The 288,358-nt window shown below is 40.7% G+C and overlaps 10 protein-coding genes, 5 long non-coding RNA genes and 3 other non-coding genes across 33 annotated transcripts in view; 7 read left to right on the forward strand and 11 right to left on the reverse strand.

Moving 5' to 3' along the window:
- Positions 1-7,873, reverse strand: part of LOC108428288 (phospholipid scramblase family member 5) — a 36,038-nt gene extending 28,165 nt beyond the window's left edge. For both annotated transcript variants that reach the window (XM_037530849.1, XM_017699173.2), the window contains exons 1-5: positions 7,729-7,873; positions 6,537-6,852; positions 5,585-5,659; positions 5,074-5,266; positions 7-118 (exon numbers count right to left, since the gene is read on the reverse strand). In XM_037530849.1, coding sequence (XP_037386746.1) covers positions 7-118; positions 5,074-5,266; positions 5,585-5,659; positions 6,537-6,849 — 693 coding nt within the window. In that variant the 5' untranslated portion in view covers positions 6,850-6,852; positions 7,729-7,873. The remainder of the gene's footprint in view (positions 1-6; positions 119-5,073; positions 5,267-5,584; positions 5,660-6,536; positions 6,853-7,728) is intronic.
- Positions 7,874-8,955: 1,082 nt separating this feature from the next.
- Positions 8,956-23,939, reverse strand: chrng (cholinergic receptor, nicotinic, gamma). The gene is made up of 12 exons (XM_017699128.2): positions 23,879-23,939; positions 21,783-21,919; positions 20,056-20,100; positions 19,515-19,636; positions 19,258-19,413; positions 18,091-18,188; positions 16,892-17,092; positions 14,955-15,069; positions 14,695-14,809; positions 12,765-12,996; positions 11,357-11,490; positions 8,956-10,040 (listed from the first exon to the last, which is right to left on the reverse strand). The coding sequence occupies exons 1-12, from the start codon at positions 23,937-23,939 to the stop codon at positions 9,849-9,851; spliced, it is 1,608 nt and encodes a 535-aa protein (XP_017554617.1). The 3' UTR covers positions 8,956-9,848.
- Positions 23,940-35,099: 11,160 nt separating this feature from the next.
- prss56 (serine protease 56) lies at positions 35,100-48,309 on the reverse strand. 2 transcript variants are annotated; one of them, XM_017699135.2, is made up of 16 exons: positions 48,171-48,309; positions 47,322-47,449; positions 44,527-44,685; positions 43,441-43,695; positions 43,046-43,235; positions 42,493-42,601; positions 42,217-42,373; positions 41,804-41,946; positions 41,535-41,694; positions 41,144-41,332; positions 40,760-40,927; positions 40,276-40,460; positions 38,191-38,704; positions 37,882-37,947; positions 37,371-37,477; positions 35,100-35,914 (listed from the first exon to the last, which is right to left on the reverse strand). In XM_017699135.2, exons 2-16 carry the CDS (start codon positions 47,419-47,421, stop codon positions 35,741-35,743), a joined length of 2,676 nt encoding a protein of 891 aa, XP_017554624.1. In that variant the 5' UTR covers positions 47,422-47,449; positions 48,171-48,309; the 3' UTR covers positions 35,100-35,740. The 2 variants fall into 2 exon arrangements, with proteins under 2 accessions (XP_017554624.1, XP_037386775.1); XM_037530878.1 differs by lacking the exons at positions 35,100-35,914; positions 48,171-48,309 and having other exon boundaries at positions 37,372-37,477; positions 37,882-37,945; positions 47,322-47,620.
- Positions 48,310-52,228: 3,919 nt separating this feature from the next.
- Positions 52,229-57,795, reverse strand: LOC108428262 (COP9 signalosome complex subunit 7b-like). Of its 2 annotated transcripts, none has more exons than XM_017699136.1 (7): positions 57,739-57,795; positions 56,996-57,212; positions 56,805-56,880; positions 56,620-56,708; positions 56,172-56,374; positions 55,156-55,261; positions 52,229-52,424 (listed from the first exon to the last, which is right to left on the reverse strand). In XM_017699136.1, exons 2-7 carry the CDS (start codon positions 57,158-57,160, stop codon positions 52,341-52,343), a joined length of 723 nt encoding a protein of 240 aa, XP_017554625.1. In that variant the 5' UTR covers positions 57,161-57,212; positions 57,739-57,795; the 3' UTR covers positions 52,229-52,340. The 2 variants fall into 2 exon arrangements, with proteins under 2 accessions (XP_017554625.1, XP_017554626.1); XM_017699137.1 differs by lacking the exon at positions 57,739-57,795 and adding an exon at positions 57,498-57,566.
- Positions 57,796-66,200: 8,405 nt separating this feature from the next.
- LOC108428256 (von Willebrand factor A domain-containing protein 5B2-like) lies at positions 66,201-133,821 on the forward strand. Of its 2 annotated transcripts, none has more exons than XM_037531047.1 (22): positions 66,201-66,573; positions 74,724-74,866; positions 77,405-77,620; positions 79,967-80,192; positions 80,390-80,544; positions 83,867-83,998; positions 85,045-85,169; positions 86,673-86,849; positions 87,710-87,820; positions 104,556-104,758; positions 110,749-110,863; positions 121,490-121,675; positions 122,001-122,217; positions 122,689-122,963; positions 124,762-124,987; positions 126,042-126,341; positions 126,976-127,113; positions 127,368-127,490; positions 127,608-127,658; positions 127,774-127,873; positions 129,987-130,110; positions 130,793-133,821. In XM_037531047.1, exons 2-22 carry the CDS (start codon positions 74,728-74,730, stop codon positions 131,432-131,434), a joined length of 3,981 nt encoding a protein of 1,326 aa, XP_037386944.1. In that variant the 5' UTR covers positions 66,201-66,573; positions 74,724-74,727; the 3' UTR covers positions 131,435-133,821. The 2 variants fall into 2 exon arrangements, with proteins under 2 accessions (XP_037386944.1, XP_037386945.1); XM_037531048.1 differs by lacking the exon at positions 66,201-66,573 and adding an exon at positions 66,647-66,756.
- LOC119261596 lies at positions 84,752-121,031 on the reverse strand. Of its 3 annotated transcripts, XR_005129090.1 has the most exons (6): positions 120,836-121,031; positions 120,377-120,603; positions 104,619-104,746; positions 95,472-95,611; positions 93,246-93,356; positions 84,752-85,158 (listed from the first exon to the last, which is right to left on the reverse strand). It is a non-coding gene; the product is annotated as an uncharacterized LOC119261596 (long non-coding RNA). The 3 variants fall into 3 exon arrangements; XR_005129089.1 differs by lacking the exon at positions 120,377-120,603 and having other exon boundaries at positions 120,836-121,029; XR_005129088.1 differs by lacking the exons at positions 120,377-120,603; positions 120,836-121,031 and adding an exon at positions 119,681-119,979.
- LOC119261654 lies at positions 120,100-120,206 on the reverse strand. The gene has a single exon (XR_005129147.1). It is a non-coding gene; the product is annotated as a U6 spliceosomal RNA (small nuclear RNA).
- A 66-nt stretch (positions 133,822-133,887) lies between the features above and the next one.
- On the reverse strand, positions 133,888-147,643 carry alg3 (ALG3 alpha-1,3- mannosyltransferase). 2 transcript variants are annotated; one of them, XM_017699177.2, is made up of 10 exons: positions 147,185-147,643; positions 140,565-140,664; positions 139,278-139,425; positions 138,620-138,780; positions 138,330-138,450; positions 137,152-137,285; positions 136,913-136,984; positions 136,734-136,810; positions 136,361-136,505; positions 133,888-135,907 (listed from the first exon to the last, which is right to left on the reverse strand). In XM_017699177.2, exons 2-10 carry the CDS (start codon positions 140,636-140,638, stop codon positions 135,733-135,735), a joined length of 1,107 nt encoding a protein of 368 aa, XP_017554666.2. In that variant the 5' UTR covers positions 140,639-140,664; positions 147,185-147,643; the 3' UTR covers positions 133,888-135,732. The 2 variants fall into 2 exon arrangements, with proteins under 2 accessions (XP_017554666.2, XP_017554665.2); XM_017699176.2 differs by lacking the exon at positions 147,185-147,643 and adding an exon at positions 143,464-143,696.
- On the forward strand, positions 143,619-153,600 carry mul1a (mitochondrial E3 ubiquitin protein ligase 1a). 3 transcript variants are annotated; one of them, XM_017699179.2, is made up of 5 exons: positions 143,619-143,738; positions 145,309-145,466; positions 145,666-145,753; positions 149,455-149,575; positions 150,117-153,600. In XM_017699179.2, exons 2-5 carry the CDS (start codon positions 145,350-145,352, stop codon positions 150,814-150,816), a joined length of 1,026 nt encoding a protein of 341 aa, XP_017554668.1. In that variant the 5' UTR covers positions 143,619-143,738; positions 145,309-145,349; the 3' UTR covers positions 150,817-153,600. The 3 variants fall into 3 exon arrangements, with proteins under 3 accessions (XP_017554668.1, XP_017554667.1, XP_017554669.1); XM_017699178.2 differs by lacking the exon at positions 143,619-143,738 and adding an exon at positions 144,239-144,319; XM_017699180.2 differs by lacking the exon at positions 143,619-143,738 and having other exon boundaries at positions 145,447-145,466; positions 149,466-149,575.
- Positions 153,601-163,104: 9,504 nt separating this feature from the next.
- On the reverse strand, positions 163,105-216,541 carry LOC108428257 (von Willebrand factor A domain-containing protein 5B2). 2 transcript variants are annotated; one of them, XM_037531061.1, is made up of 22 exons: positions 216,124-216,541; positions 208,910-209,052; positions 205,958-206,173; positions 203,770-203,995; positions 203,418-203,572; positions 200,777-200,908; positions 199,607-199,731; positions 197,949-198,125; positions 196,792-196,902; positions 190,325-190,527; positions 186,350-186,464; positions 175,051-175,236; positions 174,505-174,721; positions 173,748-174,022; positions 171,266-171,491; positions 169,903-170,202; positions 169,134-169,271; positions 168,757-168,879; positions 168,589-168,639; positions 168,374-168,473; positions 166,836-166,959; positions 163,105-166,149 (listed from the first exon to the last, which is right to left on the reverse strand). In XM_037531061.1, exons 2-22 carry the CDS (start codon positions 209,046-209,048, stop codon positions 165,508-165,510), a joined length of 3,981 nt encoding a protein of 1,326 aa, XP_037386958.1. In that variant the 5' UTR covers positions 209,049-209,052; positions 216,124-216,541; the 3' UTR covers positions 163,105-165,507. The 2 variants fall into 2 exon arrangements, with proteins under 2 accessions (XP_037386958.1, XP_037386959.1); XM_037531062.1 differs by lacking the exon at positions 216,124-216,541 and adding an exon at positions 215,941-216,050.
- Positions 177,785-177,891, forward strand: LOC119261655. The gene has a single exon (XR_005129148.1). It is a non-coding gene; the product is annotated as a U6 spliceosomal RNA (small nuclear RNA).
- LOC119261598 lies at positions 179,928-200,024 on the forward strand. 4 transcript variants are annotated; one of them, XR_005129092.1, is made up of 5 exons: positions 179,928-180,123; positions 180,354-180,580; positions 190,337-190,464; positions 194,289-194,399; positions 199,618-200,024. It is a non-coding gene; the product is annotated as an uncharacterized LOC119261598 (long non-coding RNA). The 4 variants fall into 4 exon arrangements; XR_005129093.1 differs by lacking the exon at positions 180,354-180,580 and having other exon boundaries at positions 179,931-180,123; XR_005129091.1 differs by lacking the exon at positions 179,928-180,123 and having other exon boundaries at positions 180,130-180,580.
- Positions 180,751-180,857, forward strand: LOC119261657. Its single transcript, XR_005129150.1, has one exon. It is a non-coding gene; the product is annotated as a U6 spliceosomal RNA (small nuclear RNA).
- LOC119261599 lies at positions 206,075-209,113 on the forward strand. Its single transcript, XR_005129095.1, has 3 exons — positions 206,075-206,232; positions 206,914-207,124; positions 208,919-209,113. It is a non-coding gene; the product is annotated as an uncharacterized LOC119261599 (long non-coding RNA).
- A 5,258-nt stretch (positions 216,542-221,799) lies between the features above and the next one.
- Positions 221,800-229,962, reverse strand: LOC108428263. Of its 2 annotated transcripts, none has more exons than XR_001857912.2 (4): positions 229,438-229,962; positions 229,191-229,337; positions 228,067-228,739; positions 221,800-222,987 (listed from the first exon to the last, which is right to left on the reverse strand). It is a non-coding gene; the product is annotated as an uncharacterized LOC108428263 (long non-coding RNA). The 2 variants fall into 2 exon arrangements; XR_005129058.1 differs by lacking the exon at positions 221,800-222,987 and adding an exon at positions 227,254-227,489.
- A 4,033-nt stretch (positions 229,963-233,995) lies between these two features.
- LOC108428264 lies at positions 233,996-238,052 on the reverse strand. 2 transcript variants are annotated; one of them, XR_005129131.1, is made up of 6 exons: positions 237,968-238,052; positions 237,738-237,875; positions 237,492-237,570; positions 235,693-235,731; positions 235,409-235,587; positions 233,996-234,958 (listed from the first exon to the last, which is right to left on the reverse strand). It is a non-coding gene; the product is annotated as an uncharacterized LOC108428264 (long non-coding RNA). The 2 variants fall into 2 exon arrangements; XR_001857914.2 differs by having other exon boundaries at positions 235,409-235,605.
- Positions 238,053-245,514: 7,462 nt separating this feature from the next.
- Positions 245,515-248,690, forward strand: camk2n1a (calcium/calmodulin-dependent protein kinase II inhibitor 1a). Its single transcript, XM_017699181.2, has 2 exons — positions 245,515-245,971; positions 246,920-248,690. The coding sequence occupies exons 1-2, from the start codon at positions 245,803-245,805 to the stop codon at positions 246,988-246,990; spliced, it is 240 nt and encodes a 79-aa protein (XP_017554670.1). The 5' UTR covers positions 245,515-245,802; the 3' UTR covers positions 246,991-248,690.
- An 11,020-nt stretch (positions 248,691-259,710) lies between these two features.
- The window catches only part of ece2a (endothelin converting enzyme 2a), a 142,897-nt gene continuing 114,249 nt past the window's right edge, over positions 259,711-288,358 (reverse strand). Inside the window, exon 3 of the mRNA XM_017699138.2 lies at positions 259,711-260,737. Within this exon, the coding sequence (XP_017554627.1) occupies positions 260,450-260,737 (288 nt within the window). The 3' untranslated portion in view covers positions 259,711-260,449. The remainder of the gene's footprint in view (positions 260,738-288,358) is intronic.

The following is a 288,358-nucleotide window of genomic DNA, read 5'->3' on the forward strand; positions in this document are numbered from 1 at the left end:
TCTCACCTCAAACTCCTGGTCGGCGAGGCAGCGTACTGAACAGCAGGAGCCTTGTATCCTTACTGTGGAGGACCCTGCAGAGTCGCACACTTCAAAGTATGGTGTGAACATACTCCACCTGGCAGACAGAGGGAGCCATGTACCACACAGAAATGTAAAGAAGATAAAACATTTTTACTGTGTTGTTAGGAGGAAACTTGTACTAAACTGGAGTCTAAGTAGACGATATAAGGTTACTTAACATAAAATATCATAGATAACCTTAAAATTCTGCAGTGCGTTGATGAACCTCCTTACAACTTCGGGAAGCGAGGGTGTTTTCCAAAGGTTATGCACTGTCTTACTATGGCTTCCAGGTTGAAAGATGTTTTATCAAAACGGTGAGCAGCGGGCTCTGAGTTACAGTCTCTCTCGTTTGACTTGTGTGTTTGAGGTGTTACTGAATCAGCAGTGATGCGTATATAAACAGTATTAAAAAGGCAGTGCATACAACGGATTCTAAGTCCTCTATAAAGGCGTCCGCTGCAGCTTGGTGTACACAGCTAAAGATGTATTAACATATTTAAATAAGGATTAAACACTTATTTAAACCCATTTCATCAGCCTCTGAAAATTCTTCAGAAAGAACGCCAAGAATGACCTCCTCCACCACACAGCATTGTTTTTGTTAAATGAACATTTTGCTGTGTTTTGAAGAGCCACATGAAGGCTAGATATGTTTTCACCTGGTCCTTGAAATGTCAGGGGATTAAAACAGCCCCTGTTGATTATTGCAGGTGTTACATTTTTTATATATTACATTCAAGTCTGGCATGACATGGTTTTTTGGAGGTTTTTGATGGCTGCAATTGCACAAGTGATGCTAGAAATGTTTTGTCAGCAATTTTTAATGTTATACAGACTGAAAAAAAGGAACTGCTAAGACTAAGAAATGCACTTTTTTCTTGTTTTGCTATCCTTTCGGACTTCTGTATGATTCCTCTTTCACTTCATTTAATTACACATTACATGTTTAGTCTATCAGCCAAGATTTGTTTGCTAACTCTTTAGTTTTGCACTGGTGCTATGAGGCTAATGTATTTAGAAAATTGCCTAAATCATCACACACCTGCCTCGAAGCACTGTGAGTTGTTGGATGATCTCAAATAGCCTTGTTTATGTCATTACTGACACTGTATGAAATACTTTTATGTACAAAAAAGGACAAAGAGACAAAATTCAGGCTTCAAGATGGCTGCTACTGCTGTCTTTAGCTAGGCTAAGACAAAAAGCTAGGGCTAATTAACATTACCCAGTTCTAGCTCTGTTTCCACAGGCTCTCTGCTTTCATTCATTGCTATCAGTTTTGTGCTCTTTCTATCAAGTGCTAACAAGTTTAACAACCTGTGTTCTCTGTATAGCTTTTCTTTAGTTTCTGGATCAGGGGTAGAGCTAGCTTTTAGAACAGGATGGCCAGGATGAACTGGAAGCTCCAGAGATTTCATTGGGGTGGGACAATGTTAGGAAAAAAGCTAAATAAAATAGCATTGCTTCATTAAAATGACCTAAAATGTTTTCACTCACTACTATGTTACTAAATCTGTCTATAAAATAGTATCTATACCATTATTGTTAAAGGTAAACTCAAAGACTCATTCTTAAGGAAATTGTGTGTTTGAATCGAAAAAATGTGTCACTTTTTTTAGCGTAGAACATTAGGAAAAACATTTCCTGTAGAAAGACCTAGACGTTTTAATTTAGGCTTCTATCGCTACAGGTTATAATGATGAGAAAGCTGTCCAGACAGCATTGTATAAGGTACATAATCAACTGTAAAATAAAGTTAGTTAACATGATAAACAGTTATAGCTGACTAATTAGCTTAGCATACTGTGGCATGCGCCTGCCCCCCAGGCCCCGACGATGACGGCCACTCAGCGGCGACACACCTTGGTGAGGACGCCGGGGTGACAGCCGCGAGTGTGGAGGGATGGAGCGCAAAGCCCGAGCTCCCCCAACGGATGCGAGTCACGAGAGTGACGGCAGGACGAGGAGGACGATGCTGGTGCAGAACACGAGAGGCACCAGAGCAAGGAACGAGTCCCGAGCTCCACCACTTGGGCCCCACCCTGGTTACGCAGCGAGGCCACCTCACTACACCTCACATTCGACCCAGGCGGCTGAGCTGCCAGCTGGGGGCGGTATGAGGAGGGGGACCTGGCGAGCTCTCGTTCCCTCTCGGCTCCGGTGCTCTAAGCGCCTTTAAAAAGAGCTGAGAGGGAACAGAGCGAGAGGGACAAGCAGCAGCAGGAGACAGTGTGGAGAGCTGAAAAGCTCTATTGAAGAAAATACTGAAAAGTCTAGCTGGCTAGCTGAAGCCACTGAAAAGTGGCCAGCATAGTGTTGGTTTTGTTTGGTTTGTGTTCATTTTGTGTGAAATTAAAGTAATGGCTGCAGCAAACGTGAATCCTGCCTCCAGCGTCCTCCTTGAGCCCGGGGTCGCACATGCCGTGCTACACATACCATCCCATGTTTTCATTCTGCAGAGTTAAAAAGATCACTGCATGTTTAATTGCAGCTGCAGTGCTAGCCAGAGAGAGAGAAAGGGAGAGAAAGAGAGTCAGGACTATATGCTGACACAAAAATCTGATTCACAAAGATGGCCTTATCTGACCCTGCAGAACGGCTGGCATTGGAAGAAAGAGGTGAAACAAGGGAGAGAGAGACAAAATGGGCTGGCAGATGAAAGAGCAGAAGGAGGAGAGCATGAAGAAAAGAGTTTTGTCTGAGTTGGCACTCTCACTGAAGCAATGGGAGCTGTTTAAAATGGAGTGATGTAACATGGGGTGAGCAGAAAATCCTCCGTAAGAGCTTTGTTATGTCCTGATGGTGTAACCAGGATTTTATTATGAGGGGGCATGGGATAGTTACACTGCCCAGTCACTTCATTAAGGACACCTCCCTCTTTCTACACTCGTTGTCCATTTTATCAGCTCCACTTACTATACAGGTGCACTTTGTAGTTCTACAGTTACAGGTTGCAGTCCATCTGTTTCTCTCTTTTTTTAGCCCCCTTTTACCCTGTTCTTCAGTGGTCAGGAACCCCACAAAACCACCACAGAGTAGGTATTATTTGGGTGGTCTCAGCACTGCAGTGACTCTAATGTGGTGGTGGCATGTCAGTGTATGTGTTGAGCTGGTATGAGTGGATCAGACACAGCAGTGTTGCTGGAGTTTTTAAACACCTCAGTGTCACTGCTGGACTGAGATTAGTCCACCAACCAAAAATATCCAGCCAACAATGTCCTGTGGGCAGCATCCTGTGACCATTAATGGATAACTAGAGGGTGACCAGCACAAACTGTGCAACAACGGATTTGCATAGATGATTTTACATCTGCAAAGTGAACCAATAAGGTAGGAGTATCTAATAGAGTGGACAGTGAGTGGACACAATGTTTAAAAACTCTAACAGCACTGCTGTATCTAATCCACTTGTACAAGCACAACACACACTAACATACCACCACCACATCAGTGTCACTACAGTGCTGAAAATGATCCAGAACCCAAATAATACTTATTCTGTGGTGGTCCTCTGGGGGTCCTGACCATTGAAGAAAAAGGTAAAAGGGATGGACTACAGTCTGTAATTGCAGAACTACAAAGTGCACCTTTAGGGTAAGTGGAGCTGATAAAATGGACAATAAATGTTCACACAGGGAGGTGTACTTCATGAAGTGGATGATTGGTGTATAAGTTGAGGGGCCTGCTAGCAAGAATTGTGTTCCAAGAGACAAGGCTATAGCAGAAAAAGCAACCAACTTCTAAGACTGAACTTTGGAGGTATAAAACATTTCTACAAATTTCTTTAAAAAAAAAAACAAAAAACCTGTCATTAATGGCCTTTGGCTGGAAATTAACGAAAATAATGAATGGTCTCTGACTTTTGCACAGTACTTCATGCAATCTGAATTAAGTGAGTGCAGCTTAAGTCAGGGTGACCAGATGTCCCAGTTTTCCAGGGACAGGCCACCAAAAACAGGGATTGTCCCTGGAAAACTGGGACATCTGGTCACCCTGACTTAAGCTGCACTCCCTTGTATGCAGTACTGTGCAAAAGTCAGAGACCATTCGTTATCGACCTGATGTCCCAGTTTTCCAGGGGCAATCCCCGTTTTTGTTGGCCTGTCCCTGGAAATGTCTCTGTGTTTAACTGAATTAAATACATGCTAGAAAGTCCTATGAAAGACGTGGCAGCACAGCAGATGGGCAGACATCTTGCGTTGTGCTTATTTTGGCCAACAGAGAGGGCCAGCTGACTAATCACTTCTACCACTTGCTCTCCTGCTTAGGAAAGTGTTGTGTTAAACTCGACAGGAAGCTAGCAAGTGTCAAGTGAGTCCACAACATCACCGCAAATGTCTTTTCAAGACACAACATAACACAGGGATTTAAAGGAGGGATGGGATTACAGGACTTGAATTGTACTACCAAGTGATAAGTAAGTCTTATTTGTATAGGCATACAGTCTACTTGAGTGTAGGCTGCCATGCCTACCATCTTCAAATAGTGCATCACTTTTTCACTCATCCATATATGACAAATGGCATATCCTGACAGCAGCAGCAGAATTGTTTTCTGTAGCTACTCTCTAGTGACTTTTTCCATAGTTTAATATAGCTTCACGCATGGTGACTGATTTTCTGACACAGTTTACAAAATTACTTAGTACCCAATTTTATCAGTCTGTCTTCACCATAGTTTATTACAGTACAACAGTTACAAGGGTCGAAATACATGAACTGGAACAGTCTTTTACTTCATAGATAAACACTTAATGATATATTGACCAACGAGCTGGACGTTTCAAGATCTGTTACTTTAGCTTAAGTTAGTTAAGATTTCCATTTGACTCTGGCATAACCCCAGTGCTGGTGGGCTGGAGTCTTGATTTTCCTGCACACCTGGTTTATCTCTGTCTATTATGGAGTGTCTTAACAGTGTGGAAAACACTGAATAGATAGTTGTGTAACCCAACATACTGAATTTCTATGTGTCCCATGGCCAGTTCTGGGGGGTGTTTAGGGATACCTCTGGTGGACGGTGCCGATGAGCTCCCTCTGAGCCGTGTATGCTCTCATTTCCATCAGACAACAGCCCAGACAGCATGAGTCTGCCCTCAGGGGCCTTTCAAACTGGAAGATGTGCTGGTGGTCTTGGTCGAAACCCTGGAGAGAGCAGGAGCGAGCAGGCCCACAGCACTGCACACACACACATGAGCTCTCTGAGAAAGACAAAGAATGAAATAAGTATGAAAGAATATGGAAGAAAGTAGGCCTCTCTTTCTGTGGGCCTTGTTTTAACATCTCTGTGATTGTTTTAACATCTCTCAGACACCTCCCAACAGAAATAATCTTATTAATGATGATTTTATATACAGTTAGCTTATAACTTTCTCAATTAATGCTTTTCAAATAGTTTAAATAGATCATAACATGATCATTGTAATCACTGTGCATAGTTTTTTTGAACTAATTCGGTAAAATGGTCCATGCTGGTCTTGAAAATGAGCTGGGCTTTTGACGTCCCATCCTGTATTTACCTTCCACAGCCACAAACAGTTGTTCTCTGGTTTCCGTGGTGATGCTGTATGTCCTGCGGTCTATGCACCGGGGACCTGAGACACAAAATGAATAGCAGTGAGAGTTCAGTCAACAATGTATTGTTCTGTGCAAAACAAGCACATCCATCACGTAAAGTCTTCTTACATTCCTTCACACTTCACCTGTTATACACTTATTTCATACGGTTATTGCGTTTTTGGTTTAACATATAAAATAAGTTTGTATTTAAGTATTGATCCCTGCTCTGTCCAAGTAGAAAGACACATAGTTGGATGTTAATATCTTTACTGAAATAAATGATTGTTATTTGAAATACTAAGGTAACAGGAAAGATTGCAAGTTCAATTCAAAATCAAAGTAATCAAAGCAAGTCAGTGATGTAGCAATAGTTCATTTCAGTTTAATTTAACAAGGAACTGAACAGGGTGGGGTGTGCATTCATATCGATTACAGTGCCAGACCAATATTAATGCGTAGTTAACCTTAACTTGGGTGCAGACTGTCAATCCTGCTTTGTTTGCATTGACATTATTATTAGCGATGCATGATGATAACAGAATCATACTGTTTTAATAGATATTTGCTTAAAAAACATATGCTGGCATCAGACGGATGTTTAGATTTGGGAAATATTTAAAACAGTTGCTAATGCAGGTGGATCTAGTTCCACTCTCCTTTGATGGCATTGACAGACACATATCAAATCAAATCAAATTTATTTATATAGCGCTTTTTACAACTGATGTTGTCACAAAGCAGCTTTACAAAAAATCATATCATGAAACATGTTGGCCCAGAATTCCCATATTTGTGCATCCCTAATTATTGTCTACCAACAGAAACCATTTCACGGGGCTGGTTATGTGGAATGATTTATACAGGGATTAAACACAATCTGCCCTGATTACAGACTTGGCCTGCATCTCTCACCTTGGAGCTCAGGTATGGCAGTGATGTGCAGCTGGCGGACTGTTCTCAGAACAGCTAGACCTGCTGGTAATCCTGCAGTGATCCACTGCTCTTCTTTACCCACGCTGTTCATCTCCATTCCCACTGTCCGGATCCCTCCACCATCACTGGACTGGTGGGAAGAGATGTGGCTGTGTCTATGGTCATGTGGGGCGGTAAGCTCCTGCGGGTCTGTGGAGGGTCTCCACCTCCTGCTGAAAGCTCTGAACAGCATCTCAATGTGCTTCTCTCTCTCCAGGACAAATGGCAGAGGCTGAGCTGTTACAGTGGACATAGTCTGAGAGAGAAACATGCCCAGGTGTGCCATGTTAGATTTATTGTTTAAACAATGAATAGGTTTGAATATCTTCTCTGGATCTGAGTCCTGCATTTCACCTGGAAAGACTGCATTTATTGTTAAAAAGGATAAACCGACTAGAGGGCTGTCTATAGAAAAGCAAGCTTTTTGGAACTTGTGAAAAGAGGGATTCAGATCGGCCATTGCAAAAGCATCGGGCAACGTTAAAACAACAAATTGGACTGTGCTTAAATAAAAAAGGAACCACTAGTGTACCAATAACTAGACATCCAACAGGTTGGCAAGGAAAACAACAGCAGTTGCTGACAGAAACACTGAGTGTGTTTACATGCACACCAATGATCCGATCATTATTGGATTTCAGTGATTATCTGAAATAATCACTGTATCCTCTGATTTCTTAGACTGGATTAAGGCCATTATCAGGTTTCTAATAATGAAATTAAGAGAGCTGGATTTTAGCTCAGTAATGGAGTTTTTCAGTGTATGTATACCCAGAGCGCTGTCCTGGAAATGGCAAGCAGCATTTAACACAACACTGTAAAATCTGAAATTCTGATCTATTGGCTCATATTAATCTTTTGATCTCAAATCCAAATGTCCCTAGTATATAGCAAAAATAAAAGACTTTGATTAAAATTGAATAGCTTGTACTTACTGGCCATTTTGACTAGAAAATAAATAACTTACACATATATTAATATATACCAAATATGTACTGAATATGAACATACTAATTCATTTTTGGTCTTTGAGCACTTAAAATGAATGTCGAATCAAGTATTACACCAAGAGTCAAAAGGGAAAATGAGCTTATAAAGCATATAAAAAAGTTGGCTCAGTTGAGACTCTTACCGCACTCGCTGCTCCTCTGTGGGTCTGGCCGATGTGTAAATCTCAGCTGGTTCGGAGTGATTCAGTCATGAGCGTCTAGGAAGTGTCTCTTGCCCTCCTTCTGTTGAACGTGGGTTTCTAGGCAATCCCTGAAGACTGCAGTTTAGCTTATGTGTGAGTGAAAGCACACGAATGTGTACGTACTTTAGTACATGCACTTAAATATCCTTTCCCCCCTCCAGTCCAGGATGTGCTCTTTGTGGGACGCCGCTCAGGCATGTAATTCAGATCCTCCTCGAGGACCTCAATGTGAGCACACGCACAAAAACCACAGATGTCTAGGTTTATTTCATTTTAAAGGAAACGTTCTTTCATTTAATATTTGAAAAAGTAAATAAAATACAATTGTATGAAATAGTTTGAATACCCTCAAATAAAACTCTTGGGGGTTCATTTTTCTACTAATTTCAGTGCACAAATTCTATTAAGTTTAACATATTGGAAAAAATAAATCATAAAATATAAAATGTGCTATAACTTTTGCACAGATCATACTTTTTATTTTTTTACAGTGTGTTAAAAATGATCAAAAAAATGATTTTAATTGTGCATTAAAATGTGCAGATGTGTGTTGTTTGTAGAGGATGCGTTACTTCAAAACATAATTTGATCAGGGGCACCCAAACCTTTTCATATTAATCACACTTATATCATGTTTGTTTTAACAAAAGATTTGACCAATACTTCAAATAAATATTTGCTGATGTATTTATTATACTCTGGAGCAGGATGTTTGGGCGATGCTAGGTTGCTCTAAAAAAATAAAATCTAAAAATCTAAAAATATGAATAATATTTTAGTCATTTTACTGCATTTGTTATCATCAATAAATAAATTTTATATTTCCCTGTTTTGCCCTGATTTTTACACTTTATGAAAATCTATGTATCAGCATTACTTTTTGGCCGATATGTACAAGAAAAATATCAGTTATCAACATCAGCCCTCTATTCCCATATCAGTGCATCCCTACTAATATTATTATAATTATTGCTGCAAACATGATTATTAATATTATGACTGTTTCTATAAAATATCATTTTCTGCTTGTTAGCACTTGGCTTGAGCAAAACCACAGACCCATCTTTTGGAAGAGGTGTATGCTTATTTATTACCAAACATGAAAACCCATAAAACACACCTGCAGTTGCATTATATGGGCTATAATTCAGATACAGTCATACATAGATAATTGTAATGACAACAGAAAATGATAAAGGGGAATTCTACATTTCTACATGAGATGTAAACAGAGTGCTTAGACTGAGTTTGACTTACTCAGAGTTCTTTACAGAGGTGGGAAGCGAAACTAGAGTCTACAACACAAATATTGCTCTTTTATTTACTACCCAAAATGACCAGTCAACCTGCGCATGTCTTCTAAATTTAATATGTAATGCTGACTATAGTAAAATAAAAGGAAATCTACAAAATGTGTTTTATAAATACATTTTAGACTCAAACCTTCTCAAGACTATCATAAAACTATGTCTAAGCCATTAAGTAGTGCATTTCTAACAATTTCATCTTATAGCTTTTTTGATGTAGCTTTTAGAAGCATCAAACTCAATCTGGTTCCTACCACCACCGTTAACAGTTCTGACTCTGTAACTTTCTCTAAAATGATGCATTTCATGTTAAACCACTCTGACTGACTTTACAATGTCAGCAAATGATCTGTAATTGTGCATTCCAATTTAAATGAATTGTAGTGAAATATTACAGTGTTATGAGAAATTTGTGGAATTCCTCTTTCATTTAGAAAGTATTGCTCTGAGGTGAGTTTCCTGAACAGGAGATCCTCATTCACATAATGTAAAAGAATCTCAAACAAGCTCCAACAATCTTACAGTACAAAAACAAAAATACAAAATGGCAAGAATGGCTCAAATTCCTCAGGCCAAGCAAAGCACTGTGAGTATTGTAGTCTAGGCACAGTAGGGTAATGTGCGATGGCCACTGACAGCACAAGCTGGAGAACTCAGCTGTTTCAGCAGTAATGGAGCTGGACTGGCCACTGTTCTCCACCTGAGGTAAAATCTGGCTTAAATATTCCAGAGTTTGCCACAGTCTGGTCAAAGTCAGCCTGTGACATTTGTGGGGGACATTTCGGGCAGGTATTTTTTGGGATCTCCAGGGAAGGGCAGAGATGGAGCCTGGTTGAAATGGCCCATGAGGAAGATTCCAATGGTTCCCAGGACAAACAGCATAGCCATGGCGATGAAGCAGAGCCTGTCGATCACTCGGGCAACCAGAAACCACTCCTCATTCTCCTGCAGAGAGCAAAGTTGGGTCATCCACAGCGCAAACAACTAAAATTCCTCCACAAATCTAAATGGTTTCTTGATCCACAGGCCAAACATAAGCCCTCCTGAACATTTGATCCAGTAAAATCAGCTTTTCCATCCAGCCTCAGAATATAACTGTTTTTCCCCCAAATCATCATCCTGGCAAGTACTTAAAGTTCAAGCTCCAGTGGAGATTTCTTGATTGCTGAATTTTGAAATTTAGCAAGTGGGTGAGAGCAGAACACAACCTAACACATAGTAAAATGATCAGTTAGTTAAGCAGTTAAACAGATTTAAGTGAAATTTGCTTCTGGCCATCTTTTCATGTTCTCATGGCAATGTCATTTGTGAATTTTGACAGCAATCGAGCTGATACTTTTCCAATTCATCGCAAAGACTGCAGCACAATTTAAGCTTTTTAAAAAAAATTTCATTAAGTAACTAGTTAAGTAACTAGTAGGGTTTTGTGTACAAGTCACAAAATTCACACCTATATTATTTTAATCACCTCTTGGTTGTTGTAATACCATCATTTTGAAACACAAAATCATCTCACAGTGAGAACTACCCAGGTTAAAATAAATCCTCCACAGTATTACCGCTAAGCCTCCCAGAGTCAAAATGAGAGAAGTCCATGTCCTATAAATCATTTTAAAAAGTTCACTTTTATCTACAGATTAATCAAAAACTCACTTTGGATGTAATGTAAATAAAATCCATGTGTACTGATATTTGCTGTTCTACTCAAAACCATCACATGCACTCTGTTACGCTCACACTTACACAGAATGTACAATATTTTTCATTGCATATGGGTAGAAATAAGCACCACTACTTCTCTAACTGGATTTGTGTGCATCTAACACAATCAAAAATCCACCAGAACCTGAATATCTGTTGTAAAAAGTACCAGACACCAAAAGCACCATGAATTAAAGGTTATCATTCATCTACCAGCACATTTCTGCTGCTCAGATTATTTTGTATCGGGCCTGTTTTGTTCTTGCATATAAGCTAAATAGGTTAATATCAGTTTGGCTCTTCTAAATGTATTAGAAGTCTTCAGCTTGCAAACTGAAGGAAATCATTTCTATGTATTGGTAGTATTTGTTTCTATATTATTTTTGTTGTGTCATCTATATCAGTGTTAGCTGTGTTTGAATGCTAAGTAGAAACATCTTGACCGGGGCCTTAAAGATTAAACATTCAAGTTCAAGTTATCTGTAAGATGCTATTTGTTAACTATTCTAACAGTTCTAGGTTTGATTTGAATGGTGTGTGTTTACTGTGTCTGTACTCACACTTTGGAAGTCATTCTGCTGTTTGGTGCTCTCAGCAATGTGTTTGCAGGATGCTACACACTGCTGCACCTCTGGTGAAGCCATGGCCAGACTAGAGCTCAGATCCTGCACAGTGTCTCCCTCTAGGCCGTTCTCTGGAGGTCAAAAGGTACCTGAAGCTAAGTCACATGATGTACTAACAACCCAGATCCAGTTAAAGAGGAATTCCACCAACTTGTCCCAGTTTTGTGTAATTAAATGGTTAAAATGTAAACACAGTCATTCAGAGTGGTTTGGTGTGAAATGCTGTGTTCTAGAGAAACCTACAGAGTGCAGAGGTACATGCAGGGCTTTGTAAACAGGCCTCAAAGAAAATGAAATTTTCAGATTTATCGCTATTTTACCATTTATTTAACATAAGATATAAAAACTCAGAAGACGTGTAGGTTTCACTGGTGGTTTTGGTTAGTAAGTGAAATGGCTGAATTCGAGTCCATAAGTTTCCCTACAATAAACCATTTCACATCCAACCACTCTGAATGACTTTTTACATCTAAACCACAGAACTAATTATGCAGAAATTCTGAAAGATCAGTGGAGCTCCCCTTAAATAAAATGTAAGGGTGAGTAATATGCTACTATGGATTTTAATTAAATTGAAAACTATTTAAGAAAGTACACAAAGAAAACAGAATTAATGACGTCAGTGACGTAATGGGCTGATATCCACTACTTGTTATTATGCAGTTTTTGCAGTTACTTTAAACTGGATATTGCTGTTGTTATTTACAAGCTCTCTATAATTAATCTGCATTATTAGACTTTTTATGACAATAGAAGTTCAGTGTTCTACACTCATAAAAAAGATGGTTCTTTAATTAAGAAAATGGTTCTACACAGAACTGTAAACACTCAAAGAACCCTTTGCATGACTAAAGGGTTCTTTGCATCATGGAAGGGTTCTTCAGAATCAAAGTGTTCTTCAGATTGATGTAGATGGTTCTATATAGAACCTTTTTGAAAAGGGTTCAATATAGCACCAAAAAGGTTCTTCTATTGTGTCAAGCACAACAGAAAAAACATCTAGCACAGTCATGGACAACATACACATTCTCCATCAATCTGAAGAACCCTTTCATATGCAAAGAACCATTTAATCATGTTAAGGGTTCTTTGAGTGTTTAACAGTTTATATAGAACCATTTTCTCTACTAAACAACTCTTGTAGCACCATCTTCTGTAAGATTGAATGATGCCCATGATATACCTAGAAAAGCATACTGTGATGTAATATCACAATGATGATATCATCATATCGCCCACCTCTAATCAAAATCTTTAATCTTTCTGCAATCGAGTGTGTTAAATTAGGGTTGCTGTGTGTGTGTGTTTGTGTATGTGTGTGTGTGTGTGTGTGTGTGTGACTCACGGATCTTTTCCAGAGCATTTCTCATAAGACCATCTCTCTCCTTCAGCCTGCTGAACATCAGCTCAGAGCGCGCCGTCCTCAGCATGTATTCATCTGCCTTCGCTATCAGTCCCAGTGAGCTGCGTCTCCTCAAGGGGACAGTAGGTCCATTTACTGTGCCATTTACTCTGCCCTGTGGAGTCCAGCGCTGCATCCTCATCCTCAGAAGCCGAGGAAGAATGTTCAACAGCACCTGAGTGTCACCATGAAGAAGTACTCATGTAAGACAAAAGAGTTATCTGTAAATAGTCTACACTTAATCAATTCCTGGGTCAGGAAGCTCTGCTCTGTCTATGATAGACAGATGTCGATGCCTAACCATGTCACCAACAGTGCACCTTTCTGAAGGTTCTTTAAGGGTTCTTTAGTAAAGACAATGTTTTATTATAAAACCATCAACAGTCAAAGAATGTTCGCATGATTAGTTGGTTCTTTGCATCATGAAATGGTTCTTCTAATTGATGAAGAATAATTTTATTTTTATCTTTTTCTAACAGCTGATGGAAATGTGATTAAACTACAGCTTACATTCACAGTGAGTGATGTATCTAGAACCAAAGTGATGACTTTTCCCATGAAATTGGTCTCACCCATTAGAAATCAAAACATTTTGGTTGATTCCACTGTCACCTCCTAATTATGTTGGTCGTTAAGTTAACATATAAGGCCTTTAGTTCAGTTCAGTTCCTGAAGGCCTAAACAATGGGAGGGTTAGCCTGGCATTATCTACCTTGATAGCACAGAGAAAACATACTGGCTGGACACTTTTTACAAATTGGCATTTCAATGAAATAAGAATAATATTCATATACTCACAGAGTTTAAATACAACAAGCAGTATGATTATATTAAATAAAAATGAAATAAAATACCAACATGCATTTTTTTATTTGGGAGGCATCATTAGGGTTTCACTGAAGATCTACAAAGCCCTGAACGTTCCTCTTTGGTTGTTTCAGTATTATAAAGATGAATAAAACTTCAGAAGAACAGCTTCGCTAAGACATTCTCTCATGTCTCTTATCCTTAGACCTTAGAGTGTAATGGTTGTAGTTTTTCTTATCACATAGTGAAGTATTTAATGTTTGCATGATCATATTTATCCACTGAATTTCATCAAGTGCCCATTGGCTTTTACTGTAAGTATATTAAGAATTTCAATTCTTAAGCACAAAGAAACCCATCAACATTACTGGCCCTTATTCAAATTTATATATCACTGATGTTGTGCTTAGCAGTCCAAAAAGTTGCAATGGCTGGATTCACATGACTTGGAAGAAGCCTGTATTTGCCTGTATCCTCTTAGCACTGGAGTCCTATGTGGTGTGTGGAAATGGCACTACGAAATTGGGAAGAAAATTGGAAAAAAATCCCTTCCAAATAAATATATACTTTATTTATTTGTATATTTAAATATATACAAATAAATAAACAAAATGTCTTAGCTTCTTGAAGATGGTAGACTGATGTGATTGTGTGGTGTGATTATTTTCCTAAAATAACCATTTAAAAGCTATGGCAGCATTTGTGTACACCAATGTGCATGTACAATAAGCACATCCACAAATTATTTGCATTATTTTTATTTTATGATTTGTAATCTTATTTTTGGTATTCTAATGCTAAAGACAATATTTTTGGTTAGGTACCCATAAACCCTTTTTTCAGGTTGCTTACCAGTTTGATCAAACATGCCAATGATGAAATGGGTGAATAATAAAACTGTCACTCAAATTTATGGGTGCTAATTTTAAGATTGCTAAAAATGCTGAAGTATTGCTTAAAAAACAGGCACTGCCAGGCACATCAGCTATGGGGTGAGTGGGTGTGTGTGTGTGTGTGTGTGTGTGTGTGTGTGTGTGTGTGTGTGTGTGTGTATGGTGAATGTTACCTTCCTGACTTTATCAGTCATGGGATGTGTGTTGGGAGTTCTCAGAGAGACATTTAGCACCACCACACAGTTCATCACCGTGATTGCAGTCACAGTCATCACAAACATCAGATACCTGAGCAACACGAGCATAAGAACACATTTGACCAAACACCACACAATGATTTAAAAAATGAGAGGACTTTAACTTTAACCATTGGTCGCCAACCCTTTTTCGGTAGGTGTAGAAAATGTTATGTAAAACAATTTAATCTACTTACTTCCCAATCAGTGGGACGGCCTTAGAGGTTTCTGGAACCTTTTTGGCAATGAGGAAGAGGAAGACAGTCTGGGCCAGCAGAATGGTAATGGACATGGTACACTTCTGACCTCCAGCTAATCAATACACACATATACACACTGATCTGAATCCAATCAGCCGCTATAGCTTGAAGAATCAGAATTCAATCAACCTATACAGCTCAAAGAAAGAGAATCTAATTGATCAAAACAGCTCAAAGAATCAGAATCCAATCAATCACAACAGCTCAAAGAATCAGAATCTAATCAGTTGATATATCTCAAAATATCCAATCCAAAAACCCAAATCAAATAATCAGTCTAATCAATCAGTACACGGACAGATCTCCACCCAAATGTAATAACAATAATAATAATGATAAAAACAATCTGAATCTTAAGGAAAGATTCAATGCACTCAAACTTTTCAGTATTTCTATTTACATAGTAATGGAATACAGACAATATAAGTACCTACAAATAAATGTTCACATGTTAACATTTGAAAATAACTTGGGAGTTTTATTTTGGATGAAAACTGCCACAGTTTTAACACTATTAATTATCACAATTCTAGTTGGTCAAAAAAAAAAATACAAAAAAAATTGCTGTGTATTACAGCATATTCACCTGCACTGAAATGGATTAAAAATACATTTTTATGTATTTACAGAATATTCAGACTGGAATATATCGACAAAACGTTGATATACACTCACCGGCCACTTTATAAGGTAAACCTTGCTAGAAAAAGGTTGGACCCCCTTTGCCTTCAGAACTGCCTCAATTCTTCGTGGCATACTTTCAACAAGGTGTTTGAAACGTTCCTCAGAGATTTTGGTTGGTTATTTGAGTTTCTGTTGCCTTTCTATCATCTTGAACCAGTCTGCCCATTCTCCTCTGACCTCTCACATCAACAAGGCATTTTCATCCGCACAACTGATGCTCACTGGATATTTCCTCTTTTTCAGTCCATTCTCTGTAAACCCTGGAGATGGTTGTACATGAAAATCCCAGTAGATCAGCAGTTTCTGAAATACTCAGACCAGCCCGTCTGGTACCAACAACCATGCCATGTTCAAAGTCCCTTAAATCACCTTTCTTCCCCATTCTGATGCTCGGTCTGCACTTCAGCAAGTTGTCTTGACCGCCTCTACATGCCTAAATGCATTGAGTTGTGGCCATGGGATTGGCTGATTCACTATTTGTGTTAACAAGCAACTGAACAGGTGTAACTAATAAAATGGCCATATATTTCCATTTCATATGGGTCAGTAGGGTGTTTTGGACTTCCATTAGAGCGTAGCCTAAACAAAGTCTGCAGAAAAGATTTCAAATACTCTTCAAATACATAATCCTTTTATGTTTTTCATCTTTCTAAGGTCTTAATGAATAGATGATGTTGTTAGGGGGTCAGACTGGATAAAACAGGGACAATGGAAGATATGCAGGCCAAATTTAACCTCAGGGTCAGTGCTTTAAAGATTACAATTAAGACAACGCCGTGGACAGTATACGGTTAGGAGTTGCCGCTGTTATTTATGGGACATTTTTCCATTCATTCCAGCTGAGCACAGCTAGAATAAACACAACACAGTGCTAAAGTTTCCATTTGTTTGTAACTGCTGGGACCAAACAGACGAGAGAAGCTGTGGAAGGTTCTTTATTTATACAGCTATAAAAGTTTAAAGCTAAATACCCTAAATAATTGTATTCTGTGATTAGTCTTCACTACTGGATTCCATGTGACTTGGTTGGCCAAATGGGCACCAAATTGACAACTGGCTGGTCTCTTATATAATGATGTTCACTGACCAGTTGCTGTCTCGGAGACATAAAGCCACAGCAGGTGTGTTGCAATGTGCCTAAGACTTTAACTGGGTTCCAGTTTGTAACCTGACAATTCATGCATTCTGACCTTTAGCCGGCAGATGGTAGACAAGCAGCCCGAGGGAGGAGAAGAGGACGCAGGGCACGATGATGTTGATGATATAGAAGAGTGGCTTCCTCTGGATGATGAGGAAAAAGATGATCTCCTGATAGTCCAGCTCGTCTCGGCTGAACCGCTCATTTATCACCTTTTTAGCTGGCCGATGCTTTATTATCCATTCACCATTCTCTAGCCAATCAAAGCATATGGAAATGTATTTAATACGGTGTCGCTGCAGTGTCCACCACTCAAATAATCCCTGCTGTGTGGTCATCCTGTGGAGGTCCTGACCATTAAAGAACAGGGGTTCACAAAGCATGCAGAGAAACAGATGGACTACAGTCTGCAGTTGTAGAGTTTAACTATTATGCTTAACAGAGCTGATAAAATGGACAATGAGTGTACAAAGTGGCAAAGTGGGTGTACTTAATAAAGTTCTCAGTGAGTAGGTATATATGAGCACATTATAGACCACTTTTAAGAATTTTTTTGGGAGTGTGCTTCACATAAATAAGAAATGTCCATGCTATATTATGACTAATACTACCTTTATTACAGAAATAAAAGTGTATTTTCCATAAAAGGTCAACTTTTCATCTTCATTAAAAAAAATCATATTTTTCTTAAAAATGTGTCACAGTTATTACCACTGTGTGTAATACCTTGTGCCCCTCCCTAACTGTGCTGGATAAAGTGGGAGTATATACACTCAAGTATCTGGACACTACTTCTAATTCAGGAATTTTGCCACTTTACGGTGCAATATTCTCCTTAGAAAAATACTGCCAATAGAATCTGACATTATGGAGGAGCCACACATGAGCCTAGAGTCACCATGCTCAATGCCATGTATCAGCTAGAGTGGTATAAAGACCCTCAGCATTGTGCTCTGTAGCAGTGGAACTGCATTCTCTGGAGAGCTGTAGCTCCATCCAGTACCTTTGGGATAAGCTGAAGTTGGTGTGGCTGTATATTGGTGGCACTACAGTATACACTGGTGTAAAAAAGACTCCCACAGCTTATGTTACATGTTAAAACCAAGCTTTTCTACAGTACATTCCCACCTCTCGTTACCATGTAAAAAGCAACTCTGGACACAAACCATGATGAAATATGAACACTGTGTTCTGTAGCTAATGCAGATGATTGCTAGTACAGTATGGTGCAGAGCAGTATGGGAGACATACCTGTAAAAGCCTCTGGGTCAATCTCAATCCATTCCACTGTTGAGTTTTCTTCATCTGTTAGCTTTAGCTCAATCTCATTAGCGCTGTATGTTTGAGACCTGCAACCCATTCGGTATCAGAGAAGCACTAAATCAGCAACTCAAATTCAGGGAAATCCAACAGAAATCACACAGATTGTCAAAAAGAGCAACAAACATGACCGCTAGACCTAGGCTTTCAATTCAGGCCACAAATGGCAAACCTAGATCGAAAAATGAGAAAAACCCACTTCCTAGATAATACCTCTATAAAATTTCTATTAGTGACCCTATGGGCTTCCTAGTACTGTGTTTACACTAAGCTAACAGCAGTGCACACGAACCTTTTTACCTACAGTGAAGAGCCTTGGCACAGAGCTGCTGCTGCTGTTTTCCATTTCTATCAACTGACTGAAACTTAGTTAAACTACTGATCATGTTCACAGTCTGTGACATATCTAGAAGAATGCTTTTTCTCACTAAATTGATTGAAGCAATCAGAAATCAAAGCGTGATTAGTTCTACTGTCATTCATCTGAGACTGCAGGCCTTCAATCCAGCTCCTAAAGTCCTAACCAATGGGGGAGCTAGTTTGGTCTACCTAAAAAAATCTGATTGGATAATTTTCTGCTGGGCATTTTAATAATTAAACTTTTGTTTCCAACCGAAACTTAACAATTAAAAGAGTACAGCTAGAATACTTGTAAAAATCTCAGTACAACAAGCGTCATGGTTCTATGAGATAAACATGAACTACACAACTATAGATGTGTATTTGTATAAGTTCCCAAAACTTATTGTCTGAAATGAAATTGTCTGAAGGCCTAGAAAATCTTCAGGGTTCAGCACTGCTAAATGGCCTCCCTCTTGATCTATTTGGTTAACTAAGAAATTGAGTAACTGAGAAGTTGCTTTAAGACGACGTTGTCCAGGTACCAGATTTAGCCCAGTAGCAAATTTCCAACCCCTTGTAGAACTTTAACCCAACTATACCATCTGTGTGTGATTGTTGTGAGACCTCTCTGTCATTAAAAAATTACTTTCTGAACATTTTAAAGCCATCAGCAAACATCAGAAGGTTGGTGTTTGGTGGAGAAATTTGATATTTGGTGGAAAAGATGAGTGATGAAGAAAGCCACATGAGCTTCACCTGAAGACCATACTGCAGTTCTGCCAGTCAAAGGGGAAGTAGTTGACTTTGATGGCGCAGGCACTGCGGTAGATTGCTGGGGGCAACCAATAGACCATTCCATCTGGGTCTACCAGAGCGTTAGTATAGAGTGTAATTTCAAAATGTCCATCAACGCTACACAAGTTCACACATAGGAGAGAGGAGAGATGATTTGTGGAAAGGTGTATATTTCTTTAGATTATTATTATTGGTGTTATTGTTGCTGTCTGCCTCACTTGTTCTCCAGTATGATATCAGGAAGCCAGATGGATTTGGAGGGAATGCGTGTGCGTGTAATGTTCTCATAGGCCTCATATCCTAGCCTGTTAGCCCAACTGAGTCTGTAGTCATACCATTGCTGCAGAAATACAGAGATAATATGCAGGGTGAATGGTCTGAATTAATTTACAAATTCAATTCACTAATAAAATAAGTGTAACACAAACGTTACAGATGTAAATAGCAAGAAAAAAACATTTACATTTCTTAAGCTATCTTGAATAGTCCAGCCACAGGTTTTAAGCGACCTAAGGTCAGGTCAACTAAGACTATGACAATCAAGCAATGCTGTTTAAAAGATCATACCTCAAACTAGCACTCTCACAGGAATATCGATTGGTTTGCATGTGAACACAATTATTATTCAGAAAATGCATTCTTGAGGATTTCAGTGGCTTTAAACATTTGAATTTGCAGTATAGCTTTCATTTGTATGTGTGAGTAAAGATCTGGGATGTGACAGCAGCAGGTAAAGGTTTTGATGTTTTCAGCTCTTACCATCTCTACCCAGACACATGTGGTCAGCGTCTCCTCCTTCTCATTCTGCAGGCGCACAGTAGAAATTACAAATTATTAGAACAATCATAGAGATCACAAAATGGATATGTGCACACTGTTACACTTTTCTCATAATCATACCAAATAAATTTACCCCAATTCTTATGATTCTCTACTTGATAATCTACACTCATATGTCCAAAAGTTTGAAGACACTTTCTCGTCCAATATTTCTTCCAAAATTAAGGGTATTATAAATGAAATAGAGGTGTACCGATCATTATTTTTTAATAGCCAATTCTGATTTTACAGCAAAGACAACAAAGTTAAATATTTACTTTTCCATGAGCAGTTTTTGTGCCTTGTAGGCAAAATGAACACCCTGCTTTAAAACACTGCCTGCACAGATGCATGGACGTGCATGCACAGAAAACATGCTGTACTACAATGTTCCTTATAGCTTTTAAAACTGAAGGCAACCCTCTGAGCCTTCTGGGCCTAATAATTTGTTGTTAATATAAAAAAATACCTGTCTTTTTTGTTTAGTATTTTTAATTTAAAATAATCACAATATTTATTGCGGTTAAACTGCAAGTGTAGTAATTCTCTTATTCCACTGTCAAATTCTGCTTGGAAAACAAAATGGTTAAATGCCCAACAGCAAATTATTCAACTGGGATATTTTCTCTGTGGTATCTAGGTGCATATATAACCTCTTGGTTAGGACTTCAGGAGTGGTACTGAAGTTCTAACATATCAGATTAACCAATAACCTAAATTTGGGACAAAATATTGTGAGAAAAATCATCAATCTAGGTCTTCTGGTACTCCTAGATAAATCACTGACTACAAGTAGTGAAGCAGTAGCCTGATGCATTTTAGTTGGAAGACAGCGTGGCATCTCTATGACAGGGCACTGAAACACTGTAAAACTGGTAAAATATACATTTATGTGTCTTTTACAAGCTTCAAATAATACATAGAATATTTTTATAAGCTTTAAATATCTGCTTCTGCCATCTAGAACAGCCAAAAAAGTGTGAACTGCTAATAGCTTAGCACTAACATAAAGGTGCTAGCAGATATTAGCATTGTAGTAGGGGTGCTTTTTTTCTTGCAAGAATGCTCAGCAGAAAGCTAACTGGCTAACAGGCTTCTACACTCATATTCATATATAGGCTTTAAGGTGAAATATTAATGGAAAGATTTACTGTAAAACTGCAATGTAAAAGAGTATTTCATCTTATACAGTGATATTAAACCCATTGTCAGTACATCACCATCAACTTGGTGCAAACATACAGGAAAAACCCTTTGATGTGCTAAATTAACATTATGCTAACAGAAGAGCTGCTTACAAAGAGAATTCCAGGAAAGCACCCTTGCTTTAATGGGTAAAGAGTTTGTCACTCTTTGCTTCACTGACAGCTTCTACTCTTCAGGGAATTTTTTACACTAATGTGGAACAATGCTTGGCATTGGACATGTTGCCTATAGGCTCATGTGCAGCTGCCCCAGCTGCCCATTCAGTTGGCAATGCTTTTCTAGGGAGATTATATGAGCTGTGTGTGCGCAATTGAACACCTGTGGCCTTAAAGTAGTTCACTAATTAGAAGAAATGTCTGAATACTTTTGGACATGTAGTTCAGTTGAACTCAAACACACACACACACACACACACACACACACACACACACACACACACACACACACACACACAGCTTCACCAGAGAAATAAGGTTGGTGAGGGTCATCTTCAGTTTGACCTCCGTGATGTCACCATTGTTCTCCATTGGTCTGATGTTTTTGTTGTATCCTTTCATCAGATCCCTGTGCAGAGCTCCCTCCAGATTGCATAGCACTCCTACAGAACACACACAATTAGATACATAAACACACACATCCTTTGTGCACTTTGAGAGTTTGGACCGTGCCTTCAACATGTGGTGGTAGTATGAGGGCAGACTGATTGAGGGAGGGGAGAGAACTCTGAGAGCTTGAGCTGGGGCTCTGGGTGGCTTCTGCTTGTAGCTAAAAGACCAGACCCCTTTTTGAACTGTGGTAGGTCTGACACAGGACTGGGGAACAGGGAGAAGATGGGGTGGCAGTGGGGAACACCAAAACCTCACCACTGTTCCTCCTCTTCAGTTACTCCATAGCTCCATTTGATTAGAGATTGCTTTAATCTGATGCAGTTATGGGACATAGCTGTATGATTTGGAAATTGATTCTTTTTAAATGAAACATTTTTACTTTAAAACTCTAGATAAGTCTGTTTGAATCATTCTTTCCTAAGATGTACACATAGCGCAACTGTAAAGAGGCTCATTTTGGTGACATCAACTTTGACCTTTTTACCCTGTTGGCTTATGTTTGTAGTGATATTAAGCACAGTTCATCATATAATTTCATTTAAAGACAAAATTCCTGTTTTCTGTAATCTTTTATCCTCTTTTGCTCACTTCTAAAAAGTCTTTGATTATGTCATCATACTCCACCATGCCTTTTGCCCAAGGACAGCTGGGATAGGCTCCAGCCCCCCCGCCCACGCCCCAGAAGGAGAAGCGGCTTAGAAGATGTGTGTGTGTTTTCATTCACTTTTACAGATCACTTAGTTTGGACACCCCTGGCCACATTACACATGCTGATTTTTCAAGTCAAATCACTTGGATTTTGGATTTCAAAGTAGAAAATTATTCATGGAAAATATATCAAATGTGTAGTTCTGAGTTAGATAAGTTACCAACACAATAATTACGGCTGTTCATAGTCACAATATTCAGAACTAAATCTATTTCCATGATCATAAGTAAGGCTACCACCATAATGATAATAACTAACAATATGTTCACAATCATGCACATTATTAAAAAACTATAATCCCAACTTAATTATAATTTTAAAATGTGTTTCTAAAAATAACAATTATGACCAAGGTGATGTTCATAATCATATTCACAAACATAACTAACGCTATGTTTATGATGATAAAAAATCTTCAGCATACATATAATTAGGGTATTTATAATCTGTCAGTAAGGACAGGCCTCTTATCCATCAACATGTAAACAACAACAACAAAAAAAACACATTGATGTGTAAATGCAACAAATGACTTATTTAATAGAAGAATAATGGTGACCAAAATTGATATTTTATTTTGATATGGAATATGAAAAGGTGGTGATTCAACAGATCTGTCAACACAGTAAAAATAAGGAGTGTCTCTCATGTTAAAATGTTAACGTTAACATGTTAATGTTCCCATTTTCTCTTTATTAGAAAGTTCCATGTTAAAAAGGAGTTTGGCCTGATCCATTCAGACATACGCAGCTGCATAGAAACACTAAAGACAAGCTGTGCGTCAGAGTGTCTCAACATAATGCGCTAGCCTCAAGCTAATATATTAGCCACAATACAACGATACTATATGATAAGTTACAAGACAATACAGCTAAAGCAGGTATTAGAAGATAACTGTAAATACAGAACTTTGGTCTGGAAATGGGTGAGCTAACAAAACTACACTCATCACATCACCATGTATTGTTTAATTGTTTGAGTGTATTTATTCTAATGTTAGTGTTTATTGAGCAAATAAATGCTTACTGCCCAAATAATCCCATTTTCTCACATATCCAGGAATTTTTGTACAGTAGTTTTCGATGTAGGAACTGCTGCCTTTCTGACTTCAAGCCTCTTGACTAGATTATTAGTGTAATATGATGATGTCATTATGATGAGTTGTGAGTAAATTTACTATGTTAAATAATGAAGGAATGAATAAAAGAATGAATGAACGAATCAGGTATGTGAGACTTACCTGAGAGGAGGAGGCTCAGCAGTGTCCATACACACAAAGCTGGTAGAGAGAGGTCAGTCATGACTGTACAGTTCAGCTCACTCACTCACACACTCACAGCAGCATTTCTCCTCTCCTCTCTGAATACACAACCTGAGAGGGTCTGGAGTCCGTAGGACAGAACAGAGAAGTGTGTGTGTGTGAGACGGTCAAAGTGAGTGTGTCTTTCACCATCAGTCAGTGATGAGTGCACAGTGTGTGTGTGTGTGTGTGTGTGTGTGTGTGTGTGTGTGTGTGTGTGTGTGTGTGTGTGTGTGTGTGTTGGTGTGGAATAATAGGTGTGGTTTTTGTCTCTCATTCATGGAGTTATTTTAAGATAGCCTACTACATTCTATCTACACCATTAATGGACCCCCACATTATCAGCTGTCTCACACACACTCACACACACAGCACATAAATGTGTGCGCACACACACACACACACACACACACACACACACAGAATGCACAGGCAGTGTTTGAGCACAGTGGGGGTCACAGGCCGGGTCAGAGCAGGTCAGAATCTGCTGTATTTTAGTACTTCATTCTCTCTCTCTTTCTCTCTCTCTTTCTCTCTCTCTCTCTCTCTCTCTCTTGTCTTTCTTTCTTTCTTTCTCTGTCTCTTCCTAATTTTTCTCTTTAGATTCTCAGTTTTAACACCTCTGTCTTTCTGCATTCTTTTATCTATCTATCTATCTATCTATCTATCTATCTATCTATCTATCTATCTATCTATCTATCTATCTATCTATCTATCTATTTATCTATCTATCTATCTATCTATCTATCTATCTATCTATCTATCTATCTATCTATCTCCTCTCTTTCTGAATTCATGTATTCCTATCTTTCCACTTCTGCCTAACTACACCTCTCTCTCACTGTCTCTCTCTTTTCTCTCTCTCTCTCTCTCTCTCTCTCTTTCTGTCTCTCAGTAAAACAATGAGCTTGGGTTACAGTAACTACCGCAGATCTGGCTGCAGATGGTGTGATGAAAGCAGAAGTGAAGAGGGATGAGTGTAGGCAGCTGTCCTCCATTCATTCCTCGCTCCCTGTTCAAGCACTAAAGGCCTGCTTTACTAAATGCCATCTCATATTAGCATTTCTGCCCAGGGAATTTCAGTGGCACAGTTAATGATTACAGCATCTCAAATAACTCAGCCTGTCATATGGACTTTTGTCTGTGCCAACACAGCATCTTTAAAGTAACACAAACTAACTCTGATGTGTCTCTCTGTACTTGATTGAAAACACACTCTCAATTGTCAGTATGCGTTAAAGTAAAGCCTTTATTTTAGAATGTTTTATGAATTCATTAGTCAAAGGGATTGTAAATAAAGCTTTAAATCTGTATGATTAGTTATTTCAGATATGGGACTAGTTTACAGAGGGAAGAATTGTCACAAGTGACAATAGAAAATATCAATTATCCTTTCAGCTGCACTAAACTGTACTATTCTGAATCAATTCCCATGCACCATTTTTCTTATGATAATGGCCTCATGGACCTCACTGCTAAAGTCTGTCATCAGTGTGTGACTTAAAAATGCCAGATTAAAAACAGTTTTAAGAAAGTGAGGAAAGTTAGGAGGAAAAAAAAGCTAAAGAAAGGGATAATACAGGGTAACATCTAAGCCCAGGGTAAATATAAACCCAACAGGACACCTACTCATGTTTGAGAAATGATGTCTGAATCTGTAGCAGGGCCTAGAGATCACAATTGGCTTTGCTCTCTCTGAGAGGTTAGGGTGACCCTCCTTCTCACTGGGATCAATTAAGCTCTAGCCCAAACTGGATAGCATTGCACTTGATGTTGAGGGAAAATAGAGGACCACCTTATCCACCCACAGAGAGCCAGACCAGTTAGGCCGACTCAGACTCGTGGCCATGGAAGGCTTCATACTTTTTTTTTTTCACATACATCTGAAAAAAATTTGATCTTGTGCCACTTTTTTCTTTATGTGATAACACATTATTCACATGTTTATTTGTAAACATGTGGTTTTTGGAGGCTTTGCATGTGAACTATGTGTGAGGTATATACAGTTTTTGGCATATTTCCCTTTCAGGGAAAACATGTGATTCTATAGGCTGTTAGCACTTTGCTAGCTTGCCTGTTTCCCCTGTTGTTATCAAGTCTACCTGAGACATTAAAAAACATGGACTACAGGAATTTTGTGGAATTCCTGAGGGGAAGGAATTTAGCCTTACAGACTTTGCCACAATCCAGCACCAGGGCTGTTTGATTAAAAAAAATTGGAGTTGACTCTGATTTGGAGTTGGGAATCTATGGAATCAATTCCAAGATTCAATTCCAGGTGATAATCTCAATTCCAGTAACCAAGACATAGATATGGGTGATCGGTTGAATTGAAGAGCACAATAGTATTAAATTGGATCTCAGCGACACATTTTGAAGAGCTAACATCAGTTAACTTTCTAACTATGATGCTAATTAACTTAGCCGGCCCCTGTTAGAAAGTTAAGTTGTATTTGATTCTCCCTGACTGGGTTGATGTTTTGGCACTGGCATTGTTGTTTGCTTGTCATCCGATTTTTTCATTACAAGCAAAATACAACTGAGCTACACGTGTGACTTGTGTAATGATATATTTTTCATACAAACTGTCACTGACAGCAGAATGTTTCACACTGTGCATGCAGAGGTGGGCAAACTTAAATGTCTCTGTGTGGAATTTGGGTCCAAAGTTTTGGAATCCACTCTCGACTCACAACAGCCTGGGAGTAATCTATTCTTTCTGGAATTGACTCTCAGGCCTATCCAGCACCAAAATTTTGTTGTCTCCAGACATTTGTTCTCAAACTGGCAACCACGAGAATATGTAATCTAGAGAACAGCTATGAACATCAAACACTAAACAAACTTTGCTTGATGCCATTATAACATTTCCCAGCTAAAGGAAATGATCATTCTCTTACAGGTGGTGAACTGTCTGCTTTGGCTGACATGCTCAGGAGCAATGATCAGCTTCAAGAATCACACCCAGAAAATGACATTTTCTTCAAAGAGGAGCAAATGACACCCTGGACTCACATCAAAAGAAGGTGTCATTTGTTTTATACTCCTAACAGCTGTCTTTCAATGAACATAGAGAACAACATTTAAAAAGACTAAAATACATCTCCTTTAAATCAGGGGAAACATTACCCTGAGCAGTACAGCACACAGTACTGCAGCACTGCCACCCTCAGGCCTGGAACTGGACACCCGTACTGTAAAACAGCATGGTGTATATATAAGCAGTGCAGTGTTCTGTCCAGCTGTCTCTTAAACTCCTGAGTCATCAGCAGTGGTGGACAGTAACTAAGTAAATGTAATTTGTTACTGTATTTAAGTATTTTTTTGTGTATCTGTACTTTACTTAAGTATTTCCATTTTGGGTGACTTTTTACTTTCACTCCACTACATTTCAAAGTCAAATATCTTACTTTTACTCCACTACATCGTACACCTACGTCATTCCTTTTGGTTTTTGTGTGTATAAAAACGTAACATGTCAAAACAAAAGAACCACAAAGCATCATAGCGACCCGCAGCACACGGTTCAACATCAGCGCAGCAGCGTAAAAATTTAGCAGCACATACGTCTAACTAAATGATGAACTAACCTAACTTTGTGTAAATAGACCACAATATAGAAATATGTACACATATGCAGTCGTGACCGGCAAGTTTTTTTTTTCTGAGTTCATACAAACACTTTCATTTTATAGTAAATTAGTTTCAGTTAGTTTATGTTTATGAACAGAGACCTACAGATCAACACAGTAAAGAAAAACTTCTTAAAGTTTAAAGCAAATTTTTATTTCACTTTTAACCAATTTACAAAGTAATCTTAAACTGAAACTTTGCTTGTGTGTAAAAGTGATTTCAGAGCCACTCGGTTCTCCCTGATGGAAACTGTTTACCTTCAGTGTTTTGTGCTTATGATCATTTTAATAGACGTCAGCGTCACTAATTAATGACGTTCTATTAAAAGACTGGTTTACCAAGAGAGACACTGGAGGATTTTCACCTAAACTAGAGTTCATGAAGCGAGTCTTGTTACAAAAATGATAACAGGACATCAGAGCCAGAATTAATCTTTTAGTACTTTTACTTTTGATACTTAAGTACATTTGAAGCCAAATACTTTTTTACTTTTACTCAAGTTGAGGTCTTGAGTAAGGACTTCTACTTTTACTGGAGTAATATTTTACCTTGGGTATCTCTACTTTAACTCAAGTACATGATTTGTGTACTTCGTCCACCACTGGTCATCAGGGTCATCACCAGGCAGGTTCTAGGAGAGCTTTAGCCTAAATATTAATTAGCCTCTCCCCCAAAATGAATGTACATCCACTGCTGTCTCGGTGGTGCTACTACAGATCTAACACAACAGGAGAAGGCAACCATCAGCTGTGCAGCACTGGAGACAAGTGTAATGCCTGCTCAGCCAATCATATCAGATCTGTTAAGTTGTAAGTCAATCAAATCAGACCTGGGGGTGTGTCTCTGGTGCTATTCAATTCAATTCAACTTTATTGTCATTATACAATACAGGGTAGTACAGTATAACGAAATACTATCGGGCTACTTTTCCAGTGCAGTAATATAAGATAAATAGCAAACAGTGCAAAGACAAAAGACAGTAAAAGACAAGACAAAATGTGCAGGCAGTAAGTATGAGTATCGAACATAGACAAAATGTGCATAGGCAAAGGTTATAACAGGTATACTGGACGTATAGACAGTATTTGCATAGTCAGGTATTCAAGTGTATCAGATATATAGACAGAAATGTGCAGGACAGTACAGTAAATGCAGAAGTACTAGTGGTGCAAAAAGAGATGTAAACAGTGATCTGTATATAAAGTGTACAGTGCAGGTAGAGAGTAGCAGCATAATGTTCAGATAACATCTTAAATAAACAGTTACAGTATAAATATATAAATATACTAGAAATAAGGCTTAGTCAGAGATGAAGTGCACAGCATACAGTCCTCTAAGCTGGTGGAGCTCAGTGTGTAGTGTGCTGGGTGATCAGGCTGATCAGTAACAGACTGTAGTGTTGTTGTTAAACACAGGTCGATGCTGCCGGTGTGACCAGTTTGACAGCTTGGGGATAGAAACTGTTCTTGAACCTGGTGGTTCTGGCTCGGATGTTCCGGTACCTCTTCCTGGATGGCAGAGGTTGGAACAAGGGGTAGCTGGGATGTGTGGGGTCTCAGGATATGTTGATGGCTTTCCTCTCACTTCGCTTGTCATATATGTCCTCTATGGGTGGGAGAACAGCTGCAGTGATGTGCTGAGCAGTTTTGACCATCCTCTGCAGGGCCTTGCATTCAGCAGCAGTGGTGCTGCCGTACCAGACGGTGATGCAGCTGGTCAAGATGCTCTCCACTGTGGCTCTGTGGAAGTTGCAGAGGAGCTGTTGTGGCAGGTTGAATTTTTTTAACCTTCCGAGGAAGTGAAGGTGTTGTTGGCTTTTCCTGATGATGTGGGGCATGTTGAGTGACCAGGTGAGATCCTCGGCTATGTAGACACCAAGAAACTTGAAGCTGTTCACCCTTTCCACCATCGCCTCCTCGATGCTCAGTGGTGCATGCTCTGTACTTCCCCTCCTGACATCAACCAATCAGTTCTTTGGTTTTGCTGACGTTGAGGGAGAGGTTGCTAGCAGCACACCACTCTGTGAGGAGCTTGACTTCCTTTCTGCACGGTCCTTCATCATTGTTGGTGATATTGCCTATGATTGTGGTGTCACCTGCAAATTTAATGAAAGTATTGGAGCTCTGTTTTGGAGTGCAGTCATAGGTGTACAGTGTGTAGTGCGTTGGTAGGAGGTGTGTTCCCCCATCCTAACGCACTGGGGTCTGCAGGTGAGGAAGGCCATAATCCAGCTGCACAGGGTATGACTTATTCCAAGTGTGTTGAGCTTGGAGACGAGTCTGGAGGGGATGATGGTGTTAAAGGCAGTTCTGAAGTTGATGAACAGCATTCTTACATAGGTGTTTGTTCCTTCCAGGTGGTTGAGTGGACTGTGCATTGCCAGAAAGACTGTTTCATCAGTAGATCTGTTTGCCCGGTAGGCAAACTGATGAGAGTCCAGGGTGCTGGGAAGACTCTTCTTTATGTGAGTGAGGATCAGTCTCTCAAAGCAATTCATGACTATGGGTGTGATAGTCGTGGTAGTCGTTCATGCTTTAGGATGGAGATGATAGTTGTGGCTTTGAAGCAGGCAGGAACAACAGACTGTGCCAGGGAGATGTTGAAAATGTCCATGAAGGTGGCAGCCAGCTGATTGGCGCATGTTTTCAGGACCCACCCTGGAATGCCATCAGGGCCTGCTGCTTTCCAAGTAGAGACCCATGTCATTGCTCTCCTCACCTCTTCAGTAGTCAGTGTGAGTGGTGCAGGTGAGGACTCCTCTGTGGGGAGGGGCAGGGCAGTGTTAGCATGTCGAGACTGAGCAGTGGTCTCAAAGTGTGCGTAAAAGTTATTCAATTCAGCAGGGAGGGAGGCATCTGTGGTTAATGGAGCATTGACTTTGATCCTGTGGTCTGCAATTGCTAGAATCCTTTGCCATATCCTTTGGGGGTCCGTGTTAGTGTCGAAGTGGGCTGCAATTTGTGTGCTGTACTTGTGCTTTGCAGCCCTGATGCCAGCCTTTAGGTTGTGTCTGGCAGCTTTCAGCTCCTTGCTGTTGCCAGATTTAAAGGCTGCATCACACTCTTTCAGCAGACCGCGGACTTCACTGTTCATCCATGGTTTTTGGTTTGGAAGTGCGTGGATATGTCTAGTGTGAGTCACGTCATCTACACACTTCTTGATGAATCCAGTGACAGATGTTGCATATTCATTTACATCACCCAGAGACTCTGTGGTTGCTGCAGTTTTGAACGTGTCCCAGTCAGTACACTGAAAGCAGTCCTGTAAGACTGATTCACTCCGTCAGGCCACACATCCACTGCTCTCACTGTCGCTTTAACCTGTTTCAGCACCGGCCTGTATGTGGGCTTCATCAGCAGAGAGATGTGATCACTCTTACTGAACGGAGGCAGCGGGGTGGTGCTCTACGCCTCTTCCACATTCATGTAGACGTGATCCAGTGTATTTTCTTCTCGTGTTGGGCAGGATGACTTTTGAGTTTGTAGCTAGTTGCTTGTTAGCTAAATAACAAAGTTGATGTGTGGTAAAGAGGATAGGCTAAAAAGCAGTAACATTAACTGTTTTAGGAGTAAGAAACATCACAGAAGGTTTTTGCCAGTTCAAACAATAAATTAACTCACTGATCTTCAATTCCTTACAGAGCCCTGCTGTTGACATGATTTAGTAAAGCATGGGAATGAGTTTCTAATGCATGGCCATGGCTCAGTAAGCCATGATCCTGTTACCACACCTTACTAAGTTGTGGCCACGCATCAGAATATTGTTCCCATGCGTTAATAAGGTGTGGCCACGCATTATTTTTATTTACACAGGATGTCACCAGCAGGGCTCTGTAAATTCTTGTAAATCTGAGAAAAGAGCATGTTACTAAACGCAGACAGGGAGAGTGAGAAACAGAAGCTGGTGACTGACAGCTGAAGAAGCAGGTCTGATAAAGGCAAGTGAAAAAGAAAAAGAAAATAAAGGCAAGTAGAAAGCGAGTGAATGAGTTAAATCTGATACTTTATTTGTAGAAATGTAGATTTAGAATATAAAATATAATATAAAAACTATTTTTTGTGCTGGTAAATTTCACCATCCCTGTCATCTAGACTATTACACATGTGAGCGCAACTTCTGAACAAAATCACACTGATTGTACAAACTGAGACTGAGCTGATCTATAATCTGTGCATTTGAATAACATATCTAGGACCTGCCGCTGATCTAAAAGAGAGGAGATACCTTTGCGTGACTGATCTGTGCTTGAAATACTACGAAGAGACGGATTGTCTGTGTGCTGACTTGGCCTAATAGCCCATTTTTATTCCTCTTCTGTCTGTTGCTGCTCTAAACATTCATCATGAACAGACATTGTGGAGCCATTAAAGACATCCTCCTGGGGGAGCACACCCTCAGACCTCCTTGGTAAAAGCATAGCCCACCATCCATAAATCTCTAGTGACACCCCTGGGTGTCATCAGGGCCTCAGTAGCATATGGACCCTATAAAAAGCAGCACTCCACCCCAATATAGTCTGAGACACCTCAAAAAATCCAAGATGTTGAAGTTCACTGCATATTTCTGCATTTATTCTCCTCTAGCACGACTTTTCTCATGAAGAATTTTGTGATTATTTGATTACTTAAATGATGTTAATCCAACCTTTAAATACAAGAACATGAGTAACACAACACAGGGCATCTTAGCAGTTTCTCTAAACATGTTGCTGAGTAGACCAATCAGAAGTAGTATCTGGACTGGATTGAATTCTCAGAATCTCTCAAGTTTTTAAATTGGGATTATAGCCAGTTAAAAGATAGAAAAGTGCAGATCACATCTATGTTGTGTAAAGTGATTGTGGAACTGTAAACAGACAGGGAACAAACGCTTGGGCTAAAGTTCTGGATGACCTCTGCTTTCAATGGCCAGCCTATATATATATATATACACACACACACACACACACACACACACACACACACACACACACACACACACACACACACACTCACCGGTCACATTATTAGGTACACTATGCTAGTAAAAGGTTGGACCCTCTTTTGCCTTCAGAACTGCCTTAATTCTTCATGGCATACTTTCAACAAGCTGTTGGAAACGTTCCTCAGAGATTTGGTTGGTTATTTGAGTTTCTGTTGCCTTTCTATCATCTGGAACCAGTCTGTCCATTCTCCTCTGACCTCTCACATCAACAAGGCATTTTCGTCCACACAATTGCCGCTCACTGGATATTTTCTCTTTTTCGGACCGTTCTCTGTAAACCCTAGAGATGGTTGTGTGTGAAAATCCCAGTAGATCAGCAGTTTCTGAAATACTCAGACCAGCCCGTCTGGCACCAACAACCATGCCACACTCAAAGTCCCTTAAATCACCTTTCTTCCCCATTCTGGTCCTTGGTCTGCACTTCAGCAAGTTGTCTTGACCACCTCTACATGCCTAATTGCATTGAGTTGCGGCCATGGGATTGGCTGATTCACTATTTGTGTTAACAAGCAATTGAAAAGTACCTAATAAAGTGGCCAGTGAGTGCATATATATATATATATATATATATATATATAATTTCATCATCAATCAGATTGAATTATCACTCTTTCTTAGAAATACTCTTTCCTAGAATACTCAGTAATTCCATGATAGGCCACCCTGTAAAGCCCAGTAAAGTTCAGAACAATGAACAATGGAAACACTGGAGATTATGTCAGCTGTGTTACAACAATATTCCTTCATTTTATGCCAGAAAAATAACAGAAGCAATAGTAGTCACTGTTGTCCATGTGTTGTGCTACTGATGAAGACAGATTGAATGAGCACCTCCATGTAATGTATTAGCAGAAACATAAAGAGCTTTAGCGAAGTAGCCTGTTGCCAAAAACAGCAAATGCTAAGCATTCCTATAAACAGGACTTACTAAATACCATATACAGTGCCCTCCACAAATATTGGCACCCCAGTCCACACGAGCTGTAGAAAAACATTCTTTATTGCTCATCCTTTTGATCATTCATTCAAAATATTAATAAAAATCTGTATTTGAAGTACAATGACTAAAAAAAAAAGAAATCTTTGTATGAAATGTTTTCCTCAAATTTGTATTTCCTCAATTTTGCACACCTTTGCAAACAGGTCTGAGTCTCCTGTAGTGCTTAATGAGATTGGAGAACAGCATACTAAGTGATCTGAGACCGTTCCTCCATCCAGAACCTCTCCAGACCCATCAGATTCTGAGGTCCACACTTCAGCTCATCCCACAGGATTTCTATGGAGGTTAGGTCAAGGGACTTGGATGGTTATGGCAAAACCTTGATTCTGTAGTCAGTGAACCATTTTTGTGTTGATTTTGATGTGTGATTTGGATCATTTTCCTACTGAAAGACCCATAATATGCCCAAGTTTAAGCTTCCTGACTGAGGCAGTAAAGTTCTAATATTATTTCTGCTGGTACGTCACAGATCCACCACTATACTTCATAGTAGGGATGAGATACTTTTATGTGTGGCTATTTTTGCATCTACACCAAATCCATCTCTGGTGTTTGAACCCAAAAAGCTCTCATTAGGTTTCTTGGTTGTTGACAACAGATGCTTTCTTTAAGCATTGCTCTCAAACAGCTTGTGATCATGTGGATGGCGTCTTCTTTTGGTAGACGTTGTGACTTGCAGTTCTCTAGCTGTGATCCTTGGAGATTCTTTTGCCACTTGAACCATCCTCCTCACTGTGTGTGGGGTCAGTATAGATGCATGTCCTCTTCCTGGCAGATTCTTAATATCTCCCGTTGTTCATTATTACCCTGATAGTGGAAATAGACGTGTTAAACTGTTTTCTCGTAGCAAAATTAACCCAAATGATGTCTAACAGCAGCCATGTGGTCAGAATTTGACCAATGATAAATGGAGTAGTAAAGTGTATACGTCAACAAATGGAATACATCTACATAGTGGAGCTATCAGGAGCTTACAAAGCTACCAAGAATTGGAAGAATAAGGTAGAAGTGGTCAATTGAAAGATTTCAGCCTATGCAAGCCACATATTATATATCCTTCAAACTCTTTTGGCAGACAGTTTCGACACTGATAAACACTATTATCCAACTGTATCTTTTATTCTCCACATCTTTCTCTAAATTTATTTTTGCAAATGCATTATTATTATTATTATTATATTAGTAGTTAATTTTGTAATGTTTATTATACTGTTGTGCTGCTGAATTTTATTCATTTCAGTGTTCTCAATCACATAAAAACTAAACATTATGATTAATTTAATTTATTGTGAATAAACTAGTGGTCAAAACAAAAAACTGATCTGACATTGCAACTAGAATCAGGAACCCTCAAAGAGCATCATGGCAGATTACAATATGTATCAAAGCGTGTAGCCATGGAATCACTGGAATAACAAATGGAATTGCTTTAAAATCTTAAAAAAAAAAGGTTTGGACAGTTGACAGTGTCTATAGAGTCTTGTGTAAACAAAATGATAAACTTTATTCACATATTTCTTTTATATACTGTTTATTTCCTTTCTTTTTTACAAAAATACAAATCCAACATTTCTATACAAATAAATATATAATAAAAAAATGAACACTTCCAGTCCCGTTCGACAGGAGGTTCCAAAGAATAAGTTAAGCATACCAGTCAAGATGGTCACATCACCCAGTGAGCACCTGCCTGGGGAGGTCTCTCAGTACATTAACGGAAAAAAAAGTTTCCACGGTGACACTGGAAACGTAGGACACTATAACACTTATTTTCCTCTCTCCACTTCTGGTTCTCTAAAGAACCTTTCAAAGGTTTTATAAAGTACGATTTGCATAAATATGTGCCTGAGAAGAACCTTCCACATAATGCAAAGTTCTATACCAATTAAAACTTCTTCCTAGAACCAGACATCCAAGCATACGACAGCATGATTATGTACGACATATCAGCATCACTGGACACCACATTTCCATCCACTGAACATGCAGCCCGTTTGCAATCAGCAAATCACAAAGTGGAAGATGCTGCTGTCTGTCGCCATCAGCCACGTTCCCCACTGAGCTTATACAGCATCCAGACAATGCATAACCCAGTGGAATGGTGATTAGCCTACATCCACCACTCATCTGTGTCCCGACTGAAGAGCGGTCATCGCAGAGTGACATATGATTGTTTCTGGTGTGGTTTAAGTTTTAAGTGCGTCAAGCGCGAGAGCAATGATGCGTGGCATGCTCCGATAAAACGACTCGTTCTCCAAGCCCACGAGACTGTAAAACGTCAAAGGTCGTCCGCCCACAGTCGCCTTGACCCGTGCCTCATAAAGACCACGTTCATTTTTCGTGGTGAGGTCAACCAGCAACTGAAATAACACACACGCGCACACACACACACACACACACACACACACACACACACACACACACACACACACACACACACACGCAGGATAAGCACAATGTAGAGAGGCACAACACTTTAAACATGAAACAGCCACAACCAAACAGAGCTGAGGTGAGCTTCCACAAGATTTTATAACCTCACCTACAAGTGAGTTCTTTCACTCCTTCTGTTGTGAGGAGTGTGTTATAAATCTGTGGTCTTCTTTCAAGTTTTATATGTAACACAGTTTTTTATATTTTACCAGAAATGAAATGAATCCTGCATTAATATTCAGTGATAGGCTTTAAACTGAAGTTTTTACTGAAAATTTAGTCTAAAACAACAATATAAAAAGTACGGAATGTGTTTCTTCAATGTCCTACTTTTATTGGTTGATTGTGCCCTGTTGCACAGTTTAATGGCCTAATGCACAATTCAGAACAATTCAGAAATGGCCTGCAAGTTGAATGAAAAACCCGTCTTATCAAATATCAGTTATCAGAAATTTACTTTTAACTGAAAGAATTGGTCGAACACTTACATATTTGCCAGTTAATGGTTAATCAGTTATCTCCACTTCATATTATGTTTATGATCTTTTCCTTATTATATGACAAAAAAAATAAAGCAAAAGGCCAGGAGAGACCATGCATTACTGTTATTTGTCACAGGTTTTGTATTTTTTCCACTCTTTATTCATTAAATCACTGTAATGCACAGCCTCTAATGCCTTCCTGCTTTATTACAAAATAAACAAGATTCAATCAGATCTATCCTGATAGTGTGGCTTTTTTAATTTAAAATGTAATTAATAACAAACTAATTAATGTATTTTGATGTACAACTAAAAATGTCCACATTGTCCAGTCTCATGACCATAGCTATTAAAGAATGCGTATGTGGCCTGAGCATGGATAGATCAAGATTGAGCGCAATTCACTTTCCCAGTGTTCTCCAATAAATGTGAAGGCCATTGGCCTTAGAACACTGAAAAAAACTGATAAGCTAAATGAACCAGTGTGAAAACGAGGAGAGAACATTCTAGAGATTTAATATCAATCACACAAACATCACGTCAACCCAGCATTTGGGTTTGTTGGAGAAGTGAGTTGGCTGAGTTGGTGTCTCCCGATCTTTAGGGAAAGTGTGACACTCATTCTAAAATCTTACAGTGATGACTACATATCCTTTGGGGAATTTTTTTTTTTAATCAGATGCTTTAGACCAGCACATTTCATCCAAAATGTGTCCACGAATTTGCTTAAAATTTGGTGTTCAGATCTACAAAAGTGTTCTCTTTAGACTTGCTAGGAAGCTGCTGTTATACAGCAGCCACACAGGTTCTGAACAAAACAACAGGATCAGTAAATAATGTGATTTCACTGCTGGAAGCAGAAAGCCAGTGGTTGTGCTCATTCATTCACATATTCACTCACCTCTTGGAAGTTCATATTAAGGTTAGTAGGGGCAATGTCTAAGATCCAGCTATATGTCTCCTTGGTAACAACGACCTGCTGTGCTGACTCAGCAACTCCAGGACATACTGTAAAACATAAGCAGGCACTTTTTAAGTTTCTTAAAAACTTCCAAATGCTTTTTGACGATCAACAATTATATTTATGATATCAGAATTTCTTCTGTCTCTACACTGCTTTACAAATCTCTGTAAGGTTACGGTGTAGATGTATGATTTTATTACTTCAGACTTCTTTTTCCAATTGAAAACATCAAACTTCTGGAACTACTTTCTGCTTAGCCAAAAAATGACCAAAGACACTATAAGGCAGTCAATAATTATTAGCCAGGTTAGGATATACTGTGAAATATTCCTTAACAACTTGAGGTTTTGTGACAGTGTAGTAAAAAGAGTCCAGCTCTCTCTAAAAGTAAAGTTGTTTGGGGATTATAGAAGGCTTTCTCTGAATAGAGGTGAATGATTAAACATACCTGTGCTGCTCACTCCACGCATCTGCCTCTCATGTAGCCGTCTCCGTCGCCTCCTTTGTGGAAGCTCTAGGGAGGTGATAAGAGAGTTAATCTTAATTAGACACTGACTCTACAGTGTTTCCCCCAGGACTTTTGCGGGAAAAACACTGTAAAAAAGAAATACATTAGATTTACATCTTGATTACAACACTTTCAGTTGACGTACACATTTGTATCAAGTGTATCCTGCCATTTACAGAAACCAAACAATTTTGACAGATATATAGTTTGATCTTTAGCTCTCAGGAATATTTAAGGAATGCAAATCACCATTTTTCTTTCTGCTGGAGGACAGCTGAGAAAGCAGAGGAAGCGGCGTAGGAGTCGAACTTGTAACTGTTAATCTTTCTTCCCTTAGGGAATCAGAAGATGTCGGTGACTGAGTTCCTTTGACAAAGCTCTCCTGAGATTGTGCAGTCATTTTCTCAGCACTGGGTGATGGAGACTTCAGGGATGAACCACGTTCAGGAACGATGGTGCTCAACAGACTTCCTGCGTCACTCCCTTGGCCTTTCTGATTTCCCAGCTCTATTTCACTGAGTATCTGAAGCATCAGAGTGCTCCAGTTGTCAACTGAGAGTTTGCTCTGCTTAGATTGTGGATCTGACAGGGGCCAGGCTGTTCTGCTGGGAGCCAATTTAGATTCGCTACTTGAAATGACAAAGTCCGTCCAGGAGAAGCGTACATTCGGCTGAGGAGCATGGCGAGATGCCAGTTTGGAGCGGAGATCATCAATGTTGGAACGCAGATCCCCCTCAAGCTGATGAAGGGTTGATTCTTTGCCCTAGAAACAACATCACTGAATTACTCCTCTGCTGAAAGTCTGACATTAGATAATGTATTATAATTACACCAGAGTATACTCATGATTCACTTTATGTGAAAAACCTGCATTGCATATACGCTTACTGGCCACATTATGAGGTTCAGCTACATTATATGTCCACTACATATGTGTTGCAATTAGAGACTGTAGCCCATCTGTTGTCATGGACAATATGTAAAAACATGTAAAGTAATACTTTAGTCCATTTTGTCATTGCTCAGTTTCTGGACCACCACAGTACAGCAGAAGTACAGTACTGTGCAAAAGTCAAAGACCATCCTACATTTATTTAAACTGTCCGGTCAGAATGGCCATTACGTACAAGTTATTCGTTATTAGCATCAGAAAAAATGCAGAAAAAATATTTTACACAAAAATTACACAAAAGCCTCAATAAGTAAAATACCCTTTTAGTCAGTCTTTAGGGTGTCAATCCTTTGTCTTTATTGCAGCTTCCATGAGACTACTTTCAGCAGACTGGTTTCCAGTGTATCAAAGAAAACTGCAAAGATATTTTCACATCTCTAAAGTTCAGTCTTAGAAGGTGGTTGCATTTTCTGTTTCTTATTATCGAAGTGATCCCAAAGATTCAGTGGTTCTGAGGTCTGGGCTCTGGGGTGGTCAGTCCACTGTTCTGAAAATACCAGCAGCTTCTATGTTAGATTTGCAAATGTTCTTTTTTCTGTCTATTTCCTCCTCTCAGTAACTGCTTCTTGACAGCTACATGTCCTTTCTGACCCATATAATTGAGTTCTCACTTCTCACAGTGAAAGGATGAACAGAAATACCTGTGGCTTTTTTCAGATCTGAAGCAAAAGCAGAGCTTTATTTTCTCTCAAAGATGAAAGCTTTACGTTTTTTTATCGGAGGGTAACAGTTTTGGTGGTCCCATGTCTTGCACAGTGTGTTAGAAGTCACATTTCCTCTATATCTTTAATACTTTTCTAAAATAAAAAATGAAATAAATGAAGGTTGGTCTTTAATTTTTGCACAGTACTGTATATATATATTATATACATACACTCACTGGCCACTTTATTAGGTAGTAAAAGTTTGGCCTTCAGAACTGCCTTAATTCTTCGTGGCATACTTTCAACAAGGTGTTGGAAACGTTCCTCAGAGATTTTGGTTGGTTATTTGAGTTACTGTTGCCTTTCTATCATCTCGAACCAGTCTGCTCGTTCTCCTCTGACCTCTCACATCAACAAGGCATTTTCATCCACTCACATCAAACTTTCACTCACTGGATATTTTCTCTTTTCGGACCGTTCTCTGTAAACCCTAGAGTGGTTGTGCATTAAAATCCCAGTAGATCAGCAGTTTCTGAAATACTCAGACCAGCCCGCCTGGCACCAACAACCATGCCATGTTCAAAGTCTTGGCGGCCATGTGATTGGCTGATTAGCTATTTGTGTTAACATGCAATTTAAAAAAAAAAAAAAAAAAAAAAAAAAAAAAAGTACCTAATAAATTGGCCAGTGAGCGTATATTGATCCATGACACATAAGCAACTTAAAGTAGGTGTTCACCTCTTGGAAGAGCTGTTCCTCTTTAGGGTGCTTCTTGGCCTCTACGAGTTTGTCATGCTGGTCTAGATCTTCAGCAATGCTGTTGAGGTATTTTTCCCAGTCATCCACTAGAGGGCCCACCTGCTCAAATACACATGGCAGCTTCCAGGCAGAGGCAGCAGGTGTGGAGGAGGAGACTACCTGTTCTTTTAAAACAATAATTCTGTTAAAACAACCACTGGGGCAAGAAAAAACAATGCCAGGTTTGAGGTGCTGTTTATTAAAACAAAAATTGCTTACAAATACAGAAAAAGGATCATTTTCTTTTAGCTTTATTTTCAGGCCATTAAACAGCTCAAAGTCTTTAACTAAAAGATCTAAAATAAGGTATTAAATACTACATTTCATAAATCTTTCACAGTTGGTTATTATGACATTTTCCCCACGGCTGCCATGACACTGCTTGAGAGCTGAAAAATAACAAGAGGCAAGTGATTGGCTGTACCTGCTTCAGGGGTGTGTCTACGTGTCCGTGTGGTGACTGCAGAACTGTAGACATGTTCCACCAGCTGAGGAAGACTTTGAGTGAAGAAGGTCAGGTCCACTTTGTCTCTGATGTAATCATCTGCCCTCTGCAACAGATCTAACAGACTCTGCAGGAACGAGCGCAGCTCTAGAAAGAGACAGACAGAAAAAATGAATATAAACATCTCTGATTTCATGTTACATATCATCGCTGTCCAAAAAAAACCTTGTATCTCCATATTTTTCTACATCATTTCAACATACCAGCTGTCCTTAACATTGTGTGGGAATTTCATGATGAATGGACAAGAAATGCTCTTAAATGACTAGGATTATTCTATAAAATAAGTGCACAGTTACTCACGGCACTTTTTGAAGCGGCTCTGACACTTGTCTTGTGCTAAGCGCTGGCATGCAGCAGTGTCAACAGTCGAAGGGCAGCTCAGGGTGTAGAAACGACACAGTGAGGTGAACTCTGACTCCTGCTGCTCCTCTGACAGCTCAGATGTCTTCAGAAGCTCTAGACATGTGGGCTCCCTGCTCCCAACAGACTCTGTGGTTAGACGTATACAACACTTCAGCATGTGACTGACATCACAGCCTGAACAAACACCATTAACGACTAGACTCAAACTGCGGTCATAAGAAAATCAAACAAAAGTTTGAAAATGTCAACTGCCCTTTATGTGAATGTGGTGTGTTTCCCTTGCACTATGCCTGTGCTCTCTAGCATGTGTATGCAGTGAGTAACTCACTCTGGATTTCATTGAGGACCCAGTCAGTAAAGGCTGTGACACGGGTGTATACACCTGGCTTGCCCTTCTCTCCACAGCCATCGCCCCACGAGGTGATCCCGTATAGCTGGAACCGTCCAGAAATACGGTCCTGAAAGATTAGAGGCCCACCAGAATCCCCCTGCAGAGAGAGAGAGAGTGAAAGAGAGAAAGAAAACACCTTCATTCAGATTTTAGTAGTCCCCTATGTGAGCTCGTAGATACACTGTGCATGGTAGTGTGTTATATACCTGGCAAGAGTCTATGCCCCCAGACAAGTAGCCAGCACAAAACATGGTGTTGGTGAGCAGCTCTTTACCCAGAGCACTTCTGCATGTGCTCTGAGGCAATAGAGGAACCTTTGCCTCCATTACCACATCAGCCGACGGACCATCTACACAAACAAAAATCACAAGCATACACATCAATGCATGAAAACAAAACATACAGAAAAACCTCATGATTTGATAGGACACAATAAGCAGAACAGATAGAAGTTGCATAGAGATTTTAGACACATACATAAATAAAAGTGATAAAGTCTGTGGCAGAACTTCACAGATTCTGAGAAGTATTTAACTAGGTAAACGGACATACTGTGCTATATTAATCTGCCATAGAATGAATATTTCTCGCTAGTGTTCATGTGTTCTGATCCTCTCACCTTCATACAGGGAACCCCATCCAGCCACCAGACAGGGTGTCCCAGCTGGCGGCTCAATGTTAGCGGGCAAACAGACAGGCGTTACCCGTTCTGACAAAACCACAGGAGAGCTCAGCTCCACCAGGGCAATGTCATTATTGAATGTTTTTTGATTGAACTGCAAGAGAGGGGTGTGGAGAAATGATCATTTACTAGATGACTGGGAGTTATTGCTTATTTTCTCATTTTATGGGGGGGTGGGTTGAGAGGTGCATTAATGTAGGAATAAGTGTTTACCTTGGGGTGTGTGACGATACGATTGACTTTCAAGACCTGCTCGTCAGGGTCAGACTTAGTGATGTCAAATTCCCCAACCACAGCTGTCCAGTAACTCTCACTGCGACTTCTAAACAGAGGGTGTGAAAGAGAATAAATTAGGTCCCTTTAACATTAACCCATCTTATTCTAGTGTTTAGATGCTACTTAAAACTTTGATTAGCTGGATTAGGTGTTGTGTCATTTACACATTCAACATGATCAGTAATCCACTGGATATTTGACAAACTTAACGTTGAGTTATCTCACGTACTATCCACTCTCAAAGTGTCTGTGTAAATTTAATCTGTAATTATATTTCTGCTATTCAATACCATCTAAATTAAGGATTTTGTCTTTGCTACCACCATCAGTTTGCTCAGCATAGGTCTTGATCAGGCTAACTAAAATCAACTTTGAATGTAATGTCCAGGATTTTGGATTAAACTCAGCAGTAAATCTAGAGCACAGCTGGAACTATGGAATGAGTTGCAGTATAGCATAATCTAGTGTAAATTATAACAAAGGCTTTTACCCCGCAAAGCAGTGGGCAGCAGTAAGGACCCAGGAGCTGTCCACCAGCACTCCCCCACACATCAGAGCTCCATCCAGCTGTAGGTTCACCAGCCATGGCCAGCTGCCAGGGGGTGCTGGAGAGCCACCCACAATCCTAGAGCGAGGCTGGGTCAGGTTTCGTCCCACAGATCCCCGCTGACCACATACAGCTACAATACAAAGAATAGAGAAAGAAGTTCTGCGCTGCTTTGAGTAGGAAAATGTGTCCTGACTTTGTAAAGTGTTTTTTACAAAACCTACGTGCTATGTTACACACACACACACACACACACACACACATACATACACATATATGGTTATCCATTTCCTGATATTTAAATAAAAAAAATAAAAATAAAAACTATGTGTGTTTACCCTGTGTTCTGGTCTGTGTGACTGGCTCTAGATTCTGCATGGTATTTAGCAGACTGCATTCTAACACTCTGGAGCTGCAGCTTTCCCCCATGGTTCTGATACAGGAGTCAGAGTTTAACTCTGTGGTGGAGCAGCGACGTCTGTAGAAGCCACATGCCTGGCTCAGTGCCCAGCTCCTCTCACCCTCATCAGACACACTCTGAGCACGTCTGATCACGTCACAGCTTGGCTCCATCAGCAATGACTCTGGAGGCGCTGCAGGAGACAAATTCTCATTATTGTTCATTTCTGCAATGACTAGCTGTCAACATCATCAATAATGGAAGGAACTCAGTGCACTGTTTGCATAAAAACAATCTGTTTACAATGCTCTATAAATACAATAATTTTACTGTATCAGAATGTTTCTGAATACATTACTGGTAACCAGTTTTCACCCATCACTACTTTTTCAAAGTATTTAGTCCAATTCCACTTATTGAAGAAGTGGAACTTTTGACAGTTTCACAGTTACAGCTAAATTCACCTCATAGAATATACTGACAAATATATGGTAATTGTACATAGTCCTGCATAAAGTTCAAAGTAATAGTTGACAAAGTGGTAGTTGACATAAAAGCACAGTTTTTCCTGCAGTCAGCCAATATGTTTGATGTAAAATACACAAAACTCAGGGTCCAAGATGTTTGGTACTACTCTTTTTAGATTTGCAATATACTTCTGTCTACTTGTATATAGTTATATGTCACACACAAATCCCAAAAGCAAGGCTATTTGAGGCTAAGCTATAAGTTTCTATTTCTTACAACAATAGCCACAATATCCTTTCAGCTCCAGTACAAAATTATGGAAGGAAATTTCAAACATGATATAGTTGGTTGAATACATTTGGCAATAGGGAAGAAACTGCATTTTTGCCAAACCATCACATTAAGGTGTATGTATATGCTAGCTTCTAAACGGTGTGGAAGGTGTCAGTTTTGTATGGTGTTTATTGAATATGTATATCATATCTGATATGGTCCTGTGTTGCAGACTCTGTGTTTGTATGGCGTTTGACAGATGTGTTTATGGGTGTGTTCTCACCACATGCTCCTAAACGCTGTCCGCAGTTCTGAAACAGACAGGGAATGCAGCCTCTACAGCCAGCCTCAGCTTTACTCCTCTCAGCTGTGGCTCCATCCACTGCAGAGAGAGCACGTGATAATGCTGCCTCCAACACCACTGTACCCCTATCTGAAAGAGCTAGAGAGAGAGAGAGAGAGAGAGAGAGAGAGAGAGAGAGAGAGAGAGAGAGAGAGAGAGAGAGACAGAGAAATGGTATAAGGCTCAGATACACTACATGGCCAAATGTATGTGGACATCCTTTCTAAATAAAAAGCTATTTCAGCCACTTTCATTGCTAATATGTGCATAAAATCAAGCCATGCATTCTCCATAGACAAAATCTGGCAGCGGAATAGGCTGCCTAGAAAAGCACAATGAATTTCAACATGGCACTGGATGCCACCTTTAAGTCTGTTCTGTTTCAGTGTGACAATGCCACCCTGTACAAACCAAGGTCCATAATGGTCAGAAAAATTCAGCATTAAAGAATTTGACTGTCCTGCACAGAGACTTGACCTCAACCTCAATAAACACATTTAGAATGAACTGGAACAACAACAACTGAGTCAGGCCTGATATCACTAATGCTCTTGCAGCTGAAGTGGAAGTGAATTCCTGTAGCCACTTTCTAAAAACTAGCAGAAAGCTAAAAGGGGACCAACTCCATATTTTTGCGTGTGGTTTTGGAATGAGGTATTCAACATTCCACTCTTGGTCATGTTTGTGTATGCTGGCAGGTAAATGGGAGACATACACTGAAAACACAGAATGAAACTGCAAACAGCAAAAGACATACAGAAATTAGATGCCTAAAGAAACACCCAAAAACACAACTGTCAAGTGCAGATTCACACAACATGAAAAATCCTCTGATCACAAGATCCAGACTCTCAACACAAACACAGAATGAAATTTGAAAAATGCTTAAGTGACTTGTTCTCTGGCCGAACTGATCAAGACAATAATGCACACATGAAACAATCTAGCACATTTCCAGTTCTTTCTATTAGCCAGAGTCACAATTTAAATAACATTATCTGCTCCTAAATGAGCCAATCTGGCAAATGAAAAATCAGTTGTCTATTTTAGTAACAGAATTAAATAGAAGAGTGGTACATTGCAAGTACGAAGCAACTGGCTAATTAATACAAGGAAACAGGCAAAATTATGCTATGAAATTTAGGCATTGATGTAACAACCGCATGCAAATGCATTGTGAGTGCACTTATCTGCCTCAAGTCTTATGTTATCATGGAGATCAGTCAAAATGAAAATAAAAATAATGTGACTGCAAATCATGTGTTTTGAGCACAAACCAGCTGATTCTGATCTTGGCTGATTCCAATTGTGAATCCCTAATATTATTCATAGTTTATTTTGATCAGACGTCCAGGTCTGGTTCTTGAGCTCCTTAGTCCATCACAGTTTAGTGATTCCAAAAACGCCTGATTTAAGTCATGATCGAACCACTTAGTGTGCTTTGAAAACTGTGCTGGACCTGAAGGCCACTATCAAAAAGCTCAATAACCACTAAGACAGACGTCCAGAAAGATGTAAATCTGTCATTGTCACTGAGAGTTGGAAAAGCTTCCTTGTCTATTTGGGATTGTATTCACATTGCCTCATTTTAGCAAGCTCACCCTCACAGTGACGCTGAAAAACACCACACACATTGACCCCCACCACCTCCCCCAAAACATTCTCTGGTCCTTTAGAGAGAGAGAGAGAGAGAGAGAGAGAGAGAGAGAGAGAGAGAGAGAGAGAGAGAGAGAGAGAGAGAGAGAGAGAGAGAGAGAGAGAGAGAGAGAGAGAGAGAGAGAGAGAGAGAGAGAGAGAGAACTTCAAAGCTAGCTGAAGTTTTAATTACTGAATTGAGTCACTGTCTCTGTTTCTGTGATGAGCCTATGGCACATACTGGCAGTCCAACCACAGTCAGGCTCACAACACAAACCTTCCAGCCCTACAAACAGCCTTTATAACAGAGCCTGTATGATCTAACCTGCTATAACTACAGCCCATAACTGTACTGAACTTATTAGTAGTGTTATGTCCACGATTGAGTAGTTCATTGAAGATGAGTAAAAAATTAGAGCTAAATGCAGCAAATGTCCTATTTTAAGTCCTATTCTAAAACATAACACTGAGTGAATAAAATACACATAAAGTTTGCAAATACTAATCACAAAAAACTACTCTGTCACAACACAAACTGGAGTGGTTGTACTGCATGGTATAAATAATAACTAATAGGGTCTAAAATAAAACTTTGCCGCACAATGGCCAAAAACCTACCTGCTGGAGATCCACTGATCCTTCCTGCTAAGTTTGTCTCCAAACTGAAATAAAAAATGCACTTCATCCAACTGATGAATTCTGCCATCAACTAAGGTTGATGTGATCACTTAGAACTAGAACCAAACCTTGTAGGAAGATCTCCAGGAGACAAATTGGTGAACACTGGGAGTATAAACTTCCAACCTCTGGTCAACTGGGGCTGATGTGTTCCAGTGTGACTGAACTAAACTTTAGGGTAAGTTTGATCTCCAAGAGGCAGGTTGGTGACCTCCGCTTTAGAGCTGTCATTTTGATTTGCATTACATAAGTAGAGTTAAACACTTTTTTCATTTATCTGACGTTTTCAGGCTAAAAGGAGTATCATATTCATGCTATAGTTAGAACTTGCACAAAAAGACCAGCACAATCATGCCACTTTGACTAGTATCTACATTTGACCCTGTTGCTATCTCTGATCTCTCTTGACTACTGTGGCCTACCTTTGAGTGCGCTCTGTGGCATCCTGTAAACCTCTCTTCCTGCAGGTGTCCCAGCACACCAGCCAATCAACATCAGCGACAACAGCGAAATCAGTAGCATGGCTCCGCTTCACCTGACCACAGGTGTGCTTCTCAACAACCCAGTGAAAAAGCAAAAAACAAAGTCCAGTGTTCTTGAGGAAGTCTCTTGTTCTTAGACTCAGACACACAGCACTCTTTTTCCCTTAAGGGTGGGGGGGTGTGCCTGTGCTCTGTCAGTTTCAGCTCTCTCCCAGACTCACTCTCTCTCTGGACATCTGTCTGCGAGTGCGTTTAGAGGAACAATGGGTGAGTATGAATTGAGCTAGTAGATATATACAGCCACTGCGGGGGCAGGGGGACAGGGGTCTGCCATGGCCAATACACAAACAGCTGAATTCATTAAGACGGTGACAGCGAATTGAGAGCAACTTGCCAGGGTTGGAAATGAAAAAGAGTTTTGGGAGGGTGTGACACACAGAGAGAGAGAGAGAGAGAGAGAGAGAGAGAGAGAGAGAGAGAGAGAGAGAGAGAGAGAGAGAGAGAGAGAGAGAGAGAGAGAGAGAGATGGGGGTTGTTTGAATTCATTGACTAGGGGCAAGGGAGATAGACAGACGGTAGAGAACGAGAGGGGGAGAGATACAGAGTCGGTCATTCTGTTGCTGAATGAAAGAGTGCATTGTCCTCCTCTTCGCTCTGAGCCCAAGCACTTCAAAGCCGTGCCGCCGTGATCACAGGCACACCGCCCTCCTTGATCACTTTCACGCTTTTATATCCTCCATTAAAATATTGCCGGTTCACATCACTCTTATCTTTCCCACATGAACTTACTTTCATCACAGAAACACAGCAGCACGGCGAGAACAAGGACACCGTTTCATCCTCCTGCAGAACTCACAGGCAGGGACTTTCGTGGAAAAGTTGTTTGCCTCTGCCTTAACTGGTTCTCACAGGAAAGGTTAAAAGTAGCTAGATAAAAGACAAATAAAAAGATAAATAGAAAACAAGAAACAAAAAAGTATATTTGATTATTTCTTTTTTGTGATCAGTGTTTTGTTAACAAGTAAGAACTATATTCACAAGGCCTAACATATGCCCACAGGATTCTTCACAATGGTAATAATATAGAGTTAATAGTTACTATTACATACCAACAGTAGGAACATTATTGATGATGATGATGATAGTAGCGATGGTCAGTGTCACACTTGCAAAGGAGGAGCAGACTTACACATTAAAAAAAAATAAAAGTGCAGTATGAAAGAGTTTCTACATGCTCACATTAGTTAACAATACTTGACTACTTATATTTCTAAGGCAGTTAAGTGCATACAGTAATTCATTCATAAGCTATGAGATTTATACACTGAGCGCAAAATATTTTTTATACACGACCTCTGTAAGGTAATAAAATTACTTCTGTTACTTTACAAAGTGATTACATTTATGATGCTTTTACGCTTACTTTTGTGAGTATAAAATCTTTTGGCAAACTTCTGTGGTTACAAAAAAAAAAGTATAATAATATCAGTAGTTATTTTATATAATTATTCATTGTTACTCAGTCTGTTTTGAGTGGACCTATCCTGGGTCACTTTTCCACCTCATTTCTCATTATTATTCTAATGAAGAACCAAGGCTGATGGCCTAATTCTCTGGCTTCAGTTTGCTTACAGCAGTGGGTACATTTAAAAGTATGGACTTGTGGTGGCAATGTTTGTGTGAGAATTTGATGCAATTTGATAGTCAGTTGAAGGATATTAACAAATACATAAACAAAACTTGTAAACAGAAAACGCTCATCTGTTGCCTACTGTACATTTTTCCTAATTTATTAAATCAAGTGTGTGTTTAAAATTAGCAATGAAATTGTTTTCAATTATTGAACAGGAATTTCAACTTGTCAAAGTTTATGCATAATTCATTAGAGACCTACAGTACTGAGCAAAAGTCAGAGGAGGATCTTTTATTTTACATTTATAAATTTCCAGTCAAAATGGCCATTAAATACAAATTATTCACTTGTCAGCATCAGATAAAAGACAAAAACATATTTAACATGTCCACCCTTTGTCTTTATTAGACTGTTCTTTCTTTTCAGGAGATTGCTTTTAGTTTATCAAAGAAAGCTGCTGGAATATTTTCCACATCTCCAGAAATCACTGTTAGATGTTGATCAGATTTTCTGCTTCTTGCCATCCATATAATGCCATATAATGCTAATGTCTTAGGTGGTCACTTCATTGTTCTCACCAGCAGCTTATTTGTTTAGTTTGAAAATTTCCTTTTTTCCTTTCCTCAGTAATGGCTTTGTGACAGCTGCACACCCTTTCAGACCCAGAGTGTTGAGTTAACTTCTGACAGTGGAAGGATGGACAGAAACTTCCAAAGCAAGAGTGGAGCTTGATTTCCTCCTACTTTTCAAAAATGAAAGATTTCTAAAAGGTGACAGTTTTGGTGTTCTAGCTGTTCTTGAACATTGTTTGGAATCCCATTTTCTCTAAATGTATATAACTTCTATATCTTTTTATATATATATATATATATATATATATATATGTGTGTGTGTGTGTGTGTGTGTGTGTGTGTGTGAATGTGGTAGAAGAGAAATAGGAAGAAAAGAGAAGAAAGTGAATCAGTGAGGGAGCAAGAGAGAGAAGGTGAAAAGGGAAATACTAAACCTCTGAATGATACATGTAAATAAACAATGTAAGAGAAGGGTTAAGATGAAAATGAGAGCATCAAAGAAAGTGAGAGAGAGAGAGAGAGAGAGAGAGAGAGAGAGAGAGAGAGAGAGAGAGAGAGAGAGAAGGCTGTAGAGATGAAAGCAGCTTGCCGCTGGCTGGTGCCCCAGTGCTTGGTGTGCTCACAGTACAAAGGCCCTGCCATCCCTGAGCCAAGCCTGCACTGAGAAAGATGGAGAGAGAAAATGGAACAAACCACTAACTCACAGACCACCTCTTTTCATTCCTACCTCCCTCTTCCTCTCTTTGAAGTACCTCTGATTAATCTGCTCTCTGTGCACTCCTCCCTCACTCTCACTGGTTCTGACACATTCTGCATCTCTTCAACCTGGAAGATGCTGAGCACAGCATTCTCAAGCAAAAGAAGAATTAAGAGATTAAGAGAAAGATGTTTTTTAATCATTTTGAAGGGTTTCTTTAAACATAGGAAGCTGAATTAGTCCCTCCCTTGCTCTGGTTAAGGCGATTTGCTACAGTAAAGGGGACCAGGGGCTGTTATGTTGTGGCATGCTTTGGGCTCATGCACAAACAGATAATGCTTATATCTTACATTCCACCAATTTACAAGCTATGTCGACACCAAGTAAAAAAGTACAGGCCAATTTCAGGCTTCAAGAAAGCTGCTACTACTGTTTAAATTACAGTTGTATGCAAAAACTTGAATACTCAGTCAAATTATATTTTTGTTGATTTGATTGTGAAAATAAACCAACACATCCTACATGGAACAAAGTTAAGTATGGGCAGAAAACACACTTTTGCATATTATAATGTACATTGCTGTTTGTTTGCCAGGTTTAACTTAATGGGGTAAAACAGTTTATGCTTCATTTTTCCAAAATGTGTGAGATCCAGCAAGCAAACTATAAATGTACATTATATTGTGCAAAAGCAAGCACTCTGAAAAGACATTGTGCGCTTATCTTCACTAACAAAAACCAGCAAAATATGTCATTATAACTATACAATTTTCAAAAGATAAAATCTGTGATTTAGGCATGCAGTTAACATAAGTGGTGTTTAAAAGTCTATTACTTGAAAGCTAAATTAGCCTCCAACACAGAACTAAATCAGTACTAAACCCTGGACACGCATCCCATTATAGTAGTTATATACGTCTGGGGAAGCGTCACACTGATTTCATTTTTCAATTAAACTTGGTTTTTGCTGATCTACAACTTTAAGCGAGCTAATCACAGACATGTTTTTCTTGCTTTATTAACTTGCAGAATTTTGGAAGTTCTCATTCTCAATATGGCTAGAGTGGTGTGTTTGGGTGTGTGGTGGAAGAGGGGGGTGTTTTGTCGGCAGGGGGTGGTGGCTGCAATCACCCACAGGACTAACATCGTCATAGCCATGAGCTCTGACGCAAAACTGCAGCAAAAGGCTACTTTGAATGCATGTGTGCGTGTGTATTAAGGACATTTCGCAGAGGGCAGTGCAAGGGTCAGTATGACAAGGTTACATAAAGAAACAACACACAACATCCTACCACAGAACACCACAGTCATGTTGAATAACACCCAGGTATTGTGTGCTGGTTATGAAACCATTTGCCTCCATTGTCTGCTGCTGAAGACAATTGAAAAGTGGGTCAATGGGCTTCAGCCACAAAACAAATCAGCTCCCAACATTTCAGTTTGCACACTTTTTCCCTCCCTCAGCGGGATTGGCTTGATGCGTTCTGCAGAAGTTAGATCACTTACCCCTGTGTGTGCTCCAGCTCTAGTTCAGTTCTGCAATCAGCATGTCCTCTATGACAGCAAGACCATGGCTGAACAAGCAAATAATAGATTTAAAAAAAAAAAAAAAAAAAAAAAAAAGAGCAAAATTTCTGTTTTTTTTTTAATGAGCGGCACAACAATATAACAATGCAACATGTTCTTTGGTTTCAGAAATGCGCACATAAGAGTAACCAAAAATTTATGCTCCTTCAAACAACACAAAGAAAGACCAAACAAAAGCAAACAATGTAAGAACATTTTACATACGCTTAAACAACTCATATGTTCCATCGTTCTTTAAGCATCGTTTTCCTGTCAACATACATATCAAGGACAAAATACTTGTACAAATGCTTATAAAATTTAAAAAAAAAAAAAAAAAGCTTAATGCTTTTTGCGGCTCAGGAGCTTTCAAGTCCTGTCCCGTGAAGCCACTGCTACTCACGGTTTAGATTTTACTGCAAAGTTCAAGGAGCTCAAGGAGCGTATGAAACCTCTGAAAACTCTTGCCTTGGTTAATTTTATTGTATGTGTTAATGTTTTGGACTGCTGATGTTCTTGGTCTTGCTTGTGCTTTTGTAGGAAACTCTTTGTTCTGTCTCCCCTGGTAGCCCCTCCTGCTCAGGAGGTTGAGGGACAGCAGAAGATAAGGAGAAAGAGGAGGATGAGGATGATGAAGCAACAGCAGTCAGCATTTTATGAATGTTGCACAACTAAGAAGAATCACATGAAAATACAAATCCCACATTAATATGCCACAAATTAATACAACCACAACAACAAAAGCACCAGTTCCCTCAAAATACAATCCAGACTACAATAGAAAACAAAACAGAAAACGCAGGTTAAAACACACTGGATTAAGCTGTGGTTTTGCTGCTAAATCTTGCCAATCTTAAAAAAGATGGCTCTTCAAGGGTTCTTTAGTAAAGAAAATGATAAACAATGTGCTGTCAAAGAACCCTTTGCATGATTAAAGAGTGATACATAGAACCCTTTTTAAAAAGTTTAGTTCTTTGTAAGTCCAAGCAGAAGCCACCCAGGACTCCAGCCCAAGTTCTATCCCCTCCCACCACCACCATAGGTTGAAGGAACAGTCCAAACTCACACAAATATGTTGCATAATCCAGAAACAGACAAAAACCCTCTACTACTATGGTATGATTTCTGTGGCATTAAATGGTTGCTTTCTTTCTTGTCCACTGAGTGAGAAACAGCAAGCAATATATCTCACTTAACTAAAATATATCATCAAGCCTTTCCAACTTTGTGGGGTATTAGCCAGGAGAAAATCTTATTTCTCATAAGTTTTTTTACAATAAAGAAATACATTTGCTTTACATATAAAATTGTAATACTATTTACTATTAGATATGCACATAATAACATGTAACAATAATAGAGCTGGAAAGGATGTACAGCTGGTTAGGCTGATAAAGGATATAGAGGGAAATGTACTAGTGAGTGAACAGAGAGTGTTGAGTAGATGGAAGGAGTATTTTGAAGAACTAATGAATGAGGAAAACGAGAGAGAGAGGAGGACAACGGGGGGAGAGATGGTGGATCAGGAAGTGCAGAGAATTAGGAAGGTGGAAGTGAGGGCAGCTTTAAAAAGGATGAAGAATGGAAAGGCAGCTGGTCCAGATGACATACCTGTGGAGGTATGGAGATGTTTAGGAGAGAAGGCAGTGGACTTTTTAACCAGGTTGTTTAACAACATCCTGGAGAGTGAGAGGATGCCTGATGAGTGGAGAAGCAGTGTACTGGTCCCCATTTTAAGAACAAGGATGATGTGCAGAGCTGCAGTAACTACAGAGGTATAAAGTTGATGAGCCACACCATGAAGGTATGGGAAAGAGTTGTTGAAGCAAGGCTAAGGCGAGAGGTTCAGATCTGTGAGCAGCAGTTTGGTTTCATGCCCAGAAAGAGTACCACAGATGCAATTTTTGCGTTGAGAGTGTTGGTAGAGAAGTACAGAGAAGGTCAGAAGGAGCTACATTGTGTCTTTGTGGATCTAGAGAAGGCATATAATAGGGTGCCAAGAGAGGAACTGTGGTACTGTATGAGGAAGTCAGGTGTAGCTGAAAAGTATGTTAGGGTGGTGCAGGACATGTATGAGGATAGTGAGACAGTGGTGAGGTGTGCAGTTGGAGTGACAAATGGTTTCAAGGTGAAGGTAGGGATTACAGCAGGGATCAGCTGATGGAAAGGTTGACAGATGAGCTTAGGCAGGAGGCTCCATGGACCATGATGTTTGCAGATGACATTGTAATCTGTGGTGAGACTAGAGAGCAGGTGGAAGAGAATCTGGAGAGGTGGAGGTTTGCACTGGAGAGGAGAGGAATGAAGGTCAGTAGAGACAAGATGGATTACATGTGTGTGAATGAGAGGGAGGCAGGTGGAAAGGTGAAGATGCAAGGAGTAGAGGTCGTAAAGGTGGATGACTTCAAATATCTTGGGTCAACCATCCAGAGCAATGGACAGTGTAGAAAAGAGGTGAAGAAGAGGGTGCAGGCAGGGTGGAGTGGGTGGAGACGGTGTCAGGGCTGATGTGTGACAGAAGGATAGCAGCAAGAGTGAAAGGGAAGGTTTACAAGACAGTAGTGCGTCCTGCTATGATGTGTGGTTTGGAGACTGTGGCTCTGTCTAAAAGACAGGAGGCTGAGCTGGAGGTGGCGGAGATGAAGATGCTGAGATTTTCGTTGGGAGTAACAAAGATGGACAAGATTAGAAATGAGCAGATCAGATGGACAGTGAAGGTGGAGCAGTTTGGAGATAAAGCCAGAGAGGCCAGGTTGAGATGGTTTGGACATGTGTTGAGGAGGAATAGTGGATATATTGGGCAAAGAATGTTGGAGATGGAGCTGCCGGGTAGAAGAAGAAGAGGTAGACCTCAGAGAAGGTTTATGGATGTAGTGAAGGTGGACATGGAGATGGTTGGTGTAAAAGTAGAGGAGGCAGTGGATAGGGCAAGATGGAGGCAGATGATCCACTGTGGCAATCCCTAAAGGGAGCAGCCGAAAGAAGAAGAAGAAGAGAAGAAGAAGAAGAAGAGAAGAAGAAGAAGAAGAAGAGAAGAAGAAGAATTAGATATGCACATAATATAAAGCTGTAATCTCTGGAATGTCTTACTGTCAATACCATAAAATGCCTTTAAATGGTTTGTTTTGATGGTAGGTACAATCTCAGTCCTGGTGATCACATGCACTGCACACTAATATGTTTGCCTTGTTCCAACATATACCAGCTGATTGATAAGGTCATCAAGCCCTCATAAACTGACTAGCACTATTTTGATCTGTTTCCTGGACTAAGAAGGTCTGCAAAGACGCGATATGACTAATTTACCTCAGTATGGACCTGCTGCTGGATCAGGAGAAGACAGTCTCTGCTCTGCCTCACTTTGTGTACCTGCGACTCTATGGCACAACACATGCTATCACAGCGAGTGCACCTAGACACAAACACATATAAACATCACCTTAGAAACAGGTAATGCATACAGTGGCCCCCAAAAAGTTTGACACTTAATAAACTGTAACAAACTTCATTAGGTTCTATAAAAAGGCATCTGTACTTGTCTGTACTTGGGTTGCTGTAAAGCAGTGGTTCTCAAATCAGTCCACAATTATGCTCTATCCCTGTGCAATACAAGTTAGGTTGGAGCAAAAATCTGGATTGTCTGGGGGTCTCTGAGGACCTGTTTGAGGACAACTGATGTAAAGCATGTCTGCGGCTAATTTTCTTACAGAGGTGTTAGTGGTTTTGTTCAGGAATTTAGAAAATGGCACAAACCTGCAGAATTTTGCAAACAAATTACTCAAACAGTAACTAATCTAAAACTCACCAGTCACCTTCTGAAAAAAATACTGGCACAAAAAGAAAATTACAATATAATAGCTTGGTTTGTTAAAATTAAACTCCACTTACTTTTCCTAACACACTAAACATAATTCATTTGGGGTATGGCACAAATATTTTTGGGCCTACTGCAGTCATTACTTTAACAACTCTGGGCTAAGTGACCTGTTGTTTTTAAAAGCTGTTTATTGGTCTCCTCAAAATTAGAGGCAAAGCAAATGTCATACAAGAATCAAATACAGTCTGTACTATAAATAAACAGGTTTCAGTCCTCTCATGTTTCAGTTTATCATACTATTATAAGTGACAAAACCACATCTAGCTCTATTAAAGTTGGGGAAATGCTCAGAACCTATAGGCATCTTAAATAAAATCTATTTTGTGCAAGTATTGCAACACTGAGAAAGACAGAACTGCCTTAGACAGAGTGTATGGAAATCACTCTTGGAGCCAATACACTTCCAGATCTTAACCATATACTTCTCTGTCAGAAACATTCTCACCAGCTCTTGAGTGTTTGAGCCAGTTCTCCTGTGTCCTTGGAGCACACGTCTCGGCCAATGCAGGCATCTACCTCCAACTGCTGCTTGCACTGGTCCAGTTTGCCGTTGATCACGTCTGAGTAGACTGCCTCTATCAGGACATCTTCCAACTGCCTCACACTGGCCACCTCCAGAGCTGTCTGCAGCACACTGTAGGGGATGCACTGTAGAGACACCACACATCATAGATATGCACACAATACAAGACTTCAGTTGAACTCGATCTGTCTTTCAGTGTCTGCAGACAGACACTCGGAGGCTCAGAGATGTTCAGACACAGTAAAGTATGTAGATACTGTAACAAGGATGCATTCCATTCCAGAAGTTCCAGACTCTGGTAAGAGTGTCAAAGACAAAAGGATAATGCCATGTAATCTGCATGCATTCCAAGAGTGCAATTCGGGAACACCTGCGTGTTTGCAGCCAAAGTAGCGATTGTCAAATGCCTTAGTTTATTCCTCTGGGCGTCAGAGAGAGGAGGCAAGGTGCTCTCGTTGGCTGAAAAAACATTACATATATTAACAATTAGAGAACTTGAGATTTACGTGTTAAATGGCTAATATCAATACACAGTTGAGAAATAAATCGTTTTACCTTGATAATCATGATACACGCCGTAGGCGAACAACTCCAAAAGTCGAGAGTATCCGTCGTCAGGACCCTTTGACAGCTGAAGGGTACAAAGCTAATTGGCATTTTGGAAGAACATCGCCGCCTATTGGCGTATATCGATCACATCCCATAGCCAGTCGTTTATTTTGTGCCAGTGGTGCGATTTTTTTTACCTCTTTAACTTGCGGAAGGTCCAGAAATTCACCGAAAGTATAAACTCCTGGGGTTTCCAGCATGCGGTTTATGAGTGAAACTAACGCGGCTCCTCTGAGGTTCTTTGCTAGTAGGACGAACTGCTGCAGAGGACTGCCGTGACCACATTTCTGCTCACTAGCCATTCGGCCAGCTGACTGACAAGGAACAAGGAGAAGCTAAACAAGTCGACCAATTCTGCAAAACGGGAAAACAAAAATACCCATGAGAAGAAATGTGAAAGCTTCCTGGATGGTGTTTGTAAGCTAGCGCAGCGCTGTGTTCAACAGAAGTCCAATTTAGCTGGCGAGGTCCTGAGGCGAAGTGTCCCGAACGGCTGCCACTCAGCTAACGCCAAATTTCTAGCCATATCCATGTAAACCCACGAATAACCACCATATACGAAACGATTTTCCAAATAGGCCATTGTATAGGTAACGTTATTCCTACACCGATATAAATATATATGGATTCCTGACTTACTGCTGGGGGCGGCTAAGCTAGTTGTTAGCTCACTTCACCTAGGTAGGTTAACTCGTTTAGCTAGCTAACGAGCACGCTCAGAGGGGGCTGGATCTCTGGGTGGGGGGCGAGCTGTATTTTTACCGAGATGTTTCTCGTTTAGAAACCGACTGACTTTTATTTTCACCTGCTGAATGGCCTTAACGTTCTTGTAACGCTTGTTCGTTAATAAGTCATTAATGTAAGGTTTGTGATCGACTACCTGACTTTCGATGTTGCTAGGACTCGACCAGGTTTCTTGCGCATGCGCAACGCACCCTCACCTAGTCAATGAAGATAGAAGAGAAAAAACCGCCTCGACTTTTTTTGCACTTCTCGCTTTCTGACAGCAGTATGTCGGAATTTTGACTTAGTAACGTGACATAATTGATTATTTTCTGAAAATATTGAGTTGTACCTCGTATTAATTACTTACTCTCTCTTCTTCTTTTAAACTTTTTCTTAAGTCAAAATTCCAACACACCTTATTGAAATAATCAGCTATTCATTTTCAATGAAGTAATTCACTATTTTGGGGAAATACGTTGTTAACTCACATTGATGTCAGTTCTTACATTATTTCAAGATAGACTAAGTCAACATTTTGAGAAAGTAAATCGTTATGTTTCATCTTCAGTATAAGTCGATATTTTGATATACAGCACTCTGAAACAGAAAAGGTCAAAATGCTGGGTGACTGTTTTCTCCTCTACCTGTCTGGAATGGCCTGTGGTTGTTAGACTGATGTAAACTGTATGATGTATGTAAAATGACATTGTAAATAATAGTTCACTTTTCACAACAGGAAACTGTTTATGTGCTTTAAATGCTGTTATTCAAATAAACAAACATGACTTCAAAAACATTGATTCGTTTGTTTGTGGTGGCCTGAAAAATGAATTGATTTTCTTTATTGTAAATTATTTGAAACATCAGTCTATATACTTCTGTATATACCACATGCAGTACATTACATAAGCAGGAGTGCATATTTGGTCTGATGGGGGGTGAAGGGGGCATTGTAAGCCTAAAGCTTACATACAGCACTGTAAAAGTAAGTGAACAAAGTACACCTCTGGTTAATTATACTAATGTCATGACATTTAATGTGTTGAATGCCAATATTAAAACACAAAAGCTACTATTAACAGCAGTAATTATGTCTTGTATTTCCAGCTATATGCAGAGATTCAATTTCTGTTACAGTTTTTTTTCTTTTCACTGTCTGAAATTCTTATGCTGTGTTAACATGTTTGCAGTAGATGGACGATGGCAAAGTGGACATTCAATTATTTTCAGTGGCACTGTGACAAAAAAATTCTGCCACTGAGAGCGACAGTGTGACTGCAGCAGTGAGCAGAACATTTTGTCAAGAGCTTAAATTTCCCAACTTTTGCCTTTGACCACAGATGCCTTTTCCGGCATTGCAGTCAACATGGCAATGCATACGTAACTTTATGCTGCTCTCAGTTCTTTTTGAATACTCTTCACTGCGCTTGAAAAAATCAGATTCATCTGCTCAGAAGGGGTCTTTTGCACTTTGCATGCAATTACGCACATAGACACCAACACATTTCCACAAGAGAGGTCTCCAAATCCCCAAATCTTAGAAAGTGCATATTGCAGCAGACACTTTTATCAAGAGAGGTGTTCTAATCATGTTTTAGTGAACACATGAACATGATCAAACATGGTGTTAAGAGTTTTCACAAGGCGGCCAAAAGCACTAGATTTATTGCCCAAACAGGGACTCGGACTCTAATCTGAAACCAACCGAGGTAATGTTACCCACTGAGCCACTTAATAACAATAGTAATTTAATATTGTATCCTCATAATAAATATAAGGATATGTTTAAGAGCCCTGCAGATCTGACATATATCTTATTATTGTTAATTAATGTAATAATAGTAATCATATTACAATAACAAAAACTTTTTATTATTAAGATTATTATCACTCCCTACTGTCAATATTATGTTTTGTTTTTGTTCAGTGCTAACATGTGGCAACGGAGTGTTTACTGGCTGTGGTGGAATAAGAGGTAGAGGCATCAGCAGATGTGGTCTGTACAAATAGGTCAGTCTCCAGGAGGAGCAGATTTGATCTGAGTGAAGCACAGCGTTACCAAGCACCCTCATACACAACTCTTCAGATTAGCTCTGCAGACTCCAGTATATGCTTATCAGTGCCTTCACACACACTTAAGCAAAGCACACGCACGCTGTTCATGTTTAGTTAAACTGACATACAGAATCTCCAGGGCAGCTGATGTACACACAGATAGGGAGAGAGAGGGAAAGGCAGATGTCCCACAGTCTTTTGCAACTCAACCACATCACACAGGTGAAACAGGTAAAATCAAATTATACATGCTTATAACATGACAGACCAAAACATTTAGATTTTATATGCTGCTGATAAGCTCTTTGTGACTATATGTCTTGAGAGCATGTTGAAAACCAAATGTTTGTCTTCAAGTCAGAGATCATATTGCAGATGTTTGATGCTGAAACCTCTTGTGCGGAGCAGCAAGAAAATAGGAGGTTGGTGTAGGGTTCTAGGTTAGGGCATGTGTTTATTTCCTGTTGCACAAGATGTAGTGTGTGCATTTGTGCTCTGTAGAATGTGTATACTTCATATATCAGTGGGTGGGACAAGCTTGCCTTCTCTAATTGCATTCATACAGTTTGATTTATAACAATAATGTGTGTTAACTGCTACTAACAATTGAGTTAATTGTCTTTTACCTTTTGAAACAAAATGCTTTCTCTTAGTTTCCAGATAAACGACTGTTCCCCAGCAGACCAGTAGATGACACTATTGACCAGCTCATTACAATACCTCGCTGTGTAGGTTCCCAGCCCTGGTCCTAGAGTCCACATCTTGTGTTTTATTGCTGTAACACACCCACTTCAGGAAGTGCTTTTAAAGAGATGATTAATTGGATCAGGTGTATTTGTAGCAGGAAAATACTAAAAATGTGCAAGGTAGGACTAGGGTTGGGAATCACTGCCTTAGGGAGCGTAGAACACTTCCCCAGCACACCTAAAGTTTGCATTATTGATTATGTTGGCCAACAGTGCCATCTTTTGATCCGTTACATTACCTTAGAGAGAACTGTTGCTCGCCAGCACACCAGTAGATGGTACACTTGACTAACACATTGTGTTACTTTAAAGAAAGATGGCCTGAATTTGAAGCTTAGCTCTAATAGTCCCCATTCGCCGCTGTATAGGCGAGCTGCAATTTATTTTGACAACCGTTCGTCGACCCAAGGGATGCAGGGGTTTTGGGGGTTGTGAAGGAAAGGGAGGTAGAGTACTAGAGTGAAATACCTCTTGTGTATCTTTATTTCCATTTATAATCTTAGACTATAAGTAGCAGCAAGGACAATACTAAAATGTGCAGGGTAGTGGGTACTCCAGGTCCAGAGTTAAGAATCACTGGCTTAGAGAGCAAAGAACACTTCCCCAACAGACCAAAAGATAACACTATTGACTATGCTGGTTAATAGTGCCATCTTTTGGTCCAAAATATTACCTGAGAGAGAGATGAACGGTTGTTCCCCATCACACCAATAGAGGGCACAATTGGCCAACATATTACATTATCTTAGAGCGAGTAATGAACAGTTGTTCCCCAGCACACCAGTAGATGGCACAATTTTATAATGACAGACAAAATAGTCTATTTATAGTCTTAGACTATGCTTAGATTAGTTTATATACCCACTGTAACTCAGGAGGAGCTTAAACAGCTGATCGGATGTGTTTCTAGCAGAGAAATACTGAAATGTGCAGGCTAGGGGCTACTGCAGGACAAGGGTTGGGCATCACTGTCTTAGAGAGTAATAAACAATCCCCAGCACTATTCACCAACTCATTGCGTTATCTTGCATTATCACAGAGGGCGATTAATTCCCCATTAGAACACTAGATGGCACTATAGACCATCGTATTACATTACTTTAGAGGGAGATGAATGATTGTTCCCCAGTACACCAGGAGATGGCACTATTGACTAACTCATTGCATTACCATAGAAGGCAATGAACGATTGTTCCCCATCAGAACAGTAGATGGCACTATTGACCATTATATTACATTTCCTTAGCGGGAGATGAACAATTGTTCCTCAGTAGACCAGTAAATGGTACTATTAACCATCATATTACATTACGTTAGTTAGAGATGAACAATCGATTCAAGATGCAAGAGTTTTATTGCCATATGCACAGCAGAAACAGGCAGTTATTCTATACAATGAAACTTACTTTGCTGTTCTTCCATTCACCCAATATAATTAATATAATCTTAGTGTAAAAAATAGAAAAAATAAAAAAATACAAAATATAAGAATAACACTAAAAACAATAGTAAAAAGTCCAGTTATGTGCAAAGTTAAAAGAAAATTAAAGTTCCGTGTGCGTATGTGCATGTAGAGCAGCAGTTCATATAGCGCGTGTTGCAAGTAACAGATGAAAACAGTCGTGTTCTGTCAGCAGCAGTACAGTGTATGTAAGGTGCAGTTATTGAGTGCAAGGTTGGCCAAAGGTTAAACCAGTTCAGAATGGGAAGGGTGAAGAGGTACTGAGTGAGGTGTTCACAAGCCTGATGGCCTGTGAATAGAAACTGTTCGTCAGTCTTGTTGTCCCCCAGTAGACCAGTAGATGGCACTATAGGTCATCATATTACATTATATTACATGTTTTTAGATGCAAAACACCTGTACTGGTTTGTAATGCACGCTCACTTGATTTACTGTTTATCGTCTTTGTTTTTGCTAGATTGTGTTGTGAATATTCTAGATGAGGTTCTCCAGATAGTCTGGACTTACTTCATATTGTGGGAGAACAACTAGCTTTTGTGTCCTTTGATGAATTGGAAAAATTAAAGTATAATTATTTATTAATCAGTTCATACATTTACAATAAAAACTACCATTTCCATTCTGCTGTTTGTCAGTTACCAAATGCACCAAGGAATAGACGACTGTGACAAGACCTACATACATGAACACGGAGGTTGAAATCAACAGTCAATTCAAGAAAACACAAACAAACAAGAATGACATATCAAACACTAAAATGCTTATTAATGAATACCAATTTAACGGTCAAGGGCCCTTACCAAATTCCTGTTTGTCTATTGATTTTGAGGACATTCTCATCAAGCGCCAAACATTACCTTCGTACAGTACGGTATCTATGGAATACCTGTAACATCTTTGTACAACCAAATATTTGCTCTTGTATGCGAAAAACAACGAAAGGCTAATGTCTGCTCATGAACTAAGAGTGTATCAGAATTGGATCAGAAGTGACTGATAATACAACCCCAATTCCAATGAAGTTGGGACGTTGTGTATTTTGTATATTTGCAAAAAACAACAAAGTTTATCTGTTTGAACATTAAATATCTTGTCTTTGTAGTGTATTCAATTGAATATAGGCTGAAAAGGATTTGCAAATCATCATATTCTGTTTTTATTTATGTTTTACACAATGTCCCAACTTCATTGGAATTGGGGTTGTAATTCCAAATATGATATCTTCATTTAGCTGATTTATTTTTATGATGCCTTTTTGTGTTGTGATCATATGGTGTCAATAAGGTAAGCCAACCAAGTACATGTGTGTTGCTTTTGAACGAATTTGAATAATGTCAGGAATGTTTTGGAAATATTTTATTACTACAGTAGTATTGGGACATCTGCATATGACAACCACAGGAGCTTTTATGACATCCCATTCTAAATCCATAGGCATTAATATGGAGTTGGTCCCCGCTTTGCAGCTATAACAGCTTCCACTCTTCTGGGAGGCTTTCTACAAGATTTTTGAGGGTGTCTGTGGGAATTTTTGCACATTCATCCGGAAGAGCATTTGTGAGGTCAGACACTAATGTTGGATGACAGGGCCTGGCTAACAGTCTCTGTTCTAGTTCATCCCAAAGGTGTTCAATTGGGTTGAGGTCAGGGCTCTGTGTGGGCCAGTCAAGTTCTTCCAAACCTAGCCATGCCTTTATGGACCTTGCTTTGTGCTCTAGGGCTCAGTCATGCTGGAACAGAAAAAGGCCATCCCCAAATTGTTCTCCCATAGTTGGAAGCAAAATTGTCCAAAATGTCTCAGTACACTGAAGCATCAAGATTTCTAATAAGTGGTCTAGGCCAACCCCTGAAAACAACTCCATAGCGTTATCCCTCCTCCACCAAACTTTACAGGTGGCACAATGCAGCCAGACAGGTAATGTTCTCCTGGCATTTGCGAAACCCAGACTCGCCCACCAGGCTGCCAGGTAGAGAAGCATGATTCATCACTGCACAGAATATGTTTCCACTGTTCCAGAGTCCAGTGCAATTATACCACTCACAGATGATTGTGGAATATCAAGGAATGAAGAAATTTTGCAAACTCACTTGTTGCAATGGTGGCATTGCATTACAGTACCACACTTGAATTCAGTGAGCTCTTTAGAACGATCCATTCTTTCACAAATGTTTATAAAGGCAGTTACAACCCCAATTCCAATCAAGTTGGGACGTTGTGTAAAACATATAAAAACAGAACACGATGATTTGCAGATCTTTTTCAACCTATATTCAATTGAATACACTACAAAGACAAGATATTTAATGTTCAAACGACTTTACTTTTTTTCTGCAAATATTCACTCAGTTGGGACAGGGGCAACAAAAGACTGGGAAAGTTGAGAAATGCTCAAAAAACACCTGTTTGGAACATTCCACAGGTGAAAAGATTAATTGGAAATAGGTGAGTGTCATGATTGGGTATAATGGGAGCATCCCTGAAAAGATGGGGCAAGGTTCACCACTTTGTGAACAACTGCGTGAGCAAATAGTCCAACAGTTTAAGAACAACATTTCTCAACGTGCAATTGCAAGGAATTTAGGGATTTCATCATCTACAGTCCATAGTATCATCAAAAGATGCAGAGAATCGGGAGAAAAAATCTCTGAAAGTAAGCAGCAAGACAGAAAACCAACATTGAATGCCCAAGACTTTCGATCCCTCAGGCGCCACTGCATTAAAAACCAACATTATTCTGTAACGGATATTACCACATGGGCTCAGGAACACTTCAGAAAACTACTGTCAGTGAACACAGTTCGTCGCTCCATCTACAAGTGCAAGTTAAAACTCTGCCATGCAAAGCGAAAGCCATATATCAACAACACCCAGAAACACCGCCGGCTTCTCTGGGCCTGAGGTCATCTGAGATGGACTGACGCAAAGTGGAAAAGTGTCCTGTGGTCTGACGAGTTCACATTTCAAATTGTTTTTGGAAATCATGGACGTCGTGTCCTCCGGGCCAAAGAGGAAAAGGACTGTCCGGATTGTTGTCAGTACAAAGTTCAAAAGCCAGCATCTCTGATGGTGTGGGGGTGTGTTAGTGCCCATGGCAGGGGTAACTTGCACATCTGTGAAGGCACCATTAATGCTGAAAGGTACATACAGGTTTTGGAGCAACATATGCTGCCATCCAAGCAACGTCTTTTTCAGGGACATCCCTGCTTATTTCAGCAAGACAATGCCAAGCCACATTCTGCACGTGTTACAGCAGCGTGGCTTCGTAGTAAAAGAGTACTAGACTGGCCTGCCTGCAGTCCAGACCTGTCTCCCATTGAAAATGTGTGGCGCATTATGTAGTGCGAAATACAACAATGGAGACCCCGGACTGTTGAGTAATTGAAGTTGTACATCAAGCAAGAATGGGAAAGTATTCCACCTTGTAACGCGGAGCGATGAGGCGGACGCATACGCTGAGATAAGTGAGATTTATTAGGGACAAATCCCGGGTGAACGAGGTTCAGACATGACAGACCAGAATACAATCAACAAAACAGAGATTCAAACGAAGCCAAACAAACAGAACGATACATCGAACAAAGACTGGCAAACACAAGAGGCAAACACAGCGCTTAAATACACAGGGATAACAAGGGTCAGGTGAAAACAATCAGGGGAGGAGTTACAAAACAAGGGGTTGGACCAAAACAAAATGCACATGGACAGGACTGGGAGGGGCCAATCGTGACACACCTACAAAGCTTCAACAATTAGTGTCCTCAGTTCCCAAACCCTTATTGGGTGTTGTTGAAAGGAAAGGTGATGTAACACAGTGGTAAACATGTCCCTGTCCCAACTTCTTTGGAACGTGTTGCAGGCATCAAATTCAAAATGAGTGAATATTTGCAAAAAACAATAAAGTTTATCAGTTTGAACATTAAATATCTTGTCTTTGTAGTGTATTCAATTGAATACAGGTTGAAAATTTGCAAATCATCGAATTCTGTTTTTATTTATGTTTTACACAACGTCCCAACTTCACTGGAATTGGGGTTGTGGTAAAAATTTGTAAACTTAATTAAATTAATTAATAAAAATAAAGAAACATGAATAAATACATTTTTGTCATGGCATGAATCATCCATTCGTGGGTGGATTTAATAAAAAACTGGAGTAGCTGTGATCATTTCCCATTAAAGGGATCACTCCCCAGAGAGGCTTCATAGAAATAAAGGTTCTCCTGGTACTTCGTATTCAGAGTTCGTTCTGAAACGTGTGTGTGCGAGAGACAGAGGGAGTTTCTGCCCAGCGGGAGCAGCAGAGACATCTAATGACCGGGTCGTTAGCTCTTATTGAGCTCGTGGTCAGTGTCAATTAAGCAGGACACACCGGACACAGAGCAGACGGCGCTGTGATCTCTGTCTGCTGCTGAAACTTGTTGCAGTCTGTGGTGTGAAATGCACATTAGCCTGTGTGTAAGGGCATCAGTGACGGGCCGCTGCTCTTACTGCTGTGTTCTCCACTCCTGTGGTGTCGTTGGAAGCGCCGTGTGGCCAACCAGCTGCTGCTCGACGGCTTTCAAAATCCTCTAAACTCCGAAGCGTGAACTGAACGAAAAGCGGTCTCCGGTGCGCGTGCACTCGCGCGTGCGTAATCGCGCGCGGTGGCGAGGAGTGACCGCAGCAGAAAGGACAGAAACCTGCAACACGCCGGCAGCGCTGCTGAGAAAGAGAGACAGCTCATCAAGTAAGTGCCAACCCGACTAGTAATAACACAGTTATTAACATTGAGAAGCCAGTTCAGCGCAGCGCGTTTGAGCCTGAGACGCTTTTCCCTCCGCTAAAGACACAAGTGGAGGTTCAGAGAAACAGAAAGAGGCGAGAGAAGCTGGAACATCTGTAACGGCTGCTTCTGAGACCTAAAGCGTGGGTATGTTGTAGGTTTTGCTGATTGAATTAATGATAAAACGCGTCTCTTCCGTTCATCAGCACTTTTACACGAAACAGCTTTAAAGTCTTATTGAAGTGTTTTTGCTTTAGTTTTGATTTAGTCAAAGTACACTCTTAAAAATGGTTCTTCAAAGGTTCTTCAGTAAAAGCAGTACCTCTGCTTAGAACCATGAGCTCTATACAGAACCTTTTCATGCTTAAATATTCCTTTGCATGAAATGGTTCTTCAGATTGACGGAGAATGTGTTGTATATGGTTCTCTATACCAGCTGAACCTTTGGGAAAATGGTTCTATATACCACCAAAAAAGAGTTCTACTGCTGTTGAAAGCTTGACATCATGATAGAAAATCCTTTTTGGTGCTATTCAAATCATTTTCAAAGAGCTCTATATAGAGCCATATACAACACATTCTCCATCAATCTGAAGAACCATGTCACCATGCAAAGAACCATTAAAGATGAAATGGTTCTACATAGAGCTCCTATTCTATAGAGATCTTATTACTAATGAACCCGTAAAGAACCTCCTTTTAATAGTGTACAGTTCTTTTAATTAATATGATTTGCTTATTTTGTATTTACTAATTGACCAGCTGCAAGGTGAATATCATTGTGGCGGATTTTAATTCATAAAGTAGATTACTCACATTATAGTACGCTAGCTTACTAACTGCTGAGTCATCAGCTTTTAATATGGATGGCTGCATTACGTGAGGGATTCCCTCCTGTAGGTCTTTAAAATGGGACTCATGTCTTGCCATGATGACGACTCTACATGCTGAACCCGAGGACAGTGTCAGCTAGAAGTCCAAAGAGGGGATTCCACTGAATTTCTTAAATGCCTGCGTAATTCAGTCATTGAGATGTAAACAAAGTGAGCAGAGTGTTTTGACTGGAAGTGGTTTGTTTTAGAGAAACTTACCGACTCTGATATCTTCACATTGGTAGTGGTGAGAACCAGGGGTTACAATGTCTAGAACACAAATATTTCTATTTTATTTCTATATCAAAATGATCAGTGATCCTACACACGTCTTCTGAGTTTATATGTAATGTTGAAAATGGTAAAATAGTGGTAGTTTTCTTGGTGGACTATTTTGATTCATAACACCCTGCTTGTGCCCCCCCATCTGGTTACCATCACCAGCACTGTGAACAATTCTGACTTGTTAAGTTTCTCTAGAGTGAAGCATCATACCATACTGAGTGACTTTATTTACATATTAACTATTAACAACTTAATTCTGCAGAAATTCCCTCAAGTAAAGGCTCCACTTATTTGTACAATAATCTATCTGCTTTGAAGTAATACCTAGTAATTTTATTGTGGTCCAATTTTTTGATAGACAGCATAGGGGGTAGCTGACAGATGTGCATAGCAGCATTCAGTAATCATATATCTACAAAGTTTGCCTACAGTCAGCTCCAAAGTTATTGGTATCTTTGTACAAAAAAGGTCATAAAAGATATGTGTAATTAATTAGCTCATTCTCACATTGCAAATATGAAACACTGGATCTTTAATTGAAGGTTATTTAATCTCATTCATCAATACTCATCAAAACAACATGTCACACTTATTGGCACCCCTAACAATTCTTATGAACAAACTGTAACTGAAGCATGAAGCACTTTGCCCTTTTTAATGTCTCTCTATGACTTTCTGTTTCACTGGGCATAAATATTAGGTGACACAGAGGCCAAATTTCCCTTATACACAAATGAAATGAGAAAAAAAGTGTGATGACATTGATCAAGCAATGACAATAAAAAACAGCTACCCACTTGAAATGCTCATGTCCATATATGGATAAGGCAAAAATTAACACGTTTAAAACAACTGTAGCTGTAGTGAATGTGCCTGGAAGTGAAGTGTATTTTACCTTCATGCACAATGAGGAAGATGGTTAGTGAGACAATATCCAAGGGTTCAAGGGTCCAAAGATCATGACGGATCCCCATCCCCTGCCCCATTCCCCACTGAAAACCTTCAGCATTAGCTAGTAAAGAGAGTCCAAAAGACATCTTGTAGTATCTTGAAAGATTCTGTACTGAGAAATGGCCTCAGATTCCTTGCTTTGTATTATCCATCAAGCATTATAAAGGAAGATTTATTGCTGTTATGGTGGCAAAAAAGAGGTTACACTAAGTACTAAATGGAGAGGTGCCAACTATAATACTGAAGTAGCAGGAGGCAGTCTCCACTCAATATTTGTTTGTGGCAGTCGGTTGATGTAAGTCACATAAGTCTAATACCAAGGCTAAACCATGTGGTGGGCTCCTGGATGAGAATAGGGGTGGCATCAAACAAATGTGCACATATAGAAGTGATCATGTCTATAATAAGGCAGAACACTAAACACTGCAGAGCTGTGGCCTGGAAGGAACCAAGTTTGGCGGCCCTTGTCCTAATAACTGCTATTGTTTATTAGGGCTTGAAGTATGTTATATGAAGGTGAAGTATGGATAAAAACTGCAGCCACACTTACATTTTGTGGACCAGACTGAACACCCCTGGTTTAAAATGATAATCCTTATGTGCATAGAATACCAGGCCATTGTTCCCACTGCTGCTTATGTACTTACTTGTGCCCTTACTTATGTACTTATCGTGGCAGTTCCCAATCAGGAGGGATGTCAGAGGGGTTTCTAATCATCATTACACAGAAATTCGATTTTACAAATTTTCTGCATAATTCAAATCAAATCAAATCAAATCCAATCAAATGAAATTTATTCGTATAGCTCTTTTTACAACGGATGTTGTCACAAAGCAGCTTGACAGAATTTCGGAAAAGACAAAGTTTTAACAGGACTGTAAGAATGTACAGAAACCCCCCAGTGGGCAAGCCAGGGGCAACAGTGGCAAGGAAAACCTCCCTCAGAACTGAGGAAGAAACCTTGGGAGGAACCAGGCTCACCAGGGGGGACCCATCCTCCTCTGGTCAAACTACCTACAAGTGATTATACTACTAATATTAATAGCAGTAATATTGGTATTAGGAGTCTATGAGAACATCAGTGTAGGGTGGGCAGCTAGTCCAAGGCAGGTGGTGGCAGCTGGGGCATGGGCAGCTGGTCTGAAGTGGGTAGCAGGAGGGCACAGCAGTCGGTCGTCCTTCAGTGTCCAGCCGGACATATGGGGGATTGTATACTCGGAAAGAAAGCAGGGAGATGGAATTAGTTTTATATATATAAATTGAATATAATTCAATGGTTGAGATGTAAACAAAGCCATTCAGAGTGGTTTGATGTAACTCAGATTTCTTCATAATGATGTTGATAGGAACCAATGGTTGGGATGTCTACAATGCAAATAATGCCACTGTATTTACTTTCCAAAGCCACCAGTGAATTTACACGTGTCTTTTGAGTTTTTATAAGCAATCTGGATGAGGGTCAACTAGTGTTAAACTATTTATAGACATTAAACATGTTAGATGTGTCGTTCTTATCATCACCACTGTGAACAATTGGAACTGGATAAGTTTTTGTAGAGCACAAAATAAAAAATAAAATCACTCTGAATGACACAGTTTACAGCTCAACCATTTATTTATGCAGAAAACATGATGTTCCATTAATGTCTCTCTCTCTTTATGCCTCATTCTTAATTACTGTTGCAATGCATTTTGCTAAACCATTTGCCTTGATACTTGATTGTTGCTTTCCTCATATTTTCTCCTCTTCTAGAAGAGCTGCTTGGCTGGCACTTAAAGCAAATGATTCAATTCAAATTCATTGGGACTATTTTTTTCCATTAAGTGTTTAGACTAACACTGCTAGTTTTTCATGACTTGACTGACTCTGTCCTTTTACACTCTCTCTCTTGCTCTTTCTCCTTCAAATGACACACTAATAAAAGCAGTTGTGAGTGTGCCAGAGCGAGAGAGGGAGTGTGTGACATTTACACTGTGCAGTAAATCTCAGTAAGTGGACTTGCTGTCCAGGTAGCAGGTGTTGGGCTTCTCAGATGGAAGCACACGAAAGGCAATTAGCAGAAAACAAACACTACTGACCACACACACATCTGCTGTTGTGATGTAAGATGGATTTCATTTTGACTGTATGATGCACACGTCTGTGTAAGCTACTTTATCTTCCAGGTTTAGTGGTAGTATTGTAGCATGTTGATTAAAAAGTTAACATCTTACAATTGAATTACAATTGAACTGAATTTTTAAAAAAGATTTCTCAGATCAGATTTCTCAAAAATTTCGTTGTTGAAATAGAATTCCACTAATGTTTGCATCATTATTTCAGTAAATTGTAAATAAAGTAGTTCAGAGTGTTTTGATGTAAAATGTTCAAAAGAATCTAACCAATTCAGAATTGTTCACATTGGTCACAGGAACCAAGCATCTGAAGAGTTGAATTATGCTAGCTCAAAATTATTACATGAAGAGGTTACATGTTAGGTTCACAGGTCATTTTGGATAACAAATAAAACTGGACTTGGCTAAAGGGAAAAAAGGACAACTTGAAAATGAATTAAAATGAACCTATAATTTACAGCATATTGCACCCACTTTTTTTTCAAAAGAGACAGTCTAATCAAGTTTCAGAGGGACTTAATACATTATTTTTACCAATGCAGCATAAGATATAAAGATTGCTGCCTGGGCAGGGATTTGAGCCCTCATCTCAAGCATAACATGTTAGTATACTAACTACTATATACTATGTGAGCTATATTTCTCAAACTTCAGAGAGCTTGGCATAAATCTGTTTTTTCATAACACAAACCTGGTTTATTAAGTTATTAACTTGGATTAGTTAAAATAACTACATTATGCATAATTTACATAATGTAAAGCTTTCTAAAAGAGATTATCATTATTTTATCATTGGGATTTCCATCACTTTCGTAATGCACATTACAATAGCACAACAAAACATCATTGACCTCCACATCTCTGGAGGTAGATGACTCCAGTGAAATCTTTCCAGGTGCTCAGTACTGCACCAAAGGGGTGCTCTGAAGTGACTGAGCTTGTGAAACCTGAGCTGACTCTCTAATTATATTCCGAAGGAGAGGCTGTACTGAGACGCACTGAAATTAATCTTGGGGAATGGCCAATGAATTTCAGCTGCTCAACAGTTCAGGATCTACTTTGTCATAGTTTTCAATTCATAATGTGCCAAATGTTTTCAAGGGGTAACAGGTCTGGACTGCAGGCAGGTCAGTTTAACACCCAGGTTTTTTAATATGGAGCCATGCTGTTGTAATGCATGCAATATGTGGATTGGCACTGTCTTGCTGAAGTAAACAAGGTCTTCCCTGAAAAAGACATCATCTGGATGGCAGCATATGTTGTTAAAATATGTATATATTGTTCAGAATTAATGGTGCCTTCACAGATGCACATCACCCATGCCATGTGCACTAATGACCCCTATACCATCATGAATACTAGCTTTAGAACTGGGCACTGATAACAAGCTGAGTGGTCTTTAACCCAGAGGACAGAGTGTCCATGATTTCCTGATTTCCAAAAAGAACTTCAAATGTTGATTCATCGGAGTGCAGGACACTTTTCCAAATCTGCTCAGTCCATTTTAAATGAGCTCGAACCCAGAGAAGATGGTGGCATTTCTGGATCCTGTTTATATGCGGTTTCTTCTTTCTGCTTCAGAGTTTTAACTTGCATTTGCGGAAGCAGTGACAAACTGTTTTCATAGACAGTGTTTTTTTATAAGTATTTCTGAGCCCATGCAGTGATTTCCACTAAAGAATCATGTCAGTTTTTAACATGGTGCCATCTCAGCGTCCAAACATCATAGACAGGAAATACTGGTTTTTGGCCTTGTCACTTGCATACAGAGATTTCTCCAGATTTCCTAAATTTTTTAATGTTATTATGTACTATAGATGATGGAAAGTAACAGTTCTTTGCTACTTTACGTTGAGAAATATTATTCTTGAATTGTTGCACTACTTGATCCTGCAATCTTTCACAGAGTGGTGAACTCCTCATCTTCACTTCTGAAAGACTCAGCCTTCCTGGAGTGTTCATTTTATACCCAATCATGTTACTGACCTGTTGCCAATCAACCACCAAGTGTTTCTTTAGCATTACACAACTTTTACCTGCCTTTTGTTGCCCCGTCCCAACTTTTGTGATATGTGTTGATGGCATCAAATTTAAAATGGCCATATATTTTTTCAAAAAACAATAAAATATTTCAATTTCAACATTTGACATGTTGTCTTTGTACTATTTTCACTGAATTATAGGCTTTAAATGATTTGCACACCATTGCATTTTTATGTTTTTATGTACATTTTGCACAGCGTCCCAACTTAATTGGAAATTGTGTTGCACATGCTGTTCAAAAGGACACTGGTACAGTCTGACAGCAAATGGGCTGGGGATCAAGCCCCCCTCAGTCCCATCTGTGCACATGAATTCAATACGTCTCTATCATTAGAGCCACAAGACAGTTTCAGCCTAAATGCATAAAAATATTTTTAGTGGAATGACTAAGATTCATGAAAAGAGAGTGTGTCAAATGTGTGAAGTTTTATTTTTTACCACGAAGTAGAACACACAATATTAGCACATTTAAATTGAAATATATTTCATTTACTTTACATCTATAGGATGTATTTGATTTGATTCTGTGCATGAATATGTAAAAAATGGGCTATTTTGAATTTTAGATTTGTTTTAGCAGGCTTTAGTTGTAAGATTGTGCTAAAATTAATCCATGTGGAGGCTGTAGGCTTAGTCTGGCTAGATCTCTTTATAAGTTGTTTATATGCTTCAAAACAGTGCAATATCACAGGCACCAAAGGGAAGATAATAATACAGAATGCAGGTGTGAATTCAGTGACTTATACACAAAGTCTCAAGAAATATCTGTTATCTGGTTTGCAGTAAATACTTGCAGATGATGTTGCCAGATAAACTAAAACAGGCTCTTCCCACATAAAAATATGTGTTTAAATTTTTTTGTGTCCTCACTCCCTACTGTTCAGATACATTTTCCCCCTAAAATACAAACAATGTAAATATACCCTTAAAATTACAACAACAACTGTGTACCTTAAATGAGTTTAGAAGGGTACAATATTCACTTTCCCAAAAAGTATCTACTTGCACCTTTTGCAAATATAAATAAAATTTTTTAAAAGTGGAAACTAAAATAAAAAATGTAGGTAGTGAATAACTGCAACAGAATATGGTGCAATTGTTCCCTAATTAAAGGTACTGAAGATGTGCGTTTGAGGGGAGACTCACTGTGACATCATCAGTACCCTGAAAGTTCTGCTTTTTCTGAGATGCATAATAACAACGGCAGAGAAATAGAATGTCAGTTTAAAAGCTAATGTGGATCTAATAAGTGAGCTGACTGAACTGAAACATATTTAATAAATTGAACATGCAATCTATCCAGTGTTTACATTACATTACATACTCTGTGTGTCTTACTGTCCTCGCTGTTTGAGTCTGACACTGTGTGTGCACTGTTGACCAGTCTGTTAATGATCGACATGAACATTACCACAGTGACTGGGCTTGTGGTTGCCGGGCAGCATGATGTGAGGACTGGCTTCATGAGGGGAGCAAATGATATGATGGTGACTCTGTTGTCGTGGGCTCAGGTAAATGTGTGGTGTGAGTTCATCAGAAGAGTTTTGCTGCAGGAGAAAAGGCAGCAGGTGGCAGATTAGTCAGACTATTTAGATGGCTAGATGTTGTTTTATGGGCCTGCTGGGTTGAAAAGTTCATTATACCCAAAATGTGTGATATGTTATGAACAGAACAGACTGGGATTTGTAGCATCACTAATTCTAGTTTGGCCTCCATCTCTCGACTACTTTTTTACTAATTTACTTAAAGTCCCAGGGAACATTTACAGCATTGGCACATGCTCTTATCCAGAGCGACTTATTATGATCAGCAGGTTTTGTGCATGTGTGTGTTTGTGTGTGTGTAAGGAGGATGCCGGGTTTGAGGAACCGTGCCACATGGGCTCCACTCTTGCTGAAGAGCTCCCGCATCACTTCCTGTGCCAATGGCTGTTCACTGGGCATCACAGCACACCTGACATACGCTAACACTGAATCTGAACCTGTGGAGGGTGAGTACACACACACACACACACATACACACACACACACACCCACCCACACACACACACACACACACACACACACACACACACACACACACACACACACACACAGACACACACACACACAACTACAGTTTATTAGGTACATTTTACATTGTACTAACACTCAGAAACATCTGTCACATACAATACTGACCACCCTTCATTTATTGACTTTCCTGTCAAAACAGCCATTAAGTACAAGTTATTCATTTTTAGGATATACTGTATTTCTGAGGAGAATAGGTAGAAGATGTGACTAGACAACAAAGTTGAACATTTGCAAACCAAACAAAGTTGCTGGTGTTCTCAAACTATAGATTGGCCACCAGAGAGTCCAGATCTCAACCTCACTGAATGTGTTTGGGATTACTTGGACCATGAATAGCAAAGAACTTGCAAAAGACTGACCTTTGGAGGAATGAAAATAATATCTCTGCAGATTTCTGAAAGCATGTGTCCTAAAACACATGGAAGATAAGATAATAAGGGCTAGTAAAGGGGGACATGCTAACTACTGAAGAATTTGATATCATTTTTACTACTAAGACTTTTATGTAATCTATGTTTTCCACTTTTTTCCTATTAGTGTAATACCTTGCTCTTAAAGGCCACATGAAAGAAATGAAGAATGTTCTCTGAATTTTACTCAGTACTGTATGTGCCCTGTGTAGGTTCACAATCACTGACTGTAGCTCAACTGTTGCTGCACAACTTATCAGCTGCCCTTGACCCTCTCCATCAATGGAAAGGCAACACAATAAGATCATCGCTGACCAGATATCATTTCAGTGGCAGCCATTCTCAGCATAGCAGGACCACTAATATGGTAACAGTAGAGAGTTGCATTGGTTTGATTATATCAGGAACAGTAATTTTGCAACAGTCTTTACACACCTCACTATTACTACTGTCTAGAGAATAATCTGCCAGTTAAAAATGGCCAGCCAGCAGTGGACATTTACTAAGAAACTGCCCACTGGTTAAGGGCTAGTAGATAACTATGTACTGTGTATAGCAAAGGATGAGTTACAGTCTTGAAATGTAGACCTACAAGGTAAGACTGTTTTATAAAGTGTCCATTTAGTGTCAACAATTTTTCAATAGCCCAACAACACTGCATATTTTTTAATTGTTTCTTGTTACAACACCTGATTCAGTTCATCACTTAATGATCAAGACAGACATAAGCTAAGTCAGGTGAACTGGAGCTAGAGGCACACCCATATGTATAGTAGAATAAGTATTTTTTGGCTTTGGCTAAATAATTTTAAAGAATCTTTGAGCAATATTAATTTTTATATAAGCATTCCAGCTCTCTCTGTGTTAGAAATTAAAATGTAAATTATGTTTTGAGTGCCTACCGTTTGTGAAAAATTCAACCAAAATGCTAACATTACCATTTAAAGGACCCATACTGTAATACAATTATCTTGCATTTTATTTATTACCCTGAGGTCTGGGTTTGATTTCCCAGCCGGACGACCAGCATCCTTTCAATGTGTTTGCATGTTCTTCCCGTGTTCTTTGGGGGCTCCTGTTTCCTGTTGAAAGACATGAAGGCAGGCCAATTGGAGATGCTAAATTGCCCTAGGACTGGCAGCCTGTCCAAGGTGTTTCCTGCCTTCCTCCCAATGAGCACAGGGATATGCTCCACCACTCCTGTGACCCAGGAGGACAAGCAACTTAGATGAAGAGATGATATAGGCTAATTGTAACAGACACAAGAAATGCCTATGAAACTAGTTTGAACGAGCTTGCCAAAATAAATACTTAAAAAATAAATGATTAGTGAAATGAAGCTGTGATAAACACTGATCATTTTTTTAGTGCAGCAAATATCAGCATAATACATGTTAAATATTTGACTTTTTTTACATCTATAGGATGGTTTTGGTGTTATATGAGAATATAAAGTTAAAAAAATCCATATCATGAATTTATATAAGGAGGAGTTTTCTCACTGTTTACTTTCTACTTTGGGAGACTTAGTTGTAAAACTAAGTTAAAACTAACTCCGACATGTGGGAGCTGTACTTTAGCCTAGTTAGTTCTTACTGTGAGTTTATTTGCTTCAAAATGGTGCGATATTACAGCCACCAAGAGTGTGATTGATACATTACTGGTTACTTACGCACAACATGCAAGTAACTAAAGAATACATATGGTGAAAAAAGTTAGTTCATGGTATAAAAACCATCAATGAGTTGAATCTTTAGAAATATGTCTGTAAGTTAGAAGATAACGTTACTTGGGGAATACGAGATCATGTCCAAAAGCATGTTCTACTTAAATCGGTTTAACTAGATAACATTTACAGATAAATGTTACAGATAAACAGATAACATATCCCAGGTTCGTGTTGCGGTACCTCACATTACTTCCTACTATGCACATTAACCGCGTCATGTTACCAGCACGCATATTAATGACCCATATCACATACTGTAATCTTGCATTCTATCCTTCATGGTGTGCTTCGTTCCTCCTTCTATGGGACTTTAGGGCTGTTTGTGTATCCGCTCGGTGAGCGGGAGGTGGTGGTGGGTTTCGAGGCGCTGGTCTCTGGCAGACTGCTGAGTGTGGAGCTGCAGAGCCGGGGGAAGCTGGACGACTGCTGTCTGGACTGCTGTCCAGGATCAGCCTTCAACAGCCAATGTGGGCACAGCAAGGAGTGGACCTGCTGTGGGGGAAACAGCCTGGACATACAGTGCTGTAATGGTGAGACAAAGAACACACATGAGTCCAAGAGAGTTGGCAGTATACTGAAACATGCACAGTCTACATTTTTCTTCTATGTATAAAGCTTTGTGTGGTTTCATGTACCAAGAACTGGTCTAATTCAAATCACTGGAGCTTTTTCCAAACTCCTTTACCATAGGCAGTTTTGTTTTTGTGCCCTTAGCACTACGTAAATAAACTCTGTTCTGATTGACTGCCCTGTTATGTGCCTCCTTAGCCAGGCTTGTATCATCAGGTTATGGTCCCTGGGCACAAATGTTTGGGGGGCAAAACATGGCTACTTTTTTTGAGGTGTTTTTTTTACATCATACCAAGTTACACAAGGACTACAAGAACTATGCGGACTAGCACCACAATGGTGGGACACTGACTACAGTGTAGGCCATGTCACCATTAGAAGTGATTTGAATGATAGAAGATTTTTTTTTAAAACCCAGACAAAACAATACCAAAAACCCAACAACTAACGCAAATTTTCCTGTAAAGCATGTGTCTGCTTTCAATAAGCACAACCAGTTTAGTGTTTATTAGCCATAATTGTAATTCCATCCATCCATCCATCCATCCATTTTCTAAGCTGCTTCTCCGTCAGGGTCGCGGGGGGGGGGCTGGAGCCTATCCCAGCAGTCTTCGGGCGGAAGGCAGGATACACCCTGGACAGGTCGCCAGTCCATCGCAGGGCAGACACACAGACACAGACAGTCACTCACACACTCACACCTAGGGGCAATTTAGCATGTCCAATTGGCCTGACTGCATGTCTTTGGACTGTGGGAGGAAACTGGAGAACCCGGAGGAAACCCACGCAGACACGGGGAGAACATGCAAACTCCACACAGAGAGGACCCCGGCCGGGGAATCGAACCCAGGCCCTCCTTGCTGTGAGGCGACAGCGCTACCCACCACACCACCGTGCCGCCCCATAACTGTAATTGTTTAATTGTAAAATTTGTAAAACTCAATAAAAACTATGTAAAAAAAAAACAAGCACAACCAGAGTTGGACAGAATACTAAAAAGTAGCGATGACTGAATACTATATTGTATGACTGACTCAGTATACTGTCATAAATGTATTTCAGTACTATATATAAAAAGTAAGATATTCTGAATACATTTGGAATACATTTAGACCACATATTTATGAGGCACACTGGAAGAACTGTAATTTGTATTTAATTCACACGTTTCCTTGCTGTAACTGGTTGAAAGTTTTCTTCATTCTTCTGTCAATGTTATTTTAATGAAGGAGCAAAATTCTCAACTCTTTTCTGGCTCTCATTGCCTATTCTATTGTTGTTTCATGGACTAAGCCAACAATTTACCATATCCTAATAAGATCTTTCAAATTTAATTATAAAGTTAGTAGCTACTGAGGAGCTATCATCCCTTAAGAACATTTAGTAACACTGAGATTAATAACAGGGTCATCACAGTGATTTATTAGTCCACTCAGGCTTTAGCAGGAAATTCAGTCTTTGTGACAAAGCTATTAATTGAGTTCTTCTTTAGAGTATATTGCTATATATGCTGTGTGTTTATTTTAAAATAGAAAGAGCAGCAAACTTAAGAACTCAAACTTGAAGCATTCTAAACTAACCTATACTGTCATGGAAGACTTGGGATTTTGTAAATTTAATGTTGCGTATTCTACCTCTGGTGATTTTATTGCACGGGAGTGGACAGTTCACAGATCACGGCAATGTTCACTTTAATTCAAGTGGCTGACTTTTTATATTTGGCTTTGGAAATGAGCATCTTTCACACTGCCGAAATATCAGGTCTCACTTTTAAAGATCCCTCCAGCACATCCCTCCTGAAAATCTGGAGCTTCTACTTCAAAATACCTAAAAAAAGCATGAATTGAAAGCATGACTGAGCTAATGGCAGATAGTGGAATGGTTGCTAAGCAGTAATAGGAGGAGAAGATGAAACAGACATGGACTGTGCCGGGAATTAACTGCTTATAGGGGGCTGCCTGGGCACACACTCATAAAGCCCATGGGATGATTTGGGCCTGTCCTTAGCACTTCTACTTCAATGGGCATCTAAACTTAATGATCAGTCATATACAAATGTGCTCATGGTTGTGACATCACAAAACAGGATATTTTTGCAGCTTAGTGTCCATATATGGACTGTTGGACAGAGGAGTGAACAGTGCATTTTGGAATTTTAAAGATCTTTACATAGAGAATCAAACTGGTAGTATTATTGTTTAATTCAGCCATCTTAGGCCTGCACTCCAAGTGTAGCAGTAGTTTCTAGGCTTTATATGTGACACTGACAGGGTGTTCTCTCTCTCTCTTTGTGATCCTGTGTTCAGGTCACCTCCTGCTGGATGAGGATCTGGAGCGGACCACATTCATCATAGGCACAGGACTCATCGCTCCTATGGAGATGGTGTCAGTGGTCATCAGCACCACCCTAGAGCTCCCCACATTAGAGAATGGCGCGATCCACCTGATCTACCCTACAGTGCTCACTCCTATAGTCAGAGCCAGGATGCAACCAACCAAAAGTGAAAATGGCGGAAGATCAGAGGAGACAAAGTGAAGATGCCTTTTTATTCTCTATTACTTTGTATATACAAATGTAGCAGCATGCTTATAAGATTTATAATATAATAACCTTCATGGTAACATCTGGTAATCACAAATGAATGCTATGTAATCTTTTTCACTGCTGACAAAAATAACCTTTGTTTTTCTGTGTGTTGCTTTCTCCTTGTTCTCTCTTGTTCTCCCAGTGCAACCAGGTGTTTTGGAGTGTCTGGTAAGCAGGAGAAGCTGCTGGAGGTTAATGAACAGTGTGCGCATGCTCTGTTCTCCAGCCCTGCAACCAACCTTGCCCCATATGAGCTCAACTTCCAGCTGCTGGTCCGTGGGGCATGTCTACTAGCAGGTAATATTGAAGCAGAATTCCACTGGCTTTACAAAATTCCTGCATAATTCAATCACTCAAGCCCTATTCAAGCTGCATCAGTGCATTCTGCTTCTGCATATAGAAAACAGCCCATTTACATTGTGCTGAATGTGGTCAATATGTTTTCATGGTTTTTGGCTTCATGGCGTCACCCTACCTCTTAGCCAGATGTGTTTTGAATTTTGTTGGTTGCAAATTAAGTTAGAAAAGACTGGATACTCATTTTTACACCAGAGAACCACTGCAGTTTTAAGCATGTGGCTGTCTATAAAGAGACATTTAAAAACGGCTGTTTTCCTAGAAAAGGTTGTGGACCCAAATGGCTCTGATGAAATGACTCAAAGTGAATTAAAAAGCTTCTTTATAGATTTTGTGTAACACTTCTATTTATTGGCATTCATGGCTGGCAACAAAAAGCACACCTAGGAGCATAAACCAAAAATAAACTAAGAAATACTGTCCAAAAGAAGATGTTACATAGACTACTATAGGCTATGTCACTTTAAGGTAAAAAGCCCTTTGTCTGTCAGATGAGGACGATGTTTCTCCTGATCATCAGGATGCAGAAGTTGTAAAGAAATTCTAAATGAGCAAAATTGAGAACCTGGATCTGTGTGGGTCACTGTGTGCAAGTAAAATAAACTAACTCCCAACACAAGTGAAAATACTGAGAAAGTGAGACACAGAGGGTGCAAAAGAAAATACACAAGATCAGGCCAGCTGTGGGGTGTTTTAAGCTTCAGCTAACTGCACTGTAAACATCCTACTCTGTAGGTGCAAGGCTAGATGAGCGAGTGCGGCTGCTAGAGTCATGTGACCACTGCTTGCCTTGAATGTAATTTAGTTAGCGTAGTACTTGGCAGGCTTATGATATACATCAGCATTCAGCTCAGGGCTGTTCACGCTGCTTTCCTCTCTTTGTGGGGACAAAGTTACCCTTCAGTGTCTCTGAGTAGCATCTACACAAATTCGGACATTGAGGTGGACAATTAGCTGGACTGAGGAGAAACACATTTCGGAATGTGGCTTTCTGGAAAACAATTTGGAAAACAAACAGTAAAGGTAGGAATGCAGCTGTGCATCTTTGTGAACGTCCGTTGCTTGTTTGTGTGTGTGTGTGTTTGAGTGCTGCTTCACCACATGCTGTCTGACGAGAGAGAGAGAGAGAGAGAGAGAGAGAGAGAGAGAGAGAGAGAGAGAGAGAGAGAGAGAGAGAGGGGGTGGGGGGGGGGGTTGCTGGAGGGGTTGGAGGGATAAGATCAGGCCAGTCATGGACAGCGTGACAGAATCACTGCTCAGTTGATTAAGATCCTGTATTTCTTTGATTTCCTGTCTCACAGCTGTGGGCGACACGTTAACAACAGGCACTTGTAATAAAATATACGCAACAGATTTCCAGTGTAATAAACAGATTATATTAGTTATAAAACAAAGCAGACGCCGTAAACACCGTAAACACGGTACCCGCTCAGCTCGGATCAGCTAGCTCGGCTAACGCTGCCTCAGGCTAGAGTCGGGTTGTAGAGCGGATCTCCGCAGGTTTCGTGTTTAGTCCCGGATAGTTCCGCCGTTTTCTTTAGCTCGTGTGGAAATAAATACAGACGACCGTTTGGACGCGGTCACTGGCGTTCCCGCGGGTCCTTAACACGTATAATAAAGTCTTTAAAAAGCCGCTGCGGGACCCTGAGCGGCGCGCCACTGACTTTCCCCGCTTCCCCGCTGCACTCAGTGTCCAACCAAACTGGTCTTTGACCCACTTTGCCGCTGACCTTTCCAGCGCAGCGCTGATTTAACGTGATGCATGATGGTTACAAGTGTCGTCCGATTTTCTCTGCGCTGCAGTGTCTGAATCAGGCGCACCAGTCTCACTCCAACCACCTGAACATCTCACTCCAGTCTCACTCCAACCACCTGAACATCTCACTCCAACCACCTGAACATCTCGCTCCAGTCTCACTCCAACCACCTGAACATCTTACTCCAGTCTCACTCCAACCACCTGAACATCTCGCTCCAGTCTCACTCTCACCACCTGAACATCTCGCTCCAGTCTCACTCCACCCACCTGAACATCTCGCTCCAGTCTCACTCCTACCACCTGAACATTTCGCTCCAGTCTCACTCTGACCACCTGAACATCACTCCAGTCTCACTCCGACCTCCTGAACATCTCACTCCAGTCTCACTCCGACCTCCTGAACATCACTCCAGTCTCACTCCGACCACCTGAACATCACTCCAGTCTCACTGCGACCACCTGAACATTTCGCTCCAGTCTCACTCTGACCACCTGAACATTTTGCTCCAGTCTCACTCCGACCACCTGAACATTTTGCTCCAGTCGCACTCTGACCACCTGAACATCACTCCAGTCTCACTCCGACCACCTGAACATTTCACTCCAGTCTCACTCCGACCACCTGAACATTTCACTCCAGTCTCACTATGACCACCTGAACATTTCGCTCCAGTCTCACTCCGACCACCTGAACATTTCGCTCCAGTCTCACTCCGACCACCTGGACACTTTGCTCCAGTCGCACTCTGACCACCTGAACATCACTCCAGTCTCACTCCGACCACCTGAACATTTCGCTCCAGTCTCACTCTGACCACCTGAACATTTCGCTCCAGTCTCACTCTGACCACCTGAACATTTCGCTCCAGTCTCACTCTGACCACCTGAACATTTTGCTCCAGTCGCACTCTGACCACCTGAACATCACTCCAGTCTCACTCCGACCACCTGAACATTTCGCTCCAGTCTCACTCTGACCACCTGAACATGTCGCTCCAGTCTCACTTTGAACATCTGAACATCTCACTCCAGTCTCACTCCAACCAGGGTCATGCCAATAGGCTTCAATAAAATAGATTTTTAATGCAAGCTGTATTTGAGCGTGTGCATCATTTTGCAGTGGAAATGGCATTTTTTATGAGTTCTTAAAAAAGTCATTGAATTTGATTTGTAAAACTGCAGCAACCCTGTAGGAGTTAATGAGCGGAGCTGTCAGAGCAGTCTGTGTTGTCTGTACTGGGGAGACACAAGTGTAACTGTGTGGCTGGTTAATGGAATTAAATGAAGATTAAATAAAGTGTAAATATGAAATGTCAGATTATTTTTTATCTACCCAAGTTTGGATCCACTGATGTGGGGTCATACTTTGACGGTTTATAATTCCTTAAACAGGAAAATATTCAGTGCACATCATCTACATCCGCCTTCACCTGTCTGTCTTTATTCCTACTTCTCCTTCCTCATCTGTGAACCGAGTTGAACTCTACCTGTGTGCCTCCTCAGGTCTAGAGAGCCCGACCCATGCCCTGCGTGCAGATGCGGAGCCCAGCGCTCAATCAGCCTCTGCCACTTACATCACCCTGGCTGAGGATCACCCATATGACCGACACCTGGAGATCATACTGCACCTGAGCGGTGAGGAGAGGGGGCACACACAGCTAAGCAGCACTAGCAGGGCTACTTTAAACGATTAGAAGTTGTAGTTTTTGATGGTGAAAACAGGAAAAATGTAGTTTATATTAATTATTTAATATTGGGAGTTTGTCTCCTTTTGCTGCAGCAACAGCCTCTACTCTTCGGTGAAGGCTTTACACAAGATGTTGGAACATTGCTGTGAGGGTCTGATTGCATTCAGGTGGCATAACTGATTGGAAAAGTTGTCTGGACACTGTAGATATGCAGTTGTAAGCCAAACTTTGGGCACAACTTTTGTTAGTTTTCCAAGTGAAGATAAGTTAACATCCTCTACAGAGAACACAATTCTGCACATTTTATTGCTCGATTACGGTTTAACATTAATGTAACATGTTGGGAAAAAAATTAAGCATAAAATGTGGCCTGTGTAGAAGTCAAATAAATAAAAAGAAATTTGTGCACTGAAATGGCCAGAAAAATGTCATGTTAAAGTTACTCAAAGTTTCAAACTGAAGTTTCACTTAAATCAACAAAACATGTCATTTGACTTTAAATCTGTTGAATGTGATAAACTTTCAGTCGATACCACATGTCTGTGAAATAAAGCAGATGAGATATTTTATTATGATTTCATTTTGTTTTTATTTCCCATTTTATTGTGCATAAAAATCTTTATATTTTTGCCATGTTTTTCTCATATCTTGACCTTAAAACAAATGGAAAACTGCAAAAAGTGCAGACTGAACTTGTTGATACAGAATGAAAATTATTTAATTACATAAATAATTACATAAAGTGTCATACCTCTTAGTGATTGTTCAATCAAGTCTCTAGAATATACCCTCACTGTTCACAGCGGTTCAATCAACATCTCAATTCAAAACATTCTTAAGCCAGCCACCAGCACTGCTGTTCGTCAGAGTAAGCCGGGTCAGTGTCCTGGGCTTTAGGATGATTGAGTACTCAAGATTTAGTCTGTAATCGTATCAGCATTGGATCAGTGCAACATGCAAGGTTTGAAATGTGGTGATGACTGTCGTTCACAGAGCCTCATAGTCCACTGGTTATCCTGGAGAGGGGCCGACTAACCTTCAGCCAGTACGAGCAGCAGATTAGTGCCCGCCGTGATTTCATTCGCTGTGTACGCAAGGAAGCAGAGCCTGAGAAGAAAGTAAGATTACATCAATGAAAGACTAAAAAAGTTTTCTCCTCTCATTTCTTCTACTGTAGTCTGTAGTGCTAAAGTTTCTTTGTGGCATGTGCTGTCATCACAGTGTCTGGATGTAAGCACTCATTTGTTGCGATTACTACTAAAGGGGAGTTCCAGATTTGTTAAAAACTGCATAAATGAGTGGATGTAAACAAAGTCGTTCAGAGAGGTTTGATGGGAAATGCTTAATTCTAGGGAAACATATCGGCTCTTTAAAGCCTCAAAAAACTTCCTCATGCAAAGTTATTATATGGAATGCCTATGGAGACACAGAGTGATGCTTTTTTTAACAACAGTTTTTGACAAAGTGTTGGTGTAGGAGAGGTACACGCAGGATATTCTAAGGCAAAGAAAGACTTATTTTCCACTAGCATTACAAATAAAGACCGATAACACATTTACGTTTACTCATGGTTTTAGATAATAATAAAATGGCTGGAGTTGTGTTTCAGTGATTGTGACCCCTGGTTCCCATCACCACCACTGTGACATTTCATATCAAACCACTCTGAATGGCTTTGTTTATGCATCAAACACCAAAATAATGTCCTGGATTCTTTTCCTTTGAATGTTTAACCACTTCAAATCCCAGGCTTATTACAAACTAAGGCTTATTATTCATTTACTACAGGAAAACTGAATGGCTGAGCTATTCTTATGTTATAGAAATGTGTAATAAAACTTCAGTCTTGCTGGTGGGCACGGGCTATTTAACTGGTTAAACCGTTACTAGTACTGTAAGTCTAGTTCGAGTACTGCCATTAATAGGAGTGTAAATGTACACTGCTGCATTGTAATGCATTGGACTGCTATTGAAGGCTGCTACTGATTCATATTCTATTTATTCTTTCATTTTTTTTTTTTAACCTGTCATGTCTGGCCATTTTTGCAATCGGAATCTTTCATTTTGGAATTGATTGTAACCCACAGTAATCATATAATATTGTTTGATAATAATAAAGACAACAACAACAACAACAATAATAATTCATCACAATAAATCATTCCCAAATAGACAAGCTGTCATGAAATTCATGAGGCATTTAACAGTGTAACAGTAATGAATCACAATCAAAATGGACCGTTGTAAGGTCAGAGATTTACTTTCCTGGATTGGGCATCTGTCTAAGCCAGTCTCAGATTCAGTTCTGGGCCATGCTTTGCATATAACATTCTACTTCATTAAACATCTGATTCAGGGCATCAGCTAATCAGAAAGGATTTCATGAGGTCAAACAAAGACACTATAAAGGAGAAGATATGCCTGCATCTGCTTAGGAAGAAATCCTGCCCTTCAATTAAAAGAGGATGGCCTTCCCATCAGATAGTGCCTAGTAGCATTCTCAGCATATTGTAAGGAAAACCTACCCTAGCAATAGGGGTGAACTGGCCACAACCAAATTAAAATTTGGGGAAAAGAATAAAAAGTCTGACTGGTTAAAACTAGTTTCTGTTCATCTTCAGCTGGAGTTCATGAGGAAGCGTTATCATAAGGATGTGCTGAGTAACCCGGTACTGATGCTGAACTTCTGTCCTGACCTTTCGTCTGAGCCGCTGGAGCTGCAGCAGGCCAGCAGAGAGCTGCTGTTTCTCATCGACCACGGCGCCAATGTCACACAGCACACAATCAACAAGATCAAGGTACACACATCTCTCTCTCTCTCTCTCTCTCTCTCTCTCTCTTTCCCTCATCCACGGAAGACTGTTTCATATTAGTGACTTAGTGACAAACTGTGATTATACATATTATAGTCATTGATCTGCTACCTCCAAAAAGCTATTCTGGTCCCAGTTTTAATACTGAAAATAAGTGATGCATTGAATTTACATAAGTTATATGAAAAAAAATTGAAAATCCCTAAACATTTTTTTTTATTATTTCAAGTTAAAACTCAATTCAAAATCAAGTTAAAAGTTAACACATCTATTCATAAATGTTTAAAATATGCTTTTCTGCAGATTTCAGTTTATTTTTTGAGTTTAACATATGTGGAAAAAGCATAAAATATAAATACATAACATAAAACATAACTTTTGCACAGGCCACAATTTGTTTTATTTTTTCTCCAATATGTTAAATTCAACAAATAAACAGTAATCGTGCAATTAAATGTGCAAAGGTGTGTTCTCTGTAAAGGATGCGTTTTTATTTATTTTTACTTAGAAAATCAATGAAACTTTGATTCACCAAGGGTGCGTGAACATTCCTGCATTACTGTTTTTAGCTAAGAAGGTTTAAAATTCTTCTTACTATCCTGTGTGTTGCTATGGTGGCAGAAAAATGAATGGTAGAATTTAGCTAGAATTTAGTGTCATATCCTTTGTTATTTTAGTACTGATGATATGCACAATATGCTAGGCAAGATGACATACTGTCAGATTACCAGCTTGTTGTTTCTGTGTTTTCATATAAAACAACAAAGGTGACAAAAATAATCAATTTCTACTTACAAACGTATTTCTAACTTTTACAATGGCCTCCTGTCCCTTCTCTCAAACAGGAAGGTATGCTGGTGGCCGTTAAGAGCCTTCCTCATGGTACCATGTTAAATGTTGTGGGCTTTGACTCCTCTGTAAAGCCTCTCTTTGCCTCCAGCAAGCCCTGCACTGATGTGAGTACAAACATCTCACACTACAACTGAATGGTCTGTACCACCACACGGATTTTGTTCTAAATCTAGAATCCCAAAAAAGTTGGGATGTGGTGCAAAATGTGAATCAAAACCAAATTCAATGATGGTCAAATAATTTAAAACCCTACATTTCTCTGAAAATAGTTGAAAGACAGCAAATCAAATGCTGAAACTGAGAAAATATATGCCTATTTTGAATTTGATGCCAGCAACACATTCCAAAAAAGCTGGGACTAGGGCATGTTTAACACTGTGTTTCATGACCTGCAAGTGTTTGGAAACTGAGAAGACCAACTGCTGTAGTTTTGAAAGTGATAGTTTTCCTGTTCTGGCTTAACATAAGATTTCAGCTGCTCAACAGTTTGGGGTTCTTTCATGATATTTCTCAATTCGTAATGTACCAAATATATTCAGTGGTGAGAGGTCTGGACGGCCGGCAGGTCAGTTTAGGACACAGACTGTTTTACTACGGAGCCATTCTGTTGTAATATGTGCAGAATGTGGTTTGAGATTGTCTTGCTGAAATAATTCCTATATAAGTCCTAAGTAAGTCCTTCCCTGAGGAAGGCATCGTCTGGAGAGCAGTGTATGATGCCAAAATAGGTATAAATCGTTCAGCATTAATGGTGCCTTTACAGACGTGCATGTCACTCATGTCATGTGCCCCACCAATACTTTCATGAATACTTGCTTTTGAACTGTGCTCTGATAACAGATAAAAAGCTGAGTGGGCTTTAGCGCAGAGGGAAGAGTGTCCATGATTTCCAAAAAGGACCACAGGACACTTTTTCACTTCCCCTCAGTCCATTTTAAATGAGCTCGGCCCAGAGAAGGTGGCAGCATTTCTGAGTCCTGTTTTTTTATTTATTCTTTTATTTATTTATTTTTTTTATTTAATTTAATTACCATCTGTGGATGCATTTATTAACTGTTTTCATAGATAGTGATTTTCAGAAGCATTTCTGAGCCCATGCAGTGATTTCCACTACAGAATCATGGCTGCTTTTAATGCAGTGCTGTCTGAGGGCTCAAAGATCATGGCAGGCAAATACTGGTATTTGGCCTTGTCCCTTGCACATAGAGATTTCTCCAGATTCTCTGAATCTTTTAATGTTATTATGTACTATGTACTATATATATTATGTACTGTTTTATGTTGAGAAACATTATTCTTGAATTGTTATACTATTTCCTCTCCTTGGATCACCACCTTATCGTGGTGGAGGGGTTTGCGTGCTTGAATGATCTTAGGAGCTATGTTGTCTGGAGCAAAAGCTCCTGGTAGGGTCTCCCATGGCAAACTGGTCCTAGGTGACAGGTCAGACAAAGTGTGATCCATAATAACCCCTATGAAGACACCCTGCCCGGAACAGGGTTACCGGGGCCCCACCCTGGAGCCAGGCCTGGGGGAGGGGCTCGCCAGCGAGCGTCTGGTGGCCGGGCATTTACTCATGGTGCCCGGCCGGGCCCAGCCCGAAGGAGTTACATGAGTCCCCCCTCCCATCGACCCACCACCAATGGGAGGGGCAGTAGTAGGGGTTCGGTGCGTTGTGGATCGGGCAGTGTCCGAAGGCGTGGGCCTTGGCGTTCTGATCCTCGGTTGCTGAAACTGGCTTTTGGAACTTGGAACGTTACCTCACTGGCGGGGAAGGAGCCTGAGTTGGTGCGCGAGGTTGAGAGATACCGGCTAGATATAGTCGGGCTCACCTCAACACACAGCTTGGGCTCTGGGTCCAATCTCCTTGAGAGGGGCTGGACTTTATTCTTTTCTGGATTTGCCCATGGTGAGAGGCGGCGGGCAGGTGTGGGCTTTCTCATTGCCCCTCGACTCGGTGCCTGTATGTTGGGGTTTTCTCCGGTGGACGAGAGGGTAGCTTCCCTACGCCTTCGGGTTGGGGAACGGGTCCTGACTGTTGTCTGTGCTTATGCACCGAACAGCAGTTCAGAGTACCCAGCCTTCTTAGAGTCCTTGGGAAGGGTGCTTGAAAGTGCTCCTCCTGGAGACTCTATTGTCCTACTGGGGGACTTCAACGCTCACGTGGGCAATGACAGTGAGACCTGGAGGGGTGTGATTGGGAGGAATGGCCTCTCTGATCTGAACCCGAGTGGTGTTCAGTTTTTGGACTTCTGCGCAAACCAGTTTGTCCATCACGAACACCATGTTTGAACACAAGGATGTCCATAAGTGCACATGGCACCAGGACACCCTAGGCCGCAGTTCAATGATTGACTTTGTAGTCGTGTCATCAGACTTGCGGCCATGTGTCTTGGACACTCGGGTAAAGAGAGGAGCTGAGCTGTCAACTGATCACCACCTGGTGGTGAGTTGGATCAGGTGGTGGGGGAAGATGCCGGTCAGACCAGGCAAGCCCAAACGCATAGTGAGGGTTTGCTGGGAACGTCTAGCAGAAGAACCTGTCAGATTGATCTTCAACTCACACCTCCGTCAGAACTTTGACCAGATATCGGGGGAGGTGGGGGACATTGACTCAGAATGGGCCATGTTCCGTTCCTCCATTGCTGAAGCGGCTGACACCCCAGGTGAGAGATGCCGTCAAGCTGAAGAAGGAGTCCTACCGGGCATGGTTGGCCTGTGGGACACCAGAGGTAGCTGGCAGGTATCGACAGGCCAAGCGATCTGCGGCTTCAGTTGTTGCCAAGGCAAAAACCCGTGTATGGGAGGAGTTTGGTGAGGCATTGGAAACTGACTTTAAGTCAGCTCCGAAAAGATTCTGGCAAACCGTCAGGCGACTCAGAAGGGGAAAGCAGTGTGCCACTAGCACTGTATATAGTGGAGATGGTGTGCTGCTGACTTCGACTGAAGACGTCATTGGGCGGTGGAAGGAATACTTTGAGGACCTTCTCAATCCCACCGACACGTACTCCAGTGAGGAGGCTGAGTCTGGGGACATGGGAATAGGCTTGTCCATTACTGAGGCTGAAGTCGCTAAGGTAGTTAAGAAGCTCCTTGGTGGCAAGGCTCCAGGGGTGGATGAGATCCGCCCTGAGTTCCTCAAGGCTCTGGATGTTGTGGGGCTGTCTTGGCTGACATGCCTTTTCAACATTGCGTGGACATCGGGGGCGGTGCCACTGGATTGGCAGACTGGGGTGGTGGTGCCTCTTTTTAAAAAAGGGGACCGGAGGGTGTGTTCCAACTACAGGGGAATCACACTCCTCGGCCTCCCTGGCAAGGTCTATGCAGGGGTACTGGAGAAGAGAGTCCGGCTTATAGTTGAACCTCGGATCCAGGAGGAACAGTGCGGGTTCCGCCCTGGTCGTGGAACACTGGACCAACTCTTCACCCTCTCCAGGATTCTGGAGGGTTCATGGGAGTTTGCCCAACCAGTCCACATGTGCTTTGTGGATCTGGAGAAGGCATTCGACTGTGTTCCCTGGGGTATTCTGTGGGAGGTGCTTCGGGAGTACGGGGTACATGGCTCTTTGCTACGAGCCATTCAGGCCCTGTACAAACAAAGCTGGAGTTTGGTTCGCATAGCCGGCAGTAAGTCAGACTCGTTCCCAGTGAGAGTTGGACTCCGTCAGGGCTGCCCTTTGTCACCGATTCTATTCATCATTTTTATGGATAGAATTTCTAGGCGCAGTCAAGGGATGGAGGGTGTCCGGTTTGGTGACCTCAGGGTCACATCGCTGCTGTTTGCAGATGATGTGGTCCTATTGGGGACATCAGGCTGCGAACTTCAGCTTTCGCTGGATCGGTTTGCAGCCGAGTGTGAAGCGGCTGGGATGAGAATCAGTACCTCTAAATCCGAGACCATGGTTCTCAGGCGGAAAAGGGTGGAGAGCCCTCTCTGGGTTGGGGATAGGCTCTTGCCTCAAGTGGAGGAGTTCAAGTATCTCGGGGTCTTGTTCACGAGTGATGGTACAAGGGAGCGGGAGATTGACAGGCGGATTGGTGCTGGGTCAGCAGTGATGCGGGCTCTTTACCGGTCTGTTGTGGTAAAGAAAGAGCTGAGCCATAAGGCAAGGCTCTCGATTTACCGGTCGATCTACGTTCCCACCCTCACCTATGGTCATGAGCTTTGGGTAATGACCGAAAGAATAAGATCGCGAATACAAGCGGCCGAAATGACTTTCCTCCGCAGGGTGTCTGGACTCTCCCTTAGAGATAGGGTGAGAAGTTCAGTCATCCGGGAGGGACTCGGAGTAGAGCCGCTGCTTCTTCACGTCGAGAGGAGCCAGCTGAGGTGGTTTGGGCATCTGGTTAGGATGCCTCCTGGACGCCTCCCTCGGGAAGTGTCACAGGCGAGTCCACCTGGGAGGAGACCCCGGGGAAGACCCAGGACACGCTGGCACGACTATATCGCCCAGCTGGCCTGGGAGCGCCTCGGAATCCCCCTTGGAGAGCTGGTGGAAGTGGCTGGGGAAAGGGAGGTCTGGGCTTCATTGCTTAGGATGCTGCCCCCGCGACCCGAACCCCGGACAAGCGGAAGATAATGGATGGATGGATGGATGGATGTTATACTATTTACCCACACAGTCTTTAACAGAGTTGTGAACCTTCCTCATCTTCACTTCTGATAGCCTCAGATGCTCTTTTGACACCCAATCATTTTACTGGCCTGTTGCCAATTAACCACCAGGGTTTTTTTTTAGCATTACACAACTTTACCAGCCTTAGGTTGATGGCATCAAATTCAAAATAGGCAAATATTTTTCAATGAACAACAATATTTCTCAATTTCAACATTTGATGTGTTGTCTTCGAAAGGATTTCTATGAAATAAAGACGTTAAAATGATTTGCATACCATTGCATTTCGCTTTTTTTACATTCTGCACAGCATCCCAACTAATTTGGAATTGGGGTTGTATTTTTAGTAACTTTAGTTCTTTTAGTAACTTTTAATAACTTTAGTTCTTTAATGCTTCAGCCATTTAATCTAATTACTGTGCATGTGAGGTAATATGAACCATCCCATCATCCTGACTCTTTGCGATGTATTTATCATGGAAACTCATATTAAGAAACTACATAAAATGAAGGCAAACAAATCTCATGCAACCCGGTACTTAAAAGTATTCTAAGTTGACAAAAAGGTAAAAGATTTAAATACTCAGTTAAATGTTTTTCCTAACTGACTGAGCACTGCATAGAAACGTTAAGAAGCTAATTCTATAGATGACAATGATACATACAGAACCAGCCTATCAAGAGAAATTTTGAACCCCTGCAAGAGAAATTTGTGCTGTAATGCACTCGATTCAGTTAATCAAGATTTTTTTGGAGCACCTGAATATTAGACCCAGGTAAGTTTATCAGACTGCCACTGGAACTAAATTTTGTGGTAGATTCCCAGAGCAAGCTGGATTTACTGACTCAAAGACCTATACAAATTGAGATTAGTTTACCAAATCTTACAGTGTGTGTGTGGTTGTTGTTTTACCTGTGAGCAATCTCCCCTGCTGATAACAATCCGTGTCCCGGCCAGCACTCCAGGTTGCCATGGCAGTGCAGTATCAGGTTTTAGCTGCTCCAGGGTCTTCCACAACAAACGCTGGTTAAAAACACACATGCAGCCATATGGTGACCTGCCTCGCATTTTAAATCATTCATCAGTCAAACCAAATCTGACTCAACTCCCTCCACTACCTGCAGCTAATATATTAGTTTCAGATTTTGCATTATAGATCTCTTGTTGCTTTACTGTTGGTATAGAATTAACGCTATAAAAAGATGGGCCTAGTCAGTTCATAATACAAAAAAAACACTGATGAAGGACCCGAGGATGAGCAACATAAACTGTAGCAAGGTAGGTGTCACAGTGGACAGTGAGTGGACATAGTGTTTAAAAAGTCCAGCAACACTGCTATGTCTGATCTACCCATGCCAGCGCAGCACACCACTAGCACATCAGTGTCACTGCAGTGCTGAGAATGATCCACTACCCAAATAATAGCTGTTCGGTGGTGGTCCTGTGAGGTACTGAACCATGATGAATTGGCTAAAGGGGGGGGCTGATAAGTTATGGAGAGAAACAGAGGGACTACAGTCTGTAATTGTGGAACTACAAACTGCATGTACAGTCCTTGCAAAACATTCAACCCCCTTAAAAATAATCAGATTTTCTGCATCAAAGATGACACTTTGACGTGTTGTGCTGTTGTATTTTATTTCAAATGATTAACCCTTAGAATTAATTCATTTAGAGTGATATTGGTTTTATGTCAGAAAATGTTGTGTGGCAGAATGAGTGAAAAATGCTGTGTGCTAAAGTAATTAACATCTGTGCTGTGGAAGCTCCTAGTTTAAACAAATGAAAGATATTTGCCCTAACAAGGATGCAGCTGGCTTACCATTGATCTGTACTTGTAATTAAAAAAGTCCCCCCTTAATCCACGTACCACCGAGTTGTCTGTCAATCTGAAGTAAAACTGTGAAAATTAAATCGCATTGTAAGGCACTTAGAGATAAAAAGTTACAGATGTGAAAAGGCTCCAAGTGTTTGAATATCCCAGTGAACAATTCTGTTGGATCAATTATGAGAAAATGGAAACTTTGACAAGGCTGTCCCTCAAAACTCAGCATCAGAGCAAGTATGTGGCTTGTGTGAGAAGCCACAGAGACGCCAACAAATCAAGGATGGTAAGAGCACACTGACGAAGGCTAGCCAGAAGCCAATTTCAGGCAAAATTTAAAAGGCTGTGTGTGGCACAAACCCAGTACTGCCTAGTCCTCAACAGACATCGTCCCAACAGTGAAAAATGAGGGTGCCAGCATGCTTTTCTGTTTGAAATTTGTCCTCCACAATCATCATCCAACCAACCTTAAATACCTGGAGCAAATCTACCAGGACAATTGAGCAATAATCTACCAAATAGTGAGTAAAGCTAGTAGAAACTTATGGCTACATACTTAAAGCTATTATAGCAGCAAAAGGTGGTTATACATAGTTCTAAGTTCTGCAGCTACCAGATGCAAGCAGTATTTTAAAGCTTTTTGCAATAAAAATACTGCGTCAAAAATCTGTATACATGTCATGAGTAATCCAGATGAATCTGATGGTTTCTGAGAGAGTTGAATATTTTGCAAGGCACTTTATATGGTAGTGAGACCTTTGCCAATGCTCAATATAGCTTCTCTAACTTCATAACAATAACTATAAAAGGACAAACGTGTGGGATGAGCATGCATAAGTGAGTTACTTTCATTATATGTACAGACCTAATTCCAAAAAATTGTGACACAAGGTAAGATGCTAATAATACAGACAGCAGTTATTTGACTAATAATTTTTGTCACGTATTTTATTAAAAACAATACAAGACATTTAAAGTTTTGACAAATAACTTTGTCTACATACATTTAATCTACATTTGATGTCTGGAACATGCTCCAAAAAGTTGGGACAGGGACCTGCTTACCACTCTGACCGATCCTCTATGCTTTTTAACAATTGTCAGTAATCGTTTGGGAGCTCAGGATGCCATTTGTTAAATCCTTCCCATTTTGTTTGATACAGCACTTCAGCTGCTCAACAGTCCAGGGTCTACATTGTCATGTATTGCACTTTCAATAGGAGACAGGACTGATGCAGACAGGCCAGTCTAGACCCTGCACTCTCACCACAAAGCCACTGTTTGAACACGTGCACCTGACTTGGCAGACTTACGGAAACAAGTAGAGGTGGCCTTGAAAAAGGTGTCATCCAGACAGCAGCATCCATCCATTTTCTAAGCCGCTTCTCTGTCAGGGTCGCGGGGGGGAGCTGGAGCCTATCCCAGCAGTCTTCGGCGGAAGGCAGAATACACCCTGGACAGGTCGCCAGTCCATCGCAGGGCAGACACACAGACACAGACAGTCACTCACACACAGGGGCAATTTAGCATGTCCAATTGGCCTGACTGCATGTCTTTGGACTGTGGGAGGAAACCGGAGGAAACCCAGACACACGGGGAGAACATGCAAACTCCACACAGAGAGGACCCCGGCCGAGGAATCGAACCCAGGCCCTCCTTGCTGTGAGGCGACAGCGCTACCCACCACACCACCGTGCCGCCCCAGACAGCAGCATGTTATTCCAAAATATTTCAAATTGTTTTTAACTGCCTCTCCTTGGATCACCACCTTATCGTGGTGGAGGGGTTTGCGTGCTTGAATGATCTTAGGAGCTATGTTGTCTGGAGCAAAAGCTCCTGGTAGGGTCTCCCATGGCAAACTGGTCCTAGGTGACAGGTCAGACAAAGTGTGATCCATAATAACCCCTATGAAGACACAAAAACAGGACTTGTGTACCCTGCCCGGAACAGGGTTACCGGGGCCCCACCCTGGAGCCAGGCCTGGGGGAGGGGCTCGCCAGCGAGCGTCTGGTGGCCGGGCATTTACTCATGGTGCCCGGCCGGGCCCAGCCCGAAGGAGTTACATGAGTCCCCCCTCCCACCGACCCACCACCAATGGGAGGGGCAGTAGTAGGGGTTCGGTGCGTTGTGGATCGGGCAGTGTCCGAAGGCGTGGGCCTTGGCGTTCTGATCCTCGGTTGCTGAAACTGGCTTTTGGAACTTGGAACGTTACCTCACTGGCGGGGAAGGAGCCTGAGTTGGTGCGCGAGGTTGAGAGATACCGGCTAGATATAGTCGGGCTCACCTCAACACACAGCTTGGGCTCTGGGTCCAATCTCCTTGAGAGGGGCTGGACTTTATTCTTTTCTGGAGTTGCCCATGGTGAGAGGCGGCGGGCAGGTGTGGGCTTTCTCATAGCCCCTCGACTCATGGTGCCCGGCCGGGCCCAGCCCGAAGGAGTTACATGAGTCCCCCCTCCCACCGACCCACCACCAATGGGAGGGGCAGTAGTAAAAAGGGATTAAGAAAAGATTAAGATTAAGAAAGCCAAGTACACCTACAAACTGTCTGTTGAGGAGAACTTCCACAACTCTGACCCCCGCCGCATGTGGAAGGGCATTCAGGCAATCACTGGCTACAGGCCTCCATCCCTGACCCCCTCATCCAGCAGTGCCTCTCTCCCAGATGAGCTTAATCAGTTCTACGCTCGTTTCGACCAGAGGAATGACCAACACAGCACATGGAGTGGTCTTCCCCACAATGAAAGCCCCCTCACACTTTCCACTGATAATGTACAGTCTGTACTGAGCAAGGTGCATGCACGCAAAGCTGCTGGTCCAGATGGCGTCCCTGGACGTGTCCTCAGAGCGTGCGCTGGACAGTTAGCCAAGGTCTTCACCGATATCTTCAACCTATCACTGGCCCAGGCTGCTGTTCCGGCATGCTGGAAGACATCCACCATCATACCGGTGCCAAAGTGCTCATCTGCTGCATGTCCTAATGACTTCCGCCCAGTCGCACTCACCCCCATTGTGATGAAGTGCTTTGAGAAACTGGTCCTCAACCACCTAAAGACAGTGCTCCCACCATCCCTGGACTCCCACCAGTTTGCATACCGTGCAAACAGGTCGACTGAGGATGCAATTTCCACTGCTCTTCACTCTGCCCTCACCCATCTGGATGAAAGGAACACCTACATCCGCATGCTGTTCATCGACCTCAGCTCTGCTTTTAACACGGTCATCCCAACTAGGCTGGTCACCAAGCTCAGCGACCTGGGAATCAGCACCCCCATGTGTAACTGGGTTTTGGAATTCCTGACAGACCGACCCCAGTCTGTGAGATTGGGCAGTCATATGTCTATCACCATCACCCTGAACACTGGTGTGCCGCAAGGCTGTGTGCTGAGCCCTCTGCTCTTCTCCCTGTTCACCCACGATTGTGTTCCTCTGCACACATCTAACATCTTAATCAAGTTTGCAGACGACACCACAGTGGTTGGCCACATCAGGAACAACGATGAATCGGCCTACAGGGAGGAGATCCAGCACCTGACTTCCTGGTGCACCACCAACAACCTCATCCTGAACACAGGCAAAACCAAAGAACTCATCGTGGACTATCGGAAAACCAAGGGCTGCACACACTCTCCTATCTACATCAACGGAGCAGAGGTAGAACGTGTGTCCAGCTTTAGGTTCCTGGGAATCCACATCTCGGCAGACCTTTCATGGTCCTTCAACACCTCCCATCTCATCAAGAAGGCACAGCAGCGTCTTTACTTCCTGAGGAGACTAAAACAAGAACGGCTGTCTCCTCTGATCCTCACAAATTTTTACAGATGCACCATCGAGAGCATACTGACCAACTGTGTGACCGTGTGGTACAGTAGCTCCACTGTGGCGGAGAGGAAATCCCTGCAGAGGGTAGTAAGGACTGCTCAGCGCATCACAGGCATGCAGCTCCCTGCCATCAAAGACATTCACCACCAGCGCTGTGTGCGCAGAGCGCACAGCATCATTAAGGACCCCTCCCACCCCAACCACAAACTGTTCAACCTACTTCCATCCGGGAGGAGATACAAGAGCATCCGGGCCAGAACCAGTCGGCTCAGGTCCAGCTTCTTTCCCTCCACAATCACTCTGCTGAACTCCACACCTCACTGATAACACTACCACTCATACTGCACACAGCGGACTATGAACACTGCCTTTCATACTACACTCACCAATCAGAGCTGTTGTTTTATTCATTATTATTACCATCGCACAAATTTAACATTCTACTGCCATGTAAACAACACATCGCAACGGTTATTCAATACAGTGTACATCTCCAACATGTTCATGTATATATCTACACACCTATAATCTATTTTTTTGCATATCTATAAGTACAATATATAGAATAAATTAATGTTGCACTATGCCTATTTATTGCACACTTGCACACTCTCTTTTTGCACTATTTGCTACTATTTGCACTTCTGGTAGATGCTAACTGCATTTCGTTGCCATGTACTTGTACTGAGTAATGACAATAAAGTTGAATCTATCTATCTATCTATCTATCTATCTATCTATCTATCTATCTATCTATCTATCTATCTATCTATCTATCTGTGCCTGTATGTTGGGGTTTTCTCCGGTGGACGAGAGGGTAGCTTCCCTACGCCTTCGGGTTGGGGAACGGGTCCTGACTGTTGTCTGTGCTTATGCACCGAACAGCAGTTCAGAGTACCCAGCCTTCTTAGAGTCCTTGGGAAGGGTGCTTGAAAGTGCTCCTCCTGGAGACTCTATTGTCCTACTGGGGGACTTCAACGCTCACGTGGGCAATGACAGTGAGACCTGGAGGGGTGTGATTGGGAGGAATGGCCTCTCTGATCTGAACCCGAGTGGTGTTCAGTTTTTGGACTTCTGCGCAAACCAGTTTGTCCATCACGAACACCATGTTTGAACACAAGGATGTCCATAAGTGCACATGGCACCAGGACACCCTAGGCCGCAGTTCAATGATTGACTTTGTAGTCGTGTCATCGGACTTTCGGCCATGTGTTTTGGACACTCGGGTAAAGAGAGCTGTCAACTGATCACCACCTGGTGGTGAGTTGGATCAGGTGGTGGGGGAAGATGCCGGTCAGACCAGGCAAGCCCAAACGCATAGTGAGGGTTTGCTGGGAACGTCTAGCAGAAGAACCTGTCAGATTGATCTTCAACTCACACCTCCGTCAGAACTTTGACCAGATATCGGGGGAGGTGGGGGACATTGACTCAGAATGGGCCATGTTCCGTTCCTCCATTACTGAAGCGGCTGACTGTAGCTGTGACCGTAAGGTAGTTGGTGCCTGTCGGGGCGGTAATCCTCGAACCCGGTGGTGGACACCCCAGGTGAGAGATGCCGTCAAGCTGAAGAAGGAGTCCTACCAGGCATGGTTGGCCTGTGGGACACCAGAGGCAGCTGGCAGGTATCGACAGGCCAAGCGATCTGCGGCTTCAGTTGTTGCCAAGGCAAAAACCTGTGTATGGGAGGAGTTTGGTGAGGCCTTGGAAACTGACTTTAAGTCGGCTCCGAAAAGATTCTGGCAAACCGTCAGGCGACTCAGAAGGGGAAAGCAGTGTGCCACTAGCACTGTATATAGTGGAGATGGTGTGCTGCTGACTTCGACTGAAGACGTCATTGGGCGGTGGAAGGAATACTTTGAGGACCTTCTCAATCCCACCGACACGTTCTCCAGTGAGGAGGCTGAGTCTGGGGACATGGGAATAGGCTTGTCCATTACTGAGGCCGAAGTCGCTAAGGTAGTTAAGAAGCTCCTTGGTGGCAAGGCTCCAGGGGTGGATGAGATCCGCCCTGAGTTCCTCAAGGCTCTGGATGTTGTGGGGCTGTCTTGGCTGACACGCCTTTTCAACATTGCGTGGACATCGGGGACGGTGCCACTGGATTGGCAGACTGGGGTGGTGGTGCCTCTTTTTAAAAAAGGGGACCGGAGGGTGTGTTCCAACTACAGGGGGATCACACTCCTCAGCCTCCCTGGCAAGGTCTATGCAGGGGTACTGGAGAAGAGAGTCCGGCTTATAGTCGAACCTCGGATCCAGGAGGAACAGTGCGGGTTCCGGCCTGGTCGTGGAACACTGGACCAACTCTTCACCCTCTCCATTCTGGAGGGTTCATGGGAGTTTGCCCAACCAGTCCACATGTGCTTTGTGGATCTGGAGAAGGCATTCGACTGTGTTCCCCGGGGTATTCTGTGGGAGGTGCTTCGGGAGTACGGGGTACATGGCTCTTTGCTACGAGCCATTCAGGCCCTGTACAAACAAAGCTGGAGTTTGGTTCGCATAGCCGGCAGTAAGTCAGACTCGTTCCCAGTGAGAGTTGGACTCCGTCAGGGCTGCCCTTTGTCACCGATTCTATTCATCATTTTTATGGATAGAATTTCTAGGCGCAGTCAAGGGATGGAAGGTGTCCGGTTTGGTGACCTCAGGGTCACATCACTGCTGTTTGAAGATGATGTGGTCCTATTGGGGACATCAGGCCGCGAACTTCAGCTTTCGCTGGATCGGTTTGCAGCCGAGTGTGAAGCGGCTGGGATGAGAATCAGTACCTCTAAATCCGAGACCATGGTTCTCAGGCGGAAAAGGGTGGAGAGCCCTCTCTGGGTCGGGGATAGGCTCTTGCCTCAAGTGGAGGAGTTCAAGTATCTCGGGGTCTTGTTCACGAGTGATGGTACAAGGGAGCGGGAGATTGACAGGCGGATTGGTGCTGGGTCAGCAGTGATGCGGGCTCTTTACCGGTCTGTTGTGGTAAAGAAAGAGCTGAGCCATAAGGCAAGGCTCTCGATTTACCGGTCGATCTACGTTCCCACCCTCACCTATGGTCATGAGCTTTGGGTAATGACCGAAAGAATAAGATCGCGAATACAAGCGGCCGAAATGACTTTCCTCCGCAGGGTGTCTGGACTCTCCCTTAGAGATAGGGTGAGAAGTTCAGTCATCCGGGAGGGACTCGGAGTAGAGCCGCTGCTTCTTCACGTCGAGAGGAGCCAGCTGAGGTGGTTCGGGCATCTGGTTAGGATGCCTCCTGGACGCCTCCCTCGGGAGGTGTCACAGGCGAGTCCACCTGGGAGGAGACCCCAGGGAAGACCCAGGACACGCTGGCGCGACTATATCGTATATGTTTTTTCCTACTTTTTGTACTTTCTTCCTCTCTCTGTTAGTACGTAAGTTCACTGTGTGTCTAGCGAGTTGTTTTCTGCACTTTGGACACCAAACTAATGGAGTTTGCTCTGGTCCTCGCTTTAATTTTTTCTTTGTTTGCGACTACATCCGGGGACCGCGTGCGGAGCCCGCGTGCGGAGCCATGGCTCCATTGTTTACAACCGGGGTCAGCTGTTGGCGCTGCGCCACACGGCGGTGCTGCCGGACAAGAAACCCGACATCCCCCGCGAGCTGAGGAGGAAGAGACGTGGGTGTCGTGCCGGAGCTCTACGTCGGGATAAGAGGAGACGCTACAGACCTGTTCTCCCCTCCGTCGTTGTGGGGAACGTGAGATCTCTCCCCAACAAGATGGACGAGCTGGCGGCGCTGACGCGACACCAGAGAGAAGATCGCGAATGCAGCGTTATGCTGTTCTCGGAGTCGTGGCTAAACCCCGGACGGCTTCCAACTCATATGCGCGGACAGGACAGTGGAGAGCGGAAAGAGGAAAGGAGATGGACTGGCAGTATTGGTGAATGATACATGGTGTAACCCCAAGCACATCAATACTAGCTGAAAGCTGTGCAGAAGGAACTGAGGAGGAAGATCCAGGAGGGGAAAGCTAGAGAACAGCTACAGCAGAATAATGGCAGCGGCGTCTGGAAAGGCCTTAAAGCAATCTCTGGCCACAAGAAGCCCGACTCTCAGGTGGTAGGGGACCAAAAGTGGGTGAACGATCTTAATCTGTTTTTCAATAGGTTTGATCACTCACCCGCCCCGCCCACTACACGGACATCTCTGCTGAACCCTCCTGTCTGACACTTCCAGCATGCTGCTCTACAACCTCCGTCACACCTACCCTCAGCCACACAACTTTCAGCTCACACCCACCACTGGTTCTTCTGCTGGTTGCCGTAAACCCTCAGTTCACACATTCCAACACTCAGCACCCCTCCTGCTCCAGTCTGACCTTCACAATGGCCCAGGTGAGAAATGAGCTCAGGAAGATCAAGGCGAGGAAGGCTACAGGGCCGGATGGCATCAGTTCCAGGCTCCCCAAGTCCTGTGCAGATCAGCTGTGTGGGATAGTGGAGCACATTTTCAACACAAGCCTGAAGCTGGGGAGTGTACCACAACTGTGGAAAACATCTTGTGTGGTGCCATTACCGAAAACGCAGCACCCAAAGGACCTCAGCAGCTACAGGCCGGTGGCACTGACGTCACATCTGATGAAGACACTGGAGAGGCTGGTCCTTAGACAACTCCGCCATATGGTGAGCTCATCTATGGACCCACTTCAGTTTGCCTACCAGCCTGGCATCGGGGTGGATGATGCCATCATCCACCTGCTGCATGGAGCTGTTTCTCACCTGGCGAAGCCTGGGTGCACTGTGAGAATCATGTCCTTTGATTTCTCCAGTGCCTAACGCACTGGATCCTGGACTACCTCACCAACCGTCCACAGTATGTGAGGACAAGGGACTGTGTGTCCGACATGGTGGTCTGTAACACAGGGGCCCTGCAGGGAACTGTGTAAGCACCATTCCTCTTCACCCTGTACACTGCAGACTTCATGTACAACTCACCAAACTGCCACCTACAGAAGTTCTCTGATGACTCAGCGATCCTCATTTGTGATGCGGCCGACGGAGAGTACAGAGAACTGATCCAGGACTTTGTGGACTGGTGTCTGCGGAATCACCTACAGATCAATGTGGGCAAGACCAAAGAACTAGTGGTAGATTTCCGCAGGCGCACACACCCCCTCCAGCAGTGAACATCCAGGGAACAGACATTGAAAGAGTGGACTCTTATAAGTACCTGGTTGTGCACCTTAACTGTAAACTGGACTGGTCAGACAACACTGCTGCACTTTACAGGAAAGGACAGAGCAGACTCTACCTGCTCAGGAGACTGAGGTCGTTTGGAGTGCTGGGGCCACTCCTGAGGACCTTTTTTGACACAGTGGTGGCATCAGCCATCTTCTATGGAGTGGTCTGCTGGGGCGGCAGCATCTCCACTGCAGACAGGAAGAAACTGGACAAACTGATCTGGAGAGCTTGCTCGATCCTGGGAACTCCTCTAGACCCAGTGCAGGAGGTGGGAGAAAGGAGGATGCTAAACAAGCTGGTATCCATACTGGAGAACGACTCCCACCCCAAGCATGAGACTCTGGCAGCACTGGGCAGTTCATTCAGTGACCGGCTCCTTCACCCCAAGTGTGTGAAGGAGCCCTATCGCAGGTCCTTCCTTCCTGCTGCTGTGAGACTGTTCAACCAGCACTGCTCCCAGTAGATCATACACACATACAATATACACTTATACTCAGAATGCAAATATTTTTCATTGTGCAATATGTTCATAAGTGCAATACAGGTCTTATGCAACTTTTTAAAATTATTATTCTGTTGTAAATAGCCGAGAGATTTAACTTAAATTTTTATTATTTATAATGTTTATAATGTTTCCCATTTCTATTACTGAGTGCCTTACTTCTATTATTCTGCTGCTGTAATACTGTGAATTTCCCCGCTGTGTGACTAATAAAGGATTATCTTATCTTATAAAAAATGATCGGATCGAAGCACCAACAGCTTAATAAGACTGAAGTCAAAAATATTAGACGAATGGTACAACTACTGATACTAGTTTTTGCAGAGTTGTTTAGTTCACAGAGTTTAACCATTTGATGTGCATGCTTGCTTATAAAAGTCAACATGGATGTGATAATTGGTCATGTGAATTTTTTGATACAAATTACATGAGGATTGAATGAAAAACCTAGGACTTCTTTGCAAAAGTAGATTTCACATATTCAAATTAGCCAAAAATATAAGTGAACAGAGCTAAATGGTCCAAATGGCAAATTAGTTCCTCTAGAGCCAAGGAATCATGAAAATAATTTTGTCTCTAAAAAATCTCAAATGCTTTCAGGCACCTAAGTAGCAGAAAGGAATACTACCCATTGATCAAGTTTCATGTCTGCAGAATTAACTGGTCTTTACGTTTCATTTTATTGGAAAAGAACAATAATAAGAAAAAAACAGCAATTCCAATAGGGTCCAAATACGCAGTGCTTAATAATAAAGTTCAGAAGATAAAACATGATATATCTTGTCTTTATATCGTTGGAATTGGGTTTGTAGTTCAATGGTCTGTATATCGTGGTTTAACAACAGCGCAAAATGGTCTTAATTACCCTTGTTTCCTCTGTCTCTACAAAAGAGCACTCTGGCCCAGGTATTGGATTATATCCAGAGGCTGCGTGCAGATCAGGGTGCCACCGACCTGTTGGGAGCACTATCCTGGGTCTACCGCCAGCCTGTCCATCGCAGCTGCCCTCGGCAGCTCTTCATCCTGACCGATGGCTCATTGGGCAGTGTCGGTCGAGCACTGGAGCTGGTCAGGAGGAACACCTGTAATGCCAGGTAAACATGAAAACACCTTGTAAACACCTGGTGCACAAGTTACATGACACATAACATCTGGCAAACAAAATCCAGGTGGGTATTCCACAAGGCGAGCTGCATTGCACTTATTTTAAGGAGCCTCACTTTAGTTAGTCAAGCAGTTTACTCCGAATCAGGCCATGATTCGGTAACAGAGGCTCATGTGTATGCACAGAATATTTAAGTAGCCAGGACAATCAGGTGCAGATACAGCAATATATCCTTTAATTAAAAGCAGAAAAAGAAATATTTTTTCAAACTTTTACAGTTAATTTGTTTTAGGAAAACTAATGATATTTAATATGAACAACACTTACTACCTTAAACATAACAATGTTAGTCCAAAACACTATAAAAGATTATAGATTTAAATAAATAATATATTTTGTGTACTAATATACTCTACTACTCTATTGTCTTGAGTAAGCTATTCGCAAGTAACAGAACTGGAGAAATCATGCATAATAAGAGTAATATCATTATATATCATATATCAGTAAATAATATAAAGCTATTGCCTCATTGGAGCAACATGTGTAAAATGCAGATGGAACCCACTGTGTGAAACATGAGAATGGTATGAGAATATGTGTGTGTGTGTGTGTGTGTGTGTGTGTGTGTGTGTGTGTGCGCACAGATGGGTTACTGACACAAAGTCAATGGTCACATTAAACAAACATTCTGTCCTGGCAAATTCCTGCAGGTATTGCAATTCTAGCTCATTTTTAAACATACATAAATACAATTATTACCATGCCCCAATATGGGTGGACACACAGAGACTAACAACATGGAGACAAAAGTCAACTTTTGCTACCAAAGTCCGTATTTGCCAACTTTACTGTTTGACTTAGCAGAATTGCGAGGTATAAACATTAATACTGATTTTTTTAACCGTCTTTGTAAAATAGGCTGTAGAGAGACTGCATCGTCCAACCATGTACATCACCACTTGGTTTTAGTTTCAGTGGACAGTGTGGTTAGCTGAGCTGCTGTAGCACAGTTTCTCAGCCTGTTTACTCAGTACTTGGACGTGCATTGTATATATGGTGTTTATATATCCCAAGTAAAAACTAAATTAATATTAGGTCTTCTGTCTCCAGTAGAGTTAGCATGCTTTGTGGAAAACCATCGTGTTTGTACATAAGGCTTAAAACTTGCATTCTTCTACACACACTTGTGCATCAAGTTTTCATATAGAACCATTTTACGGTCAAATATGTAAATGTATGAATGAGTAACAAATGAAGTTCCAGGTAAATAACTAACTGTGTTGGCAATGATCCATTTCAATGTATTTGAAGGCTCTATATTAATGTTCTTCACTGACAGCGAGGCTATCACTGTGAAATATGTTGATAAGCAAACTACTGATTATTTTGACATTTGATCAAGTTATCAGATTTTATGAAAGGGCCAAATTAAACAGCTTTACCCAAACAAACAAAACTATGCACAGCCTTTCCATGTTTTCATTAGCAAACAAAGCATATGAATCAGCAGGCAGGCTCTGTTTCATACTGTAAGTAAAAGCACTAAGAGGATCTATAATACATTATCATCACGCTGATTGCCAACTGATCATTCTGGATTCATTCAGATGGCAAATTTCAATCCGTCTTTCACTTCGTAATCATGTTTAATCAACTCATCATAAGTCACAGCATACCTGTAATTTTGTGTATATTTTCATATGTACATCATTTTCAGTCTGCTTTGTACGTCGATCAGATATACGTTTTCTTATACAGCACAAAAAGTGTGAAGGAATTAGGATTAGTCCATTCTGAGAAAATATAGGGCCAAAGGGGCCTGTAAAATGTAGGTTTTTTAGGCATAAACTCATGGTGCAGCATCAAAGAAACTAAAAAATCTCTGAAATGTATGAATTTTCCATAAAACCAAACTTTTGCAAAAATAATTTTGGAATTCAAAGATGAAATATTACATGTGAACTCAATATTTCAGATGATTTATGATGAGGCATTTTTTGAAAGTTCAGCTTTGAAATTTTTAAAGGTTCCTTAAACACAATTGAACTTTTTAACATGAGTTTTTTTCATGGAAATCCATGTTGTAGGTGGACAGGCTATAAGCAATATGCCGTGGAATGACCCCTATAGTTATGTGGATAAATGTCACTGTAAAAACCCAAACTGTAAATAAATTCATCAGCATTAGTATCAAATTATGTGTAAAGGTACAGAATGACTACGGTTTCTTATGATCTCCACACCACCACCATCAAGCATTCTATGAAAATATATTCTGGCACTAAACTCAAAGTCCACCCTTTTATTAGCTATTTTCCCTAAAACCATTATAGTTATGATTTTAACTCTGCAAGCATTCTCAATGGCATTTGGTGTGCCATTTGATTTTTTTGCATGATATTTTTCAGAAAGCAAGCCTCAATACAGACGCTCTGCTTATTCTCATAATACACCCCACCCTCACCCGCCACACACTCCTGTTATTGATATGCACTCAGGACATTTAAGAGCCAGGCAGACCTGAGATGAATTCCAAGCAGTGTGCATGCTCTCTGGCACCGCTTTCCTTAAAGGTTCAATTAGTTAAATGGTCCTTATTGTTCCTAGAGGAATACTAAACACTCTCTTTCTCAGTCCAGAGGGATTTTACCTTTGAATATGGAGGTAGGAAGCCATCCATGGTCTCATGAACACTTTGACAATATGGAAAATTTAAAGACAACATATCCTGAACAGTTTCAAACCAAACCAAAGTATAGTCAATCAGCCAAGACATATTTGGTATCTAAGGTTTGCTTCTTTAGCTTGCTCTGTAACAAATCTAATCTAGCCAGATAGTACATAAACATTTTTCGGAGCCGCTTATCTTTCTGGGTCATTTATTACACATATTCAGCCTGTGTGAATACAAATGTGTCGATTTTTTTATACAATGCATGCCACTTGATTCTACAACCCCAATTCCAATGAAGTTGGGACGTTGTGTAAAACATAAATAAAACAGAATACAATGATTTGCAAATCCTTTTCAACCTGTATTCAATTGAATACACTACAAAGACAAGATATTTAATGTTCAAACCGATAAACTTTAGTTATTTATAGTTTTTTGCAAATATTTACTCATTTTGAATTTGATGCCTGCAACACGTTCCAAAGAAGTTGGGACGGGGCATGTTTACCACTGTGTTACATCACCTTTCCTTTTAACAACACTCAATAAGCGTTTGGGAACAGAGGACACTAATTGTTGGAGCTTTGTAGGTGGAATTCTTTCCCATTCTTGCTTGATGTACAGCTTCAGTTGCTCAGCAGTCCGGGGTCTCCATTGTCATATTTTGCGCTTCATAATGCGCCACACATTTTCAATGGGAGACAGGTCTGGACTGCAGGAAGGCCAGTCTAGTACCCGCACTCTTTTACTATGAAGCCACGCTGTTGTAACACGTGCAGAATGTGGCTTGGCATTGTCTTGCTGAAATAAGCAGGGACGTCCCTTAAAAAGACGTTGCTTGGATGGCAGCATATGTTGCTCCAAAACCTGTATGTACCTTTCAGCATTAATGGTGCCTTCACAGATGTGCAAGTTACCCAAGGTCACAGGCACTCAGTGTTGGTTTTCTGCCTTGCTGCTTACTTGTGGAGATTTCTCCAGACTCTCTGAATCTTTTGATGATATTATGGACTGTAGATGATGAAATCCCTAAATTCCTTGCAGTTGCACGTTGAGAAACACTGTTCTTAAACTGTTGGACTATTTGCTCACACAGTTGTTCACAAAGTGGTGAACCTCGCCCCATCCATGCTTGTGAACAACTGAACCTTTCAGGGATGCTCCCTTTATACCCAATCATGACGCTCACCTGTTTCCACTTAACCTGTTCACCTGTGGAATGTTCCAACAGGTGTTTGAGCATTCCTCAACTTTCCCAGTCTTTTCAGATTCAGATTCCTTTATTGATCCCAGGGGGGAATTGCAGTTGTTACAGTTGCAGCCATTTATGTAAAAGTAAACACTTTACTAATCATTTAAGACAATATAGAGAATTTACAGTATGTACACCAGATTTAAGTACTTAAGAATATAGTAAGGTGGCGGTGATTGTGCAAGTAATATGAAACATCAGGTATAAAGCAGTTACAATTATTTAAATTATTTAAATTAAGTTAGTGTCCTTCTGAGTTATTGCACACACAATTGTTATTTTTGTTGCCCCTGTCCCAAATTCTTTGGAACGTGTTGCAGGCATCAAATTCAAAATGAGTGAATATTTGCAAAAAACAATAAAGTTTATCCATTTGAACATTAAATATCTTGTCTTTGTAGTGTATGCAATTGAATATAGGTTGAAAAGGATTTGCAAATCATCATATTCTGTTTTTATTTATGTTTTACACAACGTCCCAACTTCGTTGGAATTGGGGTTATATATTTAACAGGCGTAATGAAAAATTCTGCTTATCTGATTCAGCATGTCATGTAGCCTACTCAAAGTAACTCCTAGCTTTTAACTTTTTTAATTAAGTTAATAAAGAGCTGCTGGTTTACTGTAGGACTCACGTGTTTGTATTTGCTGTGGTCTCATTTAACTGAATGTAAAACTCAAGGCATCACAGAAACAGGCTCAACTAAGTATGTGCAGTACACTGACCACCGTTATTAGCCAGTACTGCCCTATCAAATTAAAACCAAAAGTAGTGTTTTTTCCAGCTGCTAGAGTTTAAACAAACTACCAAAGCAGTTGCTAAGTAAAACAACCAGCAGCTTAAACGGCTCTCTATACAACAGAAGAATCCATTTTTTGTTTTAACTGCAGAAGACTTTCAAATCATTCAAATCCAATGAAGCATTTCATTTGACTGCATTGCGATGTTAAAACTAGGGGAAAATCCATTTTGTACAGATCATAGGCACGAGGTAAAGATTGACCATTAGGGTGATAATAAATTATAATACAGTGGAAACTGGCCTAAACACACAACTGTGAGCCAGATCAATCGGCCCAGCTCATCAAAAAGAACTGATTCCTTTGGCTCCCAAACGGCTCTTCATTCAGCAGCAATGACAGTTTTTAAAATTCCAAAATTAGCTACGTTAGCCATGCCATCTAGCATTTACGTGTTTTCCCAAGTCTTTGTCTAAATTCTAATTAACAAACAATGACATGATATTATAAAACTCCAATAAAATTGAATCTATCTAGAAAGAGGGAGTAAACTCAAATCAAGAATATCACTGCTCTCAACACAAGACCTGTTTGCACCTTACACTGACATGCGATTTTAGAGACTGGATCATGTTTGGATTTCACTTGAACACATGAGAAGCCAGGTGAAAACACCCCAGCATTCACTGTGAGCTGATTATGGCTAGATCACTCAAAGCACATTTGTAGGTTGTCCGAGACGGATCTTGGCCACATTTAACTCAAGTGTAAACAGAATGTATTTGTGTTCTGCATATACAAATATGTAAACGGAAATGCGTCTGCTTAGCGCTGACTAGCAGGTTAGGGGATAAACAAAGAAAGGTGGAGGACACACGACGCTGGAATTTTCCCCAAGCCAAGAGCCTTGTTACACTCTGACCCCAAGGAAAGCATCCAAGCCAAACATGTGGACCGCTGTAATAAAGGGACAATGTAAACAAAGGTAAAATGGAAACAATGTGTGTGTTGATGTGTTGTTTCCATAAACAGGCTCTAATAAGCATGAAACTATTGGGTTGTTGCTGCAGCTCAACTTACAACTCTGATAGTGTTATACAGTGTAACACGTTCTAGAATGACTAAATTAGATACAGTAAACTGAGTCAGTCAGTGTGACATAACATACTCACACAAAGTGTATTCATGGCCTCAGCTATAAAACTAGGACAGAGCAAATATTCTTTTAAATAAATTTTTAAAAAATGTATGTATCAACATGCTTGGTGAGTTAAGTGACTTATCAGGAGACATGTGTGTGTGTATCCAGGTGTTTTGGACTGGGTCTCGGGCCACGGGCCTGCAGAAGGCTGCTTCAGGGCATTGCCAAGATGACGGGGGGAAATGCAGAGTTCCACTGTGAAGAAGAGAGACTGCAGCCAAAGGTGAGAGAAGACACTCGCTGTCTAGTAGAAAGACAAATCCTAACTGGAACTGAATTTAAACGACAAACAACAGAAGCCAAAACACTGAGCAAAGTTTACAGGACAGAGAACAAAATGACTTTTTTTGTTGTTTTAACTGCAGAAGACTTTCAAATCATTCAAAGCAATAATTTCTTCTGTTGTAAAGCCTTGAAAGAAAAATGGGAAGTTAGCCTGATAAATTACCCCTTGTGTTCAAGTGCTAAGTGAAGCCTTATTGATGCACATTGGCATTTCACTTGTTTCCAGCTCATGGAGGCAAACGTGAATTTTCACACCCCCCTGACATGAGAAGCATCCCTTTTTGGGTGTGTGCTTTAACTTTAGTTATATTGACCAAAGGAGCGTGAAGAGGACCATGCATCAAAGGGGAATGAAGGAAATCACGATTTACAGAGAGGAAATGACCCAGATGCTGCTCTAAAGGATACTCAACTCAACTCCTAAATAATGGACGTGGCATTAGACATAAACTACTTGTTTATTCTCCAACAATGTGGTTTGTAAGTATTGACCTCATACAATTAGCCTAAGCAACACACCTTGCTGGTAACCATTCTCTGACAATGGGAATGAACAGGAATCTTGCGAATCTAATCCCTTCGTCTTCCTCACCCAAACAAGCAGTGGCTTCGGTGCTTAGAACTCGCACTCATAGATCTTAGAAGTCTTGACAGGCTGCAGGCAGTGAGACAGGTTATTTTAAGCCTCATCCTTTCTAGGCTTTAGTAAATATGTCGGTTCACTGATAACACAGTCAGCAATGACATCGTTGAGAGGATTACTTTCAAAATGTATTCCCATACAGCTGACCGCCTAACACAAAATAAACAGAAATGTACATCCATTTGAACATGTCATTTAATATTTTGGTGTTGGAGTTACTCAGATAGTGTCTAGGTAGTTTGGAATATATACCTGTTTTTTGCTAAGACCTGAAATTGACGGTTCACATTTGTGTGGGTAAGTGACTCAAATCTGGCATTAATGTCATCGAACCCATGTCCTGAAATGAGCCGCATGCGTACATCCTAATCAATATCATCACATAAATGAACGACATGAACATCAAACTAATCAGCAGAACAAGCCTTTGTTGCAATTATTATTATTATTATTATTATTATTATTATCATCTCTTTACAGCTCTCAACTGTTCATTTCTGGAGCGAGATGAAGGTGAAAAAATGATGGCTGCACGGCCAGGAATCAGATATGAATCCAAGCTAGAATCACATATGAAAGTGGCTGAGATCTGCTTTGAAAAGATCTGATGTGTTTGTCCACACAGCTCTAAAACATAATATCTCAGTTACATTAAGGCAAAAAATGATATTGTGCCACTTTAGCTTAGTAATGTGAACACAGCTTTAAGCCCTGTTCAAGCTGGATTAGATTTACCTGGGGACGTGCTGTAATTTGAGACTAAATCTGTCATTTTAATCCAGTATGAATCAGTCATGTTTGTGGTTTTTACAGATCTGCTACATAATAATACCGGAGTGAATTACCTTCTATAATTCACTGAACTCAAAGCTTCCTCAGTATTAGTTGTCCTGTTCAAGTTGACATCACAGTAATGCAATAATAAAAATAGATAACAGAAAACTTTTTTTTTTCTTTTCTGCAACCTGAAGACAAGGCTAACGGGCAAATGGAGCTTGATTTGACTCAATTCCTTAATCCTCAGGTTCATGCTACAGAAATCCACAACAATTCCACGTATATTCTAGGGTTGTGGGAAAAACTCGATTCTTAGATACATCGCAATGCGGATGTGAACGATTCTGAATAAATTCACAAATAATAATATTATAATTTTCAAATATTTCATTTATACTGTAATGTTGACGGAACGCGAGGGGCGGAACTTCGAAGTGGGTAAGTGCAGCGCCCGAACAGCCTGTGGCAGCATGTAACACCATCACCACCGAGCAAGAAAATCTTAGAGAGCCATTTTATTCTTTCAACAAAATGCTAATGATCTAGTATAGGCTAAAAAATATAAACAAAAACGCAGACTTGCGTTGCTCTGCTTTAAGCTTTAGCTATAGCTGGTTTTCACCCATCTCCTCCAGAAAACTTTTCCTCAGAAGTTGAACAGTTTCTTGTAAAATGTCTCTCATCGTTCGACTGTTTTACGAGGCTGAAGTCGCTTCTCATTCTCCAGTTTCTTTTCCGTTCCAGGATAAATTCAGGCTGAGGCACCATTTAAGGTGGAATGGGAAAATTCAAAAAAGAAGCGACTTCATCTTCACAACCTTTGAGTGTTTGACAGTCTCTCATTGCAGGTTTAACATAACAGGAAACCAACTGCGATGCGTTATTTGCATTTATAAGCATCGCTGCTATGTGACCTGCAGAACCGACAAAAAGTTATGAAATGACTAAAGAAAACAGGTAGGACAGCCGTAACGTGCTGCGTGGACGTCCATTACCACAGGATTTTATTTTACCGTAAATGTGCATTTTATCACAGATGAGTGGCAGCTGTAGCGTCTCATGTGATCCAAACAAGCGCAGTTAATGAGAGCCTTCCAGTTCACTTGCCACATTTGTTTTATTAATAAAAGATTTTGGAAGAAAATTCATTATGGATCATTACAAATACTTTGCTTTAAAGTAAATACTTTGCTTTTAAGTTCTCACACAGTGAGAAAATAAAAATGCTGTATAGGCAAAAGATGCATCAAGATGCATTGATTATCGTCTTCTAATTGCATTGCGGCCTCTAAATCGTAATCTAATCGTGAGGTGTCTAGAGATTCTCACCCCTAGTATCTTCCCTCCTGTACACTATGATTAGGTACCACTGTTTAGAACTGCCGTCGATAATGGGCGTTAAACCACATTGTTGTCTCTGCCCTCATACAGTGTCGCACATTTTTTTTGCACCATATTTGCCATGTAGCCTAAAAAGACATTTCTACTGTTTGGAAGTGGCGCTGAGGTAAACCTGAAGTAAATGTCCACACGATGATATTTCGATCCAGGCTGTTAGGGGTGATTTGGGGAAAGTATACAGATCCTTTATGCCGAATCAGCCAGTCAAACCATGTACAAATTACCTGATCACCTCTGGTAGAACTAATACAGCTCGAATAGGGCTTTAGTTTCAACTGTAATGTGAAAAGTGATGCAGTTTGACACTCTGAGGTGGGCTGATGTAAGTGCTTAGCATAATTTTGTCATGTATTTATTTTTACAGCTTAATAAAGAATACACAAATCTTTAAAAATACCTACATAAACACTTAATATTTAACAATACTTTAAAAACTTCAAATTATTCAGGCCAGAGTTATTACAGTTCACTGAAACTTATGCTAAAATAAAACCTAGCAGTGAAAAAACCTGCTTGTTCACTGTAATAAAAATAAACACGAGTGTTAAAAGAAAAATAAATAAAAACTATAGTGTCCAATGCAAAACTCAAACAAAGCAGAATTACGGAAAAATAAAATACTTTACTTTTTGTTTTTTCAGTGCGGGAATAAGAGTTTAGAAGTGGATTCATTTAAGTCCAGCAAAAAAATGTGCAACGCTGTCGTTAACGCAAAACACTAATGACTGAACTGTGGACAATGTGCAAATGTAATGTCATTTAAAATGACTTTCATCAGAATTTTTTCACCCCCAGAGAACCTCTGCACTGTCAGCAATGAGCACAGCAGCACTGATGGGGAAAAACTAAAATGAAAAACGACGTCTGTGCTCATGTGTTTTTTATGCAATGAAGTAAAATCTCCTGGTCACACAGAGACAAAATTTAATGACAAGTGTAAATGGAACCCACCCAAGGTAATCCAGGCACAACCCAGACACAAAACACATGTTAATGCAACGTTTGGCTCATCGTCTTTTACACAAGGTCTTTCAGGAAACATTAATGAAACAATACAAAGAACAGCCCATGTACAAGTGCATTAACTTCCATCTTAAAACACGTTTTTAATTACATGTGTTAGTGCTGTACAGTTTAATCAGATTTTTGAGAATATCTGTTAACTAAGTAAAGCTAATTAGTTAGCTATCTCAGCATTTGTCTGCATTATGAATTGTTACACAGCATATTCAATTATTTTTATCAAACACATGTACTTAAATACAGTTTAGCTTAGAGCCACCATAAGTATGTCTGTTAACAGTTTTGGTATCGAGTAGCGAGTGCGATCCTTTACATAGAATAACAGAGATTAATCCAAACGTTTTTCAGCTTCAGGAATGAAAAAGTACCCACTCTCCAGATGATCAGGACAATGCATCAGACATTATGTGCTCTTTCAACCTAATAATTCTAATAATTCTGACTTATTAACGGCTGCAGGCCTTCTCACTGCAAGTTTGTTGTTAGGAGTTCTGTCAAAGTTTCTCTTTGCTTGGCATTTAGAGGAGCATTTAGAGGCAATGACTGGCAGAGAGGCATGGCAATCAGATTATTTCAAAGACTAGTCCTTGAGCAATACAGTGTAGTATTCCTAAAGTATTACGCTGTGTAAATGTGTAAGTTTGTAAATGATTTCAATGTGGAACAAAAATGGGAGCCTTGCACAAAATAGCTCTTTCCCCAACATATACTGCTGTCTGTAACCGTGCGACAACATCCCTGAAGCATCAACCCAGTGCATGCCGTCTTTTAACACCATTAAATGCAGAGGCCCCTTGAAACTTACTGTCATGCAGTAATGAGCACTTAGCATTTTCATCCAGCCGGATTCTGAAGAATGTACAACACATTAGGCCTTGCAAAAATGAAGTTAAATGTTTTAGATGATGGGCTGTGCTACATATTGTGGAAACCAGTAGCGAAGTATATAGTTTCTATGTAGATTTAAAGGGGAATTCTGCATAAGTGGGTTGATTTTAAGGAAATTTGCTGACTAAGCTTTACAACGGTGGCAATTAGAATCCAGGGGTTGCAATGTAACCAGGGGTTACAGTGCAAAGAATAATCACTGTATTTACTATCCAAAATGACCAGTGAACCTGCACGTCTTTTGTGCTTTGGGCACTATTTAGCCTCACCCTGTGTGTGTGTCTCTACACCATGAATGGATTAAAAAAAGTTTCACGCTAAAATCGTATGTCCCAGCTATCAGAACACAATGTCTCAGGCATCATCCAGCATATTTGGGATAATTTTATGTACCAACTATCCTTTCGAGCCATTAAACACTTGAGAACAATTGTGACCTGGTACTTTTCCTTAGAACAGAGCCCTTTACATTTAAACCATTTTGTTATGCACAAATTTTATTAAATTTATAAATAATTGTGTAAAAGTTACTGTTTAACATGTCATAGCGAAAATTTGCTACTTCTTATACTGTATCACTACACATGCTAAAAAGCAATGTGGTACATATGACCTGATATTAGCCATGTCCGAAAACCATCCTGTGGGCTGAGTCACACCTCTGGATGTACCTAGACAGCCAGGTATAATTACATATAGACTACATTAATGTATTCAATTGAGGTTTGTTAAAGTAGTTAAAGAAATTAAAGATGATTTACTCGCATATAACTGTAGCGCCCTCAGGGGTGATAGTGGGAAAAATTCCTGAGCCTGAACTTTTTTTCTCTGCTCGGGAGGTGAGCAGGGTGGGGGTGCTATGTATGCAACACACTTAACACATAACATAGCTTGTGTCGGTAACTTCCTGAGTAAGCTGGGGGGCCTCGGCTGCTGACCTGGGGTGTCTGTGTGCTTGCCCTGGTTGGTGGTGGGTGGGTGGGTGGGTGGGGGCTCGGGGGGCGCTGCCTTTTTGCCTTGGGGTGTGGGGCCGGGGGCGCGTGGAGGGTGGGGCGGGTTGACCTGCCTTGCATCGGGGCGTCGGGCCTGTGCCCTGGTGGTTCTGGGGTGTCTGGGTGGCGGGGGTGGGGCGGTGACCATTGGAGGGTGTGTGGGGTGGACTGGGGGCAATGGGTTCCTGACTCAGGCCAGCTTGTCTTTTGTCTCGTTAATGTCTGTTGTTGTTTGACCGGAATGGTTCGGTGCAGGTGTATATAGGTGTGTGGGTCTATATGTAGGTGTATATATGAGAGCAGGTGGATGTGGGGGTGCATATATGTGTGGGTGTATATAGAGTGTGAATGTGTCTAGGTGTACATATAAGTCTAGGTGAATGTGTGGGTACACATGAGTGTGGATGTATGTGTGGGACGGGTGTGTGTATGGGTAAAAAAAAAAAAACAACAAAAAAAAAACAACACATAACTTGTTGGCCCCTGGGCGCAGATATACATCTATGTATAACCCTGATCTTCATTACTGTCAAAGAATTTTTGCTTTTGAATTAGTCCCTTCAATGATAGATTGTGTTGAATTTTGTTGAAATACATGAACAACATTCAGACATGAGATAAACAAACCCAATATAAGCCTATATTTCAGAAGCTTGTGCAGATTACCAGAACTCTTGGGACTAGCAGGCCTGTTCAGGAATCCATACCTGTTTTTAACTAGTCACATACCTTATTGCTTCTATAGCATAGGAGACTACAGATACTACAGCCATATGGTCAGCAGGTGGCAATAACAATACTCCAAAGTAAACTAGGAATTGATTAGTAGCCTAACCATTGACTAAATGACATGAACAAGGACACATTCATTTCTTTTAAAAATATAATAGCAAACTATGCAGCATTTATTTTAAATATTTTGAAACAGTTACAGTGCAACAAACTCATAAATAATACTACAGCCCTAAAATTACTATTCAGTTCCATTTTCCCCAGGCTTAATATAGTTGTGTTCCATGGCTGAGTTTATACGTTTTGCGTTGACAGTGGAATCTATCAATTTGTTTGGTCAAAGTAAGTCCCGCCCCGCCCTGTTTCTGACTGGCTTAATGGCTAGTAGGCTCGGCCTTGGTGTTGGTTACAGTGAAACCTGCGCATGTCAGATCAAGAGAAGTGTCAGATCCTATGGTCAGATCACGAGGCCAGGGGTCGGCAACCCGCGGCTCCCCCCCCCGTTTTCCCTGGGCACCGTGCTATTTCTCCTAATAAACACACAGACACATGTTAAAATCTTCATCATTCACTGCTACTGTCACAATATTTTAGCATAAACATTAACCCACATTTTGCAATATAAACATATACCAGTGAATTTGTTAAACAACCAGTCACGGCTGCATAAAAATGCCAACATTCTCTTTTCAAAACAATGGCTACAATTTCTAATTGTGTTGTTTCCTGACAAATATTGCCATTTCAATGTGATTATTGTCTGTGTATTAAGCTCCAGGTCTTTTCTCTAAAGTACAGTAACTAGTACAACCACTTTTTCACACCTGAGGCTTGAGCTGAATGTAACGTGCCAGACTGGCAGTGCACCATCTGTGTTACTAGATGAAGTTTCCCCATTCAAAACCTAAGACAACATTGAAAATTGCAGGAGATAATTAGAATTCCACCTTTTACCATCTGAAAACTGCACTTTTCAAACTGTGATTTCAAATCTAACAAATTCAGCCCTATTGGAAACAGACGCACCAATCTTTCAAGAGTTCTACCTAATGCACTTGCTGAGATGTAAACAAAGTCAGAGTGGTTTGGTGTGAAATGGTTCACTGTGGATAAAACCACAGACGATGGTTTTCCTTTATGGTGGTGGTGATGGGTGGTGGTGACCAGAGGTCACAATGTCTGCAGCACAAATAAAGACATTTTATATACTATCTGACTGAACCTGCACATGAGTTCTGGGTCTCCATATGAAACGGTGATCATGATAAGATAGTGCTTGTAAATGTATCTCTCCACTGCTGATTACATCTGAAAGACATTTAGGCCAAAAGCTATTAAAAACAAAGTTAGTGTCATCAGGCAGTAAATTCATAACCATTACACATAATAACTTAGTCTGAGTGGCGGTACTGGGCAGAAATGTTGAAAAATTGGTGTAAGCGAGACATTAGGACACCATTGGGGTTATATTAAAGCATGGACAGTATTTAGGGATTTTTGGCAAGTAAAAAATTGATGCATAATTCATTCATTACAAACGAGGTCATTTAGAGTGGTTATATTTAGACTAGGGCACATAATGTCTCCAGTGCAAATATAGCAATGTTTATATCAGTAAATCTACACTTCTCAGTCTATGTAGTAAATAAAAAAACTATTATTCCTGAGCTCCGCCCTTCATGTACTGTAAACCAAAACCTTCTCTTAAAACCATGATAAAACTACGTCTCAGGTAAATTTCAGGTATCTGTCTTTCTCTTAGGCAGGTAGCTTTAAGACATTTGGTTCCATTAAATTAAACAGACTGTTTACTTCCTACTACTTACTTAGAGTTATATGAGAATTTTGAAAAGTCGGCGGAGTTCCCCTTTAAGATGCCTCTTTACTCCACTGTTCTTATCTAGACTCAGAATAAGATCGATTACACACAAAATGCTGCTCTGTTAAAGCCACTGTGCTAAATTCAGCAGACACAACAGATTTTACTGCACATTTCTGTACGCAGCTCTAGACCTGTAGCGTTATTTATGCTCACTACATCCAGCGGTGAGAAATGTCCCACGGCCTCTGTCCTCTCATATCCTCACAGGTAAATGTGTTTAATCACCAGATCCGATTAGACTCTGGATAAAAACTCGTTAGAGCCCTTTGTGCGTTTACAACAGACTTCAGCTGCTCATCGTTTCACCACAGGCTAATTCAGCTAACGCGCGATCTGGAAATCTGGCCAGCACAGCGCGGGGCTCCTACAACATTTACAAGAATAACGCGAATTAACCACTTTGGGCTCCCAGAGTACCTGAACAGTTAACATGTCATTCCTGGCGCAGGTGCCACGACCGAGGCCCGTTTTTAGCCGCCTCAGGGAGCCCGTGCTGCCGCCAGCGCTGCCAGACCGACCGCTGGAGCCCGGAGCTCCCGGTAGCAGTCAGTCTAATCTCCGTGTCGGGGGGATTTTTTAGTGTGTTTTTAATAAAATCTCTCCCGGCGTGTCGCAGGTCCTTGATATCAGCTCCTGGAACTCCGTGCGTTTATCTAAAAATTCCTAAAAAACTAAAAAAAATGTTTTAACAAAGTAGCTCACTAGATAGTTGTGAAGCCCTGAGAGGCGAGCGGTTAGAGCAGCACACGCTCTGCGGGCCACCTAGTGTTTAAACCTGGAACTGCACCACCCGAAATATTAAGAAAAAATAGCAGGGACGGCCAAAAGGGCATTTTCAAAATGAGGAACGCTTCACGATTTTGCGTGTCATCCTTGCGCAGGGGCCATGCTAATCTTCTCTGTATCGTTCCAATTTTAGTATATGTGCTGCCGTAGCAAGCACGAACTACGAGGTTCAGCAGCTCCTATAAAGACCCGGACTGCCGACAATGTTTTCAGTTCATGGTTGGTGAGAAAAAAACCCATAAACTTAACATAAGGGTCAAAAAACTAAATATATGCCCAATATATAGCCATGTTTAGTAATAAACACTACATTATTATTGTATTTACCTTTCTTTTATTCCTCCACGAGCTCCTGGGGCGTGTACTAGGGGATATGCAGAACAGATGGGGACCTAGGAGCTAGGATTGGCTGATGTGTGGGTTGACTCATTCTCTGTCTGCCCTCCCCCACAGCAGCTTTACTGCTTCCTCGCCCGCTGCCTACCAAGCCCTCTTTCGCTAGAGCACAGCAGAGAACAAATGGCAGAAGCACCCAGGAGCCGTTCTTTCAAGACCTACAAAAGACAAAAAAAAGTGGTGACCTATACATGATCTAGCCACTTGCAGAGGAATTAAACTGAAATGGGATATACTGGCAGCCGTCTCGGATCCTCCTCCGCTCAGTCAGGAAGTTGTAGTACCTCTCTGTGCCGCAAGAGTAGTTCTCGGAAGAGCTCACACCTCCAAATCACTTCAAACAAGAAGTCAGAATAACAGAAATGCTTTTTAAAAGAAATTAGTCCTTACCTTCAGCCTCAAACACTTTATGAAGTGCGTTTCAAGACATTCAGGGCAAAAAATAGTGCTGGATGTTCAGGAGAAAAGGCCAAACCTAATGCAGAAAGTGGGCAGACAATGGGAAAGTGTTTAGGTTCAAATTAAGATTAAGTGAGTCTTATTAGTCCCACAACGGGGAAATTTCACCTCTGCATTTAACCCACCCGTGAAGTGAAACATCACATACACTCAGTGAGCACACACACACACACTAGGGGGCATAATTTGGCTAATATGGTAGCGTCCTCAGGAAATGTGTTCTCCTGTTTATTCTGGTTTGTGGTTCTCCAGCAGTTACTCTCTGGGTTTCTTCTGACAATGACTCTTAATGTAAATGTGGGGCTAAGCTTCCTTCGCTGTGTTTATGCATTAGAACAAGAAGAACAAGGCAATGGCAGAACTAGGCAGAGCCATGAAAGATTCTGAAGTGGTTGAGAAAGCTGTGTAACACTTAGGATGCAATTATGATGAAATTAATATTTAGAATTCATCAGATTTGAAAAATGTTCGTCAGGGAAGATTTTAATTTGTCAGGCGTTTGATAGAATATTTTTACAGTGTATCGTGTTTGTGTACTATGAAGTACTGCTGCATTATGTTAGGAATGATTTGTCTTTCCTGTAGCTGATAAAGTGTCTGAAGAAAGCTCTGGAGCCAGCGCTGACAGATGTGCGCATTGACTGGTATGTGCCAGACAACATGGAGGCTCTGCTTTCGCCCAATGAGATCCCACCGCTCTACCCAGGGAATCGCCTGATAGGCTACTGCACTCTCTATGATGTATCTGCATTCAAAGTTAAGAAGAATGAAGTAAGTTTGTGTGAGATATACAGAAAGTGGGAGAAGACAGAGGGTGTCATTTAGAGGTTTGCGAAGGCCACATAAAGGCAAGGCAAGTGTAGAAGCCTGGTTTATAACAGTCCCTTTCACTGAGCAGTTATACCTAATGCAGTTCATCCAACTGTCAGGAGCTTCTTAGTGTAAGAATCATGTGGATCTTGATTAGAGCTGCAGTAAAACCAGTAAAACTCAGTAGGAGAGTCAGTCAGTTAGAACTCTGTTGCTGAAGACATCTACATAACCCTTTTTGTTAATATATTGCTGTCTGTTGTTTGTATACCGTGGGTGTCTGTAGGTAAAGAGTCATGGATACAGGCCTGCCCCACGGGGCTCTGTGGGGTCAGTATTTGAGCTGTCCCCTGGATCATCCGAGCTGCTGCAGCCCTTGGTGCCGGCAAGTGAGCGAGAGGCAGCAGAGGAGGGAGAGATTGAGGATGCACTGAGAGAAATTTCACAAGAAATTTCCTCTGAGTTCTCCTGTGCTCCAGCTACGGACAACACCAGCAACTCCGGTATTACACACACTGCAACACCTCCAGCTCTAATATGCACAGGCAGAAATAGACAAAATCATGCATGCTTTTAAAGGGGTGGTCAGGGTGACCATTGCCTTCCTCTGAAATCTGATTGGCCTTCCCAGATGCCCCAGACAGGGCTGCCCACCACTCTGGGCAATGTGCTCACTGCCCCCTAGTGTGTGTGTGCTCACTGGTGTGTATGTGGTGTTTTACTTCACGGTTGGGTTAAGTCATCATTATCATCATTGACCGCAAGTCCAGATCGCACTTGGTTGGGTTAAATGCGGATGTGAAATTTCCTCGTTGTGGAACTGATAAAGGTCACTTAATTAATTAACATTTAGAACATACTTTTGATTCAACAAGTTATAATATTGAAAAGTTTGAGTGATATTATGGGTTCGTCACTTTTGTCATGTGTGTTTTGGCCTGATGGTTTGAAATGTGTTTGTGTGTCCTCTCTAGTCACTGACCAGGACTATGTAGTGAGTGATGTGCGCTGGCGGATGGAGCAGGCATCATATGTGCAGGAGCAGTACATGTTGACCCGCTGCTCTCTGAGCAGTGAGAGGGGGCTGGCCTCTTTCTCTTCTCCATCAGAGGGTCTCTCTTTGAGCATGGACACTGGCTCACTCCCACAGGGCCTGGAGAGGGTCCAGCCACAGGGGAGGGGGCTCTCACGCTGGGAGTCACCGTGGCAACAGACCGCCACCTCCTCTGTGGATACAGAACCTGAGAAGGTAAGATTGAAAAAGTATTTGGCTCAAATGCATTTGTCATTTTTAATTTTAAATAAAAATAATAATAAAAAAATAGTGTCAGACCTGAGTGATATAAATTATTTGTCAGCAATGTGGATTTTAAGGAGCTAAAAACTCTGAGTTATAATAGTAGCGAAGATCATTTGGTCAAAGCGGACTATAATAGTTTTAGGTTAAACAATGTTTTACTGGCTCAAATGACGTTACACTCTGTAATAAAAAGCAGATGCAAATTGTTCCTGAATGCATTTTTGAGGTGTTAAGTTTAAAGTGACGTTACTTGATGCTTTAAATGAGCCATCAAAGTTGATAAAAGAAGTCATTATTGAGTCAGGAGGAAAAACAAACTATAATATACCTAAATAAGGCACTGCAAGATGTCCTGTAAAACATGAAGTATTTATTTCAAGAGGTGTCAGATTTCACAGGTTTTCAGGCTACGTCATACATCTTTATATACTGACATCACATGCATAGGCTCAGAAAGAAGGTCCAGCTTGATGTTTAGGTCTCAAAGGCAAAATTGACATTATGCTGATGAAGATATAATGACAATAGTAGATAACTGCCTTACATTCTTGCAAAATGTCATCCACCAACAACTGACGTTACAAAATGTTCTTCCGCTCGTTACATGCAATTACACATTTCCACCAGAGAGATCTCCAAATCCCAATATCTTACATAGTGTAGGTTTAATAACAGTCAAACAATATGTCCGCCGTTACTTCTTGTTTTTCTTCTGTCTTCCTTCTGTCATTTTTCCTAGCAAATCACAGTCATAAAGGCATGTTCAAAAACAAGGCAGGAACTGAAACATAATCATTCAAGTACCCACAACAGTAACCATCAGTAACCATAAGAAAAGGCACTGGATTTTTTTGAGTCAGTTTAATGATTCCAACATACCTCTGAAAGGACAATTCAGAATTTGTTCTTTTTAATATGCCTTTAAAACAAGCAAATATATGCCTTAGCCAAAGCTAAGCTTGTTCTCTGCAGTGGGTTGTTTGTAGGATGCACTCTCTGAATGATCGTAAACAGTAGGCATATTATTCTACTTTTCACTTCCTAAAAAACTACTCAGTACTTGACTTCTATGTTACTCTCTAAAACCAAACCAGACCTGTTCCAGCTGTACAAGGGAAAACCTGATAGTCCTTTCCAGAAATTTTCACAAAAAGAAACAGTCATCACCGCTTAAAAGGCAGCCACTCTGTGTTACTTTAAACAAAACACAGTTACGCTGATTAAGATGATGAACAGCTGAAGCTGAAGCAGAAGATGTTTCCTCAAAATAAAATCTTTGTGAATAAAATATAAATCTTACCAGTATTCTAAATTTTTTCCTACCATTTTTCCATAGCAGTGCTAATGTGCATGCAGTTATCATTAGCATAGTATGGTTAAAAATGTATATATACATAACATTTAGACAAGTTACAACAACTCATCAGAGTTTGGCACAGATTAATTACATAAAATAAATCTACAATTTAATTACATTGTGTAAAATGAATTTTGTGATCCTACAGTCATATGAGTAATGCAACATAATTGAATTCTTTAGAAGTCAATAACTATAACGTGATTAGAAAGATTTAAACTGTAATATGTTACATTACATCGTTATTGGAGAAAAATAATCACGTTACTGTAATGCATTAGTTTGAACCACTTTACCTCCTGAACTGTCAAACGCAATTAAAATTCTCTCTGACTAGATGCACTTGTGTTGTGTAACTTTGTGTGTGTGTGTGTGTGTGTGTGTGTAAAGGGAGTCCGGCTGTCAGATCGAGAGGAGTGTGTGCGCAGACAGAAGGCTCTAGCACGCTGTGCTCTGGCCAGCCGCAGTTTCTCGTCCCCACAGGGTGACCTGGACATGCACCGCCTGCGGAGGGCGCTGGAGAGAGTGTCCTTTGAGCAGACTGTTGGAGGCAAACTGGATGAGAACGACATAGAGACACACAACACACCCCAAGCTCTGTCTCTTACAGACTCCAGTGAGAGAATATATATATATATACACACACACTCACATGCACACACATGCATACAGAAAGACATATACACTACAGGCCAAAAGCATGGGCAAAAATCAGTGATTTTATTTAAAGATACCCACCAGCAACTAGCACCACATATTTATTGATGTCTAATTTAACCAAATATGTTTTTGTAATCTTACTGTAACATATAAATGAGAAAAGACTTCACTCTTTTTGTTGATATCAGTTTCTTACTTTGAACACTTTTAATTATTTACAACTCCTTTTTTATGAAGATTACTGGGAGTAAAATTTTATTCATTTAAACAAATGTTAATAAAGATATTGCTGTTCATTACTCTAAAAAAAATTTTGTGCATTCTTAGAGGTGCAGTGATACACAAAACTCTGTTTTGTGTTCATAAGTTAATGTCAATATGTTAATGTTTGCACTGTGCACACAGTTTACATGCATGTGTACTAGGGCTGTAATAACATGCATATTTGCAATTTTTAATTTCTTGGTCAAAAGTTTATTCAACATATTTAGTATTTTGAAATCACAGAATGATTCTATGGACCTCTAATTCTATACTGTTGGTTTGGCTCAGGAAAATGAAAGGTACATTTTTCAAAGCCTTCTGTCCCAGCCTGTTATAAAATGCCCAGTCCTTTGAGCATGGGTGTCTGTGCACAACACAGAGCTACAACTAAAGGTTCCTTCTATGATCAATGAATCTTATTTAGTTAACTTAGTTAACTACCATTCAATGTATCAGCTAATCAAACCCTTCAGTGTCTTGTTTGATTTTCTCTTTGTTCCTGTCACAGTGCTCCCAGTCAAAGTTCACTCTGTACAACCAAACCATAGAAGACACATCATCCCCAATACTTTGTGTGGTGTAGTGCAGTCTGTCGGATCATATTAAACATATAAATATCTATCATATAATTGTTCTATCATTGATGTCAATGGCTAATCAACTAAGATTTTTTTCTCTTCCCGCTTCTCCTCACCTTCTTATTCTCTCAATCTAACTCATTTTTTTTCCTTTTATTTTCTCTACAGATGGTCTCCTGTTTCCTGCCTCTCCACTGGACTGGGACAGCTTCACTGATCCTGAGGCTCTTTTTGCACCTGCCCCTGCAGGTGACTCTCAGGCTGGTCAGGCCTCGTGTCGCTCTGTCATCCACGGCCTGTTGGGTGCCCGGCCTGTATCCTGGGAGGTGGCTGTGGACCTCTCTATGCTGTGGGCCACTGAGAGCCCCCCACGAGGCCACTGGGATGAAATCATCCACCAACTCACTGCCCGCTCAATCATCAGAGACTTTGAGAACATGGCTGAGAAAGAGACAGACATAGAACACGGTAGGAACGGAATAGAGACAGATAGAGAAAGAGAGTGAGAGGGGGCAGTAATCATTAAGAAGGAACAGATTTTTATTAATTTAAATTAAGTTTTGATTACAAATAGATTAAGTATGAAATTATCTTAGGACACACCAACCATCCACTTCATTAAAACACTTAATTACACTCATCTTCCATTTTCTCAGCTTGATTTACCATATAAATGCACTTTGTAGTTCTACAATTACAGACTGTAGTCCGTCTGTTTCTCTGCATACTTAGCCCCCTTTCACCCTGTTCTTCAGTGGTCAGGGCCCCCACAGGACCACCATACAGTTTGGGTGGTGGATCATTCTCGGCACTCCTGTGACACTGGCGTGGTCGTGGTGTGTTAGTGTGTGTTGCGCTGGTACAAGTTGAACAGATTGAGCAGTGCTGCTTGAGAGCTTAAACAGTGTGTCCATTTACTGTCCACTCTATTAGATACTCCTACCTTGTTGGTTCATCTTGTAGATGTAAAGTCAGATATGATAGCTCATCTGTTACTGCACAGTTTGTGCTGGTCATCTAGTGTTTCACCAGTGAGGGTCTAGAGGACACCACAGTATAACACGCACTTCACACACGTTTACTCTCTCTGTCTGTCCTGCAGGGTCATCTAAGCGATATCGTATGAAGGCCATCCAGACCAGCAAAAGCTGTGGGATCATCTGCATGTACACCGCCTTTACTACTACTGACACCAGCCCCAAGAAAACACTGTCAGAAGCCACCAACAGTCGATACACAGGTATACATACTCGCACATGACATAAAGACTAAATCTGAATCAGTAACTCTCTCAGCAACAGGCCATTTCATATCAAACCAAACTCTGAATGACTTTACATATGTTGCTTTGATGGAATTATGCAATTCAGTCAATGCAATATAAAGAAAGAAGTTAGAAAATCAATTTTGAAAAATCTGTGGATTTTTGCCATCTAAGCTTGGTGCGTGTTGTTAGTAGTGTATTATACATTCTAACACTGCTGTGTGTTTAAGGTGTGCGTTTTGGGAGCAGACGCAGTACCAGCAGCAGGAGACAGAGAACGCTCTCCGTCGGGTTCGGTCGCAGACCATCAAACAGGGACAGTGAGGAGATAGATGACATTCACACCTCCACAGGTAACATACACATTTGTGGAGGTTGATTTAAGATATCTGAGTTGATATTCATTGTTTACTGAACCTCATGCATGTCACAACACTGTGCTGAGATGTTTTTGAAACATTTTTTTCCAGACAGAGACAACACACCAGCTTCTCCACGCAGCCTGGCATCTTGGGACAGCAGTAAGTAGAAAGATAGAGAGAGACAGAGAGTGGGTGAGAGAGATGAAAAGAAACGGACAAATAAATCATTTTACTTAAAGTGGGGTCTAAATGCATGTGTCTGCTTGTGTCTTAGGTGTTGGTGGCAATGTGTATCCTGGCAGTCCTTCTGCTGCTTCGTCCCGTTCTCAACGGTCCATCGAGAGCAGATCGGTTGAAAGCTTCTTCACCACCAGGTCAGAAACATGTCTTCAGTGCACTTATGACCATTGTTATTGTGTATCATTATTACTATGGTAGTATTTTTTCCACACATATGTGTGTGTCCAGATAAAAAACAGAAAAGATCCAATAAAGTGTAGAAGACACACACTGGCTGCTTTGTGAAATATACCAATCACACTCTTTGTCCATTTTATCAGTTCCACCTAACCATGTAAGTGCACTTCATAGGTCTACAATTACAGCCTATAATCCACCTGTTTATACTTTATACATTATTGGCCTTTTATTTCATCAATTGTGTATTTCAGTCTCAAAGAGCACCAGAATGCATGAGAATTTACATTTTAAAATCACTAAAACGTTCTTATTGACACAATGCTGCTGGACCCTACAGGCTTCTGAACTTTTTTCACATTTTTCACTGTAAATACTAGATAGCCGTCTTAGAATTCCCAATTGAGTGATCTGACATACAGTACAGTATTCCTTGCTTACCCAGTGTAGAAGGTCTTTGATCTTGCCTTGGAATAAATTCAGGAGACTGGAGTTTGAAGAAATAATGAGAGTTATATTAAAAAGACAGCATGCCGTACATCTGCCTAAATCTCACCCCAATCTGAACAGCAGCTCAGACACACAGCTTTTATATTATGCCACTGACCCCCCACCCCCTGGCCCCATGCTACTGTCATAAAACTGAAGTCAGAGTTGTCAGATTCTTAGATCCTGTCCTAAACACCTTACTGTTGCAAAACAACCAGAGTTGATGTTGTAAAAAGAGCGCTCTACTCCAGGAATCTTCCTTCCTGTTGTAAGGCCATTTGCTGTAACTGTTCAAACAAGGAGAACAGAAATGGAGGTGACTTCTTAAACCCTTCAGCATTAATGCTGTTTAACAAAGAATAACAACGTAAAACAAACGAAACAGAAAACTGGAAATTAAATCAAAATAAATCACTTCCCAACACCAGCTGACTTTAAACTTAGTTTGATCTAACATTGTTAGCAGTGGTTACCACATTGTCTTTTTTTCTTTTTCTTTGGTGACTCCATGTTTCACTTTTGGCTGTTCATCACACAGATCATGATTTTGTGCGCATCTGTTAACAAAAAACAAAACATACCTTTATCTTTAAGCTTCTTTTCCTCATCTTCACCTTTTCTTTTCTGTTTCTTGGCTCTGCATGCACACATTCAACTTTAGACATGACTAACCAGTTGCTTCTTTCCCCTTCACTCGAGCATCTTAGACATCATACCGGTGTAGTCGTAATTCAGAAGTTATCAGAGGGCTGACTGACTTCCACAGGGCAATAAGCAGCTGCTTATGTTGCTTATTAGGTAGTGCTAGCTGTGATGGTGCAGTGTATGCCCATCACTGAGATTAATAGGAATGTTGTATGTACCTACCTTGATGTCCTGTGTAGAAGGGGATGAGGGCAAATGGGAGGTAAAGGGGACCAAGGCTTCTTGTCCCTGTTGGGCGGATCCACCTTCAGGGAGGGAAAGGGGCCTCAGTGTTCTAAAGGGGGGAAACCTGCAAAGGAATTAATTAGTTAATTAATGAATACTTGCCGGTAATATGTATATAGTAGTCACGACTAGTCAGTAGCTGTGTAGATGGGTGTGTATATATGTTTGTGTGTGTATGTAAATTAGAGCCCTGGGACATCATCCCTACAAGCAAGTTATTAGTTTAGTCGGGGCGGGGCTTCGACGATAAGAACGCTCGCTGTTCTTTCAGCCAGGTCTTCTCAGCTACCTGTGGGAGGAGTGGTTTAATCCCGGTGTGATGCTGTTAGCTGCTTGTAACAGCTAGGGAATAACCTGTGTGATGAGGATTAGCCTTGCAGCGAAGCCTCAAGTTTATCGTTTTATTTCTGTTTGATTCAGTTTTTCTTTTGTTTTTGTGTGTAATAAAATAAGCACGTGTGCACTTGAACTTGGAATCTCGCCTCCTCGTATCCACACCCACGCCCATAGCGCCAACTTGGCCGTACGTAAATCCCGGTGCCTCTTCTTTTGGAGGTTGCACCGTTACACTGGCATTGGGGACATGTCCCCCCCTGAATTTGCAACAGTGGTCTCATCCCATCCATGTTTGTGTGCATGTGTGCTTTGTAGGTTTAACCTGGGCAGACTCAGGTCCAGCCACAGCTCAGGAAGGCAAACTCCTCTCAAACCACATTGCCTGTCTGCCGAATCAGACACATATACAGACTCCATATCACCCGACTATCTGCCTCTGGTGAGTGCCCTTACCTGTCCTTCTCTTGCTCCCTCATCCATTCATAGCTATATCCTGTCAGGATCCAACAATGCTTATGTTCATCTCCTAAGCTTAGAATTCCTCAGCTAAGCGTAGTCCTGTGGGGGACCTGAATATTAGTCATGTTTAAGAGTCAGTTATGTTTGTTTAACATTGCATTCAGAAGCTCTGTACAGCTAGAGAAACACTGCTCTAACCCCACTTCCTCACCCAGTAAGGGAAGATATTTTATACTATTCATTACTTATTAAATTCATATTTACTGTTTAGTATTTTATGCTTCAATGTGAAGAAGCACCTCACAGATCTGGCTTATCACTCGCTCATGTTTTGCAGGCTATAAAATTTCCAAAGTGGGAACCAATTAGCAGTCAATTGGTGCTTTGCATCAGTGACACTGTGTGACCTTGTTAAAAACTTGATTTCAACATACATTTTTCATTCTTCTACTATTTTGTCTTTTTGGCCCTAAGCCCACCACAAACATGAAGTAATAATTAATAAGTAAACAAAACTCAGTTCATGATTAATGAAAAAAACTAAAGTGTTAATAAAATTACAGGAAAATGCAGTGATGGGCTTCAGATCAGAGTAGCATTCATGTATGTAACCAGAGTTTTTTTTCCCCTCATTTGTATCTCTCCTTTTGACACCCGTTCAGGTGCGTCTGCAGCTGGCCTCGGGTGCCTTCCTGTTGTGTGAGTCGTTCTCAGAGTGCATTCACATTCCTCTGGATCGTCTGAAGAGGGCATCTCCTTACCTGAGCCACCGCAGCAGCCTGAGCCCACCATACCGCTGCATCTCACCTCCTGGCACCCGCCCCATTGCTCCCTACAGGCCTATGGACCACACTAGCACCCACCAGCCTCACGCCAGCCTACGCCGTTACTATGATAATGAGCCCCTCACCGTTTTTTCTGACCCAGAGGAGGGGTCTCCAGAACCAGTGGGAGGCATCCTGCAGGCAGATAGTGGGCGTGGCTCTGAGACAGACATGTGTGAGGGCTCTCCACTGGAGGGGGTGGACCCTCATGGGGAAGAACTGGCACAGCTAGATGTGGAAAGCTCCAGCTGGGCTACAGCACTGGCTCTGGCCTGGCTGGAGCACCACTGTGCTGGCTACTTTGTGGAATGGGAGCTAGTGGCTGCCAAGGCTGATTTTTGGCTCAAATGTCAGTCACTGCCAGAGGGTGTGGACCTGCCAGGGCTCAGGGCAGCTGCAAGACAACTGTTCCTATTGCTCCGCCACTGGGATGAGAATCTGCAACTCAACATGCTCTGCTACAATCCAAACAACATGTGACAGAAACCTCCAACTTAATGTGCTCTGCTAGAACCCAAATGTAATGGAAACAGTGACTCGACATTCCACTAGAACCCAGGTATGTGGCAGAACCTCCAACACCAAATGGTCTGCTAGAAACCAAGCAAGTAAGATGTAACCACTGAATCCACATGGTCTGCTAGAACCCAAACAACATATGATAGAATCTTCTACTCCATGTGGTCTGCTGGAGTCCAAACCCCACATGATGGAACCTCTAACTTCACATACTTTGCTAGAACCCTAACAGCATCTGGCAGGACCACCAACTCCACATACTCTCCAAGATCCCAAACAATATATGACAAAACCTCCAACTCCACATGCACTGCTAGAATCCAAACACCACATGATAGAACCTTCAACTCTGCATGCTCTGCTAGTAACCAAACAGCAAAAGAGGACATTGAACACCACACGATATGATGGAATCTCCAACTCCACATGCTCTCCCAGAACCCAAACAACATAATGACAGGCCCTCTTACACCACATTCTCTGCTAGAATGCAAACAACATAATAGAATTTCCAACTCTACATTATCTGCTAAAACCTAGACAACACATGATGGAACCTCCAACTCTACTTGGTCAACAAGAACCCAAGATTGTACATACAATGCAATATCTGTTTACAGCCCAGCAAGACATACTAATTCCTCCTAGCATGTCCTATCAGACCAAATTGGCTTATTCTGTAATTCTATGTGAACCACTGATCCTGGTCTAACTCTCACAGAAACTCTCTGTACTTGTATGAACAGGGATAACAGTGATGACATCAAAAGGACTTTTATTCAAGCAATAGTAAGGGCTCCAATTTCATAAATGTTCCCTTGTCTTAGAACAGTGGCCACCAACCCTGGTTAAAGAGGTCTTACTTTATGGAGTCTAGTTCCTACCACAATCTGCCAAATGTCCTCCAGGTACAGAACTTCTTCAGAACTTGCTGATTGGTTGGACCTTATGCATTAGTGCTGGGTAAAGGAATGGAGTGGGGGTGAAGGGTAAAGGGAAGAAGGAGGGTTGGTGACCTCTATACTATACATTATTCTGCCTTTTAAGCCATTTCTAATGAATGTAAAGAACTTGTAGTGTGCACGAGTAATCAAATACCCGGTTAAACTTTCCAGGTGCCAGTGTTTGAATACTGAAATCACTATCTGAGTGTTCATTATGCTGCATTCCAGGAAGTCAGGGGAAAATGCAGCATTGAAAAACAGAAAAGGGAGGAAAAGAGGAAAGATCCATAGCAGCAGGGAAATGACTTCTTATGATACTTTGGTACTGGCTAAAGACTTTTTTTGTTGTTCTCCACTGTTCACTTTATGTCCATATATTAACTTCTAGACATTCAGAATGCACATTGAAACCTTGGGACATACTAAACTGCAGTTTCAGCTACTCCCTGCTCCATCACATCTAGTTCTCATCCAACTTATCAGCCAGTTTTCAAGCCCTTCATGAGCTGGATCCTGGGTGTTGGAGAAGGGAATACTTGAAACCGATAAGGTAGTGGGTTCCCAGGAGTTGAGAGAGAGAGATAAAATCCATCAAATGACTAGAGCCTCTATCTGCTCCAAGAGGTGGGGCCCCTTCATAGTGAACTGTCTTTAGTAGCTCGCTCCAATCAATGCTGCAAGATGCTGTGAGTATTCAAGTTGCATTCCACAGATTTTTCCAAGTTGTTGAGATGTAAAGTCAGTTGAAGTGGTCTGTTGTGGAATGGTTCAGATGGTTATAGAGAAACTGAGAAGCTTGATGACATTGATTTCTTTACAATATTAGTGATAGGAACCAGATGTTATATCTACATGAAATTGATTGATTGAAATGACTTTCTGTGGTGGAGTGTTTGGTGGTATGAAACTCTAAATGTCTGGTTCCTGTCACAGTAAATTGAACAATTCTGCCTCAGCAAGTTTCTTTGGAATGGAGCATTTAAAACTAAACCACTCAGAAGAATTTTGTTGGTATTGTAACTGCTTAATTATACAGAAGGTTTGAAAAATCTGTGGAATTATTATTCTTTAAGGAACTGACTTGCCCGTTGCTTTCAGAGACTGCCTGTCTGGGCACTTTTATTACTGTTTCTGTCACCTTTCCTGCTGCTGGATGCTTCTTTGTATTGTCATAATTGACATTTGTGTAATATTGAGTGGCTTCTGTTGGATGTATCTAGTTTAGATGCTGCTGCTTTTATTTTCTTTTTAAGTTTTCCATATAACAAGTTGCTAAAAAGGATGTTCAAAAAAAAAAAAGTCACAGGGTAAGATGAGGTCAGGTGTATTAACTTTTGATGTTGGTGACTGTATTGAGAAATGCTGTAAAGCCTTCAAACTGATTGATGCCTTAGATCCTGCAATAAAGCTTTTTTCAAATGTGGCTATTGTCTGTCCATGGCTTTCAATGCACAATACTGTAACTGATGATTTGTACCAAAATTTGAATTTTATTTTCAAGCTTTGACACATTTACCAGATAAAATGCTGCTCTGGGTGAATCTGCAGCTGCCGTCAGTATATAAGTAAGAGATCATGCCATAAAAGAACAGAAAAAGACTGCAATAATGTGAAGATCAACTCTTCACAGAAAAATAAACTAAACTGCTTAGAGGTCACATGATTTGCACAACTCTAGAAAAAGAAACAGAAAACAAAACACAAACTGAAGAAATCAGAACAGAAAGACAAAAAGAATGGAAAACGTCACAACATACAGAGTTCGGTCTGTAATTGATTAAGAAAAAAAAAGTCCTGCTGAAAAACACCACAGCAATAGAAGAATCTATGCTCTTTTTGTGCCCTGTATGCTGTATTCCTGAATGAGTTTTGTTTGGCCAAAGTTTGTCACATTTGGAGCAAATGTTAAAAGTCAACAATAAAATAAAATATCCCTGACCAATGATGTGACAGAAAGAAAGCATTTAGAGCTACAATCAGATTTGTAGAGCAGTTCTTAAATATACCAAATGCATAATACATACATATAGCTATATAATGCATATATTTATTTCAGAACAAAATAAGACCATTTAAATCCTAATTTGAGAAGTACCACACCCTGCTAAGAGTCAAACAGGTTAAACTGAAAGATAACCTTCAAATGTTGTTCTTGGATTCTTGCAGTAAAACAACTCAGCCTAACATTTTTCAGAATTTCTGAAACCCTGGACTGCAGCTTTAACTGTAATGAATGTCACATATGCTGCAGAACAAGTAATAGGAGGGAGTTATTGCAGAGTCCAAAAGGCATTCACTCTCTCCCCTTCACATCTACTTATTATATCAGTCATAGTCCTGTCGGCCCATTGACGACTGCTACGTCTACACCTTCACAAAGAATACAACATTATACTCTAATCAGACGTATGGTACATGGCTGACCACGGCCCATGTCTGTTGACGTTCACCAACCTCACAGGGGGCGCCTGCAATTGCAGACCAAATCTAACTTGATGTAATTAAAGAAAGACAGATATAAGAACATTGGCAACCTCTGCTTTAAACAATGCATTATAGTATCTCCATGTAAGCAACACCAGTGGTCTCTTCAGGTCATGTTGATGCTCCTAGATACATGAGCCAAAATTTTGTTCCAGTATTTTTCAATCAACAATTGCATTTCCATGGTAGAGGGTCATATCCCTACAGAAAATTCCGACTGAAGTGAAAAGTGTTTTTAGTTAATGGACTGAAGTACCTGCCCACTGCCTCACTGCCTTACTCAAATCAACAGGTTTTCTGTTGTTTATTCCAGACCATATGTCAAAATTACTTTATGGTAATCAACTACAGATTATGCAGATTAGGTTGAAAAGTGTTGGAGTATTCCTTTAAGTGGAGACTAAGAAGGCCTTTCAAAGGTGAATCCCGACTGACATTTCAGTTTAGTCCATGACTTGCTCGAGTCCATGTCCAGGAAAAGTGTCTCAAGGTTCAAACTTGCTTTACACTGCTGATCCACACAATGTTCACATTTTCATTTCCAGGTTCCAAGTCCTTTAGCACATAGTCCTTTTAAAATCCTGAGAATCTTTGTTTTCCTATCCCAATTTTCCCTGCACAGTGCACAGCTTTACTGACATCTCAACCCCCTCACACCTCTTAGATGTCACAGGCTGAATCCATGGCAGGTACAGTTTAAGCTGGTAAGACTGATACCCCTCCACTGCGTCTCTGCCCACAGCATTGGAGGCATTGATGGGGAAGGACCAGAAGCAGGGTGTAGAGGCCCCCGTACGCCCTGCACAGGGAGGACTCTAGTGTAAAAAGGGCTCAGTGGTGCTTGGCCTTGTTCTGGGACTCTGTCTGCAGGGCCTGAGGGGTTGGGGTGGGGTTCAACCACAGACACAGCAGTATGATGAGGTGACAGACGTGCAAAGACACAGAGCTGTACGTGGTGGAGGGGTATGTGTTCCAGGCCAACTCTATCAGGCCCAGTATCAACACTCTGTGAAAAGAGAGACAGAAAGAGACAAAGAGACAGGAAGCAGGAAAGGCAAAAAAAAAAGAGATTAAAAAAAAAAGAAAGAAGAGGAAAGCAAAAGAGAGGAAGGAAAGAAAAGAAAGGAGACAGGAGACAGAATGACAAAAAAAAAGAAAGGAGAGCCAGAAAGCAGAAAGAAACAGAAAAGAAAGAGAAAGTAAGGGGTAACAACAGAAAGACAAAGAGAAAGAGAAAAAGATGGAGATGGGAAGAAGAGAGAGAAGAAGAAAGGAGAGACAGAAAGCAGAAGAAAAGATGTACAGAGAAAGAGAGTCAGCATGAAAGAGGGAGGACAGAAAGAGAAACAAAGCAAGAGAATAAAGTAACGGTTCCCAACTGAAAGCAGATTAAAGATTATGAATATAAATTTAACCACATAAACACTATAAATTGAGTAGTATGTTTGTGCTGGTTTACCTGAGCAGGTGAGCGAGCTTCTTCACCCCTCCACTCCACAGCAGGTAAGGTAGGGTGTGGAAATACCAAACATAGAACTGATAATGCAACGAACGACAGAAACACATCCCGATGAAATTGGAAGTGAAAAGAACCAGGACGATCTGTGAGACCCGGTTAAAGAGAACAGCAGTAGACACAACGTACACATGTCCAAAAGACCGTAGACACCTGCTCATCCAACGTTTCTTCAGGGAATTAATAGGGAGTTTTTCCTCCTTTGCTACAGAAACAGTAACTACTCTTTTGAGAAAGCTTCACCCTAGATGTTATAACATTGCTGTGAAGATTTGATTGCATTCAGCCACTAAGTGGGAGAAGTGGGAAAGGATATGATCAGCGGTGAGCTTCTGTGCCGTCTCCTTCCTTTCAGATGGATCTTTCAGAAGAGCCCAAATACTGCAACCAGACCTGTGGAATATTCTTTTATATTTCTATTCAGACCTGTACAAGAGTTTCTAGCACAAAAGTTTAAATGCTGCTGCAACTGTGGACTGTGCAGGGGTTTTTTACCTCTTCCATCTCTTCAGAGCAAAGAAGATGAGTGTGGTCAGATGAGCGAACAGCAGGGCCAGATGGAAATACCTAAAGATGAAAACGTTGACTTTAAATCATTTAACAGTGGTGTTACTTTAAAGGGCTTGTTTTCTATTCTTTCTCTCATACACACACAAATGCAGTGAACAAGGGACTGCATACATCTTAAACACGAACAGTCCACAATAAGAAATGTACAGTCTGGCTGGAGTTACCTGCTAAGGAAAATCTCCTCTGGTAGGAAGCGCCAGTTTACTGTCCACTTAAACAGGAACTGACGACCCAAATCAAACGCCCGGCTCACATAACCCAGTGGATTCACTAAGAGGAAAGGCAAACCTAGGAATAGCTAAGAAAAGAAAGAGAGAGAGCAAAAGAGAAAGGTAAGAAACAGTCAGAGAGAGAAAAAAAAACAAACACAAAAGAAGCGAGTAGGAAGGAAACTGTTTTAGAATTAGTATTTATAGCTGTAAATGGCAGTGGGCAATACTGCAATTACTGTGGGCTATTCTAGCAGTTTTGAAAAAAAATTAAATAACAAAAAAAAAATAGAATGTATGATCTTTTCCCAAAATGTTAAACAAATAAACAGTAAACGTGCACTAAAATTAGCATAAAAATGGCACATTTAAGTTTGTCTAGTCGAAAAAGCATTTGTGAGGTCAAGTACTGTTGTTGGACGAGTAACCTTGCTCATTACTGATGTTCAATGGTTACTTTGTGCACAGGGTCACTGTCATGCTGGAACAGCAAAGGTCTATCCCCAAACTGTGACAACATTGAAAGCATATAGTTGTCTAAAATGTCTATGTATGCTGTAGCATTAACATTACCTCTCAATAGTACTACGGGGCCCAAACCCTGAAAAACATCATAATCATAATGATCTTAGGCTTGTGTGCAGCGGTTCAGCTACTGAAACCTATTCCTTAAAGCTTCCAACACTCAGTTCTTGTGCTGATGTTGCTTCTAAAGGCAATTTGAAACTTGTAGCAAGTAGACAGGCATTTTCAGCTATGAACTTCAGCACTTAGCGGCCCCACTCTGTTAGCGTGCCTGGTCTAGCACTTCATGGCTAAACTGTTGTTGCTCCTGGACACTTCCATTTCACAATAAGAGCACTTACAGTTGGCTGGGGTAGATCTAACGGAAGAAATTCCCAAAACTGACTTGAAGCAAAGGTGGCATCTTATGACACTGCCACAATTAAAGTGTGTCTTTAGTATGACTCAATCTACTACCAATGTTTGTCTATAGAGTTAGCATAACTATGTGCTTAATACACTAGTTAACAAAGGGCGTGGCTAAAAAAACTCATAAATATGAGGGTTGTCCACATACTTTTGTCCATATAGTGTATGACTGTCTTAGTATTTGTGTTTGTGTGTGAGACCTGGATGACAGCGCAGAGGATGAGCTTGGGCAGGGTCCTTATCAATCCAAATTCTGAGAGGAGAAGGAAGAGGAGTCCTGGAGCGAAGAGCATCACGTTCATCTTCACAGACACGGCCAAACTGTCCACAATACAAATTATACACATACAATCAATCCAAGAGATTATCAGCTCAGTCATTACTACAAGTATTACTCCTTTTTCATCTTTACTTCTACTTTTCCATGCAAATCTATATCATGTATGATCTGTCAATCCATACAATCATGCATGTTATGTCTCCAACTCACCTGTAGAGGGCACAGCCCAGTGTCCACTGCGCATCGAGGAAGAGGTTGACTGCTCCAAACAGCAGCATCATGGCCACAGGGTCATTAAAAAGACGGAGCACAAAGATGGAGTGGATCCGATAGGATGCACAACACACAAAAAAGAAAACGTATGGCGGGACCTGGAAAAGCAAAAGAGTTTTCAGAATGGAAAATCAAAAAGCTCAAACTTTTAGAAAGGACTATCTGCTACATATGTAATAGCACGTTATGATTTAACTGAATGAAGGATTGATTAGCTGATGCAGGTGTTGGATGGAAACTGTAAGAACTGAGCTTCTGCAAGGAAAGCTTTGGAAATAGATAAGCTAACAATAACACATGATATCACAGTATTGCTGATTTGTTTGTACACTTTTATTGTAATGTTAGTGATTTTTCTGAACAAATTAAATGTTTACTGCCAGATAAATAACTTTACATATCTTCTTTTAGATGCCTAAGACTTTTGCATGGTACTGTAGATCACAGAAGCAGATGCCTGCCTTCACCCTCATATTTGCTGACCAACTTGAAGAGATTCTGGATCATTTCTACTGGCACCAATACAGATCCTGCTTTTTGCTAAGGCTAGCTTGCGCAACTGTGTATTGGGGTAAATAATTAGACCTCCTCTTACCTTCTTAGTGCGGTGGTAGATTCGGAAGACCAGCAGGAGGGTGATGAGGTAGAAAGCAGCAAACACATACTGACCCAGCCTGATATTCAGCCCATGGTCCGTAATATAATAAAGTGCAGTGAATATGTACACAAAACCTGCTGGATACCTGTCAAACACAATGACACATAGCTGCTTAAATTGATTGAGCACAGTAGAACAAATACAAACACAAATACAATATTAATACAAAAAAGTAGCTATTGCATATCATTCTGTTTTTAACCATTTCTAACCCTCTTTCTGTAGCAGCCCAGTATTATTTGTATTTGTCTTACAACCCCAAGTTTGGTTAATCAATACTTCAAGTCAAATCAAGTGTGCTGGTGATGGAATACAAATCACTGTGATAAATGGAAATAAAATACAAATTGACAAAAATCCTTCTAATAGTTGAGGAGAGATCTGGAACTAAACTTTGTTCTCTAAAGTAGCTCACAAGATATCAGATAAACTTGTTACGTTTTACTGCATTTATGTTTATTTGTATTTATCATAGTGATACAAGGTGACTCCACACGCAATTACACATTTATTGCCAACATATTTGGCTTTACATAATGTGCTTGGGTGCACAAGACTTGCAAAATACAGTATATATTTGACAGAAGATTACACAGAAGCCTCAACAATTAAATATATGACATTACTGAGTGTGAATAAACTGAACACTAGGACAGAACCAACCAATCATTATCAACAACATCAATAATTAAAAAGATTTTTTGCCAACAAATCTTGTCTTTAATTAGGTGTCATGAGTGTTTGTGACCCTCGTTTACATTACACTGAAAGAGGGAAAATGGCAAAGAGTACAAAACAGGTTTACTCACATCTACCAAAGTCAAAAATACAGGGATACTTCATTTCTACATCATCTGAAATTACATTTTTCTGTAAGATGTGTAAAACTGCTCACATTTGACAGCAGTGTGACTGTCATTTAAAAAAGCATGTCATTGTTTTTCAGTGAGCTCTGTTTTGGGTTAGTAAAATAAACGACTCATCTGAAGGGATGAGCTACATTTTTGTCTAATTTGTGGAAAAAATATATACCTATTTATTGCTAATGTGATAGGCACACATACCCGCTTGTCCTCTCGGATCCAGATAATGTACTTTTCTTTTACAGATTAACTGACTATGTAAAATCACGGTTAGTTGTAGCCCTAGGGAACACTAAACTCTTACTGCTCTCCAGGGCCCTGAGGTCAAGATCTCTGGCCTGGACAGCCCAACAAAACTCACACCAATGGTCCGGTGTCGCCTTTCAGCTGCGTGTAGTCATACGTGCCATTGATGACACCCTCAACCTCATCCATGTAGGCTTTCCAATCGATCTCTGTATCTGTGGTGGCAGCAGAGTGAGACATTGGGGTGATAGGCTTTAATATTCTTATCATCACTATCTTAAGTTTTACAAAATGTTCCTTCTTTAAATGACAAATATGTTACAGTACAAATACAATAACACAACCATGGAAAGGTTTTTTACTGTAATTAAACATTATGAGCCTACATGACTGACTGTGGCACTATTTAACCCTAATAATGCACAAAACCCTCTAGTGCAGGAGTGCACAAGCTTTGCGTATTGAGGGGCCAAAGAGTAATATTTTTGGTGAACTGAGGGCCCAAAAGACAAAACATTTAGACAGGTTATGTTTTTCACACATTGCCCGTGTCTGTGTATACTCTTTCAAACACTCCAATTGTTTCCTCACGTACGACACACATTACCTTGCCGTTAAATTCACCAGTGCTCTGCTCTTCTCTATAACACTGCCTGTTATGCTCTTTAAGATCTTAACAGCTTGTATCCAAATTGCATTCAATAACAACTGCGGTGTCAATATTCACTACACGGTTTAAACAACCATGTGTTTTCAAACCACCAAGAGGACCCCACAAGCACGTATGTATTCATGTACACCAACTGGACACTTCATTAAGTGCACCTACCATGTATCGACCTTCACTGTCCATTTTATTAGCTACCCTTATCATATAGGAGCACTCTGTAGTCCTACACAATTACAGACTGTTGTCCCATCTGTTTTTCTGTATACATTGTTAGACCTCTTTTGCCCTGTTCTTCAGTGGTCAGGACCACTACAGGACCACCACAGAGCAGGTATTATTTGGTTGGTGGATCATTCTCAGCACTACAGTGACACTGATATGGTGGTGGTGTGTTAGTGTGTGTTGCGCTGGTCTGAGTGTATCAGACACAGACATAGTGCTGCTGGAGCTTTCAAACACCTCAGTGTCACTGCTGGATGGAGAATAGTCCACTGGCCAACAGTGTCCTGTGAACACTGATGAAGGACTACAGGATGATCAATACAAACTGTGCAACAGATAACGCAACTACTGTCTGCGACTTTACAGCTACAAGGTGGACCAACAAGAAAGGAGTGTGTAATTGAGTGGACACTACAAACAGGCGTTTAAATTCCAACAACACTGCTGTGTCTGACCCACTCATACCAGCACAACACACATTAACACATCATCAAAACCACACTAGTGTCACTGCAGTGCCAAAACTGGTCCACCCCCCAAATAATACCTGCTCTGTGGTGGTCCTCTTTGGGTCCTTGAAAAACAGTAAAAGGAGGCTAACAGAATATGCAGAGAAACCGTAGGTGCACCTGTGCGGTGAGTGGAGCTGATAAAATGGACAAAGTGCACCGATACAAGAAATCAGTTATAATGAAGTGACTTGGATTAATTAGCTCGCATTCATTCTTGTATATAGAATAATATGACTGGCACCCTCAACTAGGACATCACTCAGAGGTCCTGCATGTGCCAGTATTGTTTTGTTGGTGTATTTTGTCTGCATCAAACTATTTACAACCTTCAAAAAAATATAAATATAAAAATATAATCTAAACAGATTTTGTGCATCATAAAAATGCCTTTATTTAGTCTTGATCTCAAGATAACAAAAGGTATTTTGATATTGCCACTTATTTGTCTTGTGCTTACAACATAAAAAGGTGTTTTCTGGAGATCACAACCTATTTGTTCAGTGATCTCAACGTAAGCTGTGATATCAAGAAACCAACTTTCGTTATCTTGAGAACACAAGGCAAATAAGTTGTGATCTTCTTGTGAAGTCAAGTTTTATCTATCATGTCCATCTTCTAACAGAAGACAGACAACAATTTAATTTAAGAACAATTTGTCCAGCAGCATCTAAAAGCTGCTTCACAGAAAAGGGTTATGAATACGCAGCCGAATGCCTGAGACTCTGTTTTATGACAGTTTTGAGAAAGTTAATAAGAGTAATCCGTCTCATTAATCCATTTATTTTTATCAGTCCATGCCGGAGGAGTACATGGAGGGTAGTGAAAAGCAAATAGTCCCCAAGAAACATATCATGTCAGATTTTCCACTATTTTATCATCATAAACATTAGATTTAAAAACTCAGAAGACACGTGTAGGTTCACTGGTGGTCTGGATAGTAAATAAAATGCCTGTATTTGTTGCTGACATTGTGACCCCTGGTTCCAATCACCACCACTGTAAAGAAATCGGAGTCTGTAACTTTCTCCACAACAAAGCATTTCACACCAAACCAATCTGAATGACTGCGCTGCATCGCAATCACGGAATTATGCAACAAATCTGGAAAAAATGAGTTTTGTCATCAGCTAAAATGACTCCAAGCGAAAGACGGAGGTGGAGTTAGAAAACACTGACATAGGCGAGCAACTACCAGGGAAGCAGCCTGGACGCAGATAAATGAGTGTCCTGTAGTGATTTGGGTAGGAGTGTAAAATTACTTCCCTTCAATGTCAAAATTGACTTTCAGTGTTGGAGCAAATGGAGAAGTTTAATGAAAACGGCAGAGACGCAGACCCGTTCCTGACAGACCTCGCTGGCCAACTGCTTTCCGTGAGGCTGTCTCGCGTCTCCACGCATCAAGTTACCCTAGCTACTAAGCTAACAAGCTAGTTTCCATTAAGGACCTTTAGGTGCAATTAAATGAAAGCAGTATAATCCGTGTGGACCTTACGGCTGCGTTACTGTCTCCTCTGCGGAGCTGCACGTCTCCGCTTCCCCCGACAGTGAAGCTGTGGAAGTGGTAGCGATGCTAGCTGTTAGCCGGCTAGCTAGTACGAAACTAAACTTACATGCAACTTTCTGAATGACCCACACGTTGATGCCGATTTCCAAAACCCAGAGCACCGCCGCTACAAGGAAAGTGTACTCGGCTTTGAATAAAACCAAGTGCTTATCTGTCCATATGGCGCTGAGTGATGCGGACAGTTTGGACGGGCCAGCAGGACTTCTCTTTCTGCCTCCCGCCATTTTCGCTGACAGACTGGAGCAGCGTGGCAGCAGCTCCTCTACTCGCACCGTCTGACTGACGAGAGTATGGCAGGCCACCAAAGCCAGAACATGAAAGGTAATCCCCTATATGCCTATATATTTATTTATATCTACTACCTCAGTACTGACGAGCTTGACTAACGCCAGGGCCTGGTGCAATACTCTTTTAGAAAGAGCAGGGATAAAATAGGGCATTTCAAAAAGTCATGGAAAGAGGTCTCTACGAATAATAACACAAGTTGTCTGAGGTGACATTAATGCCATTATCATCATGGCCAAAGCAAAAAGCGAACAGCCTTTTAACAGAATATGTACTTATAGCATTGTGTTAAGGGTTATTAATGACAGTAGTAAACTAACTTTAAAATATGTAAATATTTCTGCTCTATTTGTGTCCACAAACACTGTGAAAGTAAACAAAAATCGACATGCCAAGCTGATGCCACCAGATTTATTTATTTATTTATTTACGTCCTACATAAATAGCATAAACGAGTTGCTCCTCAGAGTCTCTGCCCAGGTTGCATTTCACATTAAATCAAATGGAGACCCCTGTTATGGCCATTTTGGTGCATGTGGCCTGACATAGCTTCACACCATGTGATCAAAACAAGAATTCAGCCTGCTGCTATGACGAGACCTCCGACTCGTTTAAGGGTAAATTTATCTCTGTTGCTGATAATTACATTATTATAAAGTCGGTAGTGATGTCTGAACGTGGTTGTTTTATGTGTGGTGTCTTTCGGTTTACTTTCAAATCCTCTTCGAAGTCGAACATTTAACCCGATGGCGACCACAGCTCGGTTAGCTGAATGTTGGCCTGCCCTGCTGTTTCGATGTCTGAGCCGTTGGGCATATAGACTGAATGTTTTACTCCTCTTGAGTCTGAACTGTTATTTTCCCCTAGCTAACTTAGCGGTCTAGCTAGCTAACTTACTGAAGACATTCAGCGTAACCTAGCTTAGCTTAGCTTAGCTAGCTGGATAGCTAACGTTTCATGCCGCTTCAATCAGACAAACGTGGCCAGCTAGTTCGTTAACCGAGCTAACTTACAGAAAACTCGCCCACTGAAGCCACAGCTGTGAACCACCTGCTCTGTTCCTGTCTGCAGCGCTGAACTACAACCGTTTTAGCTTGAGTTGAATTTGTACATCAGTTAGACACCCTGAAACAGTTCTGTGGTGTTTCTGTAGCTGAATGTTAAGTGTGAGCACTACGTTTTATAGTGTGGCAAGTTATTATAGAGTGAACATGAATCAGTTTCGCAGGCTAGCTAAATATTCTTCCGTGTGTTTTACACATTCATAACCATGTACTTACAAATATATATATATATATATATATATATATATATATATATATATATATATATATATATATATATATATATATATCCCTGCAATCTTCCACCAAAATGTAAAGACTTTTGCTCATATTTATAACATCTTGTGATTTTTGATTATGTCACTATTATGAACATAATACTAACCAGTAGACCTGGGGTCATTCCCAAATTAATGCTGCATTCAGGATCAAGTGGGGAAAAATCCGTTTGGTGTCCCTCCGTTGCACTTGTACTCGTCAATTTCAACTTTCAACTTTTTTTTTCAACCTTCTGTATTGACTCAGATTTATATTGTTTACAGCTCAGGATCCAGCGTGAGGACTAACAGAGAGGAAAAAGAAGATGGAGGAATTTCCCATTGGGACGTTGCAGGCAGTGTGTTTAGGTTCCAGTATTGCTCTCTCTGGTCTGTTCTATTATGTCTACAGGAAGAAACGCAAAACTGTGGACAAACTTAATGTGAGGAACCTTTTTTGCGCTTCCATTACTATCTGCTTAATGAGAATGGTGATTAAAACAATCATTGAAATGTACAGCGTAGTTATGGTCACCAGAAATATTGGCTCTGATGTTGTAATTATATTTTCCTGCTCTGTAACAGTTTTTGAAAACTGACAGAAGGTCGTAAATGAGTGCACATGTATGTTTGTCTTTTCAGGATGCTCCTCAGATAGCTTTAAACAAGAACCTAGTAGATCTTCTGAATGTCACACCAGGAAAGTGTCTACAGTATGTGGTTATTGAAGGTAAGCTGCTTTTATACCTCAAACGGGAATTACAGGAATCTTGTTGCCAGACCAGTGTTTCTCAGATAAACTGTCTCAGCAACTCTGTCTCTGTCTACATGTTCGTCCTTTTACCTTTCTCTCACCTAGCTCTCTGATTGGCTATCGCCTCAATCGCTTGTTCATTTACATTGCTGACCATCTCGCACTACAGGACTACAGGACGCAAATCTTTGGGGTCACCAATCACTCCAGAGTTAGACTGTAAGGCTAAAGATTGACTTGTTTCCCTTTATAACACTGTGACATCATTTGCTCCATTCGTCGCTTCCAACCAAGCTTGTGACATGGAAAATCACTTCAGTCTGTAAAGATTTGTCAGAAGGGGCAAGTCAAGGTTAAAATCACAAAAGCTTCACAAAACAACAAATGGAACTGCATTAAAAAATTTTGGAACAGAAAGAAGTAGCTATGGCGCAAAGCAGCTCTGTGGTGGAGTTTCTCCCAAAAAGCAGAGCGACTTCAGTAGTGTGGAGGTGGTTTGGGAATAAAATCTCGGATGTACAACAGATCACAGTAATATGCAAGATATACAAGAAGCCTGTAACAACAAAAGGGGGAAGCACACCTAATATGTTTCACCACCTCAAGCAGAAGCACTCAGTGGAGTATGAGGATAATCAAAAATGGCTATGCAAAGACTTTTGCCAATCCAATTGAATACAGTTGGATTACAGATTCAGACTGAGGTGTTTATCTGCTCACTCTATTCAACAGTCTGATGAAAATCTTCGTTTACATGCTCGCTGCAAGTAATCCGATGCAAAATGACGCGCATGCGTGGAGTAGCGCTTAGAGTAAACGTTACCATGACGGCGAACATCATATGAGGCCCAGTCAGTGTGAGATGAGTTTCTAGTTGTTGCGCTTCTGTTTTTAATGGCTTTAAAATGATGTTGAGAGGAAGATGTCGTGTTCTGAGACAAATAAACTGGACGTCTGTCCCACCGCCGTCTTTTAAAGCTCAGAGTATAAACTGCGTCTCCTCTGCAGACCAGTTTCTGCTTAGCCATGTTGAACAGTTTAAACCTTTCGCTGTGACGCAACGCGCATGCGCAGAATGTACTTACACGTTCCGATTGGAATGTAATCGGTTTCAGGTGTTTACGTGACCGTTATTCTTCTATTTAGCGGATTATTTAGAAGATCACTCACCTTGTTCAGTCGGATAGAAATTGCATTCCGAATGGCCTCTATCGGACTAGACCAGGGGTTCCCAAACTTTTGCAACCCAAGGCACACTTAACCCACCCCAAAACTTTCCACAGCTCCCCAGAATATTTTTATTGCCGTTTAAAACCATATACAGTGCAACCATCCACGTGATCTGTGAAACTGACTGCATAATCACACAACAAAAGAAACTAAACATTTACAGCATTTGTCACTCACCTAATGAGATGGCTGATGTTGTTTGCCAGCTACCAAGTGGTGAATGTCAGGTTGAAGTGCAGAAAGTTGCAAACGGATGTCTGGCTCAACATTAAGCGTATTCCTGTATTTGGTCTTGAGTACCACCAACATAGAAAATCCAGTTTCGCAGAGATACGTTGTGGGATCCGGCATCAGGAATCTCACTGCCTTGTCTGAAAGATCAGGGTACTCTGACCTAACATGAAGCCAAAGATTTACCAAGGACTTTTGTGAAAAAATGAATTTTAAAGCACTGTCACAAGAGAGATCTTTTCTCAGATAAACTGTCTCAGCAACTCTGTCTCCGTCTACATGTTTGTCTCTTTACCTTTCTCTCACCTAGCTCTCTGATTGGCTGTCGCCTCAATCGCTTGTTCATTTACGTTGCTGACCATCTCGCACTACAGGACTACAGGACGCAAATCTTTGGGGGCAACAATCACTCCAGAGTTAGACTGTAAGGCTAAAGATTGACTTGTTTCCCTTTATAACACTGTGACATCATTTGCTCCATCCGTCGCTTCCAACCAAGCTTGTGACATGGAAAATCACTTCAGTCTGTAAAGATTTGTCAGAAGGGGCAAGTCAAGGTTAAATTCACAAAGGCTTCACAAAGCTTAACAAATGGAACAGCAGTAAACAATTTTGGAACAGAAAGAAGTAGCTATGGCGCAAAGCAGCTCTGTGGTGGAGTTTCTCTCAAAAAGCAGAGCGACTTCAGAAGTGCGGAGTGCAACAAGGCTGTCCTGCTCAGACGCACTCAGACTTGCGATGGCTACTTGGCATATGTCGACAAAGGGATTTTCTATCCAGCTGAAATGAATGTCTAGAGCTGGAAAGTAATCGCGTAGCTGCATTTTCAAACTTTACAGATGCTCAACAATCGGTCTTGAAACCGCATTTGGCAGAGAAGCGTTTTCTTTTGTCAGAAAATCTGACAGATCGTCAAATGACTCGTAGTTTGACTGTTCCACACACTTAATACCACACACTTAAATCAAACTCTCCCCAATCATATGTGGGTTTCCAGCCTTTGCTTTTAGCTGCGGAACACGGTAGGAAGTCTCAACAGCTTTAGCATTATCGGTTCCAGAGCAAGCCAATTCAATTCTTTTTCCTGCTTTGGTATTCTTTAAGTTCCACTGGTTTAGATGCATACTCGCTGTGTTTAGTCTCCAAAGGCCGACGTAACTTGGTTGGCTTCAACGCTTAATTTGCCAAGACCTCTGAACACACAACGCAGAGTGGTAGCGGCTCGTTTTCTGTTCCTGTGCACGTGAACCATGGTGCCTGCTGGATTTACTTCTTTTCGATTTACGCTTGCTTTTCTCGGTTCTCTCAGTAAGAGATACAGTGGCTGCTTCACTTGTAGATGGTCCAGCTTCAGGGTCTTTTGTTGTCAAAGACCTTGTTTTTAACCATTTATCCATGATGTGTACACAAGACAAAAGCTTCACTCAGACTGAAGTAGCTATCTAACTAGCTAGTTAATCCACTAGCTAGCGCTGCGTGTCATGTGACTGTACTATGCCAAACCAATCAACGAACTCAAACTAAACACGTTTTGTTTTGCAAATAAATGAACTAAATATGCTGAACTATCTATTTATTGGAGAAAAAATACTTAGCAAAAAAAAGAAAAAAAGATTTTTGGCCTACGGCCCCCTTGCAGTACGTCTGCAGCCCACTGGGGGGCCGCGGCCCACAGGTTGAAAACCAGTGGACTAGACTATTCCAATTGAGGTGTTTAAATGGACGTATTCCATTCCATACTCTACTAAACGTGGCTAATGCCATGAGAAGAGTGCTCAACAGCCGTTAGCCACGTTTAAATGCATCCAAATAATCTGTTAATAATCCGACTAATATCTCATTCGGAATCAGTTTTATTTTTTTGTGTGGCTACTAAATATTTGAAACATATTTATACTAAATAAATTGTTAACATTTATTTTGTTGCAATAGCATGTTTTTGAAATGAATAAAATGTTATTCAGTGTTTTGTCATATCGCCAAAAATATTGTTATCGCAAACATACCCTGAAATACCCATACCCAAGTTCTAGGCACTAACACTGTATTACTGCTTTATATTCTTATTGTCAATGTAGCATAATTTGTTTTCTTTATTAAATAAGTGATATTCTTCATATAATTGATGCCACAAACGTCATGTCACAAAGAACTATACCTCTCTCTCTCTCTCTCTCTCTCTCTCTCTCTCTCTCTCTCTCCCCCTTTGTCTTAAGGTACCGTGCAGCCTGTAAGGGAGCCGTTGAGGAGTCAGTTTCAGGAAGGAAGTGTTGGTGTAATACAGAAACTTGTTCTTCGGGAGCACAAACTGGTGTGGAACAGCCTCGCACGCACCTGGTAAGACCATTTTGTCACAGTACTGTGGTTAATTTAGTCTTGGGCCATTTCCAGGATTACCCTGAAGCCGTTTTAAGCGAATATTAGCAATATTTTAAATATGTTCTGAGTAATTTATCATTGTTTTATTCTTGTTAACATGCCATTTTTTATTGCTTCAGCTTTATTTATACAATTTCCTTTGTACAACCATTCTAACTTATGGTCAGTTCAATACAGTATACAGTAGAAAAGCTTGCACTTACAACAGAACATCAGGTAATTTGCTACACATTTGTATTTACTAATACACATGTTAATTGTTAAGGTGGAAGGATCAGATCTGAGCAAGAAATCAGAAATGATCAACAGTACTTGTCACGTAAATGGAGTTTAAGTTGCTGTACAGTTGAGTTGAATGAGGCGAATTAGGCAAATATTGAACACTTATATCTGCCTCTTTCGTAATCACCACTAATTCTCCTGCTTATCCTCTCTTCCCCAAGCCCATGTATCTAACCATTTCCCAAAAACCTACTGACATCCCTCTCTCTCCTTGCAGGACAGACCGCGAGCGTGTACTGCACCAGCGTGTGAATGCTGTGCCCTTTAACCTGATAGGTGGAGATGGGGCGAGTGTACGTGTGCTTTGCCCCCTAGAGGCCACGGGCCCCGAGATGGAGACTGTCCACGAGAAGTTCCACCAAGCCAGCTATGGCTTCACCGACCTGTTGGGCCAGTACCTGAGTGGAGAGAAGCCCAAAGGCCAGCTGGAGACAGAGGAGATGCTAAAGGTGGGGGCCTCGGTGACAGCTGTGGGTGAGCTCATTCTGGACACAGACAGGCTGCTTAAGCTCCGCCCACCAACCGACGGTTCAGAGTTCTTTCTGAGCACGGGGGACTTTGAGAGTTTGCGGCTGGGGCAGGAGGGACAGGCGGGCAGCTGGAGGGCGCTGGCCTGCGTGTGTGCATTAGTGGGCGTGGCTGTCCTGCTGTGGGTGGGTCGTCGCTACTACAAGGAGATGGAGAGCAAACGAAAGAGGGAGAGAGAGAGAATGGAATTTGAACAGATGTGGGAACGGGACAGGGAGGAAGACACAGAGAACCTGTGTGTGATCTGCCTGAGCAGTCCGAGAGGGTGTGTGCTGCTGAATTGCGGACACGTCTGCTGCTGTTACAGCTGCTACCAGGCCCTGCCTCAGCCCACCTGCCCTGTGTGCAGGCAGATGATCAGCAGAGTTGTGCCCCTCTACCAGGCATGAGAGAGAAGATACATATTTAAAAAAAAAACAAACAAAAAAAAAACATACATATGTATGTATGTGTGTGTGTGTGTGTGTGTGTGTGTGTGTGTGTGTGTGTGTGTGTAGGTGAGGTAATGTTATTTTGCTACAGGACATCTGTAATGTATATGACTGATTTGCATATAATAAGGAATGTTAAATTGTAAATTACAGAGGTGGGAGTGGCTACTTGATTTACATATTGCCATTAAACTAATCTAATCATAATCCAGCTAGCTATTTAAAAGGGAAATTCCACAGATTTATCATAATTTCTGCATAATTCAATATTTGAGATATAAACAAAGTCATTCAGAGTGGTTGGATGTAAAATGCTGCATTCTAGAGAAAATTACTTACACAGATTTCTTTACAGTGGTGGGGATAGGATCCGGGGGTTGCCACGACTACAACACAAATATAGCCTTTTTATTTAATATCCACCACCAGTGAACCTGTGTCCTTTAAGTTTTATGTGTAATTTTGCCTTTGTGTCCCTCTCCACCACGAATAGATTTTTGGTGGAGGAATTAAATGCTTTAGATATGTTTCCCATCATCACCACTGTGAACAATTCTGTCTCTTAAATTTTTTTCACATCAAATTTCACATCAAGCCACTCTGAATGGCTCTGTTTATATCTTAATCATTGAATTATCTTTAGCATCAAGTGCTGCATTGCCATCACCTCAGGAATTTTCAGCCAACAGTCAACATCAGCGAATGAAATCAAACATGTTTTCTTTTAACATATTTTTTTGTTCGGAGAGGTACGCTTGAGGCAGGATAATACATTTAATTTGGGCCACAGAGAATACAAATAAATGCTTCATTGAGTGCCTCCATACTTACAAAAAATCCTTTTCCACAAAATATGATGTGGCAATTTTTACATAATTATTACCTGGAGTACTGTTTGTTTTGTAGTAGGCAGCTGTAGTTGCCCATTGGTAATAATTACACTACCCCACCTGCCCATATAAAACTAATCTCTTCCAATTCCTTAGTATGTAAGAGTGGTTTTCTTTGACAAGGTTGAGTGAGAGAGACAATTAGAGGAGAGGAAATGACAGAAAAGTGGCTCTTTTAGAGTAGTGTTTGTTAATCCTCCTGCTGGAAACGTCCTGCTCTGCATAGTTTTAACTATTCCTTGCCTCAACGCACCTGATCCATCACTGATCGGCTTTGTCCTAGCAACTGAAACTTTGGCGTTAGCATCTCCAAACTTGGACAGATAGAAGTGTCAACTCCTGGATGGGGCTGTGACAAATTCACTTTTCCAAAATGGAAATGGAAACATCAGTGTCACTGTTTGCCTAATTTTGCAGAGCAAATTATATTTCTTTGAAGATGTTCTGCTTATTTGTTGGAATATTTGGTTATGTAAACAACATAATGAGATATGTATAGCTTTTATGTGAAAAAATAGTGTCCGAATATATTTAGCATTTTTAATGTTTATTCGAACAGATTGCATTCGGTGTGCCTTAAGCGACAGGATTAAGAAACACTGTTGTAGGGCATAGATTTACCCAATAAATTGTTCATCAGTCATTACTGTATTATTGGCCTTTCGGATATTTACAGTGCAGGAGACTGCAAGATGCATGTCTTTAACAAATTGCATATATTTCATGTGTGCTATGAGCATTCTGACAAGTGCTTCCCTAGGAGCACAGTCGTTATACTGACCTAACCATGAAATTGCCTCAATTCTCCCTACAAACTCATTGGTAGAGTAATAATTTGACAATAGAATTGTGAAAAAATTATTGAACATCACAAAAACTAGCCTATCCCTAATTGTGCGTGTAGTGCATTATTTTGGCTTGTCCATCAGGGTGCACATGGCCGTTTGCCTCCCTGTTAGACTTTAGGTATAGAAGTCTTTATTTTATGGTTTATGTTGTGCACTAAATAGCTAGAAGGCAGCCAGTTGAGATTAAGCAAATAGGATGGAATAAGAAAAAAGAAAGTAAGGATTAAAGAGAGGCAGGGCCAAGACAATGGATTGAATGGCACACTCTTGCGAATGCTAACTCTACACTATCAGAACACTATAAATTGTTTTGGATGTTTCCTTAGACAAACATGTCTGAGGCTGTTCTGCATGGCATACAGAGAACCTCTTTACATGACAACACGAGTTACCAATGCAATACCAAAACCTGATACTGAGCCAGATGCAAAACAGCAATAGCAATATATATATGCCTACATGCATATAACCTTTGAAGCTAATGACATGTATGTCAAAAAGACATTCTGATTTCTGAAAAAGTAAAAAACTTGGAATGCAAGAAACCTTCAGAGTATTTGACTTGTTTTTTTATATAAGGTGACCTAAATTTGTAGTGTACTGTGCATGTTTCATTATTTAATTTCCAATCAACACTGCCATTTAGTACAAGTTATTCATTTTTCAAAAAGAATTTCTTAGGAGATTAGATGTAATATTGCATAAGCAAAATAAGTGGGGAAAAGCAGTAGTTTTCAAAAAAGATGCAGAGCAAAATGCAACAAACTTTTAAGACTGAACTTTGGATATAAAAAATATCCTGTCAGATTTATTTTTAAAAACTGAAGTTTTTAAGTCTCCTGAAAAGAACAGCAGCTGTAATAAAGGTAAAGCCAAAGGAAAGGAAAATGTGTTACTCTTGTAAGTTGTTGAGACTTCTGTATGATTTTCTGCTTAATTTCTCCTGCTTTTTTCCTGATGCTGAAGAATAAATGACTTGATGGCTGTTTTGACTGGAAATTGAATGATGGTCTCTGTTTTTTCACAATAATGTGCAAATGGCAAAGTTCTGTTTACCATATTGCATAATGTTTAATAGAGAACAATGTGATTTTTTTAAAATTTTGCTTTTGAAATATGAAAGGAGAAATGTGTTAAATGTGACGCATGTATCTTTCCTGTTACCATAGTTGTGTGTACAGTTTACTTTAGCTTTTTTTTTCTCTTCAAGAGCCTAATTTCAAGTAGCTGCTACAACAGGTAAAACACTTAGTGCTATGCCATTGCATACAGCCACTAACCCATTTTTCCTCAGAATTATAATGTGTAAAATGGTCATTAGTTGCTAAAGTTATTTATGCTGTGAACTAGTGGTTCTCCCTTTTGTTCTGGTTACTCCAAGCACTGCATATACATGAGATTTTTCTCTGCTCTAGCACACAGCGGATCATCTGCCTCCATCTTGCCCTATCCACTGCCTCCTCTACTTTTACACCAACCATCTCCATGTCCACCTTCACTACATCCATAAACCTTCTCTGAGGTCTACCTCTTCTCCTTCTACCCGGCAGCTCCATCTCCAAAATTCTTTGACCAATATATCCACTATTCCTCCTCAACACATGTCCAAACCATCTCAACCTGGCCTCTCTGGCTTTATCTCCAAACTGCTCCACCTTCACTGTCCCTCTGATCTGCTCATTTCTTCTTGTGCTTCAGAATTTGTTAATTACACTACATCCAAAAGTAAGACACCTTCTCATCCAGTGTTTCTACTGAATCAAAGGTATTAATGAGGAGTTTGTCCCCCCCTTTGCTGAAGTAACATCCTCTACTAATCTGGGAATCCTTTACACTGATATCGTAACATTGCTGTGGCATTCAGCCACAAGAGGATCAGTGAGGTCAATCTTGGGTGATTAGTTCTGGATCAAAAACACTAACTCATCAAACTCATCCTAAAGGTATCGGATAGAGTTCCATCATGCTGGAGACTGCAGTTTCCCAGTTCTACATCCCAGTTTATAGCCTTCTAGCCAGCACTGAGCATATTGGTCATAGGTTTTTAATGAAATACTCCAAACATTTTGCAACCTAATCACTTATCTCCTACATGTGTAGTGCACAATCACACAGACAATGTATTTTCAGCATATAGCATATGCCTATAACAAGCATTTGATTTAATGCATAGTCCAAGTTTGTAAACTCTTATTTAACTAGACTATTAATGTTTTTGTGTGAACTTGCCTTTAGCTAGTTCAACCAGCCCCACTTGTTTGAGTTGATCTGAGGCATTTTAGAGAAGCTGAAAGAATCATTGCAGTGCTATGGCCTTCAGATCCCGAGTTTGGCACCAGTGCAGTAATTCAGGACTCCAGGACTGAGCTTTAGAGCCACTGGTGTCCACCATGTACATTTTCTTATTGGGCTGACTGATCTCACCTCAAGTCGATAGTGATGTATATGCAAGCATATTTATTTTTAGCTCTGTGCCTTAATGTGTGAATATATGCTGTGAGAGAGAGGGGTGAGTGACTCAGCATTCTTACTGATAGAATTCATTTATTATATATAAGTGTATTTGAAATTTCATACATCAGGAGCTGGTAATGAGCTTCATTACTATTTTGTGCTCTCTGTTTATTCGCTGCTTTAGTTAATAAAGTTCTTCTGCTTTTAAACTGCTTGGGCTTCATTTTCATGCCCCTTTGGACTGATGCATGTGATTATTTTGAGCAGTCTCTGTGAAGCCATTAAACTTCCACTGTTTTGCCCGAATGAATTTCAGTTCTGTGCGCTGTGCTTTTGTGTTTTCATGGCTCAGACACGTGACTCAGCCCATCAGGCAATTGTCAGATCCCTGCTGAGCTGAGTCAAGCATATCAGAGGATTAATTTATTAAAGGATTCCACCAAAGGTCCCTTTTTTGCTGTCTCTGTGTATCCTTCCCCTATGAGAAGACAACTCAGCACTATGGTTCTGAAAGGATGTGCAGCTGTCAAGAAGCTGTTACTAAAGAGTGGAAATAACCAAAAAGAACATTTGCAAATTAAATAAAGAAGCTGCTGGTGTTCTCAGAACAATTGACTGTCCACTCCAAAGCCCAGACCTCAACATCACTGAATGTGTTTTGGATTTCTTGAATTGTGAAAAGCAGAACCCCTAGGACTGAACCTTGGAGGTGTGGAAAGATATCCTTGCAAATTTTCTTTGAAAAACTGAAAGCGAAATGAAAAACTTGTACTATATGGTCGTTTTAACTTGAAGTTAAATAAACGAAAGCTGGTCTCTGATGTTTGCACAGTACTATATATAGTGCTTGTGAGCTCAGTGATTACTTATTTATAATTTTATTGTGGTTCTATTCCATTTAGGAAATTTGGTCCTCACTAATTTACACATATGTTACAGTACATTTCAAAACTGTGCAGCAAGCTGTTATATCAAAACCAGCCACTAGGTGACAGACAAGGTTTATTTTTTAACTGGAAGTCAGTTTGTGGAGGTCGTTTAGATTAGTCTGTATTGTTCTTTAAGTGGTGAAGAATCCAGAGAGCTTTAAGTATTCCCTACTGTGTACATACAAGCCCTCAAATCCCTCTTTAACCCATCCATATTCATTAGTCTTAACAAGGCAGTGTCTTCTTGGTAAATGTAGCTCATCTCAGGGGAATTCTGAGGAGAATGTTGAAGTTGATGTGAGTGTATGTGGTGGTGGTAGTGCTGTTTGTGTGTATGCAGTTGAGTGCTAGTGTGTCCTTGCTCCTGTGACAGCCTGTGATGGGTAATCCATATTGGAGCTTGTGTGTGTGTCCTTGTCACTTCATGTCAAAAGTACTTGATTCATACTCAAAGCCTCGTCAAACCCCTAAAGTTCTGCATTTACAGTTTGTTATGGCATAAACACCAAAATAATCAATAATCAATCAGTATTCAAACTAGTACTTTAGCCTGGATTAGGGAGCCCTAATGACATTGATTTACCTTGAGGCAGAGGTGCAGCCAAGTTTCTATAGGAGGTTTCTATGGGGTCTTACCAGCAACACAGTAACAGGAACACAGGGTTCAAATCAAATAGGGAGCTGGGGGGATCTCCCAGAAGACTAAAAGGGACCCCCATTTAAAATGTTAACACTATGACTAACTAAATGCTTGTCTTCTTTTTTACATTGTCCTTGTGTTCAACATTATATTATTGTTCTATTTTTCTATGGTGTTTGAGATATTTGGCTAAGCTAATGACAGCTTAGCTAGCAAGCCAAATATGCCAAACATCACAGCACAGGCTTAGTTTCAGCTAACTGATGCTAAAATTCCACCTGTTTAGAGAATATCTAAACATCTAATATCTAAGAGTGCAAAGTGGAGTGACTGGTATTAGAGAGGAAACTGAAATCAAATGTGTGTAATTCTTAGCTGTTTTACTTTTAGTTTCCTCATAGTCAGACTTTATGTCAGAGACACATAATTTGAACCCTACTGTAATAGCCTGTATCAAGGAAGGGCAACTCTTACTGGCATAAATTGCTATAGGAGAACAGGTTTTTACAAACTATGTGGAAATTTGCAAGGAAGGGGGAAAAGGGGAAAACATGCATCAACAACTAAAATAAAACACAATACATGAGTGATAACTGATAATAAGAAAGTCATTGTAAGTATATGATACATGTAAAAATGCTTGAATTGTCATTACATTTTTGTCATTACAGTATTTTCACCCACTCCCATTGTCTCCATGAATGGACAATCCTCCAATCTACTAGCTGCATGACCAAATCATAGGTGTGATGTTATTCATGATAACAGAATCCCTCTCCTGTTTTATCATGTTAATCATTTCCCCATCACATAGATATTTTTGAACATGGGTGATTTTTCAAAATAATGTGATACCTGGATGCTATTATTAGGCTCTCTAAACTAGTCTACACTCTCTATTCTCTTTAACTGGAAGAGATCGGCAGATAACCTAAACGCTAACAGACGCCTCCAGTAATATTTAAAGACAGGCTTTTCATTTTTGGTCTTTACTGGAGGAGTCACTGTAAAACTACAGCTTACATATTTAAGAGTATATTTCCTCAATGCCAGCTGCAAGTTGTGAACCCCTGTGAACTTCAAGTCTTTTTTCAAGTCGTATTGAAGAGCTGACAAGAAGATACATCATCAACTAGGTAAAAAGCATATCTTTAACAAATAAATTGGTTGCTGCGGATTGGGCTGCCCACCGCAAGTGTGCTCACTGCCCCCTAGTGTGTGTGTGTGTGCTCACTAGTGTGTATGTGGTGTTTCAGTTCACGGATGGGTTAAATGCAGAGGTGAAATTTCCCCGTTGTGGGACTAATAAGGGTCACTTAATCTTAATCTTAATGTGTACTGTGAACTGTTGGAAGCTGTGACTGTCATGGCTAACGGTTTTGGGCTACTCTAAAAATTTGCTACAATTTTGAAATATTAGGAAAAGTTTCAGTAATTTTATGATTGTTTGGGTAGTGACAAAATGGAATGTTAAATTTGAATAAAATAAGCATAATTAAGGTATAGAGTCACTCAAAGCAAAAGTCTGTCAATTAAAAGGCTGAAATGTTTTCAGCTCTGACTTTGAACCAGTTTGTTAGAATGATCCATTTAAGTATGAAAAATAACGAATAGGAGAAAAGTTTAAATGCTATGGTAAGAACAGCAACAAGTCACAACTATATGTAGAAAAATCAGAATTTCATTCTGCTACTCTAAAGAATAAAAACTGATTAAAATGCCTTTTTTTTCATTTTAATAAACTTAGTGGAAGCAAGAAAATGGACAAAAAGACCAAATCCAAGAGCGAGCGCTGTTTAACCAGTACTTTAGGTCTCTTCTGCCTCTTTCTCTCACCTGATGGCTCATCCCAAGGCTACTACTTATATATTTTACACCTTGAAGCCCTTAACCATGGAAATACATGTGTAGTGTGTGTGTGCAAGAGAGAGAGAGAGAAAACAAAGTTAAATGTGCTATACTTAGCAGTGATATGGCAGAGAGGCACGTAGCGCAAGGGCCTCTGCTGTGACCCCAACAATAATAATGGAACTGAACCTCGAGGCTGAAAATAAAGGCAAATGGTGAGGGCATTTTGTGCTTCTGTCTTTCTGGGGGCTAAATCAATGTTTAAGCTATGTTTCTGAGGGCTCAGATAATATGGAATTGATCACATACCACCACCCTGAACACAAAGTTGATCCCCTGATGATCTGAAAGCTCATTTGAACACAGATTCAGAAAGGCCTCACTGGGAAGCCAACACAGCACCCCTCCAGTAACACAGGATGACAAAATGAAGCGTATTTGTGAGGATTTATAAGCCAATATATGTTAAGAAATGTTATACAGTTCCTACTGCAGTAGTTTTTTTCTTGTTGTTTTCAGAGTGAAAATGGGGCGTCGTCACTTTTTGACACGTATGATTTTGCCATTTTTTTTAGAATCTACTCTACGTTTAAAAAAAAGACTAGAACCAAAAGAGACTGCAAACATCAGAGATCCCTCCTCATTTTTTTATTTCCAGATACACAACCATTAATCATTGTTATTCATTTTTCAGGAGATTAAATAATTTAATCCACTTGCATAAGAACGGAGAAAGTCAAAGTAATGTAAGTAAAAAACGAAAGTATCCAAAACTAGAGCTAAAAAAATTATTAAAAGAGAGAAAATGTGACTCCTGACAATCATGCAAGACCTGGCAGACCAACAAAGCTGTCACCATTTGATAACTAGTATTTTGATTTTTGAGGAAGAGGAGAAAGTCAAGCTCTCTCAAAAAAAACTTCCACAGGTGTTTCTGTCCATCCTCTCACTGTGAGAAGACAACTCAGCACTGTGGGTCTGAAAGGTTGTGTAGCTGTCAAGAAGCTGTTATTGATAAAAAGAAACACTTAAAGAAGAACATTTGCAAATCAATCAAACAAGCTGCTGGTGTTCTCAGAACAATGGACTGACCACCCCCGAGTCCAGACTTCAACATCATTGAATGTGTTTGGGATGGCTTAGATTGTGATAAGCAGAAAATACAAACAACATCTAAGACTGAACTTTGGCCATGTGAAAAAAAAATCTACGCAGATTTCTTTGAAAGACTAAAAGCAAAATGGAAGCTAAAGGCAAAGCATGGACACACTAAATGCTGAAAACTGTATTATTTAGTTGTTGCTGCTTGTGTGTAATTTTCTGTTAAATACTTTTTTCTGTTTTTTTCTGACTGAATAATTTCATTGTTGTTTTGACTTAAATAAATAAAGGGTGATCTCTGACATTTGCAATAAACCAGCTGGTTCAAAGGCTCCAGAAGATCAATTCAAGAAAACTTGGCTTCTTCCAAACTTCTGTGAGACTGCTGTATCTGATCCATTCACACCAGAGCAACAACAACACTAACAAATCACCACCATGTCAGCATCACTGCGAAGCTGAGAATGATCCACCACCCAAATAATACCTGCTCTCTGGTGGTCCTAACCATTGAAGAACAGGGTGAAATAGGGCGAGGTATGCAGAGAAACAGATCGACTAAAGATTTGAGAACTACAAAGTGCTCGTATACAGTAACTGATCCTGATAAAATGGAAAATTTTGATGACTGTTAAAAGGCGTCACTATTAGGCCCTTTCAGGTGCCTGTGCATCAGAATATCACGGTACATTTCATGAAATAAAGTATTGTGATATGGGATATTTTGCCTACTCTGACATCACTCTTAGTGAAACTTATGTGGTACAAGGTCATCTGTTTGTTTAATACTGATGTCATATCCCTCTCAGCTGTTTTATAACAGGAATGAATGCACTTCTAAAGTGACACCCACTCTTCTTAATACACACAAGCACTGCATTGTGTTGCTGTTATTTTCTGCAACTCTCCAATTGCTGTAAGCCTGAGGTTTTTGTGCTGCCCACAAGGTGAGTCAGCATTAGCGCTGTATGACTCAGCAAAATCGGAGGACGTTCAGAACACAGTGCACACACACATCAGAGCTCGCACATAATTAAGATGTAGTCACCTGAGAGAGAGAGAGAGAGAGAGAGAGAGAGAGAGAGAGAGAGAGAGAGAGAGAGAGAGAGAGAGAGAGAGAGAGAGAGTGAGAGAGTGAGGGGACACGTTAAAACAGCAAGCTGTTAATCATGAGCTAAGAGAGACCAAAAGCTCGTTTCTGTACCTGCGCTGATTCTGATGAGTGATTACTGAGCTTGCTGTCCCTGCCACTCCCTTTCACAGGCCTACTGAAAAGCTGTATATTTCAGTAATAAACCTTGGATTTACTCTAAACAACATTTGCAGGTTTGTCTTCTTACTATACATTGCACACACATTCAACATGCATACATTTGGCACCATGTTGTTCTTTTATGGCCAGACCCAAGATTGGGCAATAACAGAAGTGGCATGAGATGCTTCTCTCTGATGTGCAGCTTTTCTAAGACAGGGGATGGGGTCAACAGAGCAGGGAGTGTGAGCATTCTAAGCAATAATTCTACCAGGGCAACAAAAAGACAGGACTTGTCTGCTAGAGCCAACTAAGCCACCAGTAATGTGAGCGGGCTAATATTTAATGGGCCAGTTACAACATTTACCTCAACTTCTGCAGCATTGCTCTTAGAGGTAATAAATACACTGAAGTATAGCTTATATGTTATCATATGTTTATCACAAGATTTATAAGTAACAAATTATTCATTCAAAAAAAAAGAAAAAAAGAAAAATCATGCCACCTCCATCGCACACGCCACCAGCTCACCATTAGTGGGCTCTGACAAAATACACAGACCATTAAACATTGAAAATGTGACGGTTTACAATACTCGATGACTTTACATTATCCCCAATATTAATGCCCGAATGTACTCATAAAGCTGCTTGTAGCTGCAAATCTATCAAACGCCAAAGCCCACCAAACAGTCATCTGCTTGGTGTGCCACTGCGTCCATTGAATTACGGCCTCAGCAAACTCAGGAAAGGAGTTGATAAATCTGGGTAGTGCATCCAAATTACTCTTCAGGGCAGCGTCACCACAGTCGATTGCCAGAGTCTCGTTTTTTCATTCCATTTTTCTGAGGTTTGTTAGGCTGCAACATGCACAACACACCAGCAAAGCCACATACCAAAAATATTATCCAAAAAGTTACATGGATATGTATCATATTTAGTTTTTCTGATGTTTGAAAGTCCACAGTAATGTCACATTTGAAAATTACAGTAAAACTATGAGTAAAGAGACGTTTGTTCAACATTTGAAATACTGTGCAGTAAATCCAACTTAACAAAGCTAATTCTGCTTTCTTTCTGGAGAAACATGCAGTTGGTGTTCTTTAGTGCTGATGATGTGCTCCATTCTCAGAAAAGTGTATTGTGATGGAATTTCTCACTCATTTGGTAAAATACTGTCTGTTGCCTGTTCTTAGTTATTAATAATAGGCTAATATCATGACGAACTAATATTCTACACAGAGATATATCGTCTGACAGTATTTAACACAGCACTTTGACCTAACTTAATAAAGAAAAAGGGAAATTCTTACAAGTTTTAAATGTACAGCTATGTAGCAAACTAACATCAAACAAACTGCTTACTTTCTAAAATACAGCTGTAACATCTCTGTAATCTATTTCACTGAGCTCAACAAACAATTCTTTTAAAAGAGACATATATATGTAATGTATAAATATATATTTATATATATATATATATAAAAAATCGGCTTTCCCGACCAATCAGTGGAGACCATCTAAAACAAAAGGTCATGGGACAAGGACACACGCTCTGGCCAATCACATGAGACCAGTCCCAGTTCTCGACCAATCAGGCGAGATCGCCTGAAACAGGTCTCCGAAATGGTTCTTCCAGCAGCCAATCAGAAGGGGAGAGGGGCGGGTCTTACCGAAACAACTGGTCCCCTTTAGTGCTGAGATCGGCGCTCTCGATGAGTCCCGAGTCTTCGACGTCGCGTCCGCGAGGTTCCTCGTCTCACGAGGATCAACGCACCGGCAGGGCGGCTCCGCACCCTGTGAGGAACGCGGCGGGTTATCCCATTAGCCGAACCCCGGGGGGCCCCACAGCCGCTCCGCGCCGTCATTGCCGTTTTAAGAAGCACATGTAAATTAGCCATGAGCCACGGCGGCTCACAACGGCGGTGAGCCAACGAGAGAAAGAGGGCGTGTCGACCCTGTGATTTCGTCACCATTTAAACTCCCGGCCGCCAAGTTTGAACTCAGAAGACTGTCATTCACATGTTAGGAAACAAAGAAAATAAAAACGAAAGCATAGAAAAATCAACCCTTTGGTCATTCTTCATACTCCATACACACAGAAGTATAACGTATGTTATTTTTCATATTGTCATACAGTCTTTCCAGTCTTGGTTTAAGCTGCAGATTTACCCAGAGCAGCATTTTATCTGGTAAATGTGTCAAAGCTTGAAAATAAAATTCAAATTTTGGTACAAATCATCAGTTACAGTATTGTGCATTGAAAGCCATGGACAGACAATAGCCACATTTGAAAAAAGCTTTATTGCAGGATCTAAGGCATCAATCAGTTTGAAGACTTTACAGCATTTCTCAATACAGCCACCGACATCAAAAGGTAATACAGTGCCTGACCTCATCTTACCCTGTGACTCGTTTTTTTTTTTAGAACATCCTTTTTAGCAACTTGTCATATGGAAAATTTAAAAAGAAAATAAAAGCAGCAGCATCTAAACTAGATACATCCAACAGAAGCCACTCAATATTACACAAATGTCAATTATGACAATACAAAGAAGCATCCAGCAGCAGGAAAGGTGACAGAAACAGCAATAAAAGTGCCCAGACAGGCAGTCTCTGAAAGCAACGGGCAAGTCAGTTCCTTAAAGAATAATAATTCCACAGATTTTTCAAACCTTCTGTATAATTAAGCAGTTACAATACCAACAAAATCCTTCTGAGTGGTTTAGTTTTAAATGCTCCATTCCAAAGAAACTTGCTGAGGCAGAATTGTTCAATTTACTGTGACAGGAACCAGACATTTAGAGTTTCATACCACCAAACACTCCACCACAGAAAGTCATTTCAATCTATCAATTTCATGTAGATATAACATCTGGTTCCTATCACTAATATTGTAAAGAAATCAATGTCATCAAGCTTCTCAGTTTCTCTATAACCATCTGAACCATTCCACAACAGACCACTTCAACTGACTTTACATCTCAACAACTTGGAAAAATCTGTGGAATGCAACTTGAATACTCACAGCATCTTGCAGAATTGATTGGAGCGAGCTACTAAAGACAGTTCACTATGAAGTGGCCCCACCTCTTGGAGCAGATAGAGGCTCTAGTCATTTCATGGATTTTATCTCTCTCTCTCAACTCCTGGGAACCCACTACCTTATCGGTTTCAAGTATTACCTTCTCCAACACCCAGGATCCAGCTCATGAAGGGCTTGAAAACTGGCTGATAAGTTGGATGAGAACTAGATGTGATGGAGCAGGGAGTAGCTGAAACTGCAGTTTAGTATGTCCCATGGTTTCAATGTGCATTCTGAATGTCTAGAAGTTAATATATGGACATAAAGTGAACAGTGGAGAACAACAAAAAAAGTCTTTAGTCAGTACCAAAGTATCATAAGAAGTCATTTCCCTGCTGCTATGGATCTTTCCTCTTTTCCTCCCTTTTCTGTTTTTCAATGCTGTATTTTCCCCTGACTTCCTGGAATGCAGCATAATGAACACTCAGATAGTGATTTCAGTATTCAAACACTGGCACCTGGAAAGTTTAACCGGGTATTTGATTACTCGTGCACACTACAAGTTCTTTACATTCATTAGAAATGGCTTAAAAGGCAGAATAATGTATAGTATAGAGGTCACCAACCCTCCTTCTTCCCTTTACCCTTCACCCCCACTCCATTCCTTTACCCAGCACTAATGCATAAGGTCCAACCAATCAGCAAGTTCTGAAGAAGTTCAGTACCTGGAGGACATTTGGCAGATTGTGGTTGGAACTAGACTCCATAAAGTAAGACCTCTTTAACCAGGGTTGGTGGCCACTGTTCTAAGACAAGGGAACGTTTATGAAATTGGAGCCCTTACTATTGCTTGAATAAAAGTCCTTGGGATGTCATCACTGTTATCCCTGTTCATACAAGTACAGAGAGTTTCTGTGAGAGTTAGACCAGGATCAGTGGTTCACATAGAATTACAGAATAAGCCAATTTGGTCTGATAGGACATGCTAGGAGGAATTAGTATGTCTTGCTGGGCTGTAAACAGATATTGCATTGTATGTACAATCTTGGGTTCTTGTTGACCAAGTAGAGTTGGAGGTTCCATCATGTGTTGTCTGGGTTTTAGCAGATAATGTAGAGTTGGAAATTCTATTATGTTGTTTGCATTCTAGCAGAGAATGTGGTGTAAGAGGGCCTGTCATTATGTTGTTTGGGTTCTGGGAGAGCATGTGGAGTTGGAGATTCCATCATATTGTGTGGTGTTCAATGTCCTCTCATATGCTGTTTGGTTACTAGCAGAGCGTGCAGAGTTGAAGGTTCTATCATGTGGTGTTTGGATTCTAGCAGTGCATGTGGAGTTGGAGGTTTTGTCATATATTGTTTGGGATCTTGGAGAGTACGTGGAGTTGGTGGTCCTGCCAGATGCTGTTAGGGTTCTAGCAAAGCATGTGAAGTTGGAGGTTCCATCATGTGGGGCTTGGACTCCAGCAGACCATATGGAGTAGAAGATTCCATCATATGTTGTTTGGGTTCTAGCAGACCATGTGGAGTCAGTGGTTCCATCTTACTTGCTTGGTTTCTAGCAGACCATGTGGTGTTGGAGGTTCTGCCACATACCTGGGTTCTAGTGGAATGTCGAGTCACTGTTTCCATTACATTTGGGTCCTAGCAGTTGGAGGTTTCTGTCACATGTTGTTTGGATTGTAGCAGAGCATGTTGAGTTGCAGATTCTCATCCCAGTGGCGGAGCAATAGGAACAGTTGTCTTGCAGCTGCCCTGAGCCCTGGCAGGTCCACACCCTCTGGCAGTGACTGACATTTGAGCCAAAAATCAGCCTTGGCAGCCACTAGCTCCCATTCCACAAAGTAGCCAGCACAGTGGTGCTCCAGCCAGGCCAGAGCCAGTGCTGTAGCCCAGCTGGAGCTTTCCACATCTAGCTGTGCCAGTTCTTCCCCATGAGGGTCCACCCCCTCCAGTGGAGAGCCCTCACACATGTCTGTCTCAGAGCCACGCCCACTATCTGCCTGCAGGATGCCTCCCACTGGTTCTGGAGACCCCTCCTCTGGGTCAGAAAAAACGGTGAGGGGCTCGTTATCATAGTAACGGCGTAGGCTGGCGTGAGGCTGGTGGGTGCTAGTGTGGTCCATAGGCCTGTAGGGGGCAATGGGGCGGGTGCCAGGAGGTGAGATGCAGCGGTATGGTGGGCTCAGGCTGCTGCGGTGGCTCAGGTAAGGAGATGCCCTCTTCAGACGATCCAGAGGAATGTGAATGCACTCTGAGAACGACTCACACAACAGGAACGCACCCGAGGCCAGCTGCAGACGCACCTGAACGGGTGTCAAAAGGAGAGATACAAATGAGGGGAAAAAAAACTCTGGTTACATACATGAATGCTACTCTGATCTGAAGCCCATCACTGCATTTTCCTGTAATTTTATTAACACTTTAGTTTTTTTCATTAATCATGAACTGAGTTTTGTTTACTTATTAATTATTACTTCATGTTTGTGGTGGGCTTAGGGCCAAAAAGACAAAATAGTAGAAGAATGAAAAAAGTAAGTATGTTGAAATCAAGTTTTTAACAAGGTCACACAGTGTCCCTGATGCAAAGCACCAATTGACTGCTAATTGGTTCCCACTTTGGAAATTTTATAGCCTGCAAAACATGAGCGAGTGATAAGCCAGATCTGTGAGGTGCTTCTTCACATTGAAGCATAAAATACTAAACAGTAAATACGAATTTAATAAGTAATGTATAGTATAAAATATCTTCCCTTACTGGGTGAGGAAGTGGGGTTAGAGCAGTGTTTCTCTAGCTGTACAGAGCTTCTGAATGCAATGTTAAACAAACATAACTGACTCTTAAACATGACTAATATTCAGGTCCCCCACAGGACTACGCTTAGCTGAGGAATTCTAAGCTTAGGAGATGAACATAAGCATTGTTGTATCCTGACAGGATATAGCTATGAATGGATGAGGGAGCAAGAGAAGGATAGGTAAGGGCACTCACCAGAGGCAGAGAGTCGGGTGATATGGAGTCTGTATATGTGTCTGATTCGGCAGACAGGCACTGTGGTTTGAGAGGAGTTTGCCTTCCTGAGCTGTGGCTGGACCTGAGTCTGCCCAGGTTAAACCTACAAAGCACACATGCACACAAACATGGATGGGATGAGACCACTGCTGCAAATTCAGGGGGGACATGTCCCCAGTGCCAGCACTAACTAATAAGCAACATAAGCAGCTGCTTATTGCCCTGTGGAAGTCAGTGAGCCCTCTGATAACTTCTGAATTACGACTACACCGGTATGATGTCTAAGATGCTCGAGTGAAGGGGAAAGAAGCAACTGGTTAGTCATGTCTAAAGTTGAATGTGTGCATGCAGAGCCAAGAAACAGAAAAGAAAAGGTGAAGATGAGGAAAAGAAGCTTAAAGATAAAGGTATGTTTTGTTTTTTGTTAACAGGTGCACACAAAATCATGATGTGTGTGATGAACAGCCAAAAGTGAAACATGGAGTCACCAAAGAAAAAAAAAAGACAATGTGGTAACCACTGCTAACAATGTTAGATCAAACTAAGTTTAAAGTCAGCTGGTGTTGGGAAGTGATTTATTTTGATTTAATTTCCAGTTTTCTGTTTCGTTTGTTTTACGTTGTTATTCTTTGTTAAACAGCATTAATGCTGAAGGGTTTAAGAAGTCACCTCCATTTCTGTTCTCCTTGTTTGAACAGTTACAGCAAATGGCCTTACAACAGGAAGGAAGATTCCTGGAGTAGAGCGCTCTTTTTACAACATCAACTCTGGTTGTTTTGCAACAGTAAGGTGTTTAGGACAGGATCTAAGACTCTGAGAACTCTGACTTCAGTTTTATGACAGTAGCATGGGGCCAGGGGGTGGGGGGTCAGTGGCATAATATAAAAGCTGTGTGTCTGAGCTGCTGTTCAGATTGGGGTGAGATTTAGGCAGATGTACGGCGTGCTGTGTTTTTAATATAACTCTCATTATTTCTTCAAACCCTGGTCTCCTGAATTTATTCCAAGGCAAGATCAAAGACTTTCTACACTGGGTAAGCAAGGAATACTGTATTGTATGTCAGATCACTCAATTGGGAATTCTAAGACGGCTATCTAGTATTTACAGTGAAAAGTGTGAAAAAAGTTCAGAAGCCTGTAGGGTCCAGCAGCATTGTGTCAATAAGAACGTTTTAGTGATTTTAAAATGTAAATTCTCATGCATTCTGGTGCTCTTTGAGACTGAAATACACAATTGATGAAATAAAAGGCCAATAATGTATAAAGTATAAACAGATGGATTATAGGCTGTAATTGTAGACCTACGATGTGCACTTACATGGTTAGGTGGAACTGATAAAATGGACAAAGAGTGTGATTGGTATATTTCACAAAGCAGCCAGTGTGTGTCTTCTACACTTTATTGGATCTTTTCTGTTTTTTATCTGGACACACACATATGTGTGGAAAAAATACTACCGTAGTAATAATGATACACAATAACAATGGTCATAAGTGCACTGAAGACATGTTTCTGACCTGGTGGTGAAGAAGCTTTCAACCGATCTGCTCTCGATGGACCGTTGAGAACGGGACGAAGCAGCAGAAGGACTGCCAGGACACACATTCCTACCAACACCTAAGACACAAGCAGACACATGCATTTAGACCCCACTTTAAGTAAAATGATTTATTTGTCCGTTTCTTTTCATCTCTCTCACCCACTCTCTGTCTCTCTCTATCTTTCTACTTACTGCTGTCCCAAGATGCCAGGCTGCGTGGAGAAGCTGGTGTGTTGTCTCTGTCTGGAAAAAAATGTTTCAAAGACATCTCAGCACAGTGTTGTGACATGCATGAGGTTCAGTAAACAATGAATATCAACTCAGATATCTTAAATCAACCTCCACAAATGTGTATGTTACCTGTGGAGGTATGAATGTCATCTATCTCCTCACTGTCCCTGTTTGATGGTCTGCGACCGAACCCAACAGAGAGCGTTCTCTGTCTCTTGCTGCTGGTACTGCGTCTGCTCCCAAAACGCACACCTTAAACACACAGCAGTGTTAGAATGTATAATACACTACTAACAACACGCACCAAGCTTAGATGGCAAAAATCCACAGATTTTTCAAAATTGATTTTCTAACTTCTTTCTTTATATTGCATTGACTGAATTGCATAATTCCATCAAAGCAACATATGTAAAGTCATTCAGAGTTTGGTTTGATATGAAATGGCCTGTTGCTGAGAGAGTTACTGATTCAGATTTAGTCTTTATGTCATGTGTGAGTATGTATACCTGTGTATCGACTGTTGGTGGCTTCTGACAGTGTTTTCTTGGGGCTGGTGTCAGTAGTAGTAAAGGCGGTGTACATGCAGATGATCCCACAGCTTTTGCTGGTCTGGATGGCCTTCATACGATATCGCTTATATGACCCTGCAGGACAGACAGAGAGAGTAAACGTGTGTGAAGTGCGGGTTATACTGTGGTGTCCTCTAGACCCTCACTGGTGAAACACTAGATGACCAGCACAAACTGTGCAGTAACAGATGAGCTATCATATCTGACTTTACATCTACAAGATGAACCAACAAGGTAGGAGTATCTAATAGAGTGGACAGTAAATGGACACACTGTTTAAGATCTCAAGCAGCACTGCTCAATCTGTTCAACTTGTACCAGCGCAACACACACTAACACACCACCACCACGCCAGTGTCACAGGAGTGCCGAGAATGATCCACCCAAACTGTATGGTGGTCCTGTGGGGGCCCTGACCACTGAAGAACAGGGTGAAAGGGGGCTAAGTATGCAGAGAAACAGACGGACTACAGTCTGTAATTGTAGAACTACAAAGTGCATTTATATGGTAAATCAAGCTGAGAAAATGGAAGATGAGTGTAATTAAGTGTTTTAATGAAGTGGATGGTTGGTGTGTCCTAAGATAATTTCATACTTAATCTATTTGTAATCAAAACTTAATTTAAATAAAAAAAAATCTGTTCCTTCTTAATGATTACTGCCCCCTCTCACTCTCTTTCTCTATCTGTCTCTATTCCGTTCCTACCGTGTTCTATGTCTGTCTCTTTCTCAGCCATGTTCTCAAAGTCTCTGATGATTGAGCGGGCAGTGAGTTGGTGGATGATTTCATCCCAGTGGCCTCGTGGGGGGCTCTCAGTGGCCCACAGCGTAGAGAGGTCCACAGCCACCTCCCAGGATACAGGCCGGGCACCCAACAGGCCGTGGATGACAGAGCGACACGAGGCCTGACCAGCCTGAGAGTCACCTGCAGGGGTAGGTGCAAAAAGAGCCTCAGGATCAGTGAAGCTGTCCCAGTCCAATGGAGAGGCAGGAAACAGGAGACCATCTGTAGAGAAAATAAAAGGAAAAAAAAAGAGTTAGATTGAGAGAATAAGAAGGTGAGGAGAAGAGGGAAGAGAAAAAAATCTTAGTTGATTAGCCATTGACATCAATGATAGAACAATTATATGATAGATATTTATATGTTTAATATGATCCGACAGACTGCAATACACCACACAAAGTATTGGGGATGATGTGTCTTCTATGGTTTGGTTGTACAGAGTGAACTTTGACTGGGAGCACTGTGACAGGAACAAAGAGAAAATCAAACAAGACACTGAAGGGTTTGATTAGCTGATACATTGAATGGTAGTTAACCAAGTTAACTAAATAAGATTCATTGATCATAGAAGGAACCTTTAGTTGTAGCTCTGTGTTGTGCACAGACACCCATGCTCAAAGGACTGGGCATTTTATAACAGGCTGGGACAGAAGGCTTTGAAAAATGTACCTTTCATTTTCCTGAGCCAAACCAACAGTATAGAATTAGAGGTCCATAGAATCATTCTGTGATTTCAAAATACTAAATATGTTGAATAAACTTTTGACCAAGAAATTAAAAATTGCAAATATGCATGTTATTACAGCCCTAGTACACATGCATGTACACTGTGTGCACAGTGCAAACATTAACATATTGACATTAACTTATGAACACAAAACAGAGTTTTGTGTATCACTGCACCTCTAAGAATGCACAAAATTGTTTTTTTTTTAGAGTAATGAACAGCAATATCTTTATTAACATTTGTTTAAATGAATAAAATTTTACTCCCAGTAATCTTCATAAAAAAGGAGTTGTAAATAATTAAAAGTGTTCAAAGTAAGAAACTGATATCAACAAAAAGAGTGAAGTCTTTTCTCATTTATATGTTACAGTAAGATTACAAAAACATATTTGGTTAAATTAGACATCAATAAATATGTGGTGCTAGTTGCTGGTGGACTTCGGTATCTTTAAATAAAATCACTGATTTTTGCCCATGCTTTTGGCCTGTAGTGTATATGTCTTTCTGTATGCATGTGTGTGCATGTGAGTGTGTGTATATATATATATATTCTCTCACTGGAGTCTGTAAGAGACAGAGCTTGGGGTGTGTTGTGTGTCTCTATGTCGTTCTCATCCAGTTTGCCTCCAACAGTCTGCTCAAAGGACACTCTCTCCAGCGCCCTCCGCAGGCAGTGCATGTCCAGGTCACCCTGTGGGGACGAGAAACTGCGGCTGGCCAGAGCACAGCGTGCTAGAGCCTTCTGTCTGCGCACACACTCCTCTCGATCTGACAGCCGGACTCCCTTTACACACACACACACACACACACAAAGTTACACAACACAAGTGCATCTAGTCAGAGAGAATTTTAATTGCGTTTGACAGTTCAGGAGGTAAAGTGGTTCAAACTAATGCATTACAGTAACGTGATTATTTTTCTCCAATAACGAAGTAATGTAACATATTACAGTTTAAATCTTTCTAATCACATTACAGTTACTGACTTATAAAGAATCCCATTATGTTGCATTACTCATATGACTGTAGGATCACAAAATTCATTTTACACAATGTAATTAAATTGTAGATTTCTTTTATGTAATTAATCTGTGCCAAACTCTGATGAGTTGTTGTAACTTGTCTAAATGTTATGTCTATATAATACAATTGAAGTGAAGCTGAATTAACGTTAAAAACAATTTATATATATCCTGCCTTCCGCCCGAAGACTGCTGGGATAGGCTCCAGCATCCCCCCGCGACCCTGACGGAGAAGCGGCTTAGAAAATGGATGGATGGATGGATATTTTTTTTTAACCATACTATACTAATGATAACTGCATGCACATTAGCACTGCTCGATGGATAGGAAAAATTTTTGAATACTGGTAAGATTTATATTTTATTCACAAAGATTTTATTTTGAGGAAACATCTTCTGCTTCAGCTTCAGCTGTTCATCATTTTAATCAGCGTAACTGTCTGTGTTTTGTTTAAAGTAACACAGAGTGGCTGCCTTTTAAGCGGTGATGACTGTTTCTTTTTGTGAAAATTTCTGGAAAGGACTATCAGGTTTTCCCTTGTACAGCTGGAACAGGTCTGGTTTGGTTTTAGAGAGTAACATAGAAGTCAAGTACTGAGTAGTTTTTTAGGAAGTGAAAAGTAGAATAATATGCCTACTGTTTACGATCATTCAGAGAGTGCATCCTACAAACAACCCACTGCAGAGAACAAGGTGAGCTTTGGCTAAGGCATATATTTGCTTGTTTTAAAGGCATATTAAAAAGAACAAATTCTGAATTGTCCTTTCAGAGGTATGTTGGAATCATTAAACTGACTCAAAGAAATCCAGTGCCTTTTCTTATGGTTACTGATGGTTACTGTTGTGGGTACTTGAATGATTATGTTTCAGTTCCTGCCTTGTTTTTGAACATGCCTTTATGACTGTGATTTGCTAGGAAAAATGACAGAAGGAAGACAGAAGGAAAAACAAGAAGTAATGGCGGACATATTGTTTGACTGTTATTAAACCTACACTATGTGTCACGGTTGGCCCCTCCCAGTCCTGTCCATGTGTTCTTGTTTTGGTTTGTAACTCCGCCCCTGATTGTTTTCACCTGTCCCTCATTGTTCCGTGTATTTAAGCCCTGTGTTTGCCCCTTGCGTTTGCCAGTCTTTGAATCCTTGTATCTTTGTACCTGGTCGTTGTTTGTGTTGGTTCTAGTCTTTGTTATGTCTTACCCAAACTCTGTACATGTCGGCTCATTGACCCTGGACCGTATTGACCACGACCCTGGATTTGCCCCTAATAAATCTCGCTTATCTCAGCGTGTGCGTCCGCCTCCTCGCTCCCCCTTACACTATGTAAGATATTGGGATTTGGAGATCTCTCTGGTGGAAATGTGTAATTGCATGTAACGAGCGGAAGAACATTTTGTAACGTCAGTTGTTGGTGGATGACATTTTGCAAGAATGTAAGGCAGTTATCTACTATTGTCATCATATCTTCATCAGCATAATGTCAATTTTGCCTTTGAGACCTAAACATCAAGCTGGACCTTCTTTCTGAGCCTATGCATGTGATGTCAGTATATAAAGATGTATGACGTAGCCTGAAAACCTGTGAAATCTGACACCTCTTGAAATAAATGCTTCATGTTTTACAGGACATCATGCAGTGCCTTATTTTAGTTTGTTTTTCCTCCTGACTCAATAATGACTTCTTTTATCAACTTTGATGGCTCATTTAAAGCATCAAGTAATGTCACTTTAAATTTAACACCTGAAAAATACATTCAGGAACAACTTGCATCTGCTTTTTATTACAAACAGAGTGTAACGTCATTTGAGCCAGTAAAACATTGTTTAACCTAAAACTATTATAGTCCGCTTTGACCAAATGATCTTCGCTACTATTATAACTCAGAGTTTTTAGCTCCTTAAAATCCACATTGCTGACAAAATATTTATATCACTCAGATCTGACTCTATTTTTTTAATTATTTTTGTTTAAAATTAAAAATTACAAATGCATTTGAGCCAAATACTTTTTCAATCTTACCTTCTCAGGTTCTGTATCCACAGAGGAGGTGGCGGTCTGTTGCCACGGTGACTCCCAGCGTGAGAGCCCCCTCCCCTGTGGCTGGACCCTCTCCAGGCCCTGTGGGAGTGAGCCAGTGTCCATGCTCAAAGAGAGACCCTCTGATGGAGAAGAGAAAGAGGCCAGCCCCCTCTCACTGCTCAGAGAGCAGCGGGTCAACATGTACTGCTCCTGCACATATGATGCCTGCTCCATCCGCCAGCGCACATCACTCACTATATAGTCCTGGTCAGTGACTAGAGAGGACACACAAACACATTTCAAACCATCAGGCCAAAACACACATGACAAAAGTGACGAACCCATAATATCACTCAAACTTTTCAATATTATAACTTGTTGAAACAACAAGTAATAAAAAGTATGTTCTAAATATTAATTAATTAAGTGACCTTTATCAGTTCCACAACGGGGAAATTTCACATCGGCATTTAACCCAACCAAGTGCGATCTGGACTAGCGGTCAACGAAAATGATGATGATTTAACCCAACCGTGAAGTAAAACACCACATACACACTAGTGAGCACACACACACTAGGGGGCAGTGAGCACATTGCCCAGAGTGGTGGGCAGCCCTGTCTGGGGCATCTGGGATGGCCAATCAGATTTCAGAGGAAGGCAATAGTCACCCTGACCACCCCTTTAAAAGCATGCATGATTTTGTCTATTTCTGCCTGTGCATATTAGAGCTGGAGGTGTTGCAGTGTGTGTAATACCGGAGTTGCTGGTGTTGTCCGTAGCTGGAGCACAGGAGAACTCAGAGGAAATTTCTTGTGAAATTTCTCTTAGTACATCCTCAATCTCTCCCTCCTCTGCTGCCTCTCGCTCACTTGCCGGCACCAAGGGCTGCAGCAGCTCGGATGATCCAGGGGACAGCTCAAATACTGACCCCACAGAGCCCCGTGGGGCAGGCCTGTATCCATGACTCTTTACCTACAGACACCCACGGTATACAAACAACAGACAGCAATATATTAACAAAAAGGGTTATGTAGATGTCTTCAGCAACAGAGTTCTAACTGACTGACTCTCCTACTGAGTTTTACTGGTTTTACTGCAGCTCTAATCAAGATCCACATGATTCTTACACTAAGAAGCTCCTGACAGTTGGATGAACTGCATTAGGTATAACTGCTCAGTGAAAGGGACTGTTATAAACCAGGCTTCTACACTAGCCTTGCCTTTATATGGCCTTCGCAAACCTCTAAATGACACCCTCTGTCTTCTCCCACTTTCTGTATATCTCACACACACAAACTTACTTCATTCTTCTTAACTTTGAATGCAGATACATCATAGAGAGTGCAGTAGCCTATCAGGCGATTCCCTGGGTAGAGCGGTGGAATCTCATTGGGCGAAAGCAGAGCCTCCATGTTGTCTGGCACATACCAGTCAATGCGCACATCTGTCAGCGCTGGCTCCAGAGCTTTCTTCAGACACTTTATCAGCTACAGGAAAGACAAACATTCCTAATATAATGCAGCAGTACTTCATAGTACACAAACACGATACACTGTAAAAATATTCTATCAAACGCCTGACAAATTAAAATCTTCCCTGACGAACATTTTTCAAATCTGATGAATTCTAAATATTAATTTCATCATAATTGCATCCTAAGTGTTACACAGCTTTCTCAACCACTTCAGAATCTTTCATGGCTCTGCCTAGTTCTGCCATTGCCTTGTTCTTCTTGTTCTAATGCATAAACACAGCGAAGGAAGCTTAGCCCCACATTTACATTAAGAGTCATTGTCAGAAGAAACCCAGAGAGTAACTGCTGGAGAACCACAAACCAGAATAAACAGGAGAACACATTTCCTGAGGACGCTACCATATTAGCCAAATTGGTATTACAACTTTTCAGATGTCACCACCTAAAGTGAACTAAATATAAACCAAACAACATATACACATTTTTATGATTAAACATTTGGGAAAAAGATTTTTCATTCTGCTTAAAGGATGTGTTCTGGTTCCATTTACCTCGTGGGAGGCACCGTCTCAGCTTTACCCTGAGACTGAGGCCAAGTCAAAAATTCTGTCGAAATCGAGGCAGTTAATCTACGTTCTGGAGACCGAGACCAGACTTGGTACTACAACACCACTATGTTCAGCTCTGTTTGCAAAGCGAGATGATAACGCTACCAGAGGTATTCTAAACTACTAAACTCTGCCCAACCATGTGATGTATTAACAGAGCAGAGCAATTAACAGATTTGTAAAGCACAAATGCCACATTATTTTTATTTAGACTACTTGTAACGTTAATAATAATGGCAGACAGCATATATGAGCATTGCTTTAGCTCCAAGCTCCATAATTGGCTTTACTAAGAATTGAACAAGTATGCTTTTTCAGTAATCTGTGAAGACGGAGAAGTGAAGAGAACAAGCATTCAAAACCAAAGTGACACTTTCAAGTATTTAGAACTAACCCTCAGAAAAAAAAGTACCACACTGACCCTCATATCTTCTTCTTCTTCTTCCGGCTGCTCCCTTTAGGGGTCGCCACAGCGGATCATCTGCCTCCATCTTGCCCTATCCATTGCCTCCTCTACTTTCACACCAAACACTGACCCTCATATCACCGGTGCAATATCATCAAGAGTACGTCTTCGGTGCCTTTAGTTAGAGAACGTAATTGTACTTATTCAGTTGCATTTGGATATTCTGCACTGACTCGGGTCCAGTCTTGCCCAAAAATACTTTTCTATTTTGAAATATTATGCTGTAAAAAGGTAATATTATCTACCTATTTACTGGAAAAGTGAATGTAATGTACCTTTAAAACTTATTTAAGCTCACATTTGACCATTGACCCAAGGTAAATAAATAATATAAAATAAACTCTATAAAATACTCTTAACTAAATTCTGCAAACTGCAAATTTTATTGAGTATTTTTTTTATTATTTATTTACCTCGGGTCACGTCTGTGGGCCTGAAGCGCATGGAAACTTGTTCCTGTCACTATCACTGTGAATGATTCTGTATTGGTAAGTTTCTCTAGAACAGAGCATTTCACATCAAACCACTCTGAATGACTTTTTTTAGATCTTAACCATCCAATTATACAGAATTTTGAGCCTACTACAAATCCTAGTTTTCACAAATGTACTTTTGCTGCTTTTGCTGTTTGTCTTTTAATTACGCTGAAATAAAAAAAATCCCTTTAACCAGGATAAAAGAAAGTGGTTTGCAGAAATGTGATTTATTTTAAAAATAAACCAACTGCAGAATATTATTATACCAAATTGCCAATTCAATTCACTTTCTGCATTAGGTTTGGCCTTTTCTCCTGAACATCCAGCACTGTTTTTTGACCCGAATGTCTTGAAACGCACTTCATAAAGTGTTTGAGGCTGAAGGTAAGGACTAATTTCTTTTAAAAAGCATTTCTGTTATTCTGACTTCTTGTTTGAAGTGATTTGGAGGTGTGAGCTCTTCCGAGAACTACTCTTGCGGCACAGAGAGGTACTACAACTTCCTGACTGAGCGGAGGAGGATCCGAGACGGCTGCCAGTATATCCCATGTCAGTTTAATTCCTCTGCAAGTGGCTAGATCATGTATAGGTCACCACTTTTTTGTCTTTTGTAGGTCTTGAAAGAACGGCTCCTGGGTGCTTCTGCCATTTGTTCTCTGCTGTGCTCTAGCGAAAGAGGGCTTGGTAGGCAGCGGGCGAGGAAGCAGTAAAGCTGCTGTGGGGGAGGGCAGGCAGAGAATGAGTCAACCCACAAAGCAGCCAATCCTAGCTCCTAGGTCCCCATCTGCTCTGCATATCCCCTAGTACACGCCCCAGGAGCTCGTGGAGGAATAAAAGAAAGGTAAATACAATAATAATGTAGTGTTTATTACTAAACATGGCTATATATTGGGCATATATTTAGTTTTTTGACCCTTATGTTAAGTTTATGGTTTTTTTTCTCATCAACCATGAACTGAAAACATTGTCGGCAGTCCGGGTCTTTATAGGAGCTGCTGAACCTCGTAGTTCGTGCTTGCTACGGCAGCACATATACTAAAATTGGAACGATACAGAGAAGATTAGCATGGCCCCTGCGCAAGGATGACACGCAAAATCGTGAAGCGTTCCTCATTTTGTAAAATCTGAAATGCCCCAAAAATGCCCCCAAAATGCCCTTTTGGCCGTGCCTGCTATTTTTTGTTACTATTTCGGGTGGCGCAGTTCCAGGTTTAAACACTAGGTGGCCCAGCAGAGAGTGTGCTGCTCTAACCGCTCGCCTCTCAGGGCTTCACAACTATCTAGTGAGCTACTTTGTTAAAACATTTTTTTTAGTTTTTTAGGAATTTTTAGATAAACGCGCGGAGTTCCAGGAGCTGATATCAAGGACCTGCGACACGCCGGGAGAGATTTTATTAAAAACACACTATAAGATCCCCCCGACACGGAGATTAGACTGACTGCTACCGGGAGCTCCGGGCTCCAGCGGTCGGTCTGGCAGCGCTGGCGGCAGCACGGGCTCCCTGAGGCGGCTAAACATGAGCCTCGGTCGTGGCACCTGCGCCAGGAATGACATGTTAAATGTTCAGGTACTCTGGGAGCCCAAAGTGGTTAATTCGCGTTATTCTTGTAAATGTTGTAGGAGCCCCGCGCTGTGCTGGCCAGATTTCCAGATCGCGCGTTAGCTGAATTAGCCTGTGGTGAAACGATGAGCAGCTGAAGTCTGTTGTAAACGCACAAAGGGCTCTAACGAGTTTTTATCCAGAGTCTAATCGGTTCTGGTGATTAAACACATTTACCTGTGAGGATATGAGAGGACAGAGGCCGTGGGACATTTCTCACCGCTGGATGTAGTGAGCATAAATAACGCTACAGGTACAGCTGCGTACAGAAATGTGCAGTAAAATCTGTTGTGTCTGCTGAATTTAGCACAGTGGCTTTAACAGAGCAGCATTTTGTGTGTAATCGATCTTATTCTGAGTCTAGATAAGAACAGTGGAGTAAAGAGGCATCTTAAAGGGGAACTCCACCGACTTTTCAAAATTCTCATATAACTCTAAATAAGTAGTAGGAAGTAAACAGTCTGTTTAATTTAATGGAACCAAATGTCTTAAAGCTACCTGCCTAAGAGAAAGACAGATACCTGAAATTTACCTGCGACGTAGTTTTATCATGGTTTTAAGAGAAGGTTTTGGTTTACAGTACATGAAGGGCGGAGCTCAGGAATAATAGTTTTTTTATTTACTACATAGACTGAGAAGTGTAGATTTACTGGATATAAACATTGCTATATTTGCACTGGAGACATTATGTGCCCTAGTCTAAATATAACCACTCTAAATGACCTCGTTTGTAATGAATGAATTATGCATCAATTTTTTACTTGCCAAAAATCCCTAAATACTGTCCATGCTTTAATATAACCCCAATGGTGTCCTAATGTCTCGCTTACACCAATTTTTCAACATTTCTGCCCAGTACCGCCACTCAGACTAAAAGTTATTATGTGTAATGGTTATGAATTTACTGCTTAATGACACTAACTTTGTTTTTAATAGCTTTTGTCCTAAATGTCTTTCAGATGTAATCAGCAGTGGAGAGATACATTTACAAGCACTATCTTATCATAATCACTGTTTCATATGGAGACCCAGAACTCATGTGCAGGTTCACTCAGATAGTAAATAAAATGTCTTCACATTTGTTCTCAGGGAAGCTCAGAGAGCGTAAGGACCAAAGGAAATTTTAAACTCCAGATGTGGATAATAATGAAGTGTGCTTTAATTGTAACGTGTAACATTAACGTTTAACTGCTGCTTGTGGATTATTACTGTTTTATTCCTCAGGAATTACAGAAGTTTGTGTAGATGTTCTGTAAGCGTGATTTCATGTAAAATGTTTAGGCTTGCTCAATTTTTTTTCTTACTTGGATTGATGTTTTCAAAGTGTCTTGGGGCAGTCATGGGCTGGAGGTCAGGGAACCAGCTTTGTGACCGGAAGGTCGACGCTTCGATCCCCAGAGCTGACAGCACATGACTGAGGTGTCGTTGAGCAAGACACCCAACTGCTACCTGGGCGCTGCGGATTGGATGCCCACCGCTCCGGGCAAGTGTGCTCACTGCCCCCTAGTGTGTGTGTGTGTGCTCACTAGAGTGTATGTGATGTTTCACTTCACGGGTGGGTTAAATGCAGAGGTGAAATTTCCCCGTTGTGGGACTAATAAGACTCACTTAATCTTAATTTGAACCTAAACACTTTCCCATTGTCTGCCCACTTTCTGCATTAGGTTTGGCCTTTTCTCCTGAACATCCAGCACTATTTTTTGCCCTGAATGTCTTGAAACGCACTTCATAAAGTGTTTGAGGCTGAAGGTAAGGACTAATTTCTTTTAAAAAGCATTTCTGTTATTCTGACTTCTTGTTTGAAGTGATTTGGAGGTGTGAGCTCTTCCGAGAACTACTCTTGCGGCACAGAGAGGTACTACAACTTCCTGACTGAGCGGAGGAGGATCCGAGACGGCTGCCAGTATATCCCATGTCAGTTTAATTCCTCTGCAAGTGGCTAGATCATGTATAGGTCACCACTTTTTTGTCTTTTGTAGGTCTTGAAAGAACGGCTCCTGGGTGCTTCTGCCATTTGTTCTCTGCTGTGCTCTAGCGAAAGAGGGCTTGGTAGGCAGCGGGCGAGGAAGCAGTAAAGCTGCTGTGGGGGAGGGCAGACAGAGAATGAATCAACCCACAAAGCAGCCAATCCTAGCTCCTAGGTCCCCATCTGCTCTGCATATCCCCTAGTACACGCCCCAGGAGCTCGTGGAGGAATAAAAGAAAGGTCAATACAATAATAATGTAGTGTTTATTACTAAACATGGCTATATATTGGGCATATATTTAGTTTTTTGACCCTTATGTTAAGTGTATGGGTTTTTTTCTCATCCACCATGAACTGAAAACATTGTCGGCAGTCCGGGTCTTTATAGGAGCTGCTGAACCTCGTAGTTCGTGCTTGCTACGGCAGCACATATACTAAAATTGGAACGATACAGAGAAGATTAGCATGGCCCCTGCGCAAGGATGACACGCAAAATCGTGAAGCGTTCCTCATTTTGAAAATGCCCTTTTGGCCGTCCCTGCTATTTTTTCTTGATATTTCGGGTGATGCAGTTCCAGGTTTAAACACTAGGTGGCCCAGCAGAGCGTGTGCTGCTCTAACCGCTCGCCTCTCAGGGCTTCACAACTACCTAGTGAGCTACTTTGTTAAAACATTTTTTTTAGTTTTTTAGGAATTTTTAGATAAACGAGTTCCAGGAGCTGATATCAAGGACCTGCGACACGCCGGGAGAGATTTTATTAAAAACACACTAAAAAATCCCCCCGACACGGAGATTAGACTGACTGCTACCGGGAGCTCCGGGCTCCAGCGGTCGGTCTGGCAGCGCTGGCGGCAGCACGGGCTCCCTGAGGCGGCTAAACATGAGCCTCGGTCGTGGCACCTGCGCCAGGAATGACATGTTAAATGTTCAGGTACTCTGGGAGCCCAAAGTGGTTAATTCGCGTTATTCTTGTAAATGTTGTAGGAGCCCCGCTCTGTGCTGGCCATATTTCCAGATTGCGCGTTAGCTGAATTAGCCTGTGGTGAAACGATGAGCAGCTGAAGTCTGTTGTAAACGCACAAAGGGCTCTAACGAGTTTTTATCCAGAGTCTAATCGGATCTGGTGATTAAACACATTTACCTGTGAGGATATGGGAGGACAGAGGCCGTGGGACATTTCTCACCGCTGAATGTAGTGAGCATAAATAACGCTACAGGTCTAGAGCTGCGTACAGAAATGTGCAGTAAAATCTGTTGTGTCTGCTGAATTTAGCACAGTGGCTTTAACAGAGCAGCATTTTGTGTGTAATCGATCTTATTCTGAGTCTAGATAAGAACAGTGGAGTAAAGAGGCATCTTAAAGGGGAACTCCGCCGACTTTTCAAAATTCTCATATAACTCTAAGTAAGTAGTAGGAAGTAAACAGTCTGTTTAATTTAATGGAACCAAATGTCTTAAAGCTACCTGCCTAAGAGAAAGACAGATACCTGAAATTTACCTGAGACGTAGTTTTATCATGGTTTTAAGAGAAGGTTTTGGTTTACAGTACATGAAGGGCGGAGCTCAGGAATAATAGTTTTTTTATTTACTACATAGACTGAGAAGTGTAGATTTACTGGATATAAACATTGCTATATTTGCACTGGAGACATTATGTGCCCTAGTCTAAATATAACCACTCTAAATGACCTCGTTTGTAATGAATGAATTATGCATCAATTTTTTACTTGCCAAAAATCCCTAAATACTGTCCATGCTTTAATATAACCCCAATGGTGTCCTAATGTCTCGCTTACACCAATTTCTCATTGATACATACATATACATGATCTAGCCACCAACATTTCTGCCCAGTACCGCCACTCAGACTAAGTTATTATGTGTAATGGTTATGAATTTACTGCCTGATGACACTGACTGTGTTTTTAATAGCTTTTGGCCTAAATGTCTTTCAGATGTAATCAGCAGTGGAGAGATACATTTACAAGCACTATCTTATCATAATCACTGTTTCATATGGAAACCCAGAACTCATGTGCAGGTTCACTCAGATAGTAAATAAAATGTCTTTATTTGTGCTGCAGACATTGTGACCCCTGGTTCCCATCACCACTACCGTAAAGGAAAACCATCGTCTGTGGTTTTATCCACAGTGAACCATTTCACACCAAACCACTCTGACTTTGATTACATCTCAGCAAGTGCATTAGGTAGAACTCTTGAAAGATTGGTGCGTCTGTTTCCAATAGGGCTGAATTTGTTAGATTTGAAATCACAGTTTGAAAAGTGCAGTTTTCAGATGGTAAAAGGTGGAATTCTAATTATCTCCTGCAATTTTCAATGTTGTCTTAGGTTTTGAATGGGGAAACTTCATCTAGTAACACAGATGGTGCACTGCCAGTCTGGCACGTTACATTCAGCTCAAGCCTCAGGTGTGAAAAAGTGGTTGTACTAGTTACTGTACTTTAGAGAAAAGACCTGGAGCTTAATACACAGACAATAATCACATTGAAATGGCAATATTTGTCAGGAAACAACACAATTAGAAATTGTAGCCATTGTTTTGAAAAGAGAATGTTGGCATTTTTATGCAGCCGTGACTGGTTGTTTAATAAATTCACTGGTATATGTTTATATTGCAAAATGTGGGTTAATGTTTATGCTAAAATATTGTGACAGTAGCAGTGAATGATGAAGATTTTAACATATGTCTGTGTGTTTATTAGGAGAAATAGCACGGTGCTCAGGGAAAACAGGCTACCTTTGCATAAGGAAATGGAAACTGAAAGTGACGACCCCTGCCACCAAACAGGGCGCTACAGTTATATGCGAGTAAATCATCTTTAATTTCTTTAACTACTTTTTACAAACCTCAATTGAATACATTATGTAGTCTATATGTAATTATACCTGGCTGTCTAGGTACATCCAGAGGTGTGACTCATTGTACCACATGCTACCATATGTACCACATTGCTTTTTAGCATGTGTAGTGATGCAGTATAAGACGTTGCAAATTCTCGCTATGACATGTTAAACAGTAACTTTTACACAATTATTTATAAATTTAATAAAATTTGTGCATAACAAAATGGTTTCAATGTAAAGGGCTCTGTTCTAAGGAAAAGTACCAGGTCACAATTGTTCTCAGTTGTTAAGTGTTTAATGGCTCGAAAGGATAGTTGGTACATAAAATTATCCCAAATATGCTGGATGATGCCTGAGACATTGTGTTCTGATAGCTGGGACATACGATTTTAGCTTGAAACTTTTTTTAATCCATTCATGGTGTAGAGACACACAAACAGGGTGAGGCTAAATAGTGCCCAAAGCACAAAAGACGTGCAGGTTCACTGGTCATTTTGGATAGTAAATACAGTGATTATTCTTTGCACTGTAACCCCTGGTTACATTGCAACCCCTGGATTCTAATTGCCACCGTTGTAAAGCTCAGTCAGCAAATTTCCCTAAAATCAACCCACTTATGCAGAATTCCCCTTTAAATCAACATAGAAACTATATACTTCGCTACTGGTTTCCACAATATGTAGCACAGCCCATCATCTAAAACATTTAACTTCATTTCATAACTTTTTGTCGGGTCTGCAGGTCACATAGCAGCGATGCTTATAAATGCAAATAACGCATCGCAGTTGGTTTCCTGTTATGTTAAACCTGCAACGAGAGACTGTCAAACACTCAAAGGTTGTGAAGATGAAGTCGCTTCTTTTTTGAATTTTCCCATTCCACCTTAAATGGTGCCACAGCCTGAATTTATCCTGGAACGGAAAAGAAACTGGAGAATGAGAAGCGACTTCAGCCTCGTAAAACAGTCGCATGATGAGAGACATTTTACAAGAAACTGTTCAACTTCTGAGGAAAAGTTTTCTGGAGGAGATGGGTGAAAACCAGCTATAGCTAAAGCTTAAAGCAGAGCAACGCAAGTCTGCGTTTTTGTTTATATTTTTTAGCCTATACTAGATCATTAGCATTTTGTTGAAAGAATAAAATGGCTCTCTAAGATTTTCTTGCTCGGTGGTGGTGATGGTGTTACATGCTGCCACAGGCTGTTCGGGCGCTGCACTTACCCACTTCGAAGTTCCGCCCCTCGCGTTCCGTCAACATTACAGTATAAATGAAATATTTGAAAATTATAATATTATTATTTGTGAATTTATTCAGAATCGTTCACATCCGCATTGCGATGTATCTAAGAATCGAGTTTTTCCCACAACCCTAGAATATACGTGGAATTGTTGTGGATTTCTGTAGCATGAACCTGAGGATTAAGGAATTGAGTCAAATCAAGCTCCATTTGCCCGTTAGCCTTGTCTTCAGGTTGCAGAAAAGAAAAAAAAAAGTTTTCTGTTATCTATTTTTATTATTGCATTACTGTGATGTCAACTTGAACAGGACAACTAATACTGAGGAAGCTTTGAGTTCAGTGAATTATAGAAGGTAATTCACTCCGGTATTATTATGTAGCAGATCTGTAAAAACCACAAACATGACTGATTCATACTGGATTAAAATGACAGATTTAGTCTCAAATTACAGCACGTCCCCAGGTAAATCTAATCCAGCTTGAACAGGGCTTAAAGCTGTGTTCACATTACTAAGCTAAAGTGGCACAATATCATTTTTTGCCTTAATGTAACTGAGATATTATGTTTTAGAGCTGTGTGGACAAACACATCAGATCTTTTCAAAGCAGATCTCAGCCACTTTCATATGTGATCCTAGCTTGGATTCATATCTGATTCCTGGCCGTGCAGCCATCATTTTTTCACCTTCATCTCGCTCCAGAAATGAACAGTTGAGAGCTGTAAAGAGATGATAATAATAATAATAATAATAATAATAATAATTGCAACAAAGGCTTGTTCTGCTGATTAGTTTGATGTTCATGTCGTTCATTTATGTGATGATATTGATTAGGATGTACGCATGCGGCTCATTTCAGGACATGGGTTCGATGACATTAATGCCAGATTTGAGTCACTTACCCACACAAATGTGAACCGTCAATTTCAGGTCTTAGCAAAAAACAGGTATATATTCCAAACTACCCAGACACTATCTGATTAACTCCAACACCAAAATATTAAATGACATGTTCAAATGGATGTACATTTCTGTTTATTTTGTGTTAGGCGGTCAGCTGTATGGGAATACATTTTGAAAGTAATCCTCTCAACGATGTCATTGCTGACTGTGTTATCAGTGAACCGACATATTTACTAAAGCCTAGAAAGGATCAGGCTTAAAATAACCTGTCTCATTGCCTGCAGCCTGTCAAGACTTCTAAGATCTATGAGTGCGAGTTCTAAGCACCGAAGCCACTGCTTGTTTGGGTGAGGAAGACGAAGGGATTAGATTCGCAAGATTCCTGTTCATTCCCATTGTCAGAGAATGGTTACCAGCAAGGTTTGTTGCTTAGGCTAATTGTATGAGGTCAATACTTACAAACCACATTGTTGGAGAATAAACAAGTAGTTTATGTCTAATGCCACGTCCATTATTTAGGAGTTGAGTTGAGTATCCTTTAGAGCAGCATCTGGGTCATTTCCTCTCTGTAAATCGTGATTTCCTTCATTCCCCTTTGATGCATGGTCCTCTTCACGCTCCTTTGGTCAATATAACTAAAGTTAAAGCACACACCCAAGAAGGGATGCTTCTCATGTCAGGGGGGTGTGAAAATTCACGTTTGCCTCCATGAGCTGGAAACAAGTGAAATGCCAATGTGCATCAATAAGGCTTCACTTAGCACTTGAACACAAGGGGTAATTTATCAGGCTAACTTCCCATTTTTCTTTCAAGGCTTTACAACAGAAGAAATTATTGCTTTGAATGATTTGAAAGTCTTCTGCAGTTAAAACAACAAAAAAAGTCATTTTGTTCTCTGTCCTGTAAACTTTGCTCAGTGTTTTGGCTTCTGTTGTTTGTCGTTTAAATTCAGTTCCAGTTAGGATTTGTCTTTCTACTAGACAGCGAGTGTCTTCTCTCACCTTTGGCTGCAGTCTCTCTTCTTCACAGTGGAACTCTGCATTTCCCCCCGTCATCTTGGCAATGCCCTGAAGCAGCCTTCTGCAGGCCCGTGGCCCGAGACCCAGTCCAAAACACCTGGATACACACACACATGTCTCCTGATAAGTCACTTAACTCACCAAGCATGTTGATACATACATTTTTTAAAAATGTATTTAAAAGAATATTTGCTCTGTCCTAGTTTTATAGCTGAGGCCATGAATACACTTTGTGTGAGTATGTTATGTCACACTGACTGACTCAGTTTACTGTATCTAATTTAGTCATTCTAGAACGTGTTACACTGTATAACACTATCAGAGTTGTAAGTTGAGCTGCAGCAACAACCCAATAGTTTCATGCTTATTAGAGCCTGTTTATGGAAACAACACATCAACACACACATTGTTTCCATTTTACCTTTGTTTACATTGTCCCTTTATTACAGCGGTCCACATGTTTGGCTTGGATGCTTTCCTTGGGGTCAGAGTGCAACAAGGCTCTTGGCTTGGGGAAAATTCCAGCGTCATGTGTCCTCCACCTTTCTTTGTTTATCCCCTAACCTGCTAGTCAGCGCTAAGCAGACGCATTTCCGTTTACATATTTGTATATGCAGAACACAAATACATTCTGTTTACACTTGAGTTAAATGTGGCCAAGATCCGTCTCTGACAACCTACAAATGTGCTTTGAGTGATCTAGCCATAATCAGCTCACAGTGAATGCTGGGGTGTTTTCACCTGGCTTCTCATGTGTTCAAGTGAAATCCAAACATGATCCAGTCTCTAAAATCGCATGTCAGTGTAAGGTGCAAACAGGTCTTGTGTTGAGAGCAGTGATATTCTTGATTTGAGTTTACTCCCTCTTTCTAGATAGATTCAATTTTATTGGAGTTTTATAATATCATGCCATTGTTTGTTAATTCGAATTTAGACAAAGACTTGGGAAAACACGTAAATGCTAGATGGCATGGCTAACGTAGCTAATTTTGGAATTTTAAAAACTGTCATTGCTGCTGAATGAAGAGCCGTTTGGGAGCCAAAGGAATCAGTTCTTTTTGATGAGCTGGGCCGATTGATCTGGCTCACAGTTGTGTGTTTAGGCCAGTTCCCACTGTATTATAATTTATTATCATCCTAATGGTCAATCTTTACCTCGTGCCTATGATCTGTACAAGATGGATTTTCCCCTAGTTTTAACATCGCAATGCAGTCAAATGAAATGCTTCATTGGATTTGAAAGTCTTCTGCAGTTAAAACAAAAAATGGATTCTTCTGTTGTATAGAGAGCCGTTTAGCTGCTGGTTGTTTTACTTAGCAACTGCTTTGGTAGTTTGTTTAAACTCTAGCAGCTGGAAAAAACACTACTTTTGGTTTTAATTTGATAGGGCAGTACTGGCTAATAACGTTTTACATTCATTTAAATGAAACCACAGCAAATACAAACACATGAGTCTTACAGTAAACCAGCAGTTCTTTATTAACTTCAGATAAGCAGAATTTTTCATCACGCCTGTTAAATATAGTAGCAAGTGGCATGCATTGTTGAAAAAAAGCACCAGCATATGGTCTCACAAGGGGTCTGAGGATCTCATCTCGGTACCTAATGGCAGTCAGGCTACCTCTAGCGAGCACATGGAGGGCTGTGCGGCCCTCCAAAGAAATGCCACCCCACACCATTACTGACCCACTGCCAAACCGGTCATGCTGAAGGATGTTGCAGGCAGCAGATCGCTCTCCACGGCGTCTCCAGACTCTGTCATGTCTGTCATATGTGCTCAGTGTGAACCTGCTTTCATCTGTGAAGAGCACAGGGTGCCAGTGGCGAATTTGCCAATCCTGGTGTTCTCTGGCAAATGCCAAGCGTCCTGTACGGTCTTGGGCTGGGAGCACAACCCCCATCTGTGGACATCAGTGGACGCTGACAGACACAGCAAACCTTCTTGCCACAGCTCGCATTGATGTGCCATCCTGGATGAGCTGCCCTACCTGAGCCACTTGTGTGGGTTGTAGAGTCCGTCTCATGCTACCACGAGTGTGAAAGCACCACCAACATTCAAAAGTGACCAAAACATCAGCCAGAAAGCAGAAAGGTACTGAGAAGTGGTCTGTGGTCCCCACCTGCAGAACCACTCCTTTATTGAGTGTGTCTTGCTAATTGCCAATAATTTCCACCTGCTGTGTATTCCATTTGCACAACAGCTGTGAAACTGATTGTCAAGCAGTGTTGCTTCCTAAGTGGACAGTTTGATTTCACAGAAGTTTGATTTACTTGGAGTTATATTGTGTTGTTTAAGTGTTCCCTTTATTTTTTTGAGCAGTGTACGTCTTGGCTGATTGACTATACTTTGGTTAAGGGGAAAATTATACAAATTCGAAACTGTTACTTTCAGGATATGTTGTCTTTAAATTTTCCATATTGTCAAAGTGTTCATGAGACCATGGATGGCTTCCTACCTCCATATTCAAAGGTAAAATCCCTCTGGACTGAGAAAGAGAGTGTTTAGTATTCCTCTAGGAACAATAAGGACCATTTAACTAATTGAACGTCTGAGGAAAGCGGTGCCAGAGAGCATGCACACTGCTTGGAATTCATCTCAGATCTGTCTGGCTCTTAATTGTCCTGAGTGCATATCAATAACAGGAGTGTGTGGCGGATGAGGGTGGGGTGTATTATGAGAATAAGCAGAGCGTCTGTTTTGAGGCTTCCTTTCCTGAAATATATCATGCAAAAAAATCAAATGGCACACCAAATGCCATTGAGAATGCTTGCAGAGTTAAAATCATAACTATAATATTAATTTAGTTTTTACTTGGGATACATAAACACCATATATAAACACCATATATACAATGCACGTCCAAGTACTGAGTAAACAGGCTGAGAAACTGTGCTACAGCAGCTCAGCTAACCACACTGTCCACTGAAACTAAAACCAAGTGGTGATGTACATGGTTGGACGATGCAGTCTCTCTACAGCCTATTTTACAAAGACGGTTAAAAAAATATCAGTATTAATGTTTATACCTCGCAATTCTGCTAAGTCAAACAGTAAAGTTGGCAAATACGGACTTTGGTAGCAAAAGTTGACTTTTGTCTCCATGTTGTTAGTCTCTGTATGTCCACCCATATTGGGGCATGGTAATAATTGTATTTGTGTATGTTTAAAAATGAGCTAGAATTGCAATACCTGCAGGAATTTGCCAGGACAGAATGTTTGTTTAATGTGACCATTGACTTTGTGTCAGTAACACCTCTGTGCGCGCACACACACACACACACACACACACACACACACACACACACACACACACACACACATACACACACACACATATTCTCATACCATTCTCATGTTTCACACAGTGGGTTCCATCTGCATTTTACACATGTTGCTCCAATGAGGCAATAGCTTTATATTATTTACTGATATATGATATATAATGATATTACTCTTATTATGCATGATTTCTCCGCTTCTGTTACTTGCGAATAGCTTACTCAAGACAATAGAGTAGTAGAGTATATTAGTACACAAAATATATTATTTATTTAAATCTATAATCTTTTATAGTGTTTTGGACTAACATTTTTATAATATGTTCAAGGTAGTAAGTGTTGTTCATATTAAATATCATTAGTTTTCCTAAAACAAATTAACTGTAAAAGTTTGAAAAAATATTTTCAGATTCTTTTTCTGCTTTTAATTAAAGGATATATTGCTGTATCTGCACCTGACTGTCCTGGCTACTTAAATATTCTGTGCATACACATGAGCCTCTGTTACCGAATCATGGCCTGATTCGGAGTAAACTGCTTGACTAACTAAAGTGAGGCTCCTTAAAATAAGTGCAATGCAGCTCGCCTTGTGGAATACCCACCTGGATTTTGTTTGCCAGATGTTATGTGTCATGTAACTTGTGCACCAGGTGTTTACAAGGTGTTTTCATGTTTACCTGGCATTACAGGTGTTCCTCCTGACCAGCTCCAGTGCTCGACCGACACTGCCCAATGAGCCATCGGTCAGGATGAAGAGCTGCCGAGGGCAGCTGCGATGGACAGGCTGGCGGTAGACCCAGGATAGTGCTCCCAACAGGTCGGTGGCACCCTGATCTGCACGCAGCCTCTGGATATAATCCAATACCTGGGCCAGAGTGCTCTTTTGTAGAGACAGAGGAAACAAGGGTAATTAAGACCATTTTGCGCTGTTGTTAAACCACGATATACAGACCATTGAACTACAAACCCAATTCCAACGATATAAAGACAAGATATTTCATGTTTTATCTTCTGAACTTTATTATTAAGCACTGCGTATTTGGACCCTATTGGAATTGCTGTTTTTTTCTTATTATTGTTCTTTTCCAATAAAATGAAACGTAAAGACCAGTTAATTCTGCAGGCATGAAACTTGATCAATGGGTAGTATTCTGCAATGGGTAGTACTTTCTGCTACTTAGGTGCCTGAAAGCATTTGAGATTTTTTAGAGACAAAATTATTTTCATGATTCCTTGGCTCTAGAGGAACTAATTTGCCATTTGGACCATTTAGCTCTGTTCACTTATATTTTTGGCTAATTTGAATATGTGAAATCTACTTTTGCAAAGAAGTCCTAGGTTTTTCATTCAATCCTCATGTAATTTGTATCAAAAAATTCACATGACCAATTATCACATCCATGTTGACTTTTATAAGCAAGCATGCACATCAAATGGTTAAACTCTGTGAACTAAACAACTCTGCAAAAACTAGTATCAGTAGTTGTACCATTCATCTTATATTTTTGACTTCAGTCTTATTAAGCTGTTGGTGCTTGGACCCACCCATTTTTTGTAAACATAAATAGGTGATGCCTGGATATAAAACGAGCATCCAAGGATGGATTGAGGCTCAACACTGCATCAGCAGTTAAAACAATTTGAAATATTTTGGAATAACATGCTGCTGTCTGGATGACATCTTTTTCAAGGCCACCTCTACTTGTTTCCGTAAGTCTGCCAAGTCAGGTTCCACAACACGTGTTCAAACAGTGTGGCTTTGTGGTGAGAGTGCAGGGTCTAGACTGGCCTGTCTGCAGTTCAGTCCTGTCTCCTATTGAAAGTGCAATACATGACAATGTAGACCCTGGACTGTTGAGCAGCTGAAGTGCTGTATCAAACAAAATGGGAAGGATTTAACAAATGGCATCCTGAGCTCCCAAACGATTACTGACAATTGTTAAAAAGCAAAGGGGATCGGACAGAGTGGTAAGCAGGTCCCTGTCCCAACTTTTTGGAGCATGTTCCAGACATCAAATGTAGATTAAATATATGTAGACAAAGTTATTTGTTGAAACTTTAAATGTCTTGTATTGTTTTTAATAGAATACGTGACAAAAATTATTAGTCAAATAACTGCTGTCTGTATTATTAGCATCTTACCTTGTGTCACAATTTTTTGGAATTAGGTTTGTACATATAATGAAAGTAACTCACTTATGCATGCTCATCCCACACGTTTGTCCTTTTATAGTTATTGTTATGAAGTTAGAGAAGCTATATTGAGCATTGGCAAAGGTCTCACTACCATATAAAGTGCCTTGCAAAATATTCAACTCTCTCAGAAACCATCAGATTCATCTGGATTACTCATGACATGTATACAGATTTTTGACGCAGTATTTTTATTGCAAAACAATATGCACTTAAAGTAAATTTTCAAAGACAAAATGTATTTTTTAGGAGATCTTTTTTTAAAAAAATAAAAGCTTTAAAATGCTGCTTGCATCTGGTAGTTGCAGAACTTAGAACTAGGTATAACTACCTTTTGCTGCTATAATAGCTTTAAGTATGTAGCCATAAGGTTCTCCTAGCTTTACTCACTATTTGGTAGATTATTGCTCATTTGTCCTGGTAGATTTGCTCCAGGTATTTAAGGTTGGTTGGATGATGATTGTGGAGGACAAATTTCAAACAGTGACACAGATTCTTGATTGGTTTGAGATCTGGACTTAGACCATTGCAGAACATTCACCCTTTTGTTGTTCAGCCACTCCTGTGTTGCATAGGCCTTGTGCTTGGGGTCACTGTCCTGCCTGCTGAAAGGTGATGTTTCTCTCAGGCTTTAGTTTTTAGCAGATTAAAGCATATCTTGCAGTATCTCCCTGTATTTTACACAATTCATCTTTCCTTCAGTTGTAACAAGATGCCCAGTCTCCATGTAAGAAAAGCATGCTGGCACCCTCATTTTTCACTGTTGGGACGATGTCTGTTGAGGAATAGGCAGTACTGGGTTTGTGCCACACACAGCCTTTTAAATTTTGCCTGAAATTGGCTTCTGGCTAGCCTTCGTCAGTGTGCTCTTACCATCCTTGATTTGTTGGAGTCTCTGTGGCTTCTCACACAAGCCCCATACTTGCTCTGATGCTGAGTTTTGAGGGACAGCCTTGTCAAAGTTTCCATTTTCTCATAATTGATCCAACAGAGTGTTCACTGGGATATTCAAACACTTGGAGCCTTTTCACATCTGTAACTTTTTATCTCTAAGTGCCTTACAATGCGATTTAATTTTCCCAGTTTTACTTCAGATTGACAGACCACTCGGTGGTACGTGGATTAAGGGGGGACTTTTTTAATTACAAGTACAGATCAATGGTAAGCCAGCTGCATCCTTGTTAGGGCAAATATCTTTCATTTGTTTAAACTAGGAGCTTCCACAGCACAGATGTTAATTACTTTAGCACACAGCATTTTTCACTCATTCTGCCACACAACATTTTCTGACATAAAACCAATATCACTCTAAATGAATTAATTCTAAGGGTTAATCATTTGAAATAAAATACAACAGCACAACACGTCAAAGTGTCATCTTTGATGCAGAAAATCTGATTATTTTTAAGGGGGTTGAATGTTTTGCAAGGACTGTACATGCAGTACCCTGACGGAGAAGCGGCTTGGAAAATGGATGGATGGATGGATGTACATGCAGTTTGTAGTTCCACAATTACAGACTGTAGTCCCTCTGTTTCTCTCCATAACTTATCAGCCCCCCCCGTTAGCCAATTCATCATGGTTCAGTACCTCACAGGACCACCACCGAACAGCTATTATTTGGGTAGTGGATCATTCTCAGCACTGCAGTGACACTGATGTGCTGGTGGTGTGTTGCGCTGACATGGGTAGATCAGACATAGCAGTGTTGCTGGACTTTTTAAACACTATGTCCACTCACTGTCCACTCTTTTAGACACCTATCTTGCTACAGTTTATATTGCTCATCCTCGGGTCCTTCATCAGTGGTCAGTTTCTGATCACAGGATGTGTTTGCTGGATGTTTTTGGGTGGTGGACTGTTCTCAGTCCAGAAGTGACACTGAGATGTTTAAAAACTCCCAGCAGCACTGCTGTGTCTGATCTACTACTCCAATATGTCGGTATACTTGCTCTGTGGCGGTCCTGTGGGTTTCTGACTATTGAAGGAGAGCATTAAATGGGGGCTAACAAATTATGCAGAGAAACAAATGGACTAAAGTCAGAATTACAAAGTGAACATATATGGTAAGTGGACCTGGTAAAATGTACAATGAATGTAGATACGAGGTAAAACCTTGTAAAGTGGCCAGTGATCTTATCCAATTCAGAGTGGAGTACAAAGCCAAACCAACAGACTAAATTACTGAAATGTACAGTATAAACCTGTAAATATACAGTGTAAATGTGTTTATGATATGATTTTTGTATTATGAACTGACTAGGCCCATCTCTTTATAGCGTTAATTCTATACCAACAGTAAAGCAACAAGAGATCTATTATGCAAAATCTGAAACTAATATATTAGCTGCAGGTAGTGGAGGGAGTTGAGTCAGATTTGGTTTGACTGATGAATGATTTAAAATGCGAGGCAGGTCACCATATGGCTGCATGTGTGTTTTTAACCAGCGTTTGTTGTGGAAGACCCTGGAGCAGCTAAAACCTGATACTGCACTGCCATGGCATCCTAGAGTGCTGGCCGGGACACGGATTGTTATCAGCAGGGGAGATTGCTCACAGGTAAAACAACAACCACACACACACTGTAAGATTTGGTAAACTAATCTCAATTTGTATAGGTCTTTGAGTCAGTAAATCCAGCTTGCTCTGGGAATCTACCACAAAATTTAGTTCCAGTGGCAGTCTGATAAACTTACCTGGGTCTAATATTCAGGTGCTCCAAAAAAATCTTGATTAGCTGAATTGAGTGCATTACAGCACAAATTTCTCTTGCAGGGGTTCTAAATTTCTCTTGATAGGCTGGTTCTGTATGTACCATTCTCATCTACAGAATTAGCTTCTTAACATTTCTATGCAGTGCTCAGTCAGTTAGAAAAACATTTAACTGAGTACTTAAATCTTAAGTCAACTTAGAATACTTTTAAGTACCGGGTTGCATGAGAGCGGTATTTGTTTGCCTTCATTTTATGTAGTTTCTTAATATGAGTTTCCATGATAAATACATCAAAAAGAGTCAGGATGATGGGATGGTTCGTATTACCTCACATGCACAGTAATTAGATTAAAGGCCTGAGGCATTAAAGAGCTAAAGTCTCTCTGTTCTGGGCTTGAACTCTGCTTTCTGCATTGAAAGCAATTAAACATTTAGCTAAATGTCCCATTTAACATTCCATTTTGTCACAACCAAAACAATCATAACACTATTGAAACTTTACTGAATGCTGATTATTTGGGTAGTGATATCTTTTTCTAATTTTGAGCATTACACAGTACAGGACTAGCACAACAGCTTTGAACAGTTGTACACACATAAAAGCAGTATAGATTTTATTACATCACAAACAGCTATGCTTTCTACTTTACTCAGAATTTAGTACTTATATAATTATTGTTTACTATATGAAAACAAATGAGATATAAATTTAGTATAACTGACACCTTGATTTCAGGGGGTAAACTGGCCCTAAATAAATAAAAATAAAATGTATAAATACAACCCCAATTCTAAAATAGTTGGGATGCTGTGCAGAATGTAAAAAAAGCAAAATGCAATGGTATGCAAATCATTTTAATGTCTTTATTTCATAGAAAACATTTAAAAGAAAACACATCAAATGTTGAAATTGAGAAATATTGTTGTTCATTGAAAAATATTTGCCTATTTTGATGCCATCAACCTGTTCCCAAAAAGTTGGCACAGGGCAACAAAAGGCTGGTAAAGTTGTTTAATGCTTTAAAAATAATAATTTAAAAAAAACCCTGGTGGTTAATTGGCAACAGGCCAGTAAAATGATTGGGTGTCAAAAGAGCATCTGAGGCTATCAGAAGTGAAGATGAGGAAGGTTCACAACTCTGTTAAAGACTGTGTGGGTAAATAGTGCAACAATTCAAGAATAATGTTTCTAAACATAAAACAGTACATAATATGTGTAGTACGTATAACATAATAACATTAAAAGATTCAGAGAATCTGGAGAAATCTCTATGTGCAAGGGACAAGGCCAAATAGGCCTGTCTATGAAAACAGTTCATAAATGCATCCACAGATGGTAATTAAATCTCTAAAATGCAAAGAAAAAAATAATATATGAACAGGACTCAGAAATGCTGCCACCTTCTCTGGGCCCAAGCTCATTTAAAATGGACTGAGGGGAAGTGAAAAAGTGTCCTGTGGTCCTTTTTGGAAATCATGGACACTCTTTCCTCTGGGCTAAAGCCCACTCAGCTTTCTATCTGTTATCAGTGCACAGTTCAAGAGCCAGTATTCATGGTATAGGGGGGCACTAGTGCACATGACATGGGTGACGTGCACGTCTGTAAAGGTGCCATTAATGCTGAACGATTTATACATATTTTGGCAACATACACTGCTATCCAGACGATACCTTCCTCAGGGAAGGACTAGATTATTTCAGCAAGACAGTCTCAAACCACATTCTGCATGTATTACAACAGAATGGCTCCGTAGTAAAACAGTCTGGGTGCTAAACTGACCTGCCGGCTGTCCAGACCTCTCACCACTGAATATATTTGGTACATTATGAATTGAAAAATATCATGAAAGAACCCCAAACTGTTGAGCAGCTGAAATCTTATGTTAAGCCAGAACAGGAAAACATATCACTCTCAAAACTACAGCAGTTGGTCTTCTCGGTTCCCAAACACTTGCAGGTCATGAAACACAGTGGTAAACATGCCCTAGTCCCAACTTTTTTGGAATGTGTTGCTGGCATCAAATTTAAAATAGGCATATATTTCAGCATTTGATTTGTTATCTTTCAACTATTTTCAGAGAAATTTAATTTAATCATTAAATGATTTGAACATCATTGAATGTGGTTTTTATTCACATTTTGCACCACATCCCAACTTTTTTGGGATTATGGATTTAGAAAAAAATCTGTGTGGTGGTACAGACCATTCAGTTGTAGTGTGAGATGTTTGTACTCACATCAGTGCAGGGCTTGCTGGAGGCAAAGAGAGGCTTTACAGAGGAGTCAAAGCCCACAACATTTAACATGGTACCATGAGGAAGGCTCTTAACGGCCACCAGCATACCTTCCTGTTTGAGAGAAGGGACAGGAGGCCATTGTAAAAGTTAGAAATATGTTTGTAAGTAGAAATTGATTATTTTTGTCACCTTTGTTGTTTTATATGAAAACACAGAAACAACAAGCGTGTAATCTGACAGTATGTCATCGTACCTAGCATATTGTGCATATCATCAGTACTAAAATAACAAAGGATATGACACTACTGTATGTATTGTGATTTCATATTTTTTGCCATATCGCTCATCCCTGTAGAAATGTCGAAAGAGAAGATTTCAACCTGCTAAAACGTAAATATAAATGACAATTGAATGTAACTGTGTAGTTAATTATGCGATTACATTTAAATATTATGACACAGTGACGTTAGTGATGCTTCTAAGGGTTAAAGCTAAATTCTACCATTCATTTTTCTGGCACCATAGCAACACACAGGATAGTAAGAAGAATTTGAAACCTTCTTAGCTAAAAACAGTAATGCAGGAATGTTCACGCACCCTTGGTCAATCAAAGGTTAATTGATTTTCTAAGTAAAAATAAGTAAAAACGCATCCTTTACAGAGAACACACCTTTGCACATTTAATTGCACGATTACTGTTTATTTGTTGAATTTAACATATTGGAGAAAAAATAAAACAAATTGTGGCCTGTGCAAAAGTTATGTTTTATGTTATGTATTTATATTTTATGCTTTTTCCACATATGTTAAACTCAAAAAATAAACTGAAATCTGCAGAAAAGCATATTTTAAACATTTATGAATAGATGTGTTAACTTTTAACTTGATTTTGAATTGAGTTTTAACTTGAAATAATTAAAAAAATGTTTAGGGATTTTCAATTTTTTTTCATATAACTTATGTAAATTCAATGCATCACTTATTTTCAGTATTAAAACTGGGACCAGAATAGCTTTTTGGAGGTAGCAGATCAACATGTATAATCACAGTTTGTCACTAAGTCACTAATATGAAACAGTCTTCCGTGGATGAGGGAAAGAGAGAGAGAGAGAGAGAGAGAGAGAGAGAGAGAGAGAGAGAGAGAGAGATGTGTGTACCTTGATCTTGTTGATTGTGTGCTGTGTGACATTGGCGCCGTGGTCGATGAGAAACAGCAGCTCTCTGCTGGCCTGCTGCAGCTCCAGCGGCTCAGACGAAAGGTCAGGACAGAAGTTCAGCATCAGTACCGGGTTACTCAGCACATCCGTATGATAACGCTTCCTCATGAACTCCAGCTGAAGTTGAACAGAAACTAGTTTTAACCAGTCGGACTTTTTACTATTTTTTCTTTTCCCCAAATTTTACCCCCAATTTGGTTGTGGCCAGTTCCCCCCTATTGCTAGGGTAGGTTTTCCTTACAATATGCTGAGAATGCTACTAAGCACTGTATCTAAAGGGATGGCCATCCTTTTTTAATTGAAGGGCAGGATTTCTTCCTAAACAGATGCAGGCATATCTTCTCCTTTATAATGTCTTTGTTTGACCTCATGAAATCCTTTCTGATTAGCTGATGCCCTGAATCAGATCTTTAATGAAGTAGAATGTTATATGCAAAGCATGGCCCAGAACTGAATCTGAGACTGGCTTAGACAGATGCCCAATCCAGGAAAGTAAATCTCTGACCTTACAACGGTCCATTTTGATTGTGATTCATTACTGTTACACTGTTAAATGCCTCATGAATTTCACGACAGCTCGTCTATTTGGGAATGATTTATTGTGATGAATTATTATTGTTGTTGTTGTTGTTGGTTTTTTATTATTATCAAACAATATTATATGATTACTGTGGATTACAATCAATTCCAAAATGAAAGAATAAATAGAATATGAATCAGTAGCAGCCTTCAGTAGCAGTCCAATGCATTACAATGCAGCAGTGTACATTTACACTCCTATTAATGGCAGTACTCGAACTAGACTTACAGTACTAGTAATGGTTTAACCAGTTAAATAGCCCATGCCCACCAGCAAGCCTGAAGTTTTATTACACATTTCTATAACATAAGAATAGCTCAGCCATTCAGTTTTCTTGTAGTAAATGAATAATAAGCCTTAGTTTGTAATAAGCCTGGGATTTGAAGTGGTTAAACATTCAAAGGAAAAGAATCCAGGACATTATTTTGGTGTTTGACGCATAAACAAAGCCATTCAGAGTGGTTTGATATGAAATGTGATTTACATTTCTTCACAGTGGTGGTGATGGGAACCAGGGGTCACAATCACTGAAACACAACTTCAGCCATTTTATTATTATCTAAAACCATGAGTAAACGTAAATGTGTTATCGGTCTTTATTTGTAATGCTAGTGGAAAATAAGTCTTTCTTTGCCTTAGAATATCCTGCGTGTACCTCTCCTACACCAGCACTTTGTCAAAAACTGTTGTTAAAAAAAGCATCACTCTGTGTCTCCATAGGCATTCCATATAATAACTTTGCATGAGGAAGTTTTTTGAGGCTTTAAAGAGCCGATATGTTTCCCTAGAATTAAGCATTTCCCATCAAACCTCTCTGAACGACTTTGTTTACATCCACTCATTTATGCAGTTTTTAACAAATCTGGAACTCCCCTTTAGTAGTAATCGCAACAAATGAGTGCTTACATCCAGACACTGTGATGACAGCACATGCCACAAAGAAACTTTAGCACTACAGACTACAGTAGAAGAAATGAGAGGAGAAAACTTTTTTAGTCTTTCATTGATGTAATCTTACTTTCTTCTCAGGCTCTGCTTCCTTGCGTACACAGCGAATGAAATCACGGCGGGCACTAATCTGCTGCTCGTACTGGCTGAAGGTTAGTCGGCCCCTCTCCAGGATAACCAGTGGACTATGAGGCTCTGTGAACGACAGTCATCACCACATTTCAAACCTTGCATGTTGCACCGATCCAATGCTGATACTATTACAGACTAAATCTTGAGTACTCAATCATCCTAAAGCCCAGGACACTGACCCGGCTTACTCTGACGAACAGCAGTGCTGGTGGCTGGCTTAAGAATGTTTTGAATTGAGATGTTGATTGAACCGCTGTGAACAGTGAGGGTATATTCTAGAGACTTGATTGAACAATCACTAAGAGGTATGACACTTTATGTAATTATTTATGTAATTAAATAATTTTCATTCTGTATCAACAAGTTCAGTCTGCACTTTTTGCAGTTTTCCATTTGTTTTAAGGTCAAGATATGAGAAAAACATGGCAAAAATATAAAGATTTTTATGCACAATAAAATGGGAAATAAAAACAAAATGAAATCATAATAAAATATCTCATCTGCTTTATTTCACAGACATGTGGTATCGACTGAAAGTTTATCACATTCAACAGATTTAAAGTCAAATGACATGTTTTGTTGATTTAAGTGAAACTTCAGTTTGAAACTTTGAGTAACTTTAACATGACATTTTTCTGGCCATTTCAGTGCACAAATTTCTTTTTATTTATTTGACTTCTACACAGGCCACATTTTATGTTTAATTTTTTCCCCAACATGTTAAATAAATGTTAAACCGTAATCGAGCAATAAAATGTGCAGAATTGTGTTCTCTGTAGAGGATGTTAACTTATCTTCACTTGGAAAACTAACAAAAGTTGTGCCCAAAGTTTGGCTTACAACTGTATATCTACAGTGTCTAGATGCCTTTTTCAATCAGTTATGCCACCTGAATGCAATCAGACCCTCACAGCAATGTTCCGACATCTTGTGTAAAGCCTTCACCGAAGAGTAGAGGCTGTTGCTGCAGCAAAAGGAGACAAACTCCTAATATTAAATAATTAATATAAACTACATTTTTCCTGTTTTCACCATCAAATCTACAACTTCTAATCGTTTAAAGTAGCCCTGCTAGTGCTGCTTAGCTGTGTGTGCCCCCTCTCCTCACCGCTCAGGTGCAGTATGATCTCCAGGTGTCGGTCATATGGGTGATCCTCAGCCAGGGTGATGTAAGTGGCAGAGGCTGATTGAGCGCTGGGCTCCGCATCTGCACGCAGGGCATGGGTCGGGCTCTCTAGACCTGAGGAGGCACACAGGTAGAGTTCAACTCGGTTCACAGATGAGGAAGGAGAAGTAGGAATAAAGACAGACAGGTGAAGGCGGATGTAGATGATGTGCACTGAATATTTTCCTGTTTAAGGAATTATAAACCGTCAAAGTATGACCCCACATCAGTGGATCCAAACTTGGGTAGATAAAAAATAATCTGACATTTCATATTTACACTTTATTTAATCTTCATTTAATTCCATTAACCAGCCACACAGTTACACTTGTGTCTCCCCAGTACAGACAACACAGACTGCTCTGACAGCTCCGCTCATTAACTCCTACAGGGTTGCAGCAGTTTTACAAATCAAATTCAATGACTTTTTTAAGAACTCAGCATAAAAAATGCCATTTCCACTGCAAAACGGTGCACACGCTCAAATACAGCTTGCATTAAAAATCTATTTTATTGAAGCCTATTGGCATGACCCTGGTTGGAGTGAGACTGGAGCGAGATGTTCAGATGGTTGCAGTGAGACCGGGGCACGATGTTCAGGTGGTTGGAGTGAGACCCGAGTGAGACTGGAGTGAGATGTTCAGGTGGTCAGAGTGAGACCGCAGTGAAATGTTCAGGTAGTCAGTGAAACTGGAGTGAAATGTTCAGGAGGTCAGAGTGAGACTGGAGTGAGATGTTCAGGAGGTCAGAGTGAGACTGGAGTGAAATATTCAGGTGGTCAGAGTGAGACTGGAGTGAAATGTTCAGGTGGTCAGAGTGAGACTGGAGCGAGATGTTCAGGTGGTGAGAGTGAGACTGGAGTGAGTGTAGCTCGTGTAGCGGGTGATGTGATGCGCCTGATTCAGACACTGCAGCGCAGAGAAAATCGGACGACACTTGTAACCATCATGCATCACGTTAAATCAGCGCTGCGCTGGAAAGGTCAGCGGCAAAGTGGGTCAAAGACCAGTTTGGTTGGACACTGAGTGCAGCGGGGAAGCGGGGAAAGTCAGTGGCGCGCCGCTCAGGGTCCCGCAGCGGCTTTTTAAAGACTTTATTATACGTGTTAAGGACCCGCGGGAACGCCAGTGACCGCATCCAAACGGTCGTCTGTATTTATTTCCACACGAGCTAAAGAAAACGGCGGAACTATCCGGGACTAAACACGAAACCTGCGGAGATCCGCTCTACAACCCGACTCTAGCCTGAGGCAGCGTTAGCCGAGCTAGCTGATCCGAGCTGAGCGGGTACCGTGTTTACGGTGTTTACGGCGTCTGCTTTGTTTTATAACTAATATAATCTGTTTATTACACTGGAAATCTGTTGCGTATATTTTATTACAAGTGCCTGTTGTTAACGTGTCGCCCACAGCTGTGAGACAGGAAATCAAAGAAATACAGGATCTTAATCAACTGAGCAGTGATTCTGTCACGCTGTCCATGACTGGCCTGATCTTATCCCTCCAACCCCTCCAGCAACCCCCCCCCTCTCTCTCTCTCTCTCTCTCTCTCTCTCTCTCTCTCTCTCTCTCTCTCTCTCTCTCTCTTTCTCGTCAGACAGCATGTGGTGAAGCAGCACTCAAACACACACACACACACATACAAACAAGCAACGGACGTTCACAAAGATGCACAGCTGCATTCCTACCTTTACTGTTTGTTTTCCAAATTATTTTCCCATAATGACCACATTAAAGACTTCAGAGGAGCAGAGATTGAAGGCTGGTAAATTCTGCTCTTGTTCAGAATTGCTTATTTGTTATTAGCTCTCCCCCAAACTGGGTAGTCGACTTTAATGAGGGCAGAATACAGTCCAATTACAGAGATTATACACTCATCTCCAAACAGGTTGGATTAAAAACAGGCTTAACGTGAAGAGTTGTGCTTGCCTTGGTAAAATCATATCTCGGTGCTATAAAATGTTGGCCTTTTAATGTAAATATTATACTGTTCACCGCTATTGAAAGAGACGCATCTTTCAGACAAGTCATGGTGCTTTATTGTTGTTGGCCACAGCTATACCATACATAAGCAGAGTTTTCTCTTTACTAACAATTTGTTTGCTTCTCAGCTCATGTGCCTCTCTCTCCCTCTCTCTCTGCCAGCTCACACACACTCAGCCTGGTGCAGTACTTAGTTCCTCCCTCTACAATAAGAGTCCTTAGCAAACTGAAGCAGGAGCAATAAAGGCCTGAGGCTAAAACTAAGATGCAGAAACATTTCTGGTAGTACGGTATTTTTATATACAGTGAATATAAAATGTCATCATGCTTAAAACTGCAGTGGTTCTCTGGTGTAAAAATGAGTATCCAGTCTTTTCTAACTTAATTTGCAACAAACAAAATTCAAAACACATCTGGCTAAGAGGTAGGGTGACGCCATGAAGCCAAAAAAACATGAAAACATATTGACCACATTCAGCACAATGTAAATGGGCTGTTTTCTATATGCAGAAGCAGAATGCACTGATGCAGCTTGAATAGGGCTTGAGTGATTGAATTATGCAGGAATTTTGTAAAGCCAGTGGAATTCTGCTTCAATATTACCTGCTAGTAGACAAGCCCCACGGACCAGCAGCTGGAAGTTGAGCTCATATGGGGCAAGGTTGGTTGCAGGGCTGGAGAACAGAGCATGTGCACACTGTTCATTAACCTCCAGCAGCTTCTCCTGCTTACCAGACACTCCAAAACACCTGGTTGCACTGGGAGAACAAGAGAGAACAAGGAGAAAGCAACGCACAGAAAAACAAAGGTTATTTTTGTCAGCAGTGAAAAAGATTACACAGCATTCATTTGTGATTACCAGATGTTACCATGAAGGTTATTATATTATAAATCTTATAAGCATGCTGCTACATTTGTATATACAAAGAAATAGAGAATAAAAAGGCATCTTCACTTTGTCTCCTCTGATCTTCCACCATTTTCACTTTTGGTTGGTTGCATCCTGGCTCTGACTATAGGAGTGAGCACTGTAGGGTAGATCAGGTGGATCGCGCCATTCTCTAATGTGGGGAGCTCTAGGGTGGTGCTGATGACCACTGACACCATCTCCATAGGAGCGATGAGTCCTGTGCCTATGATGAAAGTGGTCCGCTCCAGATCCTCATCCAGCAGGAGGTGACCTGAACACAGGATCACAAAGAGAGAGAGAGAACACCCTGTCAGTGTCACATATAAAGCCTAGAAACTACTGCTACACTTGGAGTGCAGGCCTAAGATGGCTGAATTAAACAATAATACTACCAGTTTGATTCACTATGTAAAGATCTTTAAAATTCCAAAATGCACTGTTCACTCCTCTGTCCAACAGTCCATATATGGACACTAAGCTGCAAAAATATCCTGTTTTGTGATGTCACAACCATGAGCACATTTGTATATGACTGATCATTAAGTTTAGATGCCCATTGAAGTAGAAGTGCTAAGGACAGGCCCAAATCATCCCATGGGCTTTATGAGTGTGTGCCCAGGCAGCCTCCTATAAGCAGTTAATTCCCGGCACAGTCCATGTCTGTTTCATCTTCTCCTCCTATTACTGCTTAGCAACCATTCCACTATCTGCCATTAGCTCAGTCATGCTTTCAGGTTTTTAGGTATTTTGAATTAGAAGCTCCAGATTTTCAGGAGGGATGTGCTGGAGGGATCTTTAAAAGTGAGACCTGATATTTTGGCAGAGTGAAAGATGCTCATTTCCAAAGCCAAATATAAAAAGTCAGCCACTTGAATTAAAGTGAACATTGCCGTGATCTGTGAACTGTCCACTCCCGTGCAATAAAATCACCAGAGGTAGAATACGCAACGTTAAATTTACAAAATCCCAAGCCTTCCATGACAGTATAGGTTAGTTTAGAATGCTTCAAGTTTGAGTTCTTAAGTTTGCTGCTCTTTCTATTTTAAAATAAGCACACAGCATATATAGCAATATACTCTAAAGAAGAACTCAATTAATAGCTTTGTCACAAAGACTGAATTTCCTGCTAAAGCCTGAGTGGACTAATAAATCACTGTGATGACCCTGTTATTAATCTCAGTGTTACTAAATGTTTTTAAGGGATGAAAGCTCCTCAGTAGCTACTAACTTTATAATTAAATTTGAAAGATCTTATTAGGATATGGTAAATTTTTGGCTTAGTCCATGAAACAACAATAGAATAGGCAATGAGAGCCAGAAAAGGGTTGAGAATTTTGCTCCTTCATTAAAATAACATTAACAGAAGAATGAAGAAAACTTTCAACCAGTTACAGCAAGGAAACGTATGAATTAAATACAAATTACAGCAACAGTTCTTCCAGTGTGCCTCATAAATATGTGGTCTAAATGTATTCCAAATGTATTCAGAATATCTTACTTTTTATATATAGTACTGAAATACATTTATGACAGTATACTGAGTCAGTCATACAATATAGTATTCAGTCATCGCTACTTTTTAGTATTCTGTCCAACTCTGGTTGTGCTTGTTTTTTTTTAACATAGTTTTTATTGAGTTTTACAAATTTTACAATTAAACAATTACAATTATGGCTAATAAACACTGAACTGGTTGTGCTTATTGAAAGCAGACACATGTTTTACAGGAAAATTTGCATTAGTTGTTGGGTTTTTGGTATTGTTTTGTCTTGGTTTTAAAAGAAAATCTTCTATCATTCAAATCACTTCTAATGGTGACATGGCCTACACTGTAGTCAGTGTCCCACCATTGTGGTGCTAGTCCTCATAGTTCTTGTAGTCCTTGTGTAACTTGGTATGATGTAAAAAATTCCATGACCACCTCAAAAAAGGTAGCCATGTTTTGCCCCCCAAACATTTGTGCCCAGGGACCATAACTTGATGATACAAGCCTGGCTAAGGAGGCACATAACAGGGCAGTCAATCAGAACAGAGTTTATTTACGTAGTGCTAAGGGCACAAAAACAAAACTGCCTATGGTAAAGGAGTTTGGAAAAAGCTCCAGTGATTTGAATTAGACCAGTTCTTGGTACATGAAACCACACAAAGCTTTATACATAGAAGAAAAATGTAGACTGTGCATGTTTCAGTATACTGCCAACTCTCTTGGACTCGTGTGTGTTCTTTGTCTCACCGTTACAGCACTGTATGTCCAGGCTGTTTCCCCCACAGCAGGTCCACTCCTTGCTGTGCCCACATTGGCTGTTGAAGGCTGATCCTGGACAGCAGTCCAGACAGCAGTCGTCCAGCTTCCCCCGGCTCTGCAGCTCCACACTCAGCAGTCTGCCAGAGACCAGCGCCTCGAAACCCACCACCACCTCCCGCTCACTGAGTGGATACACAAACAGCCCTAAAGTCCCATAGAAGGAGGAACGAAGCACACCATGAAGGATAGAATGCAAGATTACAGTATGTGATATGGGTCATTAATATGCATGCTGGTAACACGACGCAGTTAATGTGCATAGTAGGAAGTAATGTGCGGTACCGCAACACTAACCTGGGGTATGTTATCTGTTTATCTGTTATATTTCTAAAGATTCAACTCATTGATGGTTTTTATACCATGAACTAACTTTTTTCACCATATGTATTCTTTAGTTACTTGCATGTTGTGCGTAAGTAACCAATAATGTATCAATCACACTCTTGGTGGCTGTAATATCGCACCATTTTGAAGCAAATAAACTCACAGTAAGAACTAACTAGGCTAAAGTACAGCTCCCACATGTAGGAGTTAGTTTTAACTTAGTTTTACAACTAAGTCTCCCAAAGTAGAAAGTAAACAGTGAGAAAACTCCTCCTTATATAAATTCACAATATGGATTTTTTTACTTTATATTCTCATATAACACCAAAACCATCCTATAGATGTAAAAAAATGTCAAATATTTAAAATGTATTATGCTGATATTTGCTGCACTAAAAAAATGATCAGTGTTTATCACAGCTTCATTTCACTAATCATTTATTTTTTAAGTATTTATTTTGGCAAGCTTGTTCAAACTAGTTTCATAGGCATTTCTTGTGTCTGTTACAATTAGCCTATATCATCTCATCATCTAAGTTGCTTGTCCTCCTGGGTCACAGGGGTGGTGGAGCATATTCCTGTGCTCACTGGGAGGAAGGCAGGAAACACCTTGGACCGGCTGCCAGTCCTAGGGCAATTTAGCATCTCCAATTGGCCTGCCTTCATGTCTTTCAACAGGAAACAGGAGCCCCCAAAGAACACGGGAAGAACATGCAAACACATTGAAAGGATGCTGGTCGTCCGGCTGGGAAATCAAACCCAGACCTCAGGGTAATAAATAAAATGCAAGAGAATTGTATTACAGTATGGGTCCTTTAAATGGTAATGTTAGCATTTTGGGCAGTCATGGGCTGGAAATTAGGGAACAAGCCTCGTGACCAGAAAGTCGCCGGTTCGATCCCCAGAGCCGACAGCACATGACTGAGGTATCCTTGAGCAAGACACCTAACCCCCAACTGCTCCCCGGGTGCTGCGGATTGGACTGCCCACCACTCCGGGCAAGTGTGCTCACTGCCCCCTAGTGTGTGTGTGTGTGTGTGTGTGTGTGTGTGTGTGTGTGTGTGTGTGTGTGTGTGTGTGTGTGTGCGTGCTGTGAGTGTATGTGGTGTTTCACTTCACGGATGGGTTAAATGCGGAGGTGAAATTTCCCTGTTGTGGGACTAATAAGGCTCACTTAATTTTAATCTTAATTTTGGCTCAATCAGTAGGTACTCAAAACATAATTTACATTTTAATTTCTAACACAGAGAGAGCTGGAACGCTTATATAAAATTAATATTGCTCAAAGATTCTTTAAAATTATTTAGCCAAAGCCAAAAAATCCTACTATACATATGGGTGTGCCTCTAGCTCCAGTTCACCTGACTTAGCTTACGTATGTCTTGATCATTAAGTGATGAACTGAATCAGGTGTTGTAACAAGAAACAATTAAAAAATATGCAGTGTTGTTGGGCTATTGAAACATTGTGAACACTAAATGGACACTTTATAAAACAGTCTTACCTTGTAGGTCTACATTTCAAGACTGTAACTCATCCTTTGCTATACACAGTACATAGTCATCTACTAGCCCTTAACCAGTGGGCAGTTTCTTAGTAAATGTCCACTGCTGGCTGGCCATTTTTAACTGGCAGATTATTCTCTAGACAGTAGTAATAGTGAGGTGTGTAAAGACTGTAGCAAAGTTACTGTTCCTGATATAATCAAACCAATGCAACTCTGTACTGCTACCATATTAGTGGTCCTGCTATGCTGAGAATGGCTGCCACTGAAATGATATCTGGTCAGCGATGATCTTATTGTGTTGCCTTTCCATTGATGGAGAGGGTCAAGGGCAGCTGATAAGTTGTGCAGCAACAGTTGAGCTACAGTCAGTGATTGTGAACCTACACAGGGCACATACAGTACTGAGTAAAATTCAGAGAACATTCTTCATTTCTTTCATGTGGCCTTTAAGAGCAAGGTATTACACTAATAGGAAAAAAGTGGAAAACATAGATTACATAAAAGTCTCAACAGTAAAAATGATATCAAATTCTTCAGTAGTTAGCATGTCTCCCTTTACTAGCCCTTATTATCTTATCTTCCATGTGTTTTAGGACACATGCTTTCAGAAATCTGCAGAGATATTATTTCCATTCCTCCAAAGGTCAGTCTTTTGCAAGTTCTTTGCTATTCATGGTCCAAGTAATCCCAAACACATTCAGTGAGGTTGAGATCTGGACTCTCTGGTGGCCAATCTATAGTTTGAGAACACCAGCAACTTTGTTTGGTTTGCAAATTTTCATCTTTGTTGTCTAGTCACATCTTCTACCTATTCTCCTCAGAAATACAGTATATCCTAAAAATGAATAACTTGTACTTAATGGCTGTTTTGACAGGAAAGTCAATAAATGAAGGGTGGTCTCTGAGTTTTGCACAGTATTGTATGTGGCAGATGTTTCTGAGTGTTAGTACAATGTAAAATGTACCTAATAAACTGTAGCTGTGTGTGTGTGTCTGTGTTTGTGTGTCTGTGTGTGTGTGTGTATGTGTGTGTGTGTGTGTGTACTCACCCTCCACAGGTTCAGATTCAGTGTTAGCGTATGTCAGGTGTGCTGTGATGCCCAGTGAACAGCCATTGGCACAGGAAGTGATGCGGGAGCTCTTCAGCAAGAGTGGAGCCCATGTGGCACGGTTCCTCAAACCCGGCATCCTCCTTACACACACACAAACACACACATGCACAAAACCTGCTGATCATAGCATCGCACACACTTATATCTATGTTTTCTTTCTAAGTAGGTTAATCAGAGCAAAAGCTAACAACAAGCAAAAGCTAACTTCACAGGTATAACTGAGTTTTCAAGCCAATTTACAATTACATTAAGCTGTGATATGATACGTTTGTCTTGTTTTTCCATTCATATTAGTACCTTGGTGTATAGTGTAGTGGGTAACACCTCTGCCTTCTATGCTATTACTGGGGTAACCTATGCTATACCTATAAAAGTCCTCGGGCAAGAATTAAAACTCTACTTTTGCCTTTTTTACCTTTGTTAAAAAAAAAAAAAAAGATATGAAAGTCGCTCTGGATAAGAGCATCTGCCAATGCTGTAAATGTTCCCTGGGACATGTTTACTAAGTAAATCAGTCAAAAGTAGTCGAGAGATGGAGGCCAAACTAGAATTAGTGATGCTACAAATCCCAGTCTGTTCTGTTCATAACATATCACACATTTTGGGTATAATGAACTTTTCAACCCAGCAGGCCCATAAAACAACATCTAGCCATCTAAATAGTCTGACTAATCTGCCACCTGCTGCCTTTTCTCCTGCAGCAAAACTCTTCTGATGAACTCACACCACACATTTACCTGAGCCCACGACAACAGAGTCACCATCATATCATTTGCTCCCCTCATGAAGCCAGTCCTCACATCATGCTGCCCAGCAACCACAAGCCCAGTCACTGTGGTAATGTTCATGTCGATCATTAACAGACTGGTCAACAGTGCACACACAGTGTCAGACTCAAACAGCGAGGACAGTAAGACACACAGAGTATGTAATGTAATGTAAACACTGGATAGATTGCATGTTCAATTTATTAAATATGTTTCAGTTCAGTCAGCTCACTTATTAGATCCACATTAGCTTTTAAACTGACATTCTATTTCTCTGCCGTTGTTATTATGCATCTCAGAAAAAGCAGAACTTTCAGGGTACTGATGATGTCACAGTGACTCTCCCCTCAAACGCACATCTTCAGTACCTTTAATTAGGGAACAATTGCACCATATTCTGTTGCAGTTATTGACTACCTACATTTTTTATTTTAGTTTCCACTTTTAAAAAATTGTATTTATATTTGCAAAAGGTGCAAGTAGATACTTTTTTTTTTGGGTAAAGTGAATATTGTACCTTTCTAAACTCATTTAAGGTACACAGTTGTTGTTGTAATTTTAAGGGTATATTTACATTGTTTGTATTTTAGGGGGAAAATGTATCTGAACAGTAGGGAGTGAGGACACAAAAAAATTTAAACACATATTTTTATGTGGGAAGAGCCTGTTTTAGTTTATCTTGCAACATCATCTGCAAGTATTTACTGCAAACCAGATAACAGATATTTCTTTAGACTTTGTGTATAAGTCACTGAATTCACACCTGCATTCTGTATTATTATCTTCCCTTTGGTGTCTGTGATATTGCACTGTTTTGAAGCATATAAACAACTTATAAAGAGATCTAGCCAGACTAAGCCTACAGCCTCCACATGGATTAATTTTAGCACAATCTTGCAACTAAAGCCTGCTAAAACAAATATTAAATTCAAAATAGCCCATTTTTTACATATTCATGCACAGAATCAAATCAAATACATCCTATAGATGTAAAGTAAATGAAATATATTTCAATTTAAATGTGCTAATATTGTGTGTTCTACTTCGTGGTAAAAAATAAAACTTCACACATTTGACACACTCTCTTTTCATGAATCTTAGTCATTCCACTAAAAATATTTTTATGCATTTAGGCTGAAACTGTCTTGTGGCTCTAACGTACTGACGTACTGAATTCATGTGCACAGATGGGACTGAGGGGGGCTTGATCCCCAGCCCATTTGCTGTCAGACTGTACCAGTGTCCTTTTGAACAGCATGTACAACACAATTTCCAATTAAGTTGGGACGCTGTGCAAAATATACATAAAAACATAAAAATGCAATGGTGTGCAAATCATTTAAAGCCTATAATTCAGTGAAAATAGTACAAAGACAACATGTCAAATGTTGAAATTGAAATATTTTATTGTTTTTTGAAAAAATATATGGCCATTTTAAATTTGATGCCATCAACACATATCACAAAAGTTGGGACGGGGCAACAAAAGGCAGGTAAAAGTTGTGTAATGCTAAAGAAACACTTGGTGGTTGATTGGCAACAGGTCAGTAACATGATTGGGTATAAAATGAACACTCCAGGAAGGCTGAGTCTTTCAGAAGTGAAGATGAGGAGTTCACCACTCTGTGAAAGATTGCAGAATCAAGTAGTGCAAGAATTCAAGAATAATATTTCTCAATGTAAAGTAGCAAAGAACTGTTACTTTCCATCATCTATAGTACTTAATAACATTAAAAAATTCAGGAAATCTGGAGAAATCTCTATATGCAAGTAACAAGGCCAAAAACCAGTATTTCCTGTTCATGTTTGGACGCTGAGGCAGCACCACATTAAAAAACGGACATGAATCTTTAGTGGAAATCACTGCATGGGCTCAAAAATACTTATAAAAAACACTGTCTATGAAAACAGTTTGTCACTGCTTCTGCAAATGCAAGTTAAAACTCTGAAGCGGAAAGAAGAAACCGCATATAAACAGGATCCAGAAATGCCACCATCTTCTCTGGGTTCGAGCTCATTTAAAATGGACTGAGCAGATTTGGAAAAGTGTCCTGCACTCCGATGATTCAACATTTGAAATTCTTTTTGGAAATCAGGAAATCATGGACACTCTGTCCTCTGGGTTAAAGACCACTCAGCTTGTTATCAGTGCCCAGTTCTAAAGCTAGTATTCATGATGGTATAGGGGTCATTAGTGCACATGGCATGGGTGATGTGCATCTGTGAAGGCACCATTAATTCTGAACAATATATACATATTTTAACAACATATGCTGCCATCCAGATGATGTCTTTTTCAGGGAAGGCCTTGTTTACTTCAGCAAGACAGTGCCAATCCACATATTGCATGTATTATATCAGCATGGCTCCATGCATGCATTACGACAGCATGGCTCCATGGTGATCTGAACTCTCCAGGGAGGTACATCTATAGGACCAGCACTGGGCACCCCAGCCCTAAAAGAGGCCATCCTTTACCTCTCATCATTGCTGGCACACGGGCAGGGCAGAATGAGTTCCTGGAGTGCAAGACCACTTACTTTGCTGGAAGTTTATGATGCCCCTTGTGTTCATGTTACAGTATTAGTTCCAGGTCACATGATTGTTGCCTCCCACCTAGTGCTAGCTGGAACTTCTAAAGCTACCTTTCCCACCCAGGCCCCATTACTCCTAGTGCCTGGCAGAAGCCAACTGGGACCCCTCAACTAGTTATGCCCATGACATCTAGCCACAACTCATCAAGTATGACTGTTCTAGTCCTTTCTGAGGCCTGTCAGAGCACTCTGAGGAGTCTATTCCTAGTACCCAGCCAGTCATTCATAAACATGATCAACATTTTGTTACATATGCCCTTTAATTCAGGGCAGTTGTATCAATGGGTTTTGCCCCATTTAATAATCTTTGTAGGCTCAGCTCATTCTTCAACACCTATCAATTCATATGCATGAGCAAGATTATCCCTCCTATTGCCTCAAAAGAATACTCACATCCATAATTTTAAAGAGCACCTGTTTTGTGCCCCAACTACAGACAGGTTTGACCAAGGTAGGCCATGAGGGTATTTAGGACATTATTGTGTCCTAAAGATGTGCCCAAGATATTTCTGGCCTCCTTTCCCATATCAGGCTGGGTGGCATACTTGACATTACTGACATTTCTTGACCATCCCATTTAGTGTGCATGATGTCAGCAAGTATAGCTGTCACCCGCACTTCTCCAGATGTGGATAAGAAAACTGCTGATAAAGTTTGAGTACATGGCTGTGGTTTCTTTTTTCACAAGGTCAACAAACTCTTTGTGGCTAGATCAACATTCATGGTTGCTACTCCTTCAACTAGTGGGTCCAAGATGGACTGCTAGGCCATTGCTTCCACTCCTGCTTCCCCTGTTGACTATCTTCACACCTGTGACAACATTTTACACGATAAGTACATAAGCAGCAGTGGAAACAATGGCCTGGTATTCTATGCACAAAAGGATTATCATTTTAAACCATGGGTGTTCAGTCTGGTCCACAAAATGTAAGTGTGGCTGCAGTTTTTATCCATACTTCACCTTCATATAACATACTTCAAGCCCTAATAAACAATAGCAGTTATTAGGACAAGGGCCACCAAACTTGTTTCCTTCCAGGCCACAGCTCTGCAGTGTTTAGTGTTCTGCCTTATTATAGCCATGATCACTTCTATATGTGCACATTTGTTTGATGCCACCCCTATTCTCATCCAGGAGCCCACCACATGGTTTAGCCTTGGTATTAGACTTATGTGACTTACATCAACCGACTGCCACAAACAAATATTGAGTGGAGACTGCCTCCTGCTACTTCAGTATTATAGTTGGCACCTCTCCATTTAGTACTTAGTGTAACCTCTTTTTTGCCACCATAACAGCAATAAATCTTCCTTTATAATGCTTGATGGATAATACAAAGCAAGGAATCTGAGGCCATTTCTCAGTACAGAATCTTTCAAGATACTACAAGATGTCTTTTGGACTCTCTTTACTAGCTAATGCTGAAGGTTTTCAGTGGGGAATGGGGCAGGGGATGGGGATCCGTCATGATCTTTGGACCCTTGAACCCTTGGATATTGTCTCACTAACCATCTTCCTCATTGTGCATGAAGGTAAAATACACTTCACTCCCAGACACATTCACTACAGCTACAGTTGATTTAAACATGTTAATTTTTGCCTTATCCATATATGGACATGAGCATTTCAAGTGGGTAGCTGTTTTTTATTGTCATTGCTTGATCAATGTCATCACACTTTTTTTCTCATTTCATTTGTGTATAAGGGAAATTTGGCCTCTGTGTCACCTAATATTTATGCCCAGTGAAACAGAAAGTCATGGAGAGACATTAAAAAGGGCAAAGTGCTTCATGCTTCAGTTACAGTTTGTTCATAAGAATTGTTAGGGGTGCCAATAAGTGTGACATGTTGTTTTGATGAGTATTGATGAATAAGATTAAATAACCTTCAATTAAAGATCCAGTGTTTCATATTTGCAATGTGAGAATGAGCTAATTAATTACACATATCTTTTATGACCTTTTTTGTACAAAGATACCAATAACTTTGGAGCTGACTGTAGGCAAACTTTGTAGATATATGATTACTGAATGCTGCTATGCACATCTGTCAGCTACCCCCTATGCTGTCTATCAAAAAATTGGACCACAATAAAATTACTAGGTATTACTTCAAAGCAGATAGATTATTGTACAAATAAGTGGAGCCTTTACTTGAGGGAATTTCTGCAGAATTAAGTTGTTAATAGTTAATATGTAAATAAAGTCACTCAGTATGGTATGATGCTTCACTCTAGAGAAACTTAACAAGTCAGAATTCTTCACAGTGCTGGTGATGGTAACCAGACATCTGAAAGGATTAATGCCTCTAAAAGCTGAGCCACATAACATTTACATGGAATAGTAATGAATACACTGTGTGATCCCCGATACATGGTTTTATGATAGTTCTGAAAGAAGGTTTTGTCTTAAATGTATTTATAAAAATGTATTTACAGAGTGGGTTACAGGTGGGAGTGTCGTTGGGGGGGCACAAGCAGGGTGTTGTGAATCAAAATAGCCCACTAAGAAAACTACCACTATTTTACCATCGTCAACATTACTTATAAACTCAGAAGACGTGTGTAGGGTCACTGATCATTTTGATATTGAAATAAAATAGAAATATTTGTGTTCTAGACATTGTAACCCCTGGTTCTCACCACTACCAATGTGAAGATATCAGAGTCGGTAAGTTTCTCTAAAACAAACCACTTCCAGTCAAAACACTCTGCTCACTTTGTTTACATCTCAATGACTGAATTACGCAGGCATTTAAAAAATTCAGTGGAATTTGGACTTCTAGCTGACACTGTCCTCGGGTTCAGCATGTAGAGTCGTCATCATGGCAAGACATGAGTCAGATTTTAAAGACCTACAGGAGGGAATCCCTCACGTAATGCAGTCATCCATATTAAAAGCTGATGACTCAGCAGTTAGTAAGCTAGCGTACTATAATGTGAGTAATCTACTTTATGAATTAAAATCCGCCACAATGATATTCACCTTGCAGCTGGTCAATTAGTAAATACAAAATAAGCAAATCATATTAATTAAAAGAACTGTACACTATTAAAAGGAGGTTCTTTACGGGTTCATTAGTAATAAGATCTCTATAGAATAGGAGCTCTATGTAGAACCATTTCATCTTTAATGGTTCTTTGCATGGTGACATGGTTCTTCAGATTGATGGAGAATGTGTTGTATATGGTTCTATATAGAGCTCTTTGAAAATGATTTGAATAGCACCAAAAAGGATTTTCTATCATGATGTCAAGCTTTCAACAGCAGTAGAACTCTTTTTTGGTGGTACATAGAACCATTTTCACAAAGGTTCAGCTGGTATAGAGAACCATATACAACACATTCTCCGTCAATCTGAAGAACCATTTCATGCAAAGGAATATTTAAGCATGAAAAGGTTCTGTATAGAGCTCATGGTTCTAAGCAGAGGTACTGCTTTTACTGAAGAACCTTTGAAGAACCATTTTTAAGAGTGTACTTTGACTAAATCAAAACTAAAGCAAAAACACTTCAATAAGACTTTAAAGCTGTTTCGTGTAAAAGTGCTGATGAACGGAAGAGACGCGTTTTATCATTAATTCAATCAGCAAAACCTACAACATACCCACGCTTTAGGTCTCAGAAGCAGCCGTTACAGATGTTCCAGCTTCTCTCGCCTCTTTCTGTTTCTCTGAACCTCCACTTGTGTCTTTAGCGGAGGGAAAAGCGTCTCAGGCTCAAACGCGCTGCGCTGAACTGGCTTCTCAATGTTAATAACTGTGTTATTACTAGTCGGGTTGGCACTTACTTGATGAGCTGTCTCTCTTTCTCAGCAGCGCTGCCGGCGTGTTGCAGGTTTCTGTCCTTTCTGCTGCGGTCACTCCTCGCCACCGCGCGCGATTACGCACGCGCGAGTGCACGCGCACCGGAGACCGCTTTTCGTTCAGTTCACGCTTCGGAGTTTAGAGGATTTTGAAAGCCGTCGAGCAGCAGCTGGTTGGCCACACGGCGCTTCCAACGACACCACAGGAGTGGAGAACACAGCAGTAAGAGCAGCGGCCCGTCACTGATGCCCTTACACACAGGCTAATGTGCATTTCACACCACAGACTGCAACAAGTTTCAGCAGCAGACAGAGATCACAGCGCCGTCTGCTCTGTGTCCGGTGTGTCCTGCTTAATTGACACTGACCACGAGCTCAATAAGAGCTAACGACCCGGTCATGAGATGTCTCTGCTGCTCCCGCTGGGCAGAAACTCCCTCTGTCTCTCGCACACACACGTTTCAGAACGAACTCTGAATACGAAGTACCAGGAGAACCTTTATTTCTATGAAGCCTCTCTGGGGAGTGATCCCTTTAATGGGAAATGATCACAGCTACTCCAGTTTTTTATTAAATCCACCCACGAATGGATGATTCATGCCATGACAAAAATGTATTTATTCATGTTTCTTTATTTTTATTAATTAATTTAATTAAGTTTACAAATTTTTACAAACTGCCTTTATAAACATTTGTGAAAGAATGGATCGTTCTAAAGAGCTCACTGAATTCAAGTGTGGTACTGTAATGCAATGCCACCAATGCAACAAGTCAGTTTGCAAAATTTCTTCATTCCTTCATATTCCACAATCATCTGTGAGTGGTATTATTGCACTGGACTCTGGAACAGTGGAAACATATTCTGTGGAGTGATGAATCATGCTTCTCTACCTGGCAGCCTGGTGGACAAGTCTGGGTTTGGAAAATGCTTGGAGGTTTACCTGCTTGGCTGCATTGTGCCACCTGTAAAGTTTGGTGGAGAGGGATAACGCTATGGAGTTGTTTTCAGGGGTTGGCCTAGACCACTTATTAGAACTCTTGATGCTTCAGTGTACTGAGACATTTTGTACAATTGTGCTTCCAACTATGGGGGAACAATTTGGGGAAGGCCTTTTTCTGTTCCAGCATGACTGAGCCCTAGAGCACAAAGCATGGTCCATAAAGGCATGGCTGGGTTTGGAAGAACTTGACTGGCCCACACAGAGTCCTGACCTCAACCCAATTGAACACCTTTGGGATGAACTAGAACAGAGACTGTTAGCCAGGCCCTGTCATCCAACATTAGTGTCTGACCTCACAAATACTCTTCTGGATGAATGTGCAAAAATTCCCACAGACACCCTCAAAAATCTTGTAGAAAGCCTCCCAGAAGAGTGGAAGCTGTTATAGCTGCAAAGCGGGGACCAACTCCATATTAATGCCTATGGATTTAGAATGGGATGTCATAAAAGCTCCTGTGGTTGTCATATGCAGATGTCCCAATACTACTGTAGTAATAAAATATTTCCAAAACATTCCTGACATTATTCAAATGCGTTCAAAAGCAACACACATGTACTTGCTTGGCTTACCTTATTGACACCATATGATCACAACACAAAAAGGCATCATAAAAATAAATCAGCTAAATGAAGATATCATATTTGGAATTATTATCAGTCAGTTCTGATCCAATTCTGATACACTCTTAGTTCATGAGCAGACATTAGCCTTTCGTTGTTTTTCGGATACAAGAGCAAATATTTGGTTGTACAAAGATGTTACAGGTATTCCATAGATACCGTACTGTACGAAGGTAATGTTTGGCACTTGATGAGAATGTCCTCAAAATCAATAGCCAAACAGGAATTTGGTAAGGGCCCTTGACCGTTAAATTGGTATTCATTAATAAACATTTTAGTGTTTGACATGTCATTCTTGTTTGTTTGTGTTTTCTTGAATTGACTGTTGATTTCAACCTCCGTGTTCATGTATGTAGGTCTTGTCACAGTCGTCTATTCCTTGGTGCCTTTGGTAACTGACAAACAGCAGAATGGAAATGGTAGTTTTTATTGTAAATGTATGGACTGATTAATAAATAATTATACTTTAATTTTTCCAATTCATCAAAGGACACAAAAGCTAGTTGTTCTCCCACAATATGAAGTAAGTCCAGACTATCTGGAGAACCTCATCTAGAATATTCACAACACAATCTAGCAAAAACAAAGACGATAAACAGTAAATCAGTTAGGGTTAGTTTATATAGCCTGATTGTTCAGTGCACTCATTTATATAATTTGTTTGAGTTTGCTCTGATGTGTGTAAATTTACTGAGTGTTACGAGGACGTGTGTGAGTGACGTGGTATTATAGATGGCAGTACGCTGTATCTGTTGAGACTCCCAGACATTTGTGGAGCAGATAGTGGAGGATCCACTTGATGTGACTGACAATGCCTCTGAGTGCTGTTTGCATAGTTTGGTCTTGAGCGCCCCTTTGCCGGTTTAGGCCTCCCTGGTAACTTATCCTTATCTCCTGCTTGTTTAATGAAGCTTTGGGCACTTTCTCTATTTTCAAAAGGACCAACCATATCCTGAACTGAAAACGGTCTGAGGTCCCGACCAATCAGTGGAGACCATCTCAAACAAATAGTTGAAACGTTTCGTCAGCAGGTCATGTGACAAGGAGACACGCTCTGACCATTCACACGAGACCAGTCCCAGTTCTCGACCAATCAGGCGAGATCGCCTGAAACAAGTCTTCGAAATGGTTCTTCCAGCGGCCAATCAGAAGGGGAAAGGGGCGGGTCTTACCGAAACAACTTTAGTGCTGAGATCACCGGGGGGATGGGTGCTGGAGCCTATCCCAGCAGTCATCAGGCAGAAGGCAGGATACAGGCAGGGCAAGGCAGACAGACAGACATTCACACCCAAGGGCAATTTAGCATGTCCAATTGGACTGACTGCATGTCTTTGGACTGTGGGAGGAAACCGGAGAACCCAGAGGAAACCCACGCAGACACGGGGAGAACATGCAAACTCCACACAGAGAGGCCCAGCCGGGGAATCGAACCCAGGCCCTCTTTACTGTGAGGCAACAGCGCTACCCACCGCGCCACACGTGTCGCCCACACAAATTTTATTTTTCATATTGTCATACAGTTGCTCAGGCAAGTCTGTCACTGACTGGGTGGACGTCTGTATGCTATGCAGGTGGAGGTGATGCGACTTGACGAGGAGAATTAAGAGCTGCTAAATAAAAACAGCCCTCCACCCTGGCAGCCTGTCCTCTGATCATTTAAGTATTTTAGATTCTTGTAATCAGCACATTGCATTTGATTAAGTTGTATTAAGGCCTAGAAATTTATCAATTTCACTAACTAACGTCTTTGAAAGCTCATTTTTAGCCTAGACCTATTAACTTGTTCCAAAGCCAGGGGGCTTTGTATGAAAAACGTTCTAAATTCTGATGTAACTTGAGTACTTCAAGGTACTAAAAGTGAGCCAGAATCGTGTGATGAAAGTAGGAGTGATGATTCATAATAAGAAGTTCACTCAGGTACTGAGGAGCAAAGCTGTTTAGACCTTTATATGTCAGGAGCACAATTTAGTCCAAGTGAGGTTGTTGGTGATGTGCAGAAAACAAAACATGGAGCTCTCAACTCTCTAAACAAACTTGAAGTTTAAAATCATCCATTTACTCTTATTATTAACGGCAAGATACAGACTGTTGTCTCTTCGTGAGTCTGCAATGTGCTTTCCCTCCTCCCTGTGTTGTGGAAAAAAGATGGGCAGATTTGCTTTAAATTCTGAATTAAAATAAAACTCAACACCAAGATTTGCAGGAAAAGGCAAAATTTCTTTTATTAAACATTAAGGCTCTCCAACAAACAAGCGTTAATCTTCAGTTGGTCCAGGCAGCAACTGACCAACCCACAAAAACCCACGGTTTGTATACTCTTCTCTGGGCAAAGAGAGCTCATCACCTGGCTCCTCTTTGTCCCTCCCAAATACACTGCTCAAAAATAAAGGGAACACTCAAATAACACATCCCAGATCTGAATGAATGAAATACTCATTGAATACTTTATTCTGTACAAAGTTTAATGTGCTGACAAGAAAATCAATGGAAATCAAATTTATTAACCAATGGAGGCCTGGATTTGGAGTCACACACAAAATTAAAGTGGAAAAACACACTACAGGGTCAAACAAGTCAAAATGAGGCTCAGTATTGTGTGTGGCTTCCACGTGCCTGTATGACCTCCTTACAACGCCTGGGCATGCTCCTGATGAGGTGGCGGATGGTCTCCTGAGGGATCTCCTCCCAGACCTGGACTAAAGCATCTGCCAACTCCTGGACAGTCTGTAGTGCAACGTGACGTTGGTGGTTGGAGCGAGACATGATGTCCCAGATGTGCTCAATCGGATTCAGGTCTGGGGAACGGGCGGGCCAGTCCATATTTTCAATGCCTTCATCTTGCAGGAACTGCTGACACACTCCAGCCACATGAGGTCTAGCATTGGCCTGCATTAGGAGGAACCCAGGGCCAACCGCACCAGCATATGGTCTCACAAGCTGCCCATACACAGAGCAAACTGAGCTAAACAGCACAATATGATTAATTATGATTAAAATCATCTGTTACTTTCACAAACTTCACAGTCTCCGCTGAGGTCAGGACTGGCCTGCACAGAGTCCCGATCACAACCCGATAGAACACCATTGGGATGAACTAGAGTGGAAACTGAGCCAGGCCTTTTCGTCCAACATCAGTGTCTGACCTCACAAATGCGCTTCTGGAAGAATGGTCAAAACTTCCCATAAACACACCCCTAAACCTTGTGGAAAGCCTTGCCAGAAGAGTTGAAGCTGTTATAGCTGCAAAGGGTGGCCCAACATCGCATTAAACCCTATAGGATTAAGAATGGGATTTTATTCAAGTTCATATGTGGGTGAAGCCAGACTAGTGAATACTTTTGGCAATATAGTGTATTTACCTGATACATCATTGTATTTTGAGCATTGAATGTTTCTTTTATTACAGTGATAACATTCAGCTTAATCAATATAAACCTCACTTGTTTAAGTTTTGCATTGAGTTTGACTGCCACAGCTACTTCAGCGGAAATGATTGGATAAATTTGTGCTTTAAAAGATGTTCGGCAGAAACAGCTATTTATAGAAAGAAGCTGACGGATTGGGCATAAGGCAACATATTTGTAACCATTTTGCATAATGACTGTCAAAGATTTTAAATGATCTATCACCATTGTCAAGGTTTCACATAAAACCAAGGATTTTTTTTCACTTTTTCACAAATGAATCTAACATACCTCAAATTCAGAAATTGTTGTTTTTTTTTTTAATTCTGTCACAGTCTACCCTATCAACTGTTCAACCAACAAGCAGTGGTGTTGGTTGTAACTAAACCAATTTTGTGAATTAGACACTCATTTGTTACAAATATGCATATCTGCTCTGTACCATATTTAAATATATTTTGTTCAAATTTAAAGTTCACAACAACTAAATTAGAGTAACACTAGTTTAGTTGTTTACTCCATCTCCCCTATAGCATGAAACCTGTGATCAGAAAACACTACAATGAACATGGTTTAGACCTTAAGAAAACATGAGGGGAAACATTGAGAATATTTTCTCTCACTAAGAACCAGTTACTGAACCCCAGATGCAGTCAGTGGAGGGGCGCTGACATCGAAGATGAGACATGGGGGCTCCCTGAGGTCTCTCCCTTTTAGTTAGGCTGTAATCGCTAGACCTGTCAGTCTCTGCTGCATTCTGTTAACACTAATCTGTGATCAGTCACTCTACGTTTTTTCTTTGCCTGATGCTGTTGCTTCTCCTGCCTTGATTTAAACAATAAATCAATCCTTTATCCTGGTGTGAAAGTTGAGACACCTAGGTCTTTAAGGTGCAGTTAGCAAGTGGGGCAGTTGGCCAGGGGTTGTCAGAAAGCAGCTTTACAGAACAAATCAGTATTACAAAAAGAAAAGAAAAATCCAGGTCCAAGCTCCCATAAGCAAACCAGTGGCAAGGAAAAAGACCGACAGAGCCATCTAGCACAAACTTCAATTCCTACTGCTAACGGTTAAAGGCAAGACACCAGCTTTTGCTGACATGTTCAAACGCTGTATTAAGTTGGCTTGGAAAAGCCAGACAAGCTGTTCATGAGATTTGGCAGGTTTGTCAGATTGATTTTTTTTTTCTTAAACATTAACCTTCAGTTTCAAATATTCTGGTCTCCTATTCAGAGCAAAAGGAATCTGATCTTATATTGCTGAGCTAAACGACCTGCCGTGTTGCCAAGATGGCCACCAAGTCAACAAACTGAACAGCCGAACATTCTTCGTGTTCTCATCTTTTATTATATTAAGCATTTCATGTATATAAAACATTTTTGATAAGTGTTGTTCAAACAATACAGTAGGAAATATTGGCACTAGTTGACAAACATCTGAAGCTCAGGTTAAAAAAAAAACTTTTGCACACTGGAGTAATGAAAGGGTTAATCTGCTGATACTTCAAGCAGTTATGCCTTTTAACTGTACCACACTAAATATTGTTACAGGTTGTGCTGTCCTCAGCTACCTTCATGCTTAAAACTGGAGTATTAATGAGTATGACTTGTTTTAATACTTTTGTAGTCAAGTTAAAAAAAAGATATCCAGGCCTCCTTGTGCTGCACCTTGAGTTTGTGGTACTGCATGGAGACAAATGTTGCCAAGGGACTACTGTCATCCAACTCACTAGATGCCCGCTTTGTCTGCTGCCCAGCCAGCACCATGATGGCATAGCCCATGTCAAGCACTCCCTTCTTACAGCAAGTGCTGGCCTTGAACCAATCCTGCAAAACATTTAGTAAAAATAAGTAAGTTGTACTTGCATTTGGATGAATAGCACAGATCTCAAAACCTATAGAAGACAGCTTGTTTGCAGCCATTGTGGGGCCCTGTGCCTTGGCAACCTCTAATGCAAAATAGCAGATTGACACTGACTATTGAATAGTCAATGTTAATTAGCTGGGCAGTATGGGTATACCTTCCTTAGTAAATAAGCTTTCAATAATATAAGTATTCAGCTGAGCAATAATATGAATATTTTTGTATTTCAACGTTAATAAAAGGAAATCTGGGGGAGCCAGTTCAATTGGGCCTGATGCAGCTGATCGTGTCTTATAGGTCCAATTTATCCTTAGATCAACAGATGGAACATTTTTAAAGAAGGGAGGGCTGTATTGGGAGCACTGGGGTGTCAGGTGTGACTGGCAACTGCAAATGGTTTACATGGCTCACAAGTCAGGTATGAGGGCCCCTTTGCAGAATGTTATCCATAGAGGCAGTTAGATGTAGGTGTAATTACTAGACAGAGCACTGTCTGCAAGTTTTCCTGACACTTCAGATAGTAGCCAGACCAGCCATGCAGGTCAAAGTCAAAAGTTTATTTATATGGTGTTTTATATAACAGGTATTGTCACAAAACAGCTTAACAGAAAAATCCAGGTCCAAACACCTATGAGCAAATCAATAGCAAGAGTGGCAAGGACACTCCATAAATGCAAGAGGAAGAAACCTTGAGAGGAACCAACACAAAAGGGGAACCCATCCTCCCCTGGTTGAAATCAGATAGCAAAACAGCATTAGTATAAAACATTAGAATACAACATGTAGAAAAACAGCAGTGGTTAATTAGATAGTTTGAGTTCATACAGCATCATCAGGAGGGTCAGTTCACAAAGGTGAGGTTTGCACAGCACCATGCAGTGTGAAGCTCAAATGGTGGTCAAGACAGTCCAGAAGGCTGGCAAGTAGTGGGCACCCAATCAAGGCAGAAGAAGCAACAGTACCAGACTGCATAGGATGGGGAGCCATTCAACTCAAAGAAAAAAGGGAGAGGGGGGTACTTCTGTAAAGAGTAACCCATCATTTTACAGTGTTAACAGAGTGCAGCATATATCTAGACCTACTGGAGTCTTACAGTCTAACCAAAAGGGAGACCCCTAAAATGTAACAGATTAGGGGTTCCCAGAGATGTCAGCACCCCTCTGCTCCACCGTCAGCAAACTTGAGTGAACGTGTAATGGGAAAGCAGCACCAACACCCCCAATTTACTATAATGTTCTGACCATGAACCCCCAGATCTGCACCTTTTGTCCAACAGGAAATACTAAATTACCAAAGGCTTAATAAACAAGTCAGTCTTTAGCCTAGACTGAAGGACTGAAATTTTCCAGTCAGTGTTCAGGACACCACCTCAAAGTAAGGGGGCTTTGTATGAGAAGGCTCTTGCTGCCTAATGTAAATTAATTCTAGGTATTAATAGTAAGCCAGCCCCTTGTGAGCCAAGTAGGTGTGATGGTTCATAGTAGAGAAGTTCACTCAGGTACTGAGGGACAGGCCCATTTAGAGCTTTATAAGTCAGTAAAAGAATTTTGTGAAATTTAACTGGCAACCAGTGTAGGCTTGATAAAACTGGGCTGATGGTCAAACTATGGTTCTTCTTAGGATTCCAGCTGCAGCATTCTGGACAAACAAACTTGTTACAGCTTTTGGTGGAACATCCAGACAGCAGGGCATTACAGCAATCTAGCCATAAGGTAATAAACACATGAACTAGCTTTTCAGCATCCTGTAGAGACAATGCATTTCTTAATTTGGCAATATTGCAGGGATGCAGGAAGGCTACTAATATCTTTGATGTGCATTGAAGGAGAGATCATGATCTAAAATGTCAGATTTTTTACAGATAAACCAAGATGCAATTGCAAAACTTAAGTGTTAAATTAGATAGCTAGTTTCGAGCAGCTTTTGGACCAAGAAGCAGAAATTTGTTTTATACAAGTTAGGTAGGAGAAAGTTACTCGACACCCAGTTTGTGTCTTTTATATAGTCCTCAACCTTGCCAAGTTGAATTTTATCATCTAGCTTTCTTGATGTATATATAACTCATCGGCACAGCAGTGGAAATTGATACTGCGTTTACTGCTAATGGTGCCCAGGGGTAGCAAATATAATGTGAATATACTAGGTCCTAAAACAGAGCCTTGTGAAACATACTTTACTTGTGTGGACAGAATTCACCACTTACATTTATAATCTGATCAGTGAAGTAAGATCTGAACCAGGAAAGAGCCAGTCCTATTAGCCCTACGAGGTTTAGGTCTATCTAGTAATAGAGAGTGGCCCATCATGTCAAATGCTGCAGTAAGATCAAGGAGGACTAGCAAAGCATTTCTGGTCAAAGAAAAGATTGTTTACACTTTTCACTAGTGTTGCCCATGTTCCATCTTCTTTCGGCTGCTCCCTTTAGGGGTCGCCACAGTGGATCATCTGCCTCCATCTTGCCCTATCCACTGCCTCCTCTACTTTTACACCAACCATCTCCATGTCCACCTTCACTACATCCATAAACCTTCTCTGAGGTCTACCTCTTCTACCCAGCAGCTCCATCTCCAACATTCTTTGACCAATATATCCACTATTCCTCCTCAACACGTCCAAACCATCTCAACCTGGCCTCTCTGGCTTTATCTCCAAACTGCTCCACCTTCACAGTCCCTCTGACCTGCTCATTTCTAATCTTGTCCATCCTTGTCACTCCCAATGAAAATCTCAGCATCTTCATCTCTGCCACCTCCAGCTCAGCCTCCTGTCTTTTAGGCAGAGCCACAGTCTCCAAACCACACATAGCAGGACGCACTACTGTCTTGTAAACCTTCCCTTTCACTCTTGCTGCCATCCTTCGGTCACACATCAGCCACCACCCACTCCATCCTGCCTGCACCCTCTTCCTCACCTTGTTGTCCATGTTCTATGATGTGGCCTAAAACCAGACATTTTTCATGTATGATTCCTATGCAAATAGGAACAATTGTTTTGCCACAACTTTTTCCAAGTTCTTTGATATAAAAGGGGAAATTCAGATGGGTTTATAATTTAATAGCTTGCACAGAACAAGGTTAGCTTTCTTAACCAGAAGTGTAATTACTGCTGTTTGAGTATTGCATATAGCCAAGTCTCAGAGAGTTTATTATAGGCTTCGGAATATCCCTGTTAAATGGTTGAACCTGTAGGAATCACAGCTAGCAAGATTTTGCTAATGGAGCCAATTTATTTTTATATTTTCACTGACGAGAGGTTGAGTGTGCTGCGCCAAGTGCCTTTCTATAAACTATAAGGCTCTTCCTCCAGGCAGACCAGAATACTTCGTTTAGTCAGGTGCCATTTTCGCTCTAGTTGCCCAACTGTTTCAAAGCATGAGCATGATCATTATACCATGGGGCAAGCTTTTTCTGCCTCATTTTTTTCCTTTTTCATAATATCCAATTCAGTAGGATTGGACTGATAGCTGACAGAAGCTGATAATTGTGGAAGGTTTCTGATAAAGCTACCAGCTGTGGAGGACATGGTCTGCTTAACATGATTGCATGGTGACCTACATTACCACTAAATTGGATTTCATGAGATTAAGTAATGATCCAAGACTGCCATGCTCTGTGGGAGAATGGCCAAGTTATTTATGTTTACACCAAAGGTCAGAATTCCATCTAAAGCATGGCTGCAATAATGAGTTGGCCCTTTTATATTTTGAGTGAAACCTACAGAGTCCAAGATCAATATAAATGCATCTCCTGACCATCTCATACAAGCACCACAAAATTGGGTGCTGACCAGCCCAATGGCAGCTACTTGTTTCCAGGCATATCTTACCCCTGTGTTTTCTTCCAGCTTTGCGAGCCTATTGCATGGATGATTTGAACCACTGACTGTAGGCAGCAACCTACACACTCAGCTGCCCATGCTGGGAACAAATGTACTGCATGCGAGTAATGCAAGGTGGGACGTGGAGACCCTGTTGCCACCTCACCAAGGTCTCGGCTGCCTCCTCCACTCTGTGGTCCTACTTCACACTTCCGCCTTAGGCTCATGGCCTGGCTAAAGGGGTGTCAGTGAAAAGAGAAAAGGTCTCAAGTGTTCAGGCTCTGGAACATTCTGCCTGGGCTCAGATAGTGAGATGGTAATTTTGCCCATCAAACCAAAGAAAGGGAAAATGAAATTAACAAAACATTTCAAAGATTCACCCAAAAGAAACCTCTAATGGGCAGCATCAAAAATGTTAGTTTAAAGCTGTTACCACAGAGGGTGCACTGATGGATTTTTAAAAGAAGTTGAAGTGCCATCTCTCCCGTGAGCCCAAGACTGCTCAGGGCCAGCCTCTTGCCATAGTCCTGCAGGATGGCAGGCCAGCCAAAAGACCTTTTGGCTTCAAGGAGTGTGAATATCTTGACCGACATGCTCTCAGACTTCTAGCACAGCTGGGAGTGGAGATACTCAACACCAGAGACCTCCCCTGAAACAATGATTAAAATGTAATGTAACTAGCAGATTTCAAAAAGGCTGATTTGCATATTTCCACATACCAAGAGCCACTGTAGGGGTCCACATCAACAAGGACCTCCCTGCCATTTCCCACCATCTATACAGCACTACCCTGGCCACTACACTGGACCTTAACGGTGGTGGGCCTACATGGTTCCCTCACATTGCCTTTTCAGACTGAGGCCGGCTGGGTTACATGGGCTGCCCAGCCACTAGGCAGTTGCCGAGGAACACTACCCCCAGGCCTGGCACTTGGGGGTAGGTTCTAGTAACCCTCTCCTGGGCAGGGTACACAATCTCATGTCCCTTAGTCATGGAGGTTTTCCCCATTCCAGGTAAGGGAAAAGGACCTACCCCAGATGGAGTTTTTCAGGGCCTTGTTCACGTGTGACGGGATGAGGGATCGTGAAATCGGCCAACACAATGTTGCAGGGGACACTCATCTGGGACTCTCCCAATTGCTACCGCAAAGCTATCTGGATTAAGCATTTAAAGATGATTTGCATTTTTGATTGAACAGTGGTACAAATTCAAGTGAGAATAACTACCTGTGCACTCTCCAGGCTTGGCGCAGTCTTCAAACAACTTGCAGATGAGCAACGGGTGGCTTAGCTGGTGGAGGCTGTGCTGCAAATTGCCACCAACACTGCAGCCCCGTCCCTGCCTGGTCTACCTCTGCTGCACGGTCCCAAAACCACCTCTCTAACCCATCCAGGAAATGGATCTGGAAGTTTTCTGCATTTGCAGACATTCCTGTGAAGCAAAGAAAACACTGGACCGAGACCGTCTGCAACCAACACAATCCAAATCTATCCAGACATTAAGTGATCTAGATGTAGGTGGGATGCCTAGAGGTGGAGCTATGTGCAGTGGTACACAGGCAGGATGACCTCGCCTTTGATCAGCTGCCCTGCCTTTTCGTACTGGAGTCCGAGAGGATCATGGATGCAACAAAGGTGTCGCTGCTGGGTGTTCCAAATGGCATCCATCCTTTAGTTAGCATCCCACTCAAATGGAGGCAGAGTAATAAATGCCTGTGAGTGTAATAAAAACATTACCTCATTTCCACCCATCAGATCTACAGTGTTGCCCTTCATCTCACCAATCCACGTCCAGATATCCTCAGCTTGGACAGTGAGGTGCAGGAACGGGCACCATAGGTGGTGGTGGTGCCGCCACTTGCTGTACCTCAACACCAAGGTGACCGCTAGTGCAGCTCAACTAGAAGTAGGGGACAATATTGTGATACTTATTTTCACAATACATGACCACATTTCACTTTCCAGACCCAGTAGTGCTTAAAATATACCCTCAAATTGAGTGATTAGTATTCCACATACTGTGTTGCACTAAATGCAGTTGAACAGGAGCAACTTTACACTGAAACATGCAGTTGGTCAGTGTCCTACAAGGACTAATGGTATACACAATAGGTTTAGAAAAGCATATTGTATTGAGACAATATAACAATGTATGGTTATTGTGACATTACCTAGCCCTGCTCAACACATTTGACTCCAAGAAATGACCTTAACAGAACCAGTCTGCTCCATCCCCAACAGAAAAAACTAGTGTACTTTTTATTTACACTGTTGAACTTAAGATGCATTTAAGGGGTATAATTTATCTTAAATGTATCCCATCGTGTTTAATGTTGCAGATGTACATTTACCTGTATTTGAGGACTGCCAGAAACATTGTTTGATCTGCAGTGTCAAGCTGCTCATGGATGCACCGTGACCATCTCGCAACCTTCTAGCAATGACACTCCAGGTACTCAGTGGCCAAGACGTACCAGCCATCCATATCAAGCTCCCACCTGTCTCGTACAGGCCACAATGTTAGGCACTGACCAACCCGATAACAATTGCACAAGAGTTTGAAGGCCCACAAATGGTTGGGAATCTACAGAAACAAACCGTGGGTGAAGGTCATCCACCCATCCATTATCTTCTGCTTTTCCAGGGTTCGGGACGCAGGGCAGCATCCTAAGCAATGAGGCCCAGACCTCCCTTTCCCCAGTCACTTCCACTAGCTCCCCTGGGGGGAGATTCTGATATAGGTCATGCCAGCGTGTCCTGGGTCTTCCCTGGGGTCTCCTCCTGGTTGGACTTTCCTGTGACACCTCCCGAGGGAGGCGTCCAGGAGGCATCCTAACCAGATGCCTGAACCACCTCAGCTGGCTCCTCTCGATGTGGAAAAGCAGAGGCTCTACTCAGAGTCCCTCCCGGATGACAACTTCTCATCCTATCTCTAAGGTTGAGTCCAGACACCCTGCGGAGGAAACTCCTTTCGGCCGCTTGTATTGGCAGTCTCATTCTTTCCGTCATTACCCAATTCAAGTTTATTTATATAGCGCTTTTTACAACAAGGTTGTCACAAAGCAGCTTTACAGAAAAACAGGTCCACGCCTCTTATGAGCATCACCACAGTGAAGCCAATTTTGTGGTGACTACAGTGGTAAGGAAAAACTCCCTTTAAGAGGAAGAAACCTTAGAAGGGACCAAGGCTCAGTCCGAGGAACCCAACCCCCGTGGGTCGACCCGCACAGAAGAAACAGAACAGAAACAAGAACAACAGTACAAAGAGAGTGCAAAAAGATGGCTGGAACGCTGGAACCACGAATGGGGCACCTCCAGACAGGCCAACGGGGCATCTCGACACATGTGAGAGAGATAGAGAGAGAGAACGGAGTGGGAGGGAAGAAAGATAGGTTAGAAGGGTTGTGTTAATCTCTGTTGAGCGGGACAGGGCCGATTCCAGAGTGCTGCAAACACGAATCGGCACCTCCAGACAGGCCAACCGAACATCTCGACGCATGCGAGAGAGACAGAGAGAGAGAACAGAGTGGGAGGGAAGAAAAAGAGGTTAGAATGGTTTTATACTTTGCTGAAGAGCGGGGCACGCCTGTGAAAAAGCACAGGGACCCTGGATGGACACCTCCAGAGCCCATGACCATAGGTGAGGGTGGGAACGTAGATCGACCAGTAAATCTAGAGCCTTGCCATATGGCTCAGCTCTTTCTTTACCACAACAGACCGGTAAAGAGCCCGCATCACTGCTCACCCCGCTCCCTTGTACCATCACTCGTGAACAAGACCCCCTGAAATACTTTAACTCCTACACTTGAGGCAAGAGCTTATCCCCGACCCAGAGAGGGCTCTCCACCCTTTTCTGCCTGAGAACCATGGCCTCGGAGGTACTGATTCTCATCCTGGCTTCACACTCTGCTGCAAACCGATCCAGCAAAAGCTGCAGTTCATGGCCTGATGCAAACAGCAGAAATGTGACCTTGAGGTCACCAAAATGGACACCCTCCATCCTCTGACTGCACCTAGAAATTCTATCCATAAAGATGATGAATAGAATCTGTGACAAAGGGCAGCCCTGACGGAGTCCAACTCTCACTGGGAACGAGTCTGACTTACTGCTGACCATGCGAACCAAACTCCTGCTTTGTTTGTACAGGGGCTGAATGGCTCACAGCAGAGAGCCATGTACCCTGTACTCTCGAAGCACCTCCCACAGGATACCCTGGGGAACACAGCTGAATGCCTTCTCCAAATCCACAAAGCACGTGGACTGGTTGGGCAAACTCCCATGAACCCTCCAGAATCCTGGAGCGGGTAAAGAGTTGGTCCAGTGTTCCACAACCAGGGTGGAACCCGCACTGCACCTCCTGAATCTGAGGTTCGACTATAAGCCAGACTCTTCTCCAGTACCCCTGCATAAACCTTTACCAGGGAGGCTGAGGAGTGTGCCCTCCGGTGCAAACAAAACAAAACAAAAAAAAAAAAAAAAAAAAAAAAAAAAAAAAAAAAAAAAAAAAAACGCACCACCACCCCAGTGGCACTGCCCCCGATGTCCATGCAATTTTGAAAAGGCATGTTAGCTTTTTAACTACCTTAGCGACTTCGGCCGCAGTTATGGACAAACCTATTCCCATGTCCCCAGACTCTGCCTCCTCAGTGGAGAATATGTCTGTGGGATTGAGAAGGTCCTTGGAAGTATTCCTTCCACTGCCCAATGATGTCTTCAGTCGAAGTCAACAGCACACCATCTCCACTGTATACAGTGCTAGTGGCACACTGCTCTCCCCTTCTGAGTCACCTGAGTTTGCCAGAATCTTTTTGGGGCCGACTTAGTCACTTTCCAAGGCCTCACCAAACTCCTCCCACACCTGGGTTTTTGCCTTGGCGACGACTGAAGCCGCAGATTGCTTGGCCTGTTGATACCTGCCAGCTGCCTTTGGTGTCCCACAGACCAGCCATGCCTGGTAGGACTCCTTCAGCTTGACGGCATCTTATCTGAGACGTCCACCACCGAGTTTGAGGATTACCGCCCCAACAGGCGCCAACTACCTTGCGGCCACAGCTACAGTCAGCCGCTTCAACAATGGAGGAGCGGAACATGGCCCATTCTGAGTCAATGTCCCTCACCTCCCACCGATAACTAGTCAAAGTTCTGACGGAGGTGTGAGTTGATCAATGACAGGTTCTTCTGCCAGACGTTCCCAGCAAACCCTCACTATACGTTTGGGCTTGCCTGGTCTGACCGGCATCTTCCCCCACCACCTGATCCAACTCACCACCAGGTGGTGATCAGTTGACAGCTCAGCTCCTCTCTTTACCAGAGTGTCCAAAACACATGGCCGCAAGTCCGATGACAACTGCAAAAGTCAGTCACTGAACTGTGGCCTAGGGTGTCCTGGTGCCATGTGCACTTACGGACATCCTGGTGTTCAAACATGGTGTTCGTGATGGACAAACTGGTTTGCAAAGAAGTCCAAAAACTGAATACCACTGGTTCAGATCAGAGAGCAAGCAAGCAAAAAAATGTATATAGCGCTTTTTACAACAGGTGTTGTCCTGTAAAGCTGCTTTGTGACAGTGTTAGAGAGAAAAAAGAAAATCTGGGTCCAAGCCCCCCCATGAGCAAGTAAGTGGCAACGGTGGCAAGGAAAAAACTCCCTAAAAGAGGGAGAAACCTCGAGAGGAACCAAGACTCAGAAGGGGAACCCATCCTATTGTCGACACTAGATAGCAAACATTATGAAGGAGTCCATTTAGAGCTTTATAGGTCAGTAATAGAATTTTATAAATCAATGTGAAATTGAACTGGTAACCAGTGCAGGGTTGATAACACTGGGCTGATATGGCCAAACTCTGGTTCTTGTGAGGACTGGCTGCAGCATTCTGGACCAGCTGAAGCTTGTTGAGGCTTTTGCTGGGACATCGACAGCAGGGCATTACAGTAATCTAGCCTTGAGGTAATAAATGCATGAACTAATTTTTCTGCATCCTGTAGAAATAATGCATTTCTTAATTTAGCAATATTGCAGAGATGCAGGCAGGCTGTTCTAGTGGTATTAGTTATGTGCGTCGAAGGACAGATCAGCATCTATCATGCCACCAAGATTTTTTTTAAACAGATGAGCTTGATGCAGCTGAGAGATTGTGTCAAGTTAGACAGTTTGTTTCTAGCTGCTTTTGGACCTAGGAGGAGGACTTCAGTTTTATCTGAGTTAAGTAGCAGAAAGTTACTGGACATTCAATCTTTGTCTTTTACAGTCCTCAATCTTGCTAAGTTTAATTTTATCATCCGGTTTGCTTGATGAGATTGATTATATATATATATATATATATATATATATATATATATATATATATATATATATATATATATATATATATATATATATATATATATATATATATATAAATATATATATATATATATAACTCAATCTTTTTTATTTTTATTTTTTTATATAATTTTATATATAAAAAAAAATCAGCACAGCAGTGGAATTTATGCCGTGATTGCTGATAATGGTGCCTAATGGTAGTGCGCGCATATATATAAATTAGAATATAGGTTCTAAGCCTTGTGGAACACCATACTTTACTTTTGCAAGGACAAATGATTCACCTTAACATTAACAAACTGATAGCAGTCAATGAGGTAGGACATGAACCAGGAAAGAGCTGTTCGTTACCCCTACAAGGTTTTCTAGTCTATGTAGTAAGATAGAGTGGTCTACTGTGTCAAATGCTGCACCAAGGTCAAGGACGACTAGCAAAGACACATTTCCTTTGTCTGAAGGACAGATCATTTACAAGTTTTACTAGTGCCATTTCTGTATTGTGATGTGGCCTAAAACCAGACTGAAATTCATGTAGATTATTCCTGTGTAAATAAGAGCTTAATTGTTTTGCTACCACTTTTTTTCCAGGATCTTCGATATAAAGGGGAGATTCGAGAGAGGTCTATAGTTTGATAATTTACAGGGATCGAGGCCGTTCCTCCCAATCACACCCCTCCAGGTCAGCAGCCCTCCCAAGGACTAAGAAGGCTGGGTACTCTGAACTGCTGTTCGGTGCATAAGCACAGCCAACAGTCAGGACCTGTTCCCCAACCCGAAGGCGTAGGGAAGCTACGCTCTCGTCCACTGGAGAAAACCAACATACAGGCGCTGAGTTGAGGGGCTATAAGAAAGCCCACACCTGCCCGCCACCTCATCATGGGCAACTCCAGAAGAGAGTAGTCCAGCCCCCGAGATTGCACCCAGAGCCCAAGCTGTGTGTTGAGATGAGCCCGACTATATCTAGCTGGTATCTCAACCTCACACCAACTCAGGCTGCTGCCCTGCCAGTGAGGTAACATTCCAAGTTCCAAAAGCCAGTTTCAGCAACCGAAGATCAGAATGCCAAGGCCCACGCCTTCGGCCACTGCCCGATCCACAAAGCACCGAACCCCTACTACTGCCTCTCCCATCGGTGATGGGTCGAGGGAAGGGGGGATTCATGTAGCTCCTTCGGGCTGGGCCTGACTGGGCACCATGAGTAAATGCCCAGCCACCAGATGCTTTTTGGCATGCCCCTCCCCCAGGCCTGGCTCCAGGGTGGTGCCCCAGTGACCCTAATCCAGGCAGGGTAAGCAAGTCCTTTTTAATTTTCATAAGGGTATTTTTGGATCACACTTTGTCTGACCTGTCACCTAGGACCAGTTTGCCTTGGGAGACCCTACCAGGAGCTTTTGCTCCAGACAACATAGCTCCTAGGATCATTCAAGCACGCAAACCCACCATGATAAGGTGGTGATCCATGGAGTAGTGGTGAGTGGGTGAAGGCATCGGGTGAAGACAGGTTACATTTTTAGGGTATCCACAAGTCTTCTGTGCCATTTACATCCTGCATAGGGCACAGCTCATCCAGCCATGCTGCTCTTTTAGGAGATTTCCAGCTCTATGGAAGCTTGGAAAGCCCTACGGAGGCATACATATGGAAACTACATGTTTGTTTTCTTTTACTTGTTCAGTAATACAATACACAGGGATGAAAACCACACCTCAGAAGTAGCAGGAGATGCTGCTCTTTCACATAGCTTTTCTAGGCCAACAGGATGGAGTAGACAGCATGATTTGAGCTGGTGGAGGAGCTGTAAACAAAGACATTTGATTGGTTGAAATTCAATGCATCTGTTCTTTTAATACAACATTAAATCTTCTGCTTTGCTTATTATGTGATGAGCAAGGATCATTAAAATAGAAATGTGAAAAAAATGAATGCTTGGATGGAATGTGAATCTTGTGAAAGCACAGTGACAACCAGGAACACAATTGATGCAAATCATTCTATACAATTCTACCAATGCAAAGAAAGAAAGATAGGACATGCACACTAGAGCCAGGCAGGTGACCAGTTCTATAAGTGGGCAAATATTTGACTGGCCAGTTACAACACTTAGCTTAGCCTTTTCAGCAACATTTCTAAATAGCCAACACACTGATGTACAGCAATACGTTTCACACTCCATATACATTTCCATTGTGCATGCCACCAGCTGATGACCAAGTTCTGATAAGTGCACTGATTAAACAGTGTTTACCTGATATTAAAACTTAAAAGCTTTAGAAGACTCCCCTTGGGACAATCCAGGTCAGTGCAGAAGAGAGCCATTAGCTGGTATGGAAGGCATTGAGGAAGGAGCCATTCAATGCTTGATGCACATTCCTCTTCTGGATGCACTCACTGCATCCATTTCAGTTCCTGATGCACTCTTGACATCTGAGCCATTAGACATAGCTGTTTAAGAGATGGAATAATAAACTACAAACAGTATGAAAAGACATTACTGAAAATAATAAATGGTACATTTTAATGTAGCTTCACCTCATTCTCTTTTCTTCTCCTGCTGGCCTTGAATCCATTCTGTAAAACAAATTACTAGCAGGAGTGAATATGGGAAAAATAAAGTATCGTGACAGTTTAAGATATTTTGTTGATACAAGAGATGCATCAAGTTATTTTTTAATATTCTTTCAATATTTAAGCTGCAGACAGCACACCAGTAACTTCACATCACAAATCAAAAACTAATTACACATCAATTCTGTTAAGTCATTAAAGTTTTATAACCCTATAACTCATGATAAAACATTGACCACTTCTAGTAACTTACCGAGCTAATATGAAAAAATTTGAGATAACGACTGTGGTAGCATTTCTGTAAATCAACCTAATTTAATGCAGAAAACGTGGCAAAGAATCTAAAGTTGATCGAGAGAAACTTGATTCCTTGGGGACAAAAAAAACAATTCAGGTTAATAAAGAAGTGGCTGAACACTAAACAAGTTCGACTACAAATGTGTAGAAATTCAGATATGTAGGAAGCCAATGTCAACCAAACACCACTAAGAAAATACAAATTGTGTATTTTATTTAGTACAACAGAAATCTGGTGACCTAAACACTCCGACCAATCAGCGGAGACCGCCTGAAACAAACACTTGAAACGTCGTCAGCACGTCATGTGACCAGGAGACCCGCTCTGGCCAAACGCACGAGTCCAATCCTCCTCTACTAATAAGTAAGTCCTAACTAGTTACTAGTAACTAACTAGTAAGTCCACAAATGACGCTTTAAAGCGTGATTTCGGGGTTCACCATGCAAAGAACAATTTAAGTGTGACGTTCTAAATAGAACCATTCACTTTGCAAAAGAACCCATGAACAGAGCTTTTTGCATTCGTTTCTCCTTATTGCAGTTACACTGACCAAGTTCTGCCCTCTGAGAAGCACTGAGAAGTTCCCCGATATGTGACCGCCAGTGCTTAAAGATCTACTTGGACCAGATGGTGCATTTCGACAGACATTTTAATTGGTTGTATTCATTTTGTTTCTCCTTGTACGTCACCGCTTGCATGATGTTTTGTGGGATTCTCGTTTTGTGATTATTTCGGTAAGGTCTACCTCCTACCAGGACCATGACAGCATGTAGCTCACGTCACTCCCTCACCATCCCCATTCACCTCGTGACGGACTGCTGGCCTTGAATCCACACTGCTCACCTTTTTTAAGTGTTTAGTGTGGCAATAATACACTATTGCGATAGTTAAAATTGTGATGCATCTTGTGCATCGTGAAAATATTGGCCAGGTTTTCTGAAGTTTGTTAAGCTGCAACAGACACCACACCAGTAATGGCACATTTCAAAAATACTGTGAAGACTGGTATAGTGCAATTAAATGTACGTGTGCATCACATTTTCTCTCAAGTCTGAAAAGCTGCCATCAAAATCAAAACCGAGTACAAAGACGTTGCTCAGCATTCCAAATACTGGGCACTAAATCCAATTAAATAAGTTGTGCTTTGTTTGAAGAAACATGCAGTTGGTGTTCTTTTAGCCCTGATTTAGCCCAGTAAATCACAAATTAAATATTCTACACAGAACGTTTGAGAACTAAATACAGAGTATTAAAACTAAAGACTAAAGTTTGAGGGGAATATGAATCCATGGGGACAAAAACTAATTTAGAAATTAGGTTGATCTATAATTGGCTGATTTTTTTTTTTTAAAACTCATTTTTAAATAAATCCTAGTATGTCAAGATATCAGCCAAACATTTATTTTTCTAAAATATAATGTCAATAATTTACTTGAGCTCAAACACACAAAGAGGTTAAAATAACCTGTAAACCGCTGATGCTGCGACTCCGACCAATCACACAGGGCCTCGGTCCAAGTTCCCGACCAATCAGTGGAGACCGTCTGAAACAAATAGTTGAAACGTTTCGTCAGCAGGTCATGTGACAAGGAGACATGCTCTGGCCAATCACGCGAGACCAGTCTCAGGTGTCGACCAATCAGACGAGACCGCCTGAAACGGTTTAAAACGGCTCTTTCGAGTGGCCAATCAGAAGTGGGGCGGGGCTTACCGAAACTGGTCATCTGAGGGCGGCGATCATACCAGAGCCTGGCCACTTCCTGTTCCCAGTTAGACAACAGTCCTGCTAAACAGCAGAGGGCGCCCGTGAGTGAGTCCTCAATGCTTGGGAGTGAACGGCGCTCAACGGCTAAAAACGAAAAAGTTAAAGTAGCTTCTAATCACTCGCCCAGAACGTTTCTTTAGACAGTAGGACGATGTATTTCACAAAAAACAACCCACCTCACCGACACCCATCTCCCTTTTTCTACAGCAGACGGGTTCTGGTCAGCAGGAGGCGGGCTTTACTGTTAGAGCGTGATTGACTGGCGAGCGGAGCAGCTCATTGGCTGTTCACTCACTGACGTCATGGACTTGAAACGAAGCGCCGTTTTAAACTCCTATAAAAAAAGTTTAAAACCTTTTAAAGATGTAACAGCAGGGTTAAAGTGTTATAATACTCACTGTTCAGGAAGTGATTCACATTAAAAGTGCTTCCGCATTTGTAAACTCTGATTTTGCTCAAATGCTCCACATCAACCCATTCATTCTGGACTCGCTCGGGAGGAAGTTCTCTGATTATACTCCAAGGGCCGAAACTTCTCTTTTACCTCCGCAGAGGTCCCACGAACACACACACACACACACACACACACACACAGCTAAAGAAGTTGAGATTTTGCTGTAATGCGTTTGGCCAGAGTGGCTGGCTGGCAGAGCAGAAGACGGCAGTGATAGACATCTCCCCACATGGCGGTTTCTGGGTCGCTGTCTAAAAAAACATTCATGAAATAATTGAAATACCCAATCCGAAAAATGACAGCATGTCTAGGCACAATACAGCAGCTGAGCTTTGTTGCATCTCCGCATCCATACCACACGTAAGTGAACTGTAAGTTTCCCTTCGTTTCAAGGATCTAGCCAACGCCTGAATTGTCAGATGTGCTAATTAAACACAAATAAACTCGAGCCACTTTTGAGTGCTGCTTTTAAGGCTCAGGCTCCTCTGCCAGCTACCCCAGCAAGGTCTCTGGTTGGTCAGAAGTCCTCACATGATTGACGCTGTTTAAGCAGGTACACCTGTGAAGGAATAAGGACTGTGTGTGTGTGTGTGTGTGTGTGTGTGTGTGTGTGTGAGAGAGAGAGAGAGAGAGAGAGAGAGAGAGAGAGAGAGAGAGAGAGAGAGAGAGAGAGAGAGAGAGAGAGAGAGAGAGAGAGAGAGGCAAACAAACCAACCAACCGGATTATGTGCTTCAATTCTGCTCTCTCTCCTTCTGGAAAAACTTTATGCAGATTGATTGAGTGGCGACCAATCACATTGTTGAGAAATGGCACAGTATCCAACACACTAAAGATTCAATAATCCAATGCACATGGAGTAGAAAATGCAGGGTTGGAAACGTATTCAAAATGTTTGAAACTGTTATGTTTGATGATTTTGTGAAGTAAAAACAATCATATTAGGGACATGTGCACAAAGCATCCAACGGATTGTGAGGGAAGCAGTTCAGCTTAATGTAATGAAAATGCATTGTGGCATGGCTGCTGCAGATTTTCAAAAGATGTACATTAGACATAAAAAGACCACATTGTAATAAATTCCACACTGAAACAAACACATAATCTGCACTCTATGTCGGTCAACTGCTTTGGAGTGAGAATTTTCAGAAACGCACAGCCACGCCCACTGAGAGAGTCATGATCTGCCATGAATATGGCGGAGCACTTCGTGCTCAGTGTAGTATTTCCAGAGTGGACTGCACGGGCATATCCATCATTATGTTTGTGAAGTAATTGATGTAATAACTTTTCAGGGGTCTCGAGTCACCCTGTGTAATATATATATATATATATATATATATATATATATATATATATATATATATATAGCACTAACTAGCATAGCAGTGTTCTCTAAACAGGTCATTAGATGAGCTTTGTAGATGTTTAAATCAGTGAGTGTTTACATGCACTCAGTAGTCCGATCATAATTGGATTTCTGCAGTTATCCTATTATGTTAACATCATACTCTGATCTAGAAATCCAATGAAGAAAACCAGAGAGCTGGATTTTAGCTCAGAAATCAGATTTCTCAGTGCTTGTAAACTCTTACTGAGATTTCATTTGGATTTCTTAGTCTGTGCATGTGCGAAAACAGACTGTGGTACCAGAAATAAGCAAGCAGCATTTAATCGCAGCACAAACTATGCTTGACCCAATCTAGGATTAAGTATTCTTCATCTTCTCGATGATGTATATGTTTTAAAAAAAGAGTCACGATGTGAAGTTTGAGTTTTATGTTACGTTTATGTCACATCTTCTTCTGTGAGTTTACTGGCTGGTTGTAAAGCAAAAATCTGATCACTACATTGCAAGACTCATGTAGACCCAGAGTTTCCCCATTGTGTGATAACTCAAAAGCATGTGAACGTGTTGATCAGATTACTGACACAATTTGATTTTCTGCAGTTATTGGAGTATTAAATGCATGTAAACGCACATCTTCTAAACCACTTATCCTTCTGGGTTGCAGGGAGAGCTGGAGCCTATCTCAGCAGTCACTGAGTGGAAGGCAGGATAAATCTAGACAGGTCACCAGTCCATTGTAGGGCAGACACAGAGACATATACATTCCCACACACATACACTCACACCTAGGGGCAATTTACATGTAAACTCACTCAGTGTTTATTAACCTTGCTTCTGGAGACACGCAGCTCCTCACGGTTTGTTGTCCTTTACCTTAAAGCACCTGACCTGACCCGGGTCAGGAAATCATTAATCACAACAAGGTGAATAAAGTTGGCTGTGTATTGAGGTCTGTGTTTTTTCTTGTTTCTGCCCAAAGAAAGCCTCCATGTCAATTCACAGAAATCCTATTTCAGCACACCAATTTACAGGAGGCTGCTGCTCCAAATCACTGACTTCACATTAATACAGTGAACCTAAAGTGAGATATTTAAGCAGTTTAGTTTCATTACCAGTGTGACTAGCCGAGCTAGCGCTAGAGGTCACTTCTACATTTCTCAGCGCTAACAGCTGCAAACTCAGAACGTGGTACAGCATAAAGTAATTTTATGTTCTCCAGTACCCAAAATAACAGTTATGTAGCGGCTGAGTGAGGAGTATCAAGAGAGACAAGCGATCCAGTGTCCAAAACACAATTTATGTTGGTTTTACTGATGATCAGCTATGCTTGTCTGTGCTGTTTTTTTTCCAGCAGAGTAGCCTGTTAGCCATTTAGCAATTTGCTGAGGTGGTTTTTAAACAAAGCTGTATTCTTACCTAGGGTCATGTTTATTATGGTTGCATACCTTTTATTTCATGTAGAAGAAAATTGTGACCAATTTGTACATTAATGAGATCCTGCATTTTTTTCCTTCTCCAATTTGGCTGTGCTAAGTATCCTTCTGGGTGTGTGTGTGAGTTTATTTTACAGCAGCGGAAACACAGAGTTCAGACAAAAGTAAAAACTGATGATGACGTTTTGTGAATTGATTTATAATCTCTCAAGACAGAACTGCAATGCAACCTAATTTACTCCCTAACAAAACTGAAGTTTTATTTTCTGCTCTTTGTCTTTGAAAGGGTAAATTCTCTCCATCTTTTTCTGTTGCAATGGAAAACTCTCTGACCCCCCCCCCCCCTCCCCTCCACCCTTCTTTGTCTTGTCATGTTTCTGAAAAGGTACAAATCTGAAAGCACTGTGGCTACACCCCCTAGGATTCAAGAGAGGAAGTTGGGGAAAATGCCAGTGCACCCAGACAGAAGATGAGGAGCCCCCACTTTAAACCTCCACCTGACCTGGTCATTCAGCAGTCAAGGCTGGTGACCTTTTGACATGAATCAAGTGGAAAGGTCAGGGGAGCTCTATTATTCACACTGACACTCACAGTATTCTAGATGGGTGGAGTTCCTTTTGGACATGCACACCCAGAGAGTTGTTCAGAGGTTTTTTAGATGTGTTGACAGGGAATTCCTTGAAGACTCTGTCACACACAACTGTTTTTAGATTAGTGTCAGGGAGTTCCTTTATGACTTTAACATCATGACGCACACACAGCTTTTTTAGACGCAGGGATTTGGTTTAGGAGCTTTGATCTAGGTCTCTGGTATGTTAACCATATTTTTAAAAATTTTACACCCCTGAAAAAGCTGGTTGCATTTTGCACATTGTATGAACATTTGACAACGAGGAGGCCAGTGGGAATGGTCTAAAATAAATTTATAAAAGTTAATCCCTTAGAACTGAACAACACCAAAAGGCAGTTGATGTGGGTTTATTATTCTGTACTAGCTTACATACCTTGCACTTTACTATTGTATACAGCAAATTAATGTGGAACTTAAGAAAGAAGTTAATAAATGAACAGTCATTGGTATTAATGTGGACCTTTCTTTACTGGCTTGTACATTAATTATAGTCCAACTGTGCACACAGATATATATTTTGGTACTGAAAAAAGAAACAATTTGACCATAAACTCAAATGGTTTTTCTGTTAAAAATGTTTTCTCTCATGTAAACAGAATAATGTAGAAGTTCAATCATCTTTTTCTGCTGTACAATGCAGCTGCAGTTGCAAAATGTGCCTCTAGAGGCGAGCTGAAAGTGTAGGAACTAAAGCTGTCCTTTTGCAGTTTTGAAGATGGACATCGCTGATTCTAGTGATTACAAGAATTGTAATGTATGTTACAATTCTTTGTTACAAAAAACATATTCACAGTACTGTAATGCATTACTTTGTACTGCATAGCCCTCAACAGTACTTACTGTCATGTTGTATAAGCACCAGAATAAGTTTATTTTATGAAAAAAGTTTTTTTTTTTTAAATCTTTGCAAGTGAAAACATCTTAAATCTAAAAAAAATTATATCTAATATATGGCTGCTGTAAGAATATTATGAGAATTTATTTGTAGACATTTTGCTTGTGTTTTTTTGTGCAACACTTTGAAAGCAAGTACAAGCGAAATTATCTGCCACTGGAAAAAGACTCCTATGAAAACTCTCTTAGAAAAAGTACATTAAAATATAGAAATAGAATAATGTTATGATATTCTCACCACAATTTCATGAGATATATTAGATATATTGAATACATTTGAGATGTCTTCATTTGGTAAGACATTGTTTACCACCCTTGAAAGCCTGTTCTCTCACCTCTACTTGTCGGTGTACATCTAAACAGAGTACAACATCTCGCACCTTAATAGGCCTGAATGCTCTGTAGCGCACATTGTACTACTGTAGATACTTCATGTGCTTTTAGCAGCCTGTAAACTGCAGGCAGTTCACAAACCTGAATCGGAAAGCTGTAGAAACTGGTGCAGTGAAGTGTACAGCGACCATTTTCTTGAATTTCGGAATAGGCTATTGATTCTTACCGTGTCTTACAGTAACAAACGACTGTCAACAAATGACTCAAAGGAAAGAGTGTGATATGGTGTCCTCGTATATGTGATTTTGAGAAAACAGCTGGTGCCCTTTGTTGACACTGCAGTGATGTAGTCTGCTTAGGTGGTTTCATGACACTTCCTGGCCTGTGGTTAGGAATCCCCCTGAGAAAGCTAAGAAATGTCAACAAGACCTGTTTCTCTTACAGTAAACACCGTCCTTCTGAGTCACACTAGTGTGAATCATGTGTCATTTACAGACCTCAAGAAAGCATGAATAATAATTGGATATGAATTATTAAGTGGCATGGGTTTTCTGACATCCGAAAGTGTAGTCTGATATGTCGGTATATGAAATAAACAAATGGTAAACATTTAAACATTTGCACTGGCACTCAGGCCACCAAGCTAATGAATCTTGTCAAGCTAATTACTTTTCTTCACAAAAAATGAATTCATGTTATCGTAACACGTAACTTTCTACTGCGTTACCCCAACATGGGTATTTGTTATGTTGCTTAAGCACCAGTGTAAGTTTATTCAACCTATGAAAAAAGTACTGAAAAAAAAATGCATTTTATTTCTGATGTTTTAACATGTTAACATAAATGAAGAATTTGTGGTCAAAATTAAGCCTATAGAAACATATCTATCATATTTGTGTTGCACTTATAATTAAATGCTTTAGTAACAAAAAAAACAGGTATTACTTTGAAGAAAGGAAATATGTATTGTGAGATTTCACTGATAAGAACTTTGCCATCATGTTAGGTATCACCGTTGCCATGTTCCAATAAAATCTGATTTGATGCAATTAATTTTATGCCTGACCAAACAGGCTGGACCTCTCACAGAAGGCCAGATTAGTAGTGGATATGGGTGAAAATTCACCTGGTTTGTAGTTTGTTAAAAGGGGAAAAATTTTCCAAAATAAGGGCCAGTCTGGGCTACAAGATCTGCATTTTGGTGGCCAAATTGGGAAATATTGTGATTACTTCCAATCATAATAGTAACATTTACAGTTGTCCAGGGCAGATCTAGCTGGGCAGACATTTCACAAACTGATTTGTGGCAAACGCGACATTCTATGACAGTTTCGCATTTAAAGTGAGACAATTCTACTGCCAATGTTTACCTATGGACATTTGCTTGATTTTATACACCTGTTATTTGTGTGACCAAATAAACCATTTGGTACATTCATAGAAGAAGGAATGCATTGGTGAGCTCAGAAACACCAAAAGGTCCTGCAACTACAGAAAACAACCGTGGTGGAAGACGGAATAATTTTTCCCTGGTGAAGAAAAACCCCTTCCCAACAGTTGGTCAGATCACGAACATCCTCTACATCTGTGTCAACAGCAACAATCAAGACAACACTGAACCATTGAATACAGAGGCTTTACCACAAAATGTACACCATTGGTAAGCCCCAAAAACAGGAAGACCAGATCAGAGTTTGCCAAAAACAATCTAAAAAGCCTGTGGAGTTCTGGAACAACAGCTCATTGACAAATGAGACAAAGATCAACTTGTACTGGAATTATAGGAAGAAAAGAGTCTGGAGAAAGAGAGGAACTGCTTATGATCCAAAGCTTACCACCTCCTCTATCAAGCATGATGTGAACATGTATTGCTGTGAATCGAACTGGTTCACTTATATTTATTGATGATGTAACAGGTGACAAAAGCAGCAGGGGAACTCTGAAGTGTACAGGACTATATTATCTGCTCAGATTCAACAAAATGCTTCAAAACTCACTGGATGGAGCTTCACAGTACAGATGGGCAACGACCTGAAGTATATTATGAAAGCAACCCATCACTGTTGTAAGACAGAGTAGCGCAATGCCCAAGTCAGTCACCTGACCTCAATGCAATCACGCATATATTTCACTTTTTAAAGGCAAAAACGCTGCAAGAAAAAAGAAGGAACTGAAGACAGCTTCAGTAAAGAACTGGAGAGCAGGAAAAAAGACAGCATCTGGTGATGTCTGCGGCTTTCAGAATTCAGTCAGTCATTACCTGCAAAGGATTCGCCATCAAAGATTAAAAATCACGATTTAATTTACGATTTTGTTCCAGTTACTTTTGAGCCCCTATACGGGCTATGTACAAAAAAAGTTATTATTCCCAAGCTTGGATGCAAATAAAGCTGGAAGTCTGCACTTTGGGCTTATATTCATATTTAATTCCACCTCTAATCTGGTATAATATCAATAGGGGTTCAACGCAGACCGAGCTTCCGTTACAGTAACAGTTCATTCCAGCATGTCTCATGACCACCTGATGGGGTCGCCCTTGTTTCTCCCTTTCTCTCCCTCTGCCCCTTTCTCCTCTCTCTCTCTCTCTCTCTCTCTCGCTCTCTCTCTCATACACACACTTCCACTTCAAACCCGGATGGATGACTTCACCGTTCCGCCCGGGTTCCCTTTATGATCGCGGGATCTCCCACATCCCACGGCAGACGCACACACACTCACGCAGCGCGCGCACAGAGCGCTCCTGATCCCGCTCCTCTGCACACAGCCGCTTATAGAAGCACATCGAGCAGCAGCAGAACCTCACTCACACACTCACTCTCAATCTCTCTCTCTCTCTTACTCTCTCTCTCTAACCGGAGGATAAGTGCGCGTGTCCGCGCCGGGATCGCCGTCAGTAGCAGCAGCCGCTCGCGACAACATGTCTGAGGTCCTGCCGTACAGCGAGGGGAAGATGAGCGGTTACGGAGGGGACAACGACGTGAGCCAGATGTCCTTCAGCTGCGGGCTGCAGGACACCAGCGCGTTCTTCGGCGCGGGGCAAGCAAAGAGACCCCCCAAACTCGGGCAGATAGGCAGAGCCAAGAGAGGTGAGCGCTCAGCTGCGCACAGACACACGATTAGATAACGCTCATTAATTAACGGCGCACTCGTTTATAAATATGTATATAACTATAATATACACATATATGTCCTCCCTCTCTCTCTCTGTCTCTCTCTCTCTCTCTCTCTCTCTCTCTCTCTCTCGCTCTCTCTGTGTTAGAAGGGTTTCACTCAGTGTTCTTTGTTATACTTTTCATTCCAGATAAACATCAGTGCTATATTATGAAATAAAATAAGAAATAAAAATATATGTTTTATGCATGTTCATTTATACGTCAGCTGTTACGATTAGATATACAGCATTTTGGAATGAAACTTTTCAAATATGTGTGTGTGCGCGCGCGCGTGTGTATGTATGTATAACGCACTGTGAAAATATGGTAAAATAACAGGTTCCTATGAATGCGATGACACTGAAAATCCTGACCGTTACACTCATTAGCACCATATCATTTATAAGTCATTTAAACTTGAGCACATTAAAGCACATCAGAGCAAATGTGTGTGTGTTAAATCAGTGGATTTAAATGATATGAATGAGCCAATGAGACACATGTGAGCTTCACGGTGCAGGAGAGCCGATGTTCTTGGTTGACCTTAACGGTGAAAGGCAGTTATAATGAAAAAGGTTACAGAAAATGAGGAAATAACTGAATATCACGCAGAAATCTGTGCAAAGGCGTCGCAGTGATTGTGCTGAAAATGTGGCTCAGCCGCTGAAGTGCCCGCGCGCGCTGTTCCTGAAGCGCGAGTAGAGCTGGTCCAGTGGTGAGCGCGCGCACGCGCGCGCATTAGGTCGTGCTGTTCTTTCTGGAAGCGCTATTGCGCACTTTCCATCCGCGCGCGCAGTGAGGTGTGTGTGTGTGTGTGTGTGTGTGTGTGTGTCGACACGCGTTGCGGTAGCGGTGTTAATACTGTGCGTCTCTCTCCCGCAGTGGTCATCGAGGACGACCGGATAGACGAGGTGCTGAAGGGGATGACGGACAAGTCGTCTCCGGGCGTGTAAAGCGCGAACGATGCCTTTTTTGCAGACATTGAATCAAATCTTTTTTACCACCGATTCGAAGCACTTTGTCGGCTGTGCATGAAGGAGGACGGTGAGGAGCTGGAAGAGGCTACGATGCACGGACAAAGGCGGCAAGAGGGGAGGAAAGAAAGGGGGAGGTGGTGGTGGAGGAGGAGGAGGGGGAGACTTGGAGAGGACGACGTTGATTTGAGGAGGCTTTGCTGGCGACAAGAAGCCGATTGAAAGCGTCTCTGCGCTGTTTGAAAGCTGTTGAAGCGGCCGGGTTGTGTGAACGGCTCCGTCCTGCAGCCTCTGCCTTTGTTTTACAGATGGATGGACCTGCCATTACTTCACAAACCATCTTCTTCCAACAAAAAAAGCATCGACTTTAAACCGGAGGACGAAGCACATTACGAGCTTTATTATAATGTAGTTGTACAGAATCTCAAAGAAAACAGAAAGACCTTGTCTTTATCCTGTAGCTACTACACGCTTCTAAACGAGCTGATGGAGCTCCAACTCAAAACGTAGAATCCATTCCAGCTGCTGCTAGAGCTCTTTTCTATAAACCCCTCAGACCAAGGCTTCTGAAAACCCTGCGAGTTCATACGACTCGGTGTTCGCAGGTCAACGCGAGGATGGTGCAATGTTAATAGATATATACTCGTTCTTTTCGTCTTTTAGCCTGGTTTGACCGGAGAGGTGTAGGAACGTGTACAGCCTTCGCAGCTCATTCGTGTTGACAGTAGTCTGTAGGTTTGCCTAGTGTTACCGCGCACTTTTGCGCATCAAGGATCCGCAGACCCTGCGCAGTCAACTCACATAATCAATATTTATTACAAGGCTCAATTTAAAGAGTAACTTGGCCTGATGTAATTAATCCACTGCAGATGCAAACATGTCGAAGCCATTTGATTTTATCTTTTGGAAAGATAAAGAATATGATTTTGTCCTACTGTTTTGAGTTCTGTTTCTCCATCTCTTTGCATGAACTTTTACTCCGGTTCCAACACAGGTGCCTCCATGACCCTTATACCCTGGCACGGTTCTTTTTAAAATAAATAAATAAAAAAAGTCATATTTGTATTTTTGTATCTAAATATTTGTTATTTCAAATATATGCTAGTATATCGTCTTACGATTCATCAACTACAGTGTTTGTATCGAGGGAAGGTTTTTCAGAATGGGATGAGAGAACTCCTCTGATATCAGGCGTGGGGATATGTTTTTCCTTTCTTTCTTTCTTTCTTTCTTTCTTTCTTTCTTTCTTTCTTTCTTTCTTTCTTTAAAGGGACTTACTGAATGTGCTTCGGATTTTTTTGCACACATCAATGTTATACTACTATTTACTGAGAAATCGTATACTGTGACTTGAGCTTCGTTGATGAATTTGTTAGAAAAAAAAACAGCGATTTTAGACTCTACTGCACTGTTTACGAGTATCCTCAAATAACATGTTGTTATTTGATGAGTTCTGAACATTATTGCTATGTTTTTTTTCTTTTTTTGTTATTTTGTACCATTCTTTTAAAGAAATTGAATATGGTTTGTTGTGCATGAAACCTTAATATTTTTCAACAATCAAGCATCGTTTTATGAAGCAAAAAATGTAATGACATTCTGAGAATGATTCATTGTATATTATGATGCCATTTTCACTGTACTTGGTGAATTAATAAATGGTGGGAAAATACAATAAAGTGGACTTCTGGTCATTTGCGACAAATTATACATCTCAGAGTTTGCAGACATGTGCACTGGGAAGTGTATAGCCTATATAGTTATTATATTAGGGATGACATCACTTAGCTGTTAGGCCAGTCCACTCTGGTGTTCTCTTCTAGCTCCCAAACACTCTTGGGGCTTCTGTTTAAGCAGTTAGAATAAACCAATATGGCTGGAGGCCTTAAAGAATTGGACTTTCTGGACCACTTTTTCATGCCTTTGGTTGTCTTCATGTGCAAAGCCTGTCTACCTTCTTGCAGAGCCAAATTCCAACCACAATCTTCTTTGCCTGCTCCAGCTAATTAACTTCTACAGAAGTTCTTGATTGGCTAGATCAGAAGCAAGCATTTGCTAAGGGGCACTAGATGCAGGTTGGAACTAAACTCTGCAGTAGATCTCCAGGAGGAAGGCTGGTGACCACTGGCTGAGGGCATGTTTAAACCAAACCAATTGCAGCTTAACACACATGAAAAAATTTGCAATGCCGTAAACATATGCTCAGCAGTGGCTACAAACCCTGCTCCTTGTTGCAACACTCACTACTAACACTCCAGCTCACAGTTCTACACTGCTTTTGTAACCAACATCAACAGTAGTTGGGAGCTTCAGAAATATGGGTTTCCATGGCCAAGCAGCTGCACACAAGTCTAAAGATCACTATGCGCAGTGCTAGGTGTGAGTTGGAGTGGCATAAAGCAGTGTAAATATGTTCTCTGGAGTGATGAATCATGCTTCACTATCTGGCAGTCTGATAAATCTGGGTTTGGAGGATGCCAGGAGAATGCTACCTACTGGAATGCATAATGTCAAAAAGTTTGGTGGAGGAGGTATAATGGTCTGAGGCTGTTTTTCAGGGTTTGGGCTTGTCCCCTTAGTTCCAGTGAAGGGTAATACCCCATATCCTCCTTGCTATCTCTTAGTCCTATATCCACTGATTTAAAAGAAAGAGAGGGTGGTATTTTGGCCTTCAAGGTTGAAGTAGAAGCTGCCTAGAACTAATACAATCTCTTCTCAATATTCAATATTCATAGGTTGAAGGCATGGTTAGAACTAGCAAAATAATCGTTAAGAAAAACATTGAACATTGAAAGCAGAGTCCATTTTGAACACAAAACCCAAACTGAAGTGATTAACTTGACTCTAAACTCAATATCGTATACATCGATAAACAGATAACCACATTTTCTCTCACCCACATACAAAGGCGTCCATGAGTCTAACACATTTTCTAAAACCCTATGTTGATAGATTATATAGTATACAAACCAAAGTGGCCACAACAAAATCTAAAAGTATCCAGATACCTTTTAATTTTAAGGTACACTCATTACTGACACAGGATTCAGTTGTGCACAGCTGTGCAGAGCCAGTATAATCTCTATAGAAAAGCAATGCCAATACAAGGGATGCTCTGGAGCAGCTGCACACAAGCCTAAGGTCACCATGCCAAATGCCAATTTGCAATCAAATTGTCACAGAAATTTTTCAACATCTAGTGTGAAGCACTTCAGGAAAAAAGTAAAGGCTTTTACTACAGCAAATGGGGGCACAAACTCCCTATTGATACTGTTTTCTGTTTCCCCACTTGCTGGCCTGTCACCCTTTGGAAAGACCCACTAGCACCTATTCAATTCACAGATATTCCACAGACTGCAAATAGTCACTCTGTTTTGTCACTCATTAAGAAGACTTGTGGATTCATTGTTCAGTCTGAGCCTTACCCATTTGTAGTGTAGCCTTGATCTGTTCTGACCTTGTTTGTGTAACCTGACTCTCCTCCTGTTTTGTCCTCTGTGTTCGTCTGTTTTTGACCATTGCCTGCCTACTAAAGCTTATCCTGCTTTGTTCCAAGCTTGGTCATGATTATTTGGACTAAAGTAAACAAACGTAATGCAGGTAATGTTCAGCTTTAGCTTACAGTTGTAGCAAAAGTTTGGGCCCTTTGGACATCTTACGTTATATGAAAATAAGTACACATCCTCTACAGAGAACCCATATCTGAACATGTTAATGCATGCTTACTGTTCATTTGCTAAATTTAATATATTGGATAAAACATAAAATGGAGCCTGTACATTTTATATTTTATGTTTTTATTTTTTCCAGTATGTTAAATTGAGCAAATAGAAAAATTTGCTTGTTTTCGCACAGGAAATCAAGAAAACATGATTTAACCAAGAGTGTTCAAACTTTTACATATGACTATAGTTGTGGTTGATGTATTGTGTAGTCATTATAATTACATGCTTCATTATTTGAGCTGATCGCAATTATTTAAAATGACTGCAGTGATTTTCCACAGTTATTAGCCTTCACAGCGTAACAAACAGAAGGTGAAATAGATGCATTTTTATCCTTTGGACTGTAGAGGTGGGAATAAGTGAGTAAGTTACAAATAACAAAAAAGTCACAAGTCTTGACACTGGAGTCCCAAGTCCTTAATGGCAAGTCTCAAGTCGAGTCCTAATCTTTGAGACAAGCATGCATTATTCTTCAGCCAAATTGAGGCAATTTCAACACTGAACATCTAAAATTGTGGCAACTGTAATGTAACCTTTTGATGACAACATTGTAGTAGTATATGGCTGTATATTAAAATTCTGTATACACAGAGTCATGCATTAACTGTTGATCTACTATTGAACTTAATTATTTTAAAAAACCTTTACATTTAAAGATAATACTTTTTAGACTAGCTCAGCCAACTAAAAACAAATACCAGTTTAAATTGAATTTAGACAACAACAGGAACCAAAATGGGAGAGCTGAACAATGTTTACAGAAAAGACACCAAAAATAATGGTGAATATGCGAAGGTGAAGTTGATTTTTTTATTCGCCAGCAGCTTCTTATTCAAACTTTGATTCAAGAATCATTTAAATGGAGCTGTGTTTCTTTTGATTTGCTACCTTAAGGAAAATGTTCAGTTTTCCTAGTAAGTTTCTCCAATATGAGCTTATGCACTGAGCTGGGCTTATTGATGCTATTGATGCTTCAATTGTTTCTAGCTTGTGGGTTCAAACTTGAACTCTAACGCTTGGTCTTCTGACATAAAATGAGCCAAGCATATAAACAGTAAAAGACATTTGGTGATGATGCTGCACATCAGATTTATGGCAGAAAACGAACCCATCCACATGAAAAGTAAATGGTTGTGTAGAGTTCCATCTGCAGTCCACTTTGGGTTTCAAGTCTACACGCCTGTTAGACAGAGGCAAACACATATAAATCAAAGAAAGCAGAAAATGAGATGTCATATGTCTTATGAAGACAACAAAACCTTTGACTTGTGCTACAATGCTATTAGTGATAGTTATGGTGAGTAATGTTTGTTTAATTATTGTTTCATTAAGAACAATTTTAGTGGGCAATAGTGAGGGACATTTGTTTATTTGATGTTTATTAACAACACCTGTAGAGGCAGGCGGTGAGTGATTTATTTGAGCTCAAGCTGTTTCGGTCATGAATTAAACATTTCCCGTTTGGCAGTCAATATATTATTAAAAAATTGTGACAATTTATGAATTCCAATGTTTTATCTACAAAAGAAAGGGAGGACAGTCTCAGTTTTATGTATTTTTACCATGGTAACTGCTGTGCTGTAATAAATTATGGTGAAGGCTGTCAGATAAAATTGGGTACTGAGTAATTTTGTAAACTGTGTCAGAAAATCATACAGTAGCTACCATGAATGAAGCTATAGTAAACTACGAAACACTCAATTAAGAAAATGGTCAGCATGTATGGGAAATATATTACAATAATCCTATAATAGATTTATAGTTCTTGCTTTCCCCCTCATGACATTTGTTGCTTGTCGCTTTTTAGAAATGGTGGCGAATTAAAAGGATCTCAAAAGTCATTAAGTCTAGCAGCTAGCCATTTAACACAAAGGATTTGGTGGTTGTCTGAGCCCATAATTCAAATTCATATGAAATATTTTGGCAGTAAAAAGAGACCCATGGCTATAGCCCAATAGCCTGACAATAAACATACACCTGGACAGCTCCAGTTCTGAAGAGACAGAGATGACTGCTATCAGGACATGCCATATGTCATTTATGGACAATTTTGAGATGACAGGATACAAGTATTTTTTAAAACATTCAGAATACAGAAATTAAGTATGTGTATTCAGTACAAGTTACCTTTTGTAGGGCAGTATTTGGAACACAGTTACTTTTTAGATTTTTATCAGAATACTTTTAGAGTACTCACCCACCTAATAAAATTAAATTCAGAACAAAAAACATAAATGCTTGTTAATTATGAGCATTTGGCATGGAACAAACATGCTCATTAAATGAACTCTGAAGAGGACCTCAATTTGAAAATGAATCAATTTTTCCCTTTTTTTCTTATCAATACGTGTTCAAAATACATCCTTATTGTACTGTGACTCTTTTATATATTGCAACAGAATACATTATTGACATAGATTCAGAATAGTGTGTTCAGTATTCGGCCATCACTACTTTTTCAAAGTATTTTGCCCAACCCTGTATATGGATGGCTGAAAAAGTGACATATTTTTCAAAATAATGATGCACTATTAGTAGATCACATGGTAACCTACATTCAAATAGACTGTATGCCTATACAAATCAGATCAATTGTTAGTATGATTTAGTCCGTAACCCCACACCTGCTGTTAATACCTGGATTATGTTGTAAGAATATGTTTGTGGTGATGTTGTGGACACTTGCTAGCTTCTGGTTGAGAGTTTTCCCTAAAACTATGCAAGCAAGTGGTAGAAGTGGAGCAGCCAGCCCTTTCTGATGGCCAAAACAATCAGAAAATGGGACATCTGCCCATCTGCTGTGCTGCCAGGTCTTTCTTAGCATTTTGCAGGTGTGGTTTTAATTCACAGTTAAAACAGGGAATTTTAAGACAGCTCCAATCAGGGACAGGCCCCCAAATCAGAGATGTCTGTTCACCCTAAGTTAGAAGTTACTAAGTATGTAGACAGGAACTAATTGGCTAATTTAGCCACTTTAGCCTTGTATTTTCATAGTACTTAGAATTTTTATCCAAATTATTTTTATGGACATTTGTGAGTTCAGACCATGCCTTCAACATGGTGGTAGTACACGGGAAGACTGATTAAGAGTTGGAGTTCTGCGCAGCTTCTGCCTGTAGCTAGAAGGCCAGACCCCCTCATAGCTGGAGGAGATAGGGTGGTGGAGGGGATTGCGTACCCTTCGTCAAAGGAACAGAAGGTGAGGATCTGAATCCATAGGGCATTAGATTGGAAGAAGGAGGTGTTTCAGGCATGTTCCTTCTCCCAAACTTAAGTTACAACATAACTACATTTGATCATCAGCAAAAATTACATAATGATGACAGGCCTAGAATTGTGTTTCAAAAAGTCTTAATCCTACTTAGCACATATTTAGGCAAAACCAATTCACATTATGAAAAATATGGTAACATAAAATTTCACTTCAGAGGCACAATGAACAGCAGGTTGAAAGAGTTAGTTATTGGCTTTGGGCATCTGTGTGTAAAAGGTATTTCCTAATAGTAAACAAAAATCTGTACTGAAGCACTTCACTTAGCCTGACCTCCATCCAGAGCACCACGACTAATACCATCGACCGACACACACAGTCCTACTCTTGCTATCTCTCAGTCACACATGCTCTCCCCGCTGGCAAGTCTTACATAACAAAAGAGATGAATGAGAGAGATCCATCACAAATGACTCATCCACTAAATTCTGTTTCTGTCAGTAAAAAAATCTGGCCTGCCCACTCTAGAAATCTCTGTCTGTCTCTTCCAGAAAGAAAGACAATCTATAGTCCTGGATCCATATTTATCAAGTGAGTCATAGACACAGAACTGATTTTGACCCCCTTGTCCATGTAAGAAAGTCAAGCTAATCATAAAAAAAATCATCACTCCAGGAAGGTTGTAAGGTATATTTTTAGCTAACGCAGTGAGCTGAAAAACACTGAAATTGGGTTGAAACATGAGTGTAAACAATACAAGTGGATTTATGATAAACATCATAACAGTGCTAACACAGCTAACAATAAAAGTGTATGCTGTGACTTAGCATGACTTTGTGCTAAGGTTACCTGTAACTAAGCACAAGCAAGTGGCAATACTTTCATTCCTTTCACTTCCTACTATGTTAGCATGCTAGCTGGCATCACTCATTAATAGCCAGTGTTGTACATAGTTTTGATCACTGATCTCATGAACTGATGGGCCAGTTGTCCAGATACAGTGTAACCTCCTTCATATATCAGGGCTTTCTGTGGTGAACTTCCATTCATATTACATAGAGCTAATATGTACCAAATAAAGCTTAACACATACATTCTAAAGAAATACCTGATTCAACACCATAGTTAATACGAGGTTTAAGGAAAATCACCTCTACTGGACACTGGCCACAAGGACAACTCCTCACTACCCCTGATATGTGAACATGCTCCCAAGCTGACTAGTGGAGCACTAACCTGAACACTTTACCGAACACTCCTGATTTATCTCTTCAGCTAATTATGAAATCCTTCATGAACTCAACCAGAAGCAGTGAGCAGGGAAAACATCTGAATTAGGGTGAGGGGGAGGTGGGGTAGTGTAACAAGAGAAGGGACACCACAGTGTTAGAATATTCAGTATTACTGTCCTTGAGTCCCTTGTATCAGGTTTCTTGAGTGAATTGGACACCACAAGCCATCCCACCCAATGATTCAAGCCACCAAAGCAGAGACGTGAGCTAGAAGAGGAGCCAATAGAAGAGGCCGACACCTGATATCTGCTGGTCACCCAATCCGCACCTGATACAGCGTCACAGTTGGCTGCTGCTTCAGGGAGGATGAAAAGGCCTGTAAGCAGTATAATCAACCATCATGCATCATGGACGCCCGGACAGCTCAGATCAGATAAAATGTTAATATAGTAATATAGCAATGTATATAGAAACTTTCACATAACTTTCAAAAATCACTAGATAGATAGATAGATAGATAGATAGATAGATAGATAGATAGATAGATAGATAGATAGATAGCAGGTTGCACAGGTCGCAATATCAGCACAGTGGGGCATGGGGCAGCACGGTGGTGCAGTTGGTAGCCTCACAGCGAAGAGGGCCTGGGTTCGATTCCCCGGCCGGGTCACCGGGGTCCTCTCTGTGTGGAATTTGCATGTTCTCCCCGTGTGTGGGGTTTCTCCGGTTTCCTCCCACAGTCCAAAGACATGCAGTCAGGCCAATTGGACATGCTAAATTGCCCCTGGGTGTGAATGACTGTCTGTGTCTGTCTGTCTGCCCTGCAGTGGACTGGCGACCTGTCCAGGGTGTATCCTGCCTTCCGCCCAATGACTGCTGGGATAGGCTCCAGCACCCCCCGCGACCTTGACGGAGAAGCAGCTTAGAAAATGGATGGATGTGATAATATCTATAACCTGAGATGAGAGATGCAGTACAATAATGACTGTACAAGGATTTACAGGTAACAGCATATAATGACCACAGTGAATTAAATAAATTACAATACATACAATTCTACCAATTAAAGTCTCTAGTGTCCAGATGTGCAAGATGCACAATGAGGTATGCAGAAAGTGCTCTATGTGTAGTACGCTGTCTATATGTGCAAATAAATAGAGAAACACAAGATAAGCATTCAGATTCAGTCCTCCCCCTCCCCTTCTCTCCTGGCCCCCCTGGGAAGAGTTGAAGAGCCTGATGTCTCTGGGGTCAAAGGATCTCCTGAATCTGTTGGTTGAGCAGCTCTGTGACAGCAACCTGCCACTAAATATGCTCCTCCTGTCCATGATGATGGTACGCAGTGGGTGGCCATCATCCTCCATAACGGAGAGCAGTTTGTGTAATGTCCTTCTCTCAGCCACTTTGACCACAGAGTCCAGTTCCAGTCCAGTCCTTCAGCCTGACATACTGAGGTCTGCCAGTGAGGTAGTCAGTAATCCAGGAGATCAGGTGTGGATCCACTTGCATGTTAACTAGCTTGTCTCTCAGTTGGAGGGGCTGAATGGTGTTAAAGGCACTGGAAAAATCAAAGAACATGACTCTTACAGCACAACCACCCATGTCCAGATAAGAGTGGGCACGATGGAGGAGGTATAGCATGGCATCCTCCACGCCCACTTTCTCTCTGCAGGCAAACTGCAGGGGGTCTGTTGTGTGTCGAACCTGGGGTCTGAGAAGGTGTAGATGAAGGTGCTCCAATGTCTTCATGACATGGGATGTTAGAGCAACAGGCCTGAAGTCATTGAGTTCACTCGATCACCCCGTCTTGGGTACTGGAATGATGCATGATGTGCGGGGGGGTTGGGTGGGCTATAGCTGTGCTGCAGATCAGATCAGATGCTTTGATGTGTGAAAAGGGGGTAGAGGGGGTCGTGATGTCTGTGCCGTCAATGTTTGGGAGGGTGGCATGAATGTCAATAGGAGTAGATGAGGTGTTGATGTCCAGGCAGACAGAGACTGAAGTGCCAGAAGCTGAGAAGAGGGAGGGTGTGGAGGTGACTGCTGGACATGCAGGTGCTGTGGAGATCTGAACAGGGCAGTCAAACCGGTTATAGAATGTGGTGAACTCACTGGCTCTCTCTGTGTCACCGTCTAACGCACTGTCCATCCTCTGCTTACAGCCTGTAATGGTCTTCATACCATTCCATACCTCCCTCGTGTTATTCTTCCTTAACTTCTGCGCCACCTTCACCCTTTAGGACTCCTTGGCCTCTCGCAATTGGACTTTGAGCTCCCTCTGTACATTCCTAAGCTCCTCCTGGTTGTTGTCTTTAAAGGCTCTCTTTTTCTTATTCAGCAGGCCTTTGACATCGCTGGTTATCCAGGGCTTGTTGTTAGGAAAGCTGCATATAGTGTCCACTGGAACAACATTGTCCATGCAAAAGTTCATGTAGTCCGCCATGCAGTGTGTAATCCCCTCAATGTCCTCCCCAATGTCCTATATATACGTATGTATGTGTGTGTATAAATATATATATATAAAATGTATTGCCTTAAACAAAGAGAAAAAAATAGGCGAAAATGTTGACGAAACTAGGGGTCAATGATATTCAATGAAAACATACGTGTACAATAAAGTGCTTCAATGTAATAAGGTAACTAATTCAATAGTGCTTCTATGTTTGTCTCATTTGGTACAGTTACATAATAATGTATTGCAAATAACACAATATTTTATTACACAACTATTTAAAATTATGATCTGTCCAGGTTTGAAGATGAGTTTCCACTCACTTATTATAGTGCTTTGACCATAACCCTGCTCTCTTCTACAGTACGTCTGCACAGGAAGTCAGTCTTGAAGCACAGGCACCTTTTGCCAGCATTTAAAAATAGCCAGTAATTACATTTCAGAGTAAAATTAAAAATAAATGATTTCTGGTTTATTAATGACTGCTGACAAGTCATGGTGGCCAATATAATATTAAAAACCTCATCTAAGGAGAACATGTACACACAACTGCCTGGAAAAAACAGCACAATCTGTTTGGGGTTGGTTTTAGCCATACGCCGTATTTATGAAATGGTTGTCTCTGGATGAATATAAAGTTGTCAAAGAAGGTCAATTTCTTTCTCATACCTACAGCACTGCACAGAGAGAAGTAAGCCAGGTGAGAGGAATGTGGAGAAACAGAGAGAAAGAGAGGGATTTGAAGTTATTTGAAAACCACATTCTCCACTGTTTACTTATACTGTTCCACTTACTTATCTATGCTTTAATCCCTTATTACCTCCTTTATTGTAACTGTTGTTAGGTTGAACACGATTTACAGAACTTCAGCAAAAGTCTCACACAACCTAATTAGAAACTACACTGCCAAAAATATTCTTGCAAGTGAAATAATCTTATCTCTAGTCAATATATCTAATATTTGACATTATGTGATTGTCATTAAAATGTTAAAGATTAATTAAATTATTTTTTGATGCTTTTATTTTTTACTTAATGGGTTTTATTTAGTAAAACTCATTCTATTGTCAGGTTTTTTTGCTTGTTTAAGGCATTATTACTTAAACATAGCAAAATTATCTGTCAATCCCATCTTTGTGATTTATACTGAGATTTCTAATTCCATGTGAATCCGTCATAAACATTGGGGAAGTCCTGTGGTAAAATTACATTATGCTGCCTAACTAATCACATAGTAGTTACATTTGGGGACCTCTCAGGTGGAAATGTGTAACTGTGTTAATATAGTATTCAAAGAGAAAATTTGGTGAAAGTTGTGTTTTCTGAGGATGTAAATGGAGTTTGCTTTGATTGTGGTAGAGTTTATCACTAGGCTGACTATGAATCTTGCTCTTTTTAACCTAGCAACAGTTGATATGAAACAACTCAGGCCATAACTCAGTCAATTACTTACAGAAAGTTACAAAAACCTATTTATATAAACAGTATCAACACAAAGAATGGGCCAGATACAAGCAAAATCTGATTGGACTCCCTCAGTGTCCCTTTTCTATCCCAAAATCAGTGTGGAAAAGTGACCCCACAGCGTGGCCAGCCTTGAATCATTTTGACCTATATTATTACCTGATTGAATCACAAGGTAGGCTAAGCTTGTCAATATCATCATCTAGATAGTTAAGACTGTGATCAAAAGGCTCAAGTCTCTAGCCTAAGAGACCAGGGCACAAAATAAAACACACTTTGGTTTTTGTTGAATGACTTAAAAACATGTAAGCTGGAACATTTTTATACAAGCAATACATACATCTCTGCTACAAACAAACACTTGAACTTGTTTCTAACACCAAACGTTCATGTACAGTTCTAGGAAGCGCAATGTTACAATTTAGCCCATGGGTGGGTTAATTGTAACACACAGCTGGTTAGTTGCAACACTTGCTAGAAAGGTCTGATGAATTAGTGCAAACAAAGTTCATTCAATATAATTCTGCATTATATTTTACAACTATACTGCATTATATATTATCTATCTATAGGACAGTCAGACAGCTCAATCAATAGATACACACACGCACAGACTGTGGACCAATGAATTACAAATTTATTTTTTGGCCAGTGTAGGACAGCAAATACAAACATGACATCAGTAAAATATGGCACATTGTTCTAATCTGTGTAAATGTACGGAACAACAAGACAACTTGTGTAACAACTAACCTCGCAGTACAGAGGCTGTACGTAAGCCTAACTAGTGCTTGCCACATGCTTCAAAACATGGCTGTGTTGTAGGAAACAAGATGGTGATTACAGTAAAACAGCTCAGTAACTGAAAAAAAAAGTTAAAAATTATGTTCATGCTCAGAAAAAAACACTCTTTGGCACAGACCTCTTTAATCACTGACGAATCGCTTTGAATTTTCACAGAAGACAATGGCTAAGCAATGTGGTAATATGGCCAGAAGCACATGCTGCTTGACCTTGTATAACAACGTAAGAAGTCTGTATTAAATTGCTCCCTGCGCTCCCCTACATGTGATGGTCTGAGCCCAAACTCACAGTAAGTCTAATCTTAACCCTTAATGAACTAGATTGGCTTATGTGGCCTTGTTCACTGCACCTGTACAAATCTAAAATCCGTGAGACTGGTGAAGTTCATGATCAAGTACAGGGACAACCCTCATGATGTTCCATACAAAATGACCACAAAAAATCACTGTTAAAACATGTTAAAAATAAGATCAAACTGCCTGTTAGAAACACTTGTAGTAGGAAAAAATTTATTTGCAATTGCTTTGACTGACAGCTGTGGGACTTGACTTCATAGAGCAATATTATTAAGGAAGTCCTCATTTTCCACGTCTTCAAAGGTCGCCACAGTGGGTGGAGCCTCAGCTTCTGTGCGCAGCCTCCTCTCCAGTGCAGTGTCTTCTGGGCTGAGCTCCTCACCTTTAGTGAGGACATACAGGAAGTAATGGAAGCTGTCTCCGTAGTGATAGTGGTTGATGGACCACCTGTACTCAGTGCGAGCGTACAGTCTCTTGCGGAAATGTGGTTGGGCGAAAGTCACCGACACGAATCGACCCCCTGGCTTCAGGACTCGACTGATCTGCAGATAAAGAAAAAAACATCTCTGTCACCAAGCTGACAGAAATATATTAAACTTATTCATTCAGAAACACTCAAATAAACACAGTAGACCAGCATCATCATCACATTCACATAACACTACTTTGTATCCAAAGTACTTTGGTTTTAAGGTTAGTAAATCCAATCTGCAGAGCATTACCATGCAATTTTTTGCATATTTGATTTGAACAGGAAAGTTTTCCTGCAGCTTAAATGGCCACTTTTTCCAGTCAAGATGCAAGCCACATTACAAATTCAATTTCAAATTGGATCTTTGCTCACACCACTCAGGTTGAACAGTCAGATCAGATGTCATTTTTCCTTCACCACTGAGTGTGTTGTGGATGTCATTACAGCCATTCCATTTTGATCAAAGACGATGTAAAACAAGAATTTTCTGAATGATAAATTGTGTTCAGGGCTAGAACTACTGAATATTTTCGTAGCAACTGTGTGCTTCCATTGAGAAGCTAGTGACTGGCTTGATAAACGTTTGTATCACCACTTCTTATTCTGCTGCTTCTTCTTATTATTATTTGTTTAATTTTTTCCTGTATTCCATTTTTCTTTCTTTTTCTTCTATTGTTTTCATTGTTTTGTGTTAACTACCCAATATTATTGCATTTTTTGCTGCCTTTTTTGCCAAGTATTCATTCTTTTGATTTTTTTCCCTCATAACAAACCAATAACAGGAGCAACAGCATCTTGGATTTGCTAGTTCTGAAAAGATTCCTGTATGGTCATTATTTTTCTAGGTGATGACTATCATTATCTCTGTTTCTTATTTGTTATTTTCTTCACATTACGCTTGATTTTGCTGCTTAAAATCTGAGTAGGCTGAAAATCAGTTTGCATTATATGCAGTTTAATTCTTAAAAAAAACAAAAAAAACTAAAGCAAGCATGATTCACAAAAGCAGGCCCTTAACAACAACAGACTTTTGAGAATCCTGCAGCACTCTATGACTGGAAGTAGAAAAAAAGAAAGTAGCAGTACAACATTTCCACAACGTGATCATGGAAAGCCTGAACATAACGGACATGCAAAATGATATATTAACGTCATATTATAACCATTACTATTATCCAGGAGCAGCGTATAATCCATTAACCATTAGCACAATGGGTCCCACTTCCTCAAAAATGCATTCAGCAGCACGGACCAAGTACTCAACCAAATATACAGTCAACTTTGTGGGAGAACTGTGTGTGTGTGTCACATACGACTGTATGCCATGGATAATCTGGCTTGAAGGACTGATATATCTCACACCTCTAGGTGAGAAGAGACAAGAGTGTCTGTGTGTAAGTAAGTGGGAGAAAGAATAAAAATGGGAGAGAAGCAGAGAGAGAAATAGAGGAGTTCTCAGCATCTGGTAGAAGACAGAAAAACATCAGGTGGCAGGAAATTAGATTCCAGTAGAAAGTCTTTCCAGAATGTTCCAACATACTTATAAAGTGTTCAGCGTATTCTGTATTGAGTTTTAGGTCAAATCTTCGCCTAAAAACTTGCTGAAAAAGGCTGAACCAAAATGTGGCCCAATACATTACAAACCTACCAGATCCATTGCGGACCAGACCTACGGCCAGCAGAACTCTGTTCAAAAGTTCCTACCAATAAAACTCAACATTCCCACTGACTGCACTAGAGCATAGAGCTGTGTGGTATACTGGTATGCATGGATGTAAAGGTTTTGCAATTTGTGCATGCTACAGTACTTTTCTGTTAGATTTTGAAAGTTGCTCGGATTCACAAAACAATTACAATTTGCATGTTATCGCATTCCAACTCCTCACACATCTACATCTGAAGCTATAGAATGCTGTGGGCATGTTAACAGAGCCTTAAAGTCAACATGAATCTGAAATCATAACACACTTTCCCTCATACCATGACACATTTAGGGAAAGTCTCTGAGAAGTTTCGTTCGATGATATGTGGGGATGTTGGCAGGGGTAGGACAAAAATGGTATAAGAGGTTAATATTATTTTTGATTAATATTACTTTTCATTATAAGTTACTCATTGCAAAAGCATGAAAACATTTGTAACACCTGCATAATGTGAACAATAAGTGACACAACTGAGTGTAAAGGGTGACAGTTTTTCTTGTTTTTGTAATTGAAAAATTCTAGGAGAACAAAGACTGATGCACTCCCATGTTTGCCATCTTCATTGCTATCCCGTGGATTGCTACAGACCTTGTATAGAAGGTGAGTATATAATGCTGCACCAGATAGCTTTATATTAACATGGATTGTGGCAATATGGCTACCTTAGCTTTTTATCATGTAAATATCAGAGGTAACAGTGACAATTAAAGCTAGGTCTTTAATTAGGCCATAAATGTTAAAATTTGGTAGAAAAATAAAGAAATAAAACTACCTCAACCATCATGCTAACTTCTGCTAGCATCCCTATAGGATTCTAATAGTTTGTTAGCACTAAGCTAACAGTGATTCACAAGAGCACTTTCTGACAAGGCTGAAGTTTCTAATTCTTCTTAATTGAAATTTTATTACACCTTAAACAGTGCAGCAGCATTTAGGCACCTGAATGCATCTGCTGCACTGAGTAAAGTGGGCATTTCATGTTTTACTTTAAAGTTGTGACAGACATATTAGCATAGTTTACCTTGTAGGAGTTTCACAACAGCTTTTTCAGTAGAGAGAAACTGATGCTGCATTAGATCACAATAATTTCTGGGCAAGTTCTGCTCCTGAAGTCTATCTTTTATGTTGGCTCGATGCCTCGTTGCGCAAAGGAGTTACTTAAGATAATACACTAACAGAATGCCCTTCAAGATGGCTTCAAAGAAAGTACAAGTGAAGTCAAGTGAAGAGGCTTTTATTGTCGTTCCATCTATGTACAAGTACACAGTGGAGTGAAATTACGTTCCTCCAGGAACAACACGGTGCAACAAGGAACAAAAAGTACAAAGTGCAAATGTGCAGACAAAAAATTAAACTAGAAACAATAAATACGATAAATTAAACAGACATTAGACACAGTAAACAGGACAGTGCAGCACCAACACAGCACTCATTCTAAACATGAGGTAGTGGAAGGTGCAGAGATATTAACATGCTGTGAACTGTGAGTCAACGTGCAGTATAGAAGTCCACGATGGAGGGGAGAGAGATCTCAATGATCTTCTCAGCTGTCCTCACTATATGCTGTAGGTTCTTGTGGTCTGAGGCGGTGCAATTCCCAAACCAAGCAGGTGGTCACTGTCCTCTCTGTATGCCGATTCGTCATTCTTGCTGATCAGACCCACCACAGTCTTGTCATCAGCAAACTTGATGATGTGATTTGAGTTGTACTTTGCAGTACATTTGTGAGTCAGTAGAGTGAACAGCAGTGGACTGAGCACACAGCCCTGAGGGGCACCGGTGCTCAGTGTGGTGGCGCTGGAGATGCTATTTCCTATCCTGCCTAACTGAGGTGTCTCAGATAGGAAATCCAGGATCCAGTTACAGAGGGAAGTGTTCAGGCCCAGCAGGCTCAGTTTTCCAATAAGCTGCTGAGGAACGATGGTGTTGAACGCTGAACTGAAGTCTATGAACAGCATTCTGACATAGATGTCTTTATTGTCTAGGTGGGAGAGAGCCAGGTGAAGTGTGGTGGAGACAGCGTCATCTGTTGAGCAGTTGGGGCAATAGACAAATTGCAATGGGTCCAGTGAAGGAGGAAGCTGGTCTTTAACGTGCCTCGTGACAAGCCTCTAGAAGCACTTCGTGATGATGGGAGTGATGGGAGCAACATTGAGGCAGGACACTGGAGACTTCTTCGGCACAGGGATGATGACGGTGGACTTGAAGCACAGTGGAACGATTGCAGTGCTCAGTGAGATGTTGAATATGTCCGTGAGAACATCAGCTAGCTGTTCGACGCATTCTCTGAGCACTCTGCCTGGTATGCTGTCGGATCCTGGTGCTTTTCATAGTTTGACTCTGTGTAGAGTTCTCCGCACAGCAGCAGTGGACAGACACAGTACCTGTTCACTTGGAGGAGGTGTGGTTTTACTCACCGTCGTGCCGTTCTGTGCCTCAAATCGAGCATAGAAGTTGTTAAGCATGTCTGGAAGGGAGGCATCACTGTTACAAGCAGGTGAAGGTAACTTGTAGTTGGTGATGGCCTGGATGCCCTGCCACATGCGCCGTGTGTCAGCAGTGTTTTGAAAATGATCATGAATTTTCTTTGAGTAGACACGCTTAGCTTCTTTGATGGCCCGGGAGAGCTTGGCTCTTGCCATCCTGAGGCTTGTTTTGTCCCTTGACTTGAAAGCCTTGTCCTGGGTTCTCAGCAGCATGCGCACCTCTGCAGTCATCCATAGTTTCTGGTTGGGGTAAGTTGTGATGGATTTGGAGACAGTAACATCATCAATTGCACTTGCTGATGTAGCCAGTCACGGATTCTGTGTACTCCTCCAGGTTGATGGAGTCACTGGTAGTTGCTGCTACTCTGAAAATCTCCCGGTCAGTGTGATCAAAACAGTCGTGAAGAGCAGAGACAGCTCCTGGCAGCCAGGTTCTCACTTGCTTCTTGTCTGGTTTGGCACGTCTGATGAGTGGCCTGTATGCTGGAATGAGCATCACAGAGATGTGGTCTGAGTAGCCATAGTGGGGGTGGGGCTCAGCCCTGTACGTGCCGGGGATGTTTGTGTAAACAAGATCCAGAACGTTAGCCCCACGGGTTGCAAAGTCCACATACTGTTGAAATTTGGTGTGACTTCAGATTGGCATGCTTGAAATCACCGGCTACAATCAACAGTCCGTCTGCATTAGCATTAGCACTGGGAGCTATATACACTGCTATTATATACAGCAAACTTAGCTCTCTAGGCAAATAAAATGGCCTGGCTCTGACAATCGCAAACTCCACCAGCAGTGAGCAGTGACTGGAGACTAGTGCCGTGTTTTTACACCATTCAGTATTGATGTAAACACACAGACCTCCACCGCGACTCTTACTGCACAGCTCAGCATCTCTGTCCACATGGAAGCACAACAGGCCAATGAGCTGAACAGCCAAGTCCCGAGTGGAGCTTGTAATCCACATCTCCATAAAAACGAAAACACAGCAGTCTCTGAACTCACGTTGGGTAGCCTAATTCTGAGGTAGTCCAGTTTATTCTCCAAGGAACAAATGTTAGAGAGAAGAAGCGATGGAACGGCTAGTCGTGTGGGGTTAGCCATTAGCCTAGCATGAACGCCGGCTTGCTTGCCTCGCTTCTGCCTCCTCACACATCGCTTTCGGCCAGCAGGCTCACGCTGCGCCAGGGACTGTAGCAGGCCTAGCTCGTGCAGCTCTTCATGCAGTTCGCTTGGAAGCAGAGATTATGGCTGATTTCTCAGCTGTAGCAGGCTCTGGTGATGGTAGATGATGGTGTTGGTTGAAACAGTCATGATATCTAGTTTTGGTCAGGTTATGGTCCAATCAGGTTCTGTCATTTGGTCAGAAAAAGTATTAATTGGGAAAAGTAATAACATTAATGCTTTGTGGTAGTAACATCATTGAGGCATTTACGGTAACTGGCTTTTTGAAGCACTGTGGTTCAATTTTGGCCCATTCTTCTTTAGGCCATGGCTCTTGGCTGATATTTTCTCCTTTAATGTGTTCCAATGCATTACACCATGCGCATGTGACCTTTGATAACATTTATTGCTCAACTGCTGTTTGCAGAGGAGCTGCCCCATATCATGATACTCCCACCACCATACTTTACTGCGGTTCAAGTGTTCTTGAAATCATATGCACAACCGTTCATTCTTTCTGTCATAACAAACTGAATTATTGGCAGAGTCTTTTCTATTCCAGTGTTGTTTAATAATGTTAATTGAGAACTATATGAAACTCCTTCACCATTATGCATACAAGATCATACTTTTTTCTGATTTATAAGTACAAGTCAAGACGTGGTGTGTGAATTTTGAGATAGATATAGTGGACATATACACATATTTTTTTATATTTAAAAAAAAAAAAAAAAACTAAACTGTCTAAATACTCTCACTGTATATGCTTATACTTACCTCTTCAAGGTATTTCAATCATGTTAAAAAAAAAATATTTGTTTCGCTTTTGATTTCTGCAACACATTCCAAACTGCTATCCATTTACATTTTCTTTGCAAAGCATTTCTGAGTCCTGGTCCCAAAGCACCCTCAACACAGCAAAGTCACCAGTGCAAAACCAACACTTACACAGAGGTGTCAAACTATAGTCCTCAACTCACAGCACTGCAGGCTTTGATAGCTTTTAACACATTTGATTGAACTCAACAGCTAATTAATAAGCCCTTCATTAGCTGAATCAGCAGGGGAAAAAGCCAAAATGTGCACTCCAGGAGCACTCCAGATCCCAAACTGAGAAACACTATTAGGACAATACACAACCTGTGATGAACTGCAGCACATTTTAGGGCAGGAGTGTGTTGCTGATGGCTGAGTTTGCTGCTTGGTTGGCCTAGTGAAGAACAAACATCAGAGAAACAGCCTGCAAACACGAGCTGCGGTCTACAACACATCCTACATGCATGAGTAAACACAACACTACAGAGTGAGAGAGAGCGAGAGAGAGTCTGTTTATACAAACAGTGCATATGGGATTGCATAAAAAACAATCAATGCCTGACCTCAACCCCACAACTATCCCTAATCCTAAGGTTAATATGACATCAAAATTGCCCTTGTTTACCATGTTATTTCATGCCCCTGGTCATAGAGCTCTGTGACAAAGTATTTGCTCACTAATACTAAACACTAAATGTAATAACTATCACCTTTTGCAGCAACACTTGTAATATCTGGAGTTCAGTCTTTCACATCATTTCGGGCCACTCTCCGTGGCAAAATTGCTTTAATTTGGCCATACTGGAGGGCTTTTGAGCATGAGCTGCTTGTTTAAAGACCTACCACAGTATCTCAATGGGCTCTAAGTCAGAACTGTATTTTATTTACTTAGGTTTACTCAGATTGTCTTTGTCTTACAATAAATTTTATTGCTTCAGAGACCCTCTGTTATACCGCATTTCACTCAAAAATATATCATATTCAACATAGAAATCTGATATATGGCAATTTCTGGACATATATCATTAAGAGTGATGCATATGTATTACAACGCCATTTCCAAAAAAGTTGGGACGCGGTACAGAATGTAAATAAAACAAAATGCAATGATGAGCAAATCATTAAACCTTATATTTTGTTAAAACTAGTTCAAAGACAACATATCAAATGTTGAAACTGAAAAATGTATTGTTTTAAAAAAAATACATACCCATTTTGAATTTGATGCCAGCAACATGTTTCCAAAAAGTTGGTACAATGGCAACAAAGGACTGGTGAAGTTGTGTAATGCCCTAAAAAAAACCCTAAAAAAAAAAACACCTGGTGGAGTGGCTTGAGGTTAGGGAACCAGCCTCATGACCGGAAGGTCGCCGGTTCGATCCCCAGAGCCGACAGCACATGACTGATGTGTCCTTGAGCAAGAGACCTAACCCCCAACTGCTCCCCGGGCACTGCGGAATGGGCTGCCCACCGCTCCGGGCAAATGCGCTCACTGCCCCTTAGTGTGTGTGTGTGCTCACTACAGTGTATGTGATGTTTCACTTCACGGATGGGTTAAATGCAGAGGTGAAATTTCCCCGTTGTGGGACTAAGGGTCACTTAATCTTAATTGGCAACAGGTCAGTAACATGACTCGGTATAAAAAGAACATCCTAGAGAATCTGAGTCTTTCAGTAGTAAAGGTATGTTGGTGTTCATGACTCAAAACTTGGGGATTTCATCATGTACAGTACATAATATCATTAGAATCAGAGAACACAGAGAAATCTCTGTATGCAAGGGACAAGGCTGAAAACCAATTTTGGCTGGCTGTGATCTTCAGGCCCTCAGGCGGCACTACATTAAAAACAGACACAATTCTGTAGTGGAAATCACTGCATGGGTTTAGGAACAACTTCTGAAAAACACTGCCTATAAACACTGCTTGTTGCTGCATCCACAAAGGCAAGTTAAAACTCTACCATGCAAAGAAGAAACAGTACATAAGCAGAATTGAGAAATGCCACTGCCATCTCTGGGCTCATTTAAAATGGACTGAAGGGAAGTGGAAAACTGTCGTGTGTTCTGACATATTAAAATTTGAAATTCTTTTTGGAAATCATGGACACTGTGTCCTTCTTACTAAAGTCCACCCAGCTTGTTATCTAAGTCAGCATCTGTGATGGTATGGGGTGGATTAGTGCATGCTGACTTGCACATCTGTGAAGGCACAATTAATGCTGAACGATATATTCAGGTTTTAGTGCAAAATACGCTGCCATCTAGATGACGTTATTTTCAGGGAAGCCCTTGCTAACCTCAGCAAGACAATGACAAACCACATTTTGCATGTATTAAAACAGCATGGCTCTGTAGTAAGAGTCCATGTGTTAAACTGGCCTGCAGTCCAGACCTGTCGTGAGTCAGTAGAGTGAACAGCAGTGGACTGGTGGCACTGGAGATGTTATTTCCTGACTAACTGAGGTCTCTCAGATAGGAAATCCAGGATCCAGTTACAGAGGGAAGTGTTCAGGCCCAGCAGACTCAGTTTTCCAATAAGCTGCTGAGGAATGATGGTGTTGAACGCTGAACTGAAGTCTATGAACAGCATTCTGACATAGGTGTCTATTGTCTAGATGGGAGAGAGCCAGGTGAAGTGTGGTGGAGACAGCGTCATCTGTTGAGCAGTTGGGGCAATAGACAAATTGCAATGGGTCCAGTGAAGGAGGAAGCTGGTCTTTAACGTGCCTCGTGACAAGCCTCTAGAAGCACTTCGTGATGATGGGAGTGATGGGAGCAACATTGAGGCAGGACACTGGAGACTTCTTCGGCACAGGGATGATGATGGTGGACTTGAAGCACAGTGGAACGACTGCAGTGCTCAGAGAGATGTTGAATATGTCCGTGAGAACATCAGCCAGCTGTTCAGCGCATTCTCTGAGCACTTTGCCTGGTATGCTGTCGGATCCTGGTGCTTTTCGTGGTTTTTTTTTCGTACCTGTTCACTTGGAGGAGATGTGGTTTTCCTCACCGTCGTGCCGTTCTGTGCCTCAAACCGAGCATGGAAGTTGTTAAGCATGTCTGGAAGGGAGGCATCACTGTTACACGCAGGTGCAGGTGACTTATAGTTGGTGATGGCCTGGATGCCCTGCCACATGCGCCGTGTGTCAGCAGTGTTTTGAAAATGAATTGCATTTTCTTTGAGTAGACACGCTTAGCCTCTTTGATGGCCCGGGAGAGCTTGGCTCTTGCCATCCTGAGGCTTGCTTTGTCCCTTGACTTGAAAGCCTTGTCATGGGTTCTCAGCAGCATGTGCACCTCTGCAGTCATCCATAGTTTCTGGTTGGGGTAAGTTGTGATGGGTTTGGAGACAGTAAAATCATCAATGCACTTAATGATGTAGCCAGTCACTGATTCTGTGTACTCCTCCAGGTTGATGGAGTCACTGGTAGTTGTTGCTTCTCTGAACATCTCCTAGTCAGTGTGATAAAAACCGTCCTGAAGAGCAGAGACAGCTCCTGGCAGCCAGGTTATCACTTGCTTTTGGTCTGGTTTGGCACATCTGATGAGTGGTCTGTATGCTGGAATGAGCATCACAGAGATGTAGTCCAAGTAGTCGTAGTGGGGGCGGGGCTCAGCCCTGTATGCTGGGGATGTTTGTGTAAACAAGACCCAGAATGTTAGCCCCACGGGTTGCAAAGTCCACATATGATGAAATTTGGGGAGTACTCACTTCAGATTGGCATGGCTGAATTCACCGGTAACAAAGAACAGTCTGTCTGGGTTTGTGCTCTGGAGGTCGCTGATAGTACAGCTCGTTCAGTGTGGCGTTAGCATTAGCAAAGCTGTAACAATGTTGGCACATGTGAGTAATACAAGTCATCCATATTTATGAATGCTATCATATGTTTTGGCTGAGGAAAGGGTGTTCTTAGGCACAAGGCAAAGCAAAATACCTAAAACTCCCTTCCCTGTGATAAAATCACAGTAAAGCATGGCCTCAAGTGGTTTATTGCTTTTATAAAACAATAGCCAACATAAAATATGATGGAATACACAAATTTTCAGAAAATAATTTGCAATTATTAATCCACATGACCAAGTATTCTGCCAAGAAATATAGTTCCTTTAGACTATGGTATCATTGCCAAGCAAACATGACCACCACCAAACGAGGAGAAGAACGTCCATCGCTGTATATTGTGGTTACTTCATAAACTTTTTTTATCATATAGCAATGGACATGAAAAACCTTCGCTGTCTAAGTACTTTTTGGTCACTTTTTACCACAACAAGTCTTATTTAGCACCAATGCAGCAGCACCTCTCTTCTCATGCTGGGGCTGAATCTCAAGCTCCCTGCTCCCTACATAGCACTAGATAGGAATTTAAATTCTGGTTTTCTGCACCCCAGCATAAGTACCCAATAAGTAATCAACCAAGGCATATTTGTCGTCCAAACTTTGCTTCTTCATTTTTTCATTCTAACATGTAATGGAAGCCTATAGAATAACAATTAGCAGTTTGCTAACTATATATCTAATTCAAGAAGACCTGCGTCAAACTGCGTGGAGCTGTTTGTAACATCAAACAGACTTGCTTATTTGGATCCTGACACTGTATGAAATACTGTTATATATAAAATCAGACAGCTTGACATGGTCCAAGGCAAATATGTGACGATTCCCTGCTGAAAAAAAAACAGCACAGGTCAGTGAACATTTGATATCTGGTCTAAGCTGGTCTGGTTCTGGTTTAGCTGGTCATGCTGCTTGATCAGCACCTCAGCATCCAAAACACAACATATGCTGGTTTTGCTGAAGTTGAGCCATACTGGTTTGTCTATCACAGTTCAGCCATGCAATTTACAAACTGCTAGGCTGTGAGTATTAGCTTCTATTACTTGTTAATAAATTAGCCTTGTAGCACCAGTACAAACATTAAGACACCAAATATGTTGGCTGATTAACTGCATTTTTCACCAAAATATATTTTACCCATAATAATTTCATATAAGACTTAGTTGACTGCCTTTTGTTTAGTTTCAGGCACAAACCTTACTGTTAGATCCTAATGTTACAATATTAATTCATAAATAAAATGTTTTTAAATCAAATTGAACTGTTTATGAAATAAAAAGAAGAAAACAATACTCTGTTGAAAAAGATTACAAAAGCTATTAAAAGTGTCTATTGGTACCTGTTGGTGTCCAACAGTCACTAATGACATTTTATAGTTCTAATATGGTTCTAATGGTCTTTTTTCAGCAGGGTAGAATGTGCTAGGGTTTTAATATAGTCTTACTTCATAAAAAGCCAAAGCATCATCATACCCCACTTATGTGATGATTTCAGTGCTGTTTGCTTAAATTATTCACTTCCACTCAGTGAACAAATGAAAGCACTGACACAAATACAGATGTAAGCCCATACAGGCCTGCTATCTGCTCTGCCATTGTGTCATAACACTCACATTAACATTAATGACTCATTAGTGAAGTATTTTCCTTCTCGACCTTCTCATTGTGCTGGGGAGAGAGAGAGAGCGAGAAAGAGAGAGAGAGATGGGGGATGGGGGTCGGTAAAGCGATGCTTGACATTCACCTTCAATTATTTTCATCAATGTTACACTAGAATCATCACTGAGTGCCATTTAGTTTAGTGGGGGCACACACACACACACACGCACACACATACACGCACACACACACACATACACGCACACACACACACGCACACACACACCCACCTGAAAACAATAAATACCATGCCAGACGACTGACATCAAAACGTTACTAAGGTAAATAAATGAGATGTAAATTTCAAATAAAACTGCACCATTTTCAAGGTTAAAGACCGATCTATCAGTTAGCCATCATGTTAGCAACTGAACAAAAAAACTGATAATTCAAAAAAAGATAGAACAGTTATTTTTTTCTTTCTCTGCCAAAATCCATTCCACAAATCCATTCCAGATGGAAGCACAACATTATTGATTTTTCAAGAGAATCGCTATCTTGGCCAAGGTTGAAATGTTAATGTCAACACTGCATTGAGTGAATGTTCAACTGAAAGTTATCAGTGACTAACACTGCACACTGTGACAATAAATATACGCTATATGAACACAGGCTTGTGGACACCTACTCTTCCAAAATTTCTTTTAAAATCAAAAGTATTAAAATTAAAACTTTGCCCCTATTTGCTGCAGTAACAGCCACTACACTTCTGGAAAAGTTTTACACTAGATGTTGGAACATTGCCATGAAGATTTGATTGCATTCAGCCACAAGAGCATTAGTGAGGTCAAGTACTGATGTTGGATGATTACTTCTGGGTCACAAACTTCAACTTAACTCATCCAAAGGTATTAGATGGAGCTCAATCACTCGATAAAACTTCACAGTCTAATGCTGGTGGGCTTTATACCCATCTAGCCCACACTTTACATTAGGCATGACAACTTTAAGCTCATGTACAGCTGCTCCAGAGTGTCTTATTCTATTGGTCAATGCTTATCTATGGAGTTTATACAATCTGTGTCTGTGTTTGAACTCCTGTGTCAGCAGTGAATGTCTGAAAAAGACGTAGTTTAGAAGGCACCATCTGTTGCTGTAAAATTAGTATATATCTCCATATTAATTGTGCCATCACAGAAGTACAATTTACTCATGCCATGGATACTAATACATGTCTACACCACGACAGACCCTGGATTTTGAACTTTATGCTGGCAACAATTTTGATGTCATGTTTGAAAGTCTCTGCTGTAGTACCAAAAAACCTACCCAGACCTGCCTGAAATTTAATGACACTGATATCTTATTCAATGTTAAAAGACTTTTCCTTAACCATCAAATTTTACCTCAATCTCGCATGCATATCTACACAGATACTGTAAAATGCTATATAGTAATGTTGACCCTAACACTCTCCATCTTCATTTCAGCTTCCCATTACAATGACTGTTTAGGGCCTCACAGTCTATTCAATAAAACATGTGGGAGTGTTTCCGTGGTGACCTCCATTGTGAGGTCACTGTTCACAGAGTCCCAGTCACATGACTAGGGCTGTGCTCAGAGTACTCAAATACATGGTCCACTGGGTCTGAGCAGGTCAGATAAGGATCTGCCTCTGTATGTGTGCACTATTGTGACCCATTTTTTCTGATCAGGTTATGAACAGCTTTTGAACTCAGGAAAGAATGAAGTTTGGAAGATTTGTGAGAGATGGAGCCATTACGCAAAACACACACACACACACACACACACACACACACACACACACACACACACACACACACACACACAGCGTGTAGGAAGACAGTATAGTATTTGGGTCACCTTATCAATTTTTTGCATTCCTCTCTCTGAACAACCACACGTTTTTTATTTTTAAACACCTTCCTCTCATTCTCTCCCTCTGTCGCTCTCCTTACCATGTTTTCTGTGTTGATCTTTTTCTCTTCCTACCTCTCATTCCTTCTAGCTACTTAATATGGAAGCCTTAGGCCATAGATTGACATTTTTCTGTGAAAACTAGTTCATTATTATTTGTTTTCTCGTAATCACAAACTACTTATATCATTATCATGACATGCTCACTGGGCAGGAGGCCGGTAACACCCTGGACAGGTTACCAGTCCAACACAGGGCAGACACACAGACTTATACATTCACACTAACAGGTATGGACAATTTGGCATCTTCCATTCGGCTGACTGCATGTCTTTGAACTGTGGGAAGAAACTGGAGCACTGGGAGAAAACCCAAGCAGACACAGGGAGACTATGTAAACTCTACTCAGAGAGGATCCTGGTCGCCCGACCAGGGAATTGAACCCATGCCCTTTTTACTGTGAAGTGACAGAATAAAATGCTAATCATTTAAACTGTATATTTAATTGAAAACAGTACAAAGACAACATATCAATTGCTGAAACTGAAAAATGGTAATACGTTTTGAAAAATACATGCCCATTTTGAATTTGATGTCAGCAACACATTTAAAAAATTTTGGGACAGCAACAAAATATTGGTAAAGTTGTGTAATGCTACAAAAACACCTAGTGGTTAATTGCCAATAGTTCAGACACATGACTGGGTAAAAAAAAGAGCATCCCAGAGAGGCTATCAATAGTAAAGATAGGAGGTGCTTCATTACACTGTGAAAGACTACATAAACAAATAGTGCAACAATTCAAGAATAATGCTACTCAATATAAAATAGCTAAAACTTTCATAATTTTATCATTTTATCATCTATGGTACATAGCACCATTTAAAACATTCTAAGAATCCAGCGAAATCTGCACACAGGTGACAAGACCAAAAACCAGTACTGGCTGGCTGTGATCTTCAGGCCCTCAGATGGCACTGCATTAAAAATAGACAAGATTCTTAGCGGAAACTGCTGTATGGGCTCAGGCTCACTTCCAAAAACCACCATCTGTAAACACAGTTTCGTTGCTGCATCCACAAATGTCAAAAGAAATCCTATACAAACTGAATTCAGAAACGGCACCAACTTCTCTGGGCCCATGCTCGTTTAAGATGAAGTGAAAAAGTGTCCTATGGTCCTACAAAGTATAACTGAAAACTCTTTTTGGCAATCATGGACATGGTAATCATGAAGAACAGGGTAAAGGGGGCTAACAAAGTATGCAGAGAAACAGATGGACTATAGTCTGTAATTGTAAAACTACACCTATAAAGTAAGTGGAGCTGATAAAATGGACAATGAGCGTAGAAACAAGGATGTGGTCATAATGTTATGCCTGATCGGTGTGTATCGCTGCTGTCGGATCTTGTATCTCCAATTTTGTTGTTTTTCATATTTTGTAAATGACTGTTGGCCTTTATATTACATGAAAAGTTCATGATGAATGGACCAAAATGACTTGGAAAGACGTCTGGTTCCATTGACTTACATTAAAAGGAAAGTATGTTTTTTCCTTCTCCTGTAAAGCTACCATTTTGGAGATACAAGGTTTTGTTCTGACAGCAGTGATATTATATGTATGTACACACATACACACACACACACACACACACACACACACACACAGAGTCTGTAGCTGGGCACACAGGGAGAGGAAACATCAATTAACAGTTTCTCTCCATCTCACATTTGTCACTAGCCACAGGAATGTGCTACCAAAGCCCATCCCTGTAGCCAGTGGGATGCTAGCAACAGCATGTTTTGTTTTTACACCGTCCTTTTTCCATTTGTTATTCTATGTCCATTTTTCCTTCACTCTCTTTACCTTTGTTTCCCCACAGTAACTGTCTCTCTGGTAACCTTAAAGCTACCATCTGCAGTTCTGAGTATTTAAATGTGTCTCTGTGTAAGAAAATCTGAGCTACACCCTGGCAATCATGCTAACTACATGCAGAATTATGCCTCACCACACAGCATTTCCCAGTTTTGGTGCAGTAAGGGTATATGGGGAATGCAGGAGGACCGATGTCATTGCTGACACCTCCACCAACCAGCACAGGTGGTAGGAAACAGCAGGGCCTGATTTGGCATAGTGGTAAGAGCACTTAGCGATTGCTACTTTGCTGCTAGCTTGAACCCAACATTGAGAGACATGGAAGTAGTCCCGATTTACTTTTTTTGCAACTCTGTTCTTTCAGATTGAGCATCATGGATAAACCCCTGAGCAAAATGATCCTCAGATGGGAGGCTATGACTAGACAGTCCAGTTGTTGTTTTTCATCCCATGTCTCTTTCTGAGGGGTTCAAGTGTTTCAAGTTTATTTGTCATTTGCACAACATGTCAGGACATTTATGCAATGAAATGCTTGTAGTGAGGCTCAGGTAATCATTCTACAGAAAATAAAATAGTAAAAGTAAAATATAAAAAGCAAACTGAAATATTAAACATACACAAAATATAGAGAAATATAGAGAAAATATGCACAAAATATAGAGACAATATACACTGCTCAAAAAAATAAAGGGAACACTTAAACAACACAATATAACTCCAAGTAAATCAAACTTCTGTGAAATCAAACTGTCCATTTAGGAAGCAACACTGATTGACAATCAGTTTCACAGCTGTTGTACGAATGTAATAGACAACGGATGGAAATTATTGGCAATTAGCAAGACACACTCAATAAAGGAATGGTTCTGCAGGTGGAGACCACAGACCACTTCTCAGTACCTTTCTGCTTTCTGGCTGATGTTTTGGTCACTTTTGAATGTTGGTGGTGCTTTCACACTCGTGGTAGCATGAGACGGACTCTACAACCCACACAAGTGGCTCAGGTAGTGCTGCTCATCCAGGATGGCACATCAATGCGAGCTGTGGCAAGAAGGTTTGCTGTGTCTGTCAGCATAGTGTCCAGAGGCTGGAGGCGCTACCAGGAGACAGGCCAGTACACCAGGAGACATGGAGGAGGCCGTAGGAGGGCAACAACCCAACAGCAGGACCGCTACCTCTGCCTTTGTGCAAGGAGGAACAGGAGGAGCACTGCCAGAGCCCTGCAAAATGACCCCCAGCAGGCCACAAATGTGCATGTGTCTGCATAAATGGTTAGAAACAGACTCCATGAGGATGGTGTGAGGGCCCGACGTCCACAGAAGGGGGTTGTGCTCACAGCCCAACACCGTGCAGGATGCTTGGCATTTGCCAGAGAACAGCAGGATTGGCAAATTCGCCACTGGCGCCCTGTGCTCTTCACAGATGAAAGCAGGTTCACACTGAGCACATGTGACAGATGTGACAGAGTCTGGAGACGCCGTGGAGAGTGAGCTGCTGCCTGCAACATCCTTCAGCATGACCAGTTTGGCAGTGGGTCAGTAATGGTGTGGGGTGGCATTTCTTTGGAGGGGCGCACAGCCCTCCATGTGCTCGCCAGAGGTAGCCTGACTGCCATTAGGTACCGAGATGAGATCCTCATACCCCTTGTGAGACCATATGCTGGTGCGGTTGGCCCTGGGTTCCTCCTAATGTAGGACAATGCTAGACCTCATGTGGCTGGAGTGTGTCAGCAGTTCCTGCAAGATGAAGGCATTGAAGCTATGGACTGGCCCGCCCGTTCTCCAGACCTGAATCCAATTGAGCATATCTGGGACATCATGTCTCGCTCCATCCACCAACGCCATGTTGCACCACAGACTGTCCAGGAGCTGGCAGATGCTTTAGTCCAGGTCTGGGAGGAGATCCCTCAGGAGACCATCTGCCACCTCATCAGGAGCATGCCCAGGCGTTGTAGGGAGGTCATACAGGCACGTGGAGGCCACACACAATACTGAGCCTCATTTTGACTTGTTTTAAGGACATTACATCAAAGTTGGATCAGCCTGTAGTGTGTTTTCCACTTTTGATGATTTTTGTGTGATTTTGTTGTCAGCACATTCAACTTTGTACAGAACAAAGTATTCAATGAGAATATTTCATTCATTCAGATCTAGGATGTGTTATTTGAGTGTTCCCTTTATTACTGTTATTTGAGCAGTGTATATTTTAAAATGTCATAAGTGTTATTGTTCTTTAAAGTGACTGAGTGTTAAGGTGTTATTGTTCATAACAGAGATGGTGTGATATAATGCTGAGAAAGAGTGTGTGTGGGGGGGTTACATGGTTAGAATTAGCTGACTAGATTAGCTAGTTTGCTCTGGTGTTCTAAAAATAGTTATGAGCCATTGAGAGTGACTGTGGTGGTAACACTCCATCATAGGCTACATCTAGAATGGGAGTAACTCACCATTATTGTCATAATTAAATAATAATAACAATTGATAACTTTACAGATTTTAAATGTCCCATGGCAGAAATTTTAACTATGAGGAGATCTATGTATTGATGCATACTATTTTACAATATTTTTGAGGAAAAGTCAAGTATTATTAGGCAGAAGGTAAATAACTACATCTGTATCAATATAAACGATTTTACACTTAAGGCACACTGGACACGTCGCACCTTACTGGGAGTCTATTTACTCATTTGGAAGGATTAACCCACATTACATGTAATCCATATTACAGAACACAATCTTGCCCTTAAAGAAACAGAACCTAAACTCGTTGAGTTACTCTTGAACCATGTTGTATTATTTTAAAGTCCATTTGTGGGTTGTCTGAATGAGTTGTAAGGTATTACTGTGACGGTATGGTTGTTATCCGTAGAAATGCCAAGAAATACCTGAACCAGCGTACCTAACTGGCTGGAACAAATTTGTGGTGAGATCAGCACTGTGACTCAACTGAAATGAGAATTTCTGATTTTTGGAGAACCTCCTTCAGCGATATGCACTTACCCTTAATGACAAACATGGCCGAATTTTTTCATTATCTGCTAAATAGCCATGAGAAGAACATGGAAATGTTCTTCCTCTTTTAAGTTCAGAAGAATGGAAACGAATCAATTTGTTTTAGGAGGAGTCCAGACAGTAACACGTTTCTTTACCAGACGCCTGAGTTTTGCAAGTTTTGCTTACTTGCTTAGAACTTCTACTTCAGAGCTGAATATGTATGTGTTTGGTTTCAATAACCCTCTTCATTTGTCTTTCAGCGAAAAAGCTGAGCATCTATCACAGTTCAGATAGCCAGGTTTTTTAATAAGGCCATGTAGTGTTAGATACTGTAGCTAGCTTAAAGTTTTAAAATATTTAAAAAGAAGTCTACATAATTTGCTTAGTGTCAGTGAAAATCTCCTTTTGTCATACATCTTAGAATTAGTCAAATAAAAGATTCAGTACCACTGTTTAAGTTTGCTAATTTACAAAGTTGTGTTGATCCAATCATGTTCCACATTGTAGTTGCATTACGATCAACCAGTAACCAAGTGGTGAACGGGGAACTATTTACCTAATACATGTGAACCACTCTAAAAATCACCGCCATTTTCTTCCCATCATCTCCTACACGGCAGTAATATGCTTTGAGAAAAATTGCTGACGTCCCTGAAAACAGAAGGCCAGTGCCACAGTAAACTATATCACCTGGAATTCAAGGCCAAATTATAACCAAAATGGGAATAATTTCCAAGGAAAATTTTCATTTAATAGGATTTTACTCAGGTCAAGAAGGATTGCATCTTTACAATCTATCCTTAAGCGCAGGCTGCAAGTAATTTTTTTGTAAATGATGTTTTGCATAGTATTTACATCTGATGAAGAGATTTCCATCTCTTACCCACCTGACACTGTGACTGGTTACTCAACATAAGTTAATATTACTGCATTGAAATACTTTGATTCAGTAAGTTTCTCTGGAATGCATTTCACATCAAATCACTCTGAAATACTTTGTTTACATATTAACCATTTAATTATGCAGGAACTGCCTTTTAACTTCAATTACAGATATGTATTTTTTAGCTCCCATAACATTTGTGTGTTAATATTAATGTGTTTATGGAAGCTTGTATTTTTGTAAAACTTAAAATGTATGTGATTGAACATTTGCAGTACTCCGAGTGCATGCCCTTTAACAGTAGAGGCTTCACACTGCAGTCAATAGAGAACACGGCAACCTCTGAAGCTAAATTATACATCAAAAACATTCAGAACCTGCTGCTTTATTGACTGTGGATGTGTCTGTCCAGTGAAATGTAACTGGAGAGCTGTCTATTTGTTAGTTTGCCTGTGTGTGTGATGTAGCAGAGGGGTGTTTATTAGTCTGTGAGTGTTTGTGAGGTGACTCTCTTTAAGTCTGATTAGGCAGTATTGATCAGCAGATCTTGCTTAAGTGGCCTTGTTTAGAATTCCTCAGCAAATGGAGCTTCTCAATTAGCAAAACTCGTCCATGTTTTTTTAGCAGAGTGATGTGTGATGCAGCCCACAGTGAACTAATTACAGCAAAGCAATCCAATATTCTCTCAATCTGCTGCTGTCTGACAGAGTGCAGTGTTACATAACACCCGAATTACACAACTCTCCACCATATAACACGCCACTCACTGCACTTCACACACGCTGCTGTAGCTGTAGTGACTGATGCACTGGAGCACACACACACACACACACACACACACACACACAGATATATACAAACATATACACTTACATAAAATTGTATGCAAAAGTTTGAACACTTCCTGCTCAAATTATCTGTTTTGTTGATTATCAATGATCAAGTACACAACTTCAGAAACAGACTCAAATATGACATTTTTCTGCATATTCTGTACAATTTCTATGTATTTGAAGAGTTTAACATATTGGAAAAGAATTTTAACACAAAACATAAAATGTGCCATAACATCTGCACATGCCACATTTTATGATTTCATTTTTTCCAATATGCTACATTCAGCATATAGTAATTGTACATTACAATGAGCACAAGTTTGTGCTCTGTAGTTCCCAATCCCAATTCCAAAAATGTTAAAACACTGTATAAAATGTAAGTCAATGTAAATAAAAACAGAATTAAATGATGTGCAAATCTCATAGACCCATATTTTATTCACAATAGAACATAGAACACATATCAGATGTTGAAGACATTTTACCATTTCATGAAAAACATCAACCCATTTAGAACTTGATGGCAGCAACACATCTCAAAAAAGTTGGAATGGGCCATGTCTACCATTGCGTATGAGAAGTGAGGAGACCAATTGCTGGAGCTTTAGGAGAGGAATGTTGTCCCATTGTTGTCTGACATAGGATTCTAGCTTCTCAACAGTCCAGGGTCTTCTTTGCAGGATTTTTCGTTTCATGATGCGCCAAATTTGTTCTATTGGTGAAAGGTCTGGACTGCAGGCAGACCATTTCAGCATCTGGACTCTTCTTCTGCAAAGCCATGCTGTTGAGATGGACACAGAACGTGGTTTAGCATTGTCTTGCTAAAATATGCAAGGCCATCCCTGAAAGAGATGTTGTCTGGATGGGAGGATTTGTTGTTATAAAACCTCTATATACTGCTTAAAATTGATAGTGCCTTTCCAGATGTGTAAGCTCCCCACGCCATAGGCACTAATGCAACCCCATACCATCAGAGATGCAGGCTTTTAATCTGTGTATTGATAACAAGCTTGATGGTCCTTCTCCTCTTGAGTCCACAGAACACTGTGTTTGTGGTTTCCAAAAAGAAGTTCAAATTTTGATTCATCTGACCACAGAACACTTTTCCATTTTACCCTTATCTTTGCTTCTGAGACACTCTGCCTCTCTAAAATGCTCTTTTTATACCCAGTCATGCGAGTTAGTTGCAAATTGCTCCTCCAGCTGTTTTTTATTAGTACCTCTTACTTTTCCAGCCTTTTGTTGCCACGTCCCAAATTTTTTGAGATGTGTTGCTGCCATCACGTTCTAAATGAGTTAATGTCTTTCATAAAACTGAAATGTCTCACTTTTTGCATCTGCTGTGTGTTCTATTGTGAATTATATATGTGTCTATGAGATTTGCAAATCATTGCATTCTGTTTTTAATTTATATTTATTTATATGTTATACAGCATCCCAAATTTTTTTTAAAATTAGGGTTGTACATTCAGCAAATAAACAGCAATTGTGCATTAAAATGTGTCAAAGTGTGTTCTCTGTAGAGGATGTGTTAACTAATTTTTCACTTAGAAAGGGTGCCCAAACTTTTGCATACAAATGTATGTTTCCTGGTTTTTCCAAACACTGAAAAAGTTTTGAGCTTTCATTGGAAATAAATGAAAGGGTGGTCTCTGACTTTTGCATTGTTTGCAGTATTGTACAAGCATGCACATACAAATGCATGCAAAGACATGCACACACCCGTATGCATGTGCAAATACACACATACAACATGCACGTACACAGACAAACCTGTACAAATATATCACCTGCACTGTGCAAAAAGGGGCTTTGAGCACACTTTCTAATGAGGCACTGGTCATTAGTAGCTGCTCACTAACAGATCCCACATCAGATTTGTAACTGTTCTCTCCAGAATGAACAGCAGAGACACTTCAGAAAGAGTGTGTTTTTCTCTGTAGATTAGGAGGCTAAGCAGGGGAAGTAGGTGTGTGTGCTGCCAGCTGGTAGGATGTGTTTGAAGTGCTCGCCTTTAAAATGACTCGGCAGAAACCCGCTTCCCGCGTCCCTGCTGCCTCGCCGCTTCCTACGCTGAGTTACCATGGAGACTGAAGTTTCCAGCAGCACAGAGCTGCCTATCTGGGTCACGACACATTAAAAAAAAATAAAAAAAACAACAACAAAAAACTCTGCCTGACACTATTCACGTGTTACTTTTAGCAACTGTTGAGATGAAGATGCTCATGTTTCTATCCATTTTATACTTTTTGGTGCAAATTAAACTTCAGTGCTTACATAAATTGCTTTATTGCCTGATATCACTAATGATGTATAGACACCCGAGGCTATAAATCAAATCTGATGTGATATGCATTACTAAATCTATACCTTGTAAGTTGCCAGAATTTGGAGACCACTGCACAGAATGTGCGGAAGAATATTTTGTAACGTCCCCAAGTGGATTAATCCAATGACTGTGAGAGTGTTGAAAGATTATTCAAAGAGAACTCAGTCAAAACTTGAAAACTACATGTTTTCTGAGGATGTGAGTGAATTAACTACTATTGTCATCATATCTAAGTATAATGTTGATTTCGCATTTCAGACCTAAACATCAACGTCTGAGTGTGTGACATTAATGCCTAAAGATGTACAACGTGGTCCCAAAAAATCTAACTAAATGTCTCTGACTTTCAAATTACTATCAGGCTTTACAGGGTGACTCACATAAACACACAAACACCATATTTCAGCACACAAAGAGATCTTACATAGTGCAGCTTCAACTTTATCAATAACATTATGATTTACTAATATTATCAACAATGTAATTTTGCTAGGCAGAAGGGATTATGCTATAAATCTCTAGGGCCATTTCCAATGTTCATTTTTATGTACTTTTTGGTTAAACAACATATTTGGTCAATGGACTGGTTTAGAACAGTGGAGTGCATATATACAGTAATGTGCAAATGTCTTGGACGGCCAAAATTATGTATTTATCTATACAGTAACCATTTATTTGTTTTAAAAACATGGCAAATGAACAATACACTGTTCCTATCCTATGTGAGTTTCACCATTTCACTTTCCCTTGAGGAAGTCCAGTGTTTACAGCTGTAGTTCAATATCTGTTTCAGCTAATCAATCCTTTGTTACATTAGAGATGCTGCTGAAGGAATTTAACAAATATTTACTTTTTTAAAATCCAAAACGTCTTATGTGTGACTGTGCTTGTTTAGTTGTATTTATTCTAGTGCTATATAGTGTTTATATCTGGAAAAATAGGCTTATTGCAACTCCTTAAGCTAATTTGTAATGAATACAAACCTCTGACACAGTTGCTCTTTACTGGGGATATATACAGAAATGATCTGGGATTGCAGATCTCTGCCTGTGATGCATTTTAGCCTGTTGCCAATTTATACATAACCTTCTTGTGAATTTATGTGTTTTTACTTAAACCGCTAATAAAGTAATTAAAATTAGGGCTCTGAAACCGATTTAAACACAACAACAAAATAAAACAAATGCAGCCTACCCGTATAGCCCTCTAGCCTACATTATCTTACCACTACATTCTCATTTGTCTAGTGTGGTTTCATTCAGTGTATCATTTTACAAGATTTATATGACATATGTGGTCTTATGCAAAAGTTTGGGCACCCCTGGCCCAAACATGTTTTGGTAATTTTTTAACTGAAAAGAGGGAAATGCAACCTTTGCAGCAAACTAAAAAAAAAAAATAAAATTCCATCAATGCACAGTTGACATTTCAGACACTGTGAGCTGGTAGCCCGTTGATATCTTTTTAAAACCCCCTTCTCTTTAGGCATCAGTTAACTTCACTTTCAGATCCTCAGCCAGCTGCTTAGAGGAGCGCATGGTTGAGTGTTAGCACAAGGTTTGAAGAGTCACAGAATTTATTAGGCTCTGTCAGTTCTTGACCTGTCTAGCTAGTCCTAAAAAGTTAAATCAGGCCTAAAAATGTATTCACATACTCAGACTTTACAACTGGAAGGGCTACATATTAGGGCTACATATAGTCAATGTCAAAGGAACAGATTTGACAGTTTTATTCCTGCTTTTGGAACATTATGTTGGAGTTGGAACATGGAAATATTGGCTCTGTGGTTGACCATTTTTATTCTGACCCCTGTTTAAAATGGGTATAAAAGTGGTAAGTTTGTCCATGGGACAAGGCAGTAAATGTCTTATTGCAGTAAGCAATGTAATTTTTCCATCCCAGCAGATTTATGGAACATTCTATTGAACTTCAAAGTTAGAGTTAAAAACCCATTTAGGAGTTTGACTAAAATCCTTTTGCATTGAGTGATCTTATGTTTATTTTCTTAAAATAAACAATGAATGAATGAACACCTTTTCTCACTAACAAAACAATAATTACACTATTTTAAACTTTACATAATGTTTCAGTAGTGACATATCTCAAAACATCAAGCAGCAGATGAATAGTAAGCCCAGTTTTGAACAGTTGTACACACATAAGATCATTGAATTTTTCATTAAAACACAAAAATGGTACTTGGAAAAATGTGTTTCAGTAGTGACAATTCTTAATTTTCATGTTTAAGATTTACAGTTTGAACTAATTCAGCAGATTTTTCCATATGTGTATTGTTTGTGTGATAAATTTACCAAAGCAAAAACAACCTGGAGTTACGATTTGATGATGTGACAATTGCCTCAATCCATCATAACTATGTTAAGTCAAAGAAACAAACAAATCTCTCCACCAAGATGAAACATAATGAATATGTTTTATATTTCAGAGTCAATTCGGATCAATTAATTCAGTTTAACTATGCATCAGAACTTTGCCGCCTTTATTGTAAGAGCAAGCAAAGTAAGGTAGAAAATCCTACACATGCACATTTGCTCTGAACACCTTCACACTCTCTTACTTGCACTGGGGGCCTGACTGAATCTTTTGTATTAATTAGCGAGCTCATCCAAACTTGTAGAGTGTGACATGCATCCACCCACATAAGCACACAAAGCAAGAACCAACAAATAAATATATAAACAAACAAATAACCAGCCTAGCCCACATCTCTGCCTAGCCCACTTCTACACAACAACAAAAAATCAATCCTGTCCTCCCCCAAGCCTGTCTGCTGGAACTAGAGCGCCAAGATGAGGAGATCTGTGTTTGAGTGTGCTAAAGTGTGTGTGTGCACGCGTTGGGGAGTGTTTGGCTGCTGTGTAAGAGTGCACATGCCTAAAGTAGTGGTCAAATGTTTGGACACATGACTGACGTGAATTAATTTTTTAAAATCTAAATAAAAACATTTATCTGTATGTATTTAATCTGGTACGGAATATCACTGCTGCAAAACCTCATTTTTATTTTTGTCATTTTTCATTTTTCCGCAAATTGAAATTGTCAGTTAATCTTTACACTGTGTCAAACTTTCATGGGCTTTCTGTCTGGGCCAACAGAAATTATTCTACATGACTTAAGATGAATAAGATCTTGTTTTAAGTTCTGTTTTGACAGTGACAATATGACGATATTTGGGCTCATGTTTGGAGTGACAACTTGCATGTAAATACTGTGTTTTGAGTCATTCCAGGAGATTGATAAGTAATAAAGTTGAATTAAATTTAATTAATCCCTGGTGATGCTACAGCTGTCTGTAGCCAGGACTTAACAACAGCCTCGCCCTCTCAGGGTAGGTAGAATGGACCTCATTCTGAACAGACATGGCCACTGACTATCCCAGAAGGCTTCTGTAGTAGTATGCTGTTATTGTAACTCATGGAAAATGGGCCAAAGTGTTAGTGTGCTTCTCTGTGTGTATATGTGTGTGTGTGTGTGTGTGTGTGTGTGTGTGTGTGTGTGTGTGTGTGTGTGTGTGTGTGTGTGTATCCCAGGTGACAAAAGTAGTAGTCAAGCAGCTGCCAGAGGCACCGGATATATGGGCCAAAGTGTGTGTATCAGTCTGAGTCTGAGTGTGTGAGAGAGAAGCTGGCTTTATGGGGCAGCCTGGGAGATGCAGATGGGACAGCCATTGCCATGGATACTCCTGTAGTTACCATGCCAACACACTTATATTAGCTGAGAAAACGTATTCACTAACTTTGATGCACTGTAGAAACAACTGAGCCTATAAGCTTTCACCTCAGAGACTACAGCAAAAGGTCAACAGCAGTAGTTCTCAAGTGGTTTTTCTCCAATAAGAATATATTTAACTGCAAGAATTTCTTGTCCATTGTAATAAGGTTTTGTTTCATTGTCTGTCACTGACATTTTTACTTCTGAGCTGCATGCTGCAGTATTTTTATTTAAATACTAGTGATGGATTGTTACAATGTTTTTCAGACGGAGTGCATGTTTGCTGATACCGATTCTGAAACCATACTGAGTAACCTACTTAGAATTAAGTAGATGTTGGTGTTAATGAGAGCAGTGTACTTCAATAGTTAAATCACTGAAATCTAGCTCATTTTAAATGACGTGCATGAGCTAGCTATGCTATATTATTTACTTGAATAGTGCTGCAGTGGAGAAGAGTGGATTTTGATCCATGTCAGAAAAGCGCTTCTTAACAACTATGAGTAAAGCATGTTTCATAGTTTTTATCCTTATCGGTCTCCTGCAATAACGGTCTCTGTAACACAGTGACAGTAAATCACATATAAGAAGCTCACATTTCAAGTTTTATATCTCATTAGAGTCTTTTGTTTGGCTGGTTGAGCTGTAGTTGAACATAAAGCCAGATTGCCAGCCCTGTGTGAATTCAAATTTATACTTCCCAATTTATTCAGTCAAACAGAGTAAAGTCATCATAGACAAACTTCCTCTTTTGCTTCCATATTGTTAGCCTACGTGTCTCCACTTGTATTAGGGAAGTGGCTGTGATTGTGTTTATGTATGTTTAAATGTGTGTTTTGTGTCTGACCGCCATGGCACCAGCAACACTTTGCTCTGTGAGCAGACCCTCGTTCACTGCCGGCTTCAGTCGCTTGTATTTGAGTAATTTGTACATACATTTGTACATACACCTGCTTACATCACATGGTGTCAGAATGGGTGGTATTGGTATCTATACATTTTTATTTTCAGTAAAGGAGTATCAGCATCCAGGCATCCCTAAAAATACGGTATAGGAAAAGACTGTAAAAGAATGTTGTGGGATGAGTCAAAAAATGATTGAGTACAACAAGTTCTAAACAAATGTAAGTTATACAGGCAGGAGAGGTTAGTGTTCCGTTTTTGACTTCTCTTGAATTGACTGCACATTTGCTGACACTTCATTAATTTGTGACAGTAAGCCAAAACACATATGTATTATTTATACAACTTACATTGTTCATGACCTGCAAAACTGAATATTCATTCATACTCATCAAAGTAAAGAGGCAAAGTAAATATGAGTACAGTGCTGGCCAGTGGTTTAACCAGCATCTTAAAGGCCCTAATGAACCCACTGAAAATACATTTAAAACAATGACAATGTAATTTAATTTGTCTATTTGCTATTGTTATATCTCAGTGAAAGAAAGCACAAAATGAATGCAGTTTCACACACTAACATCTAACATTAAGCTAAAACT

This window comes from Pygocentrus nattereri, chromosome 19 (assembly GCF_015220715.1).
Source record: "Pygocentrus nattereri isolate fPygNat1 chromosome 19, fPygNat1.pri, whole genome shotgun sequence".
Classification (NCBI taxonomy): domain Eukaryota; kingdom Metazoa; phylum Chordata; class Actinopteri; order Characiformes; family Serrasalmidae; genus Pygocentrus; species Pygocentrus nattereri.

What these genes read in the sequence shown, in the direction of transcription:
- chrng (XM_017699128.2), bottom strand. Translation starts at nt 23,939, where the DNA reads ATGACTGACCTCTCTCTACCAGCTTTGTGTGTATGGACACTGCTGAGC. An exon ending in TCACCAACCTTATTTCTCTG is followed by an intron (nt 20,101 to 21,782) that starts GTGAAGCTGTGT and finishes GTGCGCCTGCAG; the next exon opens with AATGAGAAGGAGGAGACGCT. An exon ending in AACTGCAGTATGGTCTTCAG is followed by an intron (nt 18,189 to 19,257) that starts GTGAAGCTCATG and finishes AATGGGTTGCAG; the next exon opens with GTCTCAAACATACAGCGCTA.
- prss56 (XM_017699135.2), bottom strand. Translation starts at nt 47,421, where the DNA reads ATGCTACTGATTTCGCTGTTGTCGCTGATGTTGATTGGCTGGTGTGCT. An exon ending in TAGACACACCCCTGAAGCAG is followed by an intron (nt 40,461 to 40,759) that starts GTACAGCCAATC and finishes TTGTTTTAAAAG; the next exon opens with AACAGGTAGTCTCCTCCTCC. An exon ending in AGGAACAGCTCTTCCAAGAG is followed by an intron (nt 38,705 to 40,275) that starts GTGAACACCTAC and finishes TGTTGTTTCTAG; the next exon opens with GGCAAAGAATCAACCCTTCA.
- LOC108428262 (XM_017699136.1), bottom strand. Translation starts at nt 57,160, where the DNA reads ATGGCTAGTGAGCAGAAATGTGGTCACGGCAGTCCTCTGCAGCAGTTC. An exon ending in CGTGTATCATGATTATCAAG is followed by an intron (nt 56,709 to 56,804) that starts GTAAAACGATTT and finishes ATGTTTTTTCAG; the next exon opens with CCAACGAGAGCACCTTGCCT. An exon ending in GCTCAAACACTCAAGAGCTG is followed by an intron (nt 55,262 to 56,171) that starts GTGAGAATGTTT and finishes GTTTGTGTCTAG; the next exon opens with GTGCACTCGCTGTGATAGCA.
- LOC108428256 (XM_037531047.1), top strand. Translation starts at nt 74,728, where the DNA reads ATGCCGGGTTTGAGGAACCGTGCCACATGGGCTCCACTCTTGCTGAAG. An exon ending in CCAGCAAGCCCTGCACTGAT is followed by an intron (nt 87,821 to 104,555) that starts GTGAGTACAAAC and finishes TCTCTACAAAAG; the next exon opens with AGCACTCTGGCCCAGGTATT. An exon ending in AAGAGAGACTGCAGCCAAAG is followed by an intron (nt 110,864 to 121,489) that starts GTGAGAGAAGAC and finishes TCTTTCCTGTAG; the next exon opens with CTGATAAAGTGTCTGAAGAA.
- alg3 (XM_017699176.2), bottom strand. Translation starts at nt 143,641, where the DNA reads ATGGCGGGAGGCAGAAAGAGAAGTCCTGCTGGCCCGTCCAAACTGTCC. An exon ending in TCTACCACCGCACTAAGAAG is followed by an intron (nt 138,781 to 139,277) that starts GTAAGAGGAGGT and finishes TTGCTTTTCCAG; the next exon opens with GTCCCGCCATACGTTTTCTT. An exon ending in GCTCTGAAGAGATGGAAGAG is followed by an intron (nt 136,811 to 136,912) that starts GTAAAAAACCCC and finishes AATATTCCACAG; the next exon opens with GTCTGGTTGCAGTATTTGGG.
- mul1a (XM_017699179.2), top strand. Translation starts at nt 145,350, where the DNA reads ATGGAGGAATTTCCCATTGGGACGTTGCAGGCAGTGTGTTTAGGTTCC. An exon ending in AAACTGTGGACAAACTTAAT is followed by an intron (nt 145,467 to 145,665) that starts GTGAGGAACCTT and finishes TTGTCTTTTCAG; the next exon opens with GATGCTCCTCAGATAGCTTT. An exon ending in AACAGCCTCGCACGCACCTG is followed by an intron (nt 149,576 to 150,116) that starts GTAAGACCATTT and finishes CTCTCCTTGCAG; the next exon opens with GACAGACCGCGAGCGTGTAC.
- LOC108428257 (XM_037531061.1), bottom strand. Translation starts at nt 209,048, where the DNA reads ATGCCGGGTTTGAGGAACCGTGCCACATGGGCTCCACTCTTGCTGAAG. An exon ending in GATCATACTGCACCTGAGCG is followed by an intron (nt 199,732 to 200,776) that starts GTGAGGAGAGGG and finishes TGTCGTTCACAG; the next exon opens with AGCCTCATAGTCCACTGGTT. An exon ending in AAGAGAGACTGCAGCCAAAG is followed by an intron (nt 175,237 to 186,349) that starts GTGAGAGAAGAC and finishes TCTTTCCTGTAG; the next exon opens with CTGATAAAGTGTCTGAAGAA.
- camk2n1a (XM_017699181.2), top strand. Translation starts at nt 245,803, where the DNA reads ATGTCTGAGGTCCTGCCGTACAGCGAGGGGAAGATGAGCGGTTACGGA. An exon ending in GATAGGCAGAGCCAAGAGAG is followed by an intron (nt 245,972 to 246,919) that starts GTGAGCGCTCAG and finishes TCTCTCCCGCAG; the next exon opens with TGGTCATCGAGGACGACCGG.